Source organism: Pelobates fuscus, chromosome 10 (genome assembly GCF_036172605.1).
Source record: "Pelobates fuscus isolate aPelFus1 chromosome 10, aPelFus1.pri, whole genome shotgun sequence".
NCBI classification, from domain to species: Eukaryota; Metazoa; Chordata; class Amphibia; order Anura; family Pelobatidae; genus Pelobates; species Pelobates fuscus.
Genome location: NC_086326.1, coordinates 91763550 through 92051907, shown reverse-complemented (window position 1 = coordinate 92051907; position 288358 = coordinate 91763550). Strand labels below are relative to the sequence as shown.

General features: G+C 43.5%; 1 protein-coding gene across 2 annotated transcripts; it reads left to right on the top strand.

Moving 5' to 3' along the window:
- Nucleotides 1-48303: 48303 nt before the first annotated feature.
- On the top strand, nucleotides 48304-218623 carry LOC134575834 (membrane-spanning 4-domains subfamily A member 15-like). 2 transcript variants are annotated; one of them, XM_063435268.1, is made up of 7 exons: nucleotides 48304-48406; nucleotides 76054-76196; nucleotides 108477-108596; nucleotides 113775-113831; nucleotides 115345-115449; nucleotides 165880-166002; nucleotides 217514-218623. In XM_063435268.1, exons 2-7 carry the CDS (start codon nucleotides 76062-76064, stop codon nucleotides 217688-217690), a joined length of 717 nt encoding a protein of 238 aa, XP_063291338.1. In that variant the 5' UTR covers nucleotides 48304-48406; nucleotides 76054-76061; the 3' UTR covers nucleotides 217691-218623. The 2 variants fall into 2 exon arrangements, with proteins under 2 accessions (XP_063291338.1, XP_063291339.1); XM_063435269.1 differs by having other exon boundaries at nucleotides 48306-48402.
- The last annotated feature ends 69735 nt before the right edge of the window (nucleotides 218624-288358 follow it).

The window sequence follows — 288358 nt, the reverse complement described above, 5'->3', positions numbered from 1 at the left end:
CAAATATGTGTATGTTACAGCAGTAAAAGCAAACAGTATTTTGACATTCACAATTAAAATGTCACGTAGAACAAAAAAAATGTAAACAATTCTTATTTTCTCCCATTTTTTTATATTTTTTTCATATTAAATTATGTTCCATACCTAAATATTTGATGTTAAACGAAATTCCTGTTTCCCCTGAATAAAATGATATATAATAAGTGTTGGTGCATTTAATATGAAAGAGGTGAATTACGGTTGGACAGACATATAGCGCAAATGCCAGGTTTTGTTTACGTTTTGTTTTGATCACAACTTGTACATTTTGCTGCGGTCTTAAGGGGTTAAACTGCAATTGGATAAATACTTGCAAAAACACAACATACAGGGATATAATTTCTAATTAGTTGGGTAATAGCTGCTTGATCCAAGGAGACATCTGACTGCTATTTTGGGGTCAAGAAGGATTTGTTTCCTAGTTTGTTGCAAAATTGGAAGCGCTTCAGACTAGGTTTTTTGCCTTCTTTTGGATCAACAGCAAAAACATATGTGAGGAATGCTGAACTTGATGGACGCAAGTCTCTTTTCAGCTTTGTAACTATGTAACTATTCAATGCTATGCTGCACTCCTTTTTGGCTTCATGTAATATATACACACGTTATATATGTTGTACATATACATAGATGTGTGGGGACATGGAGGTGGAGACAGTGCCATGAACCTGTGGTGTCTTGTGGTCACAGAAATTATGTATTTTCCATGTTCCAATGCACATCACTCATCCCTAGCTTCTTGGTGCCTCATTATGACATCATATATGACATGGAACGCTTACATTAGTCTTTTTTGGTGTCATTCTATGTTGGAGTTTTTGATGATGCATACACACTTGTGACATCATGGTCCCATGTAACCAATCACATCCAGTATAGGGCATGAATATTTTCTTTATTCATAAAGTTAACAAAAAAACAAAACACTTAACCGTATATGATACAACAAAAATGCGCTGAGTTTTTAGAGCAATAAAAACACTTGCTATTGTATCACTCCCCACAACACATTTTAACAGTACATACAGTAAAACCAAGTGCAAGGGAAAGTGCACAAACTCCAATTACAAAATACACAATATTACCCTCCTCGGGATAAAATGACAGAATGTGAAATAAATAAAATTGCAAATATGGTGTAGTTTGTAACAACTCAGGGAAAATAAATACAGTTTTCATATATAAGAATCCTACTCACATACTGCTGATCCAACTATAGCTCCAATTATAGCTGATTTAGAATATGAAGGCTTAGATTAAATCCCCTTCTGTAAGGGCTCAGGCTCTTGTCACCTTCCTTTAGCCAGCACTTTGTGCGAACAGTTTCCTTTAAATTTTATATCGGAATGGTGCCTCCACTTGGCCGGATGTGCTCTCTATCCCAGGGGAGTGAGAAAGAAGTAAGTATGGTCTAGCTGAGTCAGAATCTGAATATTAATCCAATCCAAAGAGGGTTAAGAGAAGTGGAGTAGTCAAACAAACAGGAGATGGAACTTACAAGGAAAGTCAGTAGGTGAGACAAGATTCAGATTCTATGGGCGATGCAGACTGTGTAAGGATATGAATGGAGAGCCAAACACCAGACTAATTAATCAAGTCCCAAATGAGTATAGATGTCTGTATAAATAGTGGTTAAAGAGACAGTAACATGTGATTAGAATCATTATTATATATATAACATGGAATTAGCTAAAGGAAGAATAACAAGTAAATAATATCTGACAGTTATGCAGAGATGGTGGCAAAAAGTGAATTATTCCATCGGAAATATAATTCCTTATATAACAATATAAGTCTCTGGTTATATATTGCACAAAAACAAGTGTGAAGCAATCAATATATCCATTTCTCCTAGCACTGTACATTCGCAATCAAAATCCTTCAGCTTTAAATCGATAAAAAATCATCAACGCTATTTTACCTTCTTGTGTTAAACCATTTTTGTGTAGTCTAACACAAAATAAATGTCTTTATGAGCCAGTCTACTACTTCTGTTGGTGCCTACTGTTGTGCTTGGGCTAATGTGAAAGTGGTAAAACCATTAGCTTGATCAGCAAAGGGGCAGCGATGATGGGCTGAGCATATCAGCTGACACTCTTAGCCTATCACTGACCACCAACTGAGAGTAAATGTATGCACTTTTTTGCTTAGGATGAGCAGCCAGTGATAGGCTAAGAGCATCAGCTGACATTCTCAGCTTATCACCGCCACCGCTTTGCTGATCAAATGCGTTTACATTATCCTGAGAAGAGCAGATCAGGAGAAACAGCAGATCAATGCCTGGAAACACTTCTGTGTTGAACTCTATGAACATTGTTTAAAACAAGAAGATAAGACAACTCAATGGGGTACCAGGCACCATTACTACTTTATTAAGATGAAGTAATAATGGTGCCCAGCGTGTTCCTTTACTTATACACACACTAAAACATATCTCAGTCAGTCAAACAAAATAGACACATCTCAATATTTCTTTCATTGGCAGAATTGTTGCAATAAAAATGAAGATCAGGAATATCCCTATCAATATGTGTCAATGTACAGTAATTAGTAAATATGTGAATTGCCATTGCAATGGTATTCAGTCATTTTTTACCGTACAAAATCTGAAGGTTTACATGATCCAATGAACAACTTCAACAATATTTGAGAACTGTGGCACATCAAATTCCACTATACTTAAAAAATAAAATAAAAAGAAACAAATGAAGTAAAGTGATTAAAAAAAAAGTCAATTTTTTTTTTTTAAAAAGAGAACATGTTTATTTAGTTATATTTTTTCTATTTCTCTTTGTTTATTTCCTTTCTTTCTCAATTTTCATTATCTTAAGCTTATATATGGCTATTTCCTAATCCTTTCCTACCTATCCTTTAGATTTAAGTCAAATTGCAATGATTGGAACCTTTTGTGAGCTAAAGTTGCAAAATGATAAGCCACTCTTACAGAGGCGGCTCTAGACTTTATGAGGCCTTAGGCGAAACGCAAACATGAGGCCCCACGAACAAAAAAGTGTCACATATACATTGATGCACTGTCTACCTGTGTATGTGCGTCTGACAGAGAGTATCCTTGTGTGTGCGAATGTATGTCTCTGTGAGCATGTTTGCGTTTTTGTCTGAGACCCTATGTGTATGGGGTAGCTGATGGTGAGAGGGAGCGGGGGGTGTGATGGTGAGAGGGAGCGGGGGGTGTGATGGTGAGAGGGAGCGGGGGGTTGATGGTAATTTGAAAGGGAGCGGGGGGTTGATGGTTATGTGAGAGGGAGCGGGGGGTGATGGTAATGTGAGAGGGAGTGGGGGGTGATAGTAATGTGAGAGTGAGAGGGGGTAATGTGAGAGTGAGGGGGTAAATGTGAGAGTGAGGGGGGTAAATGTGAGAGTGAGAGGGGTAAATGTGAGAGGGGGTAAATGTGAGAGGGGGTAATGTGAGAGTGAGGGGGGTAATGTGAGAGTGAGGGGGGTAAATGTGAGAGTGAGAGGGGGTAATGTGAGAGGGGGTAAGGTGAGACTGAGAGGGGGTAAGGTGAGAGTGAGAGGGGGTAATGTGAGAGTGAGAGGGGGTAATGTGAGAGTGAGAGGGGGTGATGGTGAGTGGGGGGAGGCTGAGGGTGGTGACGGAGGGTTATGCTGAGGGTGGTGATGCTGAGGGTGGTGGGGGTAATGCTGTGGGTGGTGAGGGGTGATGCTGAGGGTGGTGAGGGGTGATGCTGAGGGTGGTGATGCTGAGGGTGGTGGGGGTGAGGCTGAGGGGGGTGATGCTGAGGGGGTGATGCTGAGGGGGGTGGGGGGAGTGATGCTGAGGGTGGTGATGGGTGGTGAAGCTGAGGGTGGTGAGGGTGATGCTGAGGGTGGTGGGAGGTGAGGCTGAGGGTGGTGGGGGGTTATGGGGGATGATGAGGCTGAGGGTGGTGGGGGGTGAGGCTGAGGGTGAAGGGGTAATGGTGAGGGTGGTGGGGGTGAGGCTGAGGGTGGGGAGGGGTGATGCTGAGGGTGGTGGGGGTGATGGTGAGGGTGGTGGGGGGTGATGGTGACGGTGGTGGGGGGTGATGGTGACGGTGGTGGGGGGTGATCGTGACGGTGGTGGGGGGTGATGGTGATGGTGGTAGTTGGTGTAGCTGAGGGTGGTGGGGGTGAGGCTGAGGGTGGTGGGGGTGAGGCTGAGAGTGGTGGTGGGGTGATGGTGGGGAGGGGTGATGGTGAGGGTGGTGAGGGGTGATGGTGGTGGGGGGTGATGGTGGTGGGGGGTGAGGCTGAGGGTGGTGGGGGGTGAGGCTGAGGGTGGTGATGGTGATGGTGGGTGATGGTGGTGGGGGGTGAGGCTGAGGGTGGTGGGGGTGATGGTGACGGTGGTAGGGGGGTGAAGCAGATGGTGGTGGTGGGTGTAGCTGAGGGTGGTGGGGGTGAGGCTGAGGGTGGTGGGGGTGATGGTGGGGAGGGGTGATGGTGGTGGGGGTGATGGTGGTGGGGGGTGAAGCTGAGGGTGGTGGGGGGTGAGGCTGAGGGTGGTGATGGTGGGTGATGGTGGTGGGGGTGAGGCTGAGGGTGGTGGGGGTAATGGTGAGGGTGGGGAGGGGTGATGGTGGTGGGGGTGAGGGTGGGGAGGGGTGATGGTGGTGGGGGTGAGGCTGAGGGTGGGGAGGGGTGATGGTGGTGGGGGTGAGGCTGAGGGTGGTGGGGGTGAGGCTGAGGGTGGTGGGAGTTGATGGTGGTGGGGGGTGAAGCTGAGGGTGGTGGGGGGTGATGGTGGTGGTGGGTGAAGCTGAGGGTGGTGGGGGGTGATGGTGGTGGGGGGGTGAGGGTGGTGGGGGGGTGATGGTGGTCGGGGGTGAGGCTGAGGGTGGTGAAGCTGGGGGTGAGCCTGAGTGTGGTGAGGGGTGATGGGGAGGGAGAGCCTACCTTTCCCTGGTGGTCCAGTGGGCTCCCTGGTGGTCCAGTGGGCACTGCTCCCTGGTGGTCTGCAGCTCCGCAGAGCTGCAGACCGTGTAATCTCGCGAGATTTCAGAGCGTTGCCGTGGTAACCCGTGGCAACGCTCTGATTGGCCAATTCTCGCGAGTCACATGGTCTGCAGCTCTGCACACTGCGGAGCTGCAGACCAGTGTCTGCGATGGTGGCCGGGCAGCCAGGAGGGGCCTCGCACCCGGCGGCATACCGGGCAAGCCGCCGGGCCCCCTCCTGGTGTCAGGTCCTCGGTCAGTGACCGAGGACCTGACACACTCTGCCAACAAAACATAGTGCAAATATTGCTAATAAAATATAGTGAAAATTGCCAGTGATCAGAATGCAGTCACTTATTCCAGAATAATAAAGCGTATTATAGGTGCCTCCCCTTGATGGAAATGGGGGGTGTGTTCCTTTAAAATTCCCTCCTCAAGTGATAGCCGATAGGGTATCCAGGTCAGCCCGAAATCTCACAGACAGCAACCAAAGGAATACTTTAAAGGCGATTTATTCACTTGAAAAAGGTAAAATTGAATAAAATATAATAAAAACAAATGAGAAAGAGATGCTGGTCCTACGCGTTTCGTCCTTCTACAGCAAGGACTTCCTCAGGGACCTCTTTCAGTAAATCAAATTTTACAGGTACATAAAACAGCATCCTAAAAACGCTAACAATCAAAAGCTATTATATAGGGCTAAGCCCTCCAAGTCATTGGTGGAATAGTGGGTGTCTTCCCAATGCCTGCTTCCGATTTGTCGGAATCTTCCTCTCAGGTGTAGCTGTTTAGCCGCAATGAAAAAGCCGGGTCCGTTCGAAGCTCCAGCCACTTCCGCATTCGTCATGCGCCACGTCGTACGTCATGCGTCACGTGTATAATTGCCGGTCACGTGATCTTTATGCGTTCCATGCTCGGGAAGCAAAATGGCTGTGCATTCCACAGCGTTTATAACGGCTTAAAGAAGCATCTAATGTGTAACTCAGGCACTAGGAATAAAAAACTATTAGAATGTATTCTTTGATCACATTAGAAAAATATCTCAATCTAAATAATACGTCCTCTAAGTGTAATGATAATATTAACCAGTTAAAATGAATGAAAAAACTTCCCATCCAAGTCAATCATTCATTATATCAATTGTAATTGTACTTAGTCATTAGTGATACTGATAGTGAATTTATACATTAACAATAATACTGATTTTAATTTTAATTGTAATTTTACTTGATAACTAATAATACTGAAAATGAATTCATACATTAGCAACAAAATTTTTTATCATATTAGCCGTCAACCATAATTAATTTATCAATGATAATAGGGAATTCGTGTATTAGTGACAATATTGTTATCATCATATCCATTAAAGTGACATTATAGAATGAATTCACATTCTCAATTGTGAATTCATTTGAAAAAAGTGACATAAAATGTCCATTTTCCTATATTCAATTGCACGTCCATATTATATAGGATGATTAAACAGATAATTAAACAATCAAAATTTACTCAAGACTGAAATGACTATATCACCATTAATGTGAAGTGGCATGAATATTTATTCATATATTCGGTTACATATCCATATTGTGTAGAATCGCATAAATGGTTGAACACTCAATGTTCATTCCAAAAAAAGGTGACATAAGAAATATACATATTACTACTAAAATAGTGTTATATTTTACTGGGTGTTTAAATTATTATATTATATTTTACTGTGTATTTGATTAAAGATGTATACATTCAATTAATTCAAAAAACAAACGATATCCATGTCCACATTCAAACCCCTAGGGGTGAGAGTGCGTAACCTGTGAATCCAAAAAGATTCTCTTTGTGCCAATCTTTTCTCTTTGTTACCCCCTCTCCAGTGGGATTGGATTTGTTCTATCCCTATACAGCGCAGTCCCTTCAAACAAAAAGATGGGCAACTGTTACAGTGGAGGGGGACTGAGTGGGTCTCCAATCGTTTCTTTATATTATTTATATGTTCTAGAAGTCTTACTTTTAGACATCTTTTTGTGCGGCCAACATATTGGCTGCCGCATGGGCACTGGAGAAGATATACCACACAGGTTGTGCGGCAGCCAATTTCTGATTTAATAGGAAAGGATTTCCCTGTCACAAAACTGCTATATGAAGTAACTTTGTCCGTGTTAACTTGTGAACACGCTTTACAGCTTTTGCAACCCTTAAAACCTTTTAGCTCTTTTTTATTTTTACTTGTAGATCCATTCCTTAGGTCATAACTAGGTGCTAATATATTTTTAAGGTTTTGTTGTTTCCGATAAATGATTTTGGATCTATTAGATAGGTGTTCCCCCAAAATGGAATCCTCCAATAATATAGGCCAAAATTTATACAAACTCCTCTGTATTTTTGAATGGTCTACACTGTATTGTGTGAAAAAAGCCTGTTTGAAATTCTCCCCTGTTTTTTTCTTCTTATTACTAGGGCCATCCGCTAGAAGCTCATTCCTATTTCTCTTGGACATCATATGGATGTCTCTATTGATCTGTTTTTGATTGTAACCTTTTTTGACCAGCTTACCGGCTATATGTTGGGCCTGTACCTGAAAATCCTCCGTGTGTGAGCAGTTCCTCCTTACTCTGGTTAATTGACCTTTGGCAATGCCCTTCAGCCAAGGCTGGTGGTGGCAACTACGTTTATGGACGTAGCTATTCCCGTCAGTTACAATTGATATAATGAATGATTGACTTGGATGGGAAGTTTTTTCATTCATTTTAACTGGTTAATATTATCATTACACTTAGAGGACGTATTATTTAGATTGAGATATTTTTCTAATGTGATCAAAGAATACATTCTAATAGTTTTTTATTCCTAGTGCCTGAGTTACACATTAGATGCTTCTTTAAGCCGTTATAAACGCTGTGGAACGCACAGCCATTTTGCTTCCCGAGCATGGAACGCATAAAGATCACGTGACCGGCAATTATACACGTGACGCATGACGTACGACGTGGCGCATGACGAATGCGGAAGTGGCTGGAGCTTCGAACGGACCCGGCTTTTTCATTGCGGCTAAACAGCTACACCTGAGAGGAAGATTCCGACGAATCGGAAGCAGGCATTGGGAAGACACCCACTATTCCACCAATGACTTGGAGGGCTTAGCCCTATATAATAGCTTTTGATTGTTAGCGTTTTTAGGATGCTGTTTTATGTACCTGTAAAATTTGATTTACTGAAAGAGGTCCCTGAGGAAGTCCTTGCTGTAGAAGGACGAAACGCTTAGGACCAGCATCTCTTTCTCATTTGTTTTTATTATATTTTATTCAATTTTACCTTTTTCAAGTGAATAAATCGCCTTTAAAGTATTCCTTTGGTTGCTGTCTGTGAGATTTCGGGCTGACCTGACCCGAGATTTCGGGAATTTTAAAGGAACACAGCCCCCATTTCCATCAAGGGGAGGCACCTATAATACGTTTTATTATTCTGGAATATGTGAGTGCATTCTGATCACTGGCAATTTTCACTATATTTTATTAGCAATATTTGTACTATGCTTTGTCCTCTATTATAGGTACACTAGCAATATCCCAAAATATCCCATCAACTATATAGTCCTGCAATTTGGTTATCAGCTGGGAGATAACCCTGGGAGACTGTGTACCTATCAGTTAAGTTAAAGTTTTTTTGTGGTTTTTATCACTTTTCCACGGGTGTCCGTGTTGTTTGTGATACACTCTGCCAACAGGCGGTTTCGGCGGCCGCGAGGCCCGAGCCAGCGCGAGGCCTTAGGGGCCGCCTAAACCGCCTAATTAGAGAGCCGCCTCTGCACTCTTATCAGTAAGAGCGGTTGCTTTCTATATCATTGATCTTGCAATGATGGAAAGTTGTTTAAAAGCGTATAGGCCTATTCACTAATCACTGGATTTTGACTCAATGGACAATATCCAGTGATAAAGACTGAATCCCAACTACATTGGCAATTGTTATATTTACTAAACAGTTAGTATATCAACAAATAAATGTTAATCAGAAAAAAAAGCTAAAAGTGAGCTCAAGCGACTAAAAACATTACATGACAAAATACACAAAAAAGGGGTACATCATCTAAGTGTTTAAAAATAAAATGTATTGGGGCGGGGCGGGGCGGGGCCAGACCACCATGCTGAGCGGACACACAGAGGGATAGATCCTGAAAGTCTATCTAACTTTAGCCCATAAAACCCAGCAAAACCAGCAGCTGTGCCCCAGTGCAAGAAGCAACCCTGGTCCCGAGGAGAGGCTTGCCGCAAGGTTTTAGTCCCTTGGTGGGGCGATCCCTGCCACGCAAGATGGAGATCGCTCGGGCGGTGAGCGGGGTGGACGGCCGCTGCCCAGCTATCCTGCCCACCAGCGGTACGGCAGAACCAAGCGTCTAGGCGGTCTGGCCCTGTTCCCCCCCACCCCTCTGGGCCGGCGAGAGTGATACCGATCCCCATCCTGTGACCCAATGAAGTGCCATATACCAACGAGGGCCCGAGCGCAAGATGGCGGAGACCGCATGGCAACTCCAACGAGAGAGCCGCCGGACGCACCCCCCTCTCCTGCTCCCACATGGAAGGATCGCAGATCATATCAGAGAGGGTACCGGCAAGTAAGAGGTCAGAAGGAGTGGCAATGGAGCCCGACACAACGGCGGGTACAGACCCTGAAGAGGGAAAGTGTTATAAAGCACAGGACTAACCTGCCACATGGCCCAGCTTCCCGCAAAGGGCCTAAATCAGAAGGTCGGCCCACCCACAGCCAATATGCAGAGGCTCTCTCCACACCTAAGACAGGCACCCGGCTGAACAGAAAGGGACCCAAGAGGGGAATCTAGGCCCCCCCCTACAACACCACCATCTGGAACTACAAGCACAGCGGCAGCCATTAAGCATTCGGCCTCACTACAGTGACCTATGCTGTAAACCGAAGAGGGTCGCCATAAATGCCGACAAGGACTCTCGCCGACTCAGGGTTAACATGGGGTGGTAACTTTAAGCGCTGTACTCGTTAACCACATCTAGTATGTCTGTCTCCCTAAACTACCATGCATGGGCCACAGGGCTAATATGACTATTTACTCTGGTTCAGCATGTTTTAAGAGCACTAGAATGTAATCATAATAGACACTACACTTAACATGTCTTAACAATGCAGCACACAATGTGACTTAAATTGTCTACACACTGTAGTGCTAAGCAGATCATTAGCATTGTTTCTGACCTTTTGAAACTCAGTTATATGTGCTCTAACGTGTCGTTACTAAACAAGCCTTGAGATATCTTTGTTCAAAACTATAAAAATGTGCAAGTTTAAAAAAAAAAAAAGTGCATGTCAGACAGGAAAGCTCACATGTTAATTGCTATGTCTATCCACTCGCTACGTTTTCTCTCAACAAAATTTTTAAATTGTGCCGTATATTCATATGCCATGTTTTGATTGTTATGTCTGTTCCCGCTTACGACTGCTATCGTGGCTGAGTAAGCCTATTGTTATACCATGCACAATAGAAAATAAAGAATTGAAAAAAAAAATGTATTAAATATCTCACGTCAAGTCCAGAGTTTAAAAAAAAACTCAACACAATCAACTAGAAATGTCCAAGTAAAAAAAATTGAAATAAAATGTTGCAAAAAATATTTCACTAATTTAAGAAACACAGTAATTTATGCAACACACTTACAATAATCTCTACGGCTCCAAAAATAAATAAAGCACAGCCAAAACAAGAGAAGAGTATCCCTATGAGTATGCAGACTATGTTTCATCAGATCTCAAAAATACAATCAAACTTCCATAAAGTTCAGTGTACCAAATCTCTTTATTACAAAAACAAAAAAAACAAAAAAATACACTTACAGAATTGCTGCAAATTCTCACCTGTAAGTAGACAGTTCCTTAGAAGTATTACTCTTTTAAATCCTTCTCTCTCATTGTATATCCTTGCGCCGGCACCCACAAAGAGATACGAAATATTAGATTCCCAGTCACCTTCACATGTGTTTACCTGCTCTCCACCTAGACGCATTAATGACCTAACATGTTTCATGGTAGACAGACCCACTTCAGAGGCAATAGTTTACAGAATGGGATCAATCGATTTTAGATATATATCTCTTTATATAAAAATACCTAGGGGCAGAGGTTGTCACCGCATCGAAGCAAATGCCATTTCTCGGAGCTCCAAGATCTTTCCGCACAATCTACCAAAAATAGTGAGCATCCCGCTATATAGAAAGCCCCACGAGTCATTACCAGCTACAGGGTATATTGCTGAACCTGCAGATGCTATGACTTCAAGGCCTACCGCGTGGGTGGACTGCCGGAAAAAATTGTTGGAGGGACCAGGCTGTGGAGTACACCAGAAACTGAGTACACCCTGGCTTATACACCACAGGTGAGATGGAGCACAGGTCTCAAAAAACGCCTCCACACAACCTGAAATTGCAGGGTGATATCGGCCAAATGCTGCAGGTGCCCCGCGCCCCGCGAGGCCTCCCCTGTGTCCTCGAATGACGTAGATCCCTGGGATAGCCCTCCTCCAATTACTCAAGCCCAGAACACTCTACACCTGCCTCTAAAAAGGGACATACAAAACATTCTAGCAGGTCTACAGCAAAACCTGAAACAGATGTGGGAAGCTGACCTTGTGGCCTGAAGTGCAGGCCGTGACCTCACGCACTCAAGCAACAGAGGAGGATGTTATAGACCTAAAACAAGGCCTCCAAGCTCTAGGCCAGGCTTCCCCAAACTCCGGCCCTCCAGGTGTTGCTGAGCTACAACTCCCATGATTCTCAGCCTATCTATTTCATTCATAGAATCATGGGAGTTGTATTTCAGCAACATATGGAGGGATGGAGTTGGGGGAAGCCTGCTCTAGGCGAATCAGTGCAACACCTGCAATCAACGCAGGCTACTATGACCAAACAAGTTAATTTATTGGATGATAGAGGCAGAAGAAAGAACATAAAAATCAGAGGTATCCAAGAAACAGTGCCACTGGAAGAACTGCCTCATTTTATTAGGTGTCTAGTCTAGTCTAGCCCCCTCATCTAATGCGGTCAAACAATGTCAGACAAGCTGGGACTACTGGCGGCACTTCAAGGTAAGACCTAATTTGATTTTGAAGCATGCCGACTCTCCTTCTTTCAGGACTTAAGCAGAGATTTGTTAGTATAGCGCAAGGCTATGCGGCCACTCACCAAACCACTACCGGCAGCAGGAATTACCTACAGATGGTCAACACCAAAAAACCTTTGGGTAACCAACGGAAGGGAAACACTACAAGGCATTGGATCCTAAAGATGGCCCAGCTTTGATTGGTCAGCATCGGGACTACCAAACCAAAACATGAGCACGGACAAAACGCCTCGCCCACAAAACTGGAATATAGAGAATTCAGATGCCCCTGTACCCAGAGAGAAGAGAGGCACCACAACAAGACTCACTACATGTTAACTGTTATTACTGTTTTGTGTTTGGTTACTTTGTTTTACTCAAACATTCATTTTTCATTCATGTTTGCTTATATCCCTGTTACACGACGGGCTGAACATACCCTGCTTGCTGTCCATAAGACATGAGTGACACCTTCCAGAGCTGCACTTCTATGCTTTGGTGCCATACACCCTCTCCCCCCCTCTCCCCCATGGTATAGGGGCACAATTAACAAGTGATCTAATGACTATAGTGTCCCTTTAAGTTGAGCTGTTGAATATTATGTTGACAGTACAGTAAAGGAACTGGTTTATCAACATCCACCAAACTGTGCCAAATATAATACAAACAAGCTAGGCTAAAATAGCCAAGCTGAGGTAGTAAATGATTTAGAGGATTTTTTTTTACAAATGAGCCCTTTTGCCCTAAATTTTACATATCAGTTTTTTGTTTACTACAGATGTTACATGGACAGATGGTATAACCCCACCAGGAACGTATAAGGCTGCTTTGCAAGTTATATAAGCCATTTATTAATATGTATAGAATCTGCAGCTCTGGATATTAATTAAAGAGGATAATAACTAAATCTAGTTTGGCAGCCAGAAACATAATAACAACATTGATTATGAATGTAATGACTCCATAAAGGACTCTGTGTTTTTTGTACTTGGGCTGCCGGAAAACAATTACTGGAGGAACTAATGTAGACACTGGAGAGGGCCCTTGTAAAATAATTTTGTTGGCTCCCTCTCTAGTGCAAGGTTGGCCAAAATATAGTTTCTCAATTATTGCACAACTCCCACAATGCTTTGCCAGCGGGTGATCCACCATTTCCCCATTCTTTCAAGGCTGTATTGTACGACAGTGTTCTTGTGTTGGAATGTAATTATGCTTTAAATGGAATATGTGTGTGAGAATGTAGGATGTTACGGTTAGAATTTAAATGCAGGTGTAGATTAGTGTTTAGTGTTGATTGTTTAAATGCTGTGTGTTTATTTGGCGTTTGAATGTAAGTATGTATTTGTATCTTATGTTGGCAGTTGACTGCAGGGTGAAACTCCTATGATGGATTGAAACGTTGATTTGCTGTGACCCGTGTGTTATGAATAAAGACAAATAACTTTCTTCAAAAAGCCCAGCGTGTGCCTTTTTTCGTGGAGATTTATATATATATATATATATATATATATATATATATATATGATCTAAGTACTTTTATATACACACACACATACATACATCATTAATAACAGTGTATTTTAATATTAAAACACACACACACACACACACACACACATATATATATATACATATATATATATATATACATATATATATATATATATATATATATACTAATATTAAAATACACTTATAATGACATCGATAATAAACAAAAAAAGAAAAAAAATGCCATTCTACCTGTGTATGATTTGCTGAGAAGATTATAGGCTTAAAAAGTAACTCTTAATAAATAAATCTAGAATAAAAATATAGAAAAGAAAAATAATATGAACAGCAGGAGTGAGTGGAGACTATACAGCGAGTAAAACTCTGTGACTACCTATATAAGCTGTAAAAGTGTAAACATAATAACACTAATGCTGAAGCAATACTGTTTTGCTACAATATAGCATCAGTGTATTCCCAAGTAATAGAAGTGATACTGTATTATATAACACTAATAGCTGTAACAAGAGGGGGGAGATAAGACGACTGCTAAACCAGTACTGTCACTAGCTAAATGATTTATGGAGAAGTAAATCCCTACATGATAGTACAACTAACTACATGGTTTAACTCCACATACAACAATTGATAATGTTCTATGGTGCTTAACCTCAGAAAAATCAAAGATAATGGTTCAGCTAAGACAGATTTCTGACAGACGGCGATTAGCCAGTTAAATATCACAAAAGCTGCCTAGAACATAGCTAATGGATAACATGGATAATAAACTAGGTTGCTGTCAAGCAGTAAAGTTTAAAATAAGGGGTTGCTGACCTGGCTCCGTTTTTTCTGCATGATACCTAGGAGTATATTCTAGTGTAACAACGGCTGCCTGCACTGAATGATGATATCTTGCGCTTGACCACAGCGGAGCACAAAATAGTAGCTCAGCTGTGAAGGACTGCTGACAGGCAGCAGTTAACCGGTTAAAAGTCACACAAGTTGCCCAAGTGCTAGCTGCATCTAAATAGGTCAATGTATAACGAGAGGGTTTACAAACAGTTTTTGAACAGGTTGCCTAGGCAGTAGAAAATATACAGACAGTGACAGAGGATGGCGTATAGAATAAAGATTCCTGAGTCTTGTGCCTTCGAGTGCACCCCTTAATAAAATGCCTGGTCTTATCAATCTCCCCCCATAAATGTAATAAAGGAAAAAGAAAGAGAAATAAAGTATGTACAGAGTACACAGAATTAGTGTTAAGAGTCTCCAATATGCACTCCTGAGATGCTGGACATGAATGAACTTGATTTCGGTAATTTAGCAATTGATAAGCAGAGAGTTAGGTGCCAACACCAATAATGTGTCAGTATGTGTCCAGAGCCCCTGACGTGCACGTTTCGCCAGTGGAGCTCATTAGAGGGGAACCAGATACAGGCAAGTATAGGAGTATTTAAATCATAAGCTCTTATTTGATTGGGAGATTTTCAGGATTCTGACCAATGGTAGCTTGGGGAGGGAATCTCAACCATTAAGGAATAATTGATTAATTAACCCTATGTTTACCTGAATCTCAAGTTTTTTTTACTGAATGTTAAAATGATTGATTATAAAAAAGAGTGGAAAAAGTGTAAGTAACAGTGGTTATCAAAATGACAGTAATATCATTATTATAACTTATATGTGATTAACAATGATGACATAGTTAGTTGAATGAACATGGCAACGTTTATCTGCTAAACTATTTACTGATTAGTGCAGATATATTAGTGGATTCCTAAACTTGTTGACTAAATTGTAACATTAATTAAAGTTTTTAGGATTCAATTATAGTGATGTACCAAACTGTCCGCCGGCGAACAGTTCCCGGCGAACTTAGCGTGTTCGCGTTCGCCGCGGCGGGCGGACACATGCGCAGTTCAATCCGCCCCCTATTCGTCATTATTGGGCAAACTTTGACCCTGTGCCTCTCGGTCAGCAGACACATTCCAGCCAATCAGCAGCACTCCCTCCCTTCCACACCCTCCAACCTCCCTCCCAGCATCCATTTTCGATTCATTCTGAAGCTGCATGCTTAGTGAGAGGAGGGAAAGGGTAGCTGCTGCTGATTAGATAGGGAAATTGATAGCTAGGCTAGGGTATTCAGTGTCCACTACAATCCTGAAGGACTCATCTGATCTCTGCTGTAAGGACAGCACCCCAAAAAGCCCTTTTTAGGGCTATAACATCCTGTGTAATGTAATTGCAGGTGCCTGCCTGCCAGCTTCTGTGTGAGGTTCACATTGGATACTGTGCCTACTTGCCCAGTGCCACCACTCATATCTGTTTTTACAATAGATTAAGCTTTAGATTTAAAATAAATATTTTTTTTCACTGTAATAGAAGAGCAGTTGCCTGCCTGCCAGCTTCTGTGTCAGGTTGGATGCCTTGCCCATTTGCACAGTCAGTGCCACCACTCATATCTGTTTTAACAATAGGTTAAGCTTTAGATTTAAAAGAAATAATTTTTTTCACTGTAATAGAAGAGCAGTTGCCTGCCTGCCAGCTTCTGTGTCAGGTTGGATGCCTTGCCCATTTGCACAGTCAGTGCCACCACTCATATCTGTTTTTACAATAGGTTAAGCTTTAGATTTAAAATAATTTTTTTTTTCACTGTAATAGAAGAGCAGTTGCCTGCCTGCCAGCTTCTGTGTCAGGTTGGATGCCTTGCCCATTTGCACAGTCAGTGCCACCACTCATATCTGTTTTAACAATAGGTTAAGCTTTAGATTTAAAAGAAATATTTTTTTTTTCACTGTAATAGAAGAGCAGTTGCCTGCCTGCCAGCTTCTGTGTCAGGTTGGATGCCTTGCCCATTTGCACAGTCAGTGCCACCACTCATATCTGTTTTTACAATAGGTTAAGCTTTAGATTTAAAAGAAATAATTTTTTTTCACTGTAATAGAAGAGCAGTTGCCTGCCTGCCAGCTTCTGTGTCAGTTTGGATGCCTTGCCCATTTGCACAGTCAGTGCCACCACTCATATCTGTTTTTACAATAGGTTAAGATTTAGATTTAAAATAAATAATTTTTTTTCACTGTAATAGAAGAGCAGTTAGTTGTCTGCAAGCATCTGGGTGTCAGGCCTACTTCAGCGTGTGCTCTGCAGACCTGTGCCAACGTGCTTTGACAAAGAAAAAAGGTTTCCAGTGTAAGCTAATAGCAGCCAGTCAGTGTCCTTCAAGCGGCTCTGTCAGGCCTTCCTTCAGCGTGTGCCCTGCACAACCCTGCCAGCGTACTTTGACAGTTGCCACTCATATCTGGTGTCTCTATAGCGTGCTTTTACAAAGAAAAAAGGTTTCTGGTGTAAGCTAATAGCAGCCAGTCAGTGTCCTTCAAGCGGCTCTGTCAGTCCTTCCTTCAGCGTGTGCTCTCCAGAACTGTTCCAGTGCACATTGCCAATCATATCTGGTGTCTCTATAGCATGCTTTTAAAAAACAAATTTTTTTTTCACTGTTATAGATTGAATAGCAGTTACTTGTCTTCAAGCGGGTGTGTCAGGCCTACAGTGTGTGCTCTGCAGAACTGTTCAAGTGCACATTGCCAATCATATCTGGTGTCTCTATAGCGTGCTTTTACAAAGAAAAAAGGTTTCTAGTGTAAGCTAATAGCAGCCAGTCAGTGTCCTTCAAGCGGCTCTGTCAGTCCTTCCTTCAGCGTGTGCTCTCCAGAACTGTTCCAGTGCACATTGCCAATCATATCTGGTGTCTCTATAGCGTGCTTTTAAAACCAAAATTTGTTTTTCACTGTTATAGATTGAATAGCAGTTACTTGTCTTCAAGCGGGTGTGTCAGGCCTACAGTGTGTGCTCTGCAGAACTGTTCAAGTGCACATTGCCAATCATATCTGGTGTCTCTATAGCGTGCTTTTAAAAACAAAATTTGTTTTTCACTGTTATAGATTGAATAGCAGTTACTTGTCTTCAAGCGGGTGTGTCAGGCCTACAGTGTGTGCTCTGCAGAACTGTTACAGTTCACATTGCCAATCATATCTGGTCTCACAGTAGCTTGCACGCATAGTACCACTAATCACAAAAAAAATGACAGGCAGAGGCAGGCCACCCCGCAGGGGCCGTCGTGGTCGTGGTGCTGTGATTCCCTTTTGCCCTAGAATAATGCCCAGTTTTCAGTAGCCACGTACCCTGAACTTGAAAAGTTCTGAGGACATAGTTGACTGGCTAACACAGGACACCCAATCTTGTACAGCCTCCGCTCGGAACCTTGACGCACCATCCTCCTCCAGCTTAGCTTCAGGCACCTCTCAAGATACCACTCACCCGCCTGCCGCCACCACCAAAACTAGCACCACAGCCGCTTTACTTGGTATGTCAGAGGAGTTATTCACACACCCGTTTGAAGAAATGAGTGATGCGCAACCATTATTGCTAGAGGATGTAGATAACAGGGATATGTCTCAGGCAGGCAGCATTAAACACATGGAGGTACGGTGTGATGATGATGATGTTGTACCCGCTGCTGCTTCCTTTTCTGAGTTGTCAGATACAAGCGAAGCGGTTGATGATGACGATGCGTCCATGGATGTCACGTGGGTGCCCGCTCGGCAAGAAGAAGAACAGGGCGAAAGTTCAGATGGGGAGACAGAGACGAGTTGGAAGCAGAGGGGGGTCGTCGCAAGGAGCTAGTGGCACAGTCAGACAGCATGCATTGGCACCCGGGGTCAGCCCGACAGCACGCCAATCAACGCATGCTGTGTCCACCACCAGAATGCCATCATTGCAGAGCTCAGCAGTGTGGCATTTTTTTTGTGTGTCTGCCTCAAACAACAGCGATGCCATTTGCAACCTGTGCCAAAGGAAACTGAGTCGTGGGAGGTCCAACACCCACCTAGGTACAACTGCTTTGCTTAGGCACATGATCTCACATCACAAACGCCTATGGGATCAACACATGAGTACAAGCAGCACGCCTACTCTAAGCCGCCATCCTCCTCCTGGTCTAGCATCTTCAGCCACGTCAACCACTGCTGTCCTTCTTGCCCCCTCTCAACCATCCGCCACTCCGTCTCCCGCCTTGAGCAGTTCCCGCTCATCTGCCCACAGTCATGTGTCTGTCAAGGACATGTTTGAGCGTAAGAAGCCAATGTCACCAAGTCACCCCCTTGCCCAGCGTCTGACAGCTGGCTTGTCCGAACTATTAGCCCGCCAGCTTTTACCATACAATCTGGTTGAGTCTGAGGCGTTCAAAACATTTGTAGCTATTGGGACACCGCAGTGGAAGGTACCCGGCCGGAATTTCTTTTCACAAAAGGCAATCCCCAACTTGTACTCGATTGTGCAAAAGGAAGTCATGGCATGTCTGGCACACAGTGTTGGGGCAAGGGTCCATCTGACCACTGATACCTGGTCTGCAAAGCATGGTCAGGGCAGGTATATCACCTACACTGCGCATTGGGTAAACCTGCTGACGGCTGACAAGCAAGGAATGCGTGGCATTGCAGAGGAGTTGGTGACACCGCCACGAATTGCAGGCAGTCCTGCTGCCACCTCCTCTACTCCTCCTACTCCATCCTCTTCCATAACCTCCTCGGCTGAGTCCTCTTGTGCTGCTGCGTCTTGCTCCACATCAACGGCACCCCCCCAGCTCCCCAGGTACTATTCCACATCCCGGATACGGCAGTGTCACGCCGTCTTGGGTTTGACTTGCTTGAAAGCAGAGAGTCACACCGGACAAGCACTCCTGTACGCCCTGAACGCACAGGTGGAAAAGTGGCTGACTCCGCAGCAACTGGATATCGGCAAAGTGGTGTGTGACAACGGAAAACATTTGATAGCGGCATTGAAGTTGGGCAAGTTGACACATGTGCCGTGCATGGCACATGTGTGTAATCTGATCGTACAACGCTTTGTGCATAAGTACACAGGCTTACAGGACGTCCTGAAGCAGGCCAGGAAGGTGTGTGGCCATTTCAGGCGTTCCTACACGGCCATGGCTCACTTTGCCGATATCCAGCGGCGAAACAACATGCCAGTGAGGCGCTTGATTTGCGACAGCCCTACACGTTGGAATTCAACACTCCTAATGTTCGACCGCCTGCTCCAACAAGAAAAGGCTGTTCATGAATATTTGTATGACCGGGGTGCTAGGACAGCCTCTGGGGAGCTGGGATTTTTTTTGCCACATTACTGGACGCTCATGCGCAATGCCTGTAGGCTCATGCGTCCTTTTGAGGAGGTGACAAACCTAGTCAGTCGCAACGAAGGCACCATCAGCGACATCATACCATTTGTTTTCTTCCTGGAGCGTGCCCTGCGAAGAGTGCTGGATCGGGCTGTAGATGAGCGTGAAGAGGAAGAGTTGTGGTCACCATCACCACCAGAAACAGCCTTATCAGCATTGCTTGCTGGACCTGCGGCAACGCTGGAAGAGGATTGTGAGGAAGAGGAGTCAGAGGAGGATTGTAGCTTTGAGGAGGAGGAGGAGGAGCAAGACCAAACACAACAGGCATCCCAGGGTGCTCGTTGTCACCTATCTGGTACCCGTGGTGTTGTACGTGGCTGGGGGGAAGAACATACCTTCAATGACATCAGTGAGGAGGAGGAACGGGAAATGAGTAGCTCGGCATCCAACCTTGTGCAAATGGGGTCTTTCATGCTGTCCTGCCTGTTGAGGGACCCTCGTATAAAAAGGCTGAAGGAGAACGACCTGTACTGGGTGTCCCTGCTACTAGACCCCCGGTATAAGCAGAAAGTGGCGGAAATGTTACCGAATTACAACAAGTCGGAAAGGATGCAGCATTTGCAAAATAAATTAAAAAGTATGCTTTACACAGCGTATAAGGGTGATGTCACAGCACAACGGGAATCTAACAGGGGGAGAGGTGGAAGTCATCCTCCTCCTCCTCCCACGACCACGCCGGCAAGGACAGGACGCTTTAAAGACGTGTTGTTGATGGAGGACATGCGGACCTTTTTAAGTCCTATGCATCGCCACAGCCGTTCGGGATCCACCCTCAGAGAGCGACTCGACCGACAGGTAGCAGACTACCTCGCCTTAACTGCAGATATCGACACTCTGAGGAGCGATGAACCCCTTGACTACTGGGTGTGCAGGCTTGACCTGTGGCCTGAGCTATCCCAATTTGCGATAGAACTTCTGGCCTGCCCCGCTTCAAGTGTCCTGTCAGAAAGGACTTTCAGTGCAGCAGGAGGTATTGTCACTGAGAAGAGAAGTCGCCTAGGTCAAAAAAGTCTAGATTACCTCACCTTTATTAAGATGAATGAGGGATGGATCCTGAAGGGACTGACAGTGGGCGATACATTCGATTAAAAAAGGCCTGATGAGATGAGCTGCCTTGGGCTAAAAATGGTCCACACGCTGCTGTATTTTAGCTCTGAATGACGTTTGACTTGCGTGACTTATCCGCCACCAACTAGGGTTCAAGCCGCCATGTTTTAGGGCACTTTCTGCCTGTGAAACAAACATCAATTTTTCTGCAACAATACCAAATTTTTCAGGCATGCGTACATGCCTAATTTTTAGGCCCACTGGTGCAGCACTGTGGCTTCAAAAACCAAAGCAAAAAAAATCCTCCAAGATGGCACCAATATACCAGTGGTCTAAGCATCTTCCCACCTTGGCCTAAAAAGGGGAGGTGATTCAACAATTAAAAATCTCTGCCATTTACACGTCCACTGATAGGAGACGCGGAAGGTATTAAACTGATATGAACAATACTCCACTCCTATCAGTAGGTCCGTCCCATTGTGATTTATGCCCCCCACCCACCGCGCAGGGATGGGGGCCAGGGGGGAGGAAAGTAGGCCCCCCCATTGTGATTTATGGCCCCCACCCACCGCGCAGGGGTGGGGGCCGAGGGGGGAGGACAGTAGGTCCCCCCATTGTGATTTATGGTCCCCACCCACCGCGCAGGGGTTGGGGAGGACAGTAGCTCCCCCCAGTGTGTATCATGGGCTTTGAGGACAGGTGTCAATCCATACCTGCCAAGTGACCCTATGGAGGGGTAACAGTCCCTATTCTGCTCTGTGTCAGTGTGTATCATGGTCTCTGTGGACGGGGAAAAGTCTCTATTCTGCTCTGTGTCAGTGTGTATCATGGTCTCTGTGGACGGGGAACAGTCTCTATTCTGCTCTGTGTCAGTGTGTATCATGGACTCTGTGGACAGGGAACAGTCTCTATTCTGCTCTGTGTCAGTGTGTATCATGGTCTCTGTGGACGGGGAACAGTCTCTATTCTGCTCTGTGTCAGTGTGTATCATGGACTCTGTGGACAGGGAACAGTCTCTATTCTGCTCTGTGTCAGTGTGTATCAGGGGCTTTGAGGACAGGTGTCAATCCATACCTGCCAAGTGACCCTATGTAGGGGGAACAGTCCCTATTCTGCTCTGTGTCAGTGTGTATCATGGTCTCTGTGGACGGGGAACAGTCTCTATTCTGCTCTGTGTCAGTGTGTATCATGGTCTCTGTGGACGGTGAACAGTCTCTATTCTGCTCTGTGTCAGTGTGTATCATGGTCTCTGTGGACAGGGAACAGTCTCTATTCTGCTCTGTGTCAGTGTGTATCAGGGGCTTTGAGGACAGGTTTCAATCCATACCTGCCAAGTGGCCCTATGTAGGGGGGACAGTCTCTATTCTGCTCTGTGTCAGTGTGTATCATGGTCTCTGTGGACGGGGAACAGTCTCTATTCTGCTCTGTGTCAGTGTGTATCAGGGGTTTTGAGGGCAGGTGTCAATCCATATCTGCCAAGTGACCCTATGTAGGGGGAACAGTCCCTATTCTGCTCTGTGTCAGTGTGTATCAGGGGTTTTGAGGACAGGTGTCAATCCATATCTGCCAAGTGACCCTATGTAGGAGGAACAGTCCCTATTCTGCTCTGTGTCAGTGTGTATCAGGGGTTTTGAGGACAGGTGTCAATCCATATCTGCCAAGTGACCCTATGTAGGGGGAACAGTCCCTATTCTGCTCTGTGTCAGTGTGTATCAGGGGCTTTGAGGACAGGTGTCAATCCATATCTGCCAAGTGACCCTCTGTAGGGGGAACAGTCTCTATTCTGCTCTGTGTCAGTGTGTATCAGGGATCATTAGGATAGGTGTCAATCCATATCTGCCAAGTGACCCTATGTAGGGGGAACAGTCCCTATTCTGCTCTGTGTCAGTGTGTATCAGGGATTTGACTATCTTCAGATTCAAAAATTACAATTCCAGGAAAAATTTAACAAACATTTACAAGAACATGTTATGCACATCATAGAAACAACGTGAACCTCTTTAAAGCCACAAACTTAAGACAAAAAATACGTACACACAATGTGTAAGGGTTTGAAAGAATATTCTGAATCCTTACATGTTTACTTTATCGTTTGTTTGATTTTTGTGAACCATATATAAACTACAAGCAGCGTGAAAACTATAAAAACTCAAGTGGCCATGCTGATCAAATTAAATAGTATGCTTTACACAGCGTATAAGGGTGATGTCACAGCACAACGGGAATCTAACAGGGGAAGAGGTGAAAGTCATCCTCCCCCTCCCACGACCCCGCCATATCTGCCAAGTGACCCTATGTAGGGGTAACAGTCTCTATTCTGCTCTGTGTCAGTGTGTATCATGGTCTCTGAGGATGGGGAACAGTCTCTATTCTGCTCTGTGTCAGTGTGTATCAGGGGCTTTGAGGACAGGTGTCAATGTTAGGTGATTTCTGCCCTTTATGGATTAAAAGCAGACTCTGCATCAACTGTGTAATTTTCCATGGGAGTTTTGCCATGAATCCCCCTCCGGCATGCCACAGTCCAGGTGTTAGTCCCCTTGAAACAACTTTTCCATCACTTTTGTGGCCAGAAAGAGTCCCTGTTGGTTTTAAAATTCGCCTGCCCATTTCGGGTTCGCGACAACACTATTCAATTATTATTGATAATGAATTATTATGCATTTATTTGTGAATGAAGGGGGTAAAAGGGGATAAAGTCTTACATTGTGTATCCATCTGGATTCTTTCCTTAATAGGGTGAGATTAAAATTACCCTTTCTAGTGTTCAGGTGGATACGTTCTAAAACCTGAAACGTAAGATGAGATGCATCCAAGTTATGGAAGTTCCTTATGCGGTTGGAGACAGGAGTGAACATGTTTAGGTTTGATACTGAATTCTATGTTTGTACAAAAGAAAAAGGTGCACACAATAACAGTAAGGTGGAAACCAGCTCTAACACTTAAGTGAAGGAATCCTTTAACCTTCAAAACACAAGACATGCAAATAAAACAGAAATAAGTGGAGCTCAGGTTTACCTTAACAAACAGTTGTATAATATGAGTAGACAAGGTGTTATTGCAATGATCTGTAAATAACAAACAAGCAAATCTAAGTGCAGATGGTTGTTACAGAAATAAGTTGAAATGAATAATAAATGGGTAACTCACAAACATAGAGCCAATAATACACTTGGCTCAAATGGTTAGCGCCTCAGGATCTTTTAAGGTAGATCCAACACCCTCTTTTTGTCTCCTCTTGATCTCCTCCTCCTTAACCCAGTTTGGTAGGAATGGAAAGGGAAAACTCCAAATGAAGGTATAAACAAAATTTATTCAAATAAAAATAATCAATAAAAGATCAAAGATTAAAAATCAATATAAAAATTCATATAAAATCAATCCAAAACGCGTTTCGCCAGTAACTGGCTTCCTCAGTTGGTATAATGATCGCTGTATCTTCTTGTTCTTTTATATGTTCGTTAATTGTGAAATTGCCGGCATCTGCCGGACCGGAAATGAGCTGTGTGGAACGCATATGCAGTTTGTTGGAACGCACGTACGCGCATACGTGCGTGCGTCGGTCATGTGACCCGGCTGCTCTCCTCCCTTATTATTCGTGGAACGCAACACTTGCGTTCCACTGCCGACGATCTTCATAATCGGCTGTTGGAGACTCGTTGAAATGCCTTTTTAAGAATTTTGTTTGGATAGCCTTGCTGTTTGAAGCGAAGCCTGTCACGATTCGGGGAACCCAACACGCTAACATACACACAGACACACACACAGAAAGTGTGCAGTACCGGTCCTTAGAGTGGCCGGGCTAAGCACACACAGAATAGTCAGGAGACAAGCCGAGTAAGGGGAACCAGAAAACAGAATAACGAGAAACAAGCCGAGGTCAAAGGGTAGGAGAAAGTCACAAAGTCAGTATAACAAGCCAGAGAGTACGTAACCAGAAATCACACGTTCAGAATCAATACTATAAAGCAAAGACCACAACAGGGCAGGGAGGAACAGGAAAGGTAAGTATATAAACCATCAGGTTAATTCTGATAATTTCCAATCAGAATTAACAATCACACGTGGGAGATATCTAAACCTCCCACTGTGATTGAGGCACTGTGCCTTTAATGCCGGGTCAGGTGATTGATCCCGGCGTGACATATCTTGGGCAGTCCTCCAGCGTGCAGCGTCATGCATGCTGCCGCTGGGGGGCGTGGAGGAAGATGCGGGCGGCATCCGAGGCTGGAGGGATGCCGCTCGCCGAGACCCCGTGGAGAAGGGGACCGCGGACGGCTGGAGGGTGAGTGCCGCGAGCGGACTGCAGCCTCCCCTTGCTGCCGCCCGCGGGGTCCTGACATTACCCCCCCCTCGAAGACCGCCCAGAGGGCGGGAAGCAGAAGGCTTCAAAGGAAACCGGGCATGAAAGGAGCGGATCAAAGAGGGAGCGTGCAGATCAGAGCACGAAACCCAAGATCGGTCCTCAGGGCCGTACCCCTTCCAATCCACCAGATATTGCAGCCGACCCCTAGAAACACGAGAGTCGAGAAGGGCAGCCACTTCGTACACATCACTGGGGACAGCGCGAGGGGAAACAGGCCGCCCGAGGGGACGAGAGAACCGGTTGCAAAGCAAGGGCTTCAAAAGCGAAACGTGAAACGTGTTCGGAATGCGCATGGAAGAGGGCAAGTCCAGGGAGTAGGAAACGGGGTTAACCCTACGTAACACCTTGTAGGGACCAAGGAACCTGGGAGCGAACTTCATCGAGGGAACCTTGAGGCGGAGGTTCCTAGAGGACAACCATACCCTATCACCCGGAACATAGGAAGGGGCCGCACCCCTATGGCGATCAGCAAACTTCTTCTGAGCAGCCGCTGAACGGGACAGCGCAACATGGACCTGATCCCACATCTTCCGTAAAGAGGCGAGGTGCTGGTCCAAAGCGGGCATTCCCTTGTCGGAGAACGCACCGGGAAGGACGGAAGGCCGAAATCCATAAGCAACCTCAAAAGGACTTAAGCCAGTAGACGAATGAGACACCGTATTCCTGGCAAATTCAGCCCACGGAAGGAGGCGAGACCAGTCATCCTGGTGCGCATTAGTGAAGCAGCGCAAATACAATTCCACAGACTGATTAGCACGTTCGGCTGCACCATTAGATTGCGGGTGATAGGAGGAAGTAAACGACAAGGAGACCCCCATCTCAGCACAAAAACCCCTCCAAAACCGAGAGACAAATTGAGGACCCCTGTCAGATACGATATCCTCAGGTACCCCATGCAAGCGGAACACTTCCTTGGCAAACACCTGAGCAAGCTGAATCGCAGAAGGCAGTTTCTTAAGCGGAATAAAGTGCGCCATTTTAGAGAACCTATCCGTCACAGTTAATATCACTGTCTGACCATCGGAAGGAGGAAGGTCTACAATAAAATCCATGGATAAGTGGGTCCATGGTTTCTTGGGTATCGATAGAGGCATCAGGAGACCCTGGGGTCTCACATTAGGGGACTTACACTGCGTACAGACCCGACAAGCCTGCACAAAATCCACTACGTCTCGCTTGAGTGAAGGCCACCAGAACTGTTGAAGGAGGCCCTTATAAGTCTTGGTAACCCCCGGATGACCAGCAATTTTGGCAGTGTGAAATAAAGTTAACAATTTCTTTCTGTCATTCACTTTAACGTATAGTCTGCCAACAGGCGTCTCAGGGGGTGCTTGAGTTTGGTATGTCTTAATTTTATCAAGAACAAGAGACGAAACAACCAAACGGGTAGCAGCTATTATCTGAGACGCAGGTACAATAGGTTCAGGGGTCGGGTTAACAGATTCTAGAGGTTCATACTGTCGAGAGATAGCGTCAGCTTTGGCATTACGGCAACCAGGTCTATAGGTAATCACGTATTGGAAGCGTGAAAGAAATAGAGACCATCTAGCCTGCCGGGCGGACAACCTTCTAGCATCAGCTATATAGGAGAGGTTCTTATGATCTGTTATGACCATAACTTTGTGTCTAGAACCCTCTAATAAGTACCTCCATTCCTTAAAAGCTAGCACAATAGCTAGTAGTTCCCTGTTCCCAACATCGTAATTCTTTTCTGGATCAGATAACCTTTTTGAAAAGTAGCAACAGGGATGGAGGGGTTCGTCATACGATGATCTCTGTGACAGTACTGCTCCCACGCCTGATTCAGAAGCGTCCACTTCCATAACAAAGGGAAGGGAAGGATCAGGGTGGCGTAGTACTGGAGCAGAGGCAAATGCCTTCTTGAGAGTGTCGAAGGCCTTAAGGGCTTCAGGAGTCCAAACCCTAGGGTGTAGACCTTTCTTAGTCAGCTTCGTTATAGGGGAGATAAGTGGTGAAAAGTTTCTTATAAATTTCCTGTAATAGTTGGCAAATCCTATAAAACGCTGGATAGCCTTAAGACCTTGGGGAAGCGGCCAGGATAGTATGGCTTCTAACTTAGCAGGATCCATACTGAAACCCTGTTCGGAAATTATATATCCTAGAAATTGCACCGAGGTCTGATCGAACAAACATTTTTCTAATTTACAATAAAGTCCGTTCTGTAATAATCTTTTCAGCACCATCCTAACATGATTATGATGTGTCTGCAAATCAGGGGAATATACAAGGATGTCGTCAAGGTACACCACGGCACAGACATGCAATAGATCCCTGAGGACATCGTTTATGAGGTCCTGAAACACAGCGGGAGCATTACATAGTCCAAAAGGCATGACTAGATACTCGTAATGTCCGCTACGTGTATTGAATGCTGTTTTCCACTCATCATTCTCCTTTATACGAACAAGGTTATAAGCCCCCCTGAGGTCTAATTTAGTGAAGTATTTAGAACCTTTGACCCGGTCAAACAACTCCGTGATGAGGGGAATAGGGTAGGCGTTTTTAATCGTTATATTGTTCAGGCCCCTGTAGTCTATACAAGGCCGTAGGTCACCCTCCTTTTTAGCAACAAAAAAGAAACCAGCCCCAGCAGGAGAGGAGGACCTTCTGATAAAACCTTTACTTAAGGCTTCCTGTATGTACTCCTCCATTACCTGGTTCTCTTTTTCAGAAAGAGGGTATACCTTACCCCTAGGCGGCATAGTACCAGGTAAGAGGTTTATGGCACAATCATATTCACGGTGCGGGGGTAGTTTATCTGCCTCCCTTTTTTCAAACACCTTAGCTAGGTCCGCATACACAGGAGGAACATTAACAGAAAGTGGTTTGGCTGTGGGTACATTAAGCAAGCCAACAGGACAAACACGAGTCATACATTCCCTTTGACAAGATCTCCCCCAGGAGAGAATCTCCAAACAACCCCAATCAATCATCGGATTGTGTTTAACCAACCAGGGGAAGCCCAAAACGACAGAGGCTGTAGGGGAGTTGATTATTTGAAAGGACAATCTTTCCTTGTGCAAGGCACCCACAGACATAACCAGTTCTTTGGTCTCATGGGTCACCAGAGGTTTCTCCAGTGGTCTACCGTCTATGGCCTCCACAGCCAAGGGAGTGACCTTTTGGATCAGAGTCAAAGATGCGGTTTTAGCAAAACTCTCATCCATAAGATTGTCAGCAGCCCCTGAATCTATCAAGGCTTTGGTAATCACGGTAGTATTACCAACAAAAAGGGTAACCGTAATAAACGGTCTAGTAATGGGGACGTGAGGGGTAAACGACATAACACCCGAGGCCGACCCCTCTATAGGCCTTGGGTGCTGCAGTTTTCCCCGCGATTCAGGGCAGGTTCTTAGAAGATGTCCCCTTTTCCCACAGTAAAGGCATAACCCTTCCCTTCTTCGGTATGATTTTTCTACCTCAGTTAACCCAGTAACACCCAATTGCAAGGTTTCAGGGGGAGGTAGGCTAGAAGGGGGTAATGCCAGTAACGCAGTACTGGGTAAAGCAGGTAACATCTGTGTATACATACGCCTCTGACTACGTCTCTCTCTAATACGATTATCAATACGGATGATATAATCTATAAGATCATCCAGAAGGACAGGCAATTCCCTGGACGCTATTTCGTCCAGGATGTAAGCAGCCAAACCCTCCTGAAAGGCTGTAACGAGGGCATCATTATTCCAAACCACCTCGGCTGCTAGAGTGCGGAATTCGATAGTGTAATCCGCTACAGATCTGTTAACCTGTCGGACCCTAAGCAGAGCTTTGCCAGCAGAAGCAACCCTACCGGGTTGATCAAACGTGCGTTTGAATGCGGTCAAAAAGTCTGCAAAGGACATTGGGGAAGCATTCTCCCACATGGGATTAGCCCATGCTAAAGCTCTCCCTGACAAGTGGTTTATCAAAAAGGCAATTTTAGTTCTGTCAGTGGGATAGGAACGTGGATTCATTACCAAATGGATGTCAATTTGATTGAGGAAACCACGACACAAAGCTGGGTCACCACTATAGCGCTGTGGCGGTGTCATATGGACTACATGAGCAGGAACGGGTACTGGAGTGGCAATGGGTTCGGGCACAGCAGCAGCCACCTCCTGGACGGCAGGCTGCTGGTGTGCAGTACGAGCCAGTATGGTCTGCAAAGCTGGAGCAAACTGATCCATACGGTGGTCCAAGCCATCCATTCTAGCCTCCTGATTAACTAGGAGCTGTGGTATGTCAGCAGGTTCCATTATGGCCCTGTTGTAATGTCACGATTCGGGGAACCCAACACGCTAACATACACACAGACACACACACAGAAAGTGTGCAGTACCGGTCCTTAGAGTGGCCGGGCTAAGCACACACAGAATAGTCAGGAGACAAGCCGAGTAAGGGGAACCAGAAAACAGAATAACGAGAAACAAGCCGAGTTCAAAGGGTAGGAGAAAGTCACAAAGTCAGTATAACAAGCCAGAGAGTACGTAACCAGAAATCACACGTTCAGAATCAATACTATAAAGCAAAGACCACAACAGGGCAGGGAGGAACAGGAAAGGTAAGTATATAAACCATCAGGTTAATTCTGATTGGATAATTTCCAATCAGAATTAACAATCACACGTGGGAGATATCTAAACCTCCCACTGTGATTGAGGCACTGTGCCTTTAATGCCGGGTCAGGTGATTGATCCCGGCGTGACATATCTTGGGCAGTCCTCCAGCGTGCAGCGTCATGCATGCTGCCGCTGGGGGGCGTGGAGGAAGATGCGGGCGGCATCCGAGGCTGGAGGGATGCCGCTCGCCGAGACCCCGTGGAGAAGGGGACCGCGGACGGCTGGAGGGTGAGTGCCGCGAGCGGACTGCAGCCTCCCCTTGCAGCCGCCCGCGGGGTCCTGACAAAGCCTTAAGTTCTTAGCTTCTTTTATAAAGGTTTCATCTTTCAAGCAGTTTCTTTTTGCCCTCAGGTATTGCCCATAGGAATTACCTGCCTTGAGTTTGTAGGGATGATGGCTGTTCCAATGTAAGAAATTGTTGCACGAAGTAGGTTTTCTGTAAAGTTCAGTATCTACTTCACCCCCTTGAGATAGATTAATAACCAAATCCAGAAATTCTAGTCTGTCCTAACTGATGACATGAGTTAATTGTAGGCCAATAGTGTTGATGTTCGCCAATAGTGTTGATGTTCAGTATCGAGACAAGTTCCTCGAACTGTATTACTGAACCAGTCCAAAATACCAGGACATCATCTATGTAACGATGCCAACTAATGATGAATTTATCAAATCCTGTCTGTAACGTGTTTTTCAAAATTGTGGCTTCCCACCACTCTAAATACAGATTAGCGTAACTAGGGGCACAAGCACTTCCCATGGCTGTGACCCTAGTTTGCAGGGCGTGGCAAGGCTTTATAAGCCTTCCCCCACCCTGCAGAGCTCAGTCTGCGTGGAGCCCTCCATGGGTGAAGATGGATTATTATTTTTTTGCGCTCGTTTTTTTTTTCTTTTCTTTTTTAATTGCGTCGGTTATTATGGTTTTTTATTTGGCCTTTTTTGGGGCAGAAAAAAGAAGATTTTAGAAGAAAAAAAACATCGAATGGTAAGTTGTTTTTATCTAATTTTTTTTACAGGTTTTTAGTTAAAAGTCCCCCCCTCCTTAGGTAGGGGGCAATTTTTTTTGGGGGGAGGGAGGAGGTGACTAGGGTCCCCCCCTTTGTATTTAGGGCCCCCACCCACCGCTCAGCGGTGGGGCCAGGGGGGACAATAGGGCCCCCCTTATTGTTATTTTTAGGGCCCCCACCCACCACTCATGGGTGGGGGCCGGGGGGGACAGTAGGTCCCCCTTATTGTTATTTTTAGGGCCCCCACCCACCGCTCAGGGGAGGGCCGGGGGGACAGTAGGTCCCCCCTTATTGTTATTTTTAGGGCCCCCACCCACCGCTCAGGGGTGGGGGCCGGGGGGGACAGTAGGTCCCCCCCTTATTGTCATTTTTACGGCCCCCATCCACCGCTCAGGGGTGGGGGCCGGGGGCGACAGTAGGTCAACCACTTATTGTTATTTTTAGGGCACCCTCCCACCGCTCAGGTGTGGGGGCTGGGGGGGACAGTAGGTCCCCCCTTATTGTTTTTTTTAGGGCCTTCATCCGGGGGCCGGGGGGAGGACAATAGGTCCCCCCCCGTATTGGTATTTAGGGCCCCCACCCACCGCTCAGGGGTGGGGGACAGGGGGAGGACAATAGGTCCTCCCCCCTTTTTTTACTTGAGGCCCCCACCCGCTCAGGGAGAGGGGACCCTTTTTTTTTTTAACAGTGAGCAGCTGTTTAATAGACATGCCACTACTCGCGGTATTGTGAGTAGGGGCACAATTTACTAATACTGAGTAATTTTTAATTAGTATTAGCTCAGGTGTGGGGGCCAGGGGGGGGGGGCAGTAGGTCCCCCCTTATTGTTTCTTTTAGGGCCTTCATCCGGGGGCCGGGTGGGAGCTGTATTGGTATTTAGGGCCCCCACCCACCGCTCAGGGGTGGGGGACAGGGGGGAGGACAATAGGTCCTCCCCCCCTTTTTTACTTGAGGCCCCCACCCGCTCTGGGAGAGGGGACCTTTTTTTTTTTTTAACAGTGAGCAGCTGTTAAATAGACATGCCCCTACTCGCGGTATTGCGAGTAGGGGCACAATTTACTAATACTAAGTAATTTTTAATTAGTATTAGTAAATTTGGCTGAAAGACCACAAAAAAAAATAGGGAGCGGACCGAACATCGCATATGTTCGCCATCCGTGGCGAATGCGAACACGCTATGTTCGCCGGGAACTATTCGCCTGCGAACCGTTCGGGACATCACTAGTCTCTAGTATGGAGAGATCAACTAGTCTCAGAAATTACAAAGTGAAGGATACTAAACCTACAATTAGATGCATAAGCACTTATGATCAACTATGGAATCCCATTCGAAAAATCAATGCAGACAATTGGCCGATACTCACCCACAACAAAGAGGTGGCCACTAATCTTTCTATATTCCCAAGTATCACAGCAAGACGAGCTAACAATCTGCGTGACCTGCTAGTTCATAGTCATCTTGAACCAAAACCATTACCTAAGACATGGCTACAAGAAACAAAGGGAATTTTTAGATGTGGGAAATGTAAGGCATGTAGGTTTATCAAACCATCAAAATCAGTCTTATGCACCAATACGCAGAAAACACAACCGATTAATGATTTTGTTAATTGCAGCACCACAAAGGTAGTTTACATCATTACTTGTAGCTGTAAACTACAATATAAAGGAAAAACCTTCCAAGAACTGAGAAGGAGAATCCTACAACATGTGAATTCCGTCTCAAACCTAAACATTTCCACTCCTGTCTCCAACCACATAAGGAACTTCCATAACTCGGATGCATCTCATCTTACGTTTCAGCTTTTAGAACGTATCCACCTGAACACTAGAAAGGGTAATTTTAATCTCACCCTATTAAGGAAAGAATCCAGATGGATACACAATGTAAGACCTTGTAAGTAAGTCCCTTTGGGACTAAATGAAAAGTTTAATTTTACCCCCTGCATTCACAAATACATGAATAATTATCCATTATCAATATTAATTTAGGTTTATTACAAACATTCTCTTCTTTCCTAAAATCTTAAAATCCTAAAAACTTTCATTCATGTTACATTTTAGTCAACAAGTTTAGGAATCCACTAATATATCTGCAATAATCAGTAAATAGTTTAGCAGATAAACGTTACTATGTTCGTTCAACTAACTATGTCATCATTGTTAATAATGATATTACTCTCATTTTGATAACCACTGTTACTTACACTTTTCCACTCTTTTTTATAATCAATCATTTTAATATTCAGTAAAAAAAAAACCATAAGATTCAGGTAAACATAGGGTTATAAAACCAATTATTCCTTAATGGTTCAGATTCCCTCCCCAAACTACCATTGGTCAGAATCCTGATAATCTCCCAATCAAATAAGAGCTTATGATTTAAATACTCCTATACTTGCCTGTATCTGGTTCCCCTCTAATGAGCTCCACTGGCGAAACGTGCACGTCAGGGGCTCTGGACACATACTGACACATTATTGGTGTTGGCACCTAACTCTCTGCTTATCAATTGCTAAATTACCGAAATCAAGTTCATTCATGTCCAGCATCGCAGGAGTGCATATTGGAGACTCTTAACACTAATTTTGTGTACTCTGTACATACTTTATTTCTCTTTCTTTTTCCTTTATTACATTTATGGGGGGAGATTGATAAGACCAGGCATTTTATTAAGGGGTGCCCTCGAAGGCACAAGACTCGGGAATCTTTATTCTATACACCTTCCTCTGTCACTGTCTGTATATTTTCTACTGCCTAGGCAACCTGTTCAAAAACTGTTTGTAAACCCTCTCTTTATACTTTGACCTATTTAGATGCAGCTAGCACTTGGGCAACTTGTGTGACTTTTAACCGGTTAACTGCTGCCTGTCAGCAGTCCTTCACAGCTGAGCTACTATTTTGTGCTCGCTTTGGTCAAGCATAAGATACCATCATTCAGTGCAGGCAGCCGTTGTTACACTAGAATATACTGCTAGGTATCGTGCAGAAAAAACGGAGCCAGGTCAGCAACCCCTTATTTTAAACTTTACTGCTTGACAGCAACCTAGTTTGTTATCCATACGCTGCTAGGATCGAGGCAGCTTTTGTGATATTTAACTGGCTAATCGCCGTCTGTCAGAAATCTGTCTTAGCTGAACCATTATCTTTGATTTTTCTGAGGTTAAGCACCATAGAACATTATCAATTGTTGTATGTGGAGTTAAACCATGTCGCTAGTTGTTCTATCATGTAGGGATTTACTTCTCCATAAATCTTTTAATTTTATAACATGACAGGAGGCTTCGTATTTGCTTAAGTCTCTCTTGACTAGAACTCCACAGCAGCACAGAAAAACAACCAATCAGAAAAAAGTTAGGTACTATAAAACTCCCCTCCTCATGCATCATTTCCTCTTTCTTTGCTGCTCTGCAGACAGTACAGGTCAGAGTACCACTGCCTCCTGCTTATTGTGGGTGGCTTTGGGATTTTATATGACTTATTTAGGGTTTATATTTGGTTTCATATTTTATTTGTTATTTATATTTTATGTATTTAGTTATAGTTTCATTCTATTATGGTATTATTTTATTTATTATTTATATTTTAGGTACCGTATATACTCGAGTATAAGCCGAGTTTTTCAGCCCATTTTTTGGGCTGAAAAACCCCAACTCGGCTTATACTCGAGTCAGAGTCTGTATTATGGCAATTTGCATTGCCATAATACAGACTGGGGGGAGAGGGGGGCTGGCAGAGCTGTACTTACCTTTCCTGCAGCTCCTGTCAGCTCTCTCCTCCTCCGCGCCGTCCGTTCAGCACCTCGGTCAGCTCCCAGTGTAAGTCTCGCGAGAGCCACGGCTCTCGCGAGACTTACACTGGGAGCTGACAGAGGGAGCTGCACAGACCGCGCGGAGGAGGAGAGAGCTGACAGGAGCTGCAGGAAAGGTAAGTACAGCTCTGCCAGCCCCCCTCTCCCCTCACTGAACTGCCACTGGACCACCAGGGAAGGAGCCCCCCTCCCTGCTATGTATCAAGCAGGGAGGGGGGACGAAAAAAAAATAAGAAATAATAATAAAAAATTAATAATAACAAAAAAAAAAAGAGGTATAAGGACCACTATGGGAGGGAGGGGGGGGGATAAGGACCACTATGGGAGGGAGGGGGGGGGAAAGGACCACTATGGGAGGGAGGGGGGGGATAAGGACCACTATGGGAGGGAGGGGGGGGATAAGGACCACTATGGGAGGGAGGGGGGTATAAGGACCACTATGGGAGGGGGGGGATAAGGACCACTATGGGAGGGGGGGGGATAAGGACCACTATGGGAGGGAGGGGGGGATAAGGACCACTATGGGAGGGAGGGGGTGGGATAAGGACCACTATGGGAGGGAGGGGGGGGATAAGGACCACTATGGGAGGGAGGGGGGGTATAAGGACCACTATGGGAGGGAGGGGGGTATAAGGACCACTATGGGAGGGGGGGGATAAGGACCACTATGGGAGGGAGGGGGGGTATAAGGACCACTATGGGAGGGAGGGGGGGGTATATGGACCACTATGGGAGGGATGGGGGGGATATGGACCACTATGGGAGGGATGGGGGGGGGATAAGGACCACTATGAGAGGGAGGGGGTGGGATAAGGACCACTAGGGGAGGGGAGGGTAAGGACCACTAGGGGAGGGGTGAGTCAGGACCACTGGGGGGGGGGGTGAAGGAACACGGGGGTGGGGAGGTAAGGACCACTGAGGGAGGAGGAGGGGAAGTCAGGACATATGGGGGGGAGGGGGGTATAAGGACCACTATGGGAGGGAGGGGGGGGGTATATGGACCACTATGGGAGGGATGGGGGGGGATATGGACCACTATGGGAGGGATGGGGGGGGATAAGGACCACTATGAGAGGGAGGGGGTGGGATAAGGACCACTAGGGGAGGGGAGGGTAAGGACCACTAGGGGAGGGGTGAGTCAGGACCACTGGGGGGGGGGGGGTGAAGGAACACGGGGGTGGGGAGGTAAGGACCACTGAGGGAGGAGGAGGGGAAGTCAGGACATATGGGGGGGGAGGGGGCGGCAAAATGTTTTTTGCCTACGGCGGCAAATATCCTTGCACCGGCCCTGCACACACTGCATTCATACACACACACACTGCATTCATGCACACACACACTGCACTCGCACACACACTGCACTCGCACACACACTGCACTCGCACACACACTGCACTCATACACACACACACATACGCACACACTGCATTCATTATACACACACTGTAAATAAATATTCAATTAATATATTTTTTTTAGGATCTAATTTTATTTAGAAATTTACCAGTAGCTGCTGCATTTCCCACCCTAGTCTTATACTCGAGTCAATAAGTTTTCCCAGTTTTTTGGGATAAAATTAGGGGCCTCGGCTTATATTCGGGTCGGCTTATACTCGAGTATATACGGTATACTGTATTTAGTTATGTATTCATTATATTTAGTATATATTATATTTCTTATTTATTTTTATGCATACTGTGGATATACTTTGGTTATGTTTTATAGATTATTTTCTTTTTATATATTTTATATTTATATGGGGTTCAGCCTTTCCTTTATTAGGCTTCCAGTTTGGGGCTTACTATCTTTCTGATTCTCTCCTTCCCCTGTACCCCCGGGGATTTTTCCCCTTCACGTGGTAGTTCTTGGGGATCCCTTTTGTTGCTTCCCCTCCCCCCACCCTCTAACACCATGCGTTCCGCCAGGATTGCGCTGGCTGCAGTGTGCGCTCGGGGTGTCAGGAGACTAGCCGTCTGGCTGCCTCCTCTGACTCCCCGAGCTCCTTCATGTGTGTATCGGCGGCCGGCCCGCTCGAGCACGTGGCCGCCTTCCGCGATCAGCTCCTCTAGAGCCGCGGGTTCCGACCAGGTAGAGGAGGGTGCTCCTGCTCGCGACCCCTCCTCCACCCACGGTGGTCGGATCTCGGCTGGCGCTACCATGCGGTCTGCGCCGGCGGACTTCATCTGGAGCTTCCTCTCTGAGAGGACAGGGCATTCAGATCACTGTTTCCTATGACAGTGTATCTATATCGAGTACAGGGTCTGTGTCCCAGCTTGCTGTGAACGTTAGGCAGATTTTCTCCTCAGTTTGCTGGTTGGCTCTAGGATTCATGTGCCTCTCAGTATATACTTTTTCCTATCCTGCTATGCGGTCTCAGATGCGACTACTCTGGTATGTATTCTCTGTCCATGGAGACCCTTCTACGCTGATACTATACAATTCTATCAGATTCTCAGGGGAATTCATTGAGTTGGCTATCGTTAGCTCTGCAGTGTCCATGGTTACAATACCCTTCAGGTGGCATGATGATGGTAGTCTATAATATGATAAGAATTTTGAACAGATTCTGGGTGAACATGGGCATACCAACTCACAGTTTAAGGTGAGTATTGTTCGGTGGATCTTACACTCATGGACATTATGGTAACTGGAACAATTTCCGCTTATACCCGATACAGCTGGAATACCACTATTTTCCTGCTGGGCATTTAGGGACTGCCAGTCCCGGTTCAGGCTATTCACACGGCATTACGCTGTCTAAAAGGGTTGATTGTCTAAGAGTCCTAGGTCACAAGATGCCCTGAGGATCTGCAATTTTTAGGGACCTCTACCCGAACTCAGAGGTCCTCGTTACTCATTCATTACCCACCGTAAAGCGCTACGGAATTGGAAGGCGCTATATAAATACGTGTTAATAATGATATTATGGTAATACACAACCCATTGATTGGCCTGCTATGTCTGTGCCCCATTGATTGGCCTGCTTTGTCTGTGCCCCATTGATTGGCCTGCTTTGTCTGTGCCCATAAGAACGGCCTGCTATGTCTGTGCCCATAAGAACGGCCTGCTATGTCTGTGCCCATAAGAACGGCCTGCTATGTCTGTGCCCATAAGAATGGCCTGCTATGTCTGTGCCCATAAGAATGGCCTGCTATGTCTGTGCCCATAAGATTGGCCTGCTATGTCTGTGCCCATAGATTGGCCTGCTATGTCTGTGCCCATAACAATGGCCTGCTATATCTGTGCCCATAACAATGGCCTGCTATGTCTGTTCCCATAAGAATGGCCTGCTATGTCTGTGCCCATTGAATAGCCTGCTATGTTGGTGCCTACTTAAATGGCCGGCTATGTCTGTGACGATTTGCTTGGCTAACCTTTCTGTGTCCATTAGTTTGGCCTGCTGGGCCTATGCCTTCTGACGGGCCTACACTATTGGTACCGAACCCCTTTTGACCACGGGCCTGGGGTAATATCACTGAGGAAAACCCAGTGCGCACCAGTGACATGGAGATAGGCAGGTGTCCAGACAAACACCATTGCCATAGTGTTCAGGAGGACACCAGTATATGGCCATCTGAATATGGTGGGAAGGGTGAAGGCCCTAAACCTCGTGCTTGAAGGGCAAAGTTTCTTATGAAGACCCCGGACACATCCACGGTTTACTCCAAACCGGCGACGGCACATCTCAAAGGAAAACTTCGCACAGACAAGGACCGGTACTCAGACTCCTCCAGAAGGAAGCGGTGTTCTTTCCTTGTCTTTACCAGCTACTCCGTATCTGCTTCCCGGAATCCTTATAGGTTCGGTAGTTGTTTCCTGCGTTAGGTTAGCTCCTGGCCCTGTCCAGTGGGACTTACTTTTCTTACCTTCCGGCCTGCTGCTTGCCTTCTATCCGAGATAGAATAGGTTTATTTTCTCTTATCTATGTTAATTGTTGTTTTTTTGTTTTTTAATGACTTCCTTTTCCTTTTCGCTCGGGTCGTCGTGAGGCCTGACTTGGCCTCCTCCGACCTCCCAGGCACTCGTGGATTGCGGAGAACGTCTCCAGCTTTCCTCGGACTACCAACGGTCTACCTGGACCCCGCGCGCGGGCGCACGGGATCCGGATAGTCAGTTGATAGTTTTTCCATCGTCGTTTCCCAGATTGCCCTCAGCCTTATGCTGGCATTTATAATTGGTGCGCTCTACAGTTTGGTCACCCTGAATCTCTAGGGACTCTAGTTTGCACCACAGGAGGGTGCGGCCCTCCATCACCTCGGTCCGAGTATATTTATTTTCAGGAACAGAGGGCGAACCCTCTCATACAGAACCGGATACTGATTTGTTATCAGAGGGCGCAGCCCTCACTCGTCCTGGAACAGCCGGACGCTCTCACGGTATGCGATCACAGTAGTAGAGAGCGCGGCTCTCTTATACACTCGACGCTCTACAGTACCGGCCATTTGTTCATCACACAGGCTTGTGCCTGTGCGAGACATTGATGTCTACATAGAGGGGCGTCCCTCCTGCATTCAATTAGAGCTGACATCCACGCTATTAACTTTGTTCTAGAGGACAGCCTTGTCATGTATTACATGTTTAGACTAGATCCCTCTATTTTATCTCCGGTGATGGATCTACTGGAGCCGGACTGCTGTAAGACACGCGAGAAATACTCAGAGGTATAACGGGGGGAGTTATTTACACACACTCCTGGAGATGGTACGGCTAACGGATGGTCCTCCGGTATTATGAGAGTGCAGGTTTTTGGCATATTCTGCACCATATAATACAGAGATTGCTTTCTGTTTTGGATATCCAGACCATTACGTTCAAACTGCGCAGACAGTTTCTCCCATGTCAAGATGTCAGGAGATACGGAGACCTTCATGGAGCAAACGGGCACGGGTAACAAGATTATGGAAGGCCTATTACCCGGTCTGAAGGTAAAACCGTACGTAGGGGTCACAGAATAAGACCGGAAACCCCAGTTGTCTTGACCTCCCCGGTCATTACGATCTTGGGATAAGATGGCAGGACTGCCCCGTCTCCTCAGAGCGCATACCTGGTGAACAGGGTTCGGAGATGGTGGGTCCTCCGTCTATACTCTATTTATCCCTCACGGGAGCCGTTTTGTGTTTTTTGGATTTGCGCCAACCTACTTTTCAACTACAGTCAAGGAGACCTACGAGACCTTATGGGGATACCTGGTGTACCCCGAATCCTACACAGACATCTTTCACGCTTAGACGAGGACATATCTGGATGGAAATCTGCACTCCGGTTTGCATTTCCCATCCCTTTGACTATTTCTGGGATTCACTATTCCCAGAATAGTCGACCACCGTTCCTCCTCACGAGTTCAATTCGGAACCCTGAATGGACGTCCTTTTGGAGTCTTTCCCCTACCGCATCCGAGGATTACACAGTCCACTTGGAATATTGGAATCACTTAGGATACGGATAGTTTGACCACACTCTGGCGTGCATTAGAAATGTATTCTCGGATGAGACATCTCACCGGGTAGGCCAGGAGGGAACGAAAGATCCTACTTGGTTCTATTGCGATTTGGTGGTGGACTTAGGCGCATTCCTTGAGATTGAAGATCTACCTGCAAGGCCGCGTTGCCGGGTGACCCTGACACGTACGGTGGAGCAACCTTACACATCAAGAGTTGAGACATGGTGGCAGTGTCTTATCGCGGCCCTAAGTCCGCATATGACTTCGACATTTTTTCACTGCAGGGAAATGGCTAATAGGGCGGCTTGTCAGCTCATGGACCAGCTGGTAGGCAACAGGTTGCATCCCCACGTACAATGGATCTGTCAACGGACGTTGTTTTTTCAGTTTTTGGGATACTTCTTCAGCTGGCATCTCCATTGATCGGTGTATTGTCATCTATCGCAGTTGGAAAGTCCATTTAGGATTGCTCGGGTAACTCCGAGAATAGGTACCAGCGAAACAAACAGCGTTGGATTTGTTGTCTGAGCGTTGAAACAGCAAATATGAAGGCTCCTGTCATGTTATAAAATTGTAGATTATGCTAGCTTTAGTGTACCTATAATCTTAATTTTATTAATGACAGGAGGCGAGTATTTCCCACCCATTCTTTTCCCACTCTTGTTTTATGTTAAAAAATTGGATTGATCAGGTACGTATGCATATCTGTTTGTTGTCTCTGCTACCTGTCGCCTGTTATTATATCTATGTTTATTTTCATAAGTAGGGTTGTGATATCTTCGTTTTAAGGTAATTTTGGTTGTTACATTGGGTGCACGCATGTTTATTCAGAATGCTTTTTTCATTGGATAATCAACCTGTTTGGTTCTGTTTTTTTCTCTCGTTTCAGTTTACAGTCCATCAACACTATCTGGTTTGGCAGTTCTTCTCGGATGGTGGACATCGTTGTATTCATCGTATCTAGGACTTCGTTTCTCCCCATTATGTTTTCTGCTTTTTTTTTTTAATTCTTTATTTTTCTTGTGCATAAGAAAACATCACAGACGGTCCCGTAGCGCCACGACAGCTAGTACAGGCATTTCAATCGCAATCATTGTCATAGCAGAGTAATACAGCACATTTTTTATATTAATGAGATTTAACAGACTAGGACTACATGGATAGGACTATAATAGCGTATTTAGTCTACGTATGCATGCTTGTATATTAGTAACGGGATTAATAGTATTTATAAAAATTTAACGTGCACGTTAAAAAAAAAAAAAAAAACACAAAACAAAAAAAAAAAGAGAGAACAGGCAAATCTGTATTTCACTTGTAGCTTAGAAATAGAGTTCGGTCGAGTTGTCAGGTATGTCAAGCGAGATTAACTATGTTTATGTATAAGCAACACAATTGTCACGCGTCTTGTTCTGTAACAGGTTAGATTATCACATCATCTACAGGCATTATAGGATGTAAAGTACACGATTAATTAATTTGTACCCTAGTGTCTTCTCACTGGTGAGTGTCCAATTGTCGTGTATGTGTTAATAGTATTGGCCAGGTCGGGCATTCCCTCACATTGTCGTGCCGGGTATTTTAAGGTAGCATGACAGGCTTAGGCGACTTGACCCTGCGTGGGTGGGTAGTGCCTGAACGCTGAGCCTTAGTGGGCCTGGATTTTGGGTAGTGGGAGTTATAGGCAATGTGGGTACAGTGTTGTTATTTTTGTTTAATTTACCCCCGCGGGGGGGGCGGGGGGGGGGGTGGGGGGGCGATGAGAGGGAGCTCAACTTATGGTGTGCCCTTGGTGGGCTGAGGAAATTCTACAGTGTGGTGTGTGTTGATCGTAAAAGATAGAAGTATTAACTTAGTAACTTAGAATATACATGGTGAACGCTATTGTACTCATGTGTACGCATTATAACAGTTTAACAGTTGGGATGTCGACAGCGTTTTCGGTCTTGCGTGGCGTCAGGTATCTGTGTGAGCCTCCCTTCGGTCTCGTGGGACAAAGGGAACCACATGGCTTGGGTCCCAGGCTGGGGTCGTGTGAGTTGCCTCTGTGGGTAGTGCCGGCAGCCCCAGGGCTTGTAAGAAAGCGGGAGCCTCTGTGATATTGGAGATCCGGTGAACAGTTCCTTGGTGAGTCACTATGAGGGACCTTGGGGGGGCCCCAGTTGTATGTCACACCAGAGTCTTTCAAGTGGCTGGTCACTGGCTTGAGGGATCTGCGCCACTGGAGCGTGGATCTAATGAGGTCGTGGTAAAACGTAAGCGGTGAGTTCTCGAAGGAGTAGGGGGTCTTGTCACGAATTGCCGACATAATGTGTCCCTTGTCTTGTAGGGAGGAGCAGCGCACCACTACATCCCTTGTCACATTGGGGGGTGCATTGGAAGATTTCGGGAGGGGATATGCCCCATCAAGGGTTATCTTCCTTGCCTGTTGCTGAGATAGTATGGTCGCCAGCAGCCGCCTTAGGTAGTGTGGTAGTTCTTCCAGGGGGATGCTGTCAGGTATTCCCCGAATCTTAATGTGTTGTCGTCTATAACGCTCTTCCATGGTTGTTAATTGTGTGCTGAGGGCCTGTTGGGAGGTCTGGACTTGCCTTATGGTGTCATGCATTGCTGACATGCCCTTGTGTATATCCAGAATGTCCTCCTCGGAGGCCCGGACCCTGTCTGTCACCGCCCGTACCTCCTCCTTTATGATTGCGTTGTCTGTTTCATGCCACTTTCGGATCTCCAGCATGAAGGCTTGTATGTCTTGCTTGGTAGCTAGTTTAGGGCCCCCCTGGGCTGTCAGGGATGCTGCAGGTGTTGTAAGCTCTGCTCCAGTCGTGGGCAGAGGTGCTGGTGCTGCATTTTCTGTGAGCTCTGCCCCCATTGTGGGTATCAGTGTTGATGTTGCCGGTTCTGCAGGGCTGGGTGCAGGGCTGGGTGCAGGAGAGGGGGCCTGGCTCTTTGCGGCCGCCATCTTGTGTGGCGGTTGTTGCTGTAGGAGAGTGCTGATATCTCTCGTGTCGGACACTGTGGCCGGTGCTGGTCTCTGGGATCGGCGTCCCATTGTTGTGTTCTCCGCCTGTGAGGTGGGTGGTGGTGGTTTGGTCGGCCAGAGGAGGTCGCTTTCCTGATATCCGCCGAGGATGTACTCGAGTCTGGGGATGGAGGGCGCGTGGTAGGCCGCAGACCTGCGCTTCGGTCCCTTTGTCCGTGGGGTGTGGAAAAAGGGCATCGGGCACTGTAGTGAGTAACCCTGTTTTGTTGGCACCGTGTACCTTCGTTTGCTTGTTTAAAATTGCTCGTTTTTAGAGCGATTTTGGAACGTTTCTTGCGGAGCTCGGTGAGTTGGCGTCCGCTCTGCTCGAGTGTTGGCTCCGCCCCCCGTTTTCTGCTTTTTATTCTGTTTTTGTCGCAGCTTGAAAGAGGAAATGATGCATGAGGAGGGGAGTTTTATAGTACCTAACTTTTTTCTGATTGGTTGTTTTTCTGTGCTGCTGTGGAGTTCTCGTAAAGAGAGACTTAAGCAAATACTCGCCTCCTGTCATTAATAAAATTAAGATTATAGGTACACTAAAGCTAGCATACTCTACAACTATTGACAGTACTGGTTTAGCAGTCGTCTTATCTCCCCCCTCTTGTTACAGCTATACATTATATATTATACAGTATCACTGTTATATTGTAGAAAAACAGTATTGCTTCAGCATTAGTGTTATTATGTTTACACTTTTACAGCTTATATAAGTAGTCAGAGTTTTACTCGCTGTATAGTCTCCACTCACTCCTGCTGTTCATATTATTTTTCTTTTCTATATTTTTATTCTAGATTTATTTATTAAACGTTACTTTTTAAGCCTATAATCTTCTCAGCAAATCATACACAGGTAGAATGGCATTTTTTTCTTTTTTTGTTTATTCTCTATGATATTCACCATTTAGGGGTTACCCCCCTTTTTTATGCCCTCTACCTTGTGATATCTAAATTTTGGCCCTAGGTTATATTTTTTTTTCATTTTCTACGTATAATACACTTAGAATGATGTTAATTTTATATATATATATATATATATATATATATATATATATATATACACACAAACACATAATTTTATATATATATATAATAAAAATCAATCAATAAAAAAAATAAATTCTGAATGACGTTATAAATACATATATGTATCTAGCTATATCTATATGTATCTAGCTGTATAAATAGTAATAAATATATATATATAAATATTTTTTTATTACTATTTCTACAAATATATTTTTGTGACTAAGTGGGTACTAAAAAAAGACTGAACATACCCCATTTGCAACACCTTGGGTTGTCTTCTTTTGCAAATGGTATGCCATCATGGGGGGAATTCTCATTCCTGGGCTACCATACGGTCTCAAAGGCAACATAACCAGTCTGGCAAATTTCACTGTGTATAAGTTGAAATATTTTATGTACTATATTTGACCCAGTAACTTTCCAAAACACCATAAAACTTGTACATTGGGGGTACTGTTGTACTCTTGGGACATCGCTGAATACAAATATGTGTATTTTATTGCAGTAACAGCTAACAGTATTGTGACATTCACAGTTAAAATGCCATGCAAAACTAAGACAAACAACATTTCTTAATTTCTCAATTGTTTTTTTTACTTTATTCTTGATGTGACATGAAAGCCTTGTTTCTCCTGAACAAAATGATATATAAGCAGGGGCGTATTAGCCGCGAGGCAAACAAGGCATTTGCCTTGGGCGGCATTTTCCAGGGGGCGGCAAAAAAGCCGCCCCCCCAAATGCCCAAGGCAAATGTCTTGTTAGCCTTGCGGCTAACAGACATGCTGGGCTGCTGCTGGGCAGTCGGGCGGCGCTCTTGGGCGGGCGGCGAGGGAGCACTTCCTCTGAGCTGTCTGCTCAGCTCCCTCGCGTGCCCCAGAGTGAGGCTGGGAGCCGGAATATGACTTCATATTCCGGCTCCGCCTCCCAGCCTCACTGTGCGGCGCGCGAGGGAGCTGAGCAGACAGCTCAGAGGAAGTGCTCCCTCGCCGCCCGCCCAAGAGCGCCGCCCGCCCGACCGCCCGCCCAAGAGCGCCGCCCGACCGCCCAGCAGCCACTGGACCACCAGGGAGAAAGATGACCCCCTCAGCATTCCCAAAGGTAAGGAGGCTGGGGGGGTTAAAGTAAAAAAATTTTTTAAAAAAAGTGTTAATGTGAGTGTGAGTGTGTGTGTGTCTGTTAGTGAGTGTGTGTCTGTTAGTGAGTGTGAGTGTCTGTTAGTGAGTGTGAGTGTGTGTGTGTCTGTTAGTGAGTGTGAGTGTGTGTGTGTGTCTGTTAGTAAGTGTGTGTGTCTGTTAGTGAGTGAGTGTGTGTCTGTTAGTGAGTGTGTGTCTGTTAGTGAGTGCGTGTGTGTGTGTCTGTTAGTGAGTGTGTGTGTGTTAGTGAGTGTGTGTGTGTGTGTGTCTGTTAGTGAGTGTGAGTGTGTGTGTGTCTGTTAGTGTGTGTGTGTCTGTTAGTGTGTGTGTCTGTTAGTGTGTGTGTGTCTGTTAGTGTGTGTGTGTCTGTTAGTGTGGGTGTGTCTGTTAGTGTGGGTGTCTGTGTCTGTTAGTGTGTGTTTCTGTTAGTGTGTTTGCCTGTGAGTGTGTCTGTTAGTGTGTGTCTGACTGTGTGTGTCTGTTAGTGTGTGTGTCTGTTAGTGTGTGTGTCTGTTAGTGTGTGTGTTTGCCTGTGAGTGTGTGTGTGTATGTTAGTGAGTGTGTGTGTCTGCTAGTTTATGTCTGCTAGTGAGTGAGTGTGTGTCTGTTAGTGAGTGCGTTTGTCTGTTACTGAGTGTGAGTTTGTCTGTTAGTGTGTGTGTTTCTGTTAGCGAGTGTGTGTTTCTGTTAGCTAGTGTATGCGTATCTGTCAGTGAATGTGTGTGTGTATTTAGAATGCGGGGCGGGGTAAAGGTTGGGTGGGGGTGGCGCGCGGGGTGGGGGGGTGCCTGAGTTTTGTTCTGCCTACGGCAGCACAAAACCAGGATACACCACTGTATATAAGTGTACGTGCACATAATATGAAAGAGGTGAATTACACCTGAACAGAAATATGGCGCAAATTCAAGGTTTTGTTTACGTTTTGTTTTGATCACAACTTGTACAACTGCCTCAGTCCTTAACCCCTTAAGGACTGAGCCAAATGTACACGTTGTGAACAGGACAAAACGTAAACAAAACCTGGCATTTGCGCTATATGTCTGTCCAACCGTAATTCACCTCTTTCATATTAAATGCACCCCCCTTATTATATATCATTTTATTCAGGGGAAACAGGGCTTTCATTTAATATCAAATATTTAGCTATGAAAGATAATTTAATATGAAAACAATGGGAGAAAATAAGAATGTGTTTTATTTTTTTAGTTCTACGTGACATTTTAACTGTCAATGTCATAATACTGTTTGCTTTTACTGCAATCAAATACACATATTTGTATTCAGCAAAGTCTCACGTGTAAAACAGTACCCCCTATGTACAGGTTTTATGGTGTTTTGGGAAGTTAGAGGGTCAAATATAGCACGTTACATTTGAAATTGAAATTCGCCAGATTGGTTAAGTTGCCTTTGGGACTGTATAGTAGCCCAGGAATAAAATTTACACCCATAATGGCATACCATTTGCAATAGAAGACAACCCAAGGTATTGCAAATGGGGTATGTCCAGTCTTTTTTAGTAGCCATTTGGTCACAAACACTGGCCAAAGTTAGCGTTAGTATTTGTTTGTGTGTGAAAAATGAAAAAAACGCCAATTTTGGCCAGTGTTTGTGACTAAGTGGCCACTAAAAAAAACTGGACATAACCCCCTTTCCAATACCTTGGGTTGTCTACTATTGCAAATGGTATGCCATCATAGGGGTAATTTTCATTCTTGGGCTACCATAGGGTCACAAAGGCAACATAAGCAATCTGGCGAATTTTAATGTGAAAAAAAATGAAACACAAGCCTTATATTTGACGCTGTAACTTTTGAAAACACCATAAAACCTATACATGAGGGGTACTGTTGTACTCAGGAGACTTCGCTGAACGCAAATATTTGTGTTTCAAAACAGTAACAGTGTTCAGCGAAGTCTCCTGAGTAAAACAGTACCCCCCATGTACAGGTTATGGTGTCTTGGAAAGTTATAGGGTTAAATATAGTGCAAATTAAATTCCCTATACTTTCGGCATGGGTTGTCAGGCAGGTCCCGCTAATTGTAATTAATTGAGATACCTAATTATGTAAAAATATTACATAAATATATGTGTAGAATTAATATTTTATTTGAATTCAGCCAGCAGGGGGACTAACTGTCATTACAGTTAGTCCCCCTGCTGGCAATGCCTGAGCCAGCTAACCCGGCCATGTGATTGTGAGGTCCTCGCAAGGACCTCACTTTCACATGGCCGGGGGGGGGGGGGGTCAGAAGAGGACGGATGTGCCGCGGGGAGCTCCCTGGGAGTCCCCCCAACCGCGATTGCCGGCGTGGGATCGCCGGCGACCAGGTAAGTAAGAAAAGACCGGAGGGCGTACAATTACACCTGGCGGCATTTAGAGCCGCTTAAAATAGGGCGTAATTGTACGCCCTCCGGTCTTAAAGGGTTAAGGGATTAACATATGCTTATTGACACACATACACATTGACACACAAAAGTCACAATTTGATTATTTGTACCCACCCTAGTGTGTTCATACATTTCAGTGCGCAGGATCGTGGCTTCCCTGGGGTCTAGTGGGATCTGGCTGCTGGCTAAGGCTAATAGGAGTCTAGGGGAGATCCAGACTCTCTTATTTCTCTACCCTTTTCTCCCTCTGTTAGCTCCTAGCGCTCTCCTTGCTGCTGTATTTAAGTTGGATGGTGTTGTCCTGAACTCGCTAACTCCCATCCCTGCCAATCTAAGAATGGAACAATTGCACTGTTAAAGAGCTGTAGCACCTGACCGTGCTCCTGATCAAAGATGCAATGTTGGTGACACACACAGGATTATTTACTAAAGTGAATTTCTTGAAAATTTCCATTACTTTTGCTTTACGTACCCCTGACATATTATTTGCTAAAACTCAACTTGTGCATGACTGCTGATTTTCTGAACTCAACAAGTAAACAAGTTCAACAAGTTTGGCAAAAGATGTCAAACTGGGGGAAAAGAGCATAACAATGTAGAAGCTACGATGCAGTAATTTGAGAAACGTCAGTATTACCGGAACACAGTTATAGGAATTAAAAGCACACCTGCTGATACGGAAACGTGTGAGACAGAAACAGAAACATAAAGGAGCACGGACAGACATCAACAGTAAGTATGTATTTTCCTCTTTAAAGATAAAGTAGCAATAGTTATGCAAATACTAAATTGGAAGCATATATTACCAAATACAAACTGATACTCTGATATTTCACTAAACCTGTTCATTTACAAATATTTTTTTTTATATATATATAATTAACATTGTATTGATATTTCAGATTTAGTACAAAGTATGGTGCCACCAATCACGCTATACAGGAGACATCCCACAAATGATTAACCCCTTAAGGACACATGACATGTGTGACATGTCATGATTCCATTTTATTCTAGAAGTTTGGTCCTTAAGGGGTTAAAGAGAAGGTAGAAGAACATCAGTCCCCTGAGACTTAGTCCCCTGAGATTAGGACAGGTATCATTAAACAACTAGTAAGTAGTTGAGCTAATGAACTGGTGAGCATAGGAAATATAGATATGCAGGTTAGAAAAGAAAAAAAGTGAAAGAAGAGGAAACATAGTTGACGGACGGTCACACCCTAGGCAGAAAAATACAATACATAATTAAAATTATATTTATACTGGATAGCATACCTTCACAGTAACTGACACATAAAGCATATAGTGGACACATATACTGAGAGGGTAGTGGATGCATGGAAAAGCCTTCCAGCTGAAGTGGTAGAGGTTAACACAGTGAGGGAGTTTAAGCATGCGTGGGATAGGCATAAGGCTATCCTACACTTAAGATAAGGCCAGGGACTAATTAAAAGTATTTTGAAATATTGGGCAGACTAGATGGGCCGAATGGTTCTTATCTGCCGTCACATATCTGCCGTCTCTATGAGAGCCTATCTTGGCCTCATATGTTTAGTTAGATAAGCAAGATGATAAACAGTATTATATTACCTTCCATTTTCTGAAAGAAGCCTGCTCATGTGTCAAAATGCACAGGTAACAGCAATCAATGTCACATGCCTTGACAGGGACAAGTGTCTGTGTGGACTTAGAGTCAGACTTTTAAACACATGCTGTGATGTTCAGGCAGACTTTATATAGCCAGTGTATCCATTAGCAGCACTCTTTGGTAAAATGCACTATAGGATATAGAAACTAACCTAAATGCTCACCAAAAGCTTCCTAAATGTGACCTATTTGTTAGGATGAAGTCCAAATCTAAGTAACTGGTAGGAACTGAAAAAACAGAATCCAGGTATCTATATGTTTTTTCAAGCTGAAACACTGCACAAACTGACTCCTACCACGGTGAACACTTCAAATCATTCAAGTGGTCCTGGCGGTTGATGTTACCCTTTAACTGTTTTGCATAACACAGTAAAGGAGTTTAAGCATGCGTGGGATAGGCATAAGACTATCCTAACTATTAGATAAGGCCAGGGACAAATGAAAGTATTTAGAAAACTGGGCAGACTAGATGGGCCGAATTGGTTCTTATCTGCCGTCACATTCCATGTTTCATGTTTCTATGCATTGACATAAAAAAAGAAAAAAAAGGTTTTTTGTTTTTTTTTTAAAGTAAATGTATAAAAGTAAACAATTATATAAAAAAGTTTTTTTTTTCTGTAATATAATTTGTGCACTGAAAGCATATTCCAGTTCATTAAGTGCACCTACTTTTCTTTTCTGTTTAACTAAGTTGTATTGTCTGTATGAGAAATTCAACCATTTCCCATCCTAATCTCTTCTAAATTCAAGTATTGCGTTTAATAAAGCAATTAGCACCACGAGAATGCAGGTAGTGCTACAAAACAAGCACATTATGAAGCAGCAGTGGCAGTTCAATGAGCCAGGGACAGAACAGCAGTATTAAATCCCCCATTTCATGTCAAGCAGTAAAAGGTCTAGAGCACACAGGAAAAGTGTGGATCATTTTTATAATGTAGGAGATGTGTGTTTGGCAAAGTGCAGGCTGCGTGCCAAGGAGGTTAACAGGGGAACAGTTTGGGGACATTTGAGCAATCATTTCCGCACACATCTCAAAGATGTTATGTTGAGAAGAGGGAAGGCTCAGCAGCACACTCTCCTAGTGCTAGGGTTATGCTCAAACTAGTCATCAAAGCCATACAGACTTGAGCTCAAAATTATCACCTGCCTTTCCGAACAACATTTAGTAGGAATAGAATACTCTCTCTGTACTGTTTGTGCTAATGACTTTCAAAGGAAAAAGCTGTCTACGGAAGGCGGACACTTCACCATAGACATATGGAGTTTTCCCCTAGCGCGCAGCACCCTTTCTTGTCCCAAATGGCTCATTGGTGGCAGCCAAATATCCCTTGTGCAGCAGCAGACAAAGCGGGTGGTACAAGCAGTGACAGTGTAGGTTACAAATCTTTTTTGCTCCAAGCTAAGGGTATGGATCAGCTGGACATCTCAGCTCAGATTCTGGCAGCTCTGCAAGACACGCTTAATATGTCGGTTGGGTAGGAGGCAGGCTGTATCCAGAAGCAATAGCTTTATATCTTGAGGTTAAAGGAGTAATTGAAAGGTAATATAGGGAAAATTCTGGACACCAGTCTAGAGTTCATGCTGGCTACTATTTGTGAAAAGAATAAAGTGGCAATTTTGACATGCATAGTAATACCCTTCCAATGTGGAAAGAAAAACTAGTTAATAAAATGCATTGTATTCAGAACCTACTTTTCCCCCTACTACAGAGCCTCTTAATAGTAAAAAAAAAAAAAAAAAAAAGTCAGGTGAGGCTAGGCCTTAGGTTGCTGTCATTCCCTTCCACAAGTGTTCAGAGTGACAAAGTTTTCTCAGTTACTGAGAAAACACCTTCCCCCTGACACCGCAAGGGTCACCATAACCAGAGTCCATCATTTCACTGTCAAAGACAGAATTATGCAAACTACCAGAACCACGAGTAAATGGCCGGAACCATACAACAGCATCAAGCTATTTACAGACCTCTCCTCAGCAACCATGACCAAACGCCGTACTTTTGCACCTATAACAGAAGCACTGAGAAACGCAAATATCCCCTACAAGTGGGGTTTCCCCGCAAAACTTCTGATCAAAAGAAACGGCATTGACAAACCCATTATGAATCCAGAAGACGGCAAAAGAATACTGCAAGAACATACCGCTCCCATCCAGCAGCCCTCGGAAAAAACAAGCAACGACCCAGGCTCCAAAGACGCTCTCCAAAGACTGGTCACAAGTGCCCAGAGCATCTCGCACAACGGCCGATCCAGAGTCATCACAACCCTGAAAGGCCCACAGAACGATGCCACACCACCAATATTCACATGGACTTATCGTACAGGTTTACACCAATTTTATGTTTTTGGTTTATATGTACAAATTTTATTTACCTTAGGATACATTGAAAGGTTTACTAGAAGGCCAAAAGCCTCAGTACTCTAGCCCTGAGAGGTATACCCCCAAGGCTCCAGTAGCCCTATTTCTCCGTTGCCTAGAGCGCCATATGTCACTGAGAAGTGACTTACGGAACACTGTATATAGTTTTTCCCTCATTCCCTTGCCCTACCCCCCACTGAGTGTGTCGACTCAACAGAAAACACCTACAATGCTAGTTTACCAAAACCTTGGGATACCTGGGACCACAAAACCCGCTGGCTCCAGACAGGCCAAACGTAACAGTACCAATACTGAAATGCAAATATTTAGCACATCACACACTAAACCAATGGTAATCAAAATTACGTCATTAAATGCCAAAGGGCTTAACTCCCCTAACAAACGGCGACTGGCCATGCAGGAAGCTAAGAAATGCGGGGCCCAGGTTGCATTCTTTCAGGAGACCCATTTCACATGGAACTCCAGACCCAAATTCTCCTCGAAATGGTATCCACACGATTTCCACACATGTTACTTAGCAAAAAAAAAGGGGAGTATCCACTCTATTAAGTAAAGATATCGCATTCTCACTGGTGCGGAAAATAAGTGATAAAAAGGTCCGATATTTAATTTTGCAATGTATGTTAAACAATGCACCATATACCTCGTATACAGTCCAAATGAAAATCAAAATGAATTCTTGCAAATGATCCTAGCACTAACAGATATGTACAAACATGGGGAGGTATTCATTGGAGGCGACACCAATTTTTTACTTGATAGTCGAATTGACTCCACCACTGCACAGATTGCCAGTTACACGCTGAAACACAGAACATCACTTACAACCAAAATATGCTCTACTCTCGCAGCCAACCACATGGTAGACCCATGGCGCATTCTCCACCCAACAGAAATAGACCATACATGCCATACGATGGCTCATAACAGCTACTCGCGAATAGATAGATTCCTCATTCCTGCTACATCAATGCCCCAGATAGAAGACACTACAATTGGGGTAATGACGTGGTCCGATCACGCTCCCATCACACTTAGCTTCAAGGAATCATTTACTAACAAAGGGTCAGGCACATGGAGACTCAACTAATCTCTCCTAACGGACCACCTCTATAGTTTCCCAAATAACAAAAGATCTACAGAATTACATTGCTGAAAACACAACCGCTGACTCTTCCATTGAACAAATTTGGCTAGCGCACAAAGCGGTCATACGGGGCAGCTTTATAAAGCATGCCAGTTATGCTAAGAAACAGAGAACCGCGGAATACACTTAACTTTTAGAAGATATCCAAACACTAACACACTCTAATAAAAGAGAGCCAAAATCTACTACGAAAACAAAACTACTAGCCCTCCAAAACAAATTAAAAAACATCGAACTGGCCAAAACAACATACCTACTCTGGAAAATTAAACATAACTTCTTCACAAGTGGTAACAGAGCGGGTGCTATCCTAGCATCGCAACTAAAACAAAAGAATGTCGCCTCCAGGATTGCCTTCCTAAACGATTGTAAGGGCAAAAAAATAACAAACCCTCAAAACATTGTAGACCAATTTGCATTATATTACAGTGAATTATATAATCTTAAAAATGACCCTAACATCATAATACCGACCCAAGACAAGATAGACAAATTTGTAACCAACTTAAACCTACCAAAACTATCGGAGGATGACCTAATACCCCTGAAACAACCCTTTTCCCTTGATGAACTCATGACGGCAATTTCACAACTTCCAGCACACAAATCACCCGGGCCCGACGGTCTAATGAACAAAACCTTCTCCTTCACCATAGCGCCACTACTCCTACAACTAGTAAACAAATGTGCCGTAGAAGGTGCACTGCCAAAGGAAATGCTCTTGGCTCACATCTCCACCCTCCCCAAGCCAGGCAAACCTCCTACACTATGCAAAAACTTTCAGCCCATCTCCTTATTAAATGGAGATGCTAAGCTATACGCGAAACTGATTAGTAACCGCCTTGCCCCCCTCCTCCAGAAAATAATCCACAATGACCAATCTGGATTTATACGAGGCCATCAGGGCTCGGATAACACCAGGAAAATCCTAAACATGATATCCACAATAGAGTTCAAAAGATCAGCGGGCCTCCTCCTCGCCTTGGATGCGGAGAAGGAGAAGGCCGATCGCTTAAATTGGGCTTATATGACCAGGGTCTTATCGCAATTCAACTTTCCCACTTCTACCATAACGAGTATCATGGCACAATACCACCACCCGGCTGCAAAAGTCTCACACGGAGGGTTCCTGTCTACACCATTTTCCATCATGAATGGAACCTGCCAGGGATGTCCCCTGTCACCCCTTCTGTACATACTCGCCCTGGAACCCCTAGCTCAAAAGATCAGATCACATCCCGAAATAGTAGGTGTCAATATCCGCAACAAGATGTATAGCCTAGCTTTATTTGCGGACGACATCTTTATAGCACTATCGGACCCTAAACGCTCCCTGGATCCCCTACTTGAATTGCTACACCAATTTGGTAACATTTCCTACTATCGCCTGAACCAGGATAAAACACAAGCCCTACCTCTAAACCTGCCAAAACCCCTGCTAGAAACACTGAATACCTCATACCCGTTTGACTGGAAATCAAACTCAATTACATACAGGGAGTGCAGAATTATTAGGCAAGTTGTATTTTTGAGGATTAATTTTATTATTGAACAACAACCATGTTCTCAATGAACCCAAAAAACACATTAATATCAAAGCTGAATATTTTTGGAAGTAGTTTTTAGTTTGTTTTTAGTTTGAGCTATTTTAGGGGGATATCTGTGTGTGCAGGTGACTATTACTGTGCATAATTATTAGGCAACTTAACAAAAAACAAATATATACCCATTTCAATTATTTATTTTTACCAGTGAAACCAATATAACATCTCAACATTCACAAATATATATTTCTGACATTCAAAATGTCAGGATCCCGCGGGCGGCTGCGAGGGGAGGCTGCAATCCGCTCGCGGCACTCACCCTCCAGCCGTCCGCGGTCCCCTTCCTGCCATGTGATCGGCGGGCGGCATCCTCCCAGCCACGGGTGCCGCCCGCGTCTTCTTCCGGGTCCCCCGGCGGCAGCATGCATGACGCTGCACGCTGAGAGACCGGCCAATTTGTTACACGCTGGGGTCAGTCACCTGACCCGGCGTTAAAGGCACAGTGCCTCAATCACAGTGGGAGGTTTAGATATCTCCCACGTGTGATTGTTAATTCTAATTGGAAATTAGCCAATCGGAATTAACCTTCTGGTTTAAATACTTACCTTTCCTGTTCCTCCCTGCCCTGTTGTGGTCTTTGCTTTATAGTATTGATTCTGAACGTGTGATTTCTGGTTACGTACTCTCTGGCTTGTTATACTGACTTTGTGACTTTCTCCTACCCTGTTTCTCGTTATTCTGTTTTCTGGTTCCCCTTACTCGGCTTGTCTCCTGACTATTCTGTGTGTGCTTAGCCCGGCCACTCTAAGGACCGGTACTGCACACTTTCTGTGTGTGTGTCTGTGTGTGTGTTAGCGTGTTGGGATCCCCGAATCGTGACACAAAAACAAAACAAAAACAAATCAGTGACCAATATAGCCACCTTTCTTTGCAAGGGCACTCAAAAGCCTGCCATCCATGGATTCTGTCAGTGTTTTGATCTGTTCACCATCAACATTGCGTGCAGTAGCAACCACAGCCTCCCAGACACTGTTCAGAGAGGTGTACTGTTTTCCCTCCTTGTAAATTGTCCTGCATGAAAACCATGTTTTTCTTGAAGGATGCAGACTTCTTCCTGTACCACTGCTTGAAGAAGGTGTCTTCCAGAAACTGGCAGTAGGACTGGGAGTTGAGCTTGACTCCATCCTCAACCCGAAAAGGCCCCACAAGCTCATCTTTGATGATACCAGCCCAAACCAGTACTCCACCTCCACCTTGCTGGCGTCTGAGTCGGACTGGAGCTCTCTGCCCTTTACCAATCCAGCCACGGGCCCATCCATCTGGCCCATCAAGACTCACTCTCATTTCATCAGTCCATAAAACCTTAGAAAAATCAGTCTTGAGATATTTCTTGGCCCAGTCTTGACGTTTCAGCTTGTGTGTCTTGTTCAGTGGTGGTCGTCTTTCAGCCTTTCTTACCTTGGCCATGTCTCTGAGTATTGCACACCTTGTGCTTTTGGGCACTCCAGTGATGTTGCAGCTCTGAAATATGGCCAAATTGGTGGCAAGTGGCATCTTGGCAACTGCACGCTTGACTTTTCTCAGTTCATGGGCAGTTATTTTGTGCCTTGGTTTTTCCACACGCTTCTTGCGACCCTGTTGACTATTTTGAATGAAAGGCTTGATTGTTCGATGATCACGCTTCAGAAGCTCTGCAATTTTAAGAGTGCTGCATCCCTCTGCAAGATATCTCACTATTTTTGACTTTTCTGAGCCTGTCAAGTCCTTCTTTTGACCCATTTTGAAAAAGGAAAGGAAGTTGCCTAATAATTATGCACACCTGATATAGGGTGTTGATGTCATTAGACCACACCCCTTCTCATTACAGAGATGCACATCACCTAATATGCTTAATTGGTAGTAGGCTTTCGAGCCTATACAGCTTGGAGTAAGACAACATGCATAAAGATGATGTGGTCAAAATACTCATTTGCCTAATAATTCTGCACTCCCTGTACTTAGGGGTGAAGATAGCGCCCTTGATTTCCACCACCTCACAGTTAAACTATAACCCCCTTATTACACTATGCAAGTCCGAGATGAACAAGTGGAAACACACAAAAATATCCTGGTTGGGGAAAGTCAATACGTACAAGATGATGATTCTTCTCCGTATCCTCTACATTTTTAGAATGATACCCCTTGGGATGACACCTCACTACTGCAAAGCACTACAAAAACTATGTGCTACTTTTGTCTGGGGTGGTAAGAGACCCAGGGTGTCCTTTGCACTCCTCCAAACCACACCAAGAATGGGGGGAGTGGGACTTCCGAACATTAAACAATATCACAGATCAGCGATACTCTCAACTGGCATACTCCTCCATGCCCAACCCGGCGCGCTCCAATGGGTTGACATGGAAAGAGCGCAATTCAAAGACATGTCCTAATTGATTACCTATGGACACCTAAGAAATTCAGAACCAAACGCGCTGACCTATTCCCAACCACACATATCACAATATCTCTATGGGACACCTTCATGGGTGCAATAGGCCACAAACACACAGTACATGCCAAATCACCAATCACAGTCCTTAAAGCAATTGTACCAGAAATTCCCCTCAAAGATTGGACTGAGGCAGGGATAACAACAATAGCACAATTACTAGACACCAAAGGTATAATCCCATTCCCAGTCTTGCAATCGCAATGGCAAGTCTCGAGCCGAGCAATTTTCTACTTACAAATAAAAAGTGCTCTACAGGCACAAGCGTCTCCACCACAAAAATCTAAAGACCCAGCTAGAACCACCTTATACTTAATTTTAGATAGATGCTGGGCATCACCCAACAAACCCAAATCACTCACATCATGCTATAAGGCATGGCAAGAACTCTCAGCATCTAAGACAAACACATATAAAGCTCAGTGGGAGACAGACTGCGGAGTGACACTAACAGACAACGACTGGTTACGGGCTCTCAACGGCCTGTCCAAATGGACAAAATGTTACACGCACATCGAAGCCCACAAAAAGCTCCTATACCGCTGGTACATGACCCCACCGAGACTCCACCGCATACTGTGGTACTCCGCAGATGTGACCAAAATAGTAAAAAACTAAAAGTTAGCATTTAGTAATTATAAAAAAAACCAGAGTGAGGAAGACAGAATGATCTATAAGATTAGGCAGAAAGAGGCTAAGCAAGTTATAAGAGCTTCCAAATCACACACAGAAGAGAAAATAGCACAGTCAGTAAAAAAGGGGGACAAAACTTTTTTTAGATACATAAATGAGAAAAGAAAAGTAAAACAAGGATTAGTTAGATTAAAAACAAAAGAAGGAAGGTATGTAGAAGAGGATAAAGGTCTAGCTGACTGCCTCAATGAATATTTTTGTTCGGTATTTACAGATGAAAATGAAGGAGAGGGACCTCAGTTAAGAAAAAGGATAACTGAGTTATTTATTACACATGAGTTTACAGAGGAAGATGTTCTATTTTAACTGTCAAAAGTAAAGACAAATAAGTCAATGGGACCTGATGGAACACACCCAGAGCTATTAAAAGAGCTTAGTGGTGTACTAGCAAAACCATTAAAAGATTTATTTAACCAATCATTGATAACAGGAGTAGTCCCAGAAGATTGGAAGTTGGCGAATGTTGTGCCCATTCACAAGAAAGGTAATAGGGAGGAGTCGGGCAACTATAGGCCAGTAAGCCTTACTTCAGTAGTGGGGAAAGTGATGGAAACCATGTTAAAGTATAGGATTGTTGAACATCTAAAAACACATGGATTTCAAGATCAGAGACAACATGGGTTTACTTCAGGGAGATTATGCCAAACTAATCTTATTGATTTTTTTGATTGGGTAACTAAAATTATAGATTAGGGTGGTGCAGTAGACATTGCTTATCTAGATTTCAGTAAGGCTTTTGACACTGTTGCACATAGAAGGCTTATCAATAAACTGCAATCTTTAAGTTTGGATTCCAATATTGTTAAATGGGTAAGGCAGTGGCTGAGTGACAGGCAACAGAGGGTTGTAGTCAATGGAGTATATTCGAAGCTTGGGCTTGTCACCAGTGGGGTACCTCAGGGATCTGTACTTGGACCCATTCTCTTTAATATTTTTATTAGTGATATTGCAGAAGGTTTTGATGGTAAGGTGTGTCTTTTTGCTGATGATACTAAGATATGTAACAGGGTTGATGTTCCAGGAGGGATAAGCCAAATGGCTAATGGTTTAGGTAAACTAGAAAAATGGTCAGAGTTGTGGCAACTGACATTTAATGTGGATAAGTGCAAGATAATGCATCTTGGACGTAAAAACACAAGGGCAGAGTACAGAATATTTGATAGCGGCTTAACCTCAACATCTGAGGAAAGGGATTTAGGGGTGATTATTTCTGATGACTTAAAGGTAGGCTGACAATGTAATAGAGCAGCAGGAAATACTTGCAGAATGCTTGGTTGTATAGGGAGAGGTATTAGCAGTAGAAAGAGGGAAGTGCTCATGCCATTGTACAGTACAATGGTGAGACCTCACTTGGAGTAGTGTACGCAGTACTGGAGACCGTATCTTCAGAAGGATATTGATACCTTAGAGAGAGTTCAGAGAAGGGCTACTAAACTGGTTTATGGATTGCAGGATAAAACTTACAAGGAAAGGTTAAAGGATCTTAACATGTATATCTTGGAAGAAAGACGAGGCAGGGGGGATATGATAGAAACATTTAAATACATAAAGGGAATCAACACAGTAAAATAAGAAAAACTACCACAACAAGAGGACATAGTCTTAAATTAGAGGGACAAAGGTTTAAAAATAATATCTGGAAGTATTACTTTACTCAGAGGGTAGTGTGTGCATGGAATAGCCTTCCAGCTGAAGTGGTAGAGGTTAACACAGTAAAGAAGTTTAAGCATGCGTGGGATAGGCATAAGGCTATCCTAACTATAAGATAAGGCCAGAGACTAATGAAAGTATTTAGAAAATTGGGCAGACTAGATGGGCCGAATGGTTCTAATCTGCCGTCACATTCTATGTTTCTATATCCCAATACGCCTCAAACTTGCTGGAGGTGTAACACATCTAGGGGCACGTTGGAACACCTGTGGTGGTCATGCGACAACATCCAACCCTTTTGGACAGCGGTAACCGAAACACTGGAGCAATTGGGAATACCCACGTTCCCACTAACGAAAACCTCATGCCTCTTGTTGCTACTCCCAGATTGCCTAACCTTCGGGCAAAAGCAAATAGCAGCCCTTACCATATTATCTGCGAGAAACATGATAGCTCTGCTTTGGAAATCTCAGACCTGCCCTTCTCTAGCTCAACTCAAAACCAAACTCACCCAGTACAAAATATACAAAAGAATGGCGATTCTATCTCCACAAAAGAAACTCGAATTTGATATGAGCTGTTGATATGAGCTGTTGGGAGAGGTGGACGAGATAACAGGTCAGACTTGATTAACTAATGTACCGATGACAAAAGGATAGGCATAAGAAACCACCCCCATTACGAATATACCGAAGGCCCAGGTTCAGACACTAGCAAACCCCACAAGTAAAACTGGCACACTCTTCCCCCCAACCTCTTGCCCTACCAATGATTCAACTCCCGCCTTCCCCATCCCATACCAAGTTTAATCCCTATATGGGTGTCCACTCAACAACTTGCCCACTTGGTCCACCGAGACTGAGACAAACCAATGTACACCACTAACTCACATACTCAGGTAAACTACTCTGAGAATAATAACAAGGTGATGCACTACATTAATAAGTGGCAGCCAATAACGCACTACCACCACACCAGAAAACCACTTATGGTAAACAAGAGTACATCTCACTTCAGCATTTACCTAGCCGTTTCATAGCACGAGACTAAAAGCAATCGCACAACCGTGCTCAAAAGAATATATGCTGAACAGACGTGTAAATATTGCTATACCAAGCGAATATATGTAACAAAATGTCCTTTGTTCTACCAACTGTTAACCATTGTGAACAATACAGGCTGATATGTACCCCCATTGACCTCCCCTGTTTCCTTCTGTATCCCCTTCTTACATTGGAAAACAATAAAATACGAATTTAAAAAAAAAGTGGGGTCACCACTATAAATCTTTTTATATATATATGCAGACCAACTATTTACAAAGCAGCGGTAGACCTAAACAGGATGTAAAATGCAGAAAACAAATGATCCTGTAAATAAAGTGGGGTTCATCCACAGCTTATCAGTGAGGTTCACCCAGAGAGAAACAGACAATATAACGTCCAAAATCAATAACAGGTATGTACCTGTGTAATCATATAGGGGGTTACCCTGTATTAGAGGCAAATAGGGGGTCACCCTTAATGTAGAATACCAGATGGTGTCACCCTCAGAATATAGGCTAGAGGGGGTCACCCTCAGAATAATGCAAGGGTTTTTAAACACTTTGTTTTGTATTTGGGAATCTGTAAAAAAGAAAAAAAGAAAAAACTGATATTTTGAGTATGAGGGTGTATACCTTTAATTAAACTATAGAGGTCTAGGGCTTTAAGAATGAAAAGTATAGTTACCGAAACGGAACGGAACTGCCTCACAGAAACAAGATGGCGCTGAGTCAAAAGCGCGGGAAAAGGTAAGAGAAATGGCCGCGGCATAGAAAAAGGGCGGGAAGCGTCTCTATGGAGACCCCAGAAGAAACAAACTGTGTACAGAGAAAACTGAGCGGCTGAACAGACCGGCAAGATGCCGGGAGCCGCGGCAAAAACTGTCAGTGCTCAATTAAACGCACAGAGCACAATAAAAAATAGTAAAAGAAGTATAAAGTTGTGGGCTGACTAGAATGTCAGCCCACTCATTAGTGTAAATAAAAAGGCAACAAAATACAAATACCAAAGGAGATTTAGCTACTCTGCATCACATGTAAATAAAATCAAAGAAACAAAACTATATTTATTATATTTAAATGATTATAGTCAGCTAAGCAGCAAAGAAAGAGGAGTTGGGAGGAGCCTGATGGCAGTTTATATTACTGTGATGTATGCTGATTGGTTAAACTTTTTTACACTGATTAACTGTTTCTTTGCTGCTGGGAGTTACAGTAAAGAAAGATAAGCAAATATGAAGCCTCCTGTCTTGCCATAAAATTATGTTTTTACTCATTATTCCTTTATGAAATTACCCATGATAAATCTCTCAAGACCCTGTTATAATATGTACCTGCAACAAAAAAAAAATTGAACTACTAACAAATAAGCTATTTACCGGTCAAATCCTAATCTGAATTTTAACCCACAATGTATCTACCTTATATAATTTAAAAAAAAATGTTTTAATCCAAAACATAAAGATGAGTCCACAAAATAAACCATGTACATTAAGAATTTGTAGTGGTTATTTTATTTATTAAAAGAGTTGAAATAAAGGAAAACTCACCTCACAACTATTTAATATAATACTTTCATCAAAATATATATAATAAATATATATATATATATATATATATATATATATATATATATATACAGGATACAAAATTACCGGCACTCAAGGATTGAAAGTTGCTTAAATCTTCATTTATTTCGAAGGGAACAAAATCGACGTTTCAGCTCCTCACAGGAGCTTTCATCAGGACACAGAAATATTTAAACACTAAAAAACACTCTTATATAGGACCAACAATTATTACTAATGGGTACTCACCATCAGGTGCACTGCATTTGTGTTCGCCGCCGGAACTGCTGAGACCGCCTTCACAGACAACCATACTTCCGGGTTTACGGTCATGTGACCCCCTAGGACATGTCAATTGGTCGGGCTGCTGTACGTTACTGGGGCAACACCAATACACAATGTCAGGTGGTTGCTCCCAAAGTACCGGAGCTAGCAAGGACCAAATTTCTCTATGACACTTAGTGTTGTCATGGCAGCCTAAACGCATTTCCGGCGGACGTGCAAAAACGCTGAAAAATTGCACAGACCTACCAAACACCTAATATACTTATAGTCTGATATATATAGGAATATGTATCAAAATTATGTTACATAGTGGAAAGTGCATACAAACTCATAAACCAACAAACATAAACTTGTGTATAAATGTCAAAAAAATGTGTCTTGTATGTAGTGATGAGGACTGCTAAAATGTGAATGATATGTGTGTAAAGAGTAATTCTTGCTACTGAATAATTATCCTGGGACTAAATTGTGAAAAATAGCATGTGTAGTGCTGCTGAAACTATTAAATAGGAGTAATATATGTATAAAAAATAAGTATTACTGCTAAATGGTTGTGCTTAAACTAAATGTGGAAAATTTCCTATATGGTGTTTGGTAATTGCGCACCCGAGGTGAGTCCCTTAGATACATACTTGTTGCATATAACATATAATAAGGTTAATATGGAATTTAAAAGAATAGTCTGCAGTACTGGAAAAAAAATCAAAAAAAATAAAGAAAATCAAAAACAATCAAAAAAGAATAAAAATAAACTTGAAAAACACATAAAAATAAAAATACAAATAGATATGAAGAATAAGTATAAGAAATAAAATAAAAAGTAAGAAAAAATAAACATAAAAATACAAATAAAAATAAAATTGAAAATAAAAATAAAAATAAAAATAAAAATAAAAAAATAAAAAATAAAGATAAAAGATGAAAATAAAAAATACAAATAAAGATGAAATAAACATAAAAAAAATAAAAAAATAAAAAAATAAAAAAATAAAAAAATAATAATAAATAAAACAAGAAATAATGAAAACAAATAAAAATAAAAATGAAATTAAAATTAATAAAAAATAAATAATAAATAATAAGACAAAGATTAAGCGATAGTGTACTGATAGCAAAATAAAAGTGACAAAATAGTGGATCTGGAGTAGGCAGTCCCATGATGTGGTAATAATAAGGGATTGAACTCAGATCCCTATAGGAAAGAAGCAAATGAGCATTTCTCATTAAGGCCTCGAGGTGCTAGGGTTCCTAACTGGCAAATCCAGTAGGTCTCTCTTTGTAATAAGAGCCTAGCTCTATCACCCCCTCTGGCCGACAATGGAACATGCTCAATTGCAACGCATCTGAGTGAAGCTAATTGATGCTTAAGTTCTAAAAAATGTCTGGCCACTGGTTTGTCCGATTTGCCATCACGGTAGGCAAGCCGGATACTAGACCTGTGGCCTCTTATTCTTTCACAGAGTGCGGTTTCTGTTTTGCCTACATAATTGAGCCCACAAGGGCAAATCAATTTGTAGATAACAAACTCAGTTCTACAGTGAATGCGTTGTCTGATCTTGTAAGACTTGCCTGTAAACGGGTGTGTAAAGGTTTTAGAAGGGATGAGGTGACCACACGTCACGCATCCCAAACACCTTACACATCCCACATTGATATTTTCCTTCTGAACTGGTTTGTAACAGTGTTGTGGGTCCGTCTTTACCAATAGGTCCCTGAGATTTTTATTCCGTCGATAACACATCATGGGTTTCTGACGAAATATTTCTGGAAGGGAGGGGTCCATTTCCAATGTATGCCAGTTGTTACGAATTGTTGTAGCTAAGTCCCCACTGGCGGTGTTGAATTGCATAGGGAAGAGGCATCTCTTGTCTGTTGTCCTTTGATTTGTAGAAGAAGGGTTCAAAAAGCTTGATTTGGCTCGATCCAGAGCTTTATCAAGGATCATTCGTGGGTATCCTCTCAGTTGGAACTTCTCATACATCAACTTTGTTTGTTGTTCCCTTAGATGTTCAAGGGAGTTGTTACGTAAAACTCGCAAGAATTGTGAATAAGGAAGAGACTGTTTAAGATGCTTGGGGTGGAAGCTTCCATAGTGTAAGAGCGTGTTCCGGTCCGTAGGCTTTGTAAAAAGTGTATATTCTAACTGCCTGTTAATGATCATTAGTTCAATATCAAGAAATTGAACACTATGTTCATCTATAGTTGAAGTCAATTTGACCGGTGTTGGAAGCTCATTCAAGGTTTGTACAAATTCTACCGCTTCCTCTTTGGTACCATTCCACAATATCAAAATATCATCGATGAACCTGTAGTAACCGCTGATTTGATGTAGATAACGTTGTAGTATATGGGTGGTCTCAAACTCATACATGAAAGCATTAGCATACATGGGGGCCATTGCAGCCCCCATTGAAGTACCTGCTATCTGCAAGTACCAACTGCTTTCAAAGCGAAAGTAGTTATTTTGTAATGTAATTTCCAATAAATCCAAAACAAATTCTACCGGAGGTCCATGATATTGTGGTGATTGTGAAAGAAGATTTCTCATGGCTTGTATGCCTGCTTCATGAGGGATTATTGTGTACAAACTTCCAACATCTAAGGTCATAAGTATACCGTTGAAAGTGCCAATCTGTTGGAGACGTCGTAGCAAATCAGGGGTATCCTTGATACATGTAGATAGGGATGAGACTGGGTCCTTGAAGAGAAAGTCCAAGTATTTGGCTATTGGTTCTAATATTCCCTGGATGGCAGACACAATGGGACGCCCAGGCGGGTGTTCCAAGTTCTTGTGTATTTTCGGGAGTGTATATAGAACAGGGACACGAGGATGCTTAGTTTGTAAGAATTGAAATAATTCTAATGTTATGTGTCCTGCCGTCAAGCCATACATCAGTACTTCCTCAATTTTATGGGCTATGGAACTGATGGGATCTCCTCCCAACAATTGGTATGTTGAAGTGTCGCTCAATTGTTGCCTTATTTCTGCCGCATAATTTGCATAATCTAGGACCACAATCCCTCCCCCCTTATCCGCCGGTCTGATCACGATGGAAGGATCAGTGGATAGATTCTTGATTAGGGAGTGTTCAACTTTCGATAAGTTGGAATGTGAAGGATGATGTTGGCGTAGCAGGGATTCAGAATCCCACTTGGTTGTCGACAGGAAAGATTTAATGGTGACCTGACTTGTAGGAGGGTCAAATGTACTGGGTACTTTAAATTGATGTGTACTCAACCTCATAGTTGGATTCGGAGGAGGAGAATTTTTAAAGAACTCCTTAAGTCTCAACGAACGACCAAACTTAAACAAGTCCACCTCCCATTTGAATTGGTTGGGGGTGGAAGTTGGAATAAATGAGAGACCTTTACTCAGGACAAGAGTCTCTGCCGTTGTTAGTACACGTTGAGATAAATTAAACACTGGGATTATTTGCGGATCGGAGGTTTCCCCTTGGGACCCACAGGGTCGTCCTTTTTGGCCTCGCCTAATATTTGGCCTCTTCCGTCTTTTACTCTGCTTCTGGTGACCGTCATTGGTTGTATGTTCCCATTGTTTTCCCCATCTTTGTCTAAAAAAGTGGGTCTGTCCAGTCGTGTTAGAGTTCCTTCGCCTTCTGAAGCAGATTCTCCCGATGTTACATCGATGGTGGTGATGTTTGGTTTATGGATTCTCTTACGGAACCTCCTCGGTTTCCCTTTTTGGTCGCCCAGTAGCCATCTGTAAACTGTACCCTCCTGGTAATCAAGTTGAACCATCTCCATCTTCTGTCTTTTAAACTTAATAAGTTGATTCTTGTATTTGAGGATTTCCTCACTCAATTTCAGCATAATTTCCATGCCTTCCTGTGTGCTGAGTTGGAGGGCATATTCTGTTTCAAGTGTTTGGATCTTCTGTCTAATGTCAGTAAGATCCTCCTTCACATCTTGAATGGTTACCAACATGAGGTCTAAAGAACATTTATTAAGCACTGCAGTCCAGTTTTTACACACCTTGGCTTTCTTTCTCCCTATGGTCGGGATATTTCTTACCCTAAACCCTCTAGGGATATGTTTTGCACGATGGTAATCGGACAAAAAAGTCCCATGTAGGTCGAGATCGACTTCCTTTTTCTTTAATTTTAGAAGTTTATGGTACACATCTTTTAATGTAGTAACCATGGGAAATTCTGAGCTAGTGGTATCCCACAGGATGTCTTCTGCCTGGGCATCGCTGAATTGCAATGTGTGTGCTTGTGTCGCACCTGCCCCTGATTGTGAGAAGAAATCCTCCATCTTCCCAAAATATAGACTCCCAAAAATAAATAGAAAGTTCTATGGTCAGAAAAAAATCTCTCTCCAGGTCCGCAACAAAAATAATAAAAAAATAGATGAAAAAATAAAGAGATATAAAAAGCAAGATTTTAATGATCTATTAAAACAGTACTGCGACTTTAAGGAAAAATAATAACCATAAAAATCAAGTATTTGCAGCCTTCCACAATTGAATTGTGCAAATACAAAAATGTTAGTCCCAATCCAAAGTGGTTTCCCTTTAAATGGTAGGGAATGTATGCACTACTATGCAATGTGTATTGTGGGTGCATGGGGAGAGTGTTTGCCAGACACTCTATAATATACAAAATCCAGCGAACCCCTGCACTCCAACTTCAATAAAAGAAAATTTTTTACCTGGTGCTCTGGTGGCAAAACAATACAGGATACAAAATTACCGGCACTCAAGGATTGAAAGTTGCTTAAATCTTCATTTATTTCGAAGGGAACAAAATCGACGTTTCAGCTCCTCACAGGAGCTTTCATCAGGACACAGAAATATTTAAACACTAAAAAACACTCTTATATAGGACCAACAATTATTACTAATGGGTACTCACCATCAGGTGCACTGCATTTGTGTTCGCCGCCGGAACTGCTGAGACCGCCTTCACAGACAACCATACTTCCGGGTTTACGGTCATGTGACCCCCTAGGACATGTCAATTGGTCGGGCTGCTGTACGTTACTGGGGCAACACCAATACACAATGTCAGGTGGTTGCTCCCAAAGTACCGGAGCTAGCAAGGACCAAATTTCTCTATGACACTTAGTGTTGTCATGGCAGCCTAAACGCATTTCCGGGATACCACTAGCTCAGAATTTCCCATGGTTACTACATTAAAAGATGTGTACCATAAACTTCTAAAATTAAAGAAAAAGGAAGTCGATCTCGACCTACATGGGACTTTTTTGTCCGATTACCATCGTGCAAAACATATCCCTAGAGGGTTTAGGGTAAGAAATATCCCGACCATAGGGAGAAAGAAAGCCAAGGTGTGTAAAAACTGGACTGCAGTGCTTAATAAATGTTCTTTAGACCTCATGTTGGTAACCATTCAAGATGTGAAGGAGGATCTTACTGACATTAGACAGAAGATCCAAACACTTGAAACAGAATATGCCCTCCAACTCAGCACACAGGAAGGCATGGAAATTATGCTGAAATTGAGTGAGGAAATCCTCAAATACAAGAATCAACTTATTAAGTTTAAAAGACAGAAGATGGAGATGGTTCAACTTGATTACCAGGAGGGTACAGTTTACAGATGGCTACTGGGCGACCAAAAAGGGAAACCGAGGAGGTTCCGTAAGAGAATCCATAAACCAAACATCACCACCATCGATGTAACATCGGGAGAATCTGCTTCAGAAGGCGAAGGAACTCTAACACGACTGGACAGACCCACTTTTTTAGACAAAGATGGGGAAAACAATGGGAACATACAACCAATGACGGTCACCAGAAGCAGAGTAAAAGACGGAAGAGGCCAAATATTAGGCGAGGCCAAAAAGGACGACCCTGTGGGTCCCAAGGGGAAACCTCCGATCCGCAAATAATCCCAGTGTTTAATTTATCTCAACGTGTACTAACAACGGCAGAGACTCTTGTCCTGAGTAAAGGTCTCTCATTTATTCCAACTTCCACCCCCAACCAATTCAAATGGGAGGTGGACTTGTTTAAGTTTGGTCGTTCGTTGAGACTTAAGGAGTTCTTTAAAAATTCTCCTCCTCCGAATCCAACTATGAGGTTGAGTACACATCAATTTAAAGTACCCAGTACATTTGACCCTCCTACAAGTCAGGTCACCATTAAATCTTTCCTGTCGACAACCAAGTGGGATTCTGAATCCCTGCTACGCCAACATCATCCTTCACATTCCAACTTATCGAAAGTTGAACACTCCCTAATCAAGAATCTATCCACTGATCCTTCCATCGTGATCAGACCGGCGGATAAGGGGGGAGGGATTGTGGTCCTAGATTATGCAAATTATGCGGCAGAAATAAGGCAACAATTGAGCGACACTTCAACATACCAATTGTTGGGAGGAGATCCCATCAGTTCCATAGCCCATAAAATTGAGGAAGTACTGATGTATGGCTTGACGGCAGGACACATAACATTAGAATTATTTCAATTCTTACAAACTAAGCATCCTCGTGTCCCTGTTCTATATACACTCCCGAAAATACACAAGAACTTGGAACACCCGCCTGGGCGTCCCATTGTGTCTGCCATCCAGGGAATATTAGAACCAATAGCCAAATACTTGGACTTTCTCTTCAAGGACCCAGTCTCATCCCTATCTACATGTATCAAGGATACCCCTGATTTGCTACGACGTCTCCAACAGATTGGCACTTTCAACGGTATACTTATGACCTTAGATGTTGGAAGTTTGTACACAATAATCCCTCATGAAGCAGGCATACAAGCCATGAGAAATCTTCTTTCACAATCACCACAATATCATGGACCTCCGGTAGAATTTGTTTTGGATTTATTGGAAATTACATTACAAAATAACTACTTTCGCTTTGAAAGCAGTTGGTACTTGCAGATAGCAGGTACTTCAATGGGGGCTGCAATGGCCCCCATGTATGCTAATGCTTTCATGTATGAGTTTGAGACCACCCATATACTACAACGTTATCTACATCAAATCAGCGGTTACTACAGGTTCATCGATGATATTTTGATATTGTGGAATGGTACCAAAGAGGAAGCGGTAGAATTTGTACAAACCTTGAATGAGCTTCCAACACCGGTCAAATTGACTTCAACTATAGATGAACATAGTGTTCAATTTCTTGATATTGAACTAATGATCATTAACAGGCAGTTAGAATATACACTTTTTACAAAGCCTACGGACCGGAACACGCTCTTACACTATGGAAGCTTCCACCCCAAGCATCTTAAACAGTCTCTTCCTTATTCACAATTCTTGCGAGTTTTACGTAACAACTCCCTTGAACATCTAAGGGAACAACAAACAAAGTTGATGTATGAGAAGTTCCAACTGAGAGGATACCCACGAATGATCCTTGATAAAGCTCTGGATCGAGCCAAATCAAGCTTTTTGAACCCTTCTTCTACAAATCAAAGGACAACAGACAAGAGATGCCTCTTCCCTATGCAATTCAACACCGCCAGTGGGGACTTAGCTACAACAATTCGTAACAACTGGCATACATTGGAAATGGACCCCTCCCTTCCAGAAATATTTCGTCAGAAACCCATGATGTGTTATCGACGGAATAAAAATCTCAGGGACCTATTGGTAAAGACGGACCCACAACACTGTTACAAACCAGTTCAGAAGGAAAATATCAATGTGGGATGTGTAAGGTGTTTGGGATGCGTGACGTGTGGTCACCTCATCCCTTCTAAAACCTTTACACACCCGTTTACAGGCAAGTCTTACAAGATCAGACAACGCATTCACTGTAGAACTGAGTTTGTTATCTACAAATTGATTTGCCCTTGTGGGCTCAATTATGTAGGCAAAACAGAAACCGCACTCTGTGAAAGAATAAGAGGCCACAGGTCTAGTATCCGGCTTGCCTACCGTGATGGCAAATCGGACAAACCAGTGGCCAGACATTTTTTAGAACTTAAGCATCAATTAGCTTCACTCAGATGCGTTGCAATTGAGCATGTTCCATTGTCGGCCAGAGGGGGTGATAGAGCTAGGCTCTTATTACAAAGAGAGACCTACTGGATTTGCCAGTTAGGAACCCTAGCACCTCGAGGCCTTAATGAGAAATGCTCATTTGCTTCTTTCCTATAGGGATCTGAGTTCAATCCCTTATTATTACCACATCATGGGACTGCCTACTCCAGATCCACTATTTTGTCACTTTTATTTTGCTATCAGTACACTATCGCTTAATCTTTGTCTTATTATTTATTATTTATTTTTTATTAATTTTAATTTCATTTTTATTTTTATTTGTTTTCATTATTTCTTGTTTTATTTATTATTATTTTTTTATTTTTTTATTTTTTTATTTTTTTATTTTTATTTTTTTTATGTTTATTTCATCTTTATTTGTATTTTTTATTTTCATCTTTTATCTTTATTTTTTATTTTTTTATTTTTATTTTTATTTTTATTTTTATTTTTATTTTCAATTTTATTTTTATTTGTATTTTTATGTTTATTTTTTCTTACTTTTTATTTTATTTCTTATACTTATTCTTCATATCTATTTGTATTTTTATTTTTATGTGTTTTTCAAGTTTATTTTTATTCTTTTTTGATTGTTTTTGATTTTCTTTATTTTTTTTTATTTTTTTTCCAGTACTGCAGACTATTCTTTTAAATTCCATATTAACCTTATTATATGTTATATGCAACAAGTATGTATCTAAGGGACTCACCTCGGGTGCGCAATTACCAAACACCATATAGGAAATTTTCCACATTTAGTTTAAGCACAACCATTTAGCAGTAATACTTATTTTTTATACATATATTACTCCTATTTAATAGTTTCAGCAGCACTACACATGCTATTTTTCACAATTTAGTCCCAGGATAATTATTCAGTAGCAAGAATTACTCTTTACACACATATCATTCACATTTTAGCAGTCCTCATCACTACATACAAGACACATTTTTTTGACATTTATACACAAGTTTATGTTTGTTGGTTTATGAGTTTGTATGCACTTTCCACTATGTAACATAATTTTGATACATATTCCTATATATATCAGACTATAAGTATATTAGGTGTTTGGTAGGTCTGTGCAATTTTTCAGCGTTTTTGCACGTCCGCCGGAAATGCGTTTAGGCTGCCATGACAACACTAAGTGTCATAGAGAAATTTGGTCCTTGCTAGCTCCGGTACTTTGGGAGCAACCACCTGACATTGTGTATTGGTGTTGCCCCAGTAACGTACAGCAGCCCGACCAATTGACATGTCCTAGGGGGTCACATGACCGTAAACCCGGAAGTATGGTTGTCTGTGAAGGCGGTCTCAGCAGTTCCGGCGGCGAACACAAATGCAGTGCACCTGATGGTGAGTACCCATTAGTAATAATTGTTGGTCCTATATAAGAGTGTTTTTTAGTGTTTAAATATTTCTGTGTCCTGATGAAAGCTCCTGTGAGGAGCTGAAACGTCGATTTTGTTCCCTTCGAAATAAATGAAGATTTAAGCAACTTTCAATCCTTGAGTGCCGGTAATTTTGTATCCTGTATTGTTTTGCCACCAGAGCACCAGGTAAAAAATTTTCTTTTATTGAAGTTGGAGTGCAGGGGTTCGCTGGATTTTGTATATATATATATATATATAAAGAAAAAGGAAAAAACTAATCTCTACCTTTGCCAGGAACGTATTTGCCGCAAGGCAAACAAGGCATTTGCCTTGGGCGGCACTTTCCAGGCAGGGGGGGTTGTGTGTATGTGTGTCAGTGTGTGTCTGAGTGATTGTGTGGGTCTGGCTGTCAGTGTGTGTCTGAGTGATTGTATGTGTGTCTAGCTGTCAGTATGTGTATGTCAGTGTATGTCTTAGTAATTGTGTGTGTCTGGCTGTCAGTGTGTGTATGTCTGTCAGTGTGTATCTGAGTGATTGTGTGTGTATGTCTGTCACTGTGCGGCTGTCAGTGATTGTGTGTCTGGCTGTCAGTGTTTGTGTGATTGTGTGTTTTTGGCTGCCAGTGTGTGTATGTATGTCAGTGTGTATCTGAGTGATTGTGTGTATGTCTGTCACTATGTGGCTGTCTGTCAGTGAGTTAGTGTGTGTCCGTCAGTGAATGTGTTTGTTTCTGAGTGATTGTGTCAGTGAGGGCGCCTGTGTGTCTGAGTGATTGTGTGTGTGTCTGTCTTTTATTGTGTCTGAGTGAGTGTCTGTCAGTGAATGTGTGAGTGTCTGTCAGTGAATGTCAGTGAATGTGTGTCTGCGTCATTGCGTATGTATATCAGTGATTGTGTGTATGACAGTGAGTCAGTGATTGTTCGTGTTAAATCAGTGTGTGTATGTCAGTGTATCTGAGTGTGTGCCTGTCAGTCAAAGTGCGTGTTAGTCTTTAACAAGAAGAAGAGGTGTGGCATTGAAAGGAAGGGGTGGGGCAAACGTAAATTAGGGGGTGCCCAAGTTCCGTAATGCCTAGGGCAGCAGAGATACTAAATACATCACTGACCTTTGTCATGATCCTGAGCAGGTCAGGTAGGAGACGATTGCCAGGGTTAACATCAGGATCTTTATTGCTGGATTTGGACATTATGGAATAAACAGTATATCTGATAATTGAAACAATGGGAAAGAGACAGCAAACAGATCTGAATAACTGAAATTACATGTAAGGATAACTAGGTTAGGAAAATAAAGGGTTTAGACAAAAAGGTCAAAGTTGGAATAAGGTAACAGGTACACCTATAAATGAAGGTATAGGTTGGAGAATTAAGAATAACCTATAAGAGAAATTATAGGCAACTAAGTAGAAGGTATAAACAGACTTTACACAATAAAGTGCAAATCACACAAGGTGTAAAAGTGGTGTCAAAGGTACAAGTGCAACTCCCCAGTGTTTTAAAACCACTTAAAAACACTAATGCAAATACAAATACAAACAGAGATAGAGGAGTGCAATAACAATATAAATAAAAATCGTATACTTATTCACACTTGGTCATCATTTGAATTTCACCTACATAAAAGAGTGAATACATAGCATAATACTGTTTGACCAAATAATATCAAAAATAGGTGTCATTTTTCCACTCACACTTTGCAGAGCCACATATAGTAGGCTCTGACTATTCTGGTTCTTAAAGAAATCCCTTTCTTATTGTCTCCACTCCACCACTCCTCCGGAAAGCTCCACTGGTGCCAGGATACAGCAGATAAAAATAACGCCAGGAAAGTGGGGATATATTCAAAGATTTAATAACATACAAAATAATATCCCTGTTAAAGTGCATAAGAGTGAAAAAACAAAACAAAGGTAGCAGCACTGACGCGTTTCGACTCTTTCAAGTCTTTTTCAAAGTGCATAAAACATTGGTCACACTTGGTCACACTTCCTTGTATATATACCAGTCCAATCTTCAAATTGTAAACCTTTCTTATTGTCTCCACTCCACCACTCCTCTGGATAGCTCCACTGGTGCCAGGATACAGCAGATAAAAATAACGCCAGGAAAGTGGGGATATATTCAAAGATTTAATAACATACACAATAAAAACAGGGATATAAAGTGCATAAGAGTGAAAAAAACAAAACAAAGGTAGCAGCACTGATGCGTTTCGACTCTTTCAAGTTTTTTTTCAAAGTGCATAAAACATTGGACACACTTCCTTAAGAACCAGAATAGTCAGAGCCTACTATAGCCTCTGCAAAGTGTGAGTGGAAAAATGACACCTATTTTTGATATTATTTGGTCAAACAGTATTATGCTATGTATTCACTCTTTTATGTAGGTGAAATTCAAATGATCACCAAGTGTGAATAAGTATACTATTTTTATTTATATTATTATTGCACTCCTCTATCTCTGCTTGTATAAGTAGAAGGTATACCGAAAACAGTTTAGGCAATATACCCCAAATAGAATAAATCTGAAATGGAAGTAAATAATAAGAAAACCTATAGATGTAGAAGTATAGGTTATATAGAGGTCAAATTAGACAGAATAATAAGGTTGCAGGAAAAGGAGAACTTAAGTTAATAAGCCCCCTTTAGGAAGAAGATCTGCTTAAACAGGGAAATAACACCATGTAGTTATTTTGAGGCTGAGTCCAGAGTGGACCAAGTGTGAATAAGTATACTATTTTTATTTATATTATTATCGCACTCCTCTATCTCTGCTTGTATAAGTAGAAGGTATACCGAAAACAGTTTAGGCAATATACCCCAAATAGACTACAATCTGAAATGGAAGTAAATAATAAGAAAACCTATAGATGTAGAAGTATAGGTTATATAGAGGTCAAATTAGACAGAATAATAAGGTTGCAGGAAAAGGAGAACTTAAGTTAATAAGCCCCCTTTAGGAAGAAGATTTACTTAAACAGGGAAATAACACCATGTAGTTATTTTGAGGCTGAGTCCAGAGTGGTATTATGAGTCAGGTATTATTTCTCTGAAACTGCTATGTTTATAAAAAAAAAGGGTAAAAGCTAGCTGGACCTGGCACCCAGACCACTTCATTAAGCTGAAGTGGTCTGGGTGCCTAGAGTGGTCCTTTAAGTTCAGGTTGGTATTTTGCAGGTTTAGAAGTCAAACAGGAATTCAGAGTAGTTAAGCTGGTATTAAGCAGGGTTGGAAGTAAGTAGTTCAAGCTGGTATTAAGCAGGTTTGGAAGGAAGTAGTTGTGAAGTAAATAATATAAGTTCATAGGAGCCAGAATATGAAGTGTTTCAGGCAGATTAACAACTTCAATGCGAAGGCAATAAGGTGAGTTGGACGTTCCCTTTTGTAGGAACCCAATTAGTCCAGGCAGGTGAGGATGATAAGGTGAGTGTCCAGAACTAGAGGCAAGGGAGGCCACTAGTGGTAAAACATAATCCATGCAGGAACTTTTTAAAGAAACAGTATAAAATGGGGGGAAAAAGTCTTGATGGTCAAGATAGGATCCTGACAACCTTTTGTATATGACAGGCTCCTGCAGCCATATACATGCACGTTGAGTTGGACACTGTTTGAAAATTGATAGTTTCCCCCCATGATCTTCCCTGCTTCACTCCCTGCACACAAGCACAGAAGACTAACAAAATTATTTACTAAGGTAGAATTCGAAGTGAAATTCAATAGTAGCTGAACTAATAGCATAAGTGGTTGAGAGAATGTTTTCAGTTCTGCTATATTCACCTTAGATTTAAAATTCACTTTAAATTTGCCTTGAATTCTCACTTTAGAGAATAACCCTGGTACTGTGAGTTTTCAAACACAGTCTGACCCAATGTGCATGTATGTGTCTATAGAATGCTGTCACATGCAAAAGTTAGGGATGAGCTTTTCTCTATTTTTTATTTATATATATATATATATATATATATATATATATATATATATATAGATCAATTTGAAAAGGATAGCACTCTCAGGACTCCAATTTAAAATGTAACTTTTAATTATTAAAGTAAAAAATCAACGTTTCAGTCTGCTATTCACAGACTTTCATCAGGACCTGATGAAAGTCTGTGAATAGCAGACTGAAACGTCGATTTTTTACTTTAATAATTAAAAGGTAAATTTTACATTGGAGTCCTGAGAGTGCTATCCTTAATAATTAAAAGTTACATTTTACATTGGAGTCCTGAGAGTGCTATCCTTTTCAAATTGATCTACATTTTGCTTGACAAGCACCGGGCAAGTACTTTTTCCACTATATGGAGTGCAAGATTTTTTTCTATATATATATATATATATATATATATACATACTTCTTTAAAAAAATATATTCTGTTCAAAACTTGATGAAAGTATTGTTATCTTAACATATAATTTGAGGTGACAGTTATCCTTTAAAAAGTTGAGCACATCCTTTTGTTATAGTCTGTGTCCCTTTTTTTTCTTCTTCATGAAAGGACTCTAATACATTTTTTATTCTTGATTTTACAGCAAACAGCTTCATAATATATCAATTGCACTTTCATCTTTGCTCATAGATCTCACAATGGCTTCTCCTCCACCTGCTATGATAATGGTCCCTCAATCCCTGAATCTTGTATATCAGCAAACGACTCCTCACGTCCCAAATGCACAAGAACCATTTCGTGTTCTGAAAAAGGGCCAACCAAAAGCACTAGGGGTGAGTTTTAAATTGTAACAGTTTGTGTCTGGGGAATGAAAAATGTGGTAAGTGAAAGCAACTAAATGATAAAATCACAAACACTGTTTAGCAATAAAATAATTATTATAGAGTTTGGATACACACGAGCCTGGTTTTAAATGTTTTACTCTTTTATTTTTGGTGGGGCTTTTGGAGATAGTCATTGTGTTGAAAATACTCACACAATATGCAGAAAATATTAGCAATCGAATGTTAATTCTGGATTGGGCCAGGGATGGATATATCTACTTCCTGTTAAATATCATGCCATAAATACTGAACCAAGTCAGACTTTTTAGTACTTTCACACATTGATTTACTAAGTGTCGTAAATCGCTTCACTGTTATGCTTCAAAGTCAGTTATGCTTCAAAGTCCGTTTACAGACCTGAGATCTTTACTGTCATATCACTGGCTGGTTTTTGAGCATATCTGAGCTTACAGTGTTTCTCAGTGCACGCTTTGTACAATGCTCAAAAATTAACAGAGGTAACCCTGTGAATTTACCTGTAAACATCAAATAAAGGAAACTAACTACATGCTGGGGTCTGTGAGATCCCAGCATGCATACACACACTGGTTGTGATATTAGTCTGTTCTGTGCTGCAATGGGAAGTGGTACAGTTCACTACTCTCCCCTTTGGTTCTGAAACTTAAAGGACCACTATAGTGCCAGGAAAACATACTCGTTTTCCTGGCACTATAGTGCCCTGAGGGTGCCCCCACCCTCAGGGACCCCCTCCCGCCGGGCTCTGGGGAGAGGAAAGGGTTAAACACTTACCTTTCTCCAACGCTGGGTGGGGAGCTCTTCTCCTCCGATCCTCCTCCGATCATCCCATTCGGCTGAATGCGCACGCGCGGCAAGAGCTGCGCGCGCATTCAGCCGGTCTCATAGGAAAGCATTATCACATTATCACATTATCACAAAGCATTATCGCATTATCAATGCTTTCCTATGGACGCTTGCGTGCTCTCACTGTGATTTTCACAGTGAGAATCACGCAAGCGCCTCTAGTGGCTGCCAATGAGACAGCCACTAGAGGATTTGAGGGCTGGATTAACCCATTTATAAACATAGCAGTTGGTCTGGGTGCCTAGAGTGGTCCTTTAAAGTAAGTTAATAAAGTAATACATGCTGGTGTCTGTGAAAATGTTCTCTCTAACTGAAGTTGATCATGTCTCGCTATACCTATAAAAAAAACTAATAATAATTGAGGTCCAGTACACTCCTTTAAAACCAAGTGGGGGCCCAATGAGTGACCTTTTCCTCAGGTAATATATTATAAAGATAATGAAAAACGCTCACTGTATGCTAAGGTGGTGCCCCTTAAAAAGAGAGACTACCCAGCAAGCTGGTAAGATGACAAACCAACATTAATATGAGCCTAATCAATCTTAAGATTTGGAGTCCAGTAGATAGGGGGAAAAAAACTAGGGGATAGCGAAATAGGAAAAACCAAATGGTACTAGAAATTATGGATACAGTGCAAAAAAAGGTATCTCAAAATCAAGTGTTACACTGAAACTTTATTAACTGCTTATAGAAAGAAATACACTTGCCACTATGTATCCAAATATAATTCTGTATCCTATGAGTGATTTAAAAGTCTGTCCCTGGTATGCAAATGAATGCTTTGTTCAGAGTGCTGTTCCCAGAGGAGTATGAGACAATAAACCCCTAGACAGTATAGTCCCTTAGGGATATAGCTTGTGCAATCTATGAATATAACCATGAGAAGCACAGTATTCAGTAAGGGAAAAGCGTTTAGCCAGTACTAATGCACAATAATGAAGTGGAAGGAAAAATGTCTGATGACATACACAGGCAGCGACAATAGTAATGTATAATAAGAAAAAATATCTGATAACACAGATCAACCGCTAGTCTGCTGTAATTCCCTTTGCTTCTGCTAATAAACACCTTCGTGGGTGTTCTAACGCTAGACGGCTAAACTAGATACTGTTTCCTATCAAATGATATCGGACTCCAAAACAAAAATGAATGATCGAGATGATCGTTAACGAAAATTAAACATAACGAAAATAGTGCAGAGAGGGGTTTCCCTTAGTGCATGATAAGTGGTGCACGTGAAGTGTCAAAGTGCAGTGAGTGGGAATACCCCCCGTGGGTTAGAAACAGGTTTGCATGAAGCAGTGCAGACCTGATTGAATTCAATGCTTCCCTATGAAATGCAGTGAACACTATACCATGTGTGTATTCATGAGCATAGAGATGAACTGAGTAACTGCACACTGGCACAAATTGCTCTGTATAGGCATTATTTCAAGCAGAAACACTTTGCATACAGATAGTTTTCTCCACGATCACTTGTAACCACTTGTAAAGGCATGATATGGTCATAGAGTTAGGGAAACACCTTTAAAGGACAACTGCCACTTCAATACTATTTTTTTATATATTGATCCTTTCATTAATCTTTGAAATTAATTAGATACTGTGTTAAATGAAGTTTATGTTAAAAAAAAAAAAAAGAGAGAGAGAGAACATTTCATCTCTGCCTGTAGTATAGGATCCTTAAGCCATATACATGCATTTTGGGTCAGACAGTGTTTGAAAACCTCTATATAGTCTCTATAGGCTTCCCTGCTTCACTTCCTGGACAGTGCAGTGACATCATTAGACCGACTGTCAAATTTAAATGGCACTCCAATGTAGAGGTCATTTTTATTCTTGGACTCATACTGTCTGAAATGTAGCATAGGCCCAGCAAAGCAATCTGTCAAATTTCCAAGTAAAGCAAGGAGGGGAGCAATGGGATCAAGTAAACTGAGCAATGAATGGGTTAACTCTTAGTGAGTGTAATACAAGAGGAACAACGAGTTCCCCAGGCCTAGTGGTAGTTGGTGAATTAGTTAAAACTTTGCATTTAACACTGAATATTTAAAAATAGAGAGGGCAAGCAATGAAGGAAATATTGTAGTTAAATGAAAATTTTTTCCTTAGGTTTGGTAAAGGAAAAATATACATTTTATTAAAGACAGGAGATTAGTATTATATATTAAACTCACTTTACTAATCCATAACAGCAAATAATGAAACATGGATAAGGACACAGTCCCTGCGCTCTGCATGTGAGAATAGAATAGGGAATGTGATGTCACTTCCCCTTTTTGCTTCTCCCCGATCCTCATACACAGAGCGCCGCACAGGGAGGAAGCAGTGGTGTGCACTGAGCAGTTCCTGAGGTATCTATTGTCTCTATCTTTATTGTCTTACACCACGGGTGTAGCTGACGGCCATGGAGCCACATTGATTGACACGGTGCCAGTCAAATCATTTGGCACCAGACTAAAAGAAATACAAAAAAAATACATAAAGAAATGACAGCTGATATGGGAAAATCCCAACCCTATCCTGCTTGCCGCTCTGATGCAATCGAGGCCTGGTGCCTATAGTATTCCTTTAAGAGACACAAACGTAAGACAGGGGGTGGGAGAAGACTGAGGATTGCTTAGTATAGCCAAACATATAACATCTACTTATCTTGATGCAAAAGCAGTAAAGAGAGGATGAGGGATTTATATAATATTTGGTGGTTCCTGAATGGTTTAGGAACATTCTGCTCATGTTTTTCTGTCTAACTTGTTTATTAACTCATAGTTTGCTGCTTTGGAGTAGTAAGGACAGATTAATGCAAAGTAGAAACCTCCTTTCTGACATAAAATTGAGTTTTTTTTCTCAGATTTTTAACATGCATACATATAACACGGTTATTTAAATGTGCATTTCATAACCTTGATGTGTACTACACCTGTACTAGCTCCATATTGTGTTCAACTACATCTTTTGAGTACACCGATGACCCCAATGCATGCATTTACCAATATCCTGTGAAGTTATAGTGCCATAAAAGAGACCTGACTGATTCCGTTTTTATATTTAGAATTTTGATTAATGGATTTGATGGGCCATGTCTCATTGTGAGGCACTACAGAAGTTTGACTTTTCAGCTTAATATACAAAGGCCTAATATTTGTGAAATAGGCCTTCTTTGATATTGAATATGGTGCATATTGTTCCATAACAAACCACGATTCTACCACCATTTGTTCTGGTGAGTAGATTCATTACCTTCAGGCTTTTTGCTGTAAGCACTGTCTTTTCAGAGAAAATGCAGTGTTTACATTACAGCCTAGTGATAACTTCACTGGCCACTCATCAGATGGCTTCATGGGTCATGGCTGCCTAAAATGCATACAAACATTCAGTGTCTCCACCCTCTGCATGCAGACACTGAACTTTCCTCATTGAGATTCATTGATTCAATTAATCTCTATGAGGAGATACTGATTGACCAGGACTGTGTTTGAATGATGCTGACTCTGCCCCTGATCCGCCTCTTTGCCAGTCTCAGCCAATCCTATGGGGAAGCACTGTGATTGGATCAGGCCACCACTTCTCATGATGTCAGCAGACTGCTCGTTTTTTTTTTTTTTTTTTTAGGCAAACAGCATGCAGATCTACAGCTTCGGGCTTAAATACAGTAAGATTTTGCTATATTTATGAAGGCATGGGGGGCCCAGAGGGGCTAGATGGTGGTTTTACCACTATAGGGTCAGGAATACATGTTTGTGTTCCTGACCCTATAGTGATCCTTTATATTGTGTGAAGTTACAGTGCTATTTAACAGAGCACACCATTTTAGCTTTTTAGGTTTGTTATATCATAGATAGATTTTATGGGTATATAGGTCATTTTGGAGCATTTTAGCAGTTTGACCATTTAAATTGCCCCATGAAGGCCTACCACATTGCACTTTTGCTCAATATGTTGTAAATCTGATGTGTTCCACTGTGATACAAACCCACACTTTATGTTTAGCAATATATAAGTACAACACCACCCCTAATGTATGGATTTGTCACTATATTGTGATGTTGCAGTGCCACATAAGATAATTTCTGTTTATTAAGTGTGACTTTTCATAGCTGGATTTCATTGAGCTATGTCTCATGTTAGAGGATTCTAGCATCAAACTACTAGTTCAAACTACTCCACATAGACCTACCATTTATTAAAGAAGACATCTCAGGGTATCTCATATGACATATATTTTGATCTTTTTAGTGTGACTATTTTTCACTAGCTTGTACCAAGTGTAGGGGTAATAAACTTATTTTGCCCTTTATGACATGCACATTGAGATTTTCTTGTATATTTTGTAATCGTTATATGTGCTATGGCAGTATAACACTTAATATGTTGTTCAGCTATGTAGTCTGAGTATAGCAATACCCACATGTGTACCTTGTCAGGTATATGTTGATGTTGAAGGGACAAACACAAGACACAGTCATTTCAGATTATTTTCAAATGTTAATGCTGGGTCCATGTCCAATTTACGAGCACTTTTTTAACCCTTTCCCGACGTTAAGGCATCCCAGGATATTGGTAAATTGCCCCATGAAGGCCTACCACATTGCACTTTTGCTCAATATGTTGTAAATCTGATGTGTTCCACTGTGATACAAACCCACACTTTATGTTTAGCAATATATAAGTACAACACCACCCCTAATGTATGGATTTGTCACTATATTGTGATGTTGCAGTGCCACATAAGATAATTTCTGTTTATTAAGTGTGACTTTTCATAGCTGGATTTCATTGAGCTATGTCTCATGTTAGAGGATTCTAGCATCAAACTACTAGTTCAAACTACTCCACATAGACCTACCATTTCTTAAAGAAGACATCTCAGGGTATCTCATATGACATATATTTTGATCTTTTTAGTGTGACTATTTTTCACTAGCTTGTACCAAGTGTAGGGGTAATAAACTTATTTTGCCCTTTATGACATGCACATTGAGATTTTCTTGTATATTTTGTAATCGTTATATGTGCTATGGCAGTATAACACTTAATATGTTGTTCAGCTATGTAGTCTGAGTATAGCAATACCCACATGTGTACCTTGTCAGGTATATGTTGATGTTGAAGGGACAAACACGAGACACAGTCATTTCAGATTATTTTCAAATGTTAATGCTGGGTCCATGTCCAATTTACGAGCACTTTTTTAACCCTTTCCCGACGTTAAGGCATCCCAGTAAAACACACTATTAGGGCAATATAGTGAAGGAGCACTGATAACATTTTCTAAAAGAGCTCTAATCACACTGCCAAGGCTCTTTGACCCCTTTTCCAGACACTCCCAGCATATGCGCCCTATAAACTAGCCTCCTGATCATTGTAAACTGCCGGCAATGCGCTCCAGGAATTCAGCGCAACATCAGGACTGCCACGTGGAACTAATATTTCAAAATGACTCAGCTGCGGCCAGTCCAAACATATATTGGGTGGCATTTCCGCTGTGAACCTTTACAGATTGCTAGATTGGGTGCTCGGGTATACCATATGTGTGGGAGTTAATAAAATTTGCCGTGTTTAAACAGCTAATATTCTCTTTTATCTTTGATACCTTTTCTCAGTTCTCAGGTGAAGGATTATTTTTATTTATTTGAAATTATTTTTCTAAAAGTGCTTGTAGTGAAGTGAGGTTATATTTTGTATTTATCTGTGATTGTAGCTTAAAGGATCAATATAGTCAATATGAAAAAGCAAGAAAGACAGGTCCCCTAGCCTTCTTTCTTGCTTTTATATTAGCTTCCAATTAAAAAAAAAATCAGAGTCCTATTTAACATATAAACTTAACTCCGTTCCAGCGCTGAGCTCCTCAGCAGGCCATGCCCTCTTTTTCCTCAAAATGACAAAATAGCAGGGCTCAATCAGATGCTTCTCTTTGAGAAGCGTCATCGCTCTGTGGTGCGCATGCGCGGCTTCGCGCTGCACCATTTGGGTTCTTCATAGAGCATTTAATGCATCTCTATGAATGAACTGAGCACTCTACCATTCATATGGATGTTCACGAGCTGAGCTGACTGATAGCTCAGCTCCCTGTCTATGCCCAGCCCCTCATACCGCAACCTTCTGGCCCGAAGTTTGTGTGTTTCCAGAAACACTATATATAGAGATTATCTATCTATCTATCTATCTATCTATCTATCTATCTATCTATCTATCTATCTAGTGTTTGTATAAAAACACACATTTTAAATGAATATTGTAAACATACTCTCTCTCTCGTCTCCCCCAATAGTCTGCCTAATTTTCTAAATACTTTCATTAGTCCCTGGCCTTATCTTATAGCTAGGATAGCCTTATGCCTATCCCACGCATGCTTAAACTCCTTCACTGTGTTAACCTCTACCACTTCAGCTGGAAGGCTATTCCATGCATCCACTACCCTCTCAGTAAAGTAATACTTTCTAATATTAATTTTAAACCTTTGCCCCTCTAATTTAAGACTATGTCCTCTTGTTTTGGTAGTTTTTATTCTTTTAAATATAGTCTCCTCCTTTACTGTGTTGATTTCCTTTATGTATTTAAATGTTTCTATCATATCCCCCCTGTCTCGGCTTTCCTCCAAGCAACACATGTTTAGATCCTTTAACCTTTAACCTTTCCTTGTGAGTTTTATCCTGCAATCCATGAACCAGTTTAGTAGCCCTTCTCTGAACTCTCTCTAAAGTATCAATATCCTTCTGGAGATACGGTCTCCAGTATTGCGTACAATACTCCAAGTGAGGTCTCACCAGTGTTCTATACAATGGTATGAGCACTTCCCTCTTTCTACTGCTAATACCTCTCCCTATACAACCAAGCATTCTGCTAGCATTTCCTGCTGCTCTTTTACATTGCCTGCCTACCTTTAAGTAATCTTAAATAATTACCCCTAAACCCCTTTCCTCAGATGTTGAGGTTAGGACTCTATCAAATATTCTGTACTCTGCCCTTGGGTTTTTACATCCAAGATGAATTATCTTGCACTTATCCACATTAAATGTAAGCTGCCACAACTCTGACCATTTTTCTAAATTACCTAAATCATTTGCCATTTGGCTTATGCCTCCCGAAACATTGAAACATCAACCCTGTTACATATCTTAGTATCATCAGCAAAAAGACATACCTTACCATCCAGGCCTTTTGCAATATCACTAATAAAAATATTAAATAGAATGGGTCCAAGTACAGATCTCTGAGGTACCCCACTGGTGACAAGCCCATGCTTCGAATATACTACATTGACTACAACCCTCTGTTGCCTGTCACTCAGCCACTGCCTTACCCATTCAACAGTGTCAAAAGCCGTACTGAAATCTAGGTAAGCAATATCTACTGCACCACCCTGATCTATTATTTTAGTTACCCAATCAAAAAAATCAATAAGATTAGTTTGGCATGATCTCCCTGAAGTAAATTCATGTGGTCTCTGATCTTGAAATCCATGTGATTTTAGATGTTCAACAATCCAATCCTTTAACATGATTTCCATTACTTTCCCCACTACTGAAGTAAGGCTTAATGGCCTATAGTTGCCCGACTTCTCCCTACTACCTTTCTTGTGAATGGACACAACATTTTCTAACTTCGAATCTTCTGTGACTACTCCTGTTAACAATGATTGGTTAAATAAATATATTAATGGTTTTGCTAGTACACCACTAAGCTCTTTAATTACTAGGGATGTGCATGGGCAAAAAATTTGGTTCGGACTTCCAAAATTCGGTACTTCGGCAATTCGGGACTTCGGCACGTCGGTTCGGCACTTCTGGAATGCGGGAATTCGGCAATTCTGCAATTCGGGACTTTGGCGGTTCCCTAACCATACTCCTACCCTACTCCAACAATAATCCTACCCTAACCCTAACACCACCCCTAACCATAACCCTAGCCCTAACCTAACCCTTCCCCTACCCTAGCCCCAACCCTACCCCTAACCCTACCACAACCCTAACCCTAAGCCAACCCTAACACTACCCCAACCCTACCCCTAACCCTATCCCAACCCTAACCCCACCCTTACCCTAACCCTAACCCCATCACTAACCCTAACCCCACCACTAACCCCAACCCTAACCCCTAACCCTACCCCAACCCTAACCATAACCCCTAACCCTTCCTCAACCCTAACCCTGCCACTAACGCTAACCCCAACCTTCCTCTACCCCTAACCCTACCCCTAACCCTAACCCTACCACTAGTAGGGGTAGGGTTAGGGGTGGGGTTAGGGGTAGGTTTAGGGTTAGATTCCTTTCATTATTCCCTTAATTTTCCCTCCCTCTCCTGCCACTTTTCAGAAATCCAAAGCACTTTGGCACTTCAGAAATTTGGCACTGCTCCACTTCAGACATTCAGAACCATCTTAATGTCCGAATTGCCGAAATTCGTCCGAATTTAAATTCGGACCGAAACTAGTTGCACATGTCTATTAATAACTTTGGGTATATTCCATCAGGTCCCATTGACTTGTCTTTACTTTTAACAGTTGAAATAGAACCTCTTCCTCTGTAAACTCACATGTAACAAATTAATCATGTGTCATTTTTCCTAACGGAGGTCCATTTCCTTCATTTTCGTCTGTAAATACTGAACAAAAATATTTATTGAGGCAGTCACCTAGACCTTTATCCTCTTCTACATACCTTCCTTTTTTTGTTTTTAATCTAACTAATCCTTGTTTTACTTTCCTTTTCTCATTTATGTATCTAAAAAATGTTTTATTCACTTTTTTTACTGACTGTGCTATTCTCTCTTCTGTGTGTGTGATTTGGAATCTCTTATAACTTGCTTAGCTTTCTTCTGCCTAATCTTATAGATCTGTCTAGCTTCCTCACTCTGCCACATCTGCCAAAATAGTATATACTATTTTCTGTTGCCTCAGCAGTGCAACTTTGAAATGATCCAATTTTTCTTGGACTCCATTTAAACTACTCCAGTCTAATGACTCCTTAACACATATTCTAATTTGAGAAAAGTCTGTTTTTCTAAAGTCTAAAACTTTTTTTTTTGTGTGGTGTGATTCAGTCACGGTTCCTATATTAAACCACACTGACTGATGGTCACTGGATCCTAAACTATCACCTAAAGAAATATATGATAACAATACTCCATTTGTAAACACTATATCGAGTATGGCCTCTTTACTAGTTAGCTCCTCAATGACTTATTTTAGAGACCATCCCAGTAGGGAGTTTAGAATATGTGTGCTCCTGGCACAAGCAGCTATTTTGGTTTTCCAGTTCACATCAGGAAAATTAAAGTCACACATGATGATAACTTCCCCCTTCATTGTCATTGTAGCTATTTCCTCAACTAGTAGATTATCTAACTCTTCTATTTGCCCTGGGGGCCTATAAATCACACTTACACGAGTTACTGTGATTACCAAATTCTAACATAACCCAAACGGACTCTATGTTTACCTCACTAACTTTTATTATGCTAGATTTTATGTTATCTTTCAGATACAGGGTCACCTCTCCCCTTTTCTATATAAAGAGTACCCTGGTATTGCTATGCCCCTGTCACTTGTCTCATTATACATTGTCTCAGTAGCAGCCACTAAATCTACACTATCAGTTGCCATTATTATTTTTATGGATCTTATTCCCTAAAATGCGAGCATTTGTAGACATGACTCTAAGCTTATTATTTTTTAACACTATCTCTCTCTCTATATATATCTATTGTGATCCTGTATTGCAATTAGCACGGTCTTCTAGGGCATAAAACATGCGCAGTCTTTTGATTTTAGTATACCGTATTTATCGGCGTATAACACGCACCGGCGTATAACACGCACCTCATTTTAAGAAGGAAATTTCAGGAAATTTCCCCCTCTCCCATAGTATTCTCCCCCCTCCCATAGTGTTCCCCCCCTCATCCCATAGTGTTCCCCCCCTTTCCATAGTATTCTCCCCCCCATAGTATTCTCCACCCCCTCCTATAGTGTTCCCCCCCTCATCCCATAGTGTTCTCCCCCCTTCCCATAGTGTCCCCCCTCCCCTTGTCCCATAGTGCACTTTCCCTCCCCTTGTCCCATAATTACTTACCTGTCTTGAAGCATGGGCCGGCTTCACAGCGCGCACCGCGGTACAGGAACTTCAATTTCAGGTTCCGGTTTCCGGCGGGACTGAAAGGAAGTGTGCACACTGAGTACGCACTTCCTTTCAGTCCCGCTGGAAAACGGACCCTGAAATTGAAGTTCCAGTACCGCGGTGCGTGCTGAACACCGGCCCACGCTTCAAGACAGGTAAGTAAACCTTGACATTCGCTTCACAAGACGCACAGACATTTCCCCTCACAGGGGAAAAAAGTGTGTCTTATGGAGCGAAAAATACGGTATATCAGCGTATAACACGCACACATCATTTGCCCCCTATTTTCAGTGCGTGTTATACGCCGATAAATACGGTAACTCCAGGCAATTTATTGAAAAACCTGCTCAAGAAACAGCAGCAATACAAAACAAACAATAATATAACTGAACTCACTTCAAATGAAATCCCAGTTCGTCTGAGCATTTACTGACATTTAGATCCCTATCTATCAAGGGTTAAACTTAACAAAACACAGGTTCCACCAACCTGGTTTTCTGTCTCTTCTCTGCTCTCCAGTGCTCAGTCACCTGGACTGCTATCCTTCTGCACCCCAGTGCTTAGTGGAAAATCAGTCTGCTGCTCTCACACTCCCCAAAAGAAACAAAAATCTCCTCTTATCCGCCTAGCATGGAGGGGTTTATTCCCACTGCTGCAGCTGATTAATTGAAGACAGCCTGAATTCAAGGCCTGGACCTTATGTCTCCCAGTTACTTGTAAACTGAGGAGTGGAGCACCAGCCCGCCTTACTATCCAAATGCTCCACCCTACGGGCCCATCTCTAAACATTATTTTATCTTGCAAACCACACATACTTAAATGTCATATGCTTGAAATTTAGGGGAAATATAGACTCCTTCACTGATCACACTATCTATCTCTATATCTCTCACACATTCACTCTCATTTTTAAAATAAGTGTACTTACTATTTGAAGTCAGTAGATCTCTGCATCTTACTACTCTGTCTCCTGCCTTCAGCCTGTCAGCCTGAGCTGAGGCTGTGTGCAGGAGATACTTATCTCCCACACTGTCGGCTCTGATTGCTGACAGGCTCAGGGTTACTACAGGACACAGGAGGTGCGTTCTGCATACCGCACCGACCCGACCACTGCTTCAGAACCCAGGATGGCATGGTTCCCCCCGCCCCCGCCCATAGCCACAGTCACCCACACTGTATGCAGGGGACCTAACCCACCAGAGTAACCCGAAGCTCGAGGCAGCCTGTCATGCCACTACATATGTACATAAGTTGACTATCCCAGCAATTCCACTTTAAACACCCCTCCAGGACCTAGGTTGAAATTGCCTTCCCCACTATCATAACCTAAGAGCGAAGAGATAAAGGAAAAGAAGGCCAACCCCCCCTCCACTTCACAAACCCCCACCCACCATGGGACCGGTCGCGTCCCACCACACCAAAATAAGCCACTTGCCTGCCACCCTCTCTCGGGACACAGGCCACTTCCCCCACACACTCTGACCCTTGCCACCCTCTCTTGGCACCTCAAGCAAGAGAGCCCGTTGGCAACACAGAACACCCCTGCTGGCACTAGGGATAAGCCCAGCAACCACCCCTCACACCAACCCCGATACATCCCCTTGCTGTCCTCCCGACTCCTCCCGGAGCTCCGACCCTAATCCCTGAACTTAACAATACCACCCAAACACAATAACATCCTACTGAAACACTGTGCTTAATGATGCCCCTCAAACTAAAATGCATCTCCATTAACGCTAAAGGTCTCAATAATCCCAAAAAACGACATTCACTACTACGATGGGCCCACACACAACACGCAGATATCCTGCTAATCCAAGAAACCCATTTCACCCCTCAAAAAAACTTCCCCCTCAAAAACAAACACTACAACCGATCCTTCACAGCCAACTCGCCGGATGCAAAATAATAATAATAATAGGAGGAGACTGTAATGCAGCCCACACACCGATCTTAGACCGGACTACCAAACACCCCAGTGGAACGCGCCCATCACCCAACGACGCACTCTTCTCATATTTCCTGACCAAAAGCAACCTCCTGGACATATGGAGAGCCCAACACCCGTCGGCCCATGACTACACATTTTACTCCCACCCCCATGACACCTACTCCCGTATAGACTACTTCCTTACCTCCCCAGGCCTCACACCACGAATCACACAAACCTCAATTGGCAACATCACATGGTCTGATCATGCAGACATCTCACTCACATTCACAATCCCCAACATGACCAGACCATGGACATGGAAACTAAACCCACAACTTCTCCACGACCACGATCAGTTGCATCCCCGATCACACTCTGGGCAGCCCACAAACCTGTCATAAGAGGCAAATTGATAGCTATAGCAATGGCACGCAAAAAACAACACAATAGACAATTAGTCGATACCCTGGCAGAGATCGGCCACCTAGAAACGCATCGACCTAATATGTCATCGACCTAATATGGGTAGCCAACCACAGACACATCCCAACAGCAATACTCTCACTGGATGCGGAAAAAGCTTTCAACCGCCTTTTATGGCCCTATCTATACAAGGTCTTGAGCATGTTCGGATTCCCACCCGAGCTTGCTCGATTCCTGAAAGCCATGTACCACAACCCAACGGCACAACTCCTGATCCCGAACATAGCCCCCCCCTCCTTCCCCATCTTCAACGGCACGCGCCAAGGCTGCCCACTATCCCCCCTCCTTTTTGCCCTATCCCTTGAACCCCTCCTAGAAGCCATAAGAAACAACCAGCAAATCGAGGGAATACGCATAAGAGACGAGACATTCACCATTGCAGCATACGCAGATGACATTCTCCTGACATTGCCCAACCCCACCCCGTCCCTCACTGCACTCCTGTCAACACTACAAACTTATTCCACAATCTCTGGATACCAACTTAACGCCGCCAAATCGGAACTCCTTCCACTCAACCTCTCAACAGACACTCTCCACACTTTAAAACATACATTTCCCTTCCGCATCCGCCCAACGGCGATAACCTACCTAGGCATACAAATCACCAACGACACCGCCACCCTATACGATACTAACTACCATCCACTCTTCCGCAAAGCACACGCGGACCTCCAACGCTGGAAACCCATGAACATCTCATGGCTAGGTAGAATAACATCTATAAAGATGAACCTACTACCCAAGTTTCTCTACGCCTTCCAAGCACTACCCATCCCATGTAAAAAGACAGACCTCAAACAACTACAAACGGCAATAGATCACTTTATATGGAACGGAAAGAAACCTCGGATCCGCCGTTCCACCCTATATGTCCCTACACCATCAGGTGGACTAGGTCTCCCCAACTACCGAGACAACATAGACAAATACCACCCCCCACATCCCCAACAATCACCCACTCATTAGACCTCTGGGACCACCTCAGCGACAAATTCGATCTATCCACTGGCATATCCCCCCTCACCCCTATATTACGTAACAAAATGTTCCCACCTGGCCTAACACCACAACACTATGCCCATTTTGAAGAGAGGACCATCAGCAGACTAAAACACCTCTACCCAGACGGCAAACTCCTACAATTCACAGACATACCCAACCCCGACTCCCTGACGACATTCGACTACTTTCGCTACCTACAGCTCCGCAGCTTTGCATCAACAAACGAAGTCAGACTGGCAGCCACATCGACCCTCACGCAATTCGAAAAAACAAGCCTCCGCGCACCATCTCGTAAAAGCCAAATATCCGAACTATACCTAACACTAACAACTCACCACACCCAGGTCACACTCCCATACATCTCTGCATGGGAAAAAGACTTAGGACCCCCAGAGGAACCCACAGATTGGGCTGACATATGGGCGACCACCAAATCCATTTCAATTTGCGTCACCCACAAGGAGCAGGCTTATAAAATGCTCTTCAGGTGGTACCTCACACCCCACCGCCTGAGGGCCAGGAAACGATCCCCCTCAAACCTCTGCTGGAAACTATGCGGGGACACAGGCACCTTCCTCCACTGCTGGTGGACCTGCCCCAAGCTCATCCCCCTATGGACGTCCATCACAAACCTCCTAACCAAACTCCTCTGCAGACCTGTACCCCTGGACCCATGGGCGCTCTTGCTCTCTAAACCCATCGACGCCTTCACCCGCAACGAAAACAAATTAATAGCTAGAATAGCCTTAGCCACCCGCAGAGCAATAGCGGAAACATGGTCCACCCCACATGTACCTACCCACAACCAAATACTCCATAAAATAACGGACAACCTAGACATGGACAAACTAACAGCACAAATACATGATACCCCGAAATCCTTCCACAAAATCTGGGACCCATGGCTCGAGAACCCCACCGCCCCACCATGGTAAAAACCATTACAATTCACACTCTCTCCACTGATCAGCAAACACCGTTAAGATAACCAACACGAACCCCACCACCCACCCAAATCACCCAACCGGGACCCGGGGGAGACCCCGGGAGGACAGCAAGAACCCCCCCCCCGAAATCCTCATCCCCCAATCCACCACACCCACTATAAACAATTAACAGCACCAAACCACCTCATACCCCCCCACTGGCACACAAAACCCGCCAACTATGCCACGACCATAAACTAACAAACTAGCCAAGCCGTCCGCATACCTGACACAGGGCACAACACCCCAACCTGACCCACCCACCTGGAGGAAGGCCCAACCTACCAGGCTCACAACACCTAACAGAGCCACAAGACCTCCACCAAATACGGCCCGCAAACAGAAGGCATTACCAAAAGAAACAACCCCATTCGCTATGATGCCACAACCCAACCTAACCAAACTGTTACATTACCACTATGTTATTACCCTCCCACTAACCCAATTGTTTTTTCTTCCTTCTGTACAACTGTTTTCTTGTACCTTGAAAATGAAAAATAAAGAATCTTTAAAAAAAGAATACAGGATTGTTGTCTGTGCAGGTTATTTCTTTAATGAATACTTTAGAACTGTTTTAAAGTGGGTTGGGTTAACCCAGATCATATCTAGTTCTGCATTAGAAAAATGTACCTTGAAAAAGTCTGTGTTATCTAAAACATCTGGATTGCAAACTCTCCATATTGCATACATATCAAAATCAGTTTTTATGTTTAAAGATTTAGCTTATTTAATTACTATTTTATTGAGTTTTACTCCTTACATCAGTTTTTTGTCAAAGTTTGGTTCTAACAATGTATTAAAGTCCCCTGCCAATATAAGGTGACCTAGCTTTATCTTTTCAATTAGTTCCATTAATTGTCTCAAATAAATTGAGGGGAAAATATTAGGAAGATAAGTGTTGCATCAAGTATAGACTCTCCCCCTAATTTTACAGATTATCAGTAATCTTCCTTCTATGTCTAATTTCTTGTGGATTATATCTATTTGTAGGGAATCGGCAAACGTTATTGCTACACCACATTTTTCCTTAGATCTATTTGAGGCATGAATAATTGTGGAATATTTATTTCCACCCCAAGTTTGTTTGTCAAATTGGATCCAATGTGTTTCTTGGAGAAAACAAATATCCACATGTTCTTTACTTGAATATTTATATAATATAGACATCTTTGGATTTGAATTAAGACTCTGAACATTCAAAGTAATTTGTTTAAGCATTTTATCACATTCAACATTCCTCCAATCCCCTGAGAGCTGCAGCCATCATGACATAAATGGTAGACATAACGAAACAATCTGACTGACAAAACAAAACACATAAGAATCGTGGAGTATGAGAAAACAGCATTTTTGTGGGGAAACCCCTTATGTGCCTCTTGGGACATCATAGAACTGTGTCTCATTTAAGACACCAAGTGGAATATCAGTGGTATAAAACCTTTTAAAAATATTATCTTCCCATAGGTCAATCAGGAACAATTTTCTTAAACCCTATTTTCTCAAATTGTTTTGCTTTACCCTATCCAGGAAAAGAGAGAGAGAAAGGAAATAAATTAGTTATTTTTTTTTTAAACTAAGCTTAGTGTTCCTTCACCTATATATTATCTAGACATATTCCTTAAAGGACCACTATAGGCACCCAGACCACTTCAGCTCAATGAAGTGGTCTGAGTGCCAGGTCCATCTAGGGTTAACCCTGCCTGCTGTAAACATAGCAGTTTTAGAGAAACTGCTATGTTTACATATGGGTTCATCCAGCCTCTAGTGGCTGTCTCACTGACAGCCGCTAGAGGCGCTTCCGCGCTACTCACTGTGATTTTCACAGTGAGAAGACGCTGACGTCCATAGGAAAGCATTGAGAATGCTTTCCTATGGACTGACTGAATGCGCACGTGGCTCTTGCCGCGCATGTGCATTCAGCCAAAGAGGGAGGAGAGTCCCCAGCGCCAAGGGAGCCCTGCGCTGGAGAAAGGTAAGTGTTTAACCCCTTCCTCCACCTAGAGCCCGGCGGGAGTGGGACCGTGAGGGCGGAGGGGTCCGAAAACCAGTCAATATCTGGTGTGACCACCATTTTCCTCACGCAGTGCAACACATCTCCTTCAAATAGAGTTAATCAGGTTGTTGATTGTGGCCTGTGGAATGTTGGTCCACTCCTCTTCAACGGCTATACAAAGTTACTGGATATTGGCAGGACCTGGAACACGCTGTCGTATACGCCGATCCAGATCATCCCAAAAATGCTCAATGGATGACATGTCCGGTGAGTATGCTGGCCATGCAAGAACTGGGATGTTTTCAGCTTCCAGGAATTGTGTACAGATCCTTGCAACATGGGGCCATGCATTATCATGCTGCAACATGAGGTGATGGTCGTGGATGAATGGCACAACAATGTACCTCAGGATCTCATCACAGTATCTCTGTGCATTCAAAATGCCATCAATAAAATGCACCTGTGTTCGTTTGTCCATAACATACGCCTGCCCATACCATAACCCCACAGCCACCATGGGCCACTCAATCCACAACGTTGACATCAGCAAACTGCTCACCCACACAACGCCATACACGCGGTCTGCCATCTGTCCTGTACAGTGTACGGGAGTCATCCATGAAGAGAACACCTCTCCAAAGTGACAGACACCATAGAATGTGATCATTTGTCCACTCAAGTCGGTTACGACGACAAACTGCAGTCAGGTCGAGACCCCAATGAGGACGACGAGCATGCAGATGAGCTTCCCTGAGACGGTTTCTGACAGTTTGTGCAGAAATTATTTGGTTATGCAAACCAGGTGAAGATGCTGGATGTGGAGGTCCTGGGCGCGTGTGGTTACACGTGGTCTGTGGTTGTGAGGCCGGTTGGATGTACTGCCAAATTCTCTGAAACGCCTTTGGAGATGGCTTATGGTAGAGAAATGAACATTCAATTCACGGGCAACAGCTCTGGTGGACATTCCTGCAGTCAGCATGTCAATTGCACGCACCCTCAAAACTTGCGACATCTGTGACATTGTGCTTTGTGATAAAACTGCACATTTTATTGTGGATAGCCTAAGATGCACCTGTGCAATAATCATGCTGTCTAATTAGCATCTTGATATGCTACCTGTGAGGTGGATGGATTATCTCGGCAAAGGAGAAGTGCTCACTAACACAAATTTAGACAGATTTATGAACAATATTTGAGAGAAATAGGCCTTTTGTGTACATAGAAAAAGTCTTAGATCTTTGAGTTCGGCTCATGAAAAATAGAGGTAAAAATGAAAGTGTTGCGTTTATAATTTTCCTCAGTGTATATAAAATTTAAATTTTTTCTCTACTCTTCCCCTAAAGTGCTCAAACAATGCACAGTTAAATCATTCACTTGTTGCTCATTTAGTGTTCAGTCAGTTTCAAAAGAAAAAAAAAGTTCTAAAAAAGTTAGAATTACTCTTTTCGCATTAGTATTGACCAGTTGTTGGTCCGTCTCCATCTTTTCTTTACTTTCCCCATTTAGAGTATTTAGAAGGAATATTATTGGGTTTAAATAGATGATGGAATGTCTCCATATTATGGTCATATTATGGAATTAAGATTTTAAAGAGCACCAGGAGGTATTCTTCTAGTTTTTCAGCAGAGACTTCCTGTCATGATTGTATCCTGACAGCTATGTTTTATCTTCCTTTTGTTTCTGTTCCTTTAAAAAGAAGTTCCAGCTCTCAATCACTAGCGGCCTCCCTAGCCACTAGTCACCTAAGTCCTCACCTGCCTAGGACTAATTACTTGCTTCAGCTACATAAGGCTACACCCTGCTCACAACATGGCCTTTACATTGAAGTTGGTGATTTACCTGAAAGACTTAAGTTCCTGGCTCCTGTGAACCTGCTCCAGACTTACCTTCTACCCTGCTCCATACCAACCTGCTCCAGACTTACATTCTACCCTGCTCCATACCAACCTTTTCTTTCAGGAAGTGTTCCGGAGGATTGGAGGAAGGCAGATGTGGTTCCTATATTCAAAAAGGGTTCAAAATCCTTGCCTGGAAATTATAGACCTGTGAGCTTAACTTCTGTGGCTGGTAAAATATTTGAAAGATTATTAAAGGAACACTATAGTCACCTAAATTACTTTAGCTAAATAAAGCAGTTTTAATGTATAGATCATTCCCCTGCAATTTCACTGCTCAATTCTCTGCCATTTAGGAGTTAAATCACTTTGTTTCTGTTTATGCAGCCCTAGCCACACCTCCCCTGGCTATGATTGACAGAGCCTGCATGAAAAAAAAAACTGGTTTCACTTTCAAACAGATGTAATTTACCTTAAATAATTGTATCTCAATCTCTAAATCTAACTTTAATCACATACAGGAGGCTCTTGCAGGGTCTAGCAAGCTATTAACATAGCAGGGGATAAGAAAATCTTAATTAAACAGAACTTGCAATAAAGAAAGCCTAAATAGGGCTCTCTTTACAGGAAGTGTTTATGGAAGGCTGTGCAAGTCACATGCAGGGAGGTGTGACTAGGGTTCATAAACAAAGGGATTTAACTCCTAAATGGCAGAGGATTGAGCAGTGAGGCTGCAGGGGCACGTTCTATACACCAAAACCGCTTCATTAAGCTAAAGTTGTTCAGGAGACTATAGTGATTATATTCAAGAATTCCTTGAGAAGAACATGGTTATCAGCAAAAATCAGCACGGTTTTATGAAGCACAGGTCGTGTCAAACTAACTTGATTGCATTCTACGAAGAAGTAAGTAGAAGTATAGATCAGGGTGTTGCAGTGGATGTGATCTATTTGGACTTTGCCAAGGCATTTGATACAGTTCCACACAGAAGATTAGTGTTCAAACTCAAGGAAATCGGTCTAGATGAAAATGCTTGTTCTTGGGTAGAACATTGGCTTAAAAACAGAGTACAAAGAGTTATCGTTAATGGTAAATTTTCAAGCTGGACAGAGGTGGCAAGTGGTGTCCCTCAGGGGTCTGTTCTGGGACCCCTTCTATTTAACATGTTTATAAATGGAAGCGAATTAGGGATAACAACACACGAAAAGGACTTGGGAATTGTTATAGACAACAAACTATGCAACAATGTGCAATGTCAATCAGCAGTGGCCAAGGCCAGTAGGGTATTGTCATGCATGAAAAAGGGCATTCATTCTCGGGATGAGAATATAATTTTGCCTCTTTATAAATCACTGGTAAGACGATACATTGAATATGCTGTGCAATTTTGGGCACCTGTTCTAAAGAAGGATATTATGGCACTAGAAAAAGTGCAGAGGCGGGCTACAAAATTAATAAAAGGAATGGAACATATCAGCTATGAAGAAAGGTTAACAAATTTAAACCTATTTAGTTTAGAAAAACGTCGCCTGAGAGGGGATATGATAACATTATACAAATATATTCGAGGCCAATACAAACCATTGTGTGGAAATCTATTCACAAACCGGACTTTACATAGGACATGAGGTCATGCGTTTAGACTAGAAGAAAGAAGATTTCGTCTAAGGCAAAGGAAAGGTTTTTTTACTGTAAGAGCAATCAGGATGTGGAATTCTCTGCCTGAAGAAGTGGTTTTATCAGAGTCCATACAGATGTTCAAACAGCTACTAGATGCATACTTGCAAAAACAGAATATTCAAGAATATAATCTTTCAATGTAGGGTAATAACTGCTTGATCCAAGGATAAATCTGACTGCCATTCTCGGGTCAAGAAGGAATTTTTTTCCTAGCTTGTTGCAAAATTGGAAGTGCTTCAAACTGGGTTTTTTTGCCTTCTTTTGGATCAACAGCAAAAAACATATGTGAGGAAGGCTGAACTTGATGGACGCAAGTCTCTTTTCAGCTATGTAACTATGTAACTATGTAACTATGTAACCTGCTCCAGACTTACCTTCTACCCTGCTCCATACCAACCTGCTCCAGACTTACCTTCTACCCTGCTCCATACAAACCTGCTCCAGACTTACCTTCTACCCTGCTCCATACCAACCTGCTCCAGACTTACCTTCTACCCTGCTCCATACCAACCTGCTCCAGACTTGCCTTCAAACCTGCTCCACTCTCACGTATAATTTTGAACTCTGCCTCTTTTACCAGCCTTCCTGTGTTACAAACCTGCCTCTGTTAACAGCCTTCCTGTGTTACAAACCTGCCTCCGTTATCAGCCTTCTACTGTTACCAGTCTGCCTCTGTAACCAGGCTGCCGTTGATACCAACCTGCCTTTGGTTCAACCCTACCTGGAGATCACAGACTCTCTTTATCATTTTACAAGTATCCTGTTTTGTGGTATATTGCCTTAATTCTGTTTTTCCTCAATTGATATATTATGTCTAAAAGCACCAATAAAGTCTCAAATAACAACCCTGGTATAAGTCTCCCATCTGACCTGCACAAGATCATGACACTTCCTCTGGGATCCCACAAAAACAGATGTTAGATCTTCTGGATCTATTTTCAAGATCTGATATTTGTTATTCCAGTTTGCTGATTTTTTAATGTCAAGTTATTTGTTTCTTTTAAAGATTTATATTGATTTTCAATATAGGAGAACTTTTCTTCTAATGAAGTAGTTGTCTCAGTAATCTTCTTGGTTTCTTGTTTTAGGTCTCTGAAATTTGTTGTCATATCCTCCCTGAGACTTTGAGAATTGTATCTCAAATAGGGATTTAAATGCAGCGAGTGAAAAATTCTGTTCATTATTTTGATTTAGGGAGAGTTCATGATCAATTGCAATGAGTTCTTAGAGCCAAACTTCTATATTGATGTTAATGCATAATGGAGTTTATTGTTAATAAGTATTATTATTAATAAGTATTTGATGATATCTCATGAGAAAAAAAAATACTGCATATTGTATTTTAGGAGTAAGAGACCAGGAACATCAATCAAACAATGAGATTTTTACTTTATACTTGCATATGTTTATATTTACTTTATACTTGTATATGTTTTGCTGTTTAGAAACTTGGAGTATAGCGCTCATCAACCCCAGGCTGGACTATCAGCCAATTGTTAGAAATAGAAGGACAATGAAATATCTCCATGATGCTTGTTAGTAGGAATAGCCGTAAGTTCTATACACCACTTTGCTTCAACGGTTAGACACTAATATGACTATATATTATGAGAGCAGATGGTCCCTATCTCTTTTCCACACCAAACACTGTTGTATTCAAAAGATATCTACTAACACTGTTATATATCTATATGTCTACTACAATACACAGGTACAGTTTTTTTAGCCTTGTTACACATGAGGGACTAGCTAAAATCAAAACTTATCTTTTTATGTTGATTCTTCATAATTGTCTGGAGAAGAGCTGACATAAGCTAATATATGGGTTTCTCTTATGTGAAAAGTATGCTCAGTTTTGCTGTAAGTGAAACTGGAATGTGTGTTGGAGGAGTCACCGACTGAAGCGCCTCTGTGTCTGCTGGGGAGGCTTAGATGTGGCTCAACGCCATATAGCCTCATGCATCCATCACCCAGGGCTGGTGTTTCAGGTTTTCGGACATTTGCTGCTGTATTCACTGCTCTTGATGCAAGTGAGCTTGGGGTGTTTGTTCTACCTCATGGAGCAGTCTATCAGGGTAGGAGTTCGGACATGGTAGCTTTAAGTTACGATGTTCCCACTGATACCTCACCTCTCGGCATGCTGGTGTTACTAGGCACCACTGAAAATACTGCTCCTATCTCTGAAAAGTCAATGTTTACAGTGAAAGGCGTGCAGCAACAGGGTCTAGTCTCCAGAAACTAAACATTAAGCTGAAATTGTACTGGTGACTATAGTGTCCCTTTAAGAGATACATATCAGAATTCTACATGCCCCTGCTAAATGCATCCACTCATATGTTGCCTTTCTTTGCTAAGTCTTAGTCCAGATAATTGAATCTCAGTTTCTTCCCAAAAGGCATGGGGAAAATGTTTTCACTTATCCATGCTTCTACCCCAGACTCCCATATGCAGATGGTAACTTTTAAAAACTCAGATGTCACCCCTTTGACCTTGCACTGCATATCTACTAGGAATCTGGATCTATGTTTGAGATAACATGCTCATCAGGGAACGTATGAACACACCTGGTGGCATTGCGACAGAGTACAGCCATAATGATCCAAAATATAATCCCAAACTAATCTAATAGTTTGTGCCAAGATATCTCTCACACCTGTAATGCTCTTGCTGAATTTTAGTTATTTGGAACTCAACCTCAGGTAAATGAAAAGGTTTGCCCAATCTCACGACGGGCTATCTGCACTCCTAAGCTCTCTAGGGCTCTCTATCCGCCGCACGCAGCAAGAAGACCCCTGTGAAAGCACCTCCCCTAAAAGCATGGGCCTTGGGAAAGACAGCACCTGGCTGCAGCACCCCAACCTGGATAGGCAAGCATGAAACCCAGCTGAAAGCAAAGCACAACACGGAGACATGTAACAACACTAGCCAAGTCATAGACAGTCTAATATGGCCCACCTGTGGCATAGGATAGACCTGTGCAGCAGCTCTCCTGTTTCTGTTCTCAGTGTAGAGACATTTTAATTTCATTTTTGCTCTTGCATTATATCTATATTCAACTCCTCCCTGGTAAGGTATATCCAGTGGGACTAATCCTCAATGATTATCGATAGGAAAGCTTATTATGACCTAGTTAAACTCAATCTTCACGTGTACTTGTGACTCCTCATAATGTCAGTTAGAATAGTTTGCCTCTAGCTTGATTTGTGACAGCCTTTCACTGACATGAACATATATTGAAGCCTGCCTACTTTTATTTTATTTCGTGTTTTTAATACCTGCCGGTCACCTAACCGGACTAAAAGATTAATAATATAATTCTCGGTGGGCACTCTATCACAAGTGGATATTTATGTTTAGTCACTAGACTCAGCTTAGTTTTTATTACACTGTTTGAAATATTGTTTGGAACATACTGATCTACGATGTTGTTAATATACAAAAAAAAAAAAAAAGTGAAATTTTTTCTGATATTGTATGTCATATCACTGTGCTTTATACTGCAGTTAATCTTTTACAATGTTCATGTATGCCTAATCATGCACTGCAAAACTAAAGAATTATAAAAAAAAAACACCACAATTTGTTTAAATAAAATGATTTCACCTTAGCAGACTTTTGTAGCAAAACGGACTTGAAGTAAAAATGCATAAATCATAATCTTGTTTTATATTGCTTCGCAAGATTGTAACATTAAAAAGAAAATAATAAAGTTTAATTGTAGATTATGCTGACGTAGTGTACAGATAATCTTAATTTTAATAATGACAGGAGGCGAGTATTTGCATAAACTTTCTTTACTTTATGCCTCCAGCAGCACAAGTCAATCAATCAAATGAAAAAGTTTTAACCAATCAGAGTCCAGCACATACAGTATATAAGTCCCTGACAGGCTCTCCATTTCCTCTTTCTTTGATGTATCCATGCCTGGAGAAACTTTCGAAGCTGTTGAATAACTTGAACCGTTGAACTTGAACTTGATAACTTGCGGTACAAACTGTGGGTACTTGGAATCGGTGTCCGTTTACCGTCCGATGTTAAACTGAAAAACATAGAAACAAGTAAAAGTTTTTGGAATGGTACTGTTGTCCGCATATTACGTCTGTTCTAGTCTGTATACATGCAATACTGAAAGCATCTTTATTACAAACAAATTTATAAAATTGTGAACCTGAACATAACGTGAGATATAGCTGTAATCTGATAGTGTTGTGTTGGCTATCTAATATCGTGTGGAGTCAGTGTCCCTAAATTCCGTTTTTACCTTGTCCTACAGCGTGTGACCCTAGCGTAAATACTTACCAGCGGATATCCTAACACCCCCAAGAGTATAGGGCGGGATAGAAAAGAGTGGAGGGAAAATACTCGCCTCCTGTCATTATTAAAATTAAGATTATCTGTACACTACGTTAGCATAATCTACAATTTTATTACATGACAGGAGGCTTCGTATTTGCATTTTTAACGCTCTGGTAAAAACGAAAACGACGCGTGCGATGATTGGCGAAAATAAAACACCCTAAAGGTATTTTCTCTTGTCCAATCCGCCGTACGTAAAATGTCAGTCAAGGAGGCTCCCGTCAAAAAGGCCCTTGATGCCGCCGCCCCCCTGATCGAATGGGCCCCGAAACTAGTGTCAATCCCGGCTAATGTTAGTAACCATCTAATCCACCTGGCTAGTGTAGTTGTAGTAACTGGTTTGTGAGGTTTGGTGTAAGAGATTAGTAATTGTCCAGATCCCGAAGGCCGAAGGGGCGCCGTAACCTCTACATATCTGAGTAGGGTATTGACGACGCAAAGCCGAGGAACCGACGGAAAAAAGGGATAGGACACAGACTTAGAGTCTGTCTTTGTCCTGCGTGAAATTAAAAACGTAACACGTCGGGGGTTATAGAGAACCCATCCACGTCAAAGGCCCGAACATCCGAAACCCGACGGAATGATACCAAGCATAACAGCAAAGTGAGCTTGGCGGTCAGTTGTCTGAGTGACAGGGCCGTGTTATCCGGCCAATACCTGATGAAACGAATAACCACGTCTACATCCCATAGACGTTGATACTTCGGAGCTGGTGGTCTTGCTAATTTGATGCCCCATAGTAGTCTACACACCAGTGCTTCTTGGCCCACTGGGGTACCGTTGATAGGAATGTGCGCTGCCGAGATAGCGGAGCGTGAAACATTGATAGATCGGTACGATTTTCCGGTGGAGAACAGGTGTGAAAGGAAATCCAATATGGCTGATACAGGTGCTGTAAAGGGATCAAGGTCTCGTCCCATACACCAGCGATCCCATACGTTCCATGCTGCCATGTAGCTACGTCTCGTACCCGGTGCCCATGAATCCCATAGGAGGTCTTTAGTCGTTTGCGATAGATCTGGGACTGCCCAGGATCCCCTGAAAGAGTCCAGACTACCAATTCTAGACGGTCCTGCACTATTAATGGGTGAGGTTCTGCACTCGGGTTCGTGAGAATCGTTGGAAAGGTTGGCAGTACTAGTGGATGGTCCTGCGATAATGCTAGTAGGTCTGGGTACCAAGCTTGGCTTCTCCACAGGGGTGTTACTAATATTAACGATGTTCTGGACATACGTATTTTGTGAAGTACTCGTGCCAACATTGAAAACGGTGGGAAGGCGTATGCTCCTATCGAGGGCCATTGTTGTAGGAATGCGTCTACCGCCTCGCTCTGCGGGTCCGGTAGCCAGCTGTAATACCTCGTTAGTTGTGCATTCGTGCGTGATGCGAAAAGGTCTATATGTAGTGGTCCCTTGAGTGTTCTCACCATGTTGAAGATCGTGGTATCCAGTTGCCAGTCGCTGTTGTCCCGCCAATGACGGGAGAACCAATCCGCCGTGAGGTTGTTGAGGCCCGGTAAGTACTCCGCTTTGATCGTGATATTCCGTGGAAGGCAAAAACGATATATGTCTTTTGTAGCTTCCGTCAGGGCTCGTGACCTGGCTCCCCCTAGGTGGTTCACATACTGGACAGCCGATATGTTGTCCATGCGCAGTAGAATGCAGCAATCGGACATATTCTTGGCTAGGCTGCGGATAGCAAAGGAGCCGGCTATGAACTCCAGACAGTTGATGTGAAGCTGTTTTTCTTCTCCTGACCATGGTCCCCCCGTGGACGAGTGCGCGCAGTGGGCTCCCCAACCCCATAGGCTGGCGTCCGATTCCACGATGAAGTCCGGGTTCGAACCGAAGATGGCTCTGCCATTCCACGCTTCCATATGTAGGAGCCACCAGCGAAGTTCCGTGCGTACTTCTGCGGTCAACTCGATTTCCTGGTCGTACGAGTGTCCCCGTCTGGTGAGCTTTCAATCTTTGCATGGCTCGATAGTGAAGTGGTCCCGGGAAGATAGCCTGTATGGCGGATGACAGCAGGCCCACTATCCTGGCCAGAAGTCTCAGGGGGACCGTGTCTCTTCGGAGACAACGTCTTATCTCTTTCCGAATGTTTGCGATCTTCTCCTTGGGAAGGCGTAGCGTGCATGACACTGAGTCTCGAAACCGAGAAATTGAACAGTTCTTGATGGGGAGAGCGACGATTTCTCTTTGTTCACTATGAAGCCCAAGGATTCCAGAAAGTGCACGATAAATTTCGTCTGAGATCGAAGTCTGGATTCGCTTTCGCAGAAAACCAGGATATCGTCCAGGTAGATTAGGCAGCGGGTACCCAGCATCCATAAGTGTGCCACTGCCGGTTTGAGCAGTTTTGTGAAGCACCGTGGTGCGGAGCTGAGTCCGAACGGGAGACATGTGAATTGGCATGTGTAACCTCTCCAGTGGAAACGAAGGAATGGTCGACTGGACTGGGCTATCGGCACTGACAGGCGTCCTTCAAATCCAATCGGATGAACCAATTGTGATCTAGTAGCAGGTCCCTGAGGAGGTGGATGCCCTCCATTTTGAAGTGTCTGTAGGCCACGAATACGTTCAGATCTCGCAGGTTGATGACGGGTCTGTAATCTCCCGTCTTCTTCTGGACACAAACATATTGCTGATGAATCCCGCGTCGTCCGGAGCGAATTCGATCGCTCCTTTGAGGAATAAGCTTTGAATCTCTTCGTCTATGAGTCTGGCATGTTCCGCTGACGCTTTTATCGGTGGTGGGTGACGTGCCTGGGACGGCGTGTCCGTAAAGTCTATCTCGTAGCCTTTGATTGTCCTTAGGATCCAAGCGTCGGATGAAATCTTTTCCCAATTCTGTGAAAAGAGAGAGAGTCTGCCAGCGGTTAAATGAGATTGGCAATATATTGGTTTGTGAGTGCTCACCTGTATTGATGCGTCTGCGGGCGCGTGCCCCTCTGGGACGGAAGGTGCCTCTAGTGAAGGGTGGTCGTGATGGGAAGAACGGTTGTGATGCTTGGTTTCTAGGGCCTCTCGGCCAGAAGCAGCTGGTAGCTCGGCCCCGTTGGCGACCCGCCCTGCCGAAAACCCCCTGTACGGTGTGGGTTTGCGGAAAACCTGTTTGATCGATGTTTGTGCTTTACTCAGCGTAGTAAACAGATTTACATGTTTTTTCAATTCACTAATGAAGGACTCTCCGAACAGTTGGCCGTTGGCTTGTGGGCCCAACTCCTTCTTTCCCAGCTCCAACAGCTTGGAGTCCATTTTAAGTAGAGCTGCCTTGCGTCTTTCTGTGCATAGGGCTGCGTTAGTATTGCCCAGCATGCAAATTGCTCGTTGAGCCCATTCCCTGATGTCGTGGGCGTTCAAAGTACTGTTTCCAGTGAGGGCGTCGTCAGCAAGATATAAGATCTTTGCTAGTGGACCCAGCATGTCCAAAAGCTTATCTTGCAATGCCTTAAGGCCCTTCTCGATGCCCTTGCATGGGTCACGGCCCGCTCGTGACATAAATACGACCACTGTAGTGTCGAACTCTGGGGTATGAGCAATCTTGTCCGGCAGTATGGGTCTCGGACACTCGGCTTTTAGATGTGCACGTACCTCCCTTTCCATTGGTTGTCGTAACCAGAAATGAATGAATTGGGCCAGATGGTCCGGGAGGCCCCATTCCGATGACCTTGGGTGGCGGATTGTGCGAGGATCAAACATAGGCGGGCCTTGGGGATCCACGAAGGCACCCTCATCCGATACCTCTGTTCGGCTGCGGGGTTTCCTTTGCCCCTGACGGGCGTCTGTCTTCTTCTATGTCAGACCCCGGTTCTTCCCGGTGTGTGTCCAACCAGTCCTCTTCTTCGGATGGTGAATCCTCCACCTTCCATTCGTCCATAACCTCTAGTGCGGGAGGTGAATTATTTTCCTCTTCATCAGAGGATGACAGTGGTAGGGTAGAAGGGTCTTGGCGTTCCGCCTGGCGACTCCTTTTTAATGGGGCCTTGCCCTTTGATTTCCGTGGGGCTGGACCGTTGCCTTTCCAGTGTCTCTTGGTTGAGACAACGTCCCCAGTGAACCTTTCTAGGTCCTTGGTATCAGGGTCCTCGCTTGAAGTGTGGACCCATAACTTGGCTATGGCCTTCTCCATTGAGGCCGCCACTGCTGAATTGATCATTGGCTGAATGTCGGGTTGCGTTGGTTGGGAGGATTCACTCATCTTGATACGTTTGTCTGTGGGGAACAGGACAGGGTCAGTTACCGTACTGTTGGACAGTAAACGGTACTAATTAATGTGGTTTTCCACTTACGACTGGGGGTCCCCAGTGTATATATATATATATATATATATATATATATATATATAAAATGGACCCAACGGTTCACAGACCGGTCCTGTTTAAATAATGCACCACTGGCTGTACTTATGGGCTAGTGAGGGGGTCACCCTCCTTGAGACCGATCAGAGCGGTCATAAATAATAGGTGAGGCTCGGTCAGGCTGCGTCGCCTGGTAATAATAATAATAATGCTCTGGGATGTGTCCCAATAGAAATAGCCCAGTGGACCTGATATACAGGTTCCGCCTCCGTAGGTAGGGAGGAATGTACGGGTCACCCGAGTCGTAATGTGGAGGGTGCCAGTATTAGTATCAGCAGTAAGCAATTAGGGGCGTCACCCCAAATTTCTTATACAGTTTGGTGCAGATTCAGCACACGCCTGGGGGTCACCCAGTGCAGGGGGGTCACCACTAATAACAGTGATTAGTGTGCTTGTGGGGGGTCACCCCACTCAGAGGGGTCACCTCTGGAGAGTACACTCAACGTGGTGAAACCAGGAGTGTCTCTTTAAATATTTATTTAACGTTTTCACATAATATTATGAGTGAGGAAAAAATATAATATGCCTTTAAGGATGCAGTTCAAACCAATCCTTTATGAATCTTTTAATGTAGATGGCTGATGATGTGATGAAGAACTGTAGGCACGAAAAAGTAGGCACGAAAAAGCAGACCGCCTGAATCACGGTCTGCCAGTACTTAAGATGGCCGACTTGGTTCCCGCGGGTTTCCGCGGGATCCAAGATGGCCGCCGTTCGCGCCAAAATTCTGAGCGGTCCGCGGTCGCGGTGTTAATTGCGATCGCGGCCGCTCGCAAACCGAAATAAACGAGCCCACGTCTTCCCTGGTTCCCTCTCCTCCCCCGGAATCCCCCAGAGATGACCCCTGTATATAAGGATGAGCGCGGTCGCTTAAGCTACCCGCGACCGCGCTATGGAGAAAAAATCCCAGCAGGGGAAGATATAGCTGACAGGGAGAGGGGAGACAGAGAAAGAATTCAGCGAGGATGGGGCAAAATAAATTAAAGTGGTATAACTAAAGAGAAAACACACTTTGATAAATACTTTGATAAAGAAATGTAACTGGTTTAAAGAAATAGCATAAGAATAATACTCTGACCTGTGCCTTGGCTGGAGCAGCAAAGAAAGAGAGGAAATGGAGAGCCTGTCAGGGACTTATATACTGTATGTGCTGGACTCTGATTGGTTAAAACTTTTTCATTTGATTGATTGACTTGTGCTGCTGGAGGCATAAAGTAAAGAAAGCTTATGCAAATACGAAGCCTCCTGTCATGTAATAAAATTAGCAGCACAATCCTCAATAGCTTTCAATAGAAGAATATAAAACAGGTGAAAACTGCTATATCAAGGAGCACAATTTTTACAGCAGTGAATGTGGGAAAGAAGTTGATCCTGATGATAGTGAAGGATATAATCATTTAGACTCCAATAAAAGGAATAACTTGCATGACAAATTATAAATGAAAGTTCTTAATAAAGTGAAAATGAAATCTCAGAGGCAGACTTTAGCATCCCTTACTTCCAATTAACTGCAGATAATGAACCAAGTATAAATCCCAATATAGGAGAACTTATATTGCTGGATAATTAGAATGTGAGTCTTTCCTGGATAATGTGGATTTTGGTTCTTTGAAATATTTGGAGAGTGCAGGAATCCGAAGTGAAGTCTGTCCTTACAGGAAGTGACGAGAAGAGTGTTGTCAGGGTCAAAATCAGAGGTTTGGTACACAGGAATTCAAATTGTAGAGCTCCGTCGTCAGAACGGCAACAAAGTAGCAGGTAAATGAGAGGACAAGGAATTGATTGAGCAATTTGTATGTAGTTGCGGCTTCCCTTTAAATAGCCTGTTTAAATAGCCTCAACAATTAAGAATGAGAGGGTCAGGTGGTGTCACAAGTCATGTGACTTACAGGTAGTCAGCTACAGTACTATAAAGCAGTGAAGGAGATTATGACATTGCAAGTGTGCAGTTAGAAAATTAATACATTTTAAAGTAAAATATTTTTAAAGAATAAGAAAAATAAAAGATTATTTGGAGGGAAAAAAGGAGTAGTGTGTTTATAAAGGTACACCAATATGGCCACCAAAATAGCACAATAGGGTACACTAATGTGGCTGCCGCCAATCAAAAGACAATGGTTGGTATGGCAGGTATATTAAAAACTTGAGCTAATGGGTGAAGTGTGGGGAAAAATACTCAAAACTAGCATTTTTGTGGCTGCACGAGCACACCAAAGATCACATGACACTGGCTGTGTCATCATGGAGATAGAGTGTGGCTACAATCCTAGTTTATAGGAGTTAATAAAACGACTAGAGCGTGGGAGGGGAGAAGATAAAAAGGTAGCAAGAGCAAACTGCTGGGGTAAGGGGGATATGGGAAATGTAGCAGGGGAAGGGAGATGTGGCAATTAATATAAAAGATTTTAAAAAATGGAAAACAGGGAAAGATAAAAAAAAAGTAATAAAGGTGTAATGTGGACAAGGAGTATAGCAAAGTAAAAATAGCAAAACCAACATTATCCCTAAGGGAGATAAAATAGAAAGAAAAACATGTAAAAAGTATAAAAAGATGTAAGCAAAGAGAAAAAAAAATATTCTATTATGTGCTTGTAGTGTATTTGGCCTTTTTTTTCAAATAATAAATAATTTTATAACCTGTAACTTCTTTTCACACAGGCAACACAGCTGGTTCTTGCTTTTTCACAAATAGCGCTTGGAGCAGTTGGGATTTTCTTGTCATATTATGGATTCACGCTGAGTATATTTAGCGGCATCAACTTCTGGGGAGCAGTATTTGTAAGTACAAATTCAATTACGGAGCTTGTTTTGTGCTTCAATGTCACACATTTCACTCTATTTTTTTTTACAGAAAGTGGATTGAAGCTATGGTTATCATGGTATCATGAAAATAACAGAAAATAGTATTGTCAAAAAGTTAAAGGTGCTGCTACTCCCCCTTCCCCCACTGTGGCTCATACAGTGTACTATATCTAACAGAACAATTGTCAAGACAATAATTAATGGAGGGAAACACAACCAGAGCTGCTGGTCACTCTATTTTTAGTTAGTCACATTGCTAAGTACTGTAGAATAGAACATAGTACATAGAGAAATCCTAACCTAAAGTCATGTATAAATCTATCCAAGCAGGAGCTTAACTAGAACCCCTCCCTCCTTCCCCGTGCAAGAATGAATGAAGGCCCCTCCTCCTTGCACCCCATCCCTTCCCATCACCCTCTGCTTCCCACCCCTCCTCCTCACCTTGTTTGTGGGGATGGCTGAGTTTTACTGTGTGGGGTTGGCTGAGTGTAAACAATTGGAGGTTCGATGAGTGATTGAGTATGGGTGGCTGAGTGAGATTTTGTGGGGTAGGATGGGTGTGTTTGTGTAGCATTAACAGACTATGATTGTGTGCCTGGTTGGCAGAGGGAGATTGTGCCGTGGTTGGCTGATTGAGACTTTGTTGAATTGATAGAATGTAATTGTGTGGAGGTTGGCTGAGTGTGATTAAGAACTGACTGAGAATGATCGTGAGTAGTTGGATAATTGTGAATGTGTGTCATCTTGGCTAATTGTTTGTGATGAGTGTATTTGTGTATAGTTGATTGAGAGTGTTTGAATTGCGTTTTTAATATTAAACCTCCATCCTTACATTTCTGCTCGATGGCATAATTTATGGTGGTCCAGTGGGTGCTGCTGGTAGAATTTATGTTGGTCCTGTTGGGCTTCTTCAATGAGTCAGTGTGTTGCTATGGTAATCCAGTAGAAGTTGCAAAGATTGTAGCCTGTCCAGTATTCTCCCTGGTTTTCAGCAAAGGTTTAAGGCTTCATTGACAAAGATCCCTACTGAGCACTGCTGAGGAGTCTGACTCCCCATTCATAAAACTGTGCGAGAAAAGATTGGCTCCATGTTGGCAACTGTTGGGGTTAAACTGTTTCTAATCAGCAATTTTGTTACAGTGCCCAGAGTGTTCATTTAATATTTTTTCCAAAATATGGAATAACTATTTTGCAAGGGCGGCCTCAACAGCAATGAGCCCCTCTTGAGATTCAATATTCAGGGACCCAGTTGTAATAGTGACTATTGTGACCCTGGTAGTTCTGCCATTGCATCCAAAATCAAGCTTCCAAACTGTTCTGAATCCTGCGTGATAGTCATGATTTAGGCTCCTGACCAACCATCCCATGTTGGATGTCAACAAAAGTAGGTCACCAGGTTGACATGCCCTCTTTTTGGAATGCCTTTCTTAGCAGGGTCAAAACTTTGGGTGGGCTGTGGTGCATGTTGTATGATTTATATACCTCCCTATGTTAGGAGTAGGGAGGTCAATCTAGTACAAATATATGGGGACTAGCAGGAACTAAAACAGAACAGTGTCTGAAGTAAAACCTCAACATATGGAATATTAATCAGAAGTCAGAGGAAAATGCAGAAATGGATTAAAGGACTATTTAATTCTAAATGTATTAACGATCCTTAGAGATGGCCAGACATAAAGAAACACTCCAAACATAACCACTGCAGCTTCCAACATAGAGTGTCCTGGTGATAATACAATGATTTCATGTCAAACTGTTTAGAAATGGCTTACCACGATTTTGTCCTTTTGCAACTGACCAGAGACAACACCCGATTTCAGGTTTATTGATAATATGGAATAACATTTTTTGCATATCAACATCAATTTCAATACAATGCTTTGTAAACTGGCACTTCCTACTAAAAATTATCAACACAAAAGCAGCTGCAACACTAGTGATGGCCAGCTTAACTCACCATAACAATTGTTCTGGTGAAACACAAATGGTAAAGGTCCAAAAGGAAGAGAACCCAATTTGGAAAAGATAAGTAGAATAAAAAAAATTATGCATATTGTGTAAGAAACTTGCTTATTGATCTCATATTCTCAAAATATCCAACACAATATAACATGAAACAGTTTTTTTTTTTTTTGGCTAACATTCAAAGGAGCCTTAAATACCTAGGATGTAATTATTAAAGCATTTAATGCAATCAAAGGAGGAACCAAACCTCATTTTAGATCTTCAGGTCTCCACCTGTATACATGTACATTCAACATAAAAAATGGCTTGAACCCAATGGTGCAAATAAGTCACATACTGCTCCACTGGTTTCTTGCCAATGCTCAGGCTGCCTGTACTCAGGCTAAGTACCTCTGACCGTAGTTCCCTTCATGCTGGAGAAAGTAACTTTTGAGTGGTTATGACCCTTCCCAAACACTAGATGACACCGAGTCCAGGGTACATTGTCACCAAACGACTGTATAAGTAGAGACAAAAGCAACACAGGGTCACAAATTAAAACAATGAGTTACTGCCATGGTATTTCTGGGTCTGGGAGATAATTTAATTAAGTACCATTTGTTTTATTCAATCTCAAGACACCAGGGTGATGCAAGAATAAAACATAAAAAGTCAACATTTTAACATAGGTTATATATACAAATCATGCATCCCCCAAGCGAACACCAAACACCTGGATCGATTGTGCCTAGCCCAGGAATTAGTTGAATGAAGTTTCACCAAGCTGAGGTTACATCCCAAACCGGCGTGCAGTTCCATGGTCTAACAGTTAAAGTGCCAGACATCAAAATAGTCTGTTTTCTTTGTGGAAAGAGGGAGCTCCCCCTGGCTCTAAGGTCGCAATTGTTGGCTTGTCTCTCCACACTACATTTCCTCCAAAAAGCGCTCTGCTAGGTATTAAATACTAATACAAAAAGAGAAGTCCTGCGCTTAAGCAGCAAGGACTACAACACACATCAGCCCCAATATATAGTAAAAACCAAAGAAAAGAAAAACGTTACCTGCGCTTTCTCCTTAATCCCTATGTATATTTAGACAAATGGAGGTCATTTAGTTGCTCCAATGGCCATTGGAGGGAATGCCCGCCTGCCAACGTCAAGGCAGACCCCCCTAAGCGGGTCCTAACACTGACCCTTCAGCCTGCTTCCTTGAGCTTCTGGCAAAGATATCTCTAATGAGACAGAAAGGGGTATTTTTTATATACACCCCTATACTTATTAACCCTTAATAGGGAACACATGGGATGGGTAGCAGCATTGTAACCAGGCTGTGTGATACAAAGTAAATACAAATACAAAAAGAGAAGTCCTGCGCTTAAGCAGCAAGGACTACAACACACATCAGCCCCAATATATAGTAAAAACCAAAGAAAAGAAAAACGTTACCTGCGCTTTCTCCTTAATCCCTATGTATATTTAGACAAATGGAGGTCATTTAGTTGCTCCAATGGCCATTGGAGGGAATGCCCGCCTGCCAACGTCAAGGCAGACCCCCCTAAGCGGGTCCTAACACTGACCCTTCAGCCTGCTTCCTTGAGATATTAAATACTGGGGAAACCATACTGGACCAGGTTGACTTAGAGTTCGATGTGATTGCTGCCTGGTCCCGCTTGAAGTGATGCAGCTGTCCCAGGTTATAGGACAGTTTTATGACCTGGAGATGGAGTCCTCAGCATGGTGGGGGCTCGAAGAGGGTAGGAGATGGCCAGGGGTGACCAGCTTTTTTGCAGTAGTTTTAATGTAGGAGCCCTGCACCAGATAATTCACAGCATGGTGCAGGATCTGCCACACAGTGCATCCACATAGATCTGATGGATAATGGTGTTCAACCCTTGGTCACAGACTTAAAATTCTGAGCTCTAGTTCTTTTCAGGGTAGCAACTTTGCTTTAAGCTGTATATCTCTCTCAGTGTATTGATGAATTGTTAGCTCATTACCAGAAGGAGAAGAAGGAGGAGAGAGAGAGAGAAAGAGATTGCCTACCTCTGCCCTAGACAATCATCAATCATTATTTTTCCCATCCATCATCTATTTTCTTAGCACCCTGGATAGAACTCCAAATCACACACACACACACACACACACACAAAAAAACTAGCCTGCTTAGCCCTTGTCCTCTTTGTTGCTTTTTGGCCCATATAATTTTTTGGAACTATGAAATGTGGACAAACTGCTGATCTCTTAAACTTTGGATAAATACCAGTTCGTTTGAAACCAAATGCACAAGTCCAGTAATGTATCACTTTGCTGATAGTGAGGCAAGGTTATTAAAGGAGCAGAGGGATGGAAGAAGGGCACTATTTGTAAGAATTAAAGTAAACCCGTAAGAATGAAATAAAACCCTTGATAGCTAAAGATCTCTTTTGACAAACCATAATAAATATCACTGTAGCAAAAACCTCTCCACTAAATTACTGGAAGTAGTCAATTTCATTAAGAGAATGAAGTGAGCATCTGAGAGAATTGGTCAAACACCCTAAGATGTTCCCTGGAAAGGGGAAGGTTTAATGAACAAATAGAACCAAGCCACAATGACCAAAAAGACTAGTAAGTGACTCTAGCATTTATATAGAATCGAGTTCTGTAGAAGTTGAAACTTATTGCAAATAAACATAAATCATAAATCATCATTTCAGTCCATTTATATTTAACTTTTTTTTTTTTTTACAAGTCTTAATATGTATATCATCAATTTAAATTTACACTAAAGGTGTGTCCGTGAACACTAAAAGTATAACAACCAGTGACACAATCACAATTGTGTATAACTAAAAATAGGTGACAGTTATCCTGCCTCTCATCATATAATCCTTAAAGTAATTTGCTCTATCTAATTTGAGTACATTGTTCAAGAGATTGATTTCAATTCAAACAATGTTTTGTAACTTTTTTCAGTACTATGAATAATGTTGTAATGAAAATAGAGTATTTTGTTAAAAATGTCTTTTGGTAAGCCACAGTGGTATAAATTATATTTTAATCATATTTACTGTAGGTGACATAAATAATTAGGATTTGCAATTTTCTGAGTGTAAATAGGCCCCCTTTTGCAACACATCACATATGAAATTGTTGTGCCTGAACTGCATATATTTTATATTATTATCCTTGTGATTTCACATAAATATATAACAGATTCTTGTCTCTTCAGTACATCATCTCAGGATCTTTGTCAGTTGCAGTAGAGAACAATCCATCCTACTCATTGGTAAGTGTTTCATACACTTATGTTGTATGTACTTATATATTTAATTGTGTTAAATAAAAAGTCCATCAACTTTAAAATCTAAGGCTGTGGTTCCCAAACCAGGCCGTATGGCTCACCAACAGTCCATGATTTATGTATTCTCTATTTTTGATTCCAATTCAGATACTGACAAAACTTGGACTGTTGGTGGTTATTTGAATATTTGAGTTTGCACTTGTATTAACAGTTAGTTATTACCAATTTGGCCCCTAGTGAGTAAGTTTGATTGCTCTATTTTTTTCAATATTAGTTGCTAAAATATATTAGTCCATTAAGGCCTTGTCTCATGACTTAAATCAATTTCATGGATTATTCAATGTATAAATAACAAGCACACATTACTTTTTGAGTGGCACACCCTGTTCACTGTGCTCCATGAAAAGTAGAAGGGAAGCAACTAAACCAATGGTGAGACAATCCTGATTTTGAGGTGCTGTCCTGCCATCCCGCTTATGTTTCTTGGCGTTCACATTTGGGGACACCAGACACAGCACAAGTGCATCAGAAGTACTTGCGCTCTGCAGTGGGCACTATGACCATGAAGGGAGTGCTTTAGCAGCTCTCTCTACATAGTCAGGATAGCTGGGGGCTGGCCTGGTCCCTTTTTTGTGGTGACACTCACTTTTTTGGCGAGACCACCTCTTTTATGGGCGGCACAGGGTATTGTGGGTATCGCTAGTGACGCAACACACATCACTGGAGACACCTTTCATGACTCTGTCCACCCTGTCCAATTTTGGTTGCATGTATGCTGTGATGTTCTGTAGTGAAATTATATCAAGTTTAGACTGTATTTTCATACCTAGTTTTGTGCCACCTCCAATTTTTGAGTAGATTAAAGAGAAGTGGACTCAGGACAGAACCCTGAGGAACTCCACTTACCACTTTTGTCCAAGTTTAAACTTTTCCTTTTACAACTACTCTCTGCTCTTCTATCTTGAGGCTAGTGTTCTATCCAAGAACATGATTTTAAATCTAAACCAGCTGCTTTCAATTTTAATTGTAACTATACACACCTACTCTGTCACATTTTACCCATCATCTGAATTCCTTTTCACATACCCCTATCCACCTAGTCATCTACACCTACCATTCCACCATTCACATAGATCTCCAAACCTATATATAATAATCAACCTTTATTATCCATCAACGTAGTCAAATCCACCAACCCACCCTCCCACCGTTTCATACATTAATCACAGACCTTCATATACACATTACACATAGGTGCACACAGGCAAATAACATATGCAGCTACATTTGAAAGAAATCTCCATGTTTTGGCTGGTATAGAATGTTGGAAGTAAAAAGTGTGTCCCACCAACATTTGTACTGTTGGAGCTAATTATCATTACTAGGAACCATGTATCTAAAGAGTTTTGACGAAGAGTTTTAAATAAAAGTCTGTCAAACCCCAAAAACATAATATCCCCTCTTGTATCTCTTCTTTTTTTTCTTTTTTTCTCTATAGGTTCAAGGATTCCTGGCTATGAATATCATCAGCTGTTTGATATCCTTCCTTGCAACTTGCTTTTTCATAACGGATGCATGCATCAGTAACACAAAATACTACCAAGTAAGTAATTATGTAGATATAAAAAAAAAAAACTCAGTGTTAAGGTGATGTGCTCCACAGAAAACACAAAGGGCAAGTGCAGCACTAAAAATTATGTAGGATAACACTTACCCCTTAAAGCATGTATCAGGGCAGCATGTAGATATATAAAAGGAAACAAAAAAATAGTGCGATTCTGTGTGGTAAATACAAATTAATATTAAAAGTGTATGCATAAAAACTCATATTTAAAGGATCCTTTTAAAGAGATAAAGGCTCCAAATGTGCAGATTTCTGGGCCTTTGAAGCGGCAGCAAAACCTTCAATAAAAATCCAGAAGTTTATATAAAATGGGATACAAAAAAGTTGAGCCTAATGGTGCAATATTGTTTGGTTTAAAACACTCAAAACAAATATCCCCAATGAATTCCTGTTTACCTTAGTTATGAGACCATAAATGACTGGCTCCAAGTTTGTAGACTTATTGTCAGATATAGGGTGACAATGTCCTCCTATGAACCCAGGATTCAGTTTCCAGGAAGAATTCACTAGTAGGTGTTGATTTCAGCAAAGATGTATTAACTATAAAAATAATTAAAAAGTATTTATTTTATAAATAGTAATAACTATAACAAATAAATAAAATCAATCAAACATGGATCCTACCTCCGAGACACCTTTTATCTGTCCACCAGATTTTCTCAATCAGTATCCTGCTTGTTCTAGGTTCTCCTAGGTTTTAAACATTCCTAGTGGGAGGTGATTTTAGGAGTATATAAGGGTTGTTGTCATTAGCTTGGCTAATATAGATTGGTTGCTTCATCTAAGTGTTGCTTCTAAGTGTGTGTGGTTGGAGATATTCTGGAGAGTTTTACAGAAGCTTCAACTGTCTAAGATTTGTGCCTAGAGTTTTCTTTGTTACTGTTACAGGTAAGATTCATCTGTAGGAAAAGGTTACTGATTGCACAAGGTTTGATTTCCTGTTGGTAATTATAAGGCATTTGATTTGATTAGGTAGCTACTTGCTATTGATTGCTGTTTAAATTAGCTATTGTTTGCTAATAAGCAGAGGCCTACCCAGGTTTTAAACATTCCTAGTGGGAGGTGATTTTAGGAGTATATAAGGGTTGTTGTCATTAGCTTGGCTAATATAGATTGGTTGCTTCATCTAAGTGTTGCTTCTAAGTGTGTGTGGTTGGAGATATTCTGGAGAGTTTTACAGAAGCTTCAACTGTCTAAGATTTGTGCCTAGAGTTTTCTTTGTTACTGTTACAGGTAAGATTCATCTGTAGGAAAAGGTTACTGATTGCACAAGGTTTGATTTCCTGTTGGTAATTATAAGGCATTTGATTTGATTAGGTAGCTACTTGCTATTGATTGCTGTTTAAATTAGCTATTGTTTGCTAATAAGCAGAGGCCTACCCAGGTTTTAAACATTCCTAGTGGGAGGTGATTTTAGGAGTATATAAGGGTTGTTGTCATTAGCTTGGCTAATATAGCTTGGTTGCTTCATCTAAGTGTTGCTTCTAAGTGTGTGTGGTTGTGATACCGGAGAAACTGACGTAAGCCAAGCACAGAGAGATGGACACAGGTTTCTTCAGGAAGGAAGAGATTCTTTATTCGATTCACCGACCGGGACTCAGAGGGACTAATGTCACCAAAAAACAGCAAAGTCTGAGTCCTGATCATACAGTGTAGGTCCCTTATATAGGCATGTAGCTCCTCCCATAATCAGTTCAACCTACACATACTCTTATCTAATCAACCGAATAGAGACTAAAATCCTGTTTGACCACATGGCTTGCCCAGCACAATGGAGGAGGGGAAATACTCGTATATCCTGTATTCCTACTTATGCTCCTTACACTACTGATTGTTTCTTAGCTACGTGTAACTGACTTAACTGGTACATCAACATATGCAAATGCACATACCATGTGGCAATCTTGTCCTAGTAAATTTATTTTTACTGAGATTCCACCACATTCCCCCCTTTGATGCTTCTGATATTTCACAATTCCAGATGCATCACTTAACCATAGTTTGCTTACACCTCAGGTTGCTATGAACCAGACCAGACTTTGCGACTCCCTAACGATATGAATCCCTCAACATTCCTCTTCCTGTACTAGTTCTCCCTGATTTAGAGCCTCATACCTATATATAGCCATTATCTGTGCAGCAGCCTTTCTCTCTGCTATATTCTCTATAATGCTCTGCACAGACCTAACTACCAAAGGAATCAGACATGGTAGGAGAAGGCACAGCATCAAAATTAGCATGACTCCACCTACCAATGCCTTAAGTCCTCCAAACTGCTCATACCAATTACCAAACCAACTACTTGTATTATACCCTTTCCATACCTGGGTAGGCACATGCGCTAGTTTAACCATATGGCTAGTAAGCTCAGCTATTGCTTGCCCTTCATCATCTATTGAAGACAACAATTGCTTAGGTTGAACTTCCCACATACACCTCCCTCTACTGCCAATAGGTAATCCAAGGCTAATCTATTTTGGTAAACGGCTGTCCTCATCCTAGTATTGTGTTTCGCTAGGAGATTGAGCGCTTGTGATGTCTCATTGGTAATTATCTCAACCACTGCCTGTAACCTTATAATGCGGTTGAGCATATATATTGGGGTTCTATATCCGAAAGTACCATCTTCTGCCCAAGTGGCTGGCCCATAATAATCTATGATACGCTGGGGAGGCCATTCATTATCTTCCCAGGTACCTATCTCTAGGGGTCCCCTTTTCTTCCTATGATTCACATCATATACTTTAACTCCCAAAGTCTCTCCTGTTTCAATAGGCAACAATAAGAAGGATGGTTTGAGCATACCTAACACACATACCCCTTCCCAGTCCTGTGGTAACTCCGAATAGGCCTTCTTACCACAGATCCAGTACAAATTTGCTGGGGCTTTCCAACTAGATGTAATAGATAAATCAAACCACACGTCCTTTAAATTGGCATATCTTGCAAACGGGTTAGGTGGTTCTGAGACATTTGAAGCCGACCACCAGGTTGTATTCTTTGTAGTATCATCATAAGCTTTTTGCCCTAGACAAGTTAGTTCTCCTACAGATGTGTTAAACATTATTCATTTTCTTGCTATGAAAACATAACCTATAATGGAGGTCTTTAATCGCCACTCAGATTTACCTCTAACACTCATTTGATAATCGGCTTGAGAAGATGTTATCTGTTCAATTGTCTCAGAACCAGAATACATTACCTCCTTTGCTTCCCAGGGCCATTGGTCTCCCATATTAGTACCTCCACACACATAGAAGTTGGTCACATTAAGACTACCAGCAATACTCTCGGCTAGATCAATAAACAGGTTCTTAGCATTATGGGGGATCTTATTTTCTACACTCATCTCTTCATACAAAGAATGGAAAACCTGATGAGTTTGGGATGCTACGGTATCGGTCTCTATCCCTATAAATAATATTGTCCCAGGATCTAAACCCGTCCCATATATCTGAAACCCAAATAAGTTACCGAACCTATCTAAAAATTGTTCAGGATTATTCATAAGTATATGGACTGGGTTACATTCCATAGACTTACAATATGGTTTGGTAGGCAACTTAGTAACAATCATATCCTTATCTACTGTCTGTCCCCAAGTTGCCCACCCCACACAAGACCAATATGGGCAATAATTATAATCCCTATCTGGGCATTTTGGACTTACGTACTTATTTTTACTACTGGGACAAATATACTTATCGTTAGACCCATACGTTCTCTCCCACTTAAGATCCCCACATACATTCCACGGCTTTCTACCACTTGATATCGCTTTACATGCATCAAATAGCAGAACACCCGAAGAATGTACGGTTTCTAATACAGTTTTATTTATTAGGGTCCCCTGTGGATCTCCATTCCTGAGGGTCAACCAAATTGTACGGGGTTGATACTCTGGATTGAAGCACTTAGGTTCGCCTACTCCTAAATGGCATACACTATACTCTATACCTAAGTATCTACACCTTGATACATATCCTTTACATTCATATTGTGAATGCCAAATTAGGGTCTGGGAAATTTGATTACCTGTTATAGTAGTCTTAATGCAAACCTCACAGCTAGGTGTGTCGGTACCTCTACCTTCCTGAATAATAAAAAAACATAAAAATACACATTATCAAGAGCACTTATTTCGACATCTTCATCCTCAGTCTTCGTCCGTGCGATGGCACCTCAGCTTCCAGGTTGTAAGGGCTGCAAGGAATGGAGTTCTGCAGGTCCTCTCTTCCCTTCACAGAGGTCCCTTCGAGACACCCTGGCTATGTCACGTGGGTGAGTGGTCTGGCTTTATTATGGCCGACAAAACACTCACTTACTGATCTCTTTAAACACACTTGTAATCCCAATATCTCCTCGTTACTCCGACTGAGTCATGTGCTTTAACCGGATCTTGCAGGGATTCTCTGGATCTGGTGTAGCTTGCCAAGAATCTACTGCTGCTGGTTTAACCCTGGAGTGATGAATCCACGGAGTCACTTCAGCCACCTTTATTGCTGTAGGGGTAGACAAAAGAACAACATAAGGACCCCTCCACTTAGGCCCTAACGGTATACTGTTCCACTCTTTAATCCACACTTGATCTCCTGGATGATAGCTATGAACAGGGGGATAAATATTCACAGGTAATCTATCTTGTACCCATTTCTGTACCTCCTCCATAGTTTTACCCAACTCTACAACCTGCTGCCGGGTAATTCCTTCTCCCAACTGACTCAAATCCCCCCTTAAGTTACCAAGTACGGGAGGTGGACGCCCATACATGATTTCAAAAGGTGAGAGACCCATCCTTCTGGTAGGTGTACTACGAATACGTAACAGAGCTATAGGCAAAAGAACATTCCACTTAAGTTGAGTTTCTTGACACATCTTTGCCAATTGGTTCTTAATAGTTCTGTTCATCCTTTCCACTTTCCCAGAACTCTGAGGTCTATATGCCGTATGAAGCTTCCACTTAATACCAAGCATATGAGTCAGTTGTTGTAGGCACTGGTGAACAAAGGCTGGACCATTATCCGATCCTATAGAACATGGTAGTCCATATCGGGGTATTATTTCTCGCAACAGGAATCGCACAACTTCTCCTGCTTTCTCTGTACGAGTGGGACATGCTTCTACCCAACCTGAGTAGGTACACACAACTACTAGTAGGTAGCGATGTCCGCCGGATTTAGGCATTACCGTATAGTCTATTTGAAGATCGGACATAGGGAGTCCCCCCATATACTGGACTCCCGGTGGTTTCACTGGTCCTTGCTTTGCGTTATTCTTAGCACATATTACACATCTTCGTACAATGGCTTGAGTCAAGTTGGACAATCTTGGTATGTAGAAATGTTTTCTGAGAGATTCTTCCATACTATCTCTTCCAGAATGTGTCCCGTTGTGATAGTTCTGGACAATTTCTACAGCTAGTGATGCTGGAATGACTATTCTTCCATCTTCTAACTGATACCATTTGTTCTCCAGGTATTTCCCAGCTTCTGTCTTTAACCACTCTTCTTCTTGAGCTGTATGAACTGGAGTCCATTGAGACAGGGGAGTCGGTATAATTGCAGCTATATGTTCCACATATTCCTGTCTTCCTGATTCAGCGGCACGCTTAGCTGCATTATCTGCCATCCGATTTCCTTTGGTTACGTCACCATCTCCTTTCAGATGCGCCCGACAATGTATAATACCAACTTCTTTCGGTTCCCACACGGCTTCCAGTAGTTGCAATATTTCAGCTGCGTACTTAATTTCTTTACCCTCTGAATTCAATAGTCCTCTTTCTTTATACAAAGCTCCATGGACATGAGTGGTTAAAAACGCATACTTGGAGTCCGTGTAGATATTCACTCTTAAACCTTCTGCCAATTGTAACGCTCGTGTTGGTGCAATTAATTCTGCCTTCTGTGCCGATGTTCCTTTTGACAATGGCCGAGCTTCTATCACCTTGTCTATGGTAGTCACTGCATATCCTGCATAGCGAATCCCTTCTTTCACATAACTACTGCCGTCCGTATAATACTGGACATCAGGGTTCTGGATAGGAAAATCACGAAGGTCCGGTCTACTTGAGAACACTTCATCCATCACCTCCAGGCAATCATGTTGACTCTCAGTAGGTTGTGGCAAAAGGGTAGCTGGATTCAAGGTATTAACAGTCTCTAAATGCACTCTTGGGTTTTCACACAACATAGCTTGATACTTAGTCATGCGGCTATTACTAAACCAATGATTGCCTTTATAGTCTAGCAACGTTTGTACTGCGTGCGGAACTCGCACGTAGAGTTCCCTACCCAGAGTGAGCTTATCAGCTTCGGCTACCAGCAGGGCGGCGGCAGCTACAGCTCTTAGACAAGGTGGAAGACCACTGGCCACTGCATCCAGTTGTTTGGACATATATGCAACAGGTCTTTGCCATGATCCCAAGTACTGTGTCAATACTCCCACAGCCATTCTTCTTTGCTCGTGTACATATAAGTAGAATGGACGTGTATGATCAAGTAGACCTAATGCTGGGGCACTCATCAAAGCCTTCTTCACATCTTCAAATGCCTTTTGCTGTTCAGGGGTCCACAGGAAGGGATCGTGTTCTGTACCTTTTATAGCTGCATAAAGAGGTTTCGCCAATATCGCATAACTGGGAATCCATATCCTACAGAAGCCTGCTGCCCCCAAGAATTCCCGCACTTGTCTTCTATTCTTGGGTATTGGTATTTGGCATACAGCTTCTTTTCTCTCTGGCCCCATTATCCTTTGACCTTCAGAGATATGGAATCCCAGATACTTGACAGTTGACTGACACAACTGAGCTTTCTTCCTGGACACCTTGCATCCTGCCTTCCAGAGAATGTGTAGTAGATCATGTGTTGCTTGCTGACATATTTCTCTTGTAACTGCCGCTATCAACAAATCATCTACATATTGCAATAGTACACACTCTCCTGGGATGGACTTGAAATCCAGTAAGTCTTGACTTAAAGCTGATCCAAATAGGGTGGGTGAATTTTTAAACCCTTGGGGCAGTCTTGTCCAAGTCATCTGTCGTTTCGAGCCCGTTACAGCATTTTCCCATTGGAATGCGAAGATACACTGGCTTTCCGCAGCAATTCGAAGGCAAAAGAAGGCATCTTTGAGATCTAAGACAGTGAAATAGGTAGCCCCGCCCGGAATTAAAGCAAGCAGGTTATATGGATTGGGCACAACTGGGTGTATACTTACGACCGCATCATTGACTGCTCTCAAGTCCTGCACAGGGCGATACTCATCTGTACCGGGCTTTTGAACAGGCAACAATGACGTGTTCCAGGGGGAAGTACAGAATTTTAGGATACCATACCGTATGAACTTATCCAGATACAATTGTATATTCTTCTTGGCCTTTTGTGGGATGTGATATTGCCGTAAGCTCACTGGATAGACCCCAAGTTTCAGTTCGATTCGAATTGGTGGAATATTGCGAGCAAGTCCTGGTGGGTTGTTCTCTGCCCACACTCCTGGTATATTAAACAAGGATTCATCACTCTTAGGGTTTTGGCTAGTCAACGCTGTATAAAGTCGCCACTCTTCTTCCTTTGGTACAGATATTGTCATTATACCTGAAGGTCCATTGAACTTTAAAGATGTTGTTCCATTTGGTAGAAACGTTATCTGCGCTTGTAGTTTTGACAACAAATCACGTCCTAACAGTTGGACTGGACATTCAGGCATATAAAGGAATTGATATTTTACTACGTGGCCTCCCAATGTACAGAGTCGACTTTTAAGAACCGGTTTAGCAGCACTCCTTCCAGTTGCTCCTATTACGGTGATAGTTCTTCCGGATGGAGGAGCAACTAGGTCAGTCACCACCGAATGTTCAGCACCAGTATCGATCATGAACGCACTCCTTTTCCCCCCTATTGATACATCGACCATAGGCTCCGCTCGGCCAAGGGGGATGGAGCCCGGTCGGTATCAATAGTCCTCCATGACAGTCCTCCGTGTCAGCCAATCCTACAAAGTCCCTATCTTCTCTATTGCGGGATCTCTGCGCTGCGGGATAGTATCTGTCTTCTCTAACACTTCCTCTATTACTACCATTACTCCCTCCAGGACCTCCTCTACCTCTCGCTCTGCCTCTATAATTACCATATCCTGCCCTAGGTCTGTCTCTCTCATACTGTTCCCTTCGCGGACACTCACTTCTCCAATGCCCTTCTTGCCTACAGTATGCGCACTGATTTCTACTCAGGGGTTCCCCATTCCACTTACTTACGCCTCTATCTGTTCCCCTATATACTTCCTTTTCCCTTCTATCTACGCCTGCGATTGCTACCGCTAGCATATCTGCCTTTCTACGCATCTTGCGCTCTTCCTCTTTCTTTGTCTCTGTTTCCCTGTTCATGTACACTTTATTCGCTACCTCCATTAGTTGGGTTATGGACATCCCTACAAACCCTTCTAACTTTTGTAGCTTGCGCTTTATATCTCCGTAGGCTTGACTAACAAAGGCAGAGTTAACCATCCGGGAATTCTCAGGGGCCTCCGGATTAAAGGGGGTATACAAGCGGTATGCCTCCAATAATCGGTCATAAAAGACACTGGGCGATTCATCACATTTCTGCAATACCTCAGCCGTCTTAGACATGTTAATCGCCTTCTTTCCTCCAGCTTTCATGCCAGCAATAATAGCGTCCCTGTATGCTTTTAAATGGGCCATATCTGCGCCATTGATATTCCATTCCGGATCAGTGTTTGGATAATGTGCTGCGGCCCATGCTGCCGGATTGGCTTGATTTTGTGTACGGGCCACTTCTTCCAGCGCTTTAATTGCCGCTTGGTTTATCCTTGTCCTTTCCTCGTTATTAAACAATGTCAGAAGCAGTTGCTGGCAATCAGCCCAAGTGGGATTATGTGTCTGGACTATGGAGGTAAACAAATCCGTCATGGCTTGAGGCTTTTCGGTGTATGAGAAGTTATGGGTCTTCAAATTAAATAGATCAGTAGTTGTGAAGGGAACATAAACGAATACTGGATCAGCATAGTGTATTTGGCCATCACCGTTAATGTGTGTCGGGCCAGGTGTCAGTCGAAGTGGCATTTGATAATGTCGGGGTTGTAGGGTACCGGTCAATTGTCGGGTTAGTATGGGGCTTCGTTTAGGAATGTCAGTTAGGGGTTCCGGTTGAGGGGTAGTAAGACAAGGGGATGGGGACGCTTTACTGAGGGGGAGGTCGGTGAGTAAAATATTCCGGGCTAGGCTAGGAGGAGCCTGACCAGGAACTAGAAATGACGCCAAATCTGGGTAGGTGGAGTTGGCAGAGGTAGGTACTGAGAGGGGAGGGTTTAAAACAAGAGGGCTGGGCTCTGAGCTAGAGGAGGAAGTAGGTGGGGACAACGGGGCAAGGGGAGGAGCGTTTCCAGCAGCATAGGGATCTCAGACTCAGGAGGCGTGTCCAAAATGGGCGTAATTACGGCCTTAAAGGACAAGCGAGTCCTGGCCACCATGAGGCGACATTGTTCCTCGTGGCATACTCGGATCCATTTTGGCGAGTCTTTTACGGCCTGCCTCCAACAATCAATATATGGAAACTGGCCGTAAAGTTCAGGCCTACCTGATACAGCCACGTGTACACGCTGTACCAGATTAGGATCCAAACTGCCACGTGGCGGCCATGCGGCAACCAAAGTAGGCCATTCCCTACTACACAATGTAATCAAGCGTGCTGGAGACATCTTTACCCCAAAATCACATACTGTATATCCCTTTTTAAAATTCTTTATCATACATCATAAGGGATCCAAAATCGTCGAATCTGATGCGCCCATACTTAACAATGGAGCGTCGTTTCCAACAGAAACTATACAAACACTCTACCAACGGTCACACCCGTTCCCTCGGCAACAGCACCACGTGGTACAGTTACTAAGTGAAACGCACACAACAAAACACTCAGGGAATTCCCGTACACACACAGCTGTTACACCAGTCACTAAGTAACTAATACTGTGCCCTTTGGCGAAACTATACGGTCACCCACGCTATAATTCCCTATATTTGAATTACCCGTCTATAACATACCCCAGTAACATCGTCTTTACAAACAGTAGTTACAGTACGGTTAGCATAGGTTAAAGTACAATTTACAGTCACAGTACAATTAGTAGTGGTTATGGTGTTAAAACATGCAACATAGACGACAATTATTAGTACTTATTTACAGTATCAGTAATTATACATGGTTATGGTACTGTGCGCTATAATACAGTTACACACTATTCACACTCTCGCTAGACGGCAGAGCTCACGCTATCTAGCAAGATATACACGCTACTACAACAATCTTTAACACATTTACAATTCCCAACTAATCTATTGGCCAGTACCTTGATGGACTACCTAAAACTATCTACATACATTTTGGTTAGCCACACTGCCCAAGCACCACATATAGTGAACTAGAGGGCGGAATTTACAACAGCACCCTTTTAGTCTATTTACTCTATCAAAAATCTAGTGGGTTCCAAATTTACACGCCTTCCCACTTAGCCAAGATAGGTTGAGATCTAGCGGACCGAATTTACACAGACGCCACTTAGTCTCCCGGTCCCTCCGACCTAGCGAACAAAATATACACCCTAGAACGCTAGTCTAGACAAGACACCGGTGTCCGGCTAGGGCTATTTACACCAGAACCCCGCCTGACTCCAAACCAAAATTAAACAGGCTTACTAAAGGGCGTTTAATTGAGCGGTGCGCCTTCGCTCCTTCCCTCCACTGGAGGGGGCAGATTCCAAATAACCCCTTATGGGCCTACCGCACAATGGGTATCCAATACCCCTAGTGGGTCCGCCATCTAAAACAGCGGTCATCTTACCTCCTCGTTCCTGAACCTGGGTTCACACTCATCGACGGGGGCACCCAAGCACTTACTACGTAGAGGCCGATGATCTCCTGGACAACAGACCAGTGGCGCCGAGACGAAAGGAGGTCCACGCAGAAGTTCAGGGGTGCAGCCGTAGAGAACGTGGGCAAAGATAGACCGTCTCACGCCTCTGCTTCTCAGCTACCGTTGAACGATGAGCTTCCCGGCCAATGCACCAAATGATACCGGAGAAACTGACGGAAGACAAGCACAGAGAGATGGACACAGGATTCTTCAGGAAGGAAGAGATTCTTTATTCGATTCACCGACCGGGACTCAGAGGGACTAATGTCACCAAAAAACAGCAAAGTCTGAGTCCTGATCATACAGTGTAGGTCCCTTATATAGGCATGTAGCTCCTCCCATAATCAGTTCAACCTACACATACTCTTATCTAATCAACCGAATAGAGACTAAAATCCTGTTTGACCACATGGCTTGCCCAGCACAATGGAGGAGGGGAAATACTCGTATATCCTGTATTCCTACTTATGCTCCTTACACTACTGATTGTATCTTAGCTACGTGTAACTGACTTAACTGGTACATCAACATATGCAAATGCACATACCATGTGGCAATCTTGTCCTAGTAAATTTATTTTTACTGAGATTCCACCACAGTTGGAGATATTCTGGAGAGTTTTACAGAAGCTTCAACTGTCTAAGAGTTGTGCTAAGAGTTTTCTTTTTTACTGTTACAGGTAAGATTCATCTGTAGGAAAAGGTTACTGATTGCACAAGGTGTGATTTCCTGTTGGTAATTATAAGGCATTTGATTTGATTAGGTAGCTACTTGCTATTGATTGCTATTTAAATGAGCTATTGTGTGCTAATAAGCAGAGGCCTACCCAGGTGTTAAACATTCCTAGTGGGAGGTGATTTTAGGAGTATATAAGGGTTTTTGTCATTAGCTTGGCTAATATAGCTTGGTTGCTTCATCTAAGTGTTGCTTCTAAGTGTGTGTGGTTGGAGATATTCTGGTGAGTTTTGCAGAAGCTTCAACTGTCTAAGAGTTGTGCTAAGAGTTTTCTTTTTTACTGTTACAGGTAAGATTCATCTGTAGGAAAAGGTTACTGATTGCACAAGGTGTGATTTCCTGTTGGTAATTATAAGGCATTTGATTTGATTAGGTAGCTACTTGCTATTGATTGCTGTTTAAATTAGCTATTGTTTGCTAATAAGCAGAGGCCTACACAGGTGTTAAACATTCCTAGTGGGAGGTGATTTTAGGAGTTATATAAGGATTGTTGTCATTAGCTTGGTTGCTTCATCTAAGTGTTGCCGCTAAGTGTGTTGTAACAGATCCCTACCAACCTCTGGTGGATGTGAAACAAACAAGGGAATTACAACTTACACATCCATTCGTTCCATTCCTCTGTTCGTCTGGTTCCGTGCGAATTTCACGTGTAATACAGAGGTGGCCGCCATTTCGGGACTTTGCACGTGTTCGCGGCCATCTTGTGTGCGAACAGCGGTGTTTGCCTGTAACCGCATGGAACTGAAAACGGATACGCAAACAGGCGAACACCGCTGAATCCTCCAGACCTCCATAAGTTCGTACGGAAACTACCGAACGTCCCCTCGTTCGGTAGTTATATGCAATCATCTATGGGGATTCCAGCGAACCCCGCGATTCGCATGGATGGCAAGAGTATCATACCTTTTTACCGTGCGAACGGAGACCGACCGCAAGGCCAAAACTCATGGAACTAATTTCGGCTAGTTGGTCTGTGCGGTCGGTCAAAACTTTGGAACGTTGTATCTCCCGAACTGTACATCCGAATGGGGTGATTTTTGGATATATTGTCCCCCTGAAGGAGAGCTATCCAGCGCTACCGGATTTAAAGCTGTACCCCCTGTTTTTGGGGTACATCCAGAACTGGTGGAAAAATGTGGACATTTTAATTGGGTTATGTAGTTATCTGAGGGGAGGAGACGTGGGGGTGTTACCATCTGTATTATTGGTTGTTTTCATCCTCCCCCTGGGAGTGTTCTGTGTGTATCTATTTCTAATAAAAAGCAGGCTGGGTGTTCCAGTCCTCAGTTCATCTTGACCCTTCAAAACGTAGCCTCGTCTCGTTCTTGGAAGGGGATTATTTGGGAATATTATTCTGCTCCTGTTTACAGCTGAACCTGCCTCTCACTCTGGATATCGTGGATGGGATTACATCAGCCTACTTCTCCACAGCAGCTTGCAGGGAAAAAGGACGTCCTCAACGGCAGAAACCCTCTCTCTATCTGGGTAGCCGTTACATTGGTTGGCAGCGGTGGGATGGTTCTTTTACCCAAGGAGCAAGTGCTGAATGGAGTTTCAGTATGCCAAGCTGAAAAGACCCACACTGAAAGATCTATTGGAGAATCGTGGTAGGAGTGCCAGTAACAGACCAAGGAGAGAGCTGATAGCTGACCTACTGGAGCTGGACGAAATGGATAGATCCATGGAGGTAACTGAACCTATTGCACCGGTCAGCGAGAACGATGTACTCACTGCTATTGTACAGCGAAGATTAGCATTATATCCAGAAAAGACCACGGAGCTAATAGACAGACTGTTCAAGAACGCAAAAGAGGAGATCGAGACTAAGAGGAGGCAAGACACGGAACATGTATTGGCTCAACAAGCTAGTACACATATAGTTCCTACTCCTCCTCCCGTTGCTGCAGGGAGGAAAATACCATTTACTGCATTTAAAGCGTTTGCAGAAAATGAGGAAGAAATTGATGGATATTTGGCAGATTTTGAGCGGCAGTGCTCACTGCACCAGATACCCCCAGACCAATGGGTTACTATTCTGGCTGGAAAACTTTCAGGAAAAGCAAATGAGGCTTTTCGGGCACTCACGGCCGAGGATATCACACAATATCAGCGGGTGAAAGCCGCACTACTCACCCGATACGCAGTCACCCCAGAGGCGTATCGCCGTCGCTTCCGGGAGTCCAAAAAGAAGGCAGCGGACTCCCACATGGAATGGGCAAACAAGCTACAAAGGGTGGCATCACATTGGATGCAAGGGTGCAATGCTAACACCGGAGAAGAAGTGCTACAGTTGTTCTTGATGGAACATTTCTTCCAAGATTTGGCGGCGGATACACAGGATTGGGTGAGAGATCGCCGCCCAGCCAACTTAAATGAGGCAGCACGACTAGCGGACGAATATGTGGAAACGAGAAAAGTGAGCCAAGGTACTACACGACCAGCACCTAGAACAGAGGCCCGCACCCCAACCTACGCTGCACGCACAGAATTCCGGGCCCCAGTACCCCCAGGACCTCCACGTCCTCAGGGGTCTAACAACCAGCCCCGGGAATCCTACAAAGTGACGTGTCATCGCTGCGGCAACCTGGGACATATTGCCCGTGTTTGCCCGTTGGGATCAGCCAATAATAACTGGAGGCGCACATCTAACACCGAAAGCCCGTCTTCACGCCCCGCTGCTGCTCACTGCCTGGAAATTGAAGGGAGCCCTGAGGAATGCCTGGGAATATTATATGAGGCCAACCCCATACAAGCGGCTTCCCCAGATAATCGCCAGCACCACCGTCAGGAGGTGCGTGTAAATGGACAGATAGCACAAGGCCTAAGGGACACTGGCGCTACCATCACTTTAATACAAAAGCATCTGGTGAAACCAGAACTGGTATCTAATCGTACTGTTGCTGTTCGGGTCGCAGGGGGGGCTGTCTTTCGCTTACCCACCGCCCGGGTACACTTGGATTGGGGAGTCGGGTCAGGAAAGACCACGGTGGGCATTATGGACAACCTACCTGCTGAGGTCGTGTTGGGCAATGATATTGGTCCTCTAGCCTCAGCCTTTTTACCCACTACTGCTGCGGCTTGCCCCGTGACCACCCGCTCACAGACCCGTATCGAGGACGATCTGCCAACAGGTCGGGAGACCCAGGTAAGCCACCGACAGACACCTAGTAATAACCCTACAGAGAGACCGCTAGCTTGGGACACCCCAGAGGAGTTTGGGAGGGAAACTAGACAGGACCCCACCCTCCGAAAGTACCGAGAACTAGCTGACAATAGAGGGGATGAGCGGGAACGTTTTATGTGGGAGGGAGACCGATTATACAGATTAACCGAAGGCAGGAAGAGAGGCTGTGCTCCTTCGCAGAAGCGCCAATTAGTGGTACCCAGAAAGTACCGATTGGAGCTTCTCCGAATTGGCCACGACATTCCGTTAGCAGGACATCTAGGGGGTAACCGCACAACCTACAGAATCACTCAGACCTTCTTTTGGCCAGGAATCTCGAAGGACGTGCGCCGTTACTGTAGCACTTGTGATGTATGCCAGAGGGTGGGGAAGAGAGGGGATCATCCGAAAGCTCGACTGTCCCCTATGCCGGTGATCGAGGAACCATTTAGCAGGGTGGCAGTCGATCTAGTAGGACCCCTACCTAACCCCAGTCCCTCTGGTAAGAAATACATTCTTACCGTGGTGGACTATGCCACCCGCTACCCAGAAGCCGTCGCTCTGACGAATATCCAGGCTGACACTGTCGCCAGTGCTCTAGTCGGGATATTCACCAGAGTAGGATTTCCCCAGGAAATCTTGTCGGACAGAGGGACCCAGTTTACCGCAGACTTAACCCAGCAGTTGTGGAAGGTCTGTGGTATTAAGCCCCTGCTTAGTTCACCGTACCACCCCCAGACTAACGGTCTCTGTGAACGCTTTAATGGTACCCTAAAGCAATTGCTACGGACCTTTACGGCGGAATACAGAGACTGGGAGCGATTTTTGCCACACCTCCTGTTTGCTTACCGGGAGGTACCGCAGGAGTCCACCGGGTTCTCTCCCTTTGAACTGCTCTATGGACGGAGGGTGCGAGGCCCCCTCGACCTCATCCGAGAGCACTGGGAGGGAGAGACGGAACACGAAGGTGTCCCCATCGTACCATATGTGCTAGAAATGCGGGACCGTATGGAACAGTTAGCCCGGATGGCCCGGGATCATCTCCATGCGGCCCAGGGTCGGCAGAAACATTGGTACGATCGGAACGCTAGGCTGAGAACATTCCAGGTAGGACAGAAAGTTCTAGTACTTAAACCCGTTCGAGGAAATAAATTGCAGACCTCCTGGCAAGGCCCCTACAAAGTAGTAGCACAGGTCTGTGACACCACCTATATCATTGCCAGTAGCAAGGACGAAAAGATACAGAAGTCCTTTCATATAAACCTATTAAAGGAATACCAAGAACGGCCCGAAGACATAGCCGCCATATGCATCCCCGCCACTGAGGACCCTGACAGTCTCCCCATCCCTGATCTGTTAACCAACCCCGAGCCCAAAACTTTGCTTAATACAGTACAGCTAGGGGAGCGATTAACTCCCACAGAACGAGAACAACTCCAGCAACTACTAGTTGAAAAGAGATTAACCTTTTCCCAGGAGCCAGGTTACACACCTGTAGCGACCCATTACGTAGAAACCCCAGGACAAGCCCCGCTACGACAAACTCCCTATAGAATTCCCGAGGCTGTAAAAGAAGAGATGAGGAAGGAGATTCAGGAGATGTTAAAACTAGGGGTTATAGAGCCATCCGACAGTCCCTGGGCATCTCCCGTCGTCCTAGTCCCCAAAAAGGACGGGACGACCCGGTTCTGTGTCGATTACCGACGCCTCAACGACCGAACTGTGACAGACGCATACCCCATGCCCCGAGTAGACGAGCTATTGGATCGCATGGCCAGGGGACGCTATCTGACCACCATTGACTTGTGCAAGGGGTACTGGCAGATTCCCCTGGCCAAGGACGCTATCCCTAAGTCGGCGTTTGTCACCCCGTTTGGCCTGTACCAGTTTAAGGTCATGCCTTTCGGGATGAAAAACGCCCCAGCTACTTTTCAGCGCTTAGTGGACCGCCTCCTTGATGGCTTCCAGGACTTCGCTTGCGCATACCTGGATGACATTGCGATCTATAGCGAGACTTGGGGGGAACACCTACAACACATAGAGACTGTGTTGGATCAGATTAGGGCCGCCGGCCTAACTCTGAAGCCGGAGAAGTGTAACTTTGGCATGGCTGAAGTCCAGTATTTGGGACACAGGGTGGGGTGTGGGAAACAACGACCAGAACCCGCTAAAGTAGAGGCCGTAGCCAATTGGCCCACACCCCACACTAAGACACAAGTGTTAGCATTTTTAGGGACAGCAGGGTACTACAGGAGATTTGTCCCTGACTACAGCGCCATCGCCAAACCCTTGACAGATTTAACAAAGAAGAATTTACCTAGAGTAGTCCTGTGGTCTCCCGCCTGTGAAACAGCATTCCAAACCTTGAAACAAGCCTTGATCAATGCACCTGTTTTGTCTGCCCCCGTCCCTAACAAAAGATTTGTCGTCCACACAGATGCGTCCATGTACGGACTGGGGGCAGTGCTAAGCCAGGTCGGCGAAGACGGGGGCGAACACCCTGTCGCGTATCTCAGCAGAAAACTGTTACCTAGAGAAGTGAGTTACGCGGCAGTGGAAAAAGAGTGCTTAGCCCTGGTCTGGGCCCTAAAGAAATTAACCCCATATCTGTATGGTCAAGAATTCACCTTAATCACTGATCATAACCCCCTTGTATGGCTGAACAGAGTAGCTGGAGATAATGGACGCTTACTGAGATGGAGTCTCGCACTACAGCCATACAATTTCTCCATCCAATACCGCCCTGGCAAGTTTAATGGGAACGCGGACGGTCTGTCCAGACAAACAGAACTATTGCCCTAACAAAGGACCGGACAGCCCCAAGTTGACCCGAAAAGGATCAATCCGGGTCTGCCGGAGTGTTCCACAAAAGGGGAGCTGAGTAACAGATCCCTACCAACCTCTGGTGGATGTGAAACAAACAAGGGAATTACAACTTACACATCCATTCGTTCCATTCCTCTGTTCGTCTGGTTCCGTGCGAATTTCACGTGTAATACAGAGGTGGCCGCCATTTCGGGACTTTGCACGTGTTCGCGGCCATCTTGTGTGCGAACAGCGGTGTTTGCCTGTAACCGCATGGAACTGAAAACGGATACGCAAACAGGCGAACACCGCTGAATCCTCCAGACCTCCATAAGTTCGTACGGAAACTACCGAACGTCCCCTCGTTCGGTAGTTATATGCAATCATCTATGGGGATTCCAGCGAACCCCGCGATTCGCATGGATGGCAAGAGTATCATACCTTTTTACCGTGCGAACGGAGACCGACCGCAAGGCCAAAACTCATGGAACTAATTTCGGCTAGTTGGTCTGTGCGGTCGGTCAAAACTTTGGAACGTTGTATCTCCCGAACTGTACATCCGAATGGGGTGATTTTTGGATATATTGTCCCCCTGAAGGAGAGCTATCCAGCGCTACCGGATTTAAAGCTGTACCCCCTGTTTTTGGGGTACATCCAGAACTGGTGGAAAAATGTGGACATTTTAATTGGGTTATGTAGTTATCTGAGGGGAGGAGACGTGGGGGTGTTACCATCTGTATTATTGGTTGTTTTCATCCTCCCCCTGGGAGTGTTCTGTGTGTATCTATTTCTAATAAAAAGCAGGCTGGGTGTTCCAGTCCTCAGTTCATCTTGACCCTTCAAAACGTAGCCTCGTCTCGTTCTTGGAAGGGGATTATTTGGGAATATTATTCTGCTCCTGTTTACAGCTGAACCTGCCTCTCACTCTGGATATCGTGGATGGGATTACATCAGCCTACTTCTCCACAGCAGCTTGCAGGGAAAAAGGACGTCCTCAACGGCAGAAACCCTCTCTCTATCTGGGTAGCCGTTACATGTGTGGTTGGAGATATTCTGGAGATAACCTGGAGGTAATCTTAGGTATTCAGGAGGATAAATAAAAAGTTAAGATTTGTTTGATTTAAATTATTTACCTCATTGGAATGGCAGACTTAGTTCAGTGTAATAGTTGCTATGCATTTGTTTCGCGTTCCACTTTTTGGAGGTTTGGTTGTTGTCTAATCTGTAGACAGTTCTCTATCTTGTGGCAGGAGATTGTATTTTTGAAGTCTGAGATTTGTAAATTATCTGGTAAACAAACTCAGGCTGGAACTGCTGCAAAGCCACTGCCGCAGAGACATACTAGGAATGGCAGATGGATTACTGTAGGATCTGGTAGACTTGGAGTTGTGGATAAAAGGCATATTGCACAGTCTGTTGCTCTACATAATTCATTTTCTGCACTTTCAGAGTGTAGTGGTGTTGTGGAGAGAGGCACTGAGGGTAGTGGTGTTGTGGAGAGAGGCACTGAGGGTAGTGGTGTTGTGGAGAGAGGCACTGAGGGTAGTGGTGTTGTGGAGAGAGGCACTGAGGCTAGTGGTGTTGTGGAGAGAGGCACTGAGGCTAGTGGTGTTGTGGAGAGAGGCACTGAGGCTAGTGGTGTTGTGCAGAGAGGCACTGAGGCTAGTGGTGTTGTGCAGAGAGGCACTGAGGCTAGTGGTGTTGTGCAGAGAGGCACTGAGGCTAGTGGTGTTGTGCAGAGAGGCACTGAGGCTAGTGGTGTTGTGCAGAGAGGCACTGAGGCTAGTGGTGTTGTGCAGAGAGGCATTGAGGCTAGTGGTGTTGTGCAGAGAGGCATTGAGGCTAGTGGTGTTGTGAAGAGAGGCACTGAGGAAAGTGGTGTTGTGAAGAGAGGCACTGAGGAAAGTGGTGTTGTGGAGAGAGGCACTGAGGCTAGTGGTGTTGTGGAGAGAGGCATTGAAGACTATGGTGAGGCCTAATAGAAAGCAGTTGTTGTTGGGGGATTCCATTATAAGAGGTGTGGAGATGGACAATGGTGGTCTTGTGAGGTGTCTTCCCGGAGCCACTGCTCACAGAGACAGGAGACATATCTGTAATATTGTTAACCAAGCAAAGCAGGAAGGGGAATTGGATGTACTTGTTCATTTAGGGACAAATGACTTGGCTTGCAATGAGGTTTCAGAGGTTAAGGAAGTTTTTAGTGTTTTTGCCAATGATATGCGGCAGGTTGCTTCCACACTGTCATTCTCTGAAGTTCTGCCTGTGCATAACACTCAGAATGACAGGCGGATGCGTATTAGGGACTTTAACTTGTGGCTTGGTGAATGGTGTCGGGAGCAAGGATTTGGCTTTATTGCTCATGGTAGCTCTGTTTGGAATGGAAATAAACTGTACAAAAAAGATGGTTTGCATCTTTCTCAAAAGGGAACAAATGTTCTCAGTGAGCAGTTCAGAGGTTTTGCTAGGATGTATTTAAACTAGGAGGGGGGGCAAAAGGGTGATAAAACATCAATCCAATTGTCCCCCAAAACAAGGACATTAAAAAATGATAAGCTTAGAGTCATGTCTACAAATGCTCGCAGTTTAGGGAATAAGATCCATGAACTTGTGGCAATAATGGCAACTGATAGTGTAGATTTAGTCGCTGTTACTGAGACATGGTATAATGAGAAAAATGACTGGGACATAGCAATACCAGGGTACTCTTTATATAGAAAAGACAGGGAAGGCAAGAAAGGGGAGGGGTGGCCCTGTATGTAAAGGATAGCATAAAATCTAGCCTAATCTAGCCTAATAAAGGATAGTGAGGCGAACATAGAATCCGTTTGGGTTACGTTAGAATTTGGTAATCACACAGTAACTTGTGTAGGTGTGATTTATAGGCCCCCAGGACAAATTGAAGAGTTAGATAATCTACTAGTTGAAGAAATAGCTAAAATGACAATGAAGGGGGAAGTTATCATCAAGGGTGACTTTAATCTTCCTGATGTGAATTGGAAAACAAAAATAGCTACTTGTGCCAGGAGCACACATATTCTAAACTCCCTACTGGGATTGTCTCTAAAACAAGTCGTTGAGGAGCCAACTCGTAAAGAGGCCATACTAGATTTAGTGTTAACAAATGGAGATTTGGTATCAGATATTACTGTAGGTGAAAGTTTAGCATCCAGTGATCATCAGTCAGTGTGGTTTAATATAAGAACAGTGTCACACCACACAAAAACAAAAGTTTTAGACTTTAGAAAAACAGACTTTTCTAAAATTAGAATATGTGTAAAGGGGTCATTATCAGACTGGAGCAATTTAAATGGCGTCCAAGAGAAATGGGATTATTTAAAAGTTGCACTACTGAAGGCAACAGAAAATTGCATTAGGCTTGTCAGTAAAAGCAAAAAATTCAAGAAACCACTGTGGTACTCCGCAGATGTGGCCAAAATAGTAAAAAACAAAAAGTTAGCATTTAGTAATTATAAAAAAACCCAGAGTGACGAAGACAGAATGACCTATAAGATTAGACAGAAAGAGACTAAGCAAGTTATAAGAGCTTCCAAATCACACACAAAAGAGAAAATAGCACAGTCAGTAAAAAAGGGGGACAAAACTTTTTTTAGATACATAAATGAGAAAAGAAAAGTAAAACAAGGATTAGTTAGATTAAAAACAAAAGAAGGAATGTATGTAGATGAGGATAAAGGTCTAGCTGACTGCCTCAATGAATATTTTTGTTCGGTATTTACAGATGAAAATGAAGGAAAGGGACCTCAGTTAAGAAAAAGGATAAATGAGTAATTTATGACACGTGAGTTTACAGAGGAAGAGGTTCTATTTCAACTGTCAAAAGTAAAGACAAATAAGTCAATGGGACCTGATGGAATACACCCAAAGCTATTAAAAGAGCTTAGTGGTGTACTAGCAAAACCATTAACAGATTTATTTAACCAATCATTGATAACAGGAGTAGTCCCAGAAGATTGGAAGTTAGCAAATGTTGTGCCCATTCACAAGAAAGGTAATAGGGAGGAGTCGGGCAACTTTAGGCCAGTAAGCCTTACTTCAGTAGTGGGGAAAGTGATGGAAACCATGTTAAAAGATAGGATTGTTGAACATCTAAAAACACATGGATTTCAAGATCAGAGACAACATGGGTTTACTTCAGGGAGATCATGCCAAACTAATCTTATTGATTTTTTTGATTGGGTAACTAAAATTATAGATCAGGGTGGTGCAGTAGACATTGCTTACCTAGATTTCAGTAAGGCTTTTGACACTGTTGCACATAGAAGGCTTATCAATAAACTACAATCTTTGAGTTTGGATACCAATATTGTTGAATGGGTAAGGCAGTGGCTGAGTGACAGGCAACAGAGGGTTGTAGTCAATGGAGTATATTCGAAGCTTGGGCTTGTCACCAGTGGGGTACCTCAGGGATCTGTACTTGGACCCATTCTCTTTAATATTTTTATTAGTGATATTGCAGAAGGTCTTGATGGTAAGGTGTGTCTTTTTGCGGATGATACTAAGATATGTAACAGGGTTGATGTTCCAGGAGGGATAAGCCAAATGGAAAATGATTTAGGTAAACTAGAAAAATGGTCAGAGTTGTGGCAACTGACATTTAATGTGGATAAGTGCAAGATAATGCATCTTGGACGTAAACACCCAAGGGCAGAGTACAGAATATTTGATAGAGTCCTAACCTCAACATCTGAGGAAAGGGATTTAGGGGTGATTATTTCTGATGACTTAAAGGTAGGCAGACAATGTAATAGAGCAGCAGGAAATGCTAGCAGAATGCTTGGTTGTATAAGGAGAGGTATTAGCAGTAGAAAGAGGGAAGTGCTCATGCCATTGTACAGAACACTGGTGAGACCTCACTTGGAGTACTGTACACAGTACTGGAGACCCTATCTTCAGAAGGATATTGATACCTTAGAGAGAGTTCAAAGAAGGGCTACTAAACTGGTTCATGGATTGCAGGATAAAACTTACCAGGAAAGGTTAAAGGATCTTAACATGTATAGCTTGAAGGAAAGACGAGACAGGGGGGATATGATAGAAACATTTAAATACATAAAGGGAATCAACACAGTAAAGGAGGAGACTATATTTAAAAGAAGAAAAACTACCACAACAAGAGGACATAGTCTTAAATTAGAGGGACAAAGGTTTAAAAATAATATCAGGAAGTATTACTTTACTGAGAGGGTAGTGGATGCATGGAATAGCCTTCCAGCTGAAGTGGTAGAGGTTAACACAGTAAAGGAGTTTAAGCATGCGTGGGATAGGCATAAGGCTATCCTAACTATAAGATAAGGCCAGGGACTAATGAAAGTATTTAGAAAACTGGGCAGACTAGATGGGCCGAATGGTTCTTATCTGCCATCACATTCTATGTTTCTATGTTTCTATGTTTCCTTTTCTAGGGAATTGAAGTTACTTGGGCCACCAATCTGGGTATTCCTTTGTGGGGTGTGGGTGTGGATGTGGGGTTGGGTTCTACATCCTCTTACAAGTATCTCAAATGTATTGCATATATATAACCTCATCTCAATACCATGCCATCTATGCCCATCTACCAATATTCAGTGTGCACTCTGGAACGCCCGCTCTATTTGCAGCAATAAAATATCAACAGTCATACATGACCTAGTCATCTCAAATTCTTTCACACTAATTGCACTCACTGAGACCTGGCTGTCCCCCTCTGATACTGCTACTCCTGCTTCCTTATGTTATGGTGGGCTACAATTCCCCCACACTCCCTGACCCAACAACTGTAAAGGAGATGGTGTAGGCATCCTTCTCTACCCTCAATGTACCTTTCAACCAATCTTCCCTTCCCCTGCCCAATCTGCCTATTTAAACGTACTCCTCTAAGAATTGCCATCATTTATCCTGCCCCCTTCCCAGTTATCCTAGGCTATTCATTGAACACTTTTCTTCCAATTCCTGGAGAAAATCTCACTCTGCATCTGACATCCTCCACTATAAATGTATGCTGCGCTCCTATAGTCTGGCTCTTTCCACTTCAAAAGAAAACTACTTCAATTCACTCATAACCGCACTCTCCCGTCAGCCCAAACAACTGTTTCATGATTTTAACTCTCTTCTTCGCCCTGTTGTACCTCCTCCTCCTACTAACTTGTTCACCACAAACTTTGCAACTCATTTCAATGAGAAGATCTTTACAATCAGGAAAGAGATTTCTCATCTCTTTCCATCCACTACCAACCTTTCCCCTAACCACACTCCCTCAGCTGTCCTATGCTTATTTACACCTGCAACAGCAGAAGAGGTTTCTGCTCTGCCCCGTTCCGCCCGCCCAACCACCTGTTCCCTTGATCCTATTCCCTCATATCTCATCCACACTTTGTCTCCTTCTCCTGTCTCTGCATCTCATTAAAATGTTCAATCTCTCCCTCTACCCTTCAAACATGCAACCATTACCCCAATTCTAAAAAAGCTCAGAGTTTTGTATGCAAGATTGACAGACTGCCTTGAATCCAACTCTCTGCTTGACCCGCTTCAATCTGGATTCTGCGCTTGTCACTCTGTTGAAACAGCTGTGACCAAAGTATCCAATGATCTTATCAGTGCAAAAATCCCATGGCCACTACTCTATCCTAATTCTCTTAGATCTTTGTGCTGCTTTTGACACTGTTGAACATCAACTCGTCTGGTTACAAACATGTGTCTGTTAGTCCATCCAATGTACAGCACTGCGGAACTTGTTGGCACTTTATAAATATTAATAATTGAAAAAAAATAAAAAAAAATAAAATATATATATATATATATATATATATAAATATATAGTACATACATCTAATGAAGATTTTATATATATATATATATATATTTTTTTTTTTCATTAGACATATATGTATATTATTATTTATTATTAATATTTATAAAGCGCCAATACATTCCACAGTGCTGTACAATGGGTGGACTAACAGACACATGTGTGTAACCAGACGAGTTGAACACACAGGGATTGAGGGCCCTGCTTGATGAGCTTACATGCTAGAGGGAATCGGGTATAGTGACAAAAAAGGTAAGGGTATGGTAGAAAAGTATGTTGCTAGGATAGTGTTGACTGAGGGCTAGGTGTTGTTTTGATGACAGTTGCATATATATATATATATAATTATATTGAAATACGATGCACTCTTTTTGAAAATATTGATGCTTTTTAATCCATATAGGGTTAACAGGTTGCTATATATCTATATATATATATATATATATATATATATATATATATATATATATATAATTATATTGAAATACGATGCACTCTTTTTGAAAATATTGATGCTTTTTAATCCATATAGGGTTTACAGGTTGATATATATATATATATATATATATATATAAAAAGATCCAACCTCTGGCACTCAACCTCCAATAGTAATAATCCACAGACATATACCCGGGTGCATCCCAGCAGACATGTAAACGAATTGAAGACAGGAGCACTCACTGGGATTTTTCAAATTTGTATTAATAAGAAATCACCACTTCTACATCAACGTTTCGACCCTTCTGGGCCTTTATCAAGACAATGACAGTGTCAAAAAAATGCCTATATATACAGTGAAACTAAATGTATAACTTACCCCATCTGTGCGAAAAGTTTTCTATCCACTTCCGTGTTTCGTGATTGTGCGCATGTGCATGAACGTGCATCCGTGCGTACTGACGTGTTCAAAGTGCGACCCGGTGCGTCTGCGTGTGAACGTGCAATCGTGCGTGCTGACGTCATAATAACGTGCACCGGACACCTACTGTGTCTAAACAACCGTTCCCATGGATACACCTCCGTGACATGTATGTTACAAGGAGGAAAGAACTACTATGTCCAGAATAGACCAGCCAAGGATTAAGTAAAACAATACACCAAGGACTATATTCCAAGCAATAAGTTACTCATGCTCAAACCATGACTCTACCACTAATCTCCATCCTAAAATTAAACCTAGATAGTGTAACATATGTACCGCTATACTATGGATCCAAAAAAATATGTGTATCTATAACCGTGACCGCGCTAAATCCCTAATAAAAAATCCAGTTAAACCACCTGGGAGGCCTATCGTCTCGGCCCGCGGAGGGGTATTAGAACCCCTCGCTAAGTATGTGGACCATCACCTTAAGCCCAGTATCGAGGACATTCCGACCTGCTTGAGGGACACGCAGGATTTTATTTCCAGAGTTTGCAGAGTGACGTTACCAGACACCCCTGTGATTTTTGCAACGATTGATGTGAAGAGTCTATTCACAGTTATACCTCACAAAATGGGAATTGAGGCCATACGAATATGGCTAAGCGAAGGCAATAAACATCAGGGTCCACCTATTGAATTTTTGGTGGAGTGTTTAGAATTTTTGTTACATCACAATTATTTTAGGTTTGAAAAAACCTTTTATATGCAACTCAGGGGAACGGCGATGGGATCAGCCATAGCACCATCGTACGCCAATTGTTTCATGCACATATATGAAAGAAGTAACATTCTACACACATTTGGTTCACAAATTGTGGCTTATTACAGGTTTGTGGATGACATCTTTATGATATGGTCTGGCTCAGAGGGTGAACTTATAACTATGATCAATGTATTGAATCATGAGGAATCTCCGATTAACCTGACCCTAAACTTTGACGCAAACAAAATCCAATTTTTGGATGTGGAGGTATATACGGTCAACAAGCAGATTGGCTATCGCCTATACAAAAAACCGGCGGACCGGAATACCTTGCTGCATTTCACTAGCTGTCATCCTCCGGCATTAAAAAAGTCCTTACCAATTTCTCAATTTCTCAGGGTGATGAGAAACAACTCGGATGACTCTACACGAGATCTACAAATAGAGAACATGCACCAATCCTTCTTGGAGAGAGGGTATCGGAAGCATGTTTTGAGGAAGGCATTAGATCGTGCCTATGAAATTTTTGGACAAGGCACTTCTCGCACGGTGAAGACCCAGATCACTATACCTATGAGATTTCATTCGGCCAGTGATGACATCACTAGGAGCATTAGAAGACATTGGAATGTTCTATCAACGGACACAACCCTCAGCACGATTTTTTCTAATACCCCCAGAGTATCGCATGTCAGAAATAGGAACCTTAAAGATTTGCTGATGAGAACGGATCTACCACGAGACAAATTGGTTCCTATCATATCGGAGAGAAAGGGATGTTTTCGCTGTCCAGGCTGTGTTACATGTGGACACATGCTTACTGGCTCATCCTTTGGTCATCCGCACTCTGGCAGGCGCTACAAAATATCGCATTATATAACATGTTTGACAGATCATGTGGTATATTTAATTTCGTGTCCCTGTGGTTTGTTTTACGTTGGCAAAACGGATTTGACTCTAAGGGATAGGATCAGAGGTCATAGATCGGCCATTACAACAGCATTTCGAGATGGAAAGACGGGAAAACCGGTGGCGAAGCATTTCCTGCGATATAATCATAGGTTACCTACACTCAAATTTATTGCAATAGACAGAATACCGGTTTTACCCAGAGGTGGAGATCGCTCCAGATTGTTATTACAGAGAGAGACATTTTGGATCAGACAATTGGACACTGTTCAGCCCAGAGGGCTCAATGAGTATATATCGTTTAGTTCATTTTTGGATACTCGTTAATACAGTGGTTGTTTAACGGCAAACACTCATCAATATGCACAGTTAACTGCATTTTTATGTAGCATTATCCTAGATGTAGGACAGCGTAAGATTTAATAAATTATCTTTGTTAGTGATTTAACATCAGTCAGTATGATGGCAGGATAGACTTAGTCTGTATAGGTTGGATTTTGCAGGGTGAGTTCTTATATATATTTATGATATGCTTTATTACTGGTACATCTAGCTCTTACTATTTTATTAGACCTGGACACCGCCACTCACCAGGGTGGGATGGGGAGGGGTTTTAGATGGGCACATTGGTTGGTCACTGGGGGTGTGGGTTACTTATTTTATTGTCACTGATTTTATTGGGTGTTTAACAGTTTTATTAACACTATTAGTTTTTGTACATACACTATACACTTATTCACATGGGACACACAGGCTCATATCTAGGATTTAATGTGAGCATAGTTACACATACACACACTTTTACAACGCTTCTTATATACACTATCAGTTTTTGCATATACACTGCACACTGAGTTACATAGACACTGGCTTATATTAGGGATTTAGCGCGGTCACGGTTATAGATACACATATTTTTTTGGATCCATAGTATAGCGGTACATATGTTACACTATCTAGGTTTAATTTTAGGATGGAGATTAGTGGTAGAGTCATGGTTTGAGCATGAGTAACTTATTGCTTGGAATATAGTCCTTGGTGTATTGTTTTACTTAATCCTTGGCTGGTCTATTCTGGACATAGTAGTTCTTTCCTCCTTGTAACATACATGTCACGGAGGTGTATCCATGGGAACGGTTGTTTAGACACAGTAGGTGTCCGGTGCACGTTATTATGACGTCAGCACGCACGATTGCACGTTCACACGCAGACGCACCGGGTCGCACTTTGAACACGTCAGTACGCACGGATGCACGTTCATGCACATGCGCACAATCACGAAACACGGAAGTGGATAGAAAACTTTTCGCACAGATGGGGTAAGTTATACATTTAGTTTCACTGTATATATAGGCATTTTTTTGACACTGTCATTGTCTTGATAAAGGCCCAGAAGGGTCGAAACGTTGATGTAGAAGTGGTGATTTCTTATTAATACAAATTTGAAAAATCCCAGTGAGTGCTCCTGTCTTCAATTCGTTTATATATATATATATATATATATATATATATATATATATATATATATATATATGTTACAAATGTCCACAAAACTCATATTTGTTAAGTCATAAAAGTCCCATATGCATTCAAATGAGGAAATAAAGGTGGGAAAAATATAAAAGCAAGTATTAGTAAATGTCATATCATTATTGTTTTACCCCATTTAAATTAAACTTTATTTAATTATTTTTTATATAAAAAATTATATAAAATATTAAATATGAATTATATTAAATTATATTAGAAAAGGAAAAATAAAACATAAAGAATGTGTCATAATTATAGGAAACAAACCTATTGCATATAACAATTAAAAATACAATACGTAATCAATGAAAATATCAACAAATGTATATAAGATGAACATAAAATACAGACAGTGTATTTGAAAAGTGGTTGGTGCATATATAAAAAAAAAAAAAAAAGATAATTAGATGATTCAAAATGTGTATAAAGCTGGAGATGGTAATAAATAGATTTTTGTTAGCTGAGTCAACCATGCCAGGAATTGAACCTGTGACCCCCACATGATGAATTTGCCTCCTGAGCCATCTCAGTGGCTTGAAAATTATATAGTTTTTTTTATTTTTTATTACATAATTCAAAACCCACATTAAGACCATATGGACCTAAAGTGTTTAAATTGTAAATCCATCTCATCTCAGCTTGTCCTACTTTTTTGTTCATATTATCACCCCTCAAATTTTCATACACCTTCTGCATAGCAAAAAACTTTAGTGCACCGAGACTGGGAGAAGATGTGCTACTTAGCACATCACTGCTCGGTCTTCATCGAGACCCAAGAAACAGCATTCAAACTGCTGACACACTGATACTACTGAATACCATAGACACTGACCACTCTAACCTCTGCTGGAGATGCGAAAAGGAGGTTGGCACCACGCTCCAACTTTGGTGGGAATGTGAGGCCATCCAACCCTTCTGGAGAGGGATACATGACATCAGGGGCGTACCTAGAGCATTTGGCACCCGGGGCGGACCCTGAGTGTGGCACCCCCCCCCCATAATAAAAATGTAAGAAAACACCCACAATTTTTTGCTTTCCTATGGACTGTTTGAATGTGCGCGCAGCTCTTGCCGCATTCGGCTCCACTCGGGAGCTGACGTCGGCAGGGGAGAAGAGGTCACCCCTTAAAACCCATTCAGCCACTTACCTTTCTCCAACGTCGGGCTCCCTCGGCGCTGGTGACCTCTCCTCCCCCTGCCGACGTTAGATCCGAATGCGCATGCGCGGCAAGAGCCGCATGTGCATTCAAACTGCCCATAGGAAAGCATTACTCAATGCTTTCCTATGGACGTCCAGCGTCTTCTCACGGTGAGTTTTACAGTGAGAATTGCGGAAGTGCCTCTAGCGGCTGTCAGTGAGACAGCCACTAGAGGCTGGATTAACCCTCAGTGAAACATATGTTTTCAGCTGCAGGGTTAAAACTAAAGGGACCTGGCACCCATACCACTTTATTGAGCGGATCCTTAGAAATAGCATAGGAAAGGGATTTGAGTTCAAAAGATGTAGCGGCTAGGGCAGAGGTTTTGTAGAAGGGGGCCAGGGCAGGGGTTTTGTATAAATGCACCATTTTTGTAGAAGGGGGAAGACCAGTGCTTTTGTAGAAAGGGGCTTGTGAGAAACTTCTAGAAAACTCCTCCCCTGACCCTTTCTACAAAGCCCCTGGTCTCGCCCCTTCTAGAAAACCCCTGCCCTTCGCCCTTCATATAAAAACCCTGCACACTGATCACATAAATTTCATACACTCCGTACACATAAAAACCCTGCACCCCGATCACATAAATTTCATACACTCCCTACACATAAAAAACCCTGCACATCCCCCTTAATTAAAAAAAAAAGCTGCACACCCCCTTAAAAAAAACAAAAACCTGCACAACCCCCCTTAATTAAAAAAAATCATGCAAACCCTTAATAAAAACCCTGCACACCCCCTTAATAAAAAACAAAAACTTTCACAACCCCCTAACAAAAAACATGCACCCCCCCTAAATAAAAACCCTGCACACCCCCTTAATAAAAAACAAAAATTTGCAGTGCACATCCTCCCTTAATAAATAAAATACTGCAACCCCCTTAATAAAAAAAAACAACCTGCACCCCCCTTTAATTAAACATACCCCCTCTAAATAAACTTCCCCCGTGCTGCACCCCCTTTAATTAATCCACATCCCCTTTAATTAATCCACCCCCTCTAATTAATCCACCCCCTCTAATTAATCCACCCCCTCTAATTAATACACCCCCCTCTAATTAATACACCCCCTCTAATTAATACACCTCTCTAATTAATACACCCCTCTAATTAATACACCCCCCTCTAATTAATACACCCCCTTTAATTAATACACCCCTCTAATTAATCCACCCCCTCTAATTAATCCACCCCCTCTAATTAATAAACCCCCTCTAATTAATACACCCCCCTCTAATTAATACACCCCCCTCTAATTAATACACCCCCCCTTTAATCAATACACCCCTCTAATTAATCCACCCCCCTCTAATGAATCCACCCCCCTCTAATTAATACACCCCCCTTTAATTAATCAACCCCCTTTAATTTATACACCCCTCTAATTAATCCACCCCCTCTAATACACCCCCTCTAATTAATACACCCCCTCTAATTAATAAACCCCCTCTAATTAATACACTCCCTCTAATTAATACACCCCCTCTAATTAATACACCCCCTCTAATTAAAACACCCCCCTCTAATTAATAAACCCCCTCTAATTAATACACCCCCCTTTAATTAATACACCCCTCTAATTAATCCACCCCCCTCTAATTAATGCACCCCTCTAACTAATACACCCCTCTAATTAATCCACCCCCTCTAATTAATACACCCCCTCTAATTAATACACCCCCCTTTAATTAATACACCCCTCTAATTAATCCACCCCCCTCTAATTAATACACCCCCTCTAATTAATCCACCCCCCTCTAATTAATCCACCCCCCTCTAATTAATCCACCCCCCTCTAATTAATCCACCCCCTCTAATTAATACACCCCCCTTTAATTAATACACCCCTCTAATTAATCCACCCCCTCTAATTAATACACCCCCCTCTAATTAATACACCCCCCCTCTAATTAATCCACCTCCTCTAATTAATACACCCCCTCTAATTAATACACCCCCTCTAATTAATAAACCCCCTCTAATTAATCCACCCCCTCTAATACACCCCCCTTTAATTAATACACCCCTCTAATTAATCCACCCCCTCTAATTAATCCACCCCCCTCTAATTAATCCACCCCCCCTCTAATTAATCCACCCCCTCTAATTAATACACCCCACTCTAATTAATAAACCCCCTCTAATTAATCCACCCCCCTTTAATTAATACACCCCTCTAATTAATACACCCCCCTCTAATTAATACACCCCCCTCTAATTAATACACCCCCTCTAATTAATACACCCCCACTCTAATTAATTCACCCTCTCTAATTAATACACCCCCTCTAATTAATACACCCCCCTCTAATTAATACACCCCCTCTAATTAATCCACCCCCCTCTAATTAATACACCCCCCTTTAATTAATACACCCCCCTCTAATTAATACACCCCCCTCTAATTAATACACCCCCCTCTAATTAATCCACCCCCTCTAATTAATACACCCCCCTCTAATTAATACACCCCCCTCTAATTAATCCACCCCCCTCTAATTAATACACCCCCCTCTAATTAATCCACCCCCCTCTAATTAATCCACCCCCTCTAATTAATCCACCCCCTCTAATTAATACACCCCCCTCTAATTAATACACCCCCCTCTAATTAATACACCCCCCCTTTAATCAATACACCCCTCTAATTAATCCACCCCCTCTAATTAATACACCCCCTCTAATTAATACACCCCCCTTTAATTAATACACCCCTCTAATTAATCCACACCCCTCTAATTAATCCACCCCCCTCTAATTAATACACCCCCTCTAATTAATCCACCCCCTCTAATTAATACACCCCCTCTAATTAATAAACCCCCTCTAATTAATCCACCCCCTCTAATTAATCCACCCCCCTCTAATTAATCCACCCCCCCTTTAATTAATACACCCCTCTAATTAATCCACCCCCCTCTAATTAATCCACCCCCTCTAATTAATACACCCCCCTTTAATTAATACACCCCTCTAATTAATCCACCCCCTCTAATTAATACACCCCCCTCTAATTAATACACCCCCCCTCTAATTAATCCACCTCCTCTAATTAATACACCCCCTCTAATTAATACACCCCCTCTAATTAATAAACCCCCTCTAATTAATCCACCCCCTCTAATACACCCCCCTTTAATTAATACACCCCTCTAATTAATCCACCCCCTCTAATTAATCCACCCCCCTCTAATTAATCCACCCCCCCTCTAATTAATCCACCCCCTCTAATTAATACACCCCACTCTAATTAATAAACCCCCTCTAATTAATCCACCCCCCTTTAATTAATACACCCCTCTAATTAATACACCCCCCTCTAATTAATACACCCCCCTCTAATTAATACACCCCCTCTAATTAATACACCCCCACTCTAATTAATTCACCCTCTCTAATTAATACACCCCCTCTAATTAATACACCCCCCTCTAATTAATACACCCCCTCTAATTAATCCACCCCCCTCTAATTAATACACCCCCCTTTAATTAATACACCCCCCTCTAATTAATACACCCCCCTCTAATTAATACACCCCCCTCTAATTAATCCACCCCCTCTAATTAATACACCCCCCTCTAATTAATACACCCCCCTCTAATTAATCCACCCCCCTCTAATTAATACACCCCCCTCTAATTAATCCACCCCCCTCTAATTAATCCACCCCCTCTAATTAATCCACCCCCTCTAATTAATACACCCCCCTCTAATTAATACACCCCCCTCTAATTAATACACCCCCCCTTTAATCAATACACCCCTCTAATTAATCCACCCCCTCTAATTAATACACCCCCTCTAATTAATACACCCCCCTTTAATTAATACACCCCTCTAATTAATCCACACCCCTCTAATTAATCCACCCCCCTCTAATTAATACACCCCCTCTAATTAATCCACCCCCTCTAATTAATACACCCCCTCTAATTAATAAACCCCCTCTAATTAATCCACCCCCTCTAATTAATCCACCCCCCTCTAATTAATCCACCCCCCCTTTAATTAATACACCCCTCTAATTAATCCACCCCCCTCTAATTAATACACCCCCCTCTAATTAATACACCCCCCCTCTAATTAATTAACCCCCTCTAATTAATAAGCCCCCTCTAATTAATACACCCCCCTCTAATTAATCCACCCCCCTCTAATTAATACAACCCCCCTTTAATTAATACACCCCCTTTAATTAATACACCCCCCTTTAATTAATCCACCCCCCTCTAATTAATCCACCCCCTCTAATTAATCCACCCCCTCTAATTAATACACCCCCCCTCTAATTAATACACCCCCCTCTAATTAATACACCCCCCCTCTAATTAATACACCCCCTCTAATTAATACACCCCCTCTAATTAATACACCCCCCCTTAATTTATCCACCCCCCTTTAATGAATCCACCCCCCCTCTAATTAATACACCCCCCCTTTAATTAATTCAGCCCCAGACATAAAATAACTACTTTATACTTAAATTTTGATGATGCCTTGCTTGCCCGCCGAGTCCGACCACTGGGTGCCTCACCGCCCGGAAATGGATCCTTCCGCTGAAGATCCGCGAAGGCGGACTGACAGCGCTGCGCACGTCATCACGTTGCGCGACGCCGCGGCCCGCAACGCTCCTCCCCCTCCTCCTCTTAAAGAAGGAAGTCCCGCCGGTGTTTGGCCTGCAAAGGTGCTGCGGCTGTGCGCAGCGTAATGATGGGGGGGTGACACATGACACTGGAAGTCATGGCACCCCCCTAGTCAGTGGCACCCGGGGCGGGCCGCCCCCCCCGCCCCCCCTTAGTACGCCACTGCATGACATACTTACAAAGTTCTCAGATACATCACCCCTCAACACAGAATCAATGCTTTTACATCACAAAAAAAAAAACGATCCTTCTACAAGAAGACAATAACTAAAAGAATCCTAAATGTGGCAAAACAAGTGCTACCACAATTTTGGAAGCAAACAGTCACCCCACCCTTGATTACACGGCTCTCCCAGATAGAGGAACTCAGGGCAATAGAGGAACTCAACATGAGTGCAGCTAACACCTCAGACAAATATAGGGAAATCTGGTCACACTGGCTACTGACAACCATCAGCAGTCCCCCTGCAGCAGTTCCAGCCACCCCGGCCTTCCAGGGCCATGTGATTACCATGATCACATCACCGCAATATGACTCTAGGAGCTGCCAGCAGGGGGACTGTCTGAGCTTTCAGGCAGTCCCCCAGGCTGCTAAAAAGTAAAAAAAAAAAATTTATACATATGCAGGTGGTCCTCAATTAACAACCTACCTGTTTTAGGATGGCTCGCACTTCCGACCAGTCGTAAGTGCGAGCCGTCGTGGGGATTCCCTGCTCTGCTGCACATGTCTATGTTAGGGGTACATTTCCCCAAACATAAATTAGAGGGATTCCCTGCTCTGATGCATTCGTCTATGTTCAGGTGCGTTTCCCCAAAAATAGACGAATGCACCATAGCAGGGAATCCCTTAACTTCTCAGTTACCGACCGATTCGTTCTACGACCGGGTCGTAGGAACGGAACCCTGTCGGCAAGTAAGTAGTGTCTATATTAAATATTATAAAATAATTAAAGCATTTTATAATATATTATACATATACAATGCATATATATGATTTCATTATAAGTGTACTTTGAGATATATACACATATATCTCAAAATACACTTATAATGAAATCATATATATGCATTATATATATTGAATATATTATAAAATGTTTTAATTATAATATATTATACATATATAAGAAATGTGTGTGTGTGTGTGTGTGTATATATATATATACACACACACACACACACATATATTATAAACAAACATTTATAAAAAAAAAGCACAAATTGCTAACTTTGGCCAGCGTTTGTGACTAAATGGCTACTACAAAAGACTGGATATACCCCATTTTGAATACCCTGGGTTGTCTACATTTGAAAATGGTATGCCATGATGGGGTTATTTCACATTCCTGGGCTACCATATGGTCTCAAAAGGCAAGACAGACCCAGCAAATCAATCTGGAAAACTGAATCGGCAAGCCCTCTATTGACCCTGTAACTTTCCAAAACATCATAAAACCTGTACATGGGGGTATTGTTATACTCGGGAGACTTCGCTCAACACAAATATGAGTGTTTAAAATAGTAAAACATATCACGGCGATGAAATCACCAGTAAAAGTGCAGTTTTTGTGTAAAAAAATGCAAAATACAAATATGAACGCAAATTTTGGCCAGCGTTTGTGGCTAAGTGGCTTCTACAAAAGACTGGACATACCCCATTTTGAATGCCGTGGGTTGTCTACTTTTACAAATGGTATGCCATGGTGGGGTTATTTTTCATTCCTGGGCTGCTATATGGTCTCAAAGGCAATATAGGCCCAGCAAACCAATAATTTCAATGTAAAAACATGGAAAAGGGGATGGTGAGAGCACTAAAATAAATAGAAATAATATTACCCAATTTTGGATCAGGTTCTGAAAATAAACACAAATCGAAAAAACATAGGGTAATAATGTTTAAAATGAAGAACTTAAAAATTCTGTACTGGTCTCACTCACATAAGTTGAGCCACTTATAAAGCTGTCTCAAACTGCATGCCTTGAATAAATCACCATTTGGACTTCAGCTGGGTCCTTCCCAAGATTGTATCCAGTGTACCGCCAGAGAACGCAAGTTCAGGGTGTTACAACACTTTTATTAATCCAATAATAATAGTAATATTATTTCTAATTATTTGAGTGCTTACACCATTTTCTTTTTAACTAATCGCCCTTATCTATTTAGTGGTTATTGTGGCCCACTAAGGTGATTGTAGCACCACCACTTTCTTTTAGGAATTCTTCACTTGTATAATGTATTTCATTTATGGAAAAGGGCAAAGCCCTACATTTGACCCCTGTAAGTTTGCAAAAAAACATAAAACCTGTACATTAGTGGCACTGTTGTACTCGGGAGATGTTGCTGAATACATATTGGGGTGTTCTTTATCAGTAACACATAACAGGAACTGAGAATCCATGCCTAAAGTACAATGTGAGAAAAAAAATAACACAAAAAAATCCTAACCAAAGGTAGTAGATGGTGGTAGAATAAGTGCATGGAAAGTGTTAAAATACCACCATTTGAAATAACCTAGGGTGTCTACTTTTCAAAAATATTTGGTTTGATGGGGGTAAATTACATTGGCCGGCTTTAAAAATGGCCCAAATTGGTGCATGATGACCAGCTGTGAAAATTCCAAGTTGGAAAACTGGAATGCGCACCCTGCAAATAAGGTATTTTAACCCCCAGAGAACTTGAGACACCTATACATTGGTGGTATCCCTGTACTCAGGAGATGTTGCTGAACACATATTGCGGTGTTCTTTGGCAGTAACCCTTAAAGTTCTCAGTACATGTATTCTTAAATTACTATGTGTGTCAAAAAGAACACAATTTTTTTTAAAAAAAATACAGTTTATTTGGCAGATTGGTGGTAAAATGGTTGCATGAAAAGAGTCAAAATACCCCAAGTTTAATACCTTAGATTGTGTTTTTTTACAAAATATATACATGTGAAGGGGTATTCAGAGATTCCTGACAGATATGAGTGTTACAATGTAACGCGTTAATTTTGAAAAAAAATGGTTTGAAAATAGCAAAGTGCTGTTTCTCCTCAGACTATAACTTTCCAAAAAAGCTAGAAACGTGTTAACATTGGGCATTTCTAAACTCAGGACAAAATTTAGAAACTATTTAGCACAGGTGTTTCTTTGCGGTTGTAGATGCGCAACAGTTTTTGGGTGTCAAATTTAGAAAAAAGTGTGTTTTTTATAGTAAATTATGATATGATGAAAATAATAGTATCTTTAGAAAGACCATTTAATGGCAAGAAAAAAACAGTATATAATATGTGTGGGTACAGTAAATGAGTAAAAGGAAAATTACAGCTAAACACAAACACCGCAGAAATGTACAAAGAGCCCTGGTCCTTAACGGTAGGAAAATTGAAAAACTTTTTGGTCACTAAGGGGTTAAAATGAAGCAAAACGTGTTTATCATAACCATTCTTTTTTTTTTTAAATTGACAATTTTTATTGTTTTCAACATATTATAGGGGGTAATGTTGGGAGGGGTACAGAAGATAAGAAAAGGGGGGGGGGGGTGTCATGCAGTAGTTCCGAACCACATAAATACATATATACATACATACAGGGTAGACATCAATCATTCTCGTTTGACATTGTGCTCTATGGATATCTATGACCTTTCTTGATTCTCTCCTGGTTGTCCCTAGTATTCCAGGTCAGGCCTCTATCTCTATCTACCCTTCCTGCACTTGTGTGTATGCTATTCCTTTTTGCGGTGTGTCTGTCTCCATGTCTCCCAGGTTTCCCAGGCTACCATTTCTATTGCTGGGGTTCGGCTAGATTTCCAGTTCCTTGCTACCACTCGTTGTGCTGTGAGCAGCAGATGATATGTGAGTTTCCGAATGTGTGGAGGTATTCCTGGGGGTGTGGAAAGCAGCAAGTAGGTGCATGGTTCGTACTTCAGCTCTGTGTGTGTAATTTCTGACAGTGTTCTGTGTAGTTCTTTCCAGAACGGTTGGATCAGCAGGCAATGCCACCAAGTGTGTAGTACAGTGCCTTCGTGAGAGGCACATCTCCAACATTGTGGGGAGCTATTCGGGTAAAGTTTGTGTAACCTCGCGGGTACTAAGTGCCACCTATATATCATTTTTGTATGTTGTTCTAATAGAGTGGCCGACTTGACCAGTTTTTTGGGGGAGACAATGATGTCATTCCATGTTTGTTGGGAGATCACTTCGTTGAGGTCTAGCGCCCACTGTTTCGCAGGTGTGGCGTCAGAGAGTGGGGAGTAATCTAGGAGAAGTCTGTAACACATGGATAGCGGCCTGCATGATTTAGGTAGGCGTTTATCCAGGCAGATTTGTTCCCATGTTGTGGGGTTCTGCGTCCCTATTTCTTGTAGTGTAGGGTCATGAGGTTCGTATTTGCGTAGGAAGGATTGGAGTTGTCTATAAGAGAAGTGGGAGGTCTGTGGGATCCCATGAACTAAGCGCAGTGTGGCAAAATCTGTGAGCTTATTTCCCGTGTAGAAGTGGGTGAGGTTGTGTAGGCCCTTATCGTGCCATGGTCTAGCATTGAAGGTCGGGATACAGTATGTTAAAGCCCACGTGGGCATGGCTTTAGATATTTGAGGGTTGTTGCACAGTTTGGCTCTATGTGTATCCCATGTGTGCAGTAGTAGTGACAGTTGGTTTGGAATGTCCGGTATGGTTGGCCGAAGTGCTTTGGGGATCCACAGAACATGTGAGAGTATATATGGTTCTAATAGCCGTGCCTCAAGTGTTACCCACTGTGGCGGTGGTTGGTCTATAAGGTGTGGTAGTGCGGACGCTAGTATTGCTGCTTGGTAGTAGGAGCGAACGTCTGGAACTGCCAGTCCCCCCTCCTTTAGCGGTGCCTTAAGGAGTTTTAGTGCCACCCGGGGTCTCCCGTTCCCCCAAATAAACTTATTCATGTCTTTCTGGATTGCTTTGAAGTAGGATTGGGGGAGCTTTAGTGTGAGGGTCCGAAAGACATATTGCAACCGTGGGAGCACTGACATCTTCAGCGCCACTATTCTTTCGGTCCATGTAAGGAATAAGGTCCCCCATGTCTTTAAGATTACTTTACAGTCATTCCAGACCCTAATATAGTTCCTAGTGGTGAGGTCTGAGGGGTTTTTGGTAAAGAGAAGTCCTAAATATTTTATATTGTCCGACCTCCACTCAAATGGGTATGTCTTGCTCAGGGTCAGCATCTGGGAAGCATGTAGTCCTATCCCCATTGCTTGGGTTTTTGATTCGTCCAACGAATAATATGACAGCCGGCCATAATGTTTGATGGTCTGCATAAGGTTAGGGAGGGACTCCACGGGTTTCGAGATATATAATATATCATCTGCGAAAGCACTGATTTTATATTCTGTACCTTTCACAGTAATGCCATGTATGAGAGGGTGCATTCTGATATTGCGTAGCAGGGGTTCCAGGGCCATAACGTACAGTAAGGGTGATAGGGGGCAGCCCTGTCTCGTACCGTTGGTGATGTTAAAGGGGTGCGATTGGAATCCAGCTTGGAGGACTTGTGCTGATGGGGTAGAGTACAGTGCGAACACTTGTCGCACAACTGGTGGTGGAAAACCATATGCCCGCAGTGTGCGATCTAGAAAAGGCCAACTAAGACGATCAAACGCCTTTTCGGCGTCTAATGCAAGGAGCAGCCCGCTGCCCCTGGCCTTACGAAGACTTTCTAACAGCAGTGTCAATTTGCAGGTGTTATCTAGCCCTTGCCTACCTTTTACAAATCCCGTTTGGTCGTCACTTATGAGTGTAGGCAAGAGGTCGCTGAATCTATTCGCTAGGACCTTTGCATATATTTTTGCGTCCGTGTTTAATAGTGATATGGGTCGGTAATTTTTGCAATTGTCTGGTGGTTTGTCCGGTTTGGGCAAGGTTACTATGGTGGCCAACAACATTTCATGTGGTAGTTTCCCCGTTTCTGAGGCAGAGTGATACACCTTTAGGAGATGGGGGGCTAGTTCTTGAGCATATAGCTTATAATATGCGTTAGAGAAGCCATCTGCTCCGGGCGCTTTACCCTTTGGTAATCCCTTTATCACGTTTAGCACCTCCTGTAATGTAATCGGTTTTAGTAGGTCGGCTGCTTGTGTCGAGTCTATTTGGGGGAGTTTGGCTATCTGAAGGTAACTGTCTATTTCGTCTACATTGGCCAGCTGTACCGTGCCAGAGGTGTTCAGGTTGTAGAGTTTGGAGTAAAACTCCGCAAATTCCTGGCTGATAGCTGTGGGGGTGATTTTTTTATTGCCGTCTTCGCCTATAATATGTGCGATTTTTGAGTTGGCGTATTTTGTTCGTAATCGATTGGCTAAATATTTACTGGCTTTGCCGCTATTATGGTAAACATTGGCTTTTAATTTGTGAAGCATATTTTTGTTTTTTTCTGCGTTTAGCTGTGTTAAGCGGGTATATAGTGTTTGAAGTTGTGTAGCTAATTGTGGTGAGGGCTGTAGTTTGTTCTGTTTGGAGGTTAGTGCTATTTGTTTGTGGCAATCTAGGATGTTAGTTTGGTGGTGTCGCTTCAGAAAAGAGGATCTACTGATAAACAGGCCCCTCATGACTGCTTTGTGCGCTGACCAAACTGTGTTATCTGATATTTCCGATCCACTATTTGTTTCAAAGTAAGCTTGCAGTGCTTCTCTTATTTCTTTGACGAATGTGGTGTCTGTCAGCAGTGTGTCATTTAATTTCCAGGAGCCTCTTCCTTTAAACTGGAAGGCGTCAAGGAGGTCAAGGGACACTGGACCATGGTCCGACCATGTTATATTCCCTATGGTACAGTTAGACAGATTGGCTAGGAGTTGTCTATCTATGAGGAATGCGTCTATGCGGGTATAGGTGTTATGTGCCCTCGAGTAGAATGAATAATCTCTGTCCTCCGGGTGCAGTGATCTCCAGGCATCGTAGAGGTCATAGCGATCTATCAGGTTGGTGAATGCCTTACTCGTGGTGTCTAATCTCTTTTTGCTGCTTCCTGTTAGGGTAGCAGTCGTGTCGAGCATAGGTGATTGGATGCAGTTGAAATCTCCGCATAGTATTACATTTCCTTTTTTAATCTTATCTATTTTATGTAGGACCATTTGGAGGAATTGCGCAGGGTATTGGGGAAATAAGTTGCAACTAATGTGAGATGGACATTGTTGAATTGTCCCACTAGTATTATATATCTGCCTCTTGGGTCTATACTGTGCGCTATTGGAGTAAAGGCTACGTCTCTGTGAACCAGAATTGATACACCTCTTGTTTTAGTGTTTGCTTGAGAGTGAAATTGGACGGGGTAAGTTTTCATGAATATGGCCGGGGTACGGTCGTTCCGAAAGTGCGTTTCCTGGATACAGGCAATATCTGCCCTGTTTTTGATTAGATCTCTAAGCAGTAGTCTGCGTTTACCTGGGGTGTTCAACCCCTTGACATTGTGAGAGACAAGTCTCATAGTGGTACGGTGGGGGGTGGGTGCGCTGCATTTCGTTTGCGTGTATCGGTAACCAGTCGGCTAAGTATGGTTTTATGGGTCGTGGTAAGATGTGGTAAGTGATTCGGTTTCTGTGGGGTAGCTGAAGATAGAGTGTCTGGATGACATTTCATGTGGAAGGGGGGGGCCCACTGGGGATGGAAGAGTCCAGATAGGGGGATAGGTACGGGGATAGGGTAAACTGGTGGGCAACATGCCCTAACTAGCTCCTTTACTCGGAGCCACATTGCGTCGAGGATCTCTCGATCGCAGAGCCTGGGGGGCGGGAGGTCGAGCTTAGCCTTAGGCGTGCCGCTCGCTCGTGGCTCTGATGGAGGTAGGAGCATTGTAACTTTGTGCTTTTTGTATGTCTGGAGAGTCTCAGGAGGTAATGAGAACAGGTTGGGCTAAAAGGAGAATACCTGTAATATTTAAGAAAGAACTCATTGGGTGACCTATATTGTGATTCATCCCTGTAGGGGCCTCGGATGTATGTGGCCCCTCTTTTCAGTGAATTAGCCCTTACTGTGCCTGAGCTGCCGCGACCCCAACAGCGTAGGGTGCCTACATGTTTTTGTCGCCCCTGGCAGTTTCAATGTATCGGCAGGACAGGCCCAGCTCTGACATATATACCTCTAATCAGCGGAGGCTATTATTCGCTGGCCTCTATGGTCCTTCCTAGCTCTCTATTGGATTCTGAGGAGAAGAGGGCAAGTCTTTCCTGAGGAAAGGTGGTCTACGGTCAGATAGTTCTCTAACTGCTCGGTACAAGTACTAGTGGAGATCTATCAGATTCACTCTAGGGCGGAAGTGCATAACCTATTACATAACTGAATACATTTAACATTTAACATTATAACTGTACATAATTCCAAACATTTAGCCTGTGTTACGACCTGATCTCTGTGGCTGCCATATAACTCAGGCTGATATGTGAGGGCAAGTATATTATGCCTCCGTTTAGGGAGAGGTGTCCCTCAAAGCTTTCATGTGAGTGTCCAGTCTGGGGAGATCCTGGGTTTTTTTGCTGGTTTCTGCTGTAAGCGCTCTGGTGTTGGAAAACCCCAGTCCGTGAGCTTAGAGAGACCTGATTCCAGGGTAGAGATCGCGTGCATGGATCCGTTGTGATGGACCAAAAGCTTTGCAGGGTATCCGCATCTGTATACTACTTTGCATTCTCGCAGGGTGGAAGTGACCGGAGCCAAGTGTTTCCGAAATTGCAAAGTTTCTGCAGAGAGATCCGCAAAGAGTTTGATGTGTCCATATGGGTCAGGCAAATCAGCGTTTCTGCTCGTCTTCATCAGCTGCTCTTTGACGTGGAAAAAGTGAATTCGTGCAATGACATCCCTCTCCGTTGAGAGTGGCAGGTGTTGTGGCCGTCGTAGACGGTACGCTCTATCCACGAGCAGTTGTTCCGGGCGGATGGCTGGTAGGAGCAGTTGGAACATGTCTTGGAGGTAATCCGTGAGGCCTGCGGCTAATACCGTTTCCGGTATACCTCGGATCCGAATATTGTTCCTCCTCGATCTGTCCTCTAGATCTGCTAGTTTGATTTTGTAAATTTGGAGGGTTGTTTCTTGTTCCCGCACTTTGGCCGCCAGCCGGTTATGTGCTTCAGCGCATTCATCTAATTTGTTTTCCACGTGGGCCGTGCGTTGGCCTATGTCGGAGATGTCTTTGCGGAGATCCGCCGCTAGACTCTGCAGCTGCTTCTTCATGTTGTCCTGCATCGTGTCAGCCAGGTCGGTAAGCATGGATCGCATTGCTGAAGTAGTTAAGGGTTGTTTCTCTATGAGGGAACCCAGGGAGGCTGAGGGTGAGAGAGATCCCTCCCGAGAGCGGGCCTCTCCGCCATCTTTGTACTGGTTGCGGCCTTCCCGCGTTTTCTGTCCGGCAGTCCGTGCCAAGAAGAAAGACGCCCGGTCTGCTTTAATCGTTTTGTTCTTTTGTCTCTGAGACATGTTGGGTTTGTAGGTGCTATACTTTGCTCTGTAGTCAGTTTATTTTAGCTCCGGGGCACCAGAACGGCAGGAGCCTCACAAATGTGTGTCCATTCAGTTCAGGCACCAAGCCACTCCCCCCTATCATAACCATTCTTAATGTTCAAAATTGAAAAAAGAATAATAAACCTTTCTTTGAAAAAGGGGGTTCCAAGTCAAAAGACTATGGGTAACGATTCTCAAAAAAAGGTTAAATTACCCATATATATCATGTATAACCACTGGCAGATCAGGGGTTGGGGGGGTTGGGAGGAGGGGGAAATTGGGCATTTGCCCCTCCCAGATACTCTCCCCTGCCGGCTAATGCAGGGCTGGCACTTTCCAAGCGCCAGCCCTTTAATGTGCCTTTACGGACCGGAAGGGAGATGAGAGATCTCGCTACCCGGTCCGAAGGCACCGTGCTGGCAGCTGGCAGGGGAGGGAGAGAGGACCCAGGAGCTCAGCCTGCAGCTCCTCTGGGTCCTTCTCTCTCGAGCACGGAGCGTTGCTGCAGGTACCACGGCAACGCTCCGGATCTCGCGAGAGTGAACTCTAGCCCTGGAGCTGCGGGCTATAGTTCACTCTCACCACTGCGACCACCAGGGATTTCCCACAGGACCACCAGGGAACAAGAAATGCCCCCCTCCTCCCTAAGTAAAGGTAAGAAGGGAGGAGGGGGACATACATTTATTTATTTTTATTTAAAAAAAGTTTTATAAAAAAGCCAACCTACCCTCCTCATCATACATTCACACATTGCCCCCCATACACACTGCCCCCACATACACTGCCCCCCCATTCACACACACTGCCCCCCATTCACACACACTGCCCCCCCATTCACACACACTGCCCTCCCATTCGCACACACTGCCCTCCCACACACATACACACTGCCCCCACATACACACACAGTTCCCCCCATACACACACACACACATTGCCCCCCCACACACTGCCCCCACACACACTGCCCCCACATACACACACAGTACCCCCATACACACACACACTGCCCCCACACACACAATGCCCCCCATAAACACATTGCCCCACACACATACACACACTACCCCCACACACACACATTGCTCCCCATACACACATACACTTCCCACTCATACACACACTGCCCCCACACACACATACACTGCCCCCCATACACACACTGTCCCCACACACACATACACTGCCCCACGCACACACTGCCCCAACACACACACATACACTACCCATCCATACACACACTGTCCCCACACACACACATACACTTGCCCATCCATACACACACTGTCCCCACACACATACACAACCTCACATACACACATACACTGCCCCACACACATTCACACACTGCCCCTCCACACACATACACTGCCCACACACACACACACATACACCCCATCTGTAGTCTTCCGTTCTTTGTACTTGTAGATGCTCTGTGTTTCATCCAGGATTGTGGCCTTGACACTCATCAGACCCCGACTTTCTTGGTTCCGGCTGGTGTACAGTCTCTGGGTGCTGGATTTCAGGTGGGATACTCAATTCATAGTAGTAGTTTCCTAGTCTTGACATCCATGGTGACCAGTTCTACTCTTGGTTATTATTCCAGTTGGGTACCTGATGACCGGTAGGTCATATGTGTTGATAGCTTGGATCTTGTTCTCTCCATTGAGCTGGGACTTCAGGACCTGTCTGACTCTTTAGAGGTACTTAGATGTTGCTACCCTCCTTGCCTCTTCCTCATGGTTGCCATGCATTGTGGTACCCCCAGGTATCATCTTTCCTCTTTTTGCCATCATCCTGCACTTCTCTAGTCCGAACGACATTCCGATGTCCTTGCTGTATATCCTAGTTAGGTGTATCAGTGAGTTAATGTCCTGCTCATTCTTGGCATACATCTTGATGTCATTCATGTAGAGTAGGTGGCTGATGGTAGCTCCACTCTTGAACCTGTATCCGTATCCACTCTTCTTAATAATCTGGCTAAGGGGGTTGAGGCCTATTCAGAACAGCATTGGGGATAGTGCATCACCTTGGTATATGCCACATTTGATGTTCACTTAAGTTGTTGTCCTGGAATTGGCCTCTAGAGTTGTTTTTCACTTGCCGATCGAGTTCTTGATGAAGGCTCTTATTGTCTTGCTGACGTTGTAGAGAGCCAAGCATTCCAGTATCCATGTGTGTGGCATTGTGTCATAGGCTTTCATGTAGTAAATCCAGGCCATGCACAGATTGGTCTGTCTGGTCTTAGAATCCCTTGTGACCATAGACGTGCGCAGCCTATTGCATTAGGGTGTGCACCCTAAAGCACAAGCACACGCCGCATATATATATATATGTATGTATGTATGTATATACACACATACACATATATACACACTGCTGTGTGTGTGTGTGTGTGTGCTGTGTGTGTGTGCTGTGTGAGGGTGCTGTTAGTGTGATGTGTGTGTGACGGTGCTGGTAGTGTGCTATGTGGGTGAGGGTGTTTGTGTGTGCGAGCTTGTGAAGGTGCTGTTAATGTACTGTGTGTGAGGGTGCTGTTTGTGTGTGTGTGTGCGCTTGTGAGGGTGCTGTTAATGTACTGTGTGTGAGGGTACTGGTAGTGTGCTGTGTGTGTGTTTGTTAGGGTCCTGTTTGTAAGGGTACTGTTAGTGTGCTGTGTGTGAGGGTGCTGTGTGTGGGTGCTGTGTGTGTTGGTGCTGTGTATGTCTGTGGGTGCTGTATGTGTGTTGGTTCTGTGTATGTGTGTGGGTGCTGTATGTGTGTTGGTTCTGTGTATGTGTGTGGGTGCTGTATGTGTGTGGGTGCTGTGTATGTCTGTGAGTGCTTTATGTGTGTGGGTGCTGTATGTGTGTGGGTGCTGTATGTGTGTGGGTGCTGTATGTGTGTGGGTGCTGTGTATGTGTGTGGGTGCTGTATGTCTGTGGGTGCTGTATGTGTGTGGGTGCTGTATGTGTGTGGGTGCTGTATGTGTGTGGGTGCTGTATGTCTGTGGGTGCTGTATGTGTGTGGGTGCTGTGTATGTCTGTGGGTGTTGTATGTGTGTGTGTGCTGTATGTGTGTGGGTGATTGTGGGGGTACATTACTTGCTATCCCCCCTCCCTTCTTACCTTTTGTAGGGAGGGGGATCCTTGTTGCTGCTGATTCCATCCCTGGTGGTCCAGCGGAGAGTGAACTCTAGCCCCTCATATCTCGCGAGAGGAACCCGGCGGAGCTGCCGGCAATAGCTCCGCCGGGTCCTCTCCTCCCTCCCTCCCTGCATGTGGGTCAGTGGGGAGGGAGGCTGAGAGCAGAGCCGGCGCTCGGATAGCGCCGGCTCTGCATGAGCCGACAGGGGAGATCCTGAGATCTCCCCTGCCGGTCTCAATATACATAGGCGTGCCGCGGGATTAGGGTGTGCCCAGGCACACCCGGCACACCCCGTGCGCACGCCTATGCTTGTGACTGCTTGGTCTACCAGTAGTTGGTGATTTGATTCTTTGGTGTTGTTTCCAATTCCCTTCTGAGTATTGCTCATATATTGACTCATATGCCCTTGGATCTTGGAGGCTCTGATGCATGACAAGAGTTTCCATGTTGTGGGGAGGTAGGTTATTGTCCGGTAGTTGGATGGTGTTGTTCCCTTGTGATGGTATTTCATGATCAGTATTGTTCTGTGTTGTGTTTGCCAGTCAGCCTGTTAGTGCTGCTAGGCATTCATGCAACGCTGTTAACTTCTTTATCCAGTAGTTGTGGATCATGTCAGGTACTGGGGCCAGGGCCACCATCAGGGGGTGACAACCATAATGGTTGTCAGGGGCCCGGCAGCCCTGGGGGGCCCGGCCGCCCGGGCAACACGTGGAGCGGCGAAACTGCCGCAGGGGAATCTGCACCGGGGCCCATCAGGTGGCCCAAGCATTTAGGACAGCACCTGATGAAAGCTCCCTAGAGTAGCTGAAACGTTGATTTATCCTTCGCAATAAATGAAGATTTAAACATATGAAAATCCTTGAGTGCCGGTATTTTTCTTCTCCTATGGTTCAGCCACCAGAGCACCAGGTATCTTTTATCTTGTTGTAGTTGGAGTGCAGGGGCTTTCTATATTTCTATACAGACTCCATGAGGGTAGCATGAGGGCCCGACGTCCACAGGTTGGGGTTGTGCTTACAGCCCAACACCGTGCAGGACATTTGGCATTTGCCAGAGAACACCAAGATTGGCAAATTCGCCACAGGTGCCCTGTGCTCTTCACAGATGAAAGCAGGTTCACACTGAGCACATGTGACAGACGTGACAGAGTCTAGAGACGCTGTGGAGAATGTTCTGCTGCCTGCAACATCCTCCAGCATGACCGGTTTGGCAGTGGGTCAGTAATGGAGTGGGGTGGCATTTCTTTGGGGGGCCGCACAGCCCTCCATGTGCTCGCCAGAGGTAGCCTGACTGCCATTAGGTACCGAGATGAGATCCACAGACCCCTTGTGAGACCATATGCTGGTGCGGTTGGCCCTGGGTTCCTCTTAATGCAAGACAATGCTAGACCTCACGTGACTGGAGTGTGACGAAGGCATTGATGCTATGGACTGAGCCACCCGTTCCCCAGACCTGAATCAAATTGAGCACATCTGGGACATCATGTCTCGCTCCATCCACCAACGTCACGTTGCACCACAGACTGTCCAGGAGTTGGCAGATGCTTTAGTCCAGGTCTGGCAGGAAATCCCTCAGGAGACCATCTACCACCTCATCAGGAGCATGTACAGGCGTTGTAGGGAGGTCATACAGGCACGTGGGGCCACACACTACTGAGCCTCATTTTGACTTGTTTTAAGGACATTACATCAAAGTTGGATCAGCCTGTAGTGTGTTTTTCCACTTTAATTTTGAGTGTGACTCCAAATCCAGACCTCCATGGGTTGAAACATTTGATTTCCATTTTTAAATTTCTGTGTGATTTTGTTGTCCACACATTCAGCTATGTAACGAACAAAGTATTTCAGAAGAATATTTAATTAATTCAGATCTAGGATGTGTTATTTTTGTGTTCCCTTTATTTTTTTGAGCACATATAAAAAAGCCTGTTGGTCTATGTGATGGTGCAGGTGGTAGCTTTCCAGTGATCTTCGGTAGTCTTGTCCACTGGTCAATGATGGTTAGTTTTTCTAGGATCATTTCCCATATATCTGTTGTTATGCCATCTTTGGGTATGGATTCAGGTTGGCAATTCTCTGGTGCAGGTAAGAATGGGAATTTCTTCCTCCTCATGGTGCATGATTGATTTATGTGGGAGCTATAGATGAACACTTCAGTGATTCGACGTGGTCCATTTAATTCCAGTTGTGACACTGGATTACTGGTGTAACCAGCTATTCTGGTGTTAGGGTAGATGATGGTTTCTTATTCATCCATAGCTCCCACATATGTTTTTACTGGTGCAGTGGTCGGACCGTGATTCAAAGCCAGTTAAAAGTCAGTGACATTACCACTGTGCTATCCAGTCGATATATATATATATATATATATATATATATATATATATATAAAAGGTATGGATTGGGCACTCACCTTAAGTGGCTAGGGCTGATTCTTGCCTTTTGGTGCTGCCAGCGTCCAAAATATATAATCGAAGAATAATCGGAGCACTCAAAAAGGACTTCTTTTTCTGTGTTTTAATGTGGCAATAGATTACATCAAATCTTCAAATCAACGTTTTGACCCCTTACACTGTATGCCACTTAAAGTGTTATTCAAAGCATAATGAACACTTCAGTGATTTGATGTGGTCATGGAACTTGGAGTCTGTATGTGCAGTGTTTCACTTTGAAGTAGGGAAATATATTGCATGGGAAATATATTCAGTTCGGCATTCCGAAATTCAGGACTTCGGGTAAGTGTAGGGTTAGGGATAGGGTTAGAGGTAGGGTTAGTTTAGGAGTAGGGGTTAGGGTTACCCTACCCCTAACCCAACCACTAACCCTACCCCAACCCTTAACCCTACCCCTAAACCTACCTCTACCTCTACCCCAACCACTAACCCTACCCCAACCCTCTCCTGTTTTGTCACTTTTCAGAAATCCGAAGCACTTCGACACTTCCGAAATTTGGCACTTTGGACATTCAGAAGCATCCGAATGTCCGAATTTCCGAAATTTGCATTCGGAATGAAACTAATTGCACATGTCTAGTTTGAAGCACTGCACATCCAGAGTTAAAGCACACAGCTTCTAAATACATAGCTCTACCAAAACTTGTAATCAGCATGCATAACATGTTGGCAACAGATAACCAATGGCAGCATGGCCCCCCACACATGCCACACAAGTGCTTCCCTCAACCTATTCTCTCTGACTTCCTTTCAACAGACAAGGATCAGACTGCAGGGAGAACTTGGCCCCTACTCTAAATCGAAGTGAATTTTTCCATTATTTCTGTCATTATTTTTCTTTTTTGTGGGTTCGTGATCATGATAGAACGGTTAATCTATCTAAAAACAGGGGTTTAATTAAAAACAACATTTTACTTCATTGTGATTTTATTTCTTTTGTGTTAACAAATTGTTACTTTTATTACAGGATTTATGGATCATTTTTAAAAAAATATTTTACTATGTTTTACAGTATATCCTTCCTGATATGACAAGGTTATTTTATTCTGCAGGGCCAGAAAATTACAAACATGATCTTCTTGATCCTATCGTCTGTCCTGGAGTTCTGTGTGTGTATTTCTCTATCTATCTTTGGATGTAAATCTCTTAATCAAGACTTCAGTTCTCAAGCTCAGGTAAGAGATAACCATTAATTGCTAAATAGATAAGAAGGGTCAAATTTCAGGATTACAAAAATAATATGCTGTTGTTAATCTGGGGCAATACTGAGGGGGTAAACCTAATTGAATAACTTTAAAACAAAGAGGAAAACGTTGTGTCCCGTATTATAGGAGTTCAATTAAAACCTAACATTTAATAAATAATCAATTAAAAATATCTTTATTCGATTTAATTTAGAATAGAAGTAAGGGAAATAAATTTCCAGATTGAGGTATATATAATCCTAACCTCATTTCAATAGCTAAAATAGTGTGTTGCTACAAATGTTCTACTAAGTTAGAAATATATGACAAGTTTTGGTTAGCAGAAAGGGGAAAGCAAGGAACCTGTTCCTATTGCCTTTATAAGGACAAAACAGTAAAGAAAAAGAAAGAAAGATACTTTCTTCATCTATAGGGGACACCTATACAGGATAAGTCACAACAATGATTGCCTGACTCAACAAGGAGTCAATGATGGCAGTCAGTTACAATATCTCGAAAGATACTACTTAAATCAAGAAAAATAAAAAATACTTTATTAAACCATAGGGGACACCTGTAACAGGTAAGCCCCAGCAGCGGTTGCCAAACTAGATAGCTGTATGCTAGTGGCAATCCAATGCAGAGTTAAAAAGAGGGGGAGGGAGGAAGAAAACTCGGTATGAGTCAGATAGATGAGTCTAACACTGCTGTGGTACATACATGTATCAAAACAGTCATCATAGGATACAATGTAAGAGATCCCACAGTGGCATGCTCAATCTATTGTGATAATAAAACAAGTGTCAAATTGACAGTATCTCGTTATATTTAGACTCACAGTTAGTGTGTTGTGTTATGCTCATGAGAATGCTGTATCCGTATAGTAGCGGTAACAAATAATAACAGCTAGTCTCGTGTCATGATAACACTTATCCACAGAAGGAACAATGTCTCAAGTCTCTATTGGCTGATACTGCAGCAAGACTAGTAAAACAAGTGTCAAATTGACAGTATCTCGTTATATTTGAACTCACAGTTAGTGTGTTGTGTTATGCTCATGAGAATGCTGTATCCGTGTTGTAGCGGTAATAAATGATAACAGCTAGTCTCGTGTCGTGATAACACTTATCATCAGAAAGAACAATGTCTCAAGTCTCTGTTGGCTGATACTGCCGCGAGTCTCACACTAGCGTGAGAAACAAGGGAAATTATTGAATGACTGGCTCACCTAATCCTGTTTATAACAACGTCAATAGGGTATGAGAGCCCCAAATACAAGGAAAGTAGGAAGGGTGCCTTCGTGGGCACTCAAAATAGGATAGTGAGGAAAAGGTAGAAAGTGAATATACATACAAATTCCCTCGCTAGTAGGGATAAATGATCCCACTAAATTCGTCAGGTTTTACTAAGTCATGTCCCAGAAAAGGGTCTACATATATCGCCTCGACGAATCTACATGTATCGCCTCGGCGAAAAAACGTCGCCTGAGTTCCCAGCCCTTGGGGGTTATGCAGAAGGGCAGGGGGGTGTCCGAAGATACAGTGTTAGAAATTCGTCGGTTAATTCCCAGTCTATACGCCCCGACGCGCGTTTCACCTGGCTTAAAGGTTCATCAGGGGTTTCTTTCTTATATGACAAGTTTGTTGCAACCGATTGTTTACTGTGTCAAGTCTTCACGTGAAGAAAGAGCAGTATTTTCATTTACACATATGGTATCGTATTTAACTATCTGCTGTGAGAATTATTGCCTAACAAGTGATTTGGATCTAAAAAATGAAACTGGATAATTGGTCTAGTAAGAAATAATTTTGACTACATACAACAATACGGTCCTTGTTTGGGTTAATAGAGCGTATGCAAGCAATTTCAAACAAATATGAAAAAAGAGATAGTAGTTTGATTTATATAATTTTGTATAGCTGGAGACAGTTCAGTATGTGTTTATGATAGGAAGATAGATGTAGAGATGTATAGACATATGTACAGAGTGTACACTCTGTCTAATAACTAGAGTGTATATATAGGGAATCACATAAACCATGCATAATTGCCCCTTATTCAATTCTAGCTCTGACTGACATACGTGAGCTGTATCATAGGTGAAGGTTACCCACAGAATTGCTGATAATGTATTGATCGTTAGTGAGTGAAGATCCTTAGTTAACTTGCATAAGTGCCCTGACATGCGTTTTGTCGATAAGCGGCCCTTCAAGGGAGACAAGAGCCGCTTGAAGAGCCACTTATCGGCGAAATACACATATGGGCTCTTATCACAGACAACCATATCCACTGTATGACACTATAAGACCACCATTGATAGAGAGAAAAGTATACACACACATATATATATATATATATATATATAAATATATATAATATATACATGAAACCCCCATTATTTTTTGCCTAGGTGAGGTGTTAATAAAACTATTACAATCTGTAAGATTTGAAATCATCGTTAGTGAATTAGCGAGTGCGCTGGATTGTGTATTTTGTATGTTGTGTGTGTGTGTGTATATAGACCTCCAATATCGGTGGGGTAAGCAAGTGTCTGTTTCATCTGTGAACATACTGTAACGAGAATATACCCCAACACGCAGGATCCAGCTAAACAGAAGACAACACAGAGGGAAGATACGTCTACCGGTCCTTAGAGTGGCCGGACTCGACGTATATAGGAGAAGTACAGAGTCAGGAACGATCCGAGGTCAAGGGCACAAAGAGACTGAGTAAACTAGGACTAGCCGGGGTCTGGTACACAGGAAACAGCAAGCCGGCAAACAGAACAGATAAGGATAAAGCGAAAACGAAGTCAGAATACAAAGCCAAGGTCAAATACGGAGGAACACAACTGAACACCACAAGCGCTAAAAGGAACTGTAGCAGAAACCACGATAGGGCAAGGAACTAAGGGAAAAGGGTGAGTATAAGTAGCCTTCAAACTAATGTGATTGGCTCCTGTCATATCCACACCCCCAAAAGGAAAGTGTATGGGGAGTGTGGCATGACAGGGGCTAATTTTGGCACTTTAGGCTCCCACTGTCTCTTTAAGAGCACGCCCGAGACTCGCGGCGCGCTCTTAGATTCAGGCGGGACACGTGACCGCTTCTCGCGGTCACTGCCCGGCTTCCATTTGAAGCCGTCGGATGAGCCGCGCGTGGCTCGTGCAGCAGCATTACGAATGTGAATTCAGACATTCGGATGCTTCCGAATGTCTGAATTGCCAAATTGACAAATTTCAAAAGTGCCGAATTCAATTGCCGAAGTGCCGAATTTCGGAAGTGCCGATGTGCTTTGGATTTTTGAAAAGTGGCAAAACAAGAGAGGGAGGTAAAATTACGTGAATGATGACGGGGGTAGGGGTAAGGTTAGGGTGCCCTACAGATGTTCCGAATTGTCGAAGTTGCGAATTGCCGAAGTTCCCGAATTTCTGAATTGCCGAACCCAACCGTATTGCCAAAGTGCCGAATTTCTGAAGTGCCAAAGTGCTTTGAATTTCTGAAAAGTGGAAAAACAAGAGAGAGAGAGAGGGGAAAGTACATGAATGATGGTAGGGTTAGGGGTAGTGGTAGGGTTATGGTTAGGGAGCCCTACAGATGTCCCAAATTGCCGAAGTCCCGAACTGAATTGACACATTTAGCCGAATTGACAAATTTTTCTACTTACATGAATTTCCAAATCTTAAATCCAAACTTAAATATTGCAGTTTATTGATAAGCCTTCTATGTGCAACAGTGTCAAAAACCTTACTGAAATCTAGGTAAGCAATGTCTACTGCACCACCCTGATCTACAATTTTAGTTACCCAATCGAAAAAATCAATAAGATTAGTTTGGCATGATCTCCCTGAAGTAAACCCATGTTGTCTCTGATCTTGAAATCCATGTGTTTTTAGATGTTCAACAATCCTATCCTTTAACATGGTTTCCATCACTTTCCCCACTACTGAAGTAAGGCTTACTGGCCTATAGTTGCCCGACTCCTCACTATTACCTTTCTTGTGAATGGGCACAACATTCGCCAACTTCCAATTGTCTGGGACTACTCCTGTTATCAATGATTGGTTAAATAAATCTGTTAATGGTTTTGCTAGTACACCACTAAGCTCTTTCAATTGCTTTTGGTGTATTCCATCAGGTCCCATTGACTTATTTGTCTTTACATTTGACAGTTGAAACAGAACCTCTTCCTCTTTGCTACAAACTTGTCATATAGTTCTTACTTAGTATAACATTTGTAGCAACACACTATTCTAGCTATTGAAATGAGGTTAGGATTATATACATATACCTCAATCTGGAAATTTATTTCCCTTACTTCTATTGTAAATTAAATCAAATAAAGACACTTTTAATTGATTATTTATTATATGTTAGGTTTTAATTGAACTCCTGTAATATGGGACAATACTTTTTCTGCTTTGTTTTCAATATTTCAGGGTTATTTCTATTCAGTGGTGGAACGACCACAGGTGCAGTCAACGCGGCTGCACTGGGGCCAGCATCCTCAGGTGTGTCCAATGGGCCATCCAATAGCCATCTTTATTCAGGGGCCCCAGCGAGGCACTGTAGCACTTTAAAAGCATAACTCTATGTGAAGCTGTGGCATTGGAAGTAAGTGCGTACTAGTCACTTCATCCCAGCTTACCATCAAAACGCGAGGGGGAGAGGGGAGAACAACAGAGAGGAGGGACAGCCAGAACCAGAGAAGGAGAACCTGCACTAGATTTACATCAGAATAAGCCAGATGCCACTGAGCCCCAGGAAACCCACCCTCCAGCATTACAAATGAATGGAAGCAGGTGGTATATTAAATATGTAAATTGTGATTTGTGTGTATATGTGATATCTGTGTGTGTATGTGTGAATATGTGTGCTTAGTGTGTGTTTGAGTGTATCTTAGTGTAACTGCGTGTATATGTGTCAGTGTGTGTGTATTTGAAACCCTCGCAACCATCTAAAACATGGCTCCAATCAACTAAGGGTTTAATTCAGGTGCAAATGGTGCAAAGCCTGTCAATTTATTACACCATTCAAAGTTGTGGAATGCAGCAATACCAAAAAAATCTATACCATAAAAGAATTCACAAATTGCAGCACCACCAAAGTTTTTTATTTAATAACGTGCAGTTGCAAGCTCCAGTACGTAGATAAAATGTACCAAGAATTCCAGATAATAATTCTACAGCATATAAATTCCACCGGTTGCCAATCATGTTAGGAACTTTCATAATACTGATCCGTCGTGCCTCACTTTCCAAATATTGGAACGAGTTCATGTAAACACTAGAAAGGGGAATTTCAATTTAACACTACTTAGAAAAGAATCCAGATGGATACATAAATTCAAAACTCTGTCACCCGAGGGTCTAAATGAGGTTTTTATTTTCACTCCTTTCATTCACAAATAATTCCTTGAACCCAGGGCCGGCCTTAGGCATTTAGACGCCCTGTGCGAAAAATCTTCACAGCGCCCCCCCCCCCCCCCCGTCATCCATGTATGCTGTTATGTTTGTGTTGTCTGTGTATGTAATAGTACGTGTGATGACTGTGTGTGATATGTATGCTATGTGTGATATTTGTAATGGGTATATTAACAGTGTGTGATATGCGTGTATTGGTTGTATGTGACACACACACACACACAGAGTCAGACGGCCATACACACACAGGAAGACATCCACACACGCACAAGCAGACAGTCATACACACACACACAGGCAGACAGTCATACACACACACACACACACGCAGACAGTCATACACACAGACACACACAGACACACACAGGCAGACAGTCATACACACAGAGGCAGACAGTCATACACACAGAGGCAGACAGTCATACACACAGAGGCAGTCATACACACAGAGGCAGTCATACACACAGAGGCAGTCATACACAGTCACACACACAGAGGCAGACAGTAATACACACAGACAAACACACAGAGGCATACAGTAATACACACAGACACACAGTGGCAGACAGTAATACACACAGACACACAGTGGCAGACAGTCATATACACACACACGCAGACAGTCATACACACACACACACGCAGACAAACACACAGGCAGATAGTCACACACACAGAGGCAGACAGTAATACACACAGACAAACACACAGAGGCAGACAGTAATACACACAGAGGCAGACAGTTATACACACACACACACGCAGACAGTCATACATACACACACACACACACACACACACAGACACACACAGGCAGATAGTCATACACACAGAGGCAGACAGTCATACACACAGACACACACACAGAGGCAGACAGTCATACACACAGACACACAGAGGTAGACAGTCATACACACACACACACAGACAGTAACACACAGACAGTAACACACACACACACAGAGGCAGACAGTCATACACATAGGCAGAGAGTCACACTCAAATGACAATCACACAGTTACCTGTGGAGTTAATTGTGGAGGCAGTGCAGATCCTGGTGACTGGTGGGGAAGCAGGGACTCCTTCCTGCTTCCCCTGCAGCAGTTTTCCGGCGCTTTTAGCTCCGCCCCCGCCGTACGGTAAGCTCCGCCCCCGCTGCAAATTTAAAAAAAAAAAATTTTTTATTTTTTTTTTATTTTTTTTTAAATCGGCTGTGCGGCCGCACGGCGCCCCCTGCTCCATGGCGCTCTGTGCGGCCGCACAGCTCACACACCCCTAAGGCCGGCCCTGCTTGAACCACCTGATGAGCATATTTCAAATCCTCTACCTCACCATCAAGCAGTATTTATATTTCTCCTAACATACTGTAAAGCCTGGGATCTAAAACATTCAGAACCATCCACTTACAGGCTAATCACATCTCCTGTCCAGAACCATTACAGGATCAATTTACATACAGCAAATCTATCACCAATATATATTTCTTCATTATACATAGAATTGGTTCATCATTAGTAATAGTAACAAATGAATCCCCGATCTGACTAGTCTATAATAGATAGCAACCATTAATAATTAATAAATCACCACGTTTATTTTCGCTTATAGACTTGCTCTTTTATTTCTTAGTAGAGCTTGGTCTACAATCTACCTTCAGCTACCGCTACATCACAAACAGAGAAGTACTCTGAAGTCCACAATACAGCCAGCCTGGTAGTTATAATGCATTAGGTTTAGAGTATACAGTACCTTCTAGCACAGTACATTTCGTACCCCTTTATTAATCTGAATAAGTAAATCTCCTCTTTTCATTATATGGTACATAGCTATTTTCATATACCATTTCCCGACACAGCAGTTTCATTTTACTATGCCTTTAGTATATAGTGCCACTTAGTACAGTACATTCCATTGACTAAACAGGATGGTTATAGTTATATTCAGTAACTACTCTCTTACATATTCATTGTCAATCAACTTAGTACCTAGTGCTATTCCCTTAAAGGATAAATGTATCCACTGGTCATTAGTTCTTAAAATATTATCATATGGGTAATTCATCAATATTATTTACTCCCCTTCTTGGTTCTTTTTTTAAAATAGTAAGGTTAATCCCCTATAGGACTCACAGCTTCTAATGGATAGAAACTATCTCCATTCAGCGAATTATTTCAAGTCCATCAATACGTATGATATTTGTTTCTTTATTCCAACAAAACCATCTATACTAATTCACTTAATATTGAGTCTTCCACCACTCTTTTTATAACTGTTCAATTAGTTAAGCAATACATGGGTTAAACTAACAGCAACTAAGAGGACGCCCTCCTCTCTCACGATTGGCGGGTTGGACTAACTGTTCAGCCAACCATTAGTGAGTTGCTCTTTATAAAATAGACACTTACCTGTCTTCGGTTCCCCTCTGATGAGCTATTCTGGCGAAATGCGCGCGTCAGGGGCTCAGGACACCTAGTCGGCAATTGCTGCAATCTAACACTGACAGCATACTTACCTGTCACCTAGACGTCCTGGCACATTAGATGAATCTTCTTAGATAGGATCTTTACCCCGACTTCTATTTGGCTAATCGCTACCTAAATGTTTATGCCATGCCAGTACTGGATGTAATATCCAGCTCCTGACCAAAAAGGAGCTAAGAATACTTAGCTGTATTACCATATATATGGTTTTTATGCTTAACGTTTATTTCTATCTGCCTACACTATCACGTTTATCAACCCACTTCTAGACTAAAAACTCGGCTCCCATGCATAAACCTATTCTTAGGCGGTAATTTTGTAACGGCTATACACAAAGTAACAGTCGAGTATCTTAGCACATTTGTTTCTGGATAGCCCAGACGTTACAAGATAAAAGTAACAAATTTCATGATGTTTCACTCGCAACAAGATCTAGAACATTTTGATGGGATTTACATTAATAAGTGATTTAGACAACTGCCCACTCTTCAAGTATCACTAGAGCTGTTGCTTTACTGGCACATCACATACCAACAGACAGTTTAAGGACTGCTTACTCTAGCTTTAGTTTACTATTCTTATCCCATAAATATCTGCCAAGCAGCAGTTAAATGAATGCTTAGTTTATTCCTAAGAACAGTTCCATGCATCACTTCTGATGAGTAAAAACCCTGCTCTGTAAACTGATCAAAGCTACACCACTGCTGTTATTTACATATACTCACATAACTTGATCCAAGGATAAATCTGACTGCCATTCTAGGCTCAAGAGGGAATTTTTTTCTTAGATATTGCAAAATTGGAAATGCTTAAAACTGGGGTTTTTGTCTTCTTTTGGATCAACAGCAAAAAACAAATGTGAAGAAGGCTGAACTTGATGGACGCAAGTCTCTTTTCAACCTATGTAACTATGCTCAAAATACAAAAAGCAAAGAAGAACAGAGGTGCACGCCCCCCACATGCACGCAAGGCCTACAGGGCGCCTGCACCCGGGTCCTTCCCCCCTCCCCCCCCCCCGTGTCCGCCCACAGGGATGCAGTGTCTGCAGGGCCGGTGCAAGGATTTTTGCCGCCCTAGGCAAAAGTAAAGTTTGCCGCCCCCCATGTGACATCACAGTGCCCCACCCATATGATCTGCCATGTTAACTAACACAGTGCTGCAGTGCCGCCATGTTTACAATAAAAGGCCTGCAGGGACAGGCTATAGACACCAGAACCACTACATTAAGCTGCAGAGGTTCTGGGGAATATAGCGTCCCTTTAATGTGAGGTAAATTAGAGATTAGTGCCACGAATAATATAGTAGATTGCCTACTTACAACCAGATGAGGATGATGATGGGCTTCAGCTGCCGTCTGGCTCTACTGGTCTGGTGTAGAACAGGCTCTCTGGAGGCGATTTGTAACTGTGGTCACACAAAATCAATGTTCTGGGAGAACGGGAAGCAGCTCCATTTTTTGAGGGCCATTTACACAGCTCAAGGTCTGGGTCCCAGGGTCCACCTTTATGTTCCACCAATGAGTTTGTTCCCAGGGGTGTGTGTGTGTGGGGGGGGGGATGTCCTGATGTGTGTAAGGAATGCATTGTGTGAATCTGTGTTTGTATGTGTAAGGGCTGCAAGGTGAGTTTGTGTATGTATGGGATGCAGTGTGTGTGTCTGTGTAAGGGATGCACTGAGTGTGTGGAAGGGGTGCATTGTGTGTTGCTGTGTGTAAGGGATGCATTGCTTGTGTATGTGTGTCTGTGTGTAATGCATTGTGTGTTTTTCTGTGTGCAAGGGGTGCATTGTGTGTGATGGATGTCAATCTCTCCCCCTACCCCCGTCAATTTCCTTCTTCTCCCCCCCTCTCCAATTTCCTTCTTCTCCCCCTCCCTCTCATTGCCTTCTCCCCCCTCCAATTTCCTTCTTCTCCCCCTCCCTCTCATTTCCTTCTTCTCCCCCTCCCTCTCATTTCCTTCCTTCTCCCCCCTCCAATTTCCTTCCTCCCCCTCCAATTTCCTTCCTCCCCCCTCCAATTTCCTCCCCCCCCTCAAATTTCCTTCCTCCCCCCCCCTCAAATTTCCTTCCTCCCCCCCCTCAAATTTCCTTCCTCTCCCCCCTCAAATTTCCTCCCTTCCTCTCCCCCCTCAAATTCCTACCTCTCCCTCCCCTCCCTCAAATTTCCTTCCTCTCCCCCTTCAAATTTCCTCCCTTCCTCTCCCCCCCAAATTTCCTTCCTCTCCCCCTTCAAATTCCCTCCCTTCCTCTCCGCCCCAAATTTCCTTCCTCTCCCCCTTCAAATTTCCTCCCTTCCTCTCCCCCCCAATTTCCTCCCTTCCTCTCCCCCCCCAAATTTCCTCCCTCCCTCTCCCCCCACCCACTCAAATTTCCTCCCTCCCTCTCCCCCCCACTCTCTCAAATTTCCTCCTTCCCTCTCCCCCCCACCCACTCAAATTTCCTCCCTCCCTCTCTCCCCCCACTCCCTCAAATTTCCTCCCTCCCTCTCCCCCCCACCCACTCAAATTTCCTCCCTCTCCCCCCCACCCACTCAAATTTCCTCCCTCCCTCTCCCCCCCACTCCCTCAAATTTCCTCCTTCCCTCTCCCCCCACCCACTCAAATTTCCTCCCTCCTTCTCCCCCCCACACCCCAAATGTCCTCCCTCCCTCCCCCCCACCCACTCAAATTTCCTCCCTCCCTCTCCCCCCCACTCCCTCAAATTTCCTCCTTCCCTCTCCCCCCCCACCCACTCAAATTTCCTCCCTCCCTCTCCCCCCCACTCCCTCAAATTTCCTCCCTCCCTCCCCCCCACCCACTCAAATTTCCTCCCTCTCCCCCCCACCCACTCAAATTTCCTCCCTCTCCCCCCACCCACTCAAATTTCCTCCCTCTCCCCCCCACCCACTCAAATTTCCTCCCTCTCCCCCCCACTCCCTCAAATGTCCTCCTTCCCTCTCCCCCCCACCCACTCAAATTTCCTCCCTCCCTCTCCCCCCCACTCCCTCAAATTTCCTCCCTCCCTCTCCCCCCCACCCACTCAAATTTCCTCCCTCTCCCCCCCACCCACTCAAATTTCCTCCCTCTCCCCCCCACTCACTCAAATTTCTCCCTCCCTCTCCCCCACCCCACTCACTCAAATTTCTCCCTCCCTCTCCCCCACCCCACTCACTCAAATTTCTCCCTCCCTCTCCCCCACCCCCACTCACTCAAATTTCTCCCTCCCTCTCCCCCCCCACTCACTCAAATTTCTCCCTCCCTCTCCCCCACCCCACTCACTCAAATTTATACCTCCCTCTCCCCCACCCCACTCACTCAAATGTATCCCTCCCTCTCCCCCACCCCACTCACTCAAATGTATCCCTCCCTCTCCCCCACCCCACTCACTCAAATTTCTCCCTCCCTCTCCCCCACCCCCACTCACTCAAATTTCTCTCTCCCTCTCCCCCACCCCCACTCACTCAAATTTCTCCCTCCCTCTCCCCCACCCCCACTCACTCAAATTTCTCCCTCCCTCTCCCCCACCCCCACTCACTCAAATTTCTCCCTCCCTCTCCCCCACCACCACTCACTCAAATTTCTCCCTGACACCCGACGGGCGCGCGAGGGAGCACTCTCTCTGACGTCATCTTCCGGCTCCGGCATCAGTACGGTGCGTGAGGGAGCTGAAGAGGAAGCACTCAGAGGAGAGTGCTCCCTCGCGCGCCTGCCGGGTGTCAGCAGGGCCTGCTGGGCCCCCCAGGAGAAGAGGCTGGCCCAGTGAGTACATCTCGGGGTCGCAGGGCCCCCTGCGACCCGGTATGTACCCACTGAATGTGGGGTCCGGACGACCTGCCGGCTCTGCTTGGGGCCCCGGGCCAGCTCGGGGCCCCAAGCAGTTGCTTGGTTTGCCTGTCGGGTAGCGACGGGCCTGATAGTTCATATTAGTAATGTTCAATGTACAGTCTCAGTGTAGTAAAGTTCATGTAGTGCAGGGAAGGATGGTAGAAATACCACAACCGACACTCTCACTCTCTTAATCCCTTCACAACAAAATATGGTCGTTAATGACCACTGACGTACCTGGTACGTCCGCAGCAAATAGGCCCCATTTACTTACCTGGATCAGTGATCCACAGTGATCCCAGCCAGGGGGGGACTGTCAGAGAGCCCAGCAGTCCCCCTGCAGCAGCACCGGTCCTCCAGGGCCATGTGATCACCATAGTCCACAAAGTCTATGAAGCTGCCAGCAGTGGGACTGCCTAAGCTGTCAGGCAGTCCCCCAGACAGCTAAAAGTAAAAAAAAAAAAAAAATAAAGTCTTGATAAAGGCCGGTTTGTCGTCCGAAATGTTGATCTTTTATATACGATTTTGAATACATATATTTTAATTTCACAAAACCATTGAGAGCTCATTATTTTGGGATATATTATTTGCGCTGGGAAGCACCCTGGTATTTCAATAGGCTGTATGGAAGAGGGAAGAGTGCCAGAAAACTACTATTTGTGTATATATATTATAATATATATATAATATGGGTGTAGAAACAATCGCACTCCTGGTTGTTACCTGTCCTGATGAAAGCTCCATGTTGGAGCTGAAACGTTGATATTTTATATGGAATAAATAAAAGCTAAATTTTACTACTTCAACCAAGTCCCAGGAGTGCGATTGTTTCTACACCCATATCTACCTTTGCCACAACCAGCACCGGGCACTACAAAAGTCTTCTTGGAGTGCAAGCTACTACGATGTGTATATATATATATAATATATATATACACATACACACTAAGGCTGAAACATCGATGATTTTTTTAATGATGTAAGTTATATTTTATTATAACCCTTAAAAAGTCCTTAGAGTGTGGTCATTTCCATTTTTTCTATATTTTGTGCCTGACCATCACAGGGCATTAAAACCATACTCCAGCAGTGAAAGCACCACAAATCATTTATTTTTCAAGAATCAACGTTTCAGTCTGTATCACAGACTTTCATCCTGATGAAAGTCTGTGATACAGACTGAAACGTTGATTTTTATTTTGAGCTAATAAAAGCTAAGTTTTATTCATTCGACTTGAAAGTCCCTGGAGTGCTATCTTGTACTTTTGGCTATATATATATATATATATATATATATATATATATATCAGTGAAATGCCAGTTTATGTGTGAGAAATGCAAAAAAACAAATATAAACTCTAATTTTGGCCAGAGTTTGTGATTAAGTGGCTACTAAAAAAGACTGAATATATCCAATTTTGAATACGCTGGGTTGTCTACTTTTACAAATGGTATGCCATGATAGGGTAATTTCCATTCCTGGGCTGCCAAACGGTCTCAAAGGCAACATAGGCCCAGCAAACCAATCTGGCAAATTTCAATGTGCAAACATGGAAAAGGGGGAAGCCCTACATTTGACCCTGTAAGTTTGCAAAAACCCATAAAACCTGTACATTGGGGGTACTGTTGTACTCAGGAGATGTTGGTGTGTTCGTCAATAACTCAAAACAGAAACTGAGAATCCATGCCTAAAGTACAATGTGAGAGAAAAACAGAAAAAAAATTATTACTAACCAAACGTTTGACAAAGACAGGTAGTAGAATTAGCGCATGGAAAGTGTTAAAATACCCCATTTTAAATACCCTATGGTGTCTACTTTTCAAATATATCGTTTGATGGGGGTAAATTACATTGGCTGGCTTCAAAAATGTCCAAAATAGGACATGGGTGCATGATGGAAAACTGGAATGCACACCCTCCAAATAACGTGAGTCCCTGTACTCAGGAGATGTTGCTGAACACATATTGGAGTGTTTTTTTGCAGTAACCCTTAAAGATCTCAGTACATATATTCTTAAAGTGCTATGTGTTTAAAAAAAAATCACCAATTATTATTTTTTTTTTAAGTTTGGCATAGATTGGTGGTAAAATGGTTGCATGAAAAGAGTCAAAATACCCCAAGTTTAATACCTTAAGTTGTCTTCTTTTAAAAAATATATATACATGTGAATGGTTATTCAGAGATTCCTGGCAGATATCAGTGTTGCAATGTAACTGTTAATTTGGGAAAAAAAATGGTTTGGAAATAGCAAAGTGCTACTTGTACTTATTGCCCTATAACTTTCCCAAAAAAGCTAACAACATGTTAACTTGGGCATTTGTAAATTCAGGACAAAATTTTGAAACTATTTAGCATGGGTGTTTTTTTGGCAGTTGTAGATGCGTAACAGATTTTGGTAGTCAAAGCTAGAAAAAGTGTGTTTTTTAAAATGTTTTCATAATATTTTATAACTTGTTTATAGTAAATTATATAATATGATGAAAATAATGGTATCTTTAGAAAGACCATTTAATGGTTAGAAAATGGGGAAATTGTGTGAAGTGTTCTTGCCTCCACCAGTAGTGTACAACTGGAGTGGGCGGAGTAATGGGTGGAGTGGCTTGAGTAACTGTTGTGTGGTTGGAGTGCATAGAGTAACTGTGGAAAGGTTTGAGTGTGGTTCACTCACTCTACAGCAAAGGCAGAGAAGAGCTTTCAGATCTTTCAAATCCCTCAAACATTCCACCAACTGCCAACAGGAACTAATAGATTTTAAATAGTGCTCTTAATTGCTCACTTCACTGGCGGTTGCCATCTTCAAACAGTCGTATTTTAAAAACTATAAATCCTACAGCGAAGAGCTTTATATTGTGCGAATCACAAGACCGAGATCTACATTGCATAGTATGTCTCTGAAATATTAAAAATGAAGGCACAGTCCCAGTTTAGATATTGCCCTTCAAATTTGAGGTGGCTAGAGTGGAGTTTTAATGAATTTCAATGGACGGCGTTAGTTGCAAACAAATGGACTATGGCTTAGCCGTGGACATGTTTAGTGGCAGCAGGGATAGCTGAACATTTTTATATAAGATTTGTGTAGGTGGGCTTGAAAATGAGGGAGTGGTGGCAGTTTAGAAATCATGTCCTGATTTTTCAGCTTTTGTTAGAACAGTGCGCCATTCATTCCTATGGGACCAATTTCGCCACAAAAACTGCGATATTTCGTGAACCATTCGGCGAAGCATTACAAAAAGTAATAGCACACCAATCGGGAACAATCCGCACGTTTCCGTATATTACTGTCTATCTAGTGGGTAGTAAATTTGGCTATAATAAGAATAATATATATGTGAGATAATATTAAGTGGTCTTGCTATGCAAGAACACTTAATTAACAAAATTCAGATTACCAGCAACCTCAGTGAAATATGCAAACAAGTCTATCTTTTTTAGATATGCAATTTTAACACCCTTGGGGATTTCTGTCCTGAGTCCCCTCGGTCTGTGCCGAATTGCAAAGGGTGCCTTAACTCTGTCTGCCGGACTCCCACTCCAGGTAAGATCCCTGACAGTACGATCTGACCAAATGGAGTCTGCAGAGTTGAGGATTACCGTTGCAGCCATGACCCAGCAAGTTTCCCAGCTCACCCAGGCTTTGCAGGGCTTACAGCAGGAGCTGGCTTCCCTTAAAGGGAGAGTAACCTATGACTCTGGACTATCTGAACCGCTGGTTGCTCTACCTGAGAAATTTTCTGGGATCAGGTCTAAGTTTGACACCTTCAAGGTTGACTGCGAGGTCCTGTTTTTCTTGAGACCACTTACCTATGCCACAGATGCCATTAAAGTGAGGACAGCAATTACCTTATTGTCGGGGCACCTTAAGATTTGGGCCCACCAATTGTTACTCACCAAAAGCCCAGTCCTGGATTCCTGGGAGTCCTTTATTCGGTCCCTGGGGCTACAATGCAACAAGACACAAAAGTCCTATGTACAGAGAACACCTACTGTTGCTTCCCATATATTGCAACCCGGACTGGAAATGGTTTACACTACTCCTTTCACTCGGACTGATGTTACTACTAACCCTACCACTCCCAAGTCTCCTGAAATGCCTGAAACATCCTATACATCTGGCAGCGAGGCGGAAGAACCCATGGAGATTGGACTGGTTAGGTGCCGTCAGTCATCTCAAGAGCTGGAATCAGTTACGAAAGAACCCGAGATCGCTATTTCCACTAAAGAGTCTGCTTCTAGGAAGGCAAGCACCACAACCACTACAAGTCCTATCAAGGAAGTCCCTCCTGCTGGTTGTACCTATGTCTCTAATGGGACTCTAGTCCGGAAGGAGCACTTGGAAGTTTTTGAAAAGGCCCTAATAGCTATGACCTCCACTCCTACAAGTACTACTAAAACCAAGAAAACTAAAAAGTAACCTCCTGGGTCGTACTTGCCTTCCTCTTCTCGCCTACGGTGTCTTTGAAGGGGGGTAATGTCAGGATCATCATTGGGTTTTACACAATATTGTGTATTTGGGTCTGGCTGGGATCGAACCTGAGTTGCCTGCATCCCAGTCAGGATCCCTACTTTGGTCTCCACGCATCTTTGACTGTTTCTAGATGTTCTTGGTATCCTGTAGTCTGAGCCTGTTTGCCTGGGATTTGCACACCTGTTCCTGGTTCCATGATCATTGCTTGAGACTTCCTATTTAAACCCCGCAAGTCTGGTTCTCATTGTCAGATCGTGTTTCCTGTTCCGTTTGGTTTCACTGCTGTTTGTCTGACTCCTGGTTTTGATCTCCTGCTCGTCTACTGTTTTCGCCTGATTGCCGCCAGCCCTGACTTCTGATTCTGTTACCGACTACTCTTCTGGATTTCCCTTGTCTGTACTGCGTTCCAGGAAGCACTGGTTATTTCAGCCCCAGTGCACTGTGTCACACCCTTGGGGATTTCTGTCCTGAGTCCCCTCGGTCTGTGCCGAATTGCAAAGGGTGCCTTAACTCTGTCTGCCGGACTCCCACTCCAGGTAAGATCCCTGACAGCCCCCTATTCTTTATCATTGAGTAAACTTTGACCCTGTACCTGACAGTCAGCAGACACATTCCAGCCAATCAGCAGCACACCCTCCCTAGCAGACCCTCCCACCTGCTGGACAGCATCCATTTTAGATTCATTCGGAAGCTGCAACCATTTTTTTCTTATTCTAAATGCCAAACATTGTTAAATAGGGGAATATTCCCTGATACACACTGACACAGAGCACAATAGGGACAGTTCCTTCTACATAGAGTCTCTTGGCAGGTATGGATTGACATCTGTCCTCAGGGACCATGATAAACACTGACAAAGAGCAGAATAGGGACTGTTCCCCCTACATAGGGTCACTTGGCAGATATGGATTGACACCTGTCCTCAGGGACCCTGATACACACTGACACAGAGCAGAATAGGGACTGTTCCTTCTACATAGAGTCACTTGGCAGGTATGGATTGACACCTGTCCTCAGGGACCCTGATACACACTGACACAGAGCAGAATAGGGACTGTTCCCCCTACAGAGGGTCACTTGGTAGATATGGATTGACACCTGTCCTCAGGGACCCTGGTACATACTGACACATAGCAGAATAGGGACTGTTCCTCCTACATAGGGTCACTTGGCAGATATGGATTGACACCTATCCTCAGGGACCCTGATACTCACTGACACAGAGCAGAATAGGGACTGTTCCTCCTACATAGGGTCACTTGGCAGATATGGATTGACACCTGTCCTCAGGGACCCTGATACACACTGACACAGAGCAGAATAGGGACTGTTCCTCCTACATAGGGTCACTTGGCAGATATGGATTGACACCTATCCTCAGGGACCCTGATACACACTACACAGAGCAGAATAGGGACTGTTCCTTCTACATAGAGTCACTTGGTAGGTATGAATTGACACCTGTCCTCATGGACCCTGATACACACTGACACAGAGCAGAATGGGGACTGTTCCCCCTTCATAGGGTCACTTGGCAGATATGAATTGACACCTGTCCTCGGGGACCCTGATACACACTACACAGTGCAGAATAGGGACTGTTCCTCCTACATAGGGTCACTTGGCAGATATGGATTGACACCTTTCCTCAGGGACCCTGATACACACTACACAGAGCAGAATAGGGACTGTTCCTTCTACATAGAGTCACTTGGCAGGTATGGATTGACATCTGTCCTCAGGGACCATGATAAACACTGACACAGAGCAGAATAGGGACTGTTCACCCTACATAGGGTCACTTGGCAGATATGGATTGACACCTGTCCTCAGAGACCCTGATACACACTGACACAGAGCAGAATAGGGACTGTTCCCCCTACATAGGGTCACTTGGCAGATATGAATTGACACCTGTCCTCAGGGACCCTGATACACACTGACACAGAGCAGAATAGGGACTGTTCCTCCTACATAGGGTCACTTGGCAGATATGGATTGACACCTATCCTCGGGGACCCTGATACTCACTGACACAGAGCAGAATAGGGACTGTTCCTCCTACATAGGGTCACTTGGCAGATATGGATTGACACCTGTCCTCAGAGACCCTGATACACACTGACACAGAGCAGAATAGGGACTGTTCCTCCTACATAGGGTCACTTGGCAGATATGAATTGACACCTGTCCTCAGGGACCCTGATACACACTGACACAGAGCAGAATAGGGACTGTTCCTCCTACATAGGGTCACTTGGCATATATGGATTGACACCTATCCTCAGGGACCCTGATACACACTACACAGTGCAGAATAGGGACTGTTCCTCCTACATAGGGTCACTTGGCAGATATGGATTGACACCTGTCCTCAGAGACCCTGATACACACTGACACATAGCAGAATAGGGACTGTTCCCCCTACATAGGGTCACTTGGCACATATGAATTGACACCTGTCCTCAGGGACCCTGATACACACTGACACAGAGCAGAATAGGGACTGTTCCTCCTACATAGGGTCACTTGGCAGATATGGATTGACACCTATGCTCAGGGACCCTGATACACACTACACAGAGCAGAATAGGGACTGTTCCTTCTACATAGAGTCACTTGGCAGGTATGAATTGACACCTATCCTCAGGGACCCTGATACACACTGACACAGAGCAGAATAGGGACTGTTACTCCTACATAGGGTCACTTGGCAGATATGGATTGACACCTGTCCTCAGGGACCCTGATACACACTGACACAGAGCAGAATAGGGACTGTTCCTCCTACATAGGGTCACTTGGCAGATATGAATTGACACCTGTCCTCAGGGACCCTGATACACACTGACACAGAGCAGAATAGGGACTGTTCCTCCTACATAGGGTCACTTGGCAGATATGGATTGACACCTATCCTCAGGGACCCTGATACACACTACACAGTGCAGAATAGGGACTGTTCCTCCTACATAGGGTCACTTGGCAGATATGGATTGACACCTGTCCTCAGAGACCCTGATACACACTGACACAGAGCAGAATAGGGACTGTTCCCCCTACATAGGGTCACTTGGCAGATATGAATTGACACCTGTCCTCAGGGACCCTGATACACACTGACACAGAGCAGAATAGGGACTGTTCCTCCTACATAGGGTCACTTGGCAGATATGGATTGACACCTATGCTCAGGGACCCTGATACACACTACACAGAGCAGAATAGGGACTGTTCCTTCTACATAGAGTCACTTGGCAGGTATGAATTGACACCTATCCTCAGGGACCCTGATACACACTGACACAGAGCAGAATAGGGACTGTTACTCCTACATAGGGTCACTTGGCATATATGGATTGACACCTATCCTCACTATTTAGTGAATATTCCCCTATATTCACTAAATGCCAAACATTGTTATATCTGGGAATATTCACTAAATGCCAAACATTGTTATATCTGGGAATATTCACTAAATGCCAAACATTGTTATACAGGGGAATATTCACTAAATGCAAAACATTGTTATATAGGGGAATATTCACTAAAAGCCAAACATTGTTATACAGGGGAATATTCACTAAATGCCAAACATTGTTATACAGGGGAATATTCACTAAATGCAAAACATTGTTATATAGGGGAATATTCACTAAAAGCCAAACATTGTTATATTCCCCTATATAACAATGTTTGGCATTTAGTGAATATTCCCCTTTATTCACTAAATGCCAAACATTGTTATATAGGGGAATATTCACTAAATGCCAAACATTGTTATACAGGGGAATATTCACTAAATACCAAACATTGTTATATAGGGGAATAAAAATAATGAGGGGGGGACCTACTGTCCTCCGCCCCACCCCCACCCATGAGCGTTGGGTGGGGGCCATAAAAATAACAAGGGGGGACCTACTGTCCTCCCCCCCCGCCCCCACCCCTGCGTGGTGGGTGGGGGCCATAAAAATTATGAGGGGGGACCTACTGTCCTCCCCCCCAGCCCCTACCCCTGCGCGGTGGGTGGGGGCCATAAAATGAATAAGGGGGGTGACCTACTGTCCTCCACCCTTGCCCCCACGCCTGCGCGGTGGGTGGGGGCCATAAAAATAATGAGGGGGGACCTACTGTCCTCCCCCCTGGCCCCCACCTGTGAGCGTTGGGTGGAGGCCATCAAAATTATGAGGGGGGGACCTACTGTCCTCCCCCCCGCCGCCCCCACCCCTGCGTGGTGGGTGGGGGCCATAAAAATAATGAGGGGGGGACCTACTGTCCTCCCCCCTGCCACCCCCACCCCTGCGTGGTGGGTGGGGGCCATAAAAATAATGAGGGGGGGGACCTACTGTCCTCCCCCCCGCCCCCACCCCTGTGGGGGCCATAAAAATAATGAGGGGGGAACCTACTGTCCTCCCCCCCCCTGCCCCCACCCCTGTGCAGTGGGTGGGAGCCATAAAAATAATGAGGGGGGGCCTACTGTCCGGCCCCCACCCCTGCGCGGTGGGTGGATGCCATAAATACTAATAAGGGGGGACCTAATGTCATCCCCCTACCTACCCCCCTCACCCTAAAAATAATGGGGGGGGACCTTTAACTAAGAAGCTGTAAAAAAAAATGAAACTTACCATTCGATGTTTTCTTTCTTCTAAAATCTTCTTTTTTCAGCTCCAAAAAAGGCCAAATAAAAAACCATAATAACCGACGCAATTAAAAAAAAAAAACAAAAAAAACGAGCACAAAAAAAATAAGCCTTCTTCACCCATGGAGGGCTCCGCGCAGACTGATCACTGCAGGGCGGGGGAAGGCTTATAAAGCCTTGCCACTCCCTGCAATTAGGAACAATTGGTTCAAGCCAATCAGAGTGCTCTTTGTCATTTTACACAGCGTGGGAAAATTCCAAAGAACTTTCCCACGCTGTGTAAAATGACACAGAGCACTGTGATTGGATGGCTTGAAATCCATCCAATCACAGTGCTCTGTATCATTTTACACAGCGTGGGAAAGTTCTTTGGAATTTTCCCACACTGTGTAAAATGACAAAGAGCACTGTGATTGGATGGATTTCAAGCCATCCAATCACAGTGCTCTGTGTCATTTTACACAGCGTGGGAAAGTTCTTTGGAATTTTCCCACACTGTGTAAAATGACAAAGAGCACTGTGATTGGATGGATTTCAAGCCATCCAATCACAGTGCTCTGTGTCATTTTACACAGCGTGGGAAAGTTCTTTGGAATTTTCCCACGCTGTGTAAAATTACAAAGAGCACTCTGATTGGCTTATACCAGCCAATCAGAGTGTTCTTAGCCTAACTGCAGGGCGTGGCAAGGCTTTATAAGCCTTCCCCCGCCCTGCAGAGCTCAGTCTGCGCGGAGCCCTCCATGGGTGAAGAAGGATTATTTTTTTTGTGCGCTCGTCTTTTTTTTGTTTTTTTTTATTTGGTCGGTTATTATGTTTTTTTGTTTGGCCTTTTTTGGGGCTGAAAAAAGAAGATTTTAGAAGAAAGAAAACATTGAATGGTAAGTTTTTTTTTGTTTTTTTTTACAGGTTCTTAGTTAAAGGTCCCCCCCTCATTATTTTTAGGGTGAGGGGGGTAGGTAGGGAGATATTTTTTTTTTTGGGGGGAGGGGGTGACTAGGGTCCCCCCCATTTGTACTTAGGGCCCCCATCTGCCGCTCAGGGGTGGGGGCCAGGGGGGAGGACATTAGGTCCCCCTCCTTATTAGTATTTAGGGCCCCAACCACCGCTCAGGGGTGGGGGCCAGGGGGGGACAGTAGGTCCCCCTTATTGGTTTTTTTAGGGCCCCCACCCACCGCCCAGGGGCGGGGTCCGGGGGGGAGGACAGTAGGTCCCCCCCTCATTATCATTATGGCCCCCACCCGCCGCCAAGGGGTGGGGGCTGGAGAGGGGGAGGACAGTAGGTCCCCCCTCATTATCTTTATGGCCCCCACCCGCTGCCCAGGGGTGGGGGCTGCGGGAGAGGACAGTAGGTCCCCCCCTTCATTATCATTATGGCCCCCACCCACCGCACAGGGTTGGGGGCCGGAGAGGGGGAGGACAGTAGGTCCCCCCCTCATTATCTTTATGGCCCCCACCTGCCGCCCAGGGGACTGGGGGGGAGGACAGTAGGTCCCCCCCTTTATCATTATGGCCCCCACCCGCCACTCAGGGGTGGGGGCCGGAGAGGGGGAGGACAGTAGGTCCCCCTTCATTATCATTATGGCCCCCACCCGCCGTACAGGGGTGGGGGCCTGGGGAAGAGGACAGTAGGTCCACCCCCCATTATCTTTATGGCCCCCACCCGCCGCACAGGGGTGAGGGCCTGGGGGGGAGGACAGTAGGTCCCCCCCTCATTATCTTTATGGCCCCCACTCGCCGCCCAGGGGTGGGGGCCAGGGGGGGAGGAGAGTAGGTCTCCCCCCTCCCCCTTCAATCACTATTGTGGCCAGAAAGAGTCCCTGTAGGTTTTAAAATTCGCCTGCCCATTGCGTCCGCGACATCACTAGAACTGAACCTTGTCACGGGTTGTTGGAGGGACCTACTGGCCAGCCCCTTGCCTCAGGACTATGGGCCCTGCAATATACCTTGCCCAATGCACTTTTAGAGGCTATGTTCATGTAAAGTATGTACTTTTGTACTCCAGACAGAGAGACCGACCGTTAGCCCTAATTCTCTAGAACTGTTTTGGGCATGGGACCATGTGCACGGTCAGTCAAAAATAAGACTTCCAAGAAATTCCTGAACCCTTGAACTGATCTGAGTGATTTTTGGATATGTTGGTCACACAGATCAGGTCTATCAGGGAATGTAACAGTTGTGGGGTTTATGTATTTTAGGGTACTTTTGGGGTGTTTTAAAAAAGTGTATTTCTTTCTGTGCTTGGAGAGAATTGAATTAGAATTAGTACAGCTACTGATCCAATTATCTCCCAGGCAGAGGGGAGGGATTGTGTGCTGTGTATGGGAGTGTCGTGCCTTGTAACCTGATTGTTATTGCTCTGTGAAGTTGCAAATCAGTCTACCATCAGGTCCATGTGGGCGTACCCCTTGCATGGGGATTGTCATATAAGGCCAAGTGTGGCTCCCATAAAACTGAGATTAATTTACCACTTAATGAAGCCTTGGCTCATGTTTGGGGGATTGAAGAACTACATACACTCTGGGGATTGGTATATCACAATACTCCCCTGAGTATAATCACTAGCTCTTATAAGAGCTGTTCCTGCTACGCTCTCTGGACTAGGAGAGGTCTACCCACTGGAAGCTGGATCCTGGTCTTGGGTCCAGGCTGGGTGGAGGACGGCGAGACCCCATGCAAGCTGCGGCGGTTTGTGGGGTCCATGGTGGTTATGGTGTTCCAGTACAGTGCTTATGGTGCTCGCAAATACTAGGAAGCAGCGATTAACGGAGGTACAGGTTGGGTTGCTAGGCAGTCCGTCACAATCATGCCCGAATTTCCCCAACAATACCCATTGTAGCGATAGCTCTGGTGGCAGCGAACCGCAGCTTCACTTTCAATTGGGGGGCACAAGGGGGAGTATGGAATGATGTATGCGGGGCCATAGCCCCCTCTAGCAATGCTCCTATTATTTATTAAACACTGAATTTTGTCTAAATGGACCAAATCCTATGAAAATTACCAAATTCCAACTGCAAAGGCAATTTGCATATTCACGAAAGCCAAATGTGGTCAGAATGTGAGACCGAAACAAAACTGTATCATACATTCAGAAAATCAGTAATATCCGTGAACCAATTTTAAGCAAAGGAATTGGACATTTATCAATGACTGCATGGCAACTAAAGATGCACATTCAAAAAAAAAAATCATTTACTAGCTTTCTGCAAGATAATTGATCAATTGAAGTATTATTTGCCTGCTGGCAGTACTAGCAGCCAGTGTGCAAATAGTTAAAAATCCCTCAGCGGCACAAGTGTTAATTATGTGGAGGCTGCCACTCTGACAGCCATTGTCCCATTTGTTACAGGGCTATATTGGCTTTAGTGAATAGCTCGGCCAATGTGCTTTACTTTCAATCACAGCACTCAAAATCACAAACAATATTCCAATCAATATCAATAGATGGCCTCAAAGGGACACTTCACACCCCTAAATAACCTTAGCTTGCTGAAAAGCATTATGTGTGAATAGCGTCCTATTTCGATTTGAATAAAAAAAAACAGATGCAGATTTCAGTAGAGATTTACACTTTTATATATTTTCCTAGTTACAAGCAGACAACAGTTCATGTTACTTACTGGTTTGATTAGCTCATTGGAGCCAAATTCAAGAGGCAGTAATTGCTCGGAGCAACTGCCATGCAAAGACTTCTCATTTAGCTTCATTGAGATGTCTGTAATTGGACAGACACAGAAAGTCTAGGCAGGGTTAGAAGGGGAGGGTTTGCAAAGACGGCAGACTTTGCATGCTGTTTAACCCCTTCCCGACCGAGGACGTAAATTTTCCGTCAACCTTGTCCTTCAGTTAAGGACCGTTGACGGAAAATTTCCGTCATTTACTAAAGTTAACCCTAGATCGCGGCGATCGCGGGGTTAACGGTGCTCCGGTCTGCCTCTGTATTAGAGGCAGACTGGGAGCACTCGATCTCTCTGCCCCAGCACCGGTGCTCGCTCTGACAGCATGTGCTCAATGTACTTACCTTCCGCCTCCCTGCACTTCCGGGTTCTGTGTGAAGTGCAGGGAGACGGATCAGTGCTGCTGATCTTCTCCCTGTGTAAAAAAACAAAACAAATTAAAGTTAAATCCCACCCCCCACCCCTTTCCCCTGTTTTAATAAAATTAACCCCTTCCCTGCCAATTGATCACGGACTACAGTGATCAATTGGCAAGGTATACATTTTAATGTCATCTGATTTTTTTTTTTAACCCCTGAGGGTTAATTATTATTTTTTTTTAAACCCTCAGGGGTTAAATTTATTTTATTAATTTAAATATTTAAAAATTATATATTTAGCTAGCTGGGATGGGGAATTGGGGAATTTGGTGTTAGGCTAACTAGGGGTTAACGTTAAAAAAAGTTTAAAAATAAGCTTTAAAAAGGTAAAAAAAAAAAAATTTCAATGTTTTAGTAACGTTTAAGTAAAAAAAAAAATACCACCCCCTTTACCCAGTCTAAATAAAAATTAACCCCTTCCCTGCCCGTTGATCACTGGCTACAGTGATCAAAATACAGATCACAGTATTATACTGTGATCTAATTTTTTTTAACCCCTGAGGATTAACTTTTATTTATTTTTTTTTAACCCTCAGGGGTTCAATTTATTTAATGAATTCATTTAAATATTTTATAATTATATATTTTGCTAGCTGGGGTGGGTAGGAGTTATGGGAAAATTGGGAATTTACGTTAGTGATACTTACTGCTAGTTAGGGGTTAACGGTAAAAGAAAAGTTTAGAAAAAAATTGTAAGTGTAAAAAAAGTTAAGATAGTGTAAAACATTTAATAAGTATAAAAAAAAAGTTTAAAAACGGGTTTTACAAAGTAAAAAAAGTTTTACAAAGTAAAAAGATACATTTAAAAATGCTCATTACCACTACACTTAGTACAAGCTAGCGGAAAAATGATCCCACGCTAAGGTTCAAAATATGCCTTTTGAATTACCCTGGGATGTCTTCTTTAAGAAATGGTATGCCTTTATGGTGTAACTGGATTATATAGCCTTGTAAAATACATTAAAATGGGACATGGACACAGCATAAAAATTTAAAGTTTGGAAAAAACTGGAATGGCCGTGTCTCAAATGTGCCCCTTTAATGTCCACATATACCTGGCAAAGGTACATACAGGGGTATTGCTGTACTCAACCGACATAGCTGAGCAACATATGAAGTAGTATACAGTCGTAGTACACATACGGTTTGCAAAATATACTGCGCAAACTCACTTTGTGTGTCAAAAAGGCAGAAATAAAAGGCTTATTACCACTACACTTGGTACAAACTAGCGGAAAAATTATCCCACGCTAAGGTTCAAAATAGGCCGTTTGAAATACCCTGGGATGTCTTCTTTAAGAAATGGTATGGCTTTATGTGATATTTGGATTATATAGCCTGGTAAAATACTCAAAAATGGGACATGGGCGCAGTGTAAAAATTTAAAGTTTGAAAAGAACTGGAATGGCTGTGTCCCAAATGTGCCCCTCCGATGTCCACATATACCAGGTAAAGGTACATACGGGGGGTATTTCTGTACTCAGCTGACATAGCTGAGCAACATATGAAGTATTATACAGTCGTAGCACACATCCGATTTGCAAAATATACTGTGCAAATTTACTGTGTGTTAAAAAAGGCAAAAAAACGCTTATTACCATTACACTTGGTACAAGCTAGCGGAAAAAGTATCCCACGCTAAGGTTCAAAATATGCCTTTTGAAATACCCTGGGATGTGTTCTTTAAGAAATGGTATGCCTCTATGGTGTAGTTGTAATATGTAGCCTGCTCAAGTGCTCCAAAGTGGGACACGGACGCATCAAAAGCCTCCATGAAAATTCACACTTAAAAACCTTAACTTGTTACGTCTCTTTTACAGCAGTGTAACTTCACAAAATAGTGTCTAGGTCATACATTGGGCATATTGTTTTACTCAGAAGACTTAGCTGAGCATAATTTGGGGGGTTTGAACTTAGTGGCACATATGAAATGTACAAAATGCCCAGCAAAAATGTAATCCGTATGTAAAAAATGCCCAAAATAATTTTTTACCACATACTTTGGCATATATTGGTGAAAAAATGGAGGCATGTTAAGGCACAATATGCACCATATGAGATACCCTGGAGTGTCTACTTTTATAAATGGTAGGCCTTTGTGGTTTTTTTTTGAACAGTTAAAGCGGCACTGTCATGCCGAACTTACCTTTCCTCAATCTCTTCCTCTTCTCCCACTCTCTCGGGATCTGTTATTCTTTTCTTCCTGTCTTCTTTAGTTTTCTTTAAAATCATAAGACAAAGTAGGGACTCTTTGTCTTATGGAGGATTCCTCCGCTTGACCAGCTCTGACCAGCGGAGGAGCAAAGTGTGCTTCATTTCCGCTGGTCAGAGCAATTTTCCCATGATCCCTAGCTTTCCTCCCTGTTCCCACAATGCTTCCTGTCAGCATTGCCGAACGTCCTGTCACTTAGACAGAACGCCGGCAAAACTGCCGAATTGCATCCTAACAGAATGAGAAGAGTTTCTCCATTGGTGTTAGCAATTCGGTACTTTGATCGTATCGGAATTTCATTCTAATGAATGAAACTCCGATCCTATTCATTGCTGTGGCTGCATCTTGCAGCCGCTTAGTAGATAACTCCCTAATTCCCACGGTATCAGGGAGCTATCTACTAAAAGGCTGAAAGACCTGAATTGGTCTTTCAGCCAAATTTACTAACACTAAGTAAAAATGACTTGGTATTAGTAAATAATATGCCCCTACTCGCTATACCGCGAGTAGGGGCATGTCTAGTAAGCAGTGAGCAGCCTGTGGCTGCTCACTGTAAAAAAACATAAAAAAAAATATTGCCCCCCCACCCCTAAATGACGGGTGGGGGCCGTAAAGTAAAATAAGGGAGGGAGACCTATTGTCCCCCCCCCCGGCCCCCACCCCCTGAGCGGTGGGTGGGGGTCATAAAGATAATGAGGGGGGGGACCTACTGTCCCCCCCCCGGCCCCCACCCCTGGGCGGTGGGTGGGGGCCATCATAGTAATAAGGGGGGGGGACCTACTGCCCCCCCCCGGCCCCCACCCCAGGGCGGCGGGTGGGGGCCATCATGGTAATAAGGGGGGGGACCTACCGTCCTCCCCCCGGCCCCCACCCCTGGGCGGTGGGTGGGGGCCATAATAGTAATAAGGGGGGGGGGCGGGGACCTACTGTCCTCCACCCCCGGCCCCCACCCCTGGGCCGAGGGTGGGGGCCATAATAGTAATAGGGGGGGGACCTACTGTCCTCCCTCCCCGGCCCCCACCCCTGGGCGGCGGGTGGGGGCCATAATAGTAATAAGGGGGGGTCCTACTGTCCTCCACCCCCCGGCCCCCACCCCTGGGCGGCGGGTGGGGGCCATAATAGTAATAAGGGGGGGAACCTACTGTCCTCCACCCCCCGGCCCCCACCCCGGGGCGGCGGGTGGGGGCCATAAAAGTAATAAGGGGGGGGGATCTACTGTCCTCCCCTCCCCCGGTCCCCACCCCTGGGTGGCGGGTGGGGGCCATAACGATAATGGGGGGGACCTACTGTCCTCCCCCCGCCCCCACCCCTGGGCGGCGGGTGGGGGCACTAAGTAAATTCCCCCCCCCCATCAAGGTGACTAGGGGTCCCCAAGCCCCTAGTCACCCACCCCCCCACCCAAATAAAAAATGCCCCTACCTACCCCCCTCACCCTAAAAAATAGTGAGGGGGGAATAAAATTTAAATTTAAACCTGTAAAGTAAAATTAAACTTACCATTCAACGTCTTCTTTTTTCTAAAATCTTCATTTTTCAGCCCCAAAAAAGGCCAAATAAAAAACCATCATAGCCGTCGAACTAAAAATAAAATAAAAAACCCGAGCGCAAAAAAAAACCTGACGAAAAAGAAAAAACCCGAGCGCACAAAAAAATAATCCATCTTCACCCATGGAGGGCTCCGCGCAGACTGAGCTCTGCAGGGCGGGGGAAGTGCTCTGTCATTTTACAAGCGTGGGAAAATTCCAAAGAACTTTCCCACGCTTGTAAAATGACACAGAGCACTGTGATTGGATGGATTTCAAGCCATCCAATCACAGTGCTCTGTGTCATTTTACAAGCGTGGGAAAATTCCAAAGAACTTTCCCACGCTTGTAAAATGACAAAGAGCACTCTGATTGGCTTAAACCCACCAATCAGAGTGTTCTTAGCCTAATTGCAGGGCGGGGCAAGGCTTTATAAGCCTTGCCCCGCCCTGCGGAGCTCAGTCTGCGCGGAGCCCTCCATGGGTGAAGATGAATTCTTTTTTTGGGGCTCGGGTTTTTTCTTTTTCGTCAGGTTTTTTTTTTTGCGCTCGGGTTTTTTATTTTATTATTAGTTCGACGGCTATGATGGTTTTTTATTTGCCCTTTTTTGGGGCTGAAAAATGAACATTTTAGAAAAAAGAAGACGTCGAATGGTAAGTTTAATTTTACTTTACAGGTTAGCAATTTTATTCCCCCCTCACTATTTTTTAGGGTGAGGGGGGTAGGTAGGGGCATTTTTATTTGGGTGGGGGGTGGGTGACTAGGGGCTTGGGCACCCCTAGTCACCTTTATGGGGGGGGGGAATTTACTTAGTGCCCCCACCCGTCGCCCAGGGGTGGGGGCGGGGGGAGGACAGTAGGTCCCCCCCATTATCGTTATGGCCCCCACCCGCCACCCAGGGGTGGGACCCGGGGGGGAGTGTTATGGGCAAATGCAAATATTACAAGTTTTAGAATGAAATGTTGCATTTCTTAAACTGTGTACTTTGTCTTTAAGAGATATTGCAAATTGACAAGGTGTTAGAAATGGAACATATTGTTTTTCATAGATGTTTCTTTAAGCAATAACCTCAGTGCATAATATGTTTGCGCCAATTTGTCCCAGACGAATTACAATAACAATAATGCATAAACAAGCTTCAAGGCTATACTACGACTCTTTCAGTACACAATATACTGTGGTAACCCCAAGTTAATGGAACTTCCCCAAATCCGGGAATCTCCCACGACTGTGCACTTATGTCTTAGTATAAACAACAGATAAGCTATTCAGACTTTGGGAAGCCATCTTGTCCCTTGAACTTGATGGAAGTTCCCCAGGTCCGGGAGTTTCCCATGACGTGTGCACTCGCTTCTAGTTATGGACTTTTTCATATGAACTATGGTGACTCTAAAATGACGACACCCAAGGTATAAATAAGTGTACTTTTAAATGTTAACTAACAGAGGAGAGACTTAAAATGACTGAGAGGCTGACATGATGACATGTTCAGAAGAGTATGTTAACCTACTAATGATATTTGCAAGCATTTAATTTAATCTTATAAACTCTGCTATAATGGATTTTATGTCTATATTTATATTTTTATATAATAAATATCTAAAAGACAAAACTATTGCTTCCAAGACAATCCTTATTTTATATTGTATTCTCAATTATTTACATATGTTAAATAGAGGATCTCTTACTAACTATATAACATTATGGCTAAGATATCTGTATGGTTAGCCCTGCTAAGTTTTATGCTTTAAGACATTATAGAGGTAAATAAGGGAACCGCCCACGGTTACAATTGGCGACCATGAAGGGACTTGTACTTGGAAGCGTTAAATAAAAAATAATAAATACCTAGGTAACCTCTTATACGTAAGAGAAGACACAATACTTTGTCATGGCACAAGTCTTGAAATATCAAGAATCTAATGAGCTATTTGTAGCCCAGACTCAGAGAGAGATCTTCAGCATGGAGAGATGATTTTAATGTGAACTTGTACAAGGCACTTTAAGTTCAGGTGACAGGTACATTGTAATTAGCATACAATGCTGAAATTGTGGATCTTAATTAATATCATAAGAGAACAAATATACATATTTGGTAAACTCCCTGATATGCCTAATACACCAGCACAGCATGGCCCATTAGGTCCAGGACAATGGATTGCAGGCAGGGGGATATGTTCTCTTTGTAGCTGCTTGGTATGCATGCGCAGGAAAAAGATTAATGCAAAATGTTGTCAAAAGAAAAGTGATAAGACAGAGCGATGAATTTGAACATTCATGCAACAGACAGACAGGATTTTTTAATTATTGCATTACTGCATTCTGGATTCTAATGTCCACTATATATGAAAAGTTTTATAAAACAGTGAAAATTTCCATACTGTCAGTTACGCTAGCTGTTCATTAAAAATCAGGAATTATAACAGCATAACTATTATAGGAGTCTGGAGTTTCCAGCCAAGGTTGCGGAGATAGGAGACATGTAAACACACCAAGGAATTGAGAAGTCGTTGTTTTATATTCCAAATTATGAACAACATTATTACTTACAGCCATAAAGAGAAAGACATGGCTTTTAAATACATTCAGTGCAGTAAAATGCAGTACACTGCAGCATATATTTTATATAATATATGCTAACTAGCTCATATTTGTTTCTTAAACAGAGTTGAAATTATACTACCCTCCTAGAAAAAAGGGCAACAGGTGGTTATACACCACCCTTTGCTTCTCTAAATGCTCTGCAAAAAATAAATATTTATAAAATGATTAAAAATAATATATATGTAAGATAAACAAGGGCAAAATAAAATTGTAACTATACAGGATCTCTGATAACTTTTAAACTGAAATGATTAAAGGCTTATTTAAATAAAATGTTATATACATTTACAGCTTTAAATGTGACCAAAAGATACTAAATGATGTGTTAAGCAGCCAGCCCAATTCACTAGAATAGCATAAGTATTCTACTATTTAAAGTGCACAATTCCTGCACATAATGACTTTGCTTGCTCGGGTACAGTCTTTAGTCTATTGCAATGGCAGGATTAAAATCCACCAATTTTAAAAGGGAAAGCTTACTTAAATAAGTGGTACTATCCCACTGTACCTGTATTGCTAGCAGTAAGGAAATTAGAACAATGATATTGTACTACTGACTGTAATCAGATCAGACACATGTAATCTCAGTGAATTTCATAAACTAGGTTTTCATAACACATAAAATAAAATAAATACACCAATGTTGTTTATAAATAAATGTATATAGACTAGGTAGTAAGAGCATTTACATGCATTCAGCAGCCTGCTCTCTCAGAGCCAGAAACGGATTTATAAAAAAATAAAAATAAAAAATAGGTTTTAAAAAGTCCACAGTCAACCACACATGATGGGTGAAATAATTGCTTCTTTAAAAGCTATATGCTGCCGCAATTATGTATATAAATACAGATTAGGGCACAGCGTAGAAATAAAATACAGTTTCAAATCTCATATATGGGGATTCAGTTCCACCACATATTGGTGTATCTTACACTAATTCCAGTGGTAGATAAGTGCTAATGCTGAAGGAGGCTAATTTTAATAATAATAAGTTGTAAGAGCATTGTGAATATACATAATTCAAAATTAATTTGATATTGCAAAGCCTGCCATATTTTAAACAGACATTAAAATAAAAAAATAATGCATAAAGAATAATGCATAAAAAAATGCAGTGTCAATGAAAGTGATAATACTCTGCTATATTAAATCACATTGCATATCATATATCTGCTATATGAAAAGTATAATTAAGGTGACATTACTGTCCAAAGACCCCTCATATCTATTTTATAGAATCTATACTTTACTGTGGTCACCTCCAAAGGGGCCTCTGAAACTGGGGGGCTGAGAGGGGTGCTCATCCCAAAAGGAATCAGATTTCACACTTAAAAAAATAAATAAAATAAAATAAAAAATTATAATAATAGAAGAGGTATTGTGGGAACATCCAGAACATGCATTTTTGTATATAATCTTAATTTGCAGATATTTTATGCCTTAAAGACATATAAAGGATATTTAATGAAATATGCAGGTATCTTTTTAAAAAAAAATTAAGCAATGTTAAAAAATAAAATAAATAATAATAATAAAAAATATATATATTTTTACCACAATATAAACAGCTTTGTTAAACAGATTTAAGTACAAGTACTTATGTCAAGAAATATACCGAATCCATTTACAACAGGCAGGTTTAGCATAAATGAGAAGTGGGGGATTTATTATTGCCCAAGAAATCTCTGAACATATTCAGAATTTTTGAGAGCAACAAGTAAGACAGCAGATTGCAATGGACACCATTACAATATTGCTTTACCGATTGAGGTCAGAGCTTTAAAGAATAAATAAATAAATATTCTACAGCTCGCTAGATCACTGGCTTTTAATGAACAGTTTGCACAACACTTAGAAAATAGTTTGTTATAATGCACAGCATAGCTGTGACAAACTAATATACAGAGTAGAAAATGCTATTTCACTGTTTAATAGACTTACCAAGTATTTAAGGACGACATGTTTCTTGCAAAGTAATTGGGACTTTGAGGGAAGTTCTAACTACGTTTAATTAATTAATTAATTAATTTACTAAAGAAAAAAGTTGTTTTTCTTTTCCCCTGCAAGTGAATTTTCAGCGCAAGGTCATTTTGTGTTCACAGACTATTCGGATTTACAAAAAGCTGTTCTTTATCTCACACTACGAACGGCCTTGTAATTCCTATGCAAGTTGGCTTTTAAATGTTATTGTTTTAACTTTAATATATCATAGTTAATACAGAGGATAAAGTAATTTAAAGAAAGTATATTGAAAGTATATTAATTGATAGGATTTCATTTATCTATTTTGTTCCACTGTAAACTGATCTCTAGTCTCAGTCTGGTGTTCAAACAGTTTTTCTTACGCTACGTCGTGTGTTTATATCCACAACTGCATGTTGCTTTGTGGAAACAAATTGAAAGCCTGGCATTGTAATACGTGTATGGACATGCCTATAACAAAGCATGGGCCCTCTCCTCATATAGTTGGTCATTACCAGGCACTTTGATGCAATGTGTCTACCAACACTTTTCTGTGGTCACTGGATCACATCGCATACCCTATCTCTCAGTCATGATGCAGAGTTTATGCTTGCAAGGATATCCAGACCTTATCCACCTGGTATCCACGTAAATACTCCTATCGTTTAGAGGGGTTAATTACATAATAACCATTGAAGGTAATATGTTGGTTGTTCTTCCTATAGAGGAAAGATAGACTTGCCCAAAAGCTTTTTCATGGCTAGGACAAGCTCCTATAGAGGGAGGTAATCTACTACTAACTCCTGAAACGGAATATTGGTGGTCCAATATGGGAAATACTGTAATTCATGTGTTTAGTAATCATAAGCATTTGCTTATTGTCACATTACTGATGTACTGTTTATTGAAATATTAATATCTAACGTACTTTTTGAATTACTATATATTGGAAGTTTGCCAACATCTCATGGTTATAAATATGTTTTTGTATGTGTTGATGCATGTACCAGGTTTAATTGGATATATCCTGTGCGAAGTGCAACCTCTGATGCCACGTTTTCTAGTCTCACTTCCTTAGTATGCATTTGATAATCCCAGGACCATCCCATTTGGATGGTGGTCCTGCAGTTACTGCAAAGGAAACCTAAAACTGGGCAACCACATTTGGGTTACTTTGGGATTTCAGTGCCCCAACCATCCCCAAAGTAGTGGGGTTGTGGTCTGGGAAAATGCTGAGGTTAAATGATTATTAACCAAGTTACTAGTTGCTTGCCCCACACAGTGGTATCTATTTATTCCTATGGTACAGATGAGCATTCACAACATACCTGATGATACAAATGGTGAGACACCATATGAAATGTTACATGTTTTTTCACTGACAATTATATTTCTGCACCAGGGAGAGCTTAGAACCATTGGTTCTATTAGAGAAATTTAGGGAATTTTTTTTCCAGCCCACCTCACCATGCACCACCAACCTTTTCTTACTGTTGGCCAGTTTGTCCTGGAGAGGGTGACTCCAAGAACTTTTACTACAGAGAACAATCAGAGCCAACAGAGAACAGTAAGTTTTGATATTTTACAACCTGCTAAATACTTCCAGGACGTTCACAGAACCACTGACTGATACAATGGATGCTGTTAAAGATGACAAGATAAAACAAACAGAGGGTGACAGAAATGCCACCAGAACACAGCCACTAGAATCATAGCCACATAACAGACTGAATCATGATCTGACATCTGAACCTACAAATGTGAAGGAGAAAGGATGAACAGACAGGCGTGATACATTCACAGTTAACATGGAATGTATGAAAAATGAATCAACATCATTATCGGAAAGACTCTGGAGAAAACAGACTGAACCTGAATTATCTTATACAGTAAGAAAGAAATGCAAAGATGCAAACAAAAGGATGCTAGAAAATTGGTGTCTCCTTCTTACAATCTGCAGCATTATCATAACATCAACCCTAGCTGTCGTTTTAAAACTGCATTGGGATTATGTTAACAAGCAGGAAGCACCTGAACTGACTTGGACTGCACAATATACAAGTTCTTTGATCGTGAGGACTACCTCCAAGAACCATCTGAAAAGGAGAGACACAGCTCACAGTGAAATGATTGCTAATGTGACCTACACTGGTATTTCACAAGGAACCTATTGAGATCATTCCAAAAACTGATTATACATGAGAAAGATGTGATTGGACTATTACAAATCCTAATAATTTACTCAACAATGATGGCAAAGCATGCTGAAATCAGAAAAAGACGAGACAGATGCTTGTGAAAGACTTTGGATGCACCTATGAAGGTAATTAAGAAAAGACTTTGCCATATAGTTTATCATTGAATGACTACCGCAAACAGCCTTCTTATGCTGAAAAGAAGTGCTATGCTAATTCTGGACATTGCTATTATGTTTCCAGACAGAAGATGACCGGAAAAAGAAATAAAGGCCGATAATTGTCAACACCCACCTGTTTCTAAAGATGGAACATGGTACTGAGATTGACTCTCAAAGCACCTCACAGTACAAGACACAGATTGTTGCCTACAACTCAGAAAAAGTGGTTAATAGGAAGGAGCAGAAGAAGAGGAATATAGATTTCCTACTGGAGTGAAAAACCATCCTGGTACAATATTCGGTAACAATGAACTTTACAATGACATTTGGTGGCATATGAATTTGAATTCGGCAGAAACATATCAATTAACGAAAGAAACCTTGATGCAATTAATAAATAATAAGACCGGCCTACTAAGAGCAGATGCCATGCCAAGAGAATGGAATATAAAAGGCCAGCAAAATCTATCAGAAACCTGACATCATGGGACACTTGTACTAAAGCACGATTTGCAGCTTTTCTTAAGCTCTACATATTATTTACATACTTGCAAAGCAAAGAACTCCTGTAAACATAAACACAGAGACATTGATACAACAAGGAATCTGTAATGGTTCTGTTGCAGATGTGATCTACCGATGTACTCCTTGCTCTTTTGGTATAACTATACCAATCAAAACGTTAAATGGCTCCCTAGGACCATAAGCCAAGGATTCTTGCTATATTCTGGACTTCCAGGAATGTGGTGCATGGACAGAAAAATTATAATTACTAAAGCAATCATGCTACTTTTTTCCCTGTATCAGAAATGTGTCAGTGACAATGTGTAATATAATACAGATACTATAATTAATGGTATAAAATAAACACATAATGTGTTAATTACAAAGGTGGATAGACTTTGTGAATATCTGAAACGCAATTGAAGATTATTGCTAAAATGCCATATGCAGCTGCAGTCTGGCCTACAAACAAATATATTAGACATAAAGGATAAGAGCATAACGGCTAATTATCCAGATGAATAATTGAATCATGATAGTTAAAGAACATATGACTACAATAACAACTGCAATAATGATTGTTTTAACCTTAAAAGAAAATGTAAAATGTTTTTATTACATCAGAAACTACTCGATATTCGTTTAAGTTTGCAGAGTGGTATAATTAATACAATCTAATTAATATATGTGAAGTACTTGAACAGTTAAAATGTAACTGAAAGACAGGCAGAAACTTTACTTCACCTATCATAAAGTTTATTTACAATGATCAACATATTCAGTCTGCCATAGCTAAGGCCAGTCAATGGAAAGTAAAAGAGTATTATGGATTAACCCGTCCAGGTGATATACATGATGATTTTGGAAATTGATCATTTAGGTCACCTATTGCAAACTGGTGAAAAGATGTCAAAGATATAAATTCAACATCCATACCACTCTATGTATATATATTAAAATACATGTAATCAAATATTTTATCGGTTTTTCAAATACCAAGAAAATGTTATTTGGTTTGTGACGGTTAAAGGTACATAACGCCACCTATACAAAGGTAGAGTTATAATATAAATACCTTCAATATTGTATCTGAGTGCTTTCTTAACTCACTTTTAGAAATAATAAAACATTCAAATCATCTTAAGCCACACCCAACAGCCACTGAAAAATATACTTAAACAATTAAGATTCTCATTGTTAAGCATCCAATCTTACGAACGTGACTTTCCACAATGGCTGTCAGATCTTGGTAAAAAAAATAAAAATAAAATTCAATATTTGGGTGTTTCTGGTATTTTAAGCCACTAATAACTGTAGTTATTATATTATCTAACCGTAACTTAGGGAATAAGTTGTCTTCTCCCTAACAGGACAAAGAAAGATGAAAAATGTCATATTTCCAATTATCAACTATTCTAAATATATTGAGACATTTTGAATAAAAGAGTATTTTTATCATTTAAAGAGAATGTAATTTGACATACCATTGTGAACAAAGGTGGTAAATACTTTGCTGCTTCGAATTATCCTTATATCTCTAAATCATTTACAATGGTTTTTATCTTTAAAACAAAACACTAGAAAGATTAACTATGTTACTATTTCATCTATCATTATTATACAAAGTATAACAAATGTAAAGATTTTTCCACAGATTTTACCTGTTAACATTTTTAGCACAACATCACCTGATGTCATTGAGATGTCTATCACTGAGATGTTACAAAGATTCCAATACAGCAAAAAGAGGCGTTCTTGAGAATCCACTTCGATTTCTGTATCAACATAACATTTACTATAATGGGATCCATGTCACTTAAGACAATGTCTTGGAAATGCGGTCAATTAATTTATTCCGTAAAAGAATATCAGAGAGTATCCAATCTATACACATCATAAACGGTGTAAAAATGTTTCATTAAAAAAACAAAATAAAAAACAAAAGACAAATACCAACACCATCACCACGGTGATAACAGATGATGCTGATTCAATATCTGCAACCAATTCTAGACAAATATTTGGAAAGCTGGACTCTACAATCTATACTCTATAACAAATACCCGGGTATTCTACAAACACAACACAACCTCCAGCAATGTATCTAAGGAATGTAAACTTCTACAGGCCTTTACAGACTTTGGATTACAAATACAATGACTACTTTTAACTTTGGATTACAATTCGTATCTGGGTCCATCCAAGAATATCTTACTCTGGAACTTCGTGTTCTTTTCAATTCTTTCCTAGACAAAAGCTTTGCTCATTTTAATCAACCACCTTTACAGGCAAAGATCACACTACGAATGTTTTACTGTTACAACAATGATCAAAGATGCTGGGAGCACAAAAAAAACCTAGACTGTTGGAGAACTTTGGTTCACTAATTTAAGGAAGAAATTGTCTACAATGCCCACAGTTTAATGGAGAGGGTGTTATGGGCAAATGCAAATATTACAAGTTTTAGAATGAAATGTTGCATTTCTTAAACTGTGTACTTTGTCTTTAAGAGATATTGCAAATTGACAAGGTGTTAGAAATGGAACATATTGTTTTTCATAGATGTTTCTTTAACCCCTTAAGACCGCAGCCAAATGTACAAGTTGTGATCCAAAAAAACGTAAACAAAACCTGGCATTTGCGCTATATGTCTGTCCAACCATAATTCACCTCTTTCATATTAAATGCACCCCCCATTATTATATATCATTTTATTCAGGGGAAACGGGGCTTTCGTTTAACATCAAATATTTAGGTATGGAACATAATTTAATATGAAAAAAATATTAAAAAAATGGGAGAAAATAAGAATTTTTAAAATTTTTTTAGTTCTACGTGACATTCTAACTGTGAATGTCATAATACTGTTTGCTTTTACTGCAATACAATACACATATTTGTATTCAGCGATGTCTCGCGTGTAACAGTACGCCCTATGTACAGGTTTTATGGTGTTTTGGGAAGTTACAGGGTCAAATATAGCGTGTTACATATTTCAGTTTTTTTACATTGAAATTCGCCAGATTGGTTACGTTGCCTTTGAGACCATATGGTAGCCCAGAAATAAGAATTACCCCCATGATGGCATACCATTTGCAAAAGTAGACAACCTAAGGTATTGCAAATTGAGTATGTCCAGTCTTTTTTAGTAGCCACTTGGTCACAAACACTGGCCAAAGTTAGTGTTAATATTTGAAAATGCAAAAAACTAATTTGAACGCAAATTTTGGCCAGTGTTTGTGACTAAGTGGCTACTAAAAAAACTGAACATACCCTATTTGCAATACCCTGGGTTGTCTACTATTGCAAATGGTATGCCATCATGGGGATAATTTTCATTCCTGGGCTACCATACGGTCTCAAAGGCAACCTGGCGAATTTTAATGTGAAAAAACTGAAACGCAAACCTTATATTTGACTCTGTAACTTTTGAAAACACCATAAAACCTGTACATGAGGGGTACTGTTATACTCAGTAGACTTCGCTGAACACAAATATTAGTGTTTCAAAACAGTAAAACGTATCACAACAATTATATCGTCGGTGTAAGTGCCATTTGTGTGTGAAAAATGCAAAAAATGTCACTGTCACTGACGATATCGTCGTTGTAATATATTTTACTGTTTTGAAACACTAATATTTGTGTTCAGCGAAGTCTTCCGAGTAAAACAGTACCCCCCATGTACAGGTTTCATGGTGTCTTGGAAAGTTACAGAGTTAAATATAGTGCTAGACAATGTAATTCCCTGAACTTTTGGCCTGGGTTGGCAGGCAGGTCCTGCAAATTGTAATTAATAAAATGACCTAATTATGTAAAATTATTACATAAATATATGCGTAGAATTATTATATATATATATGTGTGTGTATATATATATGTGTGTATATATATATATATAATTTTTTTTAATTATTTTTATTTATATATAGGTATATACATAGTGATATATACGTATATACTTATGTATATAGATATATATATTATTTCGTTCTACATGTATTTTGATATCAATATATATATTAATTTTAAAATACAGTTAGAACGAAATTACGCATGTTTATATATTTTTTATCTATTTTTTTTCATTATTTTTTTATTATTTTTTTATTTATTTTTTTAACGTATTTATATATTTATTTTTTATTATATATAAATATATATATAATGAAAATTATATATATATTTAATCAATATCATTGTACGTGTATTTTGATATTAATATATATATAATTATGTATATATTAATATTAAAATACACGTAGACAGTGTATGCATATTTATGTGTATGTGTGTATATGTGTGTATATATATACTTAGATCATATATATAATAAATATATATATGATCTAAGTATATATAATTTATTTTTACACTGTTTTAACATTTTTTTATTTGTATTTCAGACAGCAGGGGGAGTACCTGTCATTACAGGCACTCCCCATGCTGGCAATGCCTTGGACGGCTATGCCGTCCATGTGATCGCGGGGTCCTCGCAAGGACCTCGCGATCACATGGCCCTGGGCGGCTGAAGAGGACGCAGGGGGACTCCCTGGGCTCCCGGGTAAGTCCCCCATACCGCGATCGCCGGCGTGGGATCGCCGGCGACCGGGTAAGTACATAGGATCGCAGGACGTACTATGCCGTCCTGCGGCTTTTAGAGCCACCAAAATAAGGACGGCATAGTACGTCCTGCGGTCTTAAGGGGTTAAGCAATAACCTCAGTGCATAATATGTTTGCGCCAATTTGTCCCAGACGAATTACAATAACAATAATGCATAAACAAGCTTCAAGGCTATACTACGACTCTTTCAGTACACAATATACTGTGGTAACCCCAAGTTAATGGAACTTCCCCAAATCCGGGAATCTCCCACGACTGTGCACTTACGTCTTAGTATAAACAACAGATAAGCTATTCAGACTTTGGGAAGCCATCTTGTCCCTTGAACTTGATGGAAGTTCCCCAGGTCCGGGAGTTTCCCATGACGTGTGCACTCGCTTCTAGTTATGGACTTTTTCATATGAACTATGGTGACTCTAAAATGACGACACCCAAGGTATAAATAAGTGTACTTTTAAATGTTAACTAACAGAGGAGAGACTTGGAGACAGACGCTGCTCCATCTTAAAATGACTGAGAGGCTGACATGATGACATGTTCAGAAGGGTATGTTACTAATGATATTTGCAAGCATTTAATTTCATCTTATAAACTCTGCTATAATGGATTTTATATGTCTATATTTATATTTTTATATAATAAATATCTAAAAGACAAAACTATTGCTTCCAAGACAATCCTTATTTTATATTGTATTCTCAATTATTTACATATGTTAAATAGAGGATCTCTTACTAACTATATAACATTATGGCTAAGATATCTGTATGGTTAGCCCTGCTAAGTTCTATGCTTTAACCCCTTAAGGACACATGACAGAACTATTCCGTCATGATTCCTTTTTATTTCATAAGTTGTGTCATTAAGGGGTTAAGACATTATAGAGGTAAATAAGGGAACCGCCCACGGTTACAGGAGGACAGTAGATCCCCCCCCCCTTATTACTTTTATGGCCCCCACCCGCCGCCCAGGGGTGGGGGCCGGGGAGGGAGGACAGTAGGTCCCCGCCCCCCCCCCCTTATTACTATTATGGCCCCCACCCGCCGCCCAGGGGTGGGGGCCGGGGGAGGACAGTAGGTCCCCCCCCTCTCATTCCCATTATGGCCCCCAACCGCCGCCAAGGGGTGGGGTCCTGGGGGGAGGACAGTAGCCCCCCCCCTCATTCCCATTATGGCCCCCACCCGCCGCCCAGGGGTGGGGGCCTGGGGGGAGGACAGTAGGTCCCCCCCCCCTCATTCCCATTATGGCCCCCACCCGCCGTCCAGGGGTGGGGGCCGGCGGGGGAGGACAGTAGGTCCCCCCCACCCCCCTTATTACCCTTTTTTTTTTTTACAGTGAGCAGCCACAGGCTGCTCACTGTTTAGTGGACATGCCCCTACTCGCGGCATAGCGAGTAGGGGCATTGGGGAGATTTGAATCTCCCTTATGCTATTATGGGGGTCATATTGACCCCCATAGAGTGAGGGGGGACCTGGGGGGCTTATGAAGTGGTGGGGAGCACAGCTCCCTGCCGCTTCTGTCTTTACATATTGCAAGGAGGGAGCTGCACGCCGGTAGCTCCCTCCTTGTAATAAACCGAACAAACAAACGAACACTGATACTCAGTGTTTGTTTGTTCGTTTGATTTTTTTCTATTCATTCATTCGTCTGTCTGATGAATGAATGAATAGGTGAAATTCCCGTTCGCATGTCCAGGTGTTTCACTGGGCATGTGCGGGAATCTCAGTCTGTGTAGTGTGGGTAGATGACGTGTCCCACAGGGACTTCACCTACCCACACAAAGATGGCGGCGCCCTGAATATAGATCGGGGCAGAAAATAAAGAATAAAAAATAGGTAATGTGGGGGCTTAGGGGAATTTGGGGGTGACTAGGGGGTCGATTGGATGTAGTGGAGGCGGGAGGGGGGTTAAAACAAAAACGGAATTCGGCATGACAGTGCCGCTTTAAACTGCTATAATACCCCAAATTGAAGCATAGGCCCATTATATCCGCATCTCAAAATTCTACTGTAAATGTTGAAACGGACAGGTCTCCTATATGGCACTGTAGCTTCACGAAATAGTGCCAAAGACATACAATGGGGGTATCGTTGTACTCAGCAGAAGTAACTGAACACAAAATAAAACTTTGTACAGGAATAGCACACACCAACTTTACAAAATACACATGATAAGTTCTTTGTTATAAGTTTGTGTGCCACAAACTCCAAAAAACTAAATTTTACTCCAATATTTAGCAGAGATTGGCGGTGAAATGGCTACTTAGAAAGTGTCAAAACAACCTTAGGTAAATAGCCTGTGATGTCTACTTTATATAAATATATACTTTTGTGTGGCAATTTTGTTTTCTTTTATGGCTATTAAGCTTACAAGACAAACATACCAAATTCTTAAATTGCTCCACTTTAAAAGTTTATTTTACTACTTGTGCTTTGTGACCTGTAACTACCAAAAAAAAAAATGAAAATCCCAGACACATTATATATTCTGTAAATCAGAACAACTAAATGAATTTATTTTTAATTACTTTCTTTAACCTGCACTAATTAGGCACACATTATTATTACAAAAAACACAACATTTCTCTCTTTTTTTTGCATTTTTCTGTATTTTTTAGATAATAAATAAGCATTTATATATATATATATATATATATGTTACATCAAATGAAAGCCCTTTCTGTCCTTTAAAAAACAGTATATAGGGGGGCGGGGCCGAACCGCAGAGCTGAGCAGCAGCAGCCATTAACAGCTCCTGCATCAAACCACTGAAAAAGCGAAATAACTATTCCAAAACGGCACCTAGAAGCCAGACCGGGACCACCAAGCGATGGGGGAAATCGGGACAAACAAAAGGATACATTACAAGCGACGATCGACCCGACCCACGCCGCTCACACCGGTGAGGCCTACTAGCTTGGCGGGAGAAGCGGCCGCTCTCCTGCAGCCGAAAACGAAGGGGCGACCAACTCAGGGCCCTCGTTCCCCCCCCTCTGGACCGGCGGGGGATATCCCGGTCCTACCCCTCATGCCCAACCGGCCACACGAGGCCCGAGCGTCGGGACTACGGAGCCCGGGGAACGCAGACGGAGCCCACAAAATGGCGGATGGCACATGCTCCACTGCCGAGCACACAATCGAGAGGGACACGGAGCTACGGTACAACCGCATATTCAGAGCGACCTGGGAGAAGCTGCAGGCTCTACTGTGACCCCAGCAAGCGGAATCCTCATCTGGTGGGACGCTGCAGGGACTGAAGCATATGGGCACAGCGACAAAGGGGACTAACCCCACTATTAAAATGGACACTCACGGGAAAGGGTCTGGCCCACCACTGCCCAAACGGAGCGACGCCGCACCTAAACTCAAACCCCGCCAAACTAAGGGGACTCCCACTGCACAACACCACAGCCAGCCTCGCCGCACAGCGATGACCCAACGAAGATCCAAAAGTTGCAAAACCCACCCAGGCAGACTAAGGGGATGGCAGACCGTCAAGCCTGCACTGACAAAAATCGCAACACGGCCACAGCATCACTCAGCGCAACTTACAGCCAGGACCCCAGGAGGCTTGCCAGACGAGTCTGTAACCTCCACGGCCGCTTCTTTCCTCTGCACACCCAGACCGCAGAGCAAGGAACCCAGACACCCGCAGCAGGGAACAGCACAGCCCCAAAGAGGCATCGGGTGAGCCAGCAAGAACGCGCCGTTAGCAGTGTTCCGCGACCGGGAAACCAAAGAGGTCATATGGGGCCCCACGGAAATCACTGAAGTCTGGGGGAATTGATCTTCCGAAAAGATAAACAAAGAGAGAAAAAAAAACCCGACCAAAGAGAGACCTTACTGTATTATAGTGACTCACACTAGATGGACGCAAGTTTGATATGCCTACTACATTTTTCAATATTTTTTTTGTATCATTACTTTTATTCTGCTTTTTTACTAATTGTCTCCTCTGCTTGAGCAGCACTCGGCAAGCATAGGATTAAGCAGCCGGAGATAGACCAGTTGCATGCTCCAGTGACTCCATGTTTTATTAAACATGTGCAAAGCTTCAGCTACACCAAAGCTTGTTTTCTATCTATCTAACAATTAGCAAAGTCATTTAGTCATAACAAATGATTTAGAGTTAGATGTATATACCTAGCTTGTTCACCACTGTATCAATCTGTGTGTATTAACCTATAACATAAAAAAGCGCAAGTACTAACGTCCACAGGTACACTTGTATTAGCTGAATGTCGCCACTAGCGCTGAACTAAATTACCTGTATTACTTATACTGTCTCTAATCTAATCCACGCATGAACCAAACCTGTTTGCATGATATACTCACATTACAACTGATGCTTTAACGTTAAACTCAGCTTGATAAAATATAAAAATTGTGCCAGTTAATCGTATACCCCGCATGTTAAGCGTGGGAATTTCCTGAGGATTGCTTTTGGGGCACCTCAAGCTTACCTGTCTTATTTAAGTGCACTACAAAAATAAAGAATTTAAAAAAAAAAAAAAAAAACAGTATATAATATGTGTCGGTGCAATAAACGAGAGAGATGCAAATTGCAGTTGAACGCATACAGCAAGAAAATGCAAAAATTGCTTGTGTCATTAAGCGTAAGACAAGCTTCTGAAGCTGTTTCCTTAAGGGGTTAAGATTTACCACCAATAGAAAAAAAAAGTGGAAAATTACATAATTAAATGCAAGCAAGTTAGAATCCAGGGTATTTCTACAAAACAGTGATTTTTATGTATTTTGTATTTGGGCAGTGGAGTGTCCCTTTAATAAAGTACACAAAAAGTGCATTAGTATAATGTCATTACAAAAAGAGAAGAACAAATAAAGTGCCAAGTACTCCAATAATACATTACTCTTTTAACCAATCAGTGAATATGTTTAAATACCAATAAAAATGAAAGTGCAAAATCAAGAAAGTACATTATTTATAAAGTACATTCAAACATTAAAGTGACACTATGGTCAGCGGAACAACTATAGCGTAATGTAGTTGTTCTAATGTGTATAGCATGTCCATGCAGGATTTTAAATATAATTACTGCCTTTTCAGAGAAAGGGCAGTTTTTATATTCCTGCCTAGTAACACCTCTAGTGGCAGTCATTCAGACAGCCACTATAGGTATTTACTGGGTCACTGCTGCACAATGTGTGCAATAGTCTCAAAGTGCTTTCCTATTGGAATGCATTGAATTGGCCAAGATGATCTCAGCCAAGGAGGAGGAGCGTGGGCGGGGCCAGCCATGACGGGGGAGACATTATGTCCTCTTTACTGCAAATTGACCTTCCTTTTCTCCTACCATACAAGAGAATTACATAAATAGAACAATAAGTATTCCTATCTTATGTGCTAGTAGAAAAGAAAAAAAAAAAGATTTGAGGAAAGAGGGCAAAAAGAGACTCCAGTGTTATAAGTACCAAAACAGCCAGCATAAGAATCTGGGTAGTGTGAGTGTATTGTTATGCTATATGTAGCCCATGGAGCAGTGCAGCTAAGTGGAATGGGCCTTGACATGGCTAGGAGGTGTTTAGTGTGGGGGTTTGGCTAAAGAAAGTGGGGTGGGGTTTTGGCTATGGGAGTACCGTATATACTCGAGTATAAGCCGAGTTTTTCAGCACATTTTTTGTGCTGAAAAACCCCAACTCGGCTTATACTCGAGTCAATGTCTGTATTATGTCAACTTACATTGCCATAATACAGACAGGGGGCTGCAGAGCGGTTACTACCTCTCCTGCAGCTCCTGTCAGCTCTCTCCTCCTCCGCGCCGTCCGTTCAGCACCTCTGCCAGCTCCCAGTGTAAATCTTGCGAGAGCCGCGGCTCTCGCGAGACTTACACTGTAAGCTGACAGAGGTGCTGAACGGACGGCGCGGAGGAGAAGGGAGCTGACAGGAGCTGCAGGAGAGGTAAGTTACAGCTCTGCCAGACCCCCTCTCCCCCCCACTGAACTACCAATGTCACTGGACCACCAGGGAAGGAGAGGCCCCCTCCCTGCCATGTATCAAGCAGGGAGGGGGGACGAAAAAAAATAATATATATAAATAATAGTAAAATATAAATAATAAAATAATATTAAACATAATAAAATAATAATAAAAAATATTAATAAAACAAATTTTTTTTTAAAATAATAAAAAAAAATAATAATAAAAATGCCCACCCCCCCCCACCAAGGCTCTGCAACACACACACACACACACACACAATAATAATAAAATAAAATATTAAAAATAATAATAAAATAATAATAATAATAATAAATAATAATTACAAAAAAATATTAAAATAATAATAAAAAAATAATAATAAAATTGCCCACCCCCCACCCCCCACCAAGGCTCTTTAACACACACACACTGCACTCATACACACTCACACTGCATTCATATACACACACACTGCACTCATAAACACTGCACTCATACACACTGCACTCATACACACACTGCACTCATACACACACTGCACTCATACACACACTGCACTCATACACACACTGCATTCATACACACACACTGCATTCATACACACACTGCACTCATACACACACAGCATTCATACACACACACTGCACTCATACACACACACTGCATTCATACACACACACTGCATTCATTATATACACACACTGTAAATAAATATTCAATTAATATAATTTTTTTAGGATCTAATTTTATTTAGAAATTTACCAGTATTTGCTGCATTTCCCACCCTAGTCTTATACTCGAGTCCATAAGTTTTCCCAGTTTTTTGGGGTAAAATTAGGGGCCTCGGCTTATATTCGGGTCGGCTTATACTCGAGTATATACGGTATATACAGTGGCCATTTTAGAACAGGGGTAATCTTAATTTAATCCTCAATTACCTGTTTTGTCCCACCCACCCTCCCTTTTTCATGGTTCTAACTCCCGTTTGGTCACGGCGGCGGGGGATTGATAGACAAGTTGGGGTGAAGGTCGTTTGTCCAGTTCTAAGAGGTTAGTTCGCTAAGAACAGTTAGGTTTGAAAGGGTATTGGTTAGTTCGAGCTCAATGGTAGCTCCAAACCTGGTGTGTTTAGGGTGTATCTTGATATACCCCTACATTGTGAAATATGGTGGTTGGTTTGAGCTCGTGGGTAGCTCTGAACCTGGTGTGTGTAGGGTGTATCTCAGGTATACCCCTACAATGTGGAATATGGTAAATCATGCTCTCGGTGGCAATGGTTTATGTGGTTAAATGTTAGAATGTGGTATCATGGATTGTTTGTGGGTCATTTTCTGGGGATGATTTGTTAAAGGATTTGGGGTTGATATGCAATGTTTAAGGATGTTGACAATGACTTTTTTTATAATTTATATGTTTTATTTTATTAAAGTGGTGATCATTTTACCAAAAATAAGGTGTCTGAGTATCCTTGGGGGTTTTGGGGTTGGTAACGCATATGCTGAAAAGGCAACTATGCATATGTCATATAAAATTATTGCTTTGAAATGCAAGCTGTCCATCATTATGTCACTAATTCTGCACAACTAATAGCTTTATACCTTAAATTCAGGGAACCTATGCAGTTCCTAAGCCAAAGTTTAACAAACCCTAGGTGCCAAGTTGTTTGAGAACTAGGAATTGAATACCTGTTATACCAGTGTTGCTTTTATTTGCACAAGATAGTGAGATCTGGCGAGGGAAAGGCATCTCTGCATATGTAAAGCGCTATGGAATCTGTTGGCGCTATATAAATGGCAATAATAATAATAATATGTTTGGGGTTATGGAAAAACCTTTTGCATGTGCACTTAGAGCATTAGAATTTAATATGGTCAAGCACAGAGCCATACTCTTTGGAAGCCATATAAATGTGCCTCTATGTACCTAAGGTTAATTCTTTCACAGCATGCTTAGCTGCCATTATGTTCTGCCACAAAACACCCACATATAACTCTTAGTTCTTTGTCTTTTCCGACCCACACTGTATAGCCTACAATTTGTTTGGTTTTTTCCAAGCGGTTTTCTTAGTTTTTCTAAACTATGTCCTAGAATCTTTTTGTATTCTCTCCTTATTATTTATTTTCTGATTTCTGTCTCAACTCCGACCTCATTTATAGCCTCTGCATGTCTTGGTGTTGTTACTCGTCTGTAAAGGTATGTTCCAAACATCAAAAGCACTATAGCTTGCTGAAGTGTGTTAAAGGGACACTGTAGTCACCAGAATAACTACATCTTATTGTATTTGTTCTAGTTAGTAGAATCATTCCATGCAGGTTTTTTTTCTGCAGAGAAAATGCAGTGTTTACATTACAGCCTAGTGATAACTCCACTGGTCACTCTTTAGATGGCGACTAGAGTTGCTTCCTTGGGCAGTGCTGCAGAGTAAGTAGCACTGCCATTCAGTGTCTCCACACTCTGTAGGCAGACACTGAACTTTCCTCATAGAGATGCATTGATTCAATTCATCTCTATGAGGAGATGCTGATTGGCCAGGGCTGTGTTTGACTTGTGTTGGCTCTGCCCCTGATCTTCCTCCTTGACAGTATCCTATGGGAAGCATTGGTATTGGTTCAGACCACCACTTCTAATGATGTCAGCAGACAGAGGCAGCAGCTTCAGAGTTTAATACAAGCACGATGTTACTATATTTAGGGAGGCAAGGGGTGGGGGCAGCCTAGATGGTGTTTTTAACACTATAGGGTGAGGAATATGTTTGTGTTCCTGACCCTGTAGTGTTCCTTTAACCCCTTAAGGACACATGACATGTGTGACATGTCATGATTCCCTTTTATTCCAGAAGTTTGGTCCTTAAGGGGTTAAGTGTGAAGAGTATATCCAATATTTTTATATTTTACAAAAAGTGCAGATTCCAATAGGAATTGCCACTTGTGTAGATAAACCATGCCCCTACCACCCACCACCCCGGCAGTCAGACAACTGGTCCTATTTCTTCTTTAACATTTAAATTAACCTGAAATACAAAACTACAACTGAAACTTGCAAATTCATTATTTGCATTAGATATCATCCTTAATCATTTATATAGGAAAGCTGATATCACAACTATTAATTTGAGACTTGTGGGGATATTTATGGGATAATAATAGTAAACAGTGAGAATTGCCCACTAATTCAATTCTCAGATCCCAAAGATCGTTATCGTGTAAGTGAAATGTATTTCATATAAATAAAATCACAATTTGTTATAAAAATAGATACAATTTATTGTGACAATTTAAATAATAATATGTAACATGCGTGACAATAATCAATGAATATTCAGTATAAAATGATATGCAATACAAAATGGCAATTTACACTTCCACTGGTTAACACAGTAAAGCATCTACAACATTAGCTGTCAAGAGAAGATTTATGACTGTCTTTCACAGAGAGAAAGAAAAAGTTTCACACAGAGAACAGAATTCCTCAGAGTGCAGCGTAAGGTCGTAAAAGTTTAGCTGACAATTAGAATAACCCTTTCAATGCTGGCTAGACCTCCTAGGTAATTAAGATCTATTCTTATGTAATTTTAAATAAAATAACATTTAAACCAGTTCATTAGTCATTTCCTGGAACCATCCAATAAGAGAATCTACCATGTTATATAAGCAGAATTTTTAACTTGCCTAAACAGATATTTTATCTTATTTCAGAGCAAATCAATACAGCTGGATAAATATCACGATATGCTAACATGTGATTAATCACATCATAGATATATGATTATTATATTATCATCTGCAGATTGGGATGCTATAACTATATATATTCTTTAGTAACTAAGATTTCTGAATATCGAAAATCTGATCGTGATTTATCCAGTCATATATCATGCTATTAGAAAATTTTAATTAATTTAATTAATTAAATGAAGCCAGTATAATTACCAGTTAAGTAGATATTTTCTCATCAGATATTCTCAGGTAGCTAAGTGTCAAGGAATGTTTCTTTCTCGCTCTGACTCTGCGTGCTTCTTACTGCTTGCTTCCGACTTTCTCTGCATTCATCTGCCTCCTCTGCATACCTTCTCTTGATTACTTCTCTCTTCCCTTTGTCTTAACTTTTTTTAAAGGAACAGATTCTCTGTTCGTCACTAGGTGGTAGACCAATAGAAAACACTGGGGTGTGGTTACCTTCTAAATAATAAATTTAGTATTTGGTCTATAGAGGGCAGTCTTGTCCCACTAAACATACCTATCCAGGAAAGAGTTAACTTTTCCTGGTGGCTATTTTGATGTCATTTTGCTTTATCTTTATAGTTGCCATAACTTACGTTTCCTTTCACTTCAAAGGGTTTCTCTCAGTTTTGTCCAGACTTAGTGTCTGCAATTCCTGCTATAATTTCTAATATGACAGTTCGTAAACTAAGTTTTACCTTAAACTACAATGGGACGTTATACAATATCGAAAGTAAAATTAAATTATTTAATCTTCTCTGTCACAAATGTCTGGGTTTAGAAATGATTATATTCCATTAGCATTTAGACAGTCTGTCCATCCCCCATTCTCAATTCTTATCAATTTGGTTTGTATATACTAAGCATTCCTTTAGCTCTGGCAAAGTGTTTAGTTTTACAGAAGGGATAGAAATCTTGTGTCTTTTGTTAGCTTGAAAATAACAAAATGGAGTCTGCTCTGTTCAGAGTGACTATGACAATATACATTTTAATTTCTATCATTGCACAAAATGTCTGCCGATATAAATACCCTGACAGACTATTAATTTGAGCTTAGAATGTGCACCTTAGAAAAATCTGTCTTAACATTTTATACTGTACCATAACATGTGGCAAGATTATAATGCTTTGTTTTCTCACTGTCTCCCTCCATACCAGGTATTAGTGATACAAAATGATTACAGAATTCCTGGACCCAATTTTGTTCCTACATTCGGTAACCCACCATCATACTCAATGGCTGCAAGTAACGATGCTGTGGTGAATCATAGTCCAGGGATCAACACTAGTACCTATCCTGTTCCAATGCCTGAACCAGCGATACTTAAAAACTAAATTGTTAATACCTAAATTAACAGGTGCCACCCTGCAATTCTTTGGTGAACCATCTCTGAAATGATAAAATGATAAAATATCTAACTCTATATCCACATACTTCAATGCATATATTAATCCTAATGCAAAATATACATTGCTCAGTGAATTGTATATTTTGTAACTCCTAATTATAAAATGATTACATATGATTACACATGTTGAAAATCTATATTAGGCAGGTCTTTACAGGTTACACATTTTCTCCAAGCACCATGGCCACTTTAGTGATTTCAAGTGGTCATTGTGTCTGGAGTTAGCATGTGCAGTGTTTTATTTTGAAACACTTCACATACAGAGCTCATCCCCATTGAATAATTGGAATTTAACCTCTTTACATAATTGTATTTATTGACTGAGAGGGGTCAGCTGTCACAGTCAATGAATGGCCAACAGGATCAACTTTTAGCTTCTGCAGCTCTGCAGAAGCCAGGTGTTTTCATTGGAGGAACCTCAGCGATAGGCAGGCACAGAGATAAGAGAGCAAACCTTTGTAAAACAGTTTCCCCATTACCAGAAAACAGGGCCAGGGTACTCTTGGCATTGTTAGAGCAGGCTCTAGAAGTAATGATACACGGAGTAAGTCTTTAAGATCAAAATAGACAAAATAGAAAGTCAGCTATCCTTCCAGCTCAACTTCCTTGGCCTTCAGTTTGAAATTCACTTTGATTCCTCTTTGAATTTGCATTGTATTTTTTAATCCCAAAATGGCCTTGATTAAAAGTTATTTCTAAATGATTCAATACTCTTAGAAAAACTTTACGAATGATTTATCTACAGCAGTCACCATGAAAATCCATTGGATTTTTTGTAGAAAAATAATTTTGATTTTTTTCTAAATGTATTGAATCGGTTGGAAAGATTATTTAATCTAGGCTGTTATGATAAATGTCCTTCATTGAACAAAGGAAACAATTTTGAGATGTACAGAATAATGGTAGATTTTAATCACTGTGGAATATCAGCCTTGCATAACTGTACGATGTTAAAGGAAAATTGCCTATTTATTTTTTCTTTTGTGTTTTATGGTATTTTCTTCAACTAGAATGATGTGGATTCCAACTGATTTGTGATATTGTCAATTACAATGTGATTAATCCCTTAGTACCAAAGTAGTGATTTTCTGACTGTACAACTGCATTAAATGTAAAATCTCAGCGAATAAAGAGTATACTAACTGAAATGTGTGATGACATTAACGCAGTACACACTGATTATATTTGTTAAAATTTTTTTTATTTCATTCAGTAATTGTTAAATAGAATGTTTACCTTTTTGCCATGAAGAATGAAATAACCAAATTAACATTGCCGTGACATTCCTCACATGGAAGACGATATGTCTCCAAACTGGGAAAATAAGATACATTAGCCATGCTAGTGGATTTGTAAACCATGTCACACAGCTTAGTTCTGCATAGATGAAATAATCCCCAACTAGTAAGAAATATTGACAAGTAAAAATGGAACCTAATTCAGATTTTATTCACAAGATGCATAAGCCCTAACCTTTGTTTGCCTTGAGTCATGTGTAGCCAAATGGTGTTCATGAGAAGATATAGCGCTTAGAATGTGCCAGTAAGGTGGAGAAGGCAGTTCAACAATCCAGTCTAGATTCTGTCTAATCAGCCAACTAGAGCATGCTTATTGGAGTAATAGGAGGTTTGAGTAGCACCTTGGAATGGGACAATGTGGAAGTATATTGTGTATATAGTATAGTATGTCTTTTGATATGAGAAGTACAATTAGAAATGCATTTACAGTTATTTGGAACTACCAAAAGCTCCAGCTGTGTGCACGTGAGCACTGCAATCCCTGCTTAAGGATGCCTAATGTATCACTTGGTTCCAATTGATGTTTCAGAAGGCATGTAATAAAAACAAAAATAATGACATATAGAGTAGTCTATTCAAGTAGTGTTAATTAAATTATAATCAAATTAAAATGCTCTCACATGAAACGGAGCTCCTAAAATAGCTCCTATTCAATAGCATGGAGTGGCACAATCCCCACTCTACACTAGTATTATTTGTTTAAACAGTTCTTCTCTGTGGTATATATGGTATATATCAGAAAGAGAGCAAAGGCAGAAATATAGTGCACACTGTAAAGTAGGTAAGTGCAAATAAATGGAAAAACTACTTGCAAGTAAAGGTTTTGCTCAATCCATATAGTGTAGGTGGTACATACCCCATCAAGGAAACTGTTGTCCACAAGGCAATTGAATAGGCAGGAGGGTTCAGGAATCGTATATAAACAATCTATCTTAATTCTGATATAATGTAAAAATGACTATAAAGTTTAACAGGGGAGTGAACCAGGAAGCGCCTGTGTGTAACAAAGTACCCCAGAAAATACCTGTGTGCTATCTGCATCTCCAGCGGCAAACAATTGGCTGCATATTGGCTACAACAATCTGTTTACGGACGGTATCAGAAGAACCAGTCATAGCGGCGAGTTTGAACGAGTCCGACGACGCGGCAGTGAGAAGGTGGAAAACCTAGCCAGTAAATATTGGAATACATTAAAAGGAAAAATACGATCACTGTAGGCGATATCACGAACAAAATAAGTTATAAAAACCTTCCTGATAACTGCTAGAGTCTAAAAGATCTGTGAAGGAAAACTACTACTTCCACTCTGTTCGAAGCAATAAGAATTACTCTTTATAGATAGAGAGACAGGTTGTAAATTATTTGAAGCAAAATATGACTACAAAAAGGATGATAATACAAGAGCAAAAGTTAACGTCTAAAAGAAAAAGGAAGGAATTAAAACAAGATAAGAGTCTTTCTACATATTTATCTCCCCATGCTAAAGAATTAAAAGACAGTTCAACCAGATAATCACTATCTAACTATTTAACTTAGATACATCAATAATGGAAACGAGTAAAGAAAATGAAGAAGTCACGATAAAAGTTCTAAATGCAAGTTTGCAATCTGTCCTTGAAGAAATTAAAAAATATATATTTTCTAAATCACTTGAAATCAAACAAGAAATAAAAGGTGATTTAATAAAATTGACAAATAAATTTCAGGCTATAGAGGATTTGATGGGGAATATGGATTTCCAGATTAAAGCCCTAAAAGATGAATCATTATAAATAACAACTAAAATAGCTTATCTTGAAAATAAAATCAATGACCTTGAAGATCGTTCACGAAGGAAAAACTTAAGATTCAGAAACTTTAAAGATATCATTATACAATAATACATGTAAACTATAATTTATTTAATTTTTCTTTCTTTTTTCTCTCCTCACCACAGACAGAATAATAAGAATTTTTAGCAATTCACGTAGGGCAAGTTCGCGGTTTTCATACCCCCTCCTTCTGAGGAATTTCACAGGTATTCCACAGGTATTCAAGATTTCCAATTTGTTTGGTGAAATTTGGGAACTCATGGACTGTAATCCATTGGCAACTATAATCTATGTAGGTGTAGCTTATGTATTTCACCTTTTTTTGTTTGTTAATTGTATGTGTGTACTAAGATATGAAATGATCAGCCCAAGATTGGTGAGATGTAATATACTAGTTACAAATAGGAATAGGGAATTAATTGTATTAAAATTTTAAACTTCCTATGTTAAAATTGATGTCAATTAATGCACAAGGTTTGAATACCCGATGGAAGAAACAAATGATCTATGATTTGTTCATTAATAATGGGATTCAAATAGGTTTCATCCAAGAAACACACTGGCAATGGTCGGAAAATAAATTAGGATTAAACAACTACTACCAGGGTAATAGAGCTAGTAAAAAAATAACAAAAAAAACTGAAGAAACACACTAAAGAAAAAATTAATAAATAAATTGATAGATAATCAAAATATACATGCTATTCCAGAAAAAATTGGTAAAACATTCTATGACTTTTGTAGCAATTTATATAACCTTGGTTTATATCCTGAAAAAGTAAAAATAATTAGCTATAAATACTAATATGCCAAAAATATCTTCTTCAGATCTTAACTCTCTCAATTCTAAGTTTACATCTGAAAAAGTAGAGAGAGAAATAGATAAACTAGATTTATTTAAAACACCCGGCCCGGACGGATATAGTAACTATTTTTTATTAAATTATGAAAAGGAAATAATTTTCCCCTTAACTGCTCTTTATAATGAGATGGCAAGCAGCTTGAGTACCCCATTTGAATTATTACAGGCCAATCTTCTACCAATATTAAAACCAAATAAAAATAAAATCGATGGCAGTAATTATAGATCCATTTCCTTGATTAATGTGGATATGAAAATATACGCATCAATTTTGGCATTCAGATTAAAACTGATTATTAAAAAAAAATTGTCCACACTGATCAAGTTGGATTTGTTCCGGAAATATCTTCTGACAGTTGTAGTAAGCGAATTTTGGATGTGCTGGAACAATCAGAGGATCTGAAGACTCCCTTGTTAACCCTGTCATTGGACTCGGAGAAAGCCTTTGACAGGGTTGGCTGGAATTTTTTGGATCTCATTTTAATTTCCTTTGGTTTTGAGGGTTGGATCCATGGTGCCATTATGGCTTTATATTCAGAACCTATGGCAAGAACAGTAGGGGCAAATATTTCAGCTAGTTGGTTTAATTTATACAACGGAAGAGGAAAGGATGCCCTTTATCACCCTTTATGTTTTGATGTTAGAACCTCTGGCAATCAATATTAGACCAAATCAAATTATCAAAGGTTTCCCAGTTAAATATACGGAAGCCAGTATATCGTTATATGCTGACAATATTTTAATGACCCTTACATCTCCTGAAGTATCTCTCCCTCATTTACTACATGAAATATATAAATATAATGAAGTATCAAATTATAAACTAGAAAAGCTAAAATTTCTGGGGAAATTGTGTGAAGTGTTCTTGCCTCCATGAGTAGTCTACAACTGGAGTGGGCGGAGTAACTGGGTGGAGTGGCTTGAGTAACTGTTGTGTAGTTGGAGTGGCTGGAGTAACTGTGGAAAGGTTGGACTGGGCATAGTAACTTTATGAAACATTTGTTAGCTGTATTGTTGTAACATTGTATGTTACTGTTTTTCTGTAACAGGTATAACGAATTGACTAACATGAAAATATATTTATTAAATGTGATAGTGCTCACTTTTGTGTTATCAAAACTGTAGGAATGACAGCAGTTTCGAGAATGTGTTTCATCTAGCAGCCTCTGTGTTCTGGAACACTTTGCTGGCTCCTCACACACCTGGGTTCCTATGGCAACTCACTCTACAGCAAGGGCAGAGAAGAGCGGTTAAAAACAAACTGCTCCAAATTTCTCACTTCAAACGGTCATAGTTTTAGGAAATATAAATCCTACAGCGAAGAGCTTTATATTGTGAGAATCACAATACCCAAACCTACATTTTGATGCATAGTAAGTCTCTGAAATATTAAAAATGAAGGCAAAGTCGCAGTTTAGAAATTTCCCTTCAAATCTGAGATGGCTAGAGTGGAGTTTCAATGAATGTCAATGGATGGCTTGAGTTGCAAACAAATGGTCATATTGTGAAAACTATCAGGACTATGGCTTAGCCGTGGACATTTCTAGTGGCAGCAGGGATAGCTGAATGTTTTTTATATAAGATTTGTGTAGGTGGGCTTGTAAAATGAGGGAGTAGTGGCAGTTTAGAAATCATGTCCTGATTTTTCAGCTCACACTCTAGTTTTGAACATTCCGCCATTCATTCCTATGGGACCTATTTCACCACAAAAACGACAATATTTCTTGAACCATTCGGCGAAACGTTCCACAAAGTAATAGCACACCGATCGGGAACAATCCGTACGTTTAGGTATATTACTCTCTATGTAGTGTAAAAACTGTGGGATGAGTTAGGGTGGTAAATTTGGCTATAATGATAAGAATAATATATATGTGAGATAATAGTAAGTGGTCTTGCCATGCAAGCACACTTACTTAAATGCTTCTAAATCAATTGCCCTAGTTAGTAATATAAATAATGAGATCCTGAAAAATCTCAAAGCAAAATATAATTTCACTTGGACATTGGACAACAGACGAGTTTAACTATTTGGGTGTTGTAATTTCTGTCCAGATTAAAAATACTATGGAGATGGGGGGCGGAGCCTGACATCCAGACTGAGCGGTTGTGCTGTACTTCAGCTCCTGCTCCAATTATTATTATTATTATTATTTTATTATTTATATAGCGCCAACAAATTCCGTAGCGCTGACATTTTCGGGGGGCAATTCCCCCAAAAGTGGCACAATCACCCACTGGAGCAGAGTAACAATGACGGGGACACCCGGGGGAACCACCCGACACCAAAACGAAGCCTGTAACCCCCTGGGGACCCGACAACATACCCTGAGGCCTGCCGGAGATCGAGCAGCAGGGAGACGGACGCTCCCTGCGCTGACTGACCTGGACACGGATTCCTTGGGGTCACCATCTCCTACCCCCCCCCCCCTGGACCGATGGGGGTCATCTCGGTCCACGACAAATAACAAGAGGGGCAGCCACAAGCAGATCACTCAGCTTGCTATGCCCCAACACATGGGCAGCAGAGCACGTGGAGCACCCAAAATGGCGGCGGCAGATACACCTTGCAAGCCACACAGCGCGCCCGCAGCGGAGCCGGAGACCCACGATGCAGCTACGCAACGTATTGCGGATGCCTTCACCCTGTTCTGGCGCAATCTGTACGAACGTTTGCACGCACCCCAGCGAACCCTGCCGGGATCGAGTAAGCCGCGGCATCCTCACGGGGGAACACGCAAAGCTCCACAATACAAGTGGGCAGAGTGCAGAAGAGCAGGCGAGAGCAGAGAGAAGGAGCGCTCCGCACCGGGCGGGACTACAGCCTTCAAGCCACTAACCCGACAACGGCCGTGCAGGCGGGGAAGACACCGCCGGCGGCGAAGTCACAATGGGAACACCAGTTATCCCCTGCCTCGCGGAGACATAGCCTCGCAGCATGGACTCACTAAGTTGGATATGCCTACTTCCCACGCTGACTGCCCGCCCGAGGTGGGGGTCCCCAAGGGTATTGCTTCCCTGCATCAGCCGCACACATGGAGCAACATAACCTACCAACTACCATCACCACCGCTGACAGGGATCGGCTGACCAGGAGGCAGGACTTTCGATCTGACCCTGGTGATACCTGCATGACCATAGAGAACTTACCACATTGCTTGCTATAACGTTTTACTAACAGTCTACTTTATATGTCACACTAGTTGATTGCCTATATATGTTATATACTCGAAACTGCCTAACGTACAACATGATGCATAGATCTTCTCCTTTGACATGGGTGGTTGCTTGCAGCCGCTGAGGCAGGGCAAGCCTTGATGTTATTATTCTTACTCATATAAAAGCTGACACTAACGTGATTAACCTCACACTATTAAGCATTGACTGTGCCTACTTGTTTTAATCTTGTTTTAATCTTGTTTTAGCCTATAACTACAATCGTTGACCACTAGCTACTATTAACCTAACACACACCCAAAGAATAGCGAGGAGTTATACCCACGTACCAAAGAATTAGTTAACGAGACAACTGTTTAGACATATGGTGTATAGCCGACGCATTACCAGCACTAAAGCGATGTAACTAACTCTGACCTACTGCTAATCAAAGCATGATTACTGCCTACTCCTAACGTTGTATACCAGAATCGTTAATGCCTAATCACACTGCTTTAGATTATTTTCACAATATATACTGTAAGCCAACACTGTTAAGTAGTTAGAAGAATAGCTACGCATAGAACTAGCCTAAATTTAACATATAGCTATCTATACAAGCGACTGTTTTTATGAGTTATTATTGTTATTATAAAATGTGCTTATTCATCTTGTGCCCCGCATGTTGAGCGTGGGAACAGCTGGAGGACTGCTCTTGGGGCACCTCCGACTTGCCTGTGATATATATATGCACAACAAAAATAAAGAATTATAAAAAAAAAAAAAAATACTATGGAGATAAATGTTCTTAAGCTCCTAAAATATACCAATATAGCATTAAAAGAATGGAGATTGTTAGAATCCTCCTGGTCAGGAAGGATTAATACTATAAATGCGAATATCATTATTATTATTATTATTATATTATTTATCACAGATCTCCTTTCGATGGGATGGGCGGGCGGTACGTGACGTAGGTGCGTCCGTAAGCGGCAGGACCGCATGCTTTTTTCGGACCAGGAAGTGTGGCAGCGAAGCAGAGAGGTAGCGAGGACGCTGAGCTCAGCGGCATTGGAAAAAAAAAATTGAAGCTGGCGAGGCAACTGTGGCTGAGCAGCTGAAGTTTCCCTCTTATTGCTGCTCCAACGATGCAGTAAAGACGTCGAGTTCGACGGTACTAAAAAGGAGATGGGGCTGATAATGAGCTGATAAGACTGACTTCATAACCCTCAGTCTACAGGTATTCAAATTTTATAAATAGAAGATTGGTTTTTGGCATTAACGTGACGGACATGTGAGCGGTCCTAGTGTGTATAAAAGTAATACCTGTGAATAAATAGTCACTTTCCCATCTATTTTTTCACTCCACTTCATACTTGATGTGACAATTAAGAGATAGCTATTTAAAGGGATAGCTATTTGAAATTTAAAGTCACAAAAAAAAAAAAAAAACGGAAAAGGGGAGAAGGAAAGAAAGGGGAAAGAGAAGAAAGAGGGAAGGAAGTAGGAGGAAAGAAAAGAGAAGGAAAAAGAGAGAGAAAAAAGCCAGAACCCTTTTTAAATAAGAAAGGCTGGAGGGGTAAATTCTACAAGTCAAAGTCTACAAGTCAATAACCATTACCTGTAAGAAGAAAGAGAAAAGGGAAAAAAGAAATACCATTTAAAGATATATGCGTTAAAGAAATATATAATAGTCCACTCTAAGTGAAGCAAAGTTCAATTAAGAGATCTACCACCACCACTACACATGGGTCCTAAGAAAGAGAAAGCCCAAATTATCGAGAAAAAGAAGGCAACAATTGGCACATTCTATTCTCCTAAAATGGCATCTACAGAATTAGGGAGGCAACGAAAATCTTTGCCCTTAGAAAATGCTGAGCTCTCTGTACACCAAATATCAAATATATCAGAGGATGACTTCCCACATTTGCCAAAAAACTCACAGGGATTGACGCAACAATTATTAACTCAAATGTTGGACAACCTGCATAAAAAAATTAAAATGGATATTGAACATAACATAAATGATCGCAGATCGGAAATTGCCATTCTTTCTGAGAAATTCTCAAGCCAGGCAATCATACTACAAAAAGTACAAGATGAACACGAACAAATTAAAGCGTCCAATACACAGCTAGAGAAGAGATTGCATGATATTGAGACTAAAATGACAAACTTAGAAGATCGCTCCAGGAGAAATAATATAAGAGTTAGAGGCATACCGGAATCAATAACACAAGAAGATCTATATTCTTATCTGGACAGCTTTTTTTTCAAGGATTTTGTCTCGACAGACGCTGGGCCCTGAAACATTTGAGAGATTTCACAGACTGTCCAGACCAAATGGAATTGATAAATCCTATCCAAGAGATGTTATGATTTGCTTTTCTAGCTTTCGGATAAAAAATCTAATAATGCAGAAAATAAGGAATGGGACTCTAGACACTGAAGAATGGAGACACTTAAAAGTTTTTCAGGACTTATCTTAAAAAACAAGACAAGCAAGAAGAACCTTTTCAGAGGAAACAGCAATCCTTAGGAATAAGGAGATAAGATATAAGTGGCTATTTCCGATGGCAATTATGGTCTTTTTTAAAGACCAAACATATATCTTTAGAGATAACACGGCACTAAAACAGAAAATGTTAACTCTGAAACTTATTCTCTAGCTTCAAATTGAATTTTCTCCCTTTTTTTTTATAAGGGGTCTTTGACATGGTGTAGAAATGGAAATGTTTTAGAGTGACACATTATATATAGTTGACACATATATAACGAAAGAAATTTAAGAATAAGGATAGATTCACATTTAAAGTAATGAATATGGAGGAAGAGTTTAAAGTTATAACTTATATATATAGATACACAATTAAAATTAGCTGCACGAAATGAACGAAAAGGAGTCTTATAACACTCACAAATTTAACAAATATTGTATTTGTAAATATTTAGTAAATACTTTGCACATTTTTGGGGAAAAAAAAGTTTTTTTTTGTTTGTTTTTTGATAAGGGGTCTTTTGACATGGTGTAGCAATGGAAATGTTTTAGAGGGACATATTGACACATTACACATAGTTGACACATATATAAAGATATAAGGAAAAGAAACAAATTCCACAAATTTAACAAACAAATTTAACAAATACCGTATTTGTGGATTTTTTTTTTCTTTTTCTTTTTTTTCATTAGTAGGGAGGAATTTGCAGATAAACCCTGGGGCTGAAGTTGTATATTATGGCTAAAGGAAAATAATACTGTAATGTCTCTGAAAAGGGTAAATGAAAGGGAAAGAAAGGGCAGAGTAGATGTAAGGAAGGAGAAAAAAAAGAAAAGGAGAAAAGATAAAAGGCCCACTATCCTGGTTCAAGGTCCTGCGACGGCAGCAGGGTTAGATATGAAGACTTTATATAGAACTTCATATTATGGAATGAATGTTCTAATAGATTGTTGGTTGAGCTTCTCCAGGAGGTTTAATTTTATATTACCAACTGGGGAAGGTATGAGTGGATGGTCGACTGGGGAAGGTATGAGTGGATTTGTGTGTATGACGCTACCTGAGGGGAGGTTAGAGAGGAAGAGGGTGTGGGGGGAGTTGCGGCAGGATGTCACTTAATATATTATCTATTAACGCAAGGGGCTTAAATTCAGGACAGAAAATAGGTTATTTGTACAAATTACTGATGTATAGTAAAACGGATATCGGTTTTGTTCAAGAAACACATTGGGTTAACTCTACACCTAAGCTATGGAATTATAAAAAATATCCAGTGGTCCATAGATCTAATTTGGCAGGGAAGAATAAGAAAAGAGGAGTGGCAATTTTCTTTTCAATTAGCTTGAAATACGAGCTGGTTTATGAGGAGGCCGACCTTGGTGGTAGGTTTCTCATAGTGATAGTCCGAATTAATGATATTTTGTATACATTGGTAAATGTTTATGCTCCAAATCAACTTCCATATAGATTTCTGGGTAATCTGATGCAAAAGGTTGACCGCGTATCGTCTGGAAGCCTAATTATCGGCAGGGATTTTAACTGCATTATAGATAATAAAATGGATAGGAATAGAACTAAGCCCGCAGATAAAAATGTCAATCAAAAAATAGGACCATCAATGATGCAGACTTTTTTAGCAAAAAAACTGTTTATATGATTCCCGTAGAACATTTAATCCAGAAGAGCGAGATTATACGTTTTATTCGAACGTTCACCAGACATATACCAGAATCGATTATTTTTTGGTTAAAGCTGAAACTCTGGAGCGAGTTAATAAAGCGGTAATTGGACCCATAACATGGTCCGATCACGCACCAGTAAGCTTAGTTATAAATAATAACGCCGAATATAAACGCAGAGATAGATGGAGATTAAATGAAACTCTATTAAAATTAGAAATTAATGTAGAAGAACTGCGTTCCCAGGCTAGAGAATTTTTTGAAACCAACGATACAGGGGACATCTCTAACGCTATGTTATGGTGCACCTTTAAATCATATATGAGAGGATGTCTTATAAAATTGGGTGCTAATATAAAGAAAAAGAAGGGAAAAGAGCTGAATGAGCTTAATATTGATTTAGCAAAACACGAACGTCTACATAAGATTACTTTAGATCATAAAATTCTGGAGGATATTAAGGAGATCAGGAAAAAAATACTAGTAAGAACTCAAGAAAAAATTAATAAATCAATGTTAATATTAAAGCAGGGATGGTACTATGGAAATAATAAAACAGGGAAAAACCTTTCAAATAAATTAAAAAATAAAAATAAACTTCAATCTATAAACTATATAATAGCTGGAAATAAAAAGCTCTTTTCACCAACTCAAATAGCCAATGCATTTGAAGAATATTACAAAAGTCTATATAATTTAAAATTTAATGAGCCATCTGCAAGGGAAACAAAGCATTTCCTGGATAAATTAAGCCTACCTAAAATATCTACTGAGAAATTAAATCAGCTAAATGCTCCATTCTCCATTCAGGAAATTAGTAACACCATTAAAGCATTAATAGCGGGCAAAGCACCAGGTCCAGATGACTTTTCATCAATTTTTTATAAAAAATTAAATGATATAATTTCTCCATATTTATTGAAGACATTTAAAGAATTTGCCAGCTATAAAACTATTCCATCCGAATTACTCCAGGCTTCTATAATGCCAATCCCTAAGGTAGATAAGGACCCAATATACACTTCGAACTACAGACCAGTTTCTCTTTTTAATTTAGATATTAAAGTATATTCTAGAATTTTGGCCGATAGACTCAAACAAAATATACCTGATATTGTTCATTTAGATCAGAGTGGGTTTGTAGAAGGTAGGGGTACATCGGATAACATTAGGAAATTATTGAATGTCTTATATCATGCGGATCAAAGCTTGTCCCCCTTCGCCATGGTTACCCTTGATGCCGAGAAGGCCTTCGACCGTGTCAATTGGAAGTATTTGGAAGAGGTTTTGAAGGCCTTCGGCATAGAGGGTCTTTTTAAGGAGTGCACAATAGCGTTATATAAAGATCCTCAAGCTAGAGTCTCAGGATTTATGTTTCAATCAAATTGGTTCCCAATTAGAAATGGAACGCGACAGGGCTGCCCTTTGGCACCCCTGTTATATATACTCTCTATAGAACCATTGGCAGTCGCGATTAGACAGAATGATGACATCAGTGGGCTAAAAGTGAATAGTTTGGAGAATAAAATTGCACTTTATGCAGATGATGTTCTATTGACCCTTACAGATCCTATTAGATCTATCCCAGCCGTATTTCGTCTTATTAACGAGTATAGTAAATTTTCAGGTTATAAAATAAATATAAAGAAAACACAAATCCTGACAAAAGGTCTAAATGGACCCGGGGTAAAAAAACGTAAAAAGGAATTTAAATGCGATTGGGAAGCAAGGAATATAAAATACTTAGGGGTAAGACTATCTCTAGACTATAGGGAAACTGGAGAACTTAAAGGGAAACTCCAGTGCCAGAAAAACGATCCGTTTTTCTGGCACTGGAGGGTCCCTCTCCCTCCCACCCCCCAATCCCCGGTTACTGAAGGGGTGAAAACCCCTTCAGTGACTTACCTGGGACAGCGGCGATGTCCCTCGCCGCTGTCTCCGCCTCCGCGACGCTCCTCCTGGTGATTACGTCGGCCGGTGGGCGAGACTAATCTCGCCCACCTGCCGAGGAGACCTAATGCGCATGCGCGGAAATGCCGCGCATGCGCATGCGCGGAAATGCCGCGCATGCGCATTACGTCTCCCCATAGGAAAGCATTGAAAAATCATTTCAATGCTTTCCTATGGGGTTTTGAGCGACGCTGGAGGTCCTCACACAGCGTGAGGACATCCAGCGACGCTCTAGCACAGGTTTCCTGTGCTAGAACCCAGGAAGTGACCTCTAGTGGCTGTCTAGTAGACAGCCACTAGAGGTGGAGTTAACCCTGCAAGGTAATTATTGCAGTTTATGAAAAACTGCAATAATTACACTTGCAGGGTTAAGGGTAGTGGGAGTTGGCACCCAGACCACTCCAATGAGCAGAAGTGGTCTGGGTGCCTGGAGTGTCCCTTTAATTATACAGAAATAGCTACCCAATTTAGAAGTACTCTAAAAAACTGGAAGGGATTAGAATTATCTTGGTTGGGAAGAATTGAAGCGGTAAACTCCTATCTACTCCCCAAATTGACATTTTTATTTTGTAATCTCCCGCTGAGGGTTCCACTCCAGACGATACGTGGTCTTCAAAAACAGGTATCGGATTATATATGGCAAGACAGGAGACCCAGAGTGTCACTGGAAATTTTACAGAGAGATTGGAAGGAAGGGGGAATTTCTTTTCCAGATATACAGAAATTATATATGAATAATATGGTAGCACACTTAATTAAGTGTGATAATTTTACAATATCAAGACCAACCTGGTTAGATATTGAAAAATCGGATCTCTGTAACATTGAACCTCTATTTCTCTGGTGGTGTGACAGTGAATTTGTAAAAAATATAAGGTCTAGCAACCCGATGAACAACACAATGATCTATATTGTAAAGTACTTAAAGAAAAAATATGGAACTAAACATATATCAAGAAATGCCCCATTAATATGTTTAAAACTTTATATAAAAGATATAAATATTCAAGAATGGGAAAAGTGTGGAGTTTCAAAGATTGCAGAACTTCTAGATGATAACAAAATATTGTCATTTGCAATGTTACAGTCTAAATATAACCTCCCCTCGAAGGAAATATTTAATTACTTAAGAATAAAATCTTTTACTATGGGAAAAGCATTTTCGGAAACTTCTACAATTGACCAGTTCGTAGCATTCCATCACAAAATAAAAATTGCATCCAGATTTAATCAATTTATGAGAAGCCAAAGGCAAATAGTTAAAGCATTGGCAATGAAGAAATGGGAGCAGGAACTCCACTTTTCATCCTCGGTTGAGGATTGGATTTTGGGCTTCCAATCAGTAAAAAGATATATACATGGGGTGAATATACAGGAAGTGTACTTTAAACTTGTATATCGTTGGTACCTGGTGCCCACTCGCCTCCATAGATTTCAACCCACACTCTTACCAGATTGTTGGAGATGTGGTAGGGAGCTAGGCTCATTCTCCCACATCTGGTGGGACTGTGAGGAGTTGAAATCTATGAAAATAACCTTATCGGACCTGGTAGATTCCATTTTGAAGGTTCAAACTGTTATGACGGCTCAAATGTTCCTTTTCCATTTAGATTTGCCAAAAGTCAATATAAAACTAAAAATTCTTATGATTCACTCCTTCATGGCAATAAAAATAGTTATGGCTAGAAATTTGAGAAATATGGGTTCGTTAAACTGGCAAGATATATGTATACAAATAGATTATCAATGTAGGATGGAAGCTGGGTTAGCATCAAACAAGATATCCAGAGAGAAATATGATGAAATTTGGGCCCCTTGGGTTAGATACCTTAGCTGTAAAACTCAACCCCCCTCCCATAGATAGCCACTCTTTGGTAGTACTAATGTGTAAGGAAGTAAGGAAGAGGATTTGTATGCTATTTTCTCTTCTTCTTGTTTGATTGTAGATAATGTTCAAATGTATGAAATATGGTTCAACAAAATATACGTATAATTATCTAATTTACTGTAATGTAATATATTGTACCGTATTGCAAACCTGTTCTTGAGGAATGTATTTGGATGAAATTTTTAAAACGAAAAATAAAAATTTATATATATATAAAAAAAAAATATTATTTATAGAGCGCCGTCAAATTCCGCAGCGCTTTACAATGGGTGGACGAACAGACATGTAGTTGTAACCAGACAAGTTGGACACACAGGAACAGAGGGGTTGAGGGCTCTGCTCAATGAGCTTACATGCTAGAGCAGTGATGGCGAACCTTTTTGAGCCCGAGTGCCCAAACCGCAATACATGCCAACTTTTTTTTTCCTTAAAGTGCCAACACGGCAATTGCGTGTGTGTGTGTGGGGGGGGGGGTGCGTGTGTGTGTGTGTGGGGGGGTGCATGTGTGGGGGGTGTGTGTGTGGGGGTGTTGTATGTGAGGGGTGCTTTGTGTGTGTATGAGGGGTGCTGTGTAAGTGTGTGAGGGGTGTTGTGTGTGTGTGTGGGGTGCTGTGTAAGTGTGTGAGGGGTGTTGTGTGTGTGTGTGGGGTGCTGTGTGTGTGTGTGTGGGGGGGTGCTGTGTGTGTGTTTGGGGGGGTGCTGTGTGTGTGTGTGAGGGGGGGTGCTGTGTGTGAGAGGGGTGCTGTATGTGTGTGTGAGACGGGTGCTGTGCGTGGGGTAGGGGTGCTGTATGTGTGTGTGAGAGGGATGCTGTGCTGTGTGGGGGTAGTGGTACTGCTGGGGGGTAGGGGTACTGTGTGAGGGGTAGGGATACTGCTGGCGGGGTATGGGTACTGCTGTGGGGGGTAGGGATACTGTGTGTGGGGGGTAGGGGTGCTGTGGGGGGTAGGGGTACTGTGTGTGGGGGGTAGGGGTACTGCTGGGAAGTAGGGGTACTGCTGAGGGTAGGGGTACTGTGTGGGGGGTAGGGATACTGCGTGGGGGTAGGGGTACTGCTGAGGGGTAGGGGTACTGTGTGGGGGGTAGGGGTACTGCGTGGGGGGTAGGGGTACTGCTGGGGGGGTGTAGGGGTGCTGTGGGGGGTAGGGGTACTGTGTGTGGGTAGGGGTACTGTGTGTGGGTAGGGGTACTGTGTGTGGGGGGTAGGGGTGCTGTGTGTGGGGGGTAGGGGTACTGCTGGGGGTGGTAGGGGTACTGCTGGGGGTGGTAGGGGTACTGCTGAGGGGGGGTAGGGGTACTGCTGGAGGGGGGTAGGGGTGCGGGGGGGGGTAGGGGTGCTGGGGGGTAGGGGTACTGCTGTGGGGGAGTAGGGGTACTGTTGTGGGGGAGGAGGGGTACTGCTGGGATGGTAGGGGTACTGATGGGGTGGTAGGGGTACTTCTGGGGGGGTAGGGTGCTGCTGGGGGGTGGGGTGGTGCTGTGTGGGGTAGGGGTGGTGCTGGGGAGATAGGGGTGGTGCTGTGGGGGGTAAGGGTACTTCTGGGGGGTAGGGTGCTGCTGGGGGGGTGGGATGGTGCTGTGGGGGGTAAGGGTGGTGCTGGGGAGATAGGGGTGGTGCTGGGGGGTAAGGGTACTTCTGGGGGGTAGGGTGCTGCTGGGGGGGTGCTGTGGGGGGTAGGGGTGGTGCTGGGGAGATAGGGGTGGTGCTGTGGGGGGTAAGGGTACTTCTGGGGGGTAGGGTGCTGCTGGGGGGATAGGGGTGGTGCTGGTGCTGGGGGGGTAGGGGTGGTGCTGTGGGGGGTAGGGGTGGTGCTGTGGGGGGTAGGGGTGGTAAGGGTACTTCTGGGGGGGTAGGGGTGGTGCTGGGGAGATAGGGGTGGTGCTGGGGAGATAGGGTTGGTGCTGGGAGGGTAAGGGTACTTCTGGGGGGGTAGGGGTGCTGTGCGGGAGTATCCCCCCCCTCCTTCTTACCTTTAATGAAGTGGGGGGGGGGGGGGACACAGCAATCCCTGGTGGTCCGGTGGTGGCAGGCAGTGCTTCCGGTTCGGGAGGCAGGGGAGGGATCTGTGATGCTGATCCCCTGTCCTCCCGCGCGATGCTGTGTGGAGCGTTGCCATGGTAACGCTCGGCAACGCTCCACACAGCATCGCGCGGGAGGACAGGGGATCAGCATCACAGATCCCTCCCCTGCCTCCCGAACCGGAAGCAGAGTAGGCGCCTGCCGTTTCGGGCAGGAAGGTGCCTACTCTGCAGTGATGGCGGACCTGTGCCCGCGTGCCCACAGAGAGGGCCCGGCGTGCCACCGGTTCGCCATCCGAGGTGGTAGGAAGAGAGAGACTAGAATATTATTAATGGTTTAATAGTGGTAAATAAATCATGGATCAAATATATAATAAGTCATTAATACTATCTCAAACCATTCGTGCCTGGAATCTAATAAAAAAACGACTACAAATAAATCACAAAATACCCATAACTTGTCAATTATTTATACTAGAAGAGAATATGGCTGATATATCTTTGAAAAATTGGTCCAAATTTGATTGTCGAATAGTGATGTACCGAACTGTCCGCCGGCGGACAGTTCCCGGCGAAATTAGATTGTTCGCGTTCGCCGCGGCGGTCGGACACATGCGCAGTTCGATCCGCCCCCTATTCGTCATCATTGGGCAAACTTTGACCCTGTGCCTCTCGGTCAGCAGACACATTCCAGCCAATCAGCAGCACTCCCTCCCTTCCACACCCTCCAACCTCCCTCCCAGCATCCATTTTCGATTAATTCGGAAGATGCATGCTTAGTGAGAGGAGGGAAAGTTTAGCTGCTGCTGATTACATAGGGAAATTGATAGCTAGGCTAGGGTATTCAGTGTCCACTACAATCCTGAAGGACTCATCTGATCTCTGCTGTAAGGACAGCACCCCAAAAAGCCCTTTTTAGGGCTAGAACATCAGGCTGCTTTTTTTTTTTTTCCTGTGTAATGTAATTGCAGGTGCCTGCCTGCCAGCCTGTGTGTCAGGCTCACAGCATATACTGTGCCCACTTGCCCAGTGCCACCACTCATATCTGTTTTAACAATCGGTTAAGCTTTACATTTAAAATAAATATTTTTTTTCCACTGTAATAGTAGAGCAGTTGCCTGCCTGCCAGCTTCTGTGTGAGGTTGGATGCCTTGCCCATTTGCACAGTCAGTGCCACCACTCATATCTGTTTTAACAATAGGTTAAGCTTTCGATTTAAAATAAATATTTTTTTTTCACTGTAATAGAAGAGCAGTTGCCTGCCTGCCAGCTTCTGTGTGAGGTTGGATGCCTTGCCCATTTGCACAGTCAGTGCCACCACTCATATCTGTTTTAAAAATTGGTTAAGCTTTCGATTTAAAATAAATAATTTTTTTTCACTGTAATAGAAGAGCAGTTAGTTGTCTGCAAGCGTCTGTGTTTCAGGCCTACTTCAGCGTGTGCTCTGCAGACCTGTGCCAGCGTGCTTTGACAGTTGCCAATCATATCTGGTGTCTCTTTAGCGTGCTTTTACAACCAAAATTTTGTTTCCACTGTAATAGAAGAGCAGTTGCCTGCCTGCCAGCTTCTGTGTGAGGTTCACATTGGATACTGTGCCTATTAGCCCAGTGCCACCACTCATATCTGTTTTAACAATTGGTTAAGCTTTCGATTTAAAAGAAATAATTTTTTTTCACTGTAATAGAAGAGCAGTTAGTTGTCTGCAAGCGTCTGTGTTTCAGGCCTACTTCAGCGTGTGCTCTGCAGACCTGTGCCAGCGTGCTTTGACAGTTGCCAATCATATCTGGTGTCTCTTTAGCGTGCTTTTACAACCAAAATTTTGTTTCCACTGTAATAGAAGAGCAGTTGCCTGCCTGCCAGCTTCTGTGTGAGGTTGGATGCCTTGCCCATTTGCACAGTCAGTGCCACCACTCATATCTGTTTTAACAATTGGTTAAGCTTTAGATTTAAAAGAAATATTTTTTTTTCACTGTAATAGAAGAGCAGTTGCCTGCCTGCCAGCTTCTGTGTGAGGTTGGATGCCTTGCCCATTTGCACAGTCAGTGCCACCACTCATATCTGTTTTAACAATTGGTTAAGCTTTCGATTTAAAATAAATAATTTGTTTTCACTGTAATAGAAGAGCAGTTGCCTGCCTGCCAGCTTCTGTGTGAGGTTGGATGCCTTGCCCATTTGCACAGTCAGTGCCACCACTCATATCTGTTTTAACAATTGGTTAAGCTTTCGATTTAAAAGAAATATTTTTTTTTCACTGTAATAGAAGAGCAGTTGCCTGCCTGCCAGCTTCTGTGTGAGGTTGGATGCCTGGCCCATTTGCACAGTCAGTGCCACCACTCATATCTGTTTTAACAATTGGTTAAGCTTTAGATTTAAAATAAATATTTTTTTTTCACTGTAATAGAAGAGCAGTTAGTTGTCTGCAAGCGTCTGTGTCTCAGGCCTACTTCAGCGTGTGCTCTGCAGACCTGTGCCAGTGTGCTTTGACAGTTGCCACTCATATCTTGTGTCTCTATAGCGTGCTTTTACAACCAAAATTTGTTTTTCACTGTTATAGATTGAATAGCAGTTACTTGTCTTCAAGCGGGTGTCTCAGGCCTACAGTGTGTGCTCTGCAGCACTGTTCCAGTGCACATTGCCAATCATATCTGGTGTCTCTATAGCGTGCTTTTAAAAACAAAATTTGTTTTTCACTGTTATAGATTGAATAGCAGTTACTTGTCTTCAAGCGGGTGTCTCAGGCCTACTTCAGCGTGTGCTCTGCAGACCTGTGCAGTGTGCTTTGACAGTTGCCACTCATATCTTGTGTCTCTATAGCGTGCTTTTACAACCAAAATTTGTTTTTCACTGTTATAGATTGAATAGCAGTTACTTGTCTTCAAGCGGGTGTCTCAGGCCTACAGTGTGTGCTCTGCAGCACTGTTCCAGTGCACATTGCCAATCATATCTTGTGTCTCTATAGCGTGCTTTTACAACCAAAATTTGTTTTTCACTGTTATAGATTGAATAGCAGTTACTTGTCTTCAAGCGGGTGTCTCAGGCCTACTTCAGCGTGTGCTCTGCAGACCTGTGCCAGTGTGCTTTGACAGTTGCCACTCATATCTTGTGTCTCTATAGCGTGCTTTTACAACCAAAATTTGTTTTTCACTGTTATAGATTGAATAGCAGTTACTTGTCTTCAAGCGGGTGTCTCAGGCCTACTTCAGCGTGTGCTCTGAAGACCTGTGCCAGTGCACATTGCCAATCATATCTGGTCTCACAGTAGCTTGCACGCATAGTACCACAAATCCCCCAAAAAATGACAGGCAGAGGCAGGCCACCCCGCAGGGGCCGTCGTGGTCGTGGTGCTGTGATTCCCTTTTGCCCTAGAATAATGCCCAGTTTTCAGAAGCCACGTACCCTGAACTTGAAAAGTTCTGAGGACTTAGTTGACTGGCTAACACAGGACACCCAATCTTGTACAGCCTCCGCTCGGAACCTTGACGCACCATCCTCCTCCAGCTTAGCTTCAGGCACCTCTCAAGATAGCACTCACCCGCCTGCCGCCACCACCAAAACTAGCACCACAGCCGCTTTACTTGGTATGTCAGAGGAGTTATTCACACACCCGTTTGAAGAAATGAGTGATGCGCAACCATTATTGCTAGAGGATGTAGATAACAGGGATATGTCTCAGGCAGGCAGCATTAAACACATGGAGGTACGGTGTGATGATGATGATTTTGTACCCGCTGCTGCTTCCTTTTCTGAGTTGTCAGATACAAGCGAAGCGGTTGATGATGACGATGCGTCCATGGATGTCACGTGGGTGCCCGCTAGAAGAGAAGAAGAACAGGGCGAAAGTTCAGATGGGGAGACAGAGAGGAGGAGGAGGAGACCAGTTAGAAGCAGGGGGGGGGTCGTCGCAAGGAGCTAGTGGCACAGTCAGACAGCATGCATCGGCACCCGGGGTCAGCCCGACAGCACGCCAATCAACGCATGCTGTGTCCACCACCAGAATGCCGTCATTGCAGAGCTCAGCAGTGTGGCATTTGTTTTGTGTGTCTGCCTCTGACAACAGCGATGCCATTTGCAACCTGTGCCAAAGGAAACTGAGTCGTGGGAGGTCCAACACCCACCTAGGTATAACTGCTTTGCGTAGGCACATGATCTCACATCACAAACGCCTATGGGATCAACACATGAGTACAAGCAGCACGCCTACTCTAAGCCGCCATCCTCCTCCTGGTCCAGCATCTTCAGCCACGTCAACCACTGCTGTCCTTCTTGCCCCCTCTCAACCATCCGCCACTCTGTCTCCCGCCTTGAGCAGTTCCCGCTCATCTGCCCACAGTCATGTGTCTGTCAAGGACATGTTTGAGCGTAAGAAGCCAATGTCACCAAGTCACCCCCTTGCCCAGCGTCTGACAGCTGGCTTGTCCGAACTATTAGCCCGCCAGCTTTTACCATACAATCTGGTTGAGTCTGAGGCGTTCAAAAAATTTGTAGCTATTGGGACACCGCAGTGGAAGGTACCAGGCCGGAATTTCTTTTCACAAAAGGCAATCCCCAACTTGTACTCGATTGTGCAAAAGGAAGTCATGGCATGTCTGGCACACAGTGTTGGGGCAAGGGTCCATCTGACCACTGATACCTGGTCTGCAAAGCATGGTCAGGGCAGGTATATCACCTACACTGCGCATTGGGTAAACCTGCTGACGGCTGACAAGCAAGGAATGCGTGGCATTGCAGAGGAGTTGGTGACACCGCCACGAATTGCAGGCAGTCCTGCTGCCACCTCCTCTACTCCTCCTACTCCATCCTCTTCCATAACCTCCTCGGCTGAGTCCTCTTGTGCCGCTGCTTCTTGCTCCACATCAACGGCACCCCCCCAGCTCCCCAGGTACTATTCCACATCCCGGATACGGCAGTGTCACGCCGTCTTGGGTTTGACTTGCTTGAAAGCAGAGAGTCACACCGGACAAGCACTCCTGTCCGCCCTGAACGCACAGGTGGAAAAGTGGCTGACTCCGCAGCAACTGGATATCGGCAAAGTGGTGTGTGACAACGGAAAAAATTTGATAGCGGCATTGAAGTTGGGCAAGTTGACACATGTGCCGTGCATGGCACATGTGTGTAATCTGATCGTACAACGCTTTGTGCATAAGTACACAGGCTTACAGGACGTCCTGAAGCAGGCCAGGAAGGTGTGTGACCATTTCAGGCATTCCTACACGGCCATGGCTCACTTTGCCGATATCCAGCGGCGAAACAACATGCCAGTGAGGCGCTTGATTTGCGACAGCCCTACACGTTGGAATTCAACACTCCTAATGTTCGACCGCCTGCTCCAACAAGAAAAAGCTGTTAATGAATATTTGTATGACCGGGGTGCTAGGACAGCCTCTGGGGAGCTGGGAATTTTTTTGCCACGTTACTGGACGCTCATGCGCAATGCCTGTAGGCTCATGCGTCCTTTTGAGGAGGTGACAAACCTAGTCAGTCGCAACGAAGGCACCATCAGCGACATCATACCATTTGTTTTCTTCATGGAGCGTGCCCTGCGAAGAGTGATGGATCAGGCTGTAGATGAGCGTGAAGAGGAAGAGGAAGAGTTGTGGTCACCATCACCACCAGAAACAGCCTTATCAGCATCGCTTGCTGGACCTGCGGCAACGCTGGAAGAGGATTGTGAGGAAGAGGAGTCAGAGGAGGATTGTAGCTTTGAGGAGGAGGAGGAGCAAGACCAAACACAACAGGCATCCCAGGGTGCTCGTTGTCACCTATCTGGTACCCGTGGTGTTGTACGTGGCTGGGGGGAAGAACATACCTTCAATGACATCAGTGAGGAGGAGGAACGGGAGTAGCTCGGCATCCAACCTTGTGCAAATGGGGTCTTTCATGCTGTCCTGCCTGTTGAGGGACCCTCGTATAAAAAGGCTGAAGGAGAACGACCTGTACTGGGTGTCCACGCTAATAGACCCCCGGTATAAGCAGAAAGTGGCGGAAATGTTACCCAATTACAACAAGTCGGAAAGGATGCAGCATTTGCAAAATAAATTAAAAAGTATGCTTTACACAGCGTATAAGGGTGATGTCACAGCACAACGGGAATCTAACAGGGGGAGAGGTGGAAGTCATCCTCCTCCTCCCACGACCACGCCGGCAAGGACAGGACGCTTTAAAGACGTGTTGTTGATGGAGGACATGCGGACCTTTTTAAGTCCTATGCATCGCCACAGCCCTTCGGGATCCACCCTCAGAGAGCGACTCGACCGACAGGTAGCAGACTACCTCGCCTTAACTGCAGATATCGACACTCTGAGGAGCGATGAACCCCTTGACTACTGGGTGTGCAGGCTTGACCTGTGGCCTGAGCTATCCCAATTTGCGATAGAACTTCTGGCCTGCCCCGCTTCAAGTGTCCTATCAGAAAGGACCTTCAGTGCAGCAGGAGGTATTGTAGCCCCATGTAGCCAAAAGCACAGCTTAAGCGGAACAGGGCCTTGACAGGGGTTAGGAGGCGGGCCCAGGAGGAACAGACAGGACAGGTGGGTTATGGGATATGTGGGTTTGGCTATTTAAGGGAGGAGCCATTTTGTGAGGTTCACTTTTAATTTCCTACCCGGTTTAGTTTGTGTGCATCCCTGTGCTCTCTAAACTTGCTGGGTAGGGCTTTTCTCTTTGTCTCCTCTGCAGGGCCATGGATGTCGTGGAGAAGCTTCTGGAGGGGATCAGGACAGCGGCGCGGCAACAAGGAGCGGAATGGGTGCAGGCCCAGCTGGGCCCGGTCCTTGCTGCGGCGGCAGGACATGAGGCCGGAGACTCGCGCCCGGCGCGGGCCAGGAGGCCCCCGAGGCGTTTGAGCCCAGGAGGAGAACCGGAGGTCGGTGGCACGGGAGTGCAGGAGGCAGCCAGTGGAAGTCGCAGCAGGCCCAGGAGCTGCCTGGTCGAGGCTCTGCCTCACAGTGTGCGGCCGGGGCTTCGGCGTGGTGAGTCTAGACGGGCGGCTGCCCTGGACATCGCTGAACCACCCCCTAACATGGATGGGGCCGTGCGCGGAGCAGGATCCAAAATGGCGGCCGGACGGCCTGGTGCGGGGCCTGGCGGGGCGGGGTCTCGGCCCAGGAGGGCACCCCCATCGGTCTTGGCAGTGGACAGCAGCACGCGGACTGGGACGGTCCGCGACGGGCCCAACGTACAGTAGGCAAGTGCAGGTGGCCCTTCCGGGGGTCCCCTTGGCGTGGTGGGCAGGCGGGGAGTGAGGCCCGATTCCAGGGAGCGGGCGGACGGGGGGGGAGGTAGGCGAGCGGCCCAAGGGGAGCAGGGGTCGGGCGGAGGGCCCCTGGGAGGGGTGCGGGATGCTGCAAAGGGGTCTCGCGGAGTGCAGACTGGGCAGGCTTCGGTGGGGGAGGGTGGGGGGTCCCTCGGTAGTTCGCTTGCGGGGCGGAGGGTAGAGCCCGCAGGTCCGGTGGATGTTAGGAGGGCGGTAGAGGGTAAGGGGAAAGGAAAGGCTCCAAGGCCCGGTCGGTCGGGGATAGCTGTCTCGGGGAGCGGGGTGTCACCGTCCGCTTCCGTAGAGGGCCCCGGGGGAGGTGTCTCTGGTCTGGGTTCTGTAGGAGCAGGGGTAGGTCGGGCTGCAGCGGGATTGGGGCGCGGGGCAGGAAACGGGGGGGCGGGTCTAGTTCGGAGTCTGGTAGTGCTAGCCCCTCGCCAGTTAGGGCCCCCAGGACGCGCAGACGGAGGCCCCAGCGCAGGCGCGCAACGTCAGGGAGTTCGGCAGGGTCCGGGTCACCCAGGTTGCATCGACGGGGGTTGGCATCTAGGGGTGACGGTAGGAGTCGTAGTCCACGTGGCAGGGCTCTCAGGGCCTTTGGGGCGCGACGGCGGGAGGATACCCGGCGGGAGGCTTTGGCGGTTGGCAGGCGCTCCCCGGTTCGGGACGGGAAGGTAGTGGGGGAACAGTACGCCTTGCCCAGGACTTCTTCTCCTCTTTCCAGGTCCCGGAGTCGCTCCTCCTCTGAGTTTTCCAGGCACCGGGTGGGCTCCCTGGTTGGCGGGACATCGGCGGATGGCGCTCATCCTGGACGGGCAGTGACGGACTGCGCAGCCCCGGGTATCCTCGGCTCCAGGGGCTTGGCCGGTGAGAAACGGCGGAGGTATCGCAAGATACCGAAGTCTTTTGGTAACTGGCTAAGGGCATTCTGTATCCTGGCCAGCGTAATCGGGGAAAAGTCGCCGGGCTCCTGCTCGTCCCTGTTTTGCTACTTGGACGGCATATGGGAGGCATACCGCACCTATGTCGGATTGGCATGGTGGCGGTATGATGAGCAGTTCCGGCAGCGGTTGGCGGCGAATCCGGGCATGCGGTGGGACCAGATGGACCTGCCTCTCTGGATGAAGCTCATGATGGCGCAGAAGGCGCAGCCCTTTCAGCACGCGGCTGGCGCTAAGGGTCAGTCCTCCTCGTCGGCCGCCTCGCAGAAGGGCTTATGCTGGCTCTTTAATTAGGGCCAGTGCAAGTGGGGCGCAGCCTGCCGCTTCAAGCACGAGTGCTCGGGCTGCGGTGGGGCTCATGGGCTCCAACGATGTTTCAAGAAAGGAAAGTCCGGGGGGACGGGAGCCTCTGCCGCGGTTGGCGGCGGAGGGTCTCCCACTACCTCGGGGGCTAACCCCGGTGAAACTAGACGCGATGGAGCCTTGGCTAAACCGCTACGGTAACAGGGCAGACGCGGAGCTGCTTCGGGCGGGGTTTGGGCAAGGGTTTGTCATTCCTTTTCGGGAGAGGGGCGGCACTGCGTGCCCTCATAATCTCAAGTCGGTGGTGGAGTTTCCAGAGGTGGTTCGGGAGAAGCTAGACAAGGAGGTGCGGTTGGGTAGGATGGCGGGGCCTTTCTCGGCCCCGCCGCTGGAGGGCCTTAGGGTCTCTCCCCTCGGAGTGGTCCCCAAGAAAGAAACAGGGAAGTTTCGGCTCATTCACCATCTTTCCTATCCTAAAGGGGAGTCGGTGAACGACGACATTGACAGGGACCTATGCTCGGTCTCTTATGCATCATTTGACCAGGCGGTCGAGCTGGTGAGGAGAGCCGGGCGTGGTGCGTTGATGGCCAAGGTGGATATCGAGGCTGCTTTTAGATTGCTTCCGGTGCACCCGGCGTGTCACCACCTGTTAGGGTGCTTCTTCGAGGGGGGCTACTTTGTGGATTTGTGCCTTCCCATGGGGTGTTCCATTTCGTGCTCTTACTTTGAGAAGTTTAGTTCATTTCTCGAGTGGGTGGTGCGGTTGGAAGCGGGAGATAAAGCGGTGGTGCACTATCTGGATGATTTCCTGTGTGTGGGGCCGGCCGGCTCTCCCGCGTGCCAGCACTTGTTAGGTACTATTCAATGGGTGGCGGGCTGCTTTGGGGTGCTGCTGGCGGCGGATAAAACTGAGGGCCCGACTGAGTGCCTTAGTTTCCTGGATCTGGAGATCGATTCAGTGCGGGGGGAATGTCGGCTGCCGCTGGCGAAACTGGAAGGGTTGCGCGGCGTGGTGGCCGAGGTGCGTCGGGCACGGAAGGTGACCCTGCGCCGACTGCAGTCGCTGGTTGGTATGCTCAATTTCGCCTGTAGGGTGATACCCATGGGTAGGGTGTTAAGCCGCAGCTTATCGGCGGCTACCGCGGGGATTCGTTCCCCTCACCATTTCATACGGGTATCTTCATCCATGCGGGCAGACTTGAGGGTGTGGGATACCTTCCTCAGGGACTTTAACGGGACGGTGTTCTTTCGGCAAGGGGGCGTGTCGACAGCCGAGCTGGAGCTGTATACCGACGCGTCTGGTAGCGTGGGTTTTGGGGCCTACTTCAGCGGGAGCTGGTGTGCAGAAAAGTGGCCGGAGGCATGGGGGCGGAGCCCCCTCATGCGTAACCTGGCGTTTCTAGAGCTGTTCCCACTGGTGGTGGCGTTGGCTCTGTGGGGGGACCGGTTGAGGGACCGGAAGGTAGTTTTCTTCTCGGACAACATGTCCGTGGTGCACGCGGTTAATAATCAGTCTGCGGCATCGAAGCCGGTGGTGACTCTGCTGCGTCGCTTTGTTTTGTTGTGCATGTCCCTGAATGTGGTCTTTCGCGCGCGCCATGTGCCATGGTACTTGAACGAGGTGGCTGACGCTCTGTCTCGTTTTCAGTGGTCCCGGTTTCGAATGATGGCCCCGGAGGCCCAGGACAGGGGTCAGCCGTGCCCGATCGAGATGTGGCAGCTAGGAGCGTCCTGCTTGGCGGACTCGTGAAGGCTTCGCTGGCACCGGCCACATGGGCCGCATACAGTAAGGTCTGGAGTTCATGGGAACGTTCCTGGGGCGGGCTGGGCCGAGGGGTACGAGGGGAGCCGCCTCTGGATGCCTTCTTGTGGTTTACCTTTCAATTACTGGCGGGGGGCGCCTCCCCGGCGGTGATTGACAGGAACATGGCAGCAATGGCGTTCTGGTTCAAGCTCCATGGGGGCGCGGACCTTACCAAGGCGTTCATTGTCCGGCAAGCACTCAAAGGGTATCGGAGGGCTCGGAGGGCCCCCGACGCTAGGCGCCCAGTGTCGGTGCATGTGCTGGAAGGGCTTGATCAGGTGCTGCCCACCATTTGTTTCAATGCATTTGAGGTGTCGCTATTCCGTGTGGCATTTCTTTTGGCTTTCTTTGGGGCGTTCCGCGTCGGGGAGTTGGTGAGCAACACCCGGGCGGCCACGGGGGGCCTACAGGTGTCCGGGGTACGAATACTGGGTGGGAAGCTGGTGGTACACTTGGCTAGGTCCAAGACGGATGTGGAAGGTAAGGGCCGGGACGTTACGCTGGGGGCTCTGCCGGGCTCGGCACTGTGCCCAGTAGCTGCGGTGTCGGAGTATTTGGATCAGAGGCCCGCGGTTGGCGGGTCCCTGTTGGTCCACGCGGATGGCTCGTCGCTCCCTCGCTTCCAATTTCAGAAAGTTTTCAGTCTGGGTCTGGGTCGGATGGGACTGGATGCCGGCACATACGGTACCCACTCCTTTCGTATTGGGGCGGCCACGGAGGCCACGCGTCTAGGTTTGGGGGATGAGGTAGTCAAGCGGATTGGGAGATGGGAATCTGTTAGGTTCCGCTCATATGTACGCTTGGGTTTGTTGGAACACTAAGGGGCATTGGGGCGGCCTTGGGGGTACGGGTGGTTTTTATCCTGTGTTTTCTTTCTTCCCCAGGCCGGGTCGCTTGGATCGTGGGTCATTCCTTCGTTTTCTGGGCCGGACGGAGGGCTGCAGCTCGAGCACAAGGCCGGCAGCTGGGCTTTCCGGAGGGCCAGCTTGTGGTGCGCTGGTGGGGGTATCGGGGCTTCTGCTGGGGGGACGTCTGCGGGGCAATATTCGGTATGGTCGCAGGCGGGGCGCGGCCGGATATGCTAGTCTTACATGCAGGCGGTAATGACCTGGGCCTCACCCCGCAGCGGAGGCTGGTTAAATGGATGAAGCAGGATCTTAACCGGTTGGTTGATCTGCTTCCCGGGGTGATGCTGGTATGGTCTGAGATTGTTCCGAGGCGGCGGTGGCGGTACGCACGGGGTAAGGTGAACAGCCTGATGGCGAGTTTTGTCAGGAAACTGGGGGGAGTGGTGGTAAGGCACCAGGAGCTGGAGGAGGGGTTGGATGGGTATTACCGCTCGGACGGTGTACACCTTTCGGCAGTGGGTTACGACCTGCTGAACTTGGGTCTGCAGGAAGGGATGCAGAGGGCGTTCCTTCTTCGGGGTGGCGGAGCTCAGACAGCTTAAGGGGTCAAGGTCTGAGCTTGTGGCGGGATAGGGAGCTGAGAGAGAGGACATAGGCTCCCTATGAGGAACGTGAGGAAGATGGAGAATTTGGAATTTTGGTCAATGGTGGTTTTGAGTCCTGGAGGTGGCTCAGAACCTGGTGGGGCAGGGGTATCCGGGTATACCCCTGCCATGGTTACTTATGGTTGGCACTTGTTCGGTTCAAGTTGGCGAGGTTGGAAAATGTCATTATATATTTGTATTTGTTATGTTGGGGGTCATTGCCCTCTATTAAAAAGAAGGATACGGATGAGAGGGGCGGAAGGTGGGGGCAATGACCCATGTTTATATGTTAATTTATTTAAAGCAATATTATCGTTATATATTATATAAATTATTTAATAAAGCTGTGGACAAATTTTCCCATATACCAGAGTGTCAGTGTGTTATTGGGTTAGGTATGTGGGGGGGTTTTTGTCCAAGGTTCCGCCAGCCCATATGGCGACTATACACCGGTCATGTAGCCCCATGTAGCCAAAAGCACAGCTTAAGCGGAACAGGGCCTTGACAGGGGTTAGGAGGCGGGCCCAGGAGGAACAGACAGGACAGGTGGGTTATGGGATATGTGGGTTTGGCTATTTAAGGGAGGAGCCATTTTGTGAGGTTCACTTTTAATTTCCTACCCGGTTTAGTTTGTCCCGCCCTCCCTCCCTGTATATTTATGTTTAGATAAGGAGTTATCCCGTTTTTTCACAGCGGCGGGATAGGGAGCTGAGAGAGAGGACATAGGCTCCCTATGAGGAACGTGAGGAACATGGAGAATTTGGAATTTTGGTCAATGGTGGTTTCGAGTCCTGGAGGTGGCTCAGAACCTGGTGGGGCAGGGGTATCCGGGTATACCCCTGCCATGGTTACTTATGGTTGGCACTTGTTCGGTTCAAGTTGGCGAGGTTGGAAAATGTTGTTATATATTTGTATTTGTTATGTTGGGGGTCATTGCCCTCTATTAAAAAGAAGGATACGGATGAGAGGGGCGGAAGGTGGGGGCAATGACCCATGTTTATATGTTAATTTATTTAAAGCAATATTATCGTTATATATTATATAAATTATTTAATAAAGCTGTGGACAAATTTTCCCATATACCAGAGTGTCAGTGTGTTATTGGGTTAGGTATGTGGGGGGGTTTTTGTCCAAGGTTCCGCCAGCCCATATGGCGACTATACACCGGTCATGTCACTGAGAAGAGAAGTCGCCTAGGTCAAAAAAGTCTAGATTACCTCACCTTTATTAAGATGAATGAGGGATGGATCCCGAAGGGACTGACACTGGGCGATACATTCGATTAAAAAAGGCCTGATGAGATGTGCTGCCTTGGGCTAAAAATGGTCCACACGCTGCTGTATTTTAGCTCTGAATGACGTTTGACTTGCGTGACTTATCCGCCACCAACTAGGGTTCAAGCCGCCATGTTTTAGGGCACTTTCTGCCTGTGAAACAAACATCAATTTTTCTGGCCGCTGCTACAGCAGCGGCTGCAACAATACCAAATTTTTCAGGCATGTGTACATGCCTAATTTTTAGGCCCACTGGTGCAAGTGGACTGATTACAATTACAGGGCCTCTAAAGAGTCCTGTATTGTTATTTGTCGTCACTACCTTCCCGCGTCGGGAGTGGGTCATTTGCGCCCCTGCTGCCTTCCTTGCATGTGGTAGCTGTTTGTCAGGGATTTGTCAATCCATATCTGCCAAGTGACCCTATGTAGGGGTAACAGTCCCTATTCTGCTCTGTGTCAGTGTGTATCATGGTCTCTGTGGACAGGGAACAGTCTCTATTCTGCTCTGTGTCAGTGTGTATCAGGGGTTTTGAGGACAGGTGTCAATCCATATCTGCCAAGTGACCCTATGTATATCTGCTGTCAGTACACAGGAAAAGTTTAAATATTTCTTGTTCTACGTTCTCTGCAACTCCACGCACCGACTCATCCAATACGTGAAGATCTGGGGTTTCTCTGACTCTCCTCAGTAGTGTATCAAACAGAGTCTGCACTGTGGTAACACGGACATCTTCAGGACATAACTCAACTATTTGCAGATAGGCAGTCTGCAGCTTCTCTTTTTCACCTGTTCTCTTCTTTCTCTTATGCGTATTCTTGTCTATATGCAGGTGGTCTCTTGCCTTTCTTTTAACCAATTCGTTCCTTCCATATGGTTTCAAAAGATCTCTGGCATCATTACTTTCAACGCAAATAACGTCATCATAGTTAGTCTCCTCATTATTCACCGGGAAGAGAGTGTTTGCACTGACTACCCACAGCATGCTCTTGCCATTGCCTACTCCACCTTCAACGACAGGGTGCAAGTCCCAAGGAGAAGGATCATTCACTTTATTATCTGTCTTTATTTCACAAGTAGTGCCTGGAACATCCTCATGGGTCACAAGATGTAAATCTGGACTAATGTCAACCCCAGGGTCTGGAAAATCTAAAGAGTCCTGTATTGTTATTTGTCGTCACTACCTTCCCGCGTCGGGAAGATTTCTTGCACAGGGCGCCCAAAGGCCTAAGGCTGGCCCTGCGCATGGGTCAGTGGCTCTGCACCAGACTTCCCTCCAATTGATCAAAGTTAAAGGATTTCAAGTGGACTGATTACAATTACAGGGCCTCTAAAGAGTCCTGTATTGTTATTTGTCGTCACTACCTTCCCGCGTCGGGAAGATTTCTTGCACAGGGCGCCCAAAGGCCTAAGGCTGGCCCTGCGCATGGGTCAGTGGCTCTGCACCAGACTTCCCTCCAATTGATCAAAGTTAAAGGATTTCAAGTGGACTGATTACAATTACAGGGCCTCTAAAGAGTCCTGTATTGTTATTTGTCGTCACTACCTTCCCGCGTCGGGAAGATTTCTTGCACAGGGCGCCCAAAGGCCTAAGGCTGGCCCTGCGCATGGGTCAAAGGCTCTGCACCAGACTTCCCTCCAATTGATCAAAGTTAAAGGATTTCAAGTGGACTGATTACAATTACAGGGCCTCTAAAGAGTCCTGTATTGTTATTTGTCGTCACTACCTTCCCGCGTCGGGAAGATTTCTTGCACAGGGCGCCCAAAGGCCTAAGGCTGGCCCTGCGCATGGGTCAGTGGCTCTGCACCAGACTTCCCTCCAATTGATCAAAGTTAAAGGATTTCAAGTGGACTGATTACAATTACAGGGCCTCTAAAGAGTCCTGTATTGTTATTTGTCGTCACTACCTTCCCGCGTCGGGAGTGGGTCATTTGCGCCCCTGCTGCCTTCCTTGCATGTGGTAGCTGTTTGTCAGGGATTTGTCAATCCATATCTGCCAAGTGACCCCATGTAGGGGGAACAGTCCCTATTCTGCTCTGTGTCAGTGTGTATCAGGGATCATTAGGATAGGTGTCAATCCATATCTGCCAAGTGACCCTATGTAGGGGGAACAGTCTCTATTCTGCTCTGTGTCAGTGTGTATCAGGGGTTTTGAGGACAGGTGTCAATCCATATCTGCCAAGTGACCCTATGTAGGGGGAACAGTCTCTATTCTGCTCTGTGTCAGTGTGTATCAGGGATCATTAGGATAGGTGTCAATCCATATCTGCCAAGTGACCCTATGTAGGGGGAACAGTCTCTATTCTGCTCTGTGTCAGTGTGTATCAGGGGTTTTGAGGACAGGTGTCAATCCATATCTGCCAAGTGACCCTATGTAGGGGGAACAGTCTCTATTCTGCTCTGTGTCAGTGTGTATCAGGGGTTTTGAGGACAGGTGTCAATCCATATCTGCCAAGTGACTCTATGTAGGGGGAACAGTCTCTATTCTGCTCTGTGTCAGTGTGTATCAGGGATCATTAGGATAGGTGTCAATCCATATCTGCCAACTGACCCCATGTAGGGGGAACAGTCCCTATTCTGCTCTGTGTCAGTGTGTATCAGGGATCATTAGGATAGGTGTCAATCCATATCTGCCAAGTGACCCCATGTAGGGGGAACAGTCCCTATTCTGCTCTGTGTCAGTGTGTATCAGGGATCATTAGGATAGGTGTCAATCCATATCTGCCAAGTGACCCCATGTAGGGGGAACAGTCCCTATTCTGCTCTGTGTCAGTGTGTATCAGGGATCATTAGGATAGGTGTCAATCCATATCTGCCAAGTGACCCTATGTAGGGGGAACAGTCTCTATTCTGCTCTGTGTCAGTGTGTATCAGGGATCATTAGGATAGGTGTCAATCCATATCTGCCAAGTGACCCTATGTAGGGGGAACAGTCTCTATTCTGCTCTGTGTCAGTGTGTATCAGGGATCATTAGGATAGGTGTCCATCCATATCTGCCAAGTGACCCTATGTAGGGGGAACAGTCTCTATTCTGCTCTGTGTCACTGTGTATCAGGGATCATTAGGACAGGTGTCAATCCATATCTGCCAAGTGACCCTATGTAGGGGGAACAGTCTCTATTCTGCTCTGTGTCAGAGTGTATCAGGGGTTTTGAGGACAGGTGTCAATCCATATCTGCCAAGTGACCCTATGTAGGGGGAACAGTCTCTATTCTGCTCTGTGTCAGTGTGTATCAGGGATCATTAGGATAGGTGTCAATCCATATCTGCCAAGTGACCCTATGTAGGGGGAACAGTCTCTATTCTGCTCTGTGTCACTGTGTATCAGGGATCATTAGGACAGGTGTCAATCCATATCTGCCAAGTGACCCTATGTAGGGGGAACAGTCCCTATTCGGCTCTGTGTCAGTGTGTATCAGGGATCATTAGGATAGGTGTCAATCCATATCTGCCAAGTGACCCTATGTAGGGGGAACAGTCTCTATTCTGCTCTGTGTCAGTGTGTATCAGGGATCATTAGGATAGGTGTCAATCCATATCTGCCAAGTGTCCCTATGTAGGGGGAACAGTCTCTATTCTGCTCTGTGTCAGTGTGTATCAGGGATCATTAGGATAGGTGTCAATCCATATCTGCCAAGTGACCCTATGTAGGGGGAACAGTCTCTATTCTGCTCTGTGTCACTGTGTATCAGGGATCATTAGGACAGGTGTCAATCCATATCTGCCAAGTGACCCTATGTAGGGGGAACAGTCTCTATTCTGCTCTGTGTCAGTGTGTATCAGGGGTTTTGAGGACAGGTGTCAATCCATATCTGCCAAGTGACCCTATGTAGGGGGAACAGTCCCTATTCTGCTCTGTGTCAGTGTGTATCAGGGCTGGGCTTTGAGGACAGGTGTCAATGTTAGGTGATTTCTGCCCTTTATGGATTAAAAGCAGACTCTGCATCAACTGTGCAATTTTCCATGGGAGTCTTGCCATGGATCCCCCTCCGGCATGCCACAGTCCAGGTGTTAGTCCCTTTGAAACAACTTTTCCATCACTTTTGTGGCCAGAAAGAGTCCCTGTTGTTTTTAAAATTCGCCTGCCCATTGAAGTCAATCCGGGTTCGCGACAACAGTATTGTCGAATTACAGATATTATAAAAGAAGGTAAAATATTACTCTTTGCAGAAATTTTGTCTAAATTACAACTCTCAACGAAAGAACTCTTTACGTATTTAAGAATTAAAAACTTAGTAAGGCAATATTAAATATCTCGCCTAAAGTTGAGAATCTAATAGAATCAATTTTTAGTAATAAAAAACAGTTAAAAAGGTTATTTCAAAAGCGACCAATATAATTCTCTTTTCTGATTAAAAACCCTTACAGATTCAAGATAAATGAAAAAAGGAACTAGATGTAGATTTAAATGAAAATTAATGGTGTCGCTCGCTTGGAGGTATTTGACACCATATAAAATCTCAAAGATGTATCCTAACTAGACTTGAGCGAACCGGGACTGTAAAGTTCGGGTTCGTACCGAACATTAGGTTTTTTGGACCCCAGACCCGAACACAGACATATCACTGTATGTTCGGGTTGGAGTTTGGTGTTCGGCGATTTAATGGCGCGTTTTGAAAGGCTGCAGGGCAGCCAATCAACAAGCATTTGACTCGTTTGCCCTTAGAAGCCATCACAGCCATGCCTACTAATGGCATGGCTGTGATTGACCAGTGCAGCATGTGACCTAGCCTCTATATATAAACTTGAGTCGCGTAGCGCCGCATGCACATGAGGTCTTATTAGTGTAGGGAGAGGATGCTGCCGCTGTGAGGGACACCTTAGGAAAGAATTCTGAAAACAAGTACCGGTACATTAGTGGGGTGGGGTGCACTTCATATCTGAGTAGTCAAATAGAAGCTTCAAATACCGCGGTTACATTGCAGTTTTAAAACTTAAATTTTTTTGGGTGCTAAACTGCTAAATAGTATTTTAGTGGGGTGCACTTCATATCTGAGAGTCAAATAGAAGCGTCAAATAGTGTGCTTACTGCGCAGTTGTAAACATTCTAATTGTTTTGCTGCTAATCTGCTGCTTACATTGGAGTTTTAGAAAGTAAAAAAAAAATAAAAAAAATTTTTGGGGCTAAATAGTATACTTGGGGTGTTCACTTTATATCTGAGAGTCAAATCGAAGCATTTAATAGTGTGCTTACAGCGCAGTGGTAAATATTCTAATTTTCTGGGTGCTAATCTGCTAAATAGTACATTTCGGGGCGTGCACTTAATATCTGAGAGTCAAATAGAAGCGTCTAATAGTGCGCTTACAGCGCAGTTGTAAAAATTCTAATTGTTTTGCTGCTTATCTGCTAAATAGTACATTTGCACCCTGCGGTGCACTTCATATCTGAGAGTCAAATCGAAGCGTCTAATAGTGTGCTTACAGCGCAGTGGTAAACATTCTAATTGTTTTGCTGCTAATCTGCTAAATAGTACATTTGCGGCCTGCGGTGCACTTCATATCTGAGAGTCAAATAGAAGCGTCTAATAGTGTGCTTACAGCGCAGTGGTAAACATTCTAATTGTTTTTCTGCTAATCTGCCAAATAGTACATTTTGGGGCGTGCACTTCATATCTGAGAGTCAAATAGAAGCGTCTAATAGTGTGCTTACTGCGCAGTGGTAAACATTCTAATTGTTTTGCTGCTAATCTGCTAAATAGTACATTTGGGGCCTGCGATGCACTTCATATCTGAGAGTCAAATAGAAGCGTCTAATAGTGTGCTTACAGCGCAGTGGTAAGCATTCTAATTGTTTTGCTGCTAATCTGCTAAATAGTACATTTGGGGCCTGCGATGCACTTCATATTTGAGAGTCAAATAGAAGCGTCAAATAGTGAGCTTACTGCACAGTTGTAAACATTCTAATTGTTTTGCTGCTAATCTGCTAAATAGTACATCGTGTGGCCTGCTCTCCATATCTGAGAGTCAGATCGAAGCATCTAATAGTGTGCTTACAGCGCAGTTGTAAAAATTCTAATTGTTTTGCTGCTTATCTGCTGCTTACATTGGAGTTTTAAAAAGTCAATTTTTTTTAATTAATTTTTTCTGGTGCTAAATAGTATATTTGGGGTGTTCACTTCATAACTGAGAGTCAAATCGAGGCGTAACTTTGATTCAAATTTACTTGTAATATTGTTTCACACCTACAACACTTGTTACACAGATCTAAGTGATAGAAAACAGATTGATATTTTCTACACTATAAACTACCAGATAACAAGCTGCTATATTTAAACCAGTTATCAACAGCTAAGAGGTACTTAAACAAATTTGTAATTCTGGTGCAGTACCCTCACAAGTCAAACTGAGAGGTCAGTTTATAGGGAAAACTGTTGCCTGGATACTATTCTAAAACAATTTCCATATGTCCTTTGCAGACTTTACATGCTGGAAAAACACAGGTGCCAACTGCTGTGGCTTGCTGCAGTGTGCATACCAGCAAGGAAGGCAGTGTTAAGGAGTGGGTGGAAGATGAGGTCCTAGACCCCACATGGAATCAAGGTCATGCGAGTGACGTGTGCAGTTTGGAGGAAGAGGCGCTGTTCGCACAGAGGCACCAGCACAGCATAAGAGAGAGCAGGGTGCAAAAGCATAGCGGCCGTCCCCTAGAGCTCGTCGGCATTTATTAGCTCGAGAATTACCAGTTTTCCAAGTAATACATGTAGCGATCAAATGATCCATAATAAAGTTGAGCGAACCCGAACTGCAAAGTTCGGGTTCGTACCAGATTTAATGATCCATTTGTAGTTTCACAGTCAGGTGGGCAGTCCAGTGACCAGGACCCAGACACTGTGTGGGCAACGGTTGGATGACCGGGACCCAGTATGCCTGATGTTGAAGTTAGGAGTCACAGTTTGGAATGGATTAGCAGGGTCTGGTACAGGGTAACTGCACGCCCCCTGGTGTTGAGCACCAGCGTTTGAGTGGCCACATACCAGGAACCTGATGCAGCTTCAGTAAAAAGAGTACTGGATACCAGAAGCCATCACCAGACTGATCCGCAACTTGGAACAGGATGTGAGATTCACTGTAGCAGCTGTGCACGCTTTTGGCATTCTCACCCTGCTGCTGCGTGCCTGTCTGCGCTGCAGCGTAACTTCGGCCTTCCCGCTCACCGCCTCATGAGACTGTGCGAGCAGCAGCAGGCGATAGTGGAGTTTCAGCTGAAGCACACACGGGTCAGTGGCTCTGCACCAGACTTCCCTCCAATTGATCACAGTTAAAGGATTTCAAGTGGACTCATTACAATTACAGGGACTCTAAAGAGTCCTGTATTGTTATTTGTCGTCACTACCTTCTTACATCAGGAGTGGGTCATTTGCGCGCCTGCTGCCTTCCTTGCATGTGGTAGCCATTTCTCAGGGTCCCTTTATGGAATGGAACCCTGATTTCCCGTTACCCGTGGTCACCATGGTAGGCACAGAAACTGGCATTGAAAGTTGATATGGATGACATCCGAATGCAAAGTCGCCGCCACGGGGATGTGCGATTGACCTGAGGTTCTCTAGAGTCAACAAAGTGCCTGCGCAACTAAAATGTCAACAGCTACTCTGCGGAACAGAGTTGTCTTTTTTTTATATGTCCCAATATTTTGGGGGCTACCCCAATAAAAAAAAAAAATAAAAAAAAAATATATATATATATATATATATATTTTTTTTTTTTTTTATATATATACATACAGTGTTGGCTACCTCCTCCTCCACTGCTGCTTCCACCTACACCACCATGGTCACCACCTCCTCAACCTATGGGTCACTTAGTATAAACTATGTACACATTAGCAGAGGCTTGTGAAGCCCTTTTCTTCATGCATCAGGAGTTGAGCATTTCTCCATGCATCAGGACTGCAAGAAATGCACCGCAGGCCGCAAATGTTTCTTTTGTTGTATGCCCCAATATTTTGTGGGCTACCCCAATAAATAAATAAAAAACAGTGTTGACTACCTCCTCTTCCTCCACCGCCGCTTCCACCTACACCGCCACGGTCACCGCCTCCTCAACCTATGGGTCACTTAGTATAAACTATGTACACAATAGCAGAGACTTGTGAAGGCCTTTTCTCCATGCATCAGGAGTTGAGCTCAGTTTGAACAATGAAAGAGAATACCCTGCACTCCAACCCTTTCTCAAATGGATAATTCTGGTGATCCTCCTGACAGACATGCTTTAGATTTTGATTTATGTTCTTCCAAAGCTAAAATCAAAGATTCCATCTAGTGCTATTTTATGGCTCAGCTGTATTTTTATTTTTTTATGTTATTGTAAGTGATTTCCCTATCCACATTTGTTTGATGGACACTTGTCCTACTCTTACCCCTATTTTACTTCCTTTTGCAGCTCTCTAGCCCTTTCCAGGAGTTTTTTAGAGGCATTTTTGTGGCCAAAAGTTCGGGTCCCCATTGACTTCAATGGGGTTCAGGTTCGGGGTCAAGTTCCGGGTCAAGCCCGAACCCGGACTTTTTTTCAAAGTTCGGCCGAACCAGTCGGACCCGAACATCCAGGTGTCCGCTCAACTCTAATCCTAACCAGTATCCATACTGTTGGCGATGTGGATGTTTTGATGGTTCCTTTTTACATATTTGGTGGCATTGTAAATTGGTTAAAGGGACACTCCAGGCACCCAGACCACTTCTGCTCATTGGAGTGGTCTGGGTGCCAACTCCCACTACCCTTAACCCTGCAACTGTAATTATTGCAGTTTTTCATAAACTGCAATATTTACATTGCAGGGTTAACTCCACCTCTAGTGGCTGTCTATTAGACAGCCACTAGAGGTCACTTCCTGGGTTCTAGCACAGGTTTCCTGTGCTAGAGCGTCGCTGGACGTCCTCACGCTGTGTGAGGACCTCCAGCATCGCTCAAAACCCCATAGGAAAGCATTGAAATTATTTTTCAATGCTTTCCTATGCGGAGACGTAATGCGCATGCGCGGAATTTCCGCGCATGCGCATTAGGTCTCCTCGGCCGGTGAGCGAGATTAGTCTCGCCCACCGGCCGATGTAATCACTAGGAGGAGCGTCGCGGAGGCGGAGACAGCGGCGAGGGACATCGCCGCTGTCCCAGGTAAGTGACTGAAGGGGTTTTCACCCCTTCAGTAACCGGGGATTGGTGGGTGGGAGGGAGAGGGACCCTCCAGTGCCAGAAAAACGGATCGTTTTTCTGGCACTGGAGTTTCCCTTTAAACCGTTATGGTCCTGGGCTTATAATTTATTTAAATCTATAACAACAAAAAAAGTTGGAAACCTGAAGTGGCCCTCCTACATTTGAATTTGGATTTAACATCAAATTCCTTAAAATGCCTTGCTATCCATTGCTCAATAGTTACTAAAATTATAATTGCCAGGCAATGGAAATCTAATTCCCCTTTTTAAAAAAAGATTTTAAAAGATAAACTGGCATACCAATTTAGAATGGAAAGAGACTTGTATTGTAAGAATGCTTGTTATGCTACATGTTACACTACACAAATGAAGCTTGTATCAGAAGTATCCATTATTACGACACAAATTAAGATCATGTTTTTTGGGTCATTGAAAATATATTGTTTTCCTCTTTAACCCCTTAAGGACCAAACTTCTGGAATAAAAGGGAATCATGACATGTCACACATGTCATGTGTCCTTAAGGGGTTAAAGGGACACTATCGTCACCTGAACAACTTCTGCTTAATGAGGTTGTTCAGGTGAGAACTATAGCTCCCTGCAGCCTTTCTCATGTAAACACTGTATTTTCTGAGAAAATACAGTGTTTACATTGAAAGCTAGGAACACCTCCAGTTGCAGTCACTCAGAGTGAACCAGAAGGACTTCCGAGTTGATGGAGGCATAATATGTGCACAGCATTCTGTGATTCAGTATCTCCTCCCTCTGCATGCAGACACTGAACTTTCCTCATAGAGATTCATTGATTCAATTCATCTCTATGAGGAGATGCTGATTGGCCAGGGCTGTGTTTGAATCATGCTGGCTCTGCCCTTGATCTGCCTCTATGTCACTCTCAGCCAATCCTATGGGGAAGCACTGTGATTGGATCAGGCTACCACACGTCAGCAGACTGCTTGTTTTTCTGTGTCTAACAGCATGCAGATTTACAGCTTCAGGCTTGAATACAGTAAGATTTTTACTGTATTTATGGAGGCATGAGGGGCCCAAGGGGGCTAGATGGTGGTGTTTACACTATAGGGTCAGGAATACATGTTTGTGTTCCTGACCCTATAGTGATCCTTGAAAAGAAAAAAAAGAAAAAAAAGTCAGTAGCGATAACACTAACACATTACACCAAAAAGGACTTTCTCAAAGTGGTACAGTGTCCTGGACAAACAAAGTATATACATAATATACATGTAACAGATCGCCGGGTACCCCGACTGGGTACCTCCGTTAAAGGATGCTCCTAGCATTTCCTGAGGACCCCAAGTACCCTGGCAGACACCACAATCACCGGAGAAGCATATGAGTACTGTCCAGCATATGAATGCTATAGACAGCTGAATAGGCAAAACCATACGAATAGGTTTAGACTCCTAGCAGTCAAACTGGAACAGCATACAATAAATCCTTCCCCAATAATGAGACGACACTTCACTTTAAGGGTTAAGCAGGAACTGCAGATTTAATCACACCACCTCCTTTTAAGACATTCTCCCATGCAAGGGAGGGATTTACAATAATTATTACAATAGCCAATCCCATAGATGTTACCTCCCATACATCTCCTCCCCTTAGATTAACACTTAACATAATTATACAGTACACACTTTTCCCCAATTCTTGGATGTACCCCAAATATGGGGGGTACACCTTTAACCCCTTAAGGACCAAACTTCTGGAATAAAAGGGAATCATGACATGTCACACATGTCATGTGTCCTTAAGGGGTTAAATATGGTACCCCCTGGTAGCCCTGATCTGGGTGAGGAACATATCCAAAATTCACCCAGATCAGACCAGGGTTTCGGGAGTTATGGGCAGGTAAAGATTTGACCGACTGCATGGGTAAAGTATCCGAAAATAGTTCCATGTATTTTGGCCCTGCGGTCGGTCACAGAAAAGGGAATGAAAACATACGAATTGACTGGGTTATGGAACTTGGGGAGGACTCGTATGAATCCCCTTGTTCGTGGGATCCTTTCTACCGAACGGCGGGCCATTCGGTCGTTTCTGCACGAATTGCTGGAAGTCTGGAGGTCTCAGCGGTGTTTGCCTAGTCGAGTGTCCGATTTTAGTTCCAGACACTCGACGGCAAAACACCGCTGTTCAGGAGTTTAAGATGGCCGCCGCCACGTGTTTGTTTCCCGAATGACGGCCACCCAGAGGACAAAGAACACATTACATAGATTGCCAATTACGCGTTTGCAACATTGTTGCAAATGGTAATTGGAGGCACACTTATTCCTGGGTGGTCTGGTTGTTCGGTAGTTTCACTCAATATAATGAATGGAGTGATTCTACCGAACAATCAGGTGAATGCTGCATACACATATACAATTTAACCGAACACACAGAAACATACATGTAACGGAGCTCCGTGTACTCCGACCGAGTACCCTCCGTTGATGGATGCTCCTAGCGCTCTCAGAGGACTCCAAGCACTGCAGACGACACCACAACCACCGCAGGCTCCACAACCGCCGTAGCTTAACTGGAGCCGCGCCGTCTTCCGTCCACCCTGGATCGGCTTCTGTCCTCCAGGACCGTGTGGGGAAGACCTCTCATCCAGGAGAGCGTAACAGGAACAAGCTCTTAAAAGAGCTAAGTGATTGAAAGCTCAGGGGAATATGCAGAGCATAGCAATCCCCAGTGTGATATAGCAGTTCCCTCCAATAACGAGACAAGGCTACGTATTGAGGGTCAGAAGAGGTCTGAGGACTGGAACACCCAGCCTGCTTTTTATTAGGATAAGGTACACACAGGACACTCCCAGGGGGAGGATGAAATTAACCAATAACAGCATAGTACAGCCCACAGGTTCCCTCCCCTCAGATAAACAGTTAAACCAATTATTACATACAATAAAAATACAGTTTTCACATACACACTGTAACTTTAAAACCATACATTCAATTTCAATAAAAGTTACATAATCAGACTCAGCATACATCAAACATAAACACTTCCAAAAATCAGCCAAATCCCTCCAGTGGATCAAAAGTTAGCTGGAAGTCCCTTTATGACCGACCGCAAGCACAATTTCCTGCCCAAAACAGTTCCATAGATTTGGGCTGTGCGGTCTGTCAATTTCATGCGAAAAAACGACTACCGTATATACTCGAGTATAAGCCGAGTTTTTCAGCCCATTTTTTGGGCTGAAAAACCCCAACTCGGCTTATACTCGAGTCAGAGTCTGTATTATGGCAATTTGCATTGCCATAATACAGACTGGGGGGAGAGGGGGGCTGGCAGAGCTGTACTTACCTTTCCTGCAGCTCCTGTCAGCTCTCTCCTCCTCCGCGCCGTCCGTTCAGCACCTCGGTCAGCTCCCAGTGTAAGTCTCGCGAGAGCCGCGGCTCTCGCGAGACTTACAGTGTGAGCTGATAGAAGGAGCTGCACGGACGGCGCGGAGGAGGAGAGAGCTGACAGGAGCTGCAGGAAAGGTAAGTACAGCTCTGCCAGCCCCCCTCTCCCCCCCACTGAACTGCCACTGGACCACCAGGGAAGGAGAGCCCCCCTCCCTGCCATATATCAAGCAGGGAGGGGGGACGAAAAAGAAATAAAAATAAATAAAATAAGAAATAAAATAATAAAAAAAAAATTAATAATAAAAAAAGGGGTATAAGGACCACTATGGGAGGGGGGGGGGGTATAAGGACCACTATGGGAGGGAGGGGGGTATAAGGACCGCTATGGGAGGGAGGGGGGGGTATAAGGACCACTATGGGAGGGAGGGGGGGGATAAGGACCACTATGGGAGGGAGGGGGGGGATAAGGACCACTATGGGAGGGAGGGGGGGGATAAGGACCACTATGGGAGGGAGGGGGGGTATAAGGACCACTATGGGAGGGAGGGGGGTATAAGGACCACTATTGGAGGGAGGGGGGTATAAGGACCACTATGGGAGGGAGGGGGGGTATAAGGACCACTATGGGAGGGAGGGGGGGTATAAGGACCACTATGGGAGGAAGGGGGGGTATAAGGACCATTATGGGAGGGAGGGGGGGGTATATGGACCACTATGGGAGGGATGGGGGGGGATAAGGAACACTATGGGAGGGAGAAGGGGGATAAGGACCACTATGAGAGGGAGGGGGTGGGATAAGGACCACTATGGGAGGGGAGGGGGAAGTAAGGACCACTAGGGGAGTGGAGGGTAAGGACCACTAGGGGAGGGGTGAGTCAGGACCACTGGGGGGGGGGAGTGAAGGAACACGGGGGTGGGGAGGTAAGGACCACTGAGGGAGGAGGAGGGGAAGTCAGGACATATGGGGGGGAGGGGGCGGCAAATTTTTTTTTGCCTACGGCGGCAAATATCCTTGCACCGGCCCTGCACACACTGCATTCACACACTGCATTCATGCACACACACACTGCATTCATGCACACACACACTGCATTCATGCACACACACACTGCACTCATACACACACGCTGCACTCATACACACACGCTGCACTCATACACACACACATACGCACACACTGCATTCATTATACACACACTGTAAATAAATATTCAATTAATATATTTTTTTTAGGATCTAATTTTATTTAGAAATTTACCAGTAGCTGCTGCATTTCCCACCCTAGTCTTATACTCGAGTCAATAAGTTTTCCCAGTTTTTTGGGATAAAATTAGGGGCCTCGGCTTATATTCGGGTCGGCTTATACTCGAGTATATACGGTAAGTCCCATTTCGAACGGGACTTAGTCTCTGGAGCTGCAAGTTCAGTATGGAAGAAGGTAAGGGTCAGCGGTGTTCGGCAGAATGTGTAGCCGATTTTAGTTCCACAGAATCTTTAGCATACACCGCTGACCGCATTCGAATGACTAAAATGGCTGCCGCCACGTGTTCGGCTGCCGAATGGCGGCCACCCAGCGCTCTGCAATTAACCTGCAGTAACCTCACAGCCTGGGAGGTAAATTGCCTGCACACTTTAACTTCTGGGTGGTCCGCCTGTGTGGTACTTGGTTCAGTAAGCCCTATTTACTGAACCAAGTGGGAGAAAGCCAGGGGCAAGTTATTTTACAGGTCTGGGGACATAGTCTTAAAGGGACATTGTTCAGCAAAGTCACAATATGTCCCCAGACGGTTCTTAAAGGGCCATACACACCCAATAAATGTTAATAAGTTTTCAGGGGCACAATCTTCCAGGGGCCATAGTCATGAGGCAGGAGGCTGGCAAACATGCTTCTCCACAATCCAGGGAAGCAGGGAAATTTCTCATTTAAAGGGCCAGTTACAAATAGCGATTTGTAACAATACATAATATAAAAGACATCCTTACTGTAATCTGCTACAAAGTCTTAAAGGGGTATTGTTCCTTAAAGTCATAATATGTCCACGGATGGCCCTTAAAGGGCCAGTAGCAGCAATATAAAATACCACATGCCCAAATATTGCATTCAAACGTACAAATTTACCAGGGGCCATAGTCAGCAGGTAGGAGGCGGGCAGCCAGACCTCTCCAATGCCCAGTGGCGAGGCGGGTTCCGCCACAATACAAATGCAATTTAATAGTAGAAATTTTAAGTAAAGTATATAATAAGTCATGCATGTTTATTATTTTACAAAAACAAGTTGAAAGTAATGATAAAATAGCATTGTGACCCACGGCAATTAACTAAAGAAGGGATGGGCTGCAAACTAATTAATTATAGTAATGGAGTAGAGATGTCCCGAACGGTTCGCTGGCGAATAGTTCATGGTGAACATCGCGTGTTCGTGTCCGCCGCGGATGGCGAACATATGCGATGTTCGGTCCGCCCCCTATTCTTCATCGAGTAAACTTTGACCCTGTACCTCACAGTCAGCAGACACATTCCAGCCAATCAGCAGCAGACCCTCCCACCTCCTGGACAGCATCAATTTTAGATTCATTTGGAAGCTGCATACATTTTTTTTTTTTTTGTATTTCATTTTTTTTTAAATTCTTTATTTTTGTAGTGCATGGAGGTATAACAAATGAGCATGTGGTACCCCAACGGCATTCCTCATGCTTTTCAAGTAACAATTGTAACAATAGGGTATATGTTAATACCCTAGTCTGCGCGGCGCCCTCCATGGGTGAAGATGGATTAATTTTTTGCGCTCAGGTTTTTTATTTTATTTTTAAGTTCGACGGGTATGATGGCTTTTTATTTGCCCTTTTTTGGGGCTGAAAAATGAAGATTTTAGAAAAAAGAAGACGTCGAATGGTAAGCCATGTTACTCTGTATATAGAGGGAGCCATGTTTACACGGTATATAGAGGGAAGCCATGTTACTCTGTATATAGAGGGAGCCATGTTACTCTGTATATAGAGAGGAGTCATGTTTACACTGTATATAGAGGGAGCCATGTTACTCTGTATATAGAGAGGAGCCATGTTTACACTGTATATAGAGGGGAGCCATGTTACTCTGTATATAGAGAGGAGCCCTGTTTACACTGTATATAGAGGGAGCCATGTTACTCTGTATATAGAGAGGAGCCATGTTTACACTGTATATAGAGGGGAGCCATGTTACTCTGTATATAGAGGGAGCCATGTTACTCTGTATATAGAGGGAGCCATGTTTACACGGTATATAGAGGGGAGCCATCAGGGCCGGCGCCACCTGTAAGGCGACCTAGGCAGCCGCCTAGGGCGCAACTTACTAGGGGGCGCCGGATCCCTGTCCCCGGTGCGCCTCCTCATGCTGCGCCGCCTGAGCGCTTTAGCCCCAGGTGGCGCAGCACTGCTGTGTGAGGGCGGCCGGGTTTGAGTGACCGGCAGGAGGGAAGCGCAGAGCGCTCCCTCCTGCCGGTCTCCATGTAGCGTGGCCGGGCAGCGCGGAACGGGGACAGGAACCTTTGTTTCCTGTACCCGGCCGCCGGCGGAATGACAGGAAGTGCTCACTCAGTGAGCATTTCCTGTCATTCCGCCGGCGGCCGGGTACAGGAAACAATGGTTCCTGTCCCGCGTTCCGCGCCGCCCGGCCACGCTACATGGGCAGGAGGGGAGGGTAAGGACCACTAATGGGGGCGGGGGGGGTGTTAAGGACTACTAAGGGGGGGGGGGGTGTTAAGGACCACTAAGGGAGGGAGGGAGGGTTTAAGGACCACTAAGGGAGGGGGGAGGGTATAAGGACCACTAAGGGAGGGGGGAGGGTATAAGGACCACTAAGGGAGGGGGGGTGTATAAGGACCACTAAGGGAGGGGGGGGTATAAGGACCACTAAGGGAGGGGGGGGTATAAGGACCACTAAGGGAGGGGGGGAGGGTATAAGGACCACTAAGGGGGGGGGGGGTATAAGAACCACTAAGGGAGGGGGGGTATAAGGACCACTAAGGGAGGGGGGGTATAAGGACCACTAAGGGGGGGGGGGGTATAAGGACCACTAAGGGAGGGGGGGTATAAGGACCACTAGGGGAGGGGGGGTATAAGGACCACTAGGGGAGGGGGGGGTATAAGGGCCACTAGGGGGGTATAAGGACCACTAGGGGAGGGGGGGTATAAGGACCACTAGGGGAGGGATGGGGGGTATAAGGACCACTAGGGGAGGGATGGTTGGGATAAGGACCACTATGGGAGGGGGGGGATAAGGAGCACTATGGGAGGAGGGGGATAAGGAGCACTATGGGAGGGGGGGGGATAAGGAGCACTATGGGAGGGGGGGATAAGGAGCACTATAGGAGGGAGGGGGGATAAGGACCCTATCCTACCCCACAAACCCTCTCTTTTACACTACACACATACACAATGCATCCCCCACACACACACAGAAACAAACAATGCATTCCTACTCACACACAGACACACCCGAAACACACAATTCATCCCTTACGTTCTCTTACATAATTAATGCACCCCTTACAGACACACACTGCATTCAATTACATACACAGAAACAAACCTTGCACCCCTTACACACACACACACACACACACACACCCAGAAACATACAATGCATTCCTTACAAGCAAAAACACACTACATCCCCTATAAACACACTACATCCCTTACACAAATTGCACACATAAAACATCCCCAACTCACGGATGGGCCATGTAGGTGGATTTATGGGTGGGCATTGTAGGCGTATGCCCCCTGGGGGCCCAGACCTTGAGCTGTGTAAGGGGCCCTAAAAAATGGAGCTGCTTCCTGTTCGTTAATTGTTGTGAGCACTGTTAAAAACAGTCTCTAGAGAGCCTCTTCTACACCAGACCTGTGGAGCCAGACTGAGCCCATCATCAGCCTCTTGTCCTCATCTGGTGGTAAGTAGGCAATCCAATATATTATTAGTGGCACTAATCTCTAATTTACCTCACATTAAATGGATACTATAGTCACCAGAAGCACTACAGCATAATGTAGTGGTTCTGGTGTCTATAGCCTGTGCCTGTAGGCTTTCTAATGTAAACACACTGTCTTTTCAGATAAGACACTTTGTGAAGACTGGCGTTGGCCCATATGGCAGAGCATATGGGCGGGGCATTGTGATGTCACATGGTGGGCTGGACATATGGGGGGGCGGCAAATTTTTTTTGCCTAGGGCGGCAAAAATCCTTGCACCGGCCCTGGGAGCCATGTTACTCTGTATATAGAGAGGAGCCATGTTTACACTGTATATAGAGGGAGCCATGTTACTCTGTATATAGAGGGAGCCATGTTTACACGGTATATAGAGGGGAGCCATGTTACTCTGTATATAGAGAGGAGCCATGTTTACACTGTATATAGCGGGAGCCATGTTACTCTGTATATAGGGAGGAGCCATGTTTACACTGTATATAGAGGGGAGCCATGTTACTCTGTATATAGAGAGGAGCCATGTTTACACTGTATATAGAGAGAGCCATGTTACTCTGTATATAGAGAGGAGCCATGTTTACACTGTATATAGAGGGGAGCCAGGTTACTCTGTATATAGAGAGGATCCATGTTTACACTGTATATAGAGGGAGCCATGTTACTCTGTATATAGAGAGGAGCCATGTTTACACTGTATATAGATGGGAGCCATGTTCCTCTGTATATAGAGAGGAGCCATGTTTACACTGTATATAGAGGGAGCCATGTTACTCTGTATATAGAGAGGAGCCATGTTTACACTGTATATAGAGGGGAGCCATGTTACCCTGTATATAGAGGGAGCCATGTTACTCTGTATATAGAGAGGAGCCATGTTTACACGGTATATAGAGGGGAGCCATGTTACTCTGTATATAGAGAGGAGCCATGTTTACACTGTATATAGAGGGAGCCATGTTACTCTGTATGTAGAGGGAGCCATGTTTACACTGTATATAGAGTGGAGCCATGTTACTCTGTATATAGAGGGAGCCATGTTACTCTGTATATAGAGGGAGCCATGTTACTCTGTATATAGAGAGGAGCCATGTTTACACTGTATATAGAGGGAGCCATGTTACTCTGTATATAGAGGGAGCCATGTTTACTCTGTATATAGAGGGAGCCATGTTACTATCTGAGGTGGTTAACTATGATTGGCCCTGGCATGTCTGTTAGTCTGGCCTGCATGGTTGTCTGGCATGAATAAAAGTAGCATGTTTCAACTATATTAGTAGTTAGACTAGTTTGCACTAAAATATGGAAGACATCCTAGTATGAATCGTGATCAACCGCTCTCAGAGACTATGCATTGCGACATGTATTTGATGTGGAAAGGTTAACTGTTATGACTGTCTATAGACAAAGTGGCTTCAGCTGCACCTTAAGGATCACCAGTTCGTGGGTGCTGTATCTCTGCGACTGCTATTCAGGAGCCATAGATTGCCGGGTATTGTTGCCAATGCTATTCAGGAGCCATAGATTGCCGGTTATTGTTGCCAATGCTATTCAGGAGCCATAGATTGCCGGGTATTGTTGCCAATGCTATTCGGTGGGTGAGTCCTGTAGCCTCCTGGACTGTTTGCGGTTGTTTGCTGTGCATTAAACGGGGAGTTTTGTGTTCGCGACATCTCTATAATGGAGATAAAAAACAGATCGCTAAAAAAAATGCATGGATATGTTAATTTGGAGGCGGAAATTGGTACCAAGATGGTAATTACATAATTTTATCACCTGCAACTCAACATTGTTTATATATTTACTGAAATGCCCATGCCATCTGCAAGACATTGACATGACCACAAGAAATCTGAAAACTAAGATAGTGGAAAGCTGTAGAAGCATTACTAAATGTTTGATTAATCAAACAGAGTCAAAACATTTTACAACACAATAAAAATCCAAAGTTTTTAAGATTCTGATCCATAGATAAGGTTATCCCTTTGTGCAGAAGGGATAATACCATAAAAACCCTAGGTATAAGAGAAATTAAATGGGTATGCAATGTAAAAACTCTCATCCCCCATATGTTTTTTTATTTCTTTAACTTCTGATGTTGTGTGTTACAGTATAAGTTCCTTCATTATATATATAATGGTGCTGCTGGGGGCCATATTATACAATAAACAATACACAAGATCCAGCGCACTCTCCTATCTACTAAACAGCAACTTCAATGTTGACAGATTTTATTAGTTTTTACAAGTTTTTTTTCAAAAACACCTAATCTAGGCAAAAAAAACTAATAAAATCTGTCAACATTGACATTGATCTTGTGTATTGTTTATTATATATATATGTAGTAAGGCCTTTTGGCCTGTGTTTGTGGGAGGGGCGTATGACACACCCCTTCCCTACTTAAGGGACACCCCTTACCTGGCTCCATACCTTCGAGGTCAGCGTTGCATCCTGAATCCACTTCCGGTTCACGGACGGCGCCATCTTGCTTTCGGAAACCCGCGTTTTTCTTCGGTGTCAGCTGTGTCCAGGAACTCCTTACAGGTCTTTCCACGGCCAGCCACGCACAAAAAACCCGGTCTTCTTCGCTGATCGAGTCCTCAGGACTTCTCAAACGTAAGTCCGTCGCCCGGATCACTTCCCACGGCGTCGCAATAATTTTCAGCCTCACTTTACGGCCACACGCTTTACGGCCAAAGTCTCAGGCAAATTAACCCTCCGGTTTCCGGAAACCAAGTACTAAGTATGTAGGATTCTTATGCTTTACTTTTTCCCTCCTTTATTTCAGTTTGTTTCTATATGATAAGTTTTTAGTACCTGATAGTAGGATTATTCATTTTTAATGCAGATTATAGTTATTAAATACCAGTCTGTTTTATATACACATAACGATTATAGCATGTATTTCATAATTTATGCTGTCACATTAATTATACCTAGGTTAGGGCTCATGTATTATTAGTTCATGATATTATCCTGGTATACATATACATAGTCTTGCTTGAACACTTTACTTTTTGTGTACCTTCCATTTACACTTAGGAAATTTGTTTTAAACAAACGTTTTTTTTTTCCTCCCTGTTTAAACACACCATGTACACTTTTTCATTACATGGCACGTGTCATATGCTGACTTTTCTTTATGTACTCAAATTACATACACTAGAAACTCAGATAATTAATCAGGAATAGGTATAATGTATATATATGTGATAAGGTTTTCTCTAATTTAATTGTGTATATTACGTTGTCACTACCATGTACACCCGTTTACATGGCACGTACATTTCCTGACCTTTCTGCATATACTCAAACGATATATCGTGTATACAGAACACGGTCCCAACATCTCACACTTTCAGGTTTGAATCACACTTTTGGTTTAACCTCTCATACGTCAACTTTTCTGCATATGGTCAATTTTCATAGTTTAAACTCATACTCCCTGCACTATGATTACTACAGTAGCACGGCCATATATCTATTTTAAATTTTGGTCACCAGGTATACACATTATATGTAGACACTACAAGCTAATCCTGCGTTACGGTTTTTCTCCATAACAAATCAGGCGGGGTACTTCCTTACTCTAATTATTCCCCTTCAACACATACGGTTAATAAAATCAACCACAGCATATCTAGTCTACGTTAGTATCACAGGATCCATTTCTCATACTATCATATCTATTTCTACCCTTTTAGGTTTATCCAGGTTTTCTATACCTTACGCACCATATACGTATACATACTATCAGGTACGTAAGCCTGCTCACGTGTCACATACGTTCTCCCTAAATAGGACATAGTGTACTGGCAAGTTAGGGGTATAGGCCCAAATAGGTATCTCCCCTCTTGGCATACCGCCTATAGTTTAGAGGTCCGCGAGGCCAACACCCCGCCTCAAACGTTTCGGAGGCATACACCCCTCGAGCCACACGTTAGTTAGCCGCCTCGCAAAGTTTAGAGAGGGCGTCACCTGTCACTCCCTTCCCCTGTTTTTCTTTTATTGTCACCGAGAGGCCTACGAATTCCTGCCACTACATGGGTGGCCTCAATATTCCCTCGCGCCAACGCATAGATAGAGCCTCTCATAGCCACTTGGCAAATAGCAGGGCCTCACCTGTCACCAAAGGACAAGATTAATTTTTTCGCCTCACACGGCATAATTAGCCCGCCAGTACATCCCCTGGGTTTCAACACTAACGGTATATTTTCTCATCTAGTATGTCTCAAGAAGGGGTAGAGGATTTCTCCATCCCGAGCACTCCGGCTAGACCAAACTCCCCACCACCGGAAGAAGACATGGCTAGTCCTGCATCATTCAGGTCCTGGACAATCCCTCGCATAACTAGCGAACTCAGGAGGCGACACATTCCTTTCCCCGCTACTGCCAGGAAAGCGGAACTATACAAACTGTTGCACACCTCAACTGATAACTCTGATGCAGGGGAAGGGACTAGCCAGTCTAACCCGACAGATATACATGGCATGCTTACATCCCTCATGTCATCCATGGGCAAGGTAAACTCCAGGCTGGAGAAACTGGAATCGGTCACCACAGCCCTTACCTTGGCTGGGTCAGTCACTGTGACCCCTCCGCCACTGGTCGAGTTGCCACTAGTTTCTCCAGCCACCACCTCTGACGAGCAGGAGGTTAACCCTGCCCATATGATACCTGAGCACCTTAAGAAAGACATCCTGGAAGGTAAAGATGTCAACTTAGCTGCACTACTAATTGCCTCCCAGGATGTGGTGGAGCATAAAACTTATGCGTATGAGGATATTTCTGTGGTGGTCAAGTCCAGGGATGCACGCCTAAACAGAAAACTCACCATCCCGGAATTTGTGTTGGCTTTTGGCATCTACCGGGATGTCATATGTGCCGTTTACCCACACAGGCGTGAGGAATTTGACATGTATATGCACAAGCTGGTGGACCTGGGCAATAAATATGGTGGATCGGCATTCTACGATTACCATAGATCTTTTTCTGCAAAAGTGTCAGGCGCCTTCTCACAGTACGGGACAAGGTCCAACTGGAGTAAGATAGACACAGTGATTTTCTGCAGACACTTTGCAGGGCTAAGGACGCCGGCTTGTGCATACTGCTCCTCCATGTCTCATTCGGCAAATTTTTGTCCCACCACTGCTAACGAGCATACCCACGTGCAAGGACCTAGCTCCGCTGGTCCTACGGAGAAAATAGCTAAAGACAAACTGGGTAGACCTATCAAGTTTCTGGGCAAATCCCAGATATGTAATAACTTTAATGTTGGTACATGTAATTACAGCGGTTGTCGTTTATTGCATATATGCTCAAAATGTTTCAGGGCACATGCAAAAATCATGTGTCCCAATAAAATGTATCCCAAATAGTACCTAACGTCTATCAACATATCCCTACTTGCGACATTGCTGTCACAGCATCCATCTACACATTTAGTAGATTTCATAATCTCTGGTCTATCAGAAGGATTCCACACAGGTATCATACATATGCCTTCAGGAATCCTGGAATGTCCAAATCTACAATCCGCCCAACACAACCCTACAGCTGTTGACACACTCATAGCTAAAGAAGTGTCAGAAGGTTTTTTATTGGGACCTTTTCAATCCCCTCCTTTCACTACATGGAGGACAAACCCTATCGGGGTTGTCACAGGAAAATCTTCCAACAAGCAGAGACTTATTATCGATTTGTCGGCACCACACACCTCTACCACTCCTAGCCTCAACTCCCTAATACCATCGGAGGAATTCTCCCTGCAATATTCCACTATAGACCACGCCATTACGGCTATCTTACAGGCAGGAGTCGGTGCATGGCTCAGTAAGACCGACATAACAAATGCATTCAAACTACTACCAATCCACCCCACACTGTGGCACCTACATGGCATCAAGTGGGAAGGGAACTACTACTTTTTCTCACGACTAACTTTTGGTTCTAAAAGTAGTCCAGCCATATTTGACACATTTGCCGAAATCCTATGCTGGTTACTACTCAATATATCCAGATGCCCTACAGTCATACATTATCTGGACGATTTCCTAATGGTCGAGGAGAATTCTTCCCCTCCCAGTAGCCTCAAAGAAACTGTCAGCCTATTCAACCAGTTGGGGGTCCCAGTCTCCCCTACCAAGACCGAAGGCCCAGATACCATCATCACTTTCCTGGGCATCATGCTAGACTCAGCCAACATGCAAGCTAGCCTACCACGCACCAAGGTAGAAAACATCCTGACAAACATCAACCTCTATATACAACTACGCACTTGCAATCGCAAAGAATTACAATCTTTACTGGGGTCACTCAATTTTGCCATGCGTATTATACCTCAAGGCCGTGCTTTCATATCACGTCTCCTCAGCATGTTCCCAAGGTTTCTACATGATGCACACAGATTAACCCTAGATACCCAAGCCACGGCAGACCTTCTCATGTGGAGAAACTTTTTAAACTCCTGGAACGGAAAAAGCATGTTCCTCCCTCAATTGTCTGACACTTCTCCTACTGTTTGGACAGACGCGGCGTCTACCACAGGTTTTGCAGCAATTTTTGGGAACGAATGGCTTTGGGGTAGCTGGCCTTCAGAGGTGCAGGACCTGGAGTGTTTTTTCTCTACCTCAGCTCTTTTCGAGATATATCCCATCGTGGCGGGTGTTACTCAGACAACCAAGCAACCTGTTCCATTATCAACAAAGGTCGCTCCAACTCCCTTACTATCATGAGATTTTTGAGGAAACTCACTTGGTTGGCAGCATGTCATAATTTTTTCTTGCACTGTGTTCATATTCCAGGTATTTGTAACGAGGCGGCTGATAATTTGTCTCGTTTTAAATTCCAGGCCTTTCATCAACTTCTCCCATCAGCCGCGCTCACAGCCACGGCCACTCCACTGTTCCATCAGCTAACAATGGACTAGACGTTATCATGCAACATTGCAGAACTTTGTCCCAACTAGCTCTATCTACAAATACCAGGAAAACCTACAACAGAGCTTTCAGTTTATTCAAAAGATTCCTTTTGGAACACAACATATTACAACCATTCATCATGACATCTTTTTTAGGTTTTGCCTCTTTTTGCCACCTCAAACTCAAACTTTCTTACAACACAATCAAACTATATCTTACAGGCATCCAACATCACATGCTGACCTTACAACCCAACAACTCAAGTTTCATGTCATCATACCAAATCAAGAACATCCTTAGGGGTATACAAAGATCCGAACCCCCGCATACAGCACAGAGGCTTCCTATAGATTTTCATGTCCTTAAGAAGTTATCACAACTACTAGATCTAAAACCCTTCTCCTTCAACACAACACTAGTCATCAAAACAGCTATTTACGTGGCTTTTTATGGGTTTCTGAGACCTAGAGAGTTTACCGCCATCAATACAACACAATCCACTCACCTACTGCTTCATTCGCACTTAACCAAACACATGGACTATTATATCCTGACACTACCTCATTCCAAAAACAGTCAACACGCTCCACCCGTAGAGGTTAAATACTATCCGACTCACAACAGTTGGTGCCCCGTCCAAATACTGGACTCTTATACAGAGAGTCTCAAGGCACCACCATCACAACCACTTTTTGTTCTACGAGGTTCAGTTCTCACTACTACCAACTTCATGACCCACGTTAGGTCATTACTAACACAGCTGGGACTCAAGCCAGCTAACTATTCAGGCCACTCCTTCCGCATAGGAGCGGCCTCCACAGCCTCCAGTGTTAACATACCGGTTCATGTTATCAAGACACTAGGGCGCTGGAAATCATCCGCTTACACACGGTACATTCCTAACCCTGTACAAGAAGTAAGAAATGCTTTTCAGAACATGTCTTGTTAAAAGTATGTATATTGGTAGTTTGTATTAAAATATTTAAATTTCTATTTTGCCCTCTTTATTTTCAGGCCTACCTCATCGTCGGTTTCGGCACACCACAACCGACTTGCTACTTTTTTTTTTGTAATTCTTTATTTTTTCGAATGGTACAGTCAATGAATACAAGAGTTTGTAATATAGACAATTTGCAGGCTTATATAAGAGCCGTGTCTCAAGTGTTACAACAGTAGAGTATACACAATAGCTGAGTTTTAACAATGTCTAGTTCCAGGCACAGGTCGTGTTACCATTCTATTCAGTTTTTATGTAACTATTTAACTTTGTAGGTTAATCCAACAGGGTAGATTAAAACTGTGGGTGTTGTAAAAGAACGTTATCAAGGTCTGGGGTTTACGTAACCTGTCCCCTTCTGTGTTCGTGGAACTGAGGAGCTCAGTAGGGGAGGTCCATTTGTCATGGCTTACAGTGGGTGGGTCATAGTCCCTTCAGTCCAAGGGGCTAGCGGGTATAGTCTTAGGATGGGGAGCGGGACAGGGTAAGTAGGGATGTCTCTACGGTTTATCAGTCCAAGTAGTTTGCTTTTGGGGGGGGGGGGCTCCTGGGTTCAGGATGGTTAGACAGGGGGAACAGGGGGGTGGGGGTGTCCGGCCTTTGACCCCTCGGCCCGCGTGCCCATGCCAACAGCGCCCTTCAACAGCAGTCTACTCGTGGGCCGTTGGTGGCCGCGTCTCGGGTGTCTCACCCTTGTGTGGCTTCGAATGGCGGCTTATGCCGTCCTATTTGACAGATATGATTTCCAGGGGAACCACCTAAGAGCACACTTGTCGGAGCGCCCCTGCAGGGAGGCGGTCATGATCTCCATGTCATAGATGGTTTCGACTCTATCCACCCATTGTTGGAATGTGGGGACCGTTGTGCGTTTCCAGTGTAGTGGTATAAGGGCTTTCGCTGCTGTAAGTAAGTGAATGGTGAGGGAATTTTTGTATGTGCGTATTGGTATGGGTGTGTGGTGTAGGAGCATCTGTAGGGGTTGTAGGGGGATGTCTGAGCCTGTAATCTCCCTGATCTTTGAGTGGATCATCTGCCAGTACGGTTTGATGTGCCGGCACGTCCACCATATGTGTATGTGGGTACCCCGGTCGGTCCCACATCTCCAGCATTCCCCTGTGTCGGTGACTCGCATGCGTCTGAGGTCTTCCGGTGTTTGGTACCATCGGGTCAATACCTTGTAGTTTGTTTCCTGGAACTTCGAACTTATGGAGCATTTGTGTGTGAGTTGGTATATTTTCACCCACTCCTGCTCCGTAAGTTGGGTTTCGGTCTCTTCTTCCCACTTGCTAACATAGGCTGGCCTGCCCTTGTCTTCCGACTCCTGAAGTATATTGTACATCCGGGAGATCCCGTGTTCGATGTGTGTCCTGTCTGTGCACATGCGTTCGAATTCAGTGAGTTGCCTGTTGAGTTGGGTTTTACCGGGCATTAATGTATAATATCTCTTCACCTGGTGGTAGTGAAACGCGTCCAGTAGTGTGGGGGGTCGTCCTTCCATCAGGTCCATCAGTGGCCGGAGTGCATTTCCCGTGCACCATTGCCTCGTGTAGATCCAGTTCGACCTTTGGATGTTTTTAAAGGTTGCGGGAGGGAGGCCCCCTGCCAGGTCGGGGTTATAGGTGATTGGGGTGAGGGGGTTTGGGGTGGTCGTCAATTGACGGGTGTATCTAAGAGAGCACCAAGTTTTGAGTGTGGCATCAATGATGGGGTTGCCCGTCTGTAATTCGGTGTAGGTTAGTCTCCCCAGCCAGAGTCTGGACGGGATGGTACCTGGGTACTGTGTCGTTTCCATCTGTACCCATCGTCTGGGGCTAGGATGGGCGTGCCAGTCTACTATTCTATGTAAGTGGGTTGCTTGATAGTAGGCGAGGAGGGAGGGCAACCCCACCCCCCCGGCAGCTTTGGGGCGTTCTAGTGTGGTCTTGCGGAGTCGGGTCGGTCTCTGATTCCATACGAATCTTCGGATGGCCGTCTCCGCCGACCGGAAAAAGGCTCCAGGGATCCTTGTTGGCAGGGTTGCGAATAAGTAGAGCAGCCGAGGCAGGATATTCATCTTAACCGCATTAATGCGGCCGAACCACGATATGTAGTGACCCGTCCAGCGCGCCAGGTCTTGTTGTATGGATGCCAGGATGGGGAGGAAGTTCAGTGGGTATAGTTGTGATAGGTCTTTCGGCAGCCAGGTGCCCAGGTAGCGAAGTTTGGATGTGCACCAAGAGAACGTGAATTGGGAGCTGAGTCGGGTTTCAAGGCCCTCATCCCTCGATATTGTCATGGCTTCGGATTTGTCGATGTTTAGCTTTAGATCGGAGAGTCGTCCGTAGGTCTCAAATGCCCGCAGTAGGTTGGGGACAGATATAAGTGGCTGTTCTAGAAAGAAGAGCATATCGTCGGCGTATGCCGCCACCCGATGTTCCTCTCCGCCCACTTGGACCCCCGCTATACCCCCGTCCCGTCTGACCGCCTCCAGGAACGGTTCCAGGGTGAGGGCAAACAGGAGAGGGGACAGGGGGCATCCCTGTCGTGTGCCGTTACTGATGGGGAATGCCTTCGTCAAGGCTCCATTGATTCTGATCCTCGCAGTCGGGGTGGTATAAAGCGCGGAGACCCAAGAGCGCATGTGTGGTCCAAGGCCCATATGTCGTAACGTTTCGGCCATAAACCTCCAGTTCACCCTGTCGAATGCCTTTTCGGCGTCTGTTGATATGAGTACCGTCGCTCTGTTGGATTTCCTGGCGACGTGAATGACATTAAGGGCTCGTATGGTGTCATCCCTGGCTTCTCTTCCCGGGATAAAGCCCACCTGGTCCGGGTGGACCAGGTCAGGCATTATTCGTGCCAGCCTCAGGGAAAGGGCCTTGGTGAATAATTTCAGGTCGGCATTCAATAACGAGATAGGCCTGTAGTTAGCACAGATGGTGGGGTCCTTGCCCTCCTTGGGAATGACCGTGACTGTCGCCGCCAGGGAGTCCGTGGGGAAGCTCCCACCATCTCTTATGGAGTTAAGGCCCGCGAGGAGTCTCGGTAGGAGTATGTCCTGGAATGATCGCAAGTATGTGAGCGGGAGACCGTCCGGGCCCGGAGCCCTGTGCGTTTTTGAGCGTTTTAGTGCCAGGGTCAATTCCTCCAGTGTCAGGGGGCTGTCCAGGTCTTCTGCGATTTCGGGAGTTATCTTGCGGGTGATGTATTTCGATAGGTAGTTTGTTATATTCTGGAGTTGGGTCCGACTCGGGGCGTCCTGTGAGGGTGGATTGAGGTTGTAAAGGTCTGTGTAGTAGGATCTGAAGGCTTCCATGATCCCTTTGGGCATGCTGGTGTGGGTGCCCGCCCGTGTCTGAAGCTTGTGTATGTGTTGGGCCCTCCTCTTGGTTCGGAGCATTTGTGCCAGGAGTCTCCCGCTCTTATTGGAGAACTCGTAGAAGAACCTGGATGATTTCCTCAGTATGTGTAGGTGTTCCTGAGCAAGGAGGTCTCTAAGCTCCCTTCGGGTCTCTGTTAGCTGGAGGTAGGTGGTGTCGTCTAAAGTCTGTTTGTGGGTGCATTCCAGGTCTGCGATCCGTTTTGTCAGGTCTGCGGTGCGGCGTGTCTTTTCCCTCTTGCGGTGGGTGCATTTGGATATAAAGTGCCCCCGGACTACACATTTATGTGCTTCCCACAGAGTCAGCGGGGGCATGTCAGGGGTCTCGTTAAGTTCAAAGTATTGCGTGATGGTCTGGTGTGCCTCGGTACGGTTCACCAGGTCCGCCAGGATGGACTCGTTGAGTTTCCATTGGCGTTCCATTGGTTTAAAGAGGGGGGAGTTGATTTGCATCATTGTAGGGGCATGATCAGACTGGCAGGCTATCCCTATGTGCACTTCCCGGAGGAGCGACAGGTGTTCCTGCGATATGAAGATGTAATCTATTCGGCTGTACAATTTGTGCACAGCTGAATAACAGGTATAATCCTTACCATCTGGGTGAGCTGTCCTCCAGCTGTCAGCTAACCCCGCCTTGTGCAGGGATCTCCTAGCTGCCTGTAGGCAGTGCGGTGGTATGGCACTAACACCTCTCGAGGTGTCTTGGCGTGGGTTCAGGGGGAGGTTCAGATCTCCCGCTAGTATGAGGAGGCCCTCTCTAAAGCGGTCCAGTTTAGCTAGTGTCTTGGCTAGGAATGTGTGTTGTGTTCGGTTTGGACTGTAGATGCATGCCAGTGTGTATGTGTGTTCAGCTATTGTGCCCTTGATGAATATATACCTCCCATTCGGGTCAGCGAGTGTTTCCCTGTGTTGATACGGGACCGTGTGTGCTATCAGTATCGCGACCCCTGTTTTTTTGGCATCTGGGTGGTTAGCGTAAAACCCTTGGGGGAATCTGTTGTTCTCGAGTTTGGGCTGGGTTCTGCTCATGAAGTGCGTCTCCTGCAGGAACGCTACCGACACTCTCTCGGCCCATAGGTGGCGAAGTAATTGGGATCGCTTCTCCGGGACATTCAAGCCTCGGGTGTTGTTTGACCATATTTTCAATTGTGCTGGGCGAGTGCCCGACATGGTCCCGCGGGCCGGGGGTCTCCCTCGGGTTTCCTGTGCGTGCGGCCGGGGTAGCGGGATGGGTCCGGGGTGAGGGGGGGTTAAGGGGTCGTATAACCAGGTGGGGGGGGGATGTTTTGGGGGGGTGGTTAGGTCAGGTGGGTGCAACGTCGAACCTCGGTCGGAGGCTATCTTCGGCGGAGGCCAACCTGTAGCTCCGCCGAATTCCGACCGGTATGTACAAGTCTGGTCAGTTGCGTGAGGTGCGGGGAGGGCAGCCAACGGTGTCGGTCACTCAGTTGTCTGAAGTTTGTCCGTGTCTGTCTCCCAGGTCTCCCAACCCGCTGGGGGTGATTGTCCGTTTTCATAGTCGTCTGTCGAGTGGGGTGTCTCTTTGTTTTGGTAGTGGAATCGTATGAGAGAGGGGGCGTCTCGGTCAGGGTCTGCTGGGGATCAGGTTTTGGAGGGGCCACCTGTCGCGTTCAGTCTCATTGTCATTGTCTCGGCTCTCCGGCCACCGGGATCCCAGTGGTCTGACCATCGCTCAGAGGACCTCTGTCAGGCCTAGGGTCAAGGGTTCGTTGGTTGGGGTATTTCAGTATGTCCGTCTAGTCTGTTACAGCATTGGGCCATTGCTATCTGGGCATGTTAAGGCCGGTCTAGGGCAACCTTTAACAGAAACAAGAAAACCATAAAGTAGCAGGTAATAAACATTTACATTACTTCACACCTTGCATGACCCCTTTCTCAGGTTATCTAAGTGCCGCTGCCGCCGGACCCCGCGATCGGGCCCCAAGCCTGCTATCAACTGTGGTAGCGGCGGGAGGCCCTCTAGGTCACAGGGGTGCGGTGGGTGCGTGTCCCTGCATTGCTTATTCATCGTGTACTGCGTCCTGGGCCTTCACGTACCCCCTGTTCCCCCGCCCTATGTGTCAATGCCCAACCATAAATACATGATCACTGGGTTTCATAGTCGTAATTAGGCCCATCTGTTCTAATCCTGGCCAGTTTAGTGCGTATCGTCTGCGTTTTTGTGTCTGGGTGACCCATTCTTAACTAATCTTGGCTATGGATCAGTCTAGCCGTTAAGGCTGACATGAGCTGCGCGCCTTAGGGCCTAGTACCCGCGGGTCGCCTTGTATAAGGTTGAATGGCTGCGAGCGCCGAGTGTCTCATGTTAGGTCCATTGGGGAGAGTTCAGGGTCTGGCTAGATCATCGAGCAGTTCCGGACTCAACGGCCCTGTCGGGTTTGGGCAGCAATGTCCCCTCAGCTTGGTGACAACCAATAACCCCGGGTGGAACCCCCAGCCCCCGCCATGGGCCCTTCCCCCCCAACCTATGTTGGTTCCCCCTTATCCGTGCTATTACTGTGAGTGGGTAGTCTCCATCTCGGTGCCGCCGTGAACTCCCTTCCTCGCATACCCTCTCCCCTCCCAAGAGGGCAAAATTCCCGGGCCTGTGTATGAATGGCGGGGGTGGAGTGTATATGTAGTACATACCAGTTCGGATGGAGTCTGCTTCACATGGTGTAACTGGGCTTTTACGGCAAGGGGGGCAGGTGTTTGGCAGGTTCACCTTCGCTTATGGTGCAGGGATCCGGCGTCTTGTGGTGTAGTAGCGGCCCGGGGTCAGTGCAAAGTGGTTTCTCGTCTATTCCTCCGGAACTACAGGGCCGCCCCGTCTCGGGCGCGGGCCTGTGTGGTCATCAAAAAGATTCTCCGCCGGGATGGTGGGTCCAGTGGGGCGAGTCGGCGGGTAGTCCAATATCCAGTTTGGAATTGTCATGGGTGGTAGGCCAACGGCCCGTAGAAATCGGGGAGTGTCGTTAGGCCATCTCATAATATGCCATTGCCCGTCCACTCTAGCTTGTAGGCTAAATGGGAACCCCCATTTGTATGGGATCCTCTTCTCCCGCAGGAGGCTGGTTACTGATTTCAGTGCTCGTCGGGCATCCAAAGTGAGCGTGGATAAGTCCTGGTATAGGGATATTTGGGCTTCCCTGTATCTGATGGTGTGTTGCGATCTGGCAGCCCTCATGATGGTTTCTTTCAGTTGAAAGGACTGCAAGCAGCAGATTATGTCCCTGGGCAAGCCATCTCTGCGTGGGGCCCTCAATGCTCTGTGGGCTCTTTCCAGGCCAAAGTCTGCTGGGGCCTCTCCCCCTAGGATATGGGAGAACAGGCCTGTCAGGAGCTCATGGGGTGTCTCCCCCTCGGATTCCGGTAGGCCGCGCACCCGGATGTTATTGCGGCGCCCTCGGTTATCAAGGTCCTCCGTTTGTCGTCTGAGGTCTAGGAGCATGTTACCTTGCCTCGACGTTGCTAGATCAGCTGCCTGCGAGTGATTTGTGGTGTGCAAGCGGTATTCCTCCAGGGCGTCCACCCTCGTCTCCAAGGCCGCAAGATCCCTCCGAACTGCCGTGATTTCCTCTCGGATCGCGGTGCGGAGCTCCGCAACAAGGTCCGCTTTGTCTTTGCGTGTGAGCATATTCGCTGATATGGCTGCGAGGTCTGCGGACAACTGGGAGAGGGCATCTCCCCTTGGGGAGCTCCTTGTGGAGTCTGCCGGACTGCTAGGTCCCGGTGATGTGGGCGCCATCTTGCCTTCGTCTCGTGGTCTCCCCAGGGTGAGCGGGGTAGAGAGATAGTCATCCATCGGGCCCGGTGTTTGGGTCCCGTGTGTGTGCGGAGGTTTGGGGGTGGCCCCTCGTTTGGTTCTCCCCATAAAGTCTGCAATTTTCGCTGCGTTTTATCGGGTTTTAGCGGGTTGGGGCCTAGGAGCTCTGGTCTCCTGCGTCCTACTCCATCGGCAGCCAAGCCACGCCCCCGACTTGCTACTTTTATACCATCCTACACTTATTAGGTCTTATTTCTCTTTGCCATCATGAGCCCTTCACACAAGTAGTAAGGCCTTTTGGCCTGTGTTTGTGGGAGGGGCGTATGACACACCCCTTCCCTACTTAAGGGACACCCCTTACCTGGCTCCATACCTTCGAGGTCAGCGTTGCATCACCCTCCCACCCACACCTCTTTATCAACTCCTTTTTCTTACATTTCTTCTTGGTGGGCCCTCTTTATTTTCAGGCCTACCTCATCGTCGGTTTCGGCACACCACAACCGACTTGCTACTTTTATACCATCCTACACTTATTAGGTCTTATTTCTCTTTGCCATCATGAGCCCTTCACACAAATATATATATATATATATATATATATATATATATATATATATATATTTGTATATTGTATTAGTAAATCTTTAAGATATTTATTATTCCTCGTCATTAGTCTTTACTACTTATTACCCCTCCCTATTTTTTTTCCTATCCATATGTTTATTTTTTTGTTGTTGTTTGTTTTTTTTTTTTTAATTCTTTATTTTTGTTGTGCGTAAGAAAATAACAGTAGCCTGTGAGGTACCCCAAAGGTAGTCCTCCAGCATAATACAAACATCTGAACAGTGGGGTACAGGGTAAATCCAGCACATTTTTATATTACAATGGGGGTGGTCTAGCTTGACGTTGTTTAGCGTGACGTAACATATTTTACTCATATGGTTTGCATTTAACGCTTGCATAAAATGATCGCATGGAACAGGTGCTTACATCAGTTGCATTAGGACGGTTGCATAGTTTAGTATCAGAAAGATAACATAAAAATGAATAATAATGACGTTTACTTGTGACAGTTGGCCACCACTGAGTGCCGAGGTTTAGGTACCATCAATTAGTGTTAGGCTGCCAGTGGTTAACCGAGCAGGAGCGAGAGCTTTCGGAGGAAAACAACAGTAATTATAAACATGTGGCTTATATCTAAGGTGACCTACATGTCTAATGGTGAGCACGGCATGGTGTCGAGCCATTCTCGGCAGCTTCCTGTGTTACACAGTATATTAGACGTTAGGTTAAAGGCTTTTGCGGCATATTAAAACAACAAAAGAGACATGAAACAAAACAAAACAACAAATTAAAGTCATAATTACAATGTTCAATAGATTGCTTGGCTGGGGAGCACAGCCTGCTTGTAGGGTTAGCGGAGGTTATCATGCTATTCTCATATCTTGGCAGGAACTGGTAGTATGCCACTAGGGACGAGTGCATTCAGACATATCATGATGAACATTTCTGTGGCATAGGAGGTTGTACCTTCTACATATGTACATCTATATCTAGGTAACAAGCTTGGCTGGCCCTTTATATTATTAAAGTAATCTTGTAAGTAAGTCACATTTAATAGTGCTAAATTGGCTATGCCATTGTGGTTATGTAGAGAGTAAACTGTTGTGTCAAGGGTTAACTGAGGCATTAAGTCACTGGTGATTGGTGTCGATATATATTCAGCTTTACCATACCGGTAAGGGCGAGGGTGAGGGTGCATTATACATATACTCCTAGGGGGGAGGGTTTTCATGTTTACGTGCATGGTGTAAATCGACTGAGCACTACCACCATACAGTATTGCCCCTAACCGTTGCACCCCAGTGTAACATGCTTGACATTGCCCAAACAAGCCCAAAAGACGCTTGCTTAAAAACACGCTTTAAATTAAAATAAAATAAAGTATAAAGTAAAGATAAACAATAACGCTTTGAGAATTGCCTGGCATATAGTGATGCGTTCCAATAACAGGGTATCTAATGATGCTAAGGCTAACATACTATGTAGTGAGTAGTCCAGCGCTTAGGCTTGCTTAGCCGATGCCTAATGATGGCAGGCTGCCAGTCCCAGATATCGTAAGTCCACCTGTCAGAGTACGGTGTCGCCGCCATTTTTGCTTGCCTGCATGCTCCTGCATCTCCTCCACGGACAAGTAGCAATGTCTCTTAACCGGACCCGGGCCTCTCGATATTTCAGGTGCTTGTGAGTGTTGCCACCAGGGATATGCCATTCGATCGGGCGGCTTGCGAGTACGGACTTGTCTTCTTCCAGTGAGTTCTCGCTGTGGACTGCTTTCTGCAGGAGTGTATGGCTCTACCGCCGCTAGGTGCTGGTTGTTTGTCGGTGGGGCAGCTGAGTGCTGGGCAAGTTGAGTTTTGTTGCGCGGTTTGAAATCTTCTGTTGCTTCGTGTGGGAGACCCGTTGCTTGTGCCCGCCCTTTAGAGTTTCGGCTCTGCTGCATCCTGGAGGCCGCTCTGGAGGCATGGTGTGGGATCCCTTGCAGACTCCTCCGAGTGGCCGGTCGGAGCCACGCCGTCACCTCTCTCATAGCTGCGTGGTAGAACTGTCTCTGGGTCTTGAGTTTTGCCCATAGGTAAGTACTGAGACGGTTGATGTACTCCAGTGCGTGCTTGGGCGGTTCACTTAGTGAGGGCCTGGGCCTGTGCTGCGTCTGCGCCGCCATTTTGGTTGGGCCCAGTAAGTCTCGTTTGGTCGTAGGTTTCTTCATCCCCATGTGGGTTCTACTTGTGCGTTTGTCGTTTGGTCGGTTGCGTGTGCCGGGATATCCCTCACCGGCAGGGGGGGGGTAATCAGGTTCTGTAGCGTTGCAGTTTCTTCCCGCTGGTCCGTCGGCGGGGAGGTCGGCCGCCTCTCCCACACCAGCGTGCACTGGTAGGCCGCAGATCTAATTCTTGTTGTTGTTTGTTTTAATCTTTTTTTTATCTTTTTTTTTTTAATTTGGAGCCCTGAGCTCCTTTCATGCATGCACTTTATCTCTATTGAATTATATCCACACTAGTTTTTTTTTATGTAACCATCCACATACTTAGTTTAGCTCTCATTCTCACACTAGTTATTTTAGTGGTTTAACTATTAACCCTTTATTTTCCTTGTTTATTACACTGAATTAATTTTATTTGCTTTAGTCATGTGACTCCCCGCAATCCTCACTGAGGCGCCATTTTGAAGAAAGCCCCACTTCAATTTTTGTCTTCTCCCTTAGCCTTTGTTTTGTACAGGATGGACCCACTTGTACCCCCCTAGCCTTTCTTTGAACATTACAAACTAATCCTCCACACTATTTTTATTTTGAGTATTAGTCTGCCGATTTGCAAGTCACATGACCCACGTTTTATACAAAGGCGCTATGTTAGAGGTACATACATGTGATTGCTTTACCGCTCTTAACGGTCTTTTACATTTAGCCCTTACATTCTCAGTTGGTAAATCCATGTACTTTTTATTTATATTAAAAAAGATTATATATGCGATGAGTCACGTAATCCGCTCATCAGCGCCATCTTGGTACAGGTTTTCTCCTCCCATTTAACATATCTGTGCACATTTTTAACTATTGGTTTTTCCCTCCATCACTATATTTAGTATTAGCTTACTTCCACCCAAGCCCTTCTATTGTTAATTCTGTGGGGCTGACATATTGTTCCTAGCCGTGGGTCATGTGCACACCACCCCATGACCTCTAGGAACACCCTTTTTATTGATGCTATTTTACCATTTTTTTTCTACTTTTTTAATCAATTAATATGTGCAAATGAATTAGGGAGCATGTCCCATAAAGTGCAAAAAAAAAATCAGTTTATTAACCCCTTAAGGACACAGCTTCAGAAGCTGGACATACCCTTAAGGACACAAACATTTTTGCATTTTTTACTGTGTGTGTTCAACTGCAATTTGCATCTCTCATTTATTGTACCAACACATATTATATACCGTTTTTTTTTTACAACAAAAATGGCTTTAATTTGATGTGATGTGACATATACATATATAAATTCTCATTTATTAAAAAAAAAAAAAAAAAGCAAAATAATGGGGGAAAAAAACAAAAAAAAAAATTCCCCAAGTTTTGGCAATAATATCATGTGCATAATATGTCCAGCTTAGGAAAAGTAATTCAAAATAAATACATTTATGTGTCCTTATTTACAAAGTACATAATATGTGTAGGATTTCAGTTTAATTTGAAAGTTACAGGTCACAAACTACAAGGTATAAAATAAAATTTCAATGTGAAACAATTTTAGAAGTTGGTATGTTTGTCTTGGAAGTTTAATGTCCATTACAGAAAACAAAATTGCCACACAAAAGTATATATTTATATAAAGTAGACATCACAGGCTATGTATCTAAGGTTATTTTGACACTTTTTACGTATCCATTTCACCGCCAATCTCTGCTAATTATTGGAGTAAAATTGTGTTGTTTTCTCTATTTTGGCATATACACATATAACAAGGTTTTTGTAATGTGCATTTCGTAAAGCTGGTGTGTGCTATTCCTGCACAGAACCCCATACGGTATTCAGCTACATCTGCTGAGTACAACAATACCCCCATTGAATACCTTTCCTATTCTGTGAAGCTACAATGCCATATAGGAGACCATGCTATTTCAGTTTTTATAGTTGGTATTTTCATAGATGGTCATATGTCTGATTTTGTGGCAGTCAGAGGGATCACATGGGCTGTGAAAGTGAAACTGCCCACGGTAGTGTGCCTCTGATACGGAGACACACTACAGGAACATTAACCCCACGATTGCCGCAATTGTGGCAATCTGGGGTAATTTTAGTTTTGGACGAAAATTTTCCTTCCTGCGTCCTTAAGGGGTTAGTACAACATGTACACAAAAATACAAATATGCAATAATATAAACAAAATGAAGAAAGTCACACAATGCAAAACAAACACAAAGAGGCTATATTCATAAGAACTATAAAGTGGTCACAAAAGCAACAAAGCCCTGTAAAGCGATCCACTCCTACATATTACAAAAGAAAAGACAGGATAGTACTGACCAAGTTACTCACTAATGGACTCTTCTGAAATTAGAAAGGTGCCTCTTTGATCAGAAGACAGCTCAATTCCTTGGCTATATGATTTCAAAATCAGGATTTAGCATGGATCCTTCGAAACTAGAGCCAGTACACTCATGGCCACTAACACATTGGATTAAAGCCTTCTAATGTTTTATAGGGTTCCCTAATTATTATAGAAAATTCATTAAAACATTCACTCATAAACCATCTGGTTTGCTCACACCTTTGTTTAAACCAAAAATCTGTGGACACATCTGTCTATTACTTTCATTGGGGAATTACCCCCTTCTGAAGGCAACACAGTCATACTCGTGGTTTTTGATAGAATTTCTATAATGGCCAATTTTATTCCTCTAAAAGTTGCCTACAGCTGAAAAATGTTGCTAAAGAAATATTCAGATTGCATGGTATCCCTCTAGAAATTGTTTCTGACAGAGGATCTCAATTAATTTCCTGATTTTAAGAAGGGTTTTTCTCTTTTTTTCATTTTCTTCCGCATATCCTCCACAGACAAATGAAGCTGCTAAAAGAGCTAACCAATCTCTAGAACTGTACTTGAGCCGTTTTCTTCTAAGTATCAGGATATTTGGACTGGCCTGGTTCAATGGGAAGAATTTGCTAGAAATTCAGTTTCTCATGCTTTTACTGAACGGAGGATAGTTGATGGGTTTCTTTCTCTGATGTTCATGCTCCTTGTTTGGTCCATGCCTGTCATGCCCATTTCCCTCACAAGCCTTTTGCTTTCAGCCCAATACGGTCAGGGTTGCTGGCATCTTACCAGAACCCCTTGGCGCTCTGTGTGATGCTGCATGCTCTATTTTTTGGTTTAATTGATTATACCCCTTGTAGGCATTGCCTCATCGTTGAATAGGGTTCTATTTTTTATTTTTTTTGGAACATCTTTGCTCTTTTTTTTCAAGTGATTATATTGTTCAGCTGCTAGATTAGTTTGAGGGTGGTAGACAGAGGGAAAAAAAAGCAATCCAATACCTATCTCCAAGCAAAAAGACTCCAAAACACGTGAGACGAGTTGACTGCCCCTGTGGCAAACCATGCAAACAAAATACCTCGCTGGAGAAAACCTAAGCTAAATTCTGCTTAGGAGGCAAATTTCTTAAGGGGTATAATATGTGCCATTTCTGAGAACCGGTCAATTACCATAAGTATGACAGTGAACCCATTGAAAGGGAGAAGTTCAACAATAACATCTATCGATGGGCTAGACCAGTGCTCCTCAACCCTCTTCTCAAGGCACACCTACCAGTCCAAGATTTACTGATTACCCAAGTGTGTCTAAGGTGTTAAAAAAAAACCAAAAAAAAACCTCCTTAGACTCTAAAGGTTATTTTTATTTTGCTAAACACCTTAGACATACCTGGCCAATCAGTAAACCCTGTACTGGTAGGTGTGCTTTGAGTAGAAGTGGAGAAGACTGAGACACACTGGGCTGGACCAGAGTTTTTGAGGTATAGGTAAGGTTTGGAGCAAATCACTAGGAACTCCTGTGTAAGACTTTGCTTTTGGCATAAACCTCACAAGTTTGTACATCATGTTCCACATCCCCTGAGAGATGAGATGTCACCAGAAGTTGACAGATATCAGGGTTGTCTTGTTCTCATGCACCAATAAAATAACATATTGTCTGATTTCTGCTGTGACATATAGTTTGTCTGGTGGTTTAGTAGCAGGGGATTTGTGTTGTGTCGAACTTATAAAATCGAACAATGAAGATGATATGAAAAGAACAGTGGTAGTAAGGGAGGTCCTGCCTTCAAGATACAGTAGCTTGTGACTCCAATTATCCTAAGCCAATCTGCATTTTGTGATTTGTACTCATACATGTGGATCTGTCTATATTTTGAAATTTAACTGTAGTTCTATCTCTGGAATCTTCATTCTATTTGTGAGCAGTGAAAAAGGGGGTTCTGAATGAGGAAAAAGTGAAAACACACAGGTAAGGGGCATTCATTAAAACACTGTTAAAGCAAACAAGTTTTGGTTGCAAATAAGAGGTGGAAGTTGCAGCTTGGAATGTTTTCAGATGGTATATAGAACAAAACAGAGATGGGACAATAGAAAAGTATATAGTGTAGTATGTGGTTTGATGTGGAAAGTAAAATTAGTGAGCGGTACAATTCCCGCTTAAGGATGCCTATTGTATCACTTCGTCTTAATTGATGGTTCAGCAGGTATGTAATAAAAACAAAAATAGCGTAGTATATTCAAGTAGTGTTAATTGAATTATAATCAAATGAAAGGCACTCACATGAACAGAGACCCTAAAATAACTTCTATTCAATAGCATGTAGTGGTGCAAAGTATTATTTGATAAAGTTCTTCTCTCTCTCTCTCTCTCTCTCTCTCTCTCTCTCTCTCTCTATATATATATATATATATATATATATATATATATATATATATATAAAAGCAGAGGCAAAACTATGCACACTGATGTGGATATGTGCAAATAAATGGAAAACGACTTACATGTATAGAGCAAAATAATTTTTGCTCAGTCCACAGCGTAGGAATCAGGGAACTGATCTCCAGGAGGCAGGATGGGGCCTGGGATCTTAAACAATCTATCTTTATTCTGATATAATGTAAAAACAAAGATTAAACTAAACATTGGCTCTAAAAAAAAGACAGTAGCAATAACACTAATATATGTTTCCCCAAAAAAGGCTTTCTCAATGTGTTACAGTGTCCAGGTCAAACACTCCTTATTTAGCAATCAAATTCAAAATAAGAAATGAAGCAT

What these genes read in the sequence shown, in the direction of transcription:
- LOC134575834 (XM_063435268.1), top strand. Translation starts at nt 76,062, where the DNA reads ATGGCTTCTCCTCCACCTGCTATGATAATGGTCCCTCAATCCCTGAAT. An exon ending in ACAATCCATCCTACTCATTG is followed by an intron (nt 113,832 to 115,344) that starts GTAAGTGTTTCA and finishes TTTTCTCTATAG; the next exon opens with GTTCAAGGATTCCTGGCTAT. An exon ending in ACTTCAGTTCTCAAGCTCAG is followed by an intron (nt 166,003 to 217,513) that starts GTAAGAGATAAC and finishes CCTCCATACCAG; the next exon opens with GTATTAGTGATACAAAATGA.